Source organism: Mirounga angustirostris, unplaced genomic scaffold (genome assembly GCF_029215605.1).
Source record: "Mirounga angustirostris isolate CCGP_5_RB_7025 unplaced genomic scaffold, mMirAng1.0.hap1 SCAF_17, whole genome shotgun sequence".
NCBI lineage: Eukaryota > Metazoa > Chordata > Mammalia > Carnivora > Phocidae > Mirounga > Mirounga angustirostris.
The window spans coordinates 51,657,713-51,946,070 of record NW_026991725.1 but is presented as its reverse complement, the minus strand read 5'-3'; the positions used below and the strand labels follow the sequence as shown (position 1 = coordinate 51,946,070).

Genomic DNA, 288,358 nt, shown 5'->3' with positions numbered 1-288,358 from the left:
TCCCACCCCCCGAGCTGCGCGGCTGCATCCCCCGAGCACCGCCCCAGATAATGTGGTGGGATAGCAGGTGCTGTCAACTGGCTATCCATCTCCCGATGCCTTCGTGCCTCAAAGACACAAGAAAACAGTACTCGATTCCCACCTTGCCTTCCCTCCACCGCCTTTCTCTCTCCTAAGCTCCGTTGCCAAAGTCTCTATTGCACCCTGCTGTCTGCTTTAGCTCCTGTGTGTTTGAGGGAAAACTCATCTTTATACACTGGAATTTCAACTTAGCAAGAGCTGAGGCTCATAATGGCAATGCAGTGTGATCAAAGTGCTACTGGAGACTATTCCAAAGTGCTCATAGATGTAGGGATAGGTGTTCAGGAAGCAGAGTGAGCCATAGCCTTAGTATCTCATCCATGAGGATGGTTTCAACTGCCAGAAACAAAAACACTTAATTCGAAGTGATGACAATAATATTATCTCCCAGAACAAGATGTCCAAAAGAAGCTATCTATGGGGTGAGTGCAGTGGGCTAGCCGTGTCTTCAACAACCCAGGCTCCTTCCATCTTTCTCCTCTATCGGCATATTGACTTGATCCTGAGGTTTACCTGCTCATGATCACAAGAAGGCTGCTGCAGTTCCGGGCATCACACCATCACACAAAGACATCCAAAGGCAATAAGATGGGCCATTTCTCTCTATGCATCTCTGTTAACTGGCTTCCCAGAAGCTTCCCAGCAGATTTCCCTTTGATCCCACTGATCTATATTAGATCATACACCCAAGCCCAATCTGCAAAGAAGGCTCTAAGAACAAATATCTGGTATGCCCAGCCTTTACGTTAAGAGGCAGCCTCAGTCATGAGCAGGCAACCAACAGTAGTGTGACCAACTCAACTTAGTTTGCCATGATTTTCCCAGTTTTAAAACTGGAAGCTCCAGGGGTGCCTGGGTGGCTCAGATGGTTGGGCGTCTGCCTTCGGCTCAGGTCATGAGCCCAGGGTCCTGGGATCGAGCCCCACATCGGGCTCCTGGCTCAGCAGGGAGCCTGCTTCTCCCTCCCCCTCTGCCTGCCTCTCTGCTCATGCTCTCTCTCTCTCTCTCTCTCTCTGTATCTCTGTGTCTCAAATGAATAAATAAAATCTTTAAAAAAAAAAAAACAAAAACTGGAAGCTCCATGTCCTGGGACACCCCCTCAGTCCTGAGAAAACTGGATGATTTCACCCATCTGTCCCAGTGGACACAGGCAGGGTGGTGGAGGAGTGGAGCAGGTTGTAAGGGGATGCTTGCAGCTTCAGGAAGGGGCGTAAGTACTGCAAGAGGCATTTGGGAGTGGGGAGAGGGACTGTCCCATGAGCTTTCCAGAGTAGAATGGACACGTCATGATTAACATTGGAATGTGAAGCATGAAGGGCAGCCAAGAGTCCCTGATGACTCTGAGGTCCTAGCATAAATAATGATGATACCCATTAATTACCTAACTATTCTGTGAGTCAGCAGTCTGAGTACTACATGACTCATCTGGCTCTTCCGCTTGGGGTCTCAACAAGGCTTAAATCAAAGGGCCCAAGCTCTTTAGAGTTGCTAGCAGAAGTCTATTCCTTAAGATTGTAGGACCGAGGTCCTAGTTTCCCTGGCATGTGGTTTCCTACATCCTATCCTGTCCCTGCCTTAAATCTCTGATTTTATGCTTCCAGCTGGAGTAGGATTTCTGCTTTTATGGGTTCCTGTTATTAGATTAGGTTCACCCAATAGCCCAGGATAAGCTCCCAAAGTCGGCTGAGCAGTAACCTTAATTACATCTATGAAGTTGTTTTTGCCATGTTAACATATTTACGAGAATAACACTAGGAAGGTCACAGGGGCCAAAATTCTGCCTAACAGAGATGGTTAGGTCAAATACATAGGAGGTCATCAGTGACATTTTGCCAAAGAAGAAAGATTTTTAGCAATAGAAATCAGCCCTCACTGGGATGCCTGGATGGCTCAGTTGGTTGGGTGTCTACCTTTGGCTCAGGTCATGATCCCAGTGTCCTGGGATCGAGTCCCACATCGGGCTCCATGCTTGGTGGGGAGCCTGCTTCTCCCTTTGCCTGCCACTCCCCCTGCTCATGCTCTCTCTCTGTCTCTCTGACAAATAAATAAATAAAATCTTTAAAAAAAAAAAGAAAGAAAAGAAATCAGCCCTCAGACTATCTGTCTTACAAAGCTCGCAGCCCTCCACCCAACAAAGAGAAGGAATTTGGAACCATCTGGAATGTACTTAAAGAAATCCCTGTCCTGAGGAAGGATAGCAATGGATGGTTCCCAAGATGTCACCTAATGCTACAACCTGCCAATTTCAGTTTTCCAAGTGGAGAAGAGGATAGTGTGTTTGATTAATGAAAAGACAGAAGTTCTCAAAAAAAGGCTCAGACCATTCTAATACAGATGTTTTGACTTTCGCTGCAAATGACTTGCAGTAAAACTTGAAAGCAAAGACCTGCAGAAATTGACCTCTCCCTTCCCATTTGATGGAGTTATTAGTTCTGAGAAAGCATGGAGACACTTAGAGATTCCCAATCTTGGCCCTCTTCAACTCGACTCCAGGTGATTGGGCACTATTATGAAACACTCCGTAGAAGAGGCTGTTAGGATATCTTGCCAATGTGTCATGTTAGGGATCTTTCCCTTTTAGGTGACAGCCAGAGTGCCAAAAGTGGAAACAGACTCTGGCCTGCCCTGAAACAGAGCTATTATTGATGGTAAAGGCAGGGAAGGGGCAGGAGATGAGGGGTCAAGAAGTCTGCTTTGAAAAAGGCAAATCCCCATGACTCTAAACCCTGTAAGATCGGGCATTTAAGCAGAGTGCCTTCTTTGCCTATGAAGCAGACTGACACCAAAGCCCACTGAGGACAGGATGAGGGCAGGTCAAGCAGGTAACCGTGATTATCTGGAGCTCTGACCAGATGGCAATGTGAAGTAAAAGGCGAGATGACCATTGGAGGATATTCGTGAAGTTGGGTAAATTTGGGTTCACTGTTGACCTAGAAAGACAAAGGGGAGAATGCAGGCTCACCTCCCCGCCCAGTTTTGGAGACCACGGTATCTCGTCTGGAAGAGCTGAAAAAGTATGCCTGGAGAAGGTCAGAAAGTGCCCAAGGGATGGAACTCCCCAAAAGGGAGCCCTGAAATACGCAGCCTCTGAGCAAAAAAACCAAGACATCACATCTTCCAGAATGTCAGGTAATAAGAAATAAACAGAAAATGAAGGTGTAGAGGTTGAGGCATTTGGGAGAGGAAAGGGGTTATAACAGCAGCCACACTGAACACCAGGCAGACACTCCACGTATCATTTCATTTGTGTGCACACAGCAGCACGCACCACAAAGCTCTGAGTGAGGAACGTGTCCATGCTCAGCTGAGCTAGAGTAAGGCAGAGTCAGGACATGACCCACAAGAGCTGACTGTAAGACGCATGCTCCTAAGCATGATGTCGCCGTAATGCAGCTTAGACACAGGGGCTGAGCTCTCAGAAATGTCTATAACTTTGTCATAACTACCTATGCAAGACCATGAGGATCACTGTATCTTCATATCCAACGGGACCACAGCAGTCTCTTGCTCCCAATCCCTTAGCCCATATAGGTTACCTTCCACAGCACCATTACCAGATGACTCTCCTTACCTGCCAATGTCTGAAGCTGAACCAATTTCACTCACAGACAGCTCATTCCACTGCCAGCCATTGATGATTGTTAGAAAAGTCTTCCACATACAATCTGACATCAGCCTGCCTTTGAGCTCCTACTGCCCATTGCTCAAAGGTCTAGAGCTATACAGAAAAAGCCTAGCATTTCTCTAGATATAAAATACAAGAGAGAATCGAAGGCACCTATCACTAACCCCAAGTCCTTGCTTCTCCAGGAAAAACACTCTCAATTCCTTCAACCATTTTTTAAACGAACGAAGACTACCAATGTCAACCTGGCCACCTCATTAAGACAACTGCTGCAGCTATCATGGTCCCTTCAAGGGTGAAGGAAAAAAGAAGTACTCAGATAAGTGAAAATCTTAACAGGTCAAAGAAAAGCACCCAGTCAAAAGATTCAGAATAATTGTCTCACTACAACAACTTGATATAAGAAGAAATGGGAGCTCAAAAGGTCTGAGCAGACATTCACCGAAGAAGATATATGAGTAACAAATACACATGAAAGCATTACTCATTTGGGAAATGCAAATTAAAATATATGTCCACACCTCACCTACATGTGATTTTTTACTCATAATAGCACAAAAATGGAAACAACCCAAATATCCTTCAATTGTCTAAACAGCAAACAAATTGTGGTACCTCCATACAATGTAACACTATTCCACAATAAAAAGACAAACTGTTGATTCACACACACACACACAAATGGATGAAACTTAAGTGCACTTTTCTAAGGGAAAGAAGCCAGAACCAAAAGCCTGTGTATTGTATGGTTACATTCATAGGTTATTCTGGAAAAGGCAAAACCAACAATCAAACATACAGATCATAGGTTGCCAGGGGTTGGGTAGAGGAGAGGGGTCAACTACAATAGGTCAGCATGGGCATAATGAAACTGGTCTGTATCACAATTGTGGTAGTGGACACACAAATCCCAAACGACAAAAAGACTGAAGTTTACTATATGTTGAGTTTGCAAAATATCAATCAAGATATGGGGGTAACAACACCACCAAAAAGAATATGAACTGTAAAAAATGAACCTGACTGTATTACCAATTAATAAGGTAACCATCGTGAAGGGGTCAAAGAAGAAAACTAACCTAAGTAACTCTGGAAAACTATATTGACCAGATATCATAAGGCTAAAGGCAAAAAGAACTGTACAGATATTTTACCCTAGCTAGTAATTTTTTCCCTCACAGATGGATTAGCAATTCTAAAAATACTTTCCATGTATTCTAGAGTTGAACAAATAAATATATTGTATACAATGAAAGCTGGGTTTGTCCTGTTGGCGAAAGAAGTTATACATAAGGAAAGGAGAAGGAAGGATAGAATGAGCCCTGTGGCGTTGTACTGGAATTAAAGGTATCAGTATGAACAGATGGGGTTGTTAAAAACAGATAACCTGAGAAAGAGAGAAAGAGAGGCAGAAAGAGACAGAGAGAAATTTCTGTTTATACGTAGGTTAATATATACTCATGTGTTTCCGATTTCTTTCCATTGAAAAGAGTCTAGAAGCAATGAAATCTCAGTAGCAATGAGCACAATGAATGCCTAGATCTTGGTTTCTAAACTCCATTCTTCATTGAAAAGAGCCAGGTCTTCTTGGAGAAGGAGCTATTTCCAGGGCTAGAGCAGGAAAGGCCCATGACGAACCGCAAGCATCCTATGGTGCCAGAAAGTAAGATACAGTGCTGAAGGAAGAATAGAGCCACATCGAAAAGACACAGGAGCCAAGTGGAGAAAGTTCCCAACAGCCAAACCTGGATTACTTTAAACAGCAAGAATACTGGGTTCTAATCAATAGAATAAAATGAATATCCATGAGCCCAAAAATAAATGGTGGGCAGGGAGAGCTATACCTTACAGGAGAATTCCAACCAACAAATGCAAAGGCAATGAATAGCAAACAAACCAACAAACCAACAAAATACATATATATCAACAGCAATAAGTGGAGACAGGAAACGCCAATGGATGTGAAACTTCCATGGCCAAAGTTTGAGGAGAAACAGGAGATTTGAATAGTCTGCAAATATCTCCCTCAAGATGTAGGACAATAGAGAGAATGAATAGAATAGAATAAACAGTCACTTTACTTTGGAGAAAGCTAGCAGATCTCAACCAAGTGACCAAAGTCAACATCCAACCAGAAGACGTATCAACATCCAGTAACAAGACACATCGACATCACGCATCCCCTGCACTAGGAAAGGACACATCCCCTCTGTGGGTCTGCTTGCCCAAAATCCAGAACCTCAATCAAATTATAAGAAACCACCAGACAAACTCAAAGGAAGGGACATTCTACAAAATAACTGGTACTATTCAAAAGTGTGAGGGCAAGACAAAGACAGACAGGGAAACGGGCCAGATTGGAGGAGGCCAAGGAGACATGACAACCGAATCAATATGGAGCCCAGGGTTGGAAAACGTTAGTCGAAACAAATGAGATCTGGCTAAAGCCTGTAGTTTACTTAATAGTATCGTACCAATTTCTTAGCTTTGAGAACCGTACTAAGCTTATGTAAGATGTTACATGCCCTTAGCCAGGGAGCTCTGTACTAATTTTGCAACCTTCCTATGAATCCAAAAATATTTCCAAATAAAAAGTTTTTAAAAACTGCAATCACAGTCTCTTCAGAAAGGAACAATGTTTGAAGTTACGCTGTGCATCCAAAGCTAAACTCAAAAAGACATTCCTACTCTTAAATGCCTTTTAGAGTAGGTGCATTCAGGAGGTTTAAAAATATGAACATAGGGGCGCCTGGGTGGCTCAGTCGTTAAGCGTCTGCCTTCAGTTCAGGTCATGATCCCAGGGTCCTGGGATCGAGCCCCACATCGGGCTCCCTGCTCCGCGGGAAGCCTGCTTCTCCCTCTCCCACTCCCCCTGCTTGTGTTCCCTCTTTTGCTGTGTCTCTCTCTATCAAATAAATAAATAAATAAATAAATAAATAAAATCTTTAAAAATATATATGAACATAGACGCATATATCCACAAAACAAGAGGAATAATAAAGATAAAAGTTTTGATAAACCGAAAAAAGAAAAATAGAGCAATGTTAAATGGATCAGAAAGAAAAAACACAAGAATACAATTTAAAGTCTAAGAAAGAGACATTACCATTTATAGCCATTTATAGCCATGGATAGAGGGACAGTTTTTTAAACCGCATTGAACACTGCAATATTAACTTTTTATTTCAGGAAACGGAAATATTCTAGGAAAACATAAATTATGAAAATTGACACAAAATACATAGCAAAGTCAAAAAGCTTAATGATAGAAGAAATTCAGTAAAAAAAAGAAAATTGTTCAAGATCTACACACTAGAGTCCTTGTCTTAACTAGTTTTATAAATAAACCCTTTCAAATGTTCAAGGAATAGTTAACTCACATCGATGAAGCTATTTAGGAGCAGAGGAAAAGAACACTGAACTTGTTTTCCAAAATGAGAACAATCCTGCAGACAAAAACATGGCAAAGCATAAAAACTAAAATGCTCATATTGGGACGCCTGGGTGGTTCAGTTGGTTAAGCGTCTGCCTTCCACTTAGGTCGTGATCCCCGGGGTCCTGGGATTAAGTCCCACATCGGGCTCCCTGCTCAGCAGGGAGTCTGCTTCTCGCTCTATCCCTCCCCCCTGCTTGTGCTCTCTCTCTCTCTCATGCTCTCTCAAACAAATAAAATCTTTAAAAAATAAAATAAAATTGGGCACCTGGGTGGCTCAGTCGTTAAGCGTCTGCCTTCAGCTCAGGTCATGATCCCAGGGTCCTGGGATTGAGCCCCGCATCAGGCTCCCTGCTCAGTGGAGAGTCTCCTTCTCCCTCTGCCCCACCCTCCCCCACTCACTCACTCTCTCTCGGTCTCAAAAAATAAAATCTTTTAAAAAATAAAAAAATAAAATAAAATGCTCACATTGTATATATAATTACTATGGCAGAGAGTTGCAATTCTTAGGATTTTGTTCAAATGTAGATTGAGAAACACCCAACACAGACTAAAAATAAATTTTAAAAATGTCCGAGTCATTCTGTTTTTTCTGCATTCTCTCTTCACTGTTAGACCCCTCACCCAGGGAGAGGCCAGACACACCCTTCATGATGTGATTCGAGTTCGGGTCGCATCTCAGAAAGCCTGTCTTCTTGGTATTTTTTGCCAAGGCTCGGCACTTTGCTACTTTCCCACATTCCCATTAGCCTGTCTTTTCCATCTCTTCTTTGTATTATGCCCTTCCTTGCATCTCTTGAACGTGTTTTTTTAAAATGGGATTAATCAGAAAGTCTAGCCACATTGATTTTTATAGATGTCTTCCCCTTTTCTTCATCAAAAAATCATTTGTAATTATATTGCCAGAATTTAATTATTGAGAGTATTTCGTCTTTTGTGGGCCAGAGACCTTTTTAATGATTTTGGGCTTGGAATAATGGCTCCTTTTTCTGTAAAGCTTTTGAAATTTGAAGACCATGGGGCTAGGATGCACGTCTGACTGACACTCCCCTTTGGTGTTTGTGAGATGAGTAGCTTTCTTTCTCCCAAAGCTTTCCTTCAATTCTGCTTAACCAACCGTTCCATCCAAGTTGATCCAAAAATTAGCAGTTTCGCTACACCTAATATTTTGGACTTTTCAACAGGTGAGATTTCCCAAATCTCATTTTTTTTTTTTTTTTTAAAGAAAACCTTCCTGTTTCATAGTTTCATGTATAAGGCAGGCCTAAGCTGGTATCCATTTTTCTCACACTGGAACTAAGAGCATTAAACAATTCTAGAAATTTAAAGAGTCTCACTAGGCCTCAGGAAGAGCTCTTACAAAACCAATTAAGCTCAAACGCCTGTTTTCACTTGACCAGTCTGAGTCTCCCGCAGACGTTCCTGAGGGTAGGAGAGCCAAGACTGCACCCATGCATCCCCCTCGGGGCTCCAATAAACCAACAGGGTGCTCACAGAGGATGGGCGCTTTCCAGCGATGATTCTTAAACACATAGGCAATTGATCAAGTGCAAACCACTGGGGTCACAGAGAGCCCAGCAGGTCAAAGGCCTTCACTGTGAAACCACATCCCATCCTTGCTGGAGAGCAACTGCGGTAAAAAGAGCAGGACATCAGGAGCCCCCGAGCATCCAGAGGGAGGACACTGAGGGGTGACCTCCCCGTCGGGTTCAGCCACTGAGCTCCACTGAACCTAGAGAAGAAATGGCAAGGAGGTGCCGGGATCATTAATTTGTATTTCTAATTTTTTTTTCCTTGCCTCCTTCCTGCTCACTGCCTGCATTCCAAAGAAGTTGCTAAGCTTTCAGTGGGGTTTTCTTTTTTTTAAGTGTATTTAAAGTAGAAGAAAAGAAAAGAGAGAGACAGAAATGACATACCCAGGGTACCCACTCTCCGGAATTAATGTTAACTTTTTGCCACTTTTGCTTCAGACTGTTTTTTTGAACAATAGAAATAAAACATTCTGGATAGGGTATGTTCTGTTCCCATCTCCAGGGCTCTCCCTTACCCTTTCCAGAAGAAATTACATGCAAGTCTGTGTGCACGCACACACACACATATTATGTGCAAACATGTTTTGTAGTTTTTAAGAAATCCTCATAAATGTATCATATAGCACATTCCTCCTTCTCTCAGTCTCTTTCTATATGCATTCATGAGTGTACTTATCTATCTATATATCTACATGTATGTAAATATCTACAAGTATGCACGTATCTACCGATGGGCATTTGTAACAGAAACAGAGACAGAGAGAGAGAGGCTGACTTTGTGGAGGCAGGAGAACGGGAGTGGTTTCCCCCAGACTATGGTAGGTTGATCCCTGGAGCAGTGAGGACCCTCACAGCCCTCAGGGGCAAGATGTGGCCAGACCACAGAGGGACACAGCTTCGTGAAGAACCTCAGGAGACTGCAATAAGGCCCTCAGCCTCCAGGAAGCACAATACCAGCAGAGTTGCCAAACTTCAGAAACCACCTGGACATAAAGGATGGACATCCCAGCCATAACCAGAGAGGAGAGAAGAGAGAGGGCCCTCTCTGATGATCTGGGCAGTTGACCACCCAGGATTATGAGCCCTGGAGGAGGAGAGAAAAAGAAAGCCACATTAAGAAATAGACTTGAGCTTGGGAAATTATTCTAAAGGTCAAGAAAAAACACTATTTGCACACCTGAGTTTCACCCACGGAAGGGAATTTAGAAATCCTCTCCCCTGTCTTTGATGTTTATTCAAATGAAAATCTCTCAAGGCTACGTTCCCTCAACTTCTCCAGAAAGCGATCTCTAAGGACACTAGCTACAGTTCTATCTTCTTTTACTGAATATTTATTGGGATGCAGAATGGAAGGATTAAGAAGGTGAACTCTGAGTTACCTAGGCCTGCGTGATAACTCTTTTTCCATTTTTTTTTTTTTTAATGCTATTGGTATTGTGACAGGGTTTGCATTAAATCTGTAGATTGCTTTGGGCAGAAGGGACATTTTCACAATATTGGTTCTTCCAATCCATGAGCATGGGATATCTTCCCACTTGTTTGTATCATCTTCAATTTCTTTCATCGGTGTTTCATACTTTTTTAAGTACAGATCCTTCACCTCCTTGGTTAAGTTTATTCCTAGGTATTTTACTCTTTTTGGTACAGTTGCAAATGGGATTGTTTTCTTAATTTCTCTGTCTGCTAAATAAATGTAGGAGACGGAAAGGAGATCCAAGGAGTTGTACAAAATAAAAGACTTTTATAGGCATAAGGGAGTAAGAACAAGGAAGTTAAGTTAGGGATTGGTTAGTGAAAGGTCACCTCCCTTTAGGGGATGGCCAGCGTCTATCAGGCAGATGACCTAACTAGTGCTAACCAGACAATTCCTGATGGACTGGTTTAATATTCCATTTCTGGAAGGACTGAGACTCTCATTAAGTTAGTCTTGGTTTGGTGATGTGGGACTTAGCAAATATGACTCCAATTTTGGACCTGTTGTCTTGTTTTTAACAATGCCCTCCAGCACTTAGGCAATTTACTTAAGCTCTCTGAGCCTCAGTTCCTCATCTTTTAAAAATGGGGAGAGTATGGGGCACCTGGGTGGTTCAACTGGTTGAGCATCTGACTCTCGGTTTCAGCTCAGGTTATGACCTCAGGGTGATGAGATCAAGCCCCACATTAGGCTCTGCACTGGGCATGGAGTCTGCTTGAGATTCTCTCCCTCCCTCTCCCTCTGCTCCTTCCCCTCTCTCTCTCTCATAAATAAATCTTTTTTTTTTTTAAGATTTTATTTATTTAACAGAGACATAGCGAGAGCCAGAACACAAGCAGGGGGAGTGGGAGAGGGAGAGGCAGGCTTCCCGCAGAGCGGGAAGCCCAATGTGGGACTCGATCCCAGGACCCTGGGATCATGACCTGAGCCGAAGGCAGACGCTTAACGACTGAGCCACCCAGGCGCCCTCTCATAAATAAATCTTTAAAAAAATAAATGGGGAGAGTAACAGAACCCGCCCCATAGGGTTGTCGTGAGAATTGAGATATGTCAAATATTTATAGCATAGCTATTTCCCCCAAAATAACTATTATCGTCCATTATCGCACTTATGATTTATAGCACATATTTCAATATCTCCTTGCATATGAGAGCAGTTACATCATTATATTCTGTCTGTGAACACGTACCTATGTTCTACCCTGTGAACAACTCCAGGGCAAAATTTTATTCATCTTTTCATTTCTAGTACATAATACAGTCTTTTTTTTTTTTTTTAAAGATTTTATTTATTTTTTGACAGAGAGAGAGACAGCGAGAGAGGGAACACAAGCAGGGGGGAATGGAAGAGGGTGAAGCAGGCTTCCCGCCGAGCAGAGAGTCCGATGCGGGGCTCGATCCCAGGACCCTGGGATCATGACCTGAGCCGAAGGCAGACGCTTAACGACTGAGCCACCCAGGCGCCCCTACATAATACAGTCTTATGAATAATAGTGAATAAGTGACTTTATTAAAAAGTTGACTAATGTTGGCCTTGTGTTATTGGTTCATGTACTGATCAACATAAGGGGAAAATAAAGATTTTTCAGAATTCTAAAGGTCTCAGAAAGTTTACATCCAATCAACTTATTCTTAGGAAATTACTTGCAAAATAAGAGAATAAACCAAGATAGTGAAAGACGTGGAATCTGACCCAGAAGAAGAGTAAAGAGAATTCCTATGACGGCATCAAGCTAAAGTCACAATTCAGATGGACAGTGATTTTGGGGAGAGGAGTCAGAGTACGAGAAATTGATAGAATAATTCTTAAGACTGAGGGCTGGGAATATTTTGAGAATAATAAAGGTAATTACTGGACAGGAAAAAGAAAAAGGAGACCCCATATGAATTTGAACATAGAGAAAGACTGTCCACTGAGGGGCATAGAGATGATCACATCCTACACATATTAGCGGAAATGTAATCCTAGCACATTACTTGGTTCTGCAGAGAACAATCATTACATACGGATAACAGGATAAATGCTGTGGATTAGTTTTCAACTTTTATTTTATTTTATTTTATTTTAAAGATTTTATTTATTTATTTGACAGAGAGAGACACAGCGAGAGAGGGAACACAAGCAGGGGGAGTGGGAGAGGGAGAAGCAGGCCCCCCGCTGAGCAGGGAGCCCGATGCAGGGCTCGATCCCAGGACCCCGGGATCATGACCTGAGCCAAAGGCAGTCGCTCAACCGACTGAGCCACCAGGCACCCAGTTTTCAACTTTTAGAAGCAACTCAAGCCACCATGGGAGGCAACCCTACTTACATAACAAAATATTATCAACCTAAGCTTTTGTGAGAAAACTTTAGGAGGTAGGCTGGGAGGAGGAGTCAGGGATGAGTCAAGGATGAGAGGAGACAAATTACAGGTAGAGAATAAAGATGTCTTATAACTGCTAGACAAAAAAAAAAAAAAATGTGAATGGAAGGATAAAGTGTGAATCTGCAGGTGTGACTGAAAGATGGGCAGGTTGGTGATAGAAATACAGCACGCTTAGGGGATAGGGTTGGTGGTAAGAAAATGACAAGTGTTCTCACCTGTCAAGCAGAAAGACAACCATCAGCAATTACAGCAGATTCATCCAGAATTGGTAGTAGAAATGGATTCTCTCAAGGAGACACACACACACACACACACACACACACACCCCCGTTAATGAAGGAATAAATAGTCAACCATACAAAGCATCCATTTTTTTAAAAAATACAATAGGAGACATATACAATATTGACAGCATTGTTTGTCATAGTAGAAAACTGAAAACAACCCCAAACAAGTAGAGACATTGCTGCATTGTGACACAATGCAGTCTGGGGTAACAGTGCAAATCAACTATGGAGAAGGACATCGACACGAATTAACAGAAACGCAGTATGGAATAAAAGAGCAAATTGCAGACCACACCAACAGGATATCATTTTCAAGTTGATAAAAACAGGTAAAACAAGTAATATATTACCTGGGAGACTAACACATACATCCTAAAACTATTAAGAAAAGCAAGGGAGAGCGCCTGGGTGGCTCAGTCGGTTAAGCGACTGCCTTCGGCTCAGGTCGTGATCCTGGAGTTCCTGGATCGAGTCCCGCATCGGGCTCCCTGCTCGGCGGGGAGTCTGCTTCTCCCTCTGACCCTCCTCCCTCTCATGCTCTCTGTCTCTCATTCTCTCTGTCTCAAATAAATAAATAAAATCTTTAAAAAAAAGAAAAGCAAGGGAATGAGAAAAAGTAGGGTCCCCCCCTCCGCCCCGGAGAGGTGGAAAGAGAATGGAAAGAACACATATGCAGCTTCAACACCATTGCTCATGTCCTGCTTCTGAACTTGAGAGGCGGCGTCCCAAGTATTCATTGTATTATTATATATATAATTATGTATATAAACTTACATGTGTTGCATTTCTTTTGGTTTTATCAAATACTTCTATTAAAAACAATAGTGTAGATATAGTACCCATGCATTTGTGAGAAACTGTATTTATGTGCATATGTAATGAAATTGTTTTCAAATGGGGAACACTTCTACTTTCTGAGATGCAAAGGTTGGAATGGTGTCACAATGTTATTACATGGAAAAAAGATTAGGACAGAGCTGTGCTCGTTCACGTAACCTCATTCGTGGAGCGGAGAATGATGTATTGCAAATGGATACTTGTGATACGTAGAAAATATTGGAAAAGACATACACAAAATCATGGTAGGTGCCTCTGTGGGATGGGATTGGAGGACTGGGGAAAAAGGAGATTTTATTTTGCCTTTTATATTGTATGTAAGACTAAGCATTTATCAGATGATAGAAATAGTGGATATCCTTTACCAACATGAGGTTTGGAGACACTGACTCCCCCTTTTTATGCAGCTGAAAATCTACTTATAACTTTTGACTCCCCCAAAATTTAACTACTCATAGCTACTGTTGACCAGAAGCCTCACCCATAACATAAACAGTTGATTAACAGAGATTCTGTATATATATTACGTACTATGTTCTCACAGCAAAGTAAACTAGAGAAAAGACAATATTAAGAAAATCATAAGGAAGAGAAAATACACTTACAGTATGTACCGAAATAAAACCCCATATTTATTAAAAAAAAAAAAAAAAGACAAACACAGTTCAAACCCAAGCTGTTCAAGGGTCAACTGTATAAGTGTATAATACTAGAAATAGTACTATAATCATAGTTAATACTTAACAGAGTACTTAGTACTGACACATAGTAAGCACTCAACAGAAGTTAGGCAGTGTTCTAGGGGTACCTGGGTGGTTCAGTTGGGTAAGCATCTGACTTCAGCTCAGGTCATGATCCCAGGGTCCTGGGATGGAGGCCCACGTCGGGCTCCCCACTGAACAAGGAGTCTGCTTCTCCCTCTGCCTTCCCTGCCCCCCTCTTGTGCTCACTCTCTCGCTCTCAAATAAATAAATAAAATTAAAAAAAAAAAAAAAAAAAACAGGTAGGTAGTGTTCTTATCACTCCCAGGCATGCTGCCAGGACCATGAGACACCACCACAGAAGGAACTGTTGAAAGAAATGAGGATTTTTTTAACCTGGAAAAGACAAGACTCCAGGACATGATCGCTGTCTTCAGATACGGTAAGGACAATCCTTCAGGAACATAACGAGGTTCACTTTGCAGGTTTCCAAGGCGAAGGACTACAGCTCTGGACCGAAGCAGCAGGGGAGACAAACAGCCCTTCCAAAATGAAATGAGCCGCCTCGGGATGGAGCACTCACTCACGGTCACCAGCACCCACTGTGGACTTCAAGCTCCGCCCTGAGGACCGTTGCTCAAGGACAACCTTTAAGACCTCCTAAATATGAGACCCTGTTCTTCAAAGTCAAAGGCTGCATTGCTGACAGGGAGCGGATACGGCACGTCCTTTCCCAGAGTGGAAAGTGATGCGTTGGCACTTAACATCCCAAGGTAAATGCTGGAATCATTGAGTTTTGCTGGGATCCTTCATACGCTGGGTGAAAGCTACTCTCTTGGTCAAAATTTGCGAAAGAAGGGACACCAGCACAAAACCTCTCCTCGGAGGTGGGGAGAATGGGGGAAGTCTGCCTGAGACTCAAAAAGAGAATTCGGGGGTGGGGGGGTGGGGGGGGCTAGAGCCAGGATTGAAAATGAGAGCAAGGGAAGCAGGCGGGCAGACACGGGGCAGGCAAAGGCAGGTGAAAGCTGCAGCCCATAGGTGGTGGGACCGAGCGGGTATGGACCACATGTTGAATCAGGGATAAACTTTGGAACGGACTATAACCAGGAATGAGAAGTCTGGCATTTTGTAGTTTCTGAAGAATTCCTCCTAAATTCCCTTTCCTTTCAGTAAACACAAGGAAAAACCACAGCCCGCTGTGTGTGTGGTCTCCATGGCACACAAAAGTGAAGGTCAACGCCAGGACAGGGCAGGAGAAACCCAGAGGCCACCGGTGTCCCAGGTTCCGAGAGGAGAGAGGCAGCTTGCCCTCTACTGGTTTCCCGGGGGCACTGCAACACCGAGGCTCTGAGGCGGAGCCCCAGCCGGTGATGGGCATCTCAAAGCAAGGAAAACATTTGTGAATAGCAAGCTTCTTGGCTAGCTGCAAATAAGACAATGCCTTTCTCTACCTGGACATTTTATTAGGGAAGGGAACACAAGCAGCCAAAATTATCTTCACAGCCAACTAGACACTTTGCAGAAAAATATTTTAAAACGGTTGGTAAAACTGGGTGGGAATCGGAACGCCTGGGTGGCTCAGTCGGTTAAGTGTCGGCCTTTGGCTCAGGTCATGATCCCAGGGTCCTGGGTTCAAGCCTTGCATTGGGCTCCTTGCTCAGAGGGGGAGCCTGCTTCTCCCTCTGCCTCTGCCGCTCCCCCTGCTTGTGCATGCACACCCTCTCTTACAAATAAATAAATAAAATCTTAAAAAAAAAACTGTATCAGAATTTTCATCCTAATGACAAACCTCTTTCATCTGCCCGGTGACCGGACGTTTGCAAAAACACTTTGACATTTGTTGTCTCATCAAGTCCCTATGAAGAACTGTTTTCCTCCTTTGCAGAGGAATGCAGTCCATAGGCATCCCCAAAGGGTCCACTGCACAACTAAGGTCCAACATCAACTCCTGGTTTGTCTTTCTACCTTGTCGCCATTTTACCATCCAACCCAAAGACCCCAGGAACAACCCAATAAATCACTCCGATTCACGGTGGTTCCTGTCTCAGTAAGCACAGAACCTCTTCATGGACTGGAAGCCAAGGTCTCAAGCCATTTACTCCCCTGGCAAGGAACCCATATTAGGAAGAAGAAACGAAACCAAGGCCTTTGGTATTTATGGATTATTCATGGGCGCCTGCACGCGACCCACACCATCTCTCTCTTTATGGCATTACTGGAGAGTTCATAAAAGAAGCAGGCTTTTCTTCTCAGCAGAGCTACGTGTTGTGCAATTACAATATAATAAAGGGAAGCTTGTCTGCAATTTTTCCTGGTCCCCACAAGTTAAACTTTTGACACCAAAGTCACCCTGCCATTTGAACCAGGGAAGCCAGGCTGGGAGTTGGTAAGACAATAAGGTCAGTAGCAGATCAAGTAAAGCCTTCTTGTCTTAGCCCAGCAGAGGTGGTGAGCCCCTTAGCACCTTGTCAAACACTAAATTTAATCCGTTTTATTTTTGAATCGCTTTTTAAAAATACACTAACCATTAAGCAATGGGGGGAAAGGTCCTTTTAAAATGATTTATTATGTGTTAACAGCTAAAGAAAATCTAAACAATGTCTCCATAAAGACCCACGATCACGTTTTTAATTAAGAGCCACAACTTTTAATGGAAGGCATAATATGCCCATTCATTTCAGGGTACCGGCCACGGTTCGGTAATCCCGCAGTCAGACTCAGGGGAGAATAACAGCTTTTGAGTCACACCTCAAAGTCTTCTGTTAAAGAAAATAACAATAAAGTGAGATCCCTTTAAAACTGAACTTTGAGAATTTCAACCCAGAGAAAGGACACATTTTGTTTCATTACAGGGGTGCTTGTTACTGTGTCTACGTCTACAGTAGCACACTCAGTGCTCTGAGGAACTCAGACACCTCCTAAGTTTTAATATGCAACTAGGTCGTTCTAAGTGTGCCCTGTGTGTGTGTGTGTGTGTGTGTCCTGGTAAATTCCTGCATACTCTGGGGAGGCTGTGCCCTCTGAGAAACAAATCATTACTGTCTCTCTCAAATTGGTCCCTAAAAGCATTTAGCATTTCCTTCTCTTTAAGACCAACATCTCATGATCTAGGAGAACAGAGCTATGTCCATTTGCACGGTCTCGCAAGGACATATTCATAGTAACACCCAGCCTTTAGTGGCTGTTTCCCATGTGCCAGGTTCTGCAGGCTCTGTGCCAGGGTTGGATAGCAGCGTCTCACTCGATCCTAGCAATAATGAAGTGAAAGTCTTATTATCCCCATTTGCAGACCAGAAGCTTGGAGAGGAGGAGAAAGTTGCTCCGGTCCCTAAGTAGCACCACATACCATGAGCTGCAGAAGGGTGGGAGTGGGGTGGACTAACCTATTAGACCCAGTTCTCCCCCTCCAAGAGTTTTAGGTCTTGTTGGGAAGGGAGGACTTAACCACAGAAAAACACAACTAGCCCAACAGGACCCCAGCGGTAAGAACCCACTGAGAGCAAAGGGGACACATATTAGTGCTGAAGAAGTTCACAGAGGGAACACCTCCTCTGGGGTTTCAGATACAGGGGGATTCCACCTTGACCTTTAAGGACCCACAGTTTCCAAAACAGTGAGAGAGTGTGGAGGAGGTGGAAGACAAAGGTAAATCCTGTAAGCCTGTGTTCACCTAATTTGGTTCTCTGTGCCACCTTCAAGATTCATGCTCCATTCCCATGACACCTGGATACCCCAAGCACTACATTCCTGCCTAGACACTCTATTATCATTTCTCAATATTTTTCTTAAAACATATTACGTTTTTAAAAAAAAAAAAAAACCTTAGTGGGGCGCCTGGGTGGCTCAGTTGTTAAGCGTCTGCCTTTGGCTCAGGTCCTCATCCCAGGATTCTGGGATGGAGGCCCGCATCCGGCTCCCTGCTCGGCAGGGAACCGGCTTCTCCCTCTCCCACTCCCCTTGCTTGTACTCCCTCTCTTGCTCTCTGTCAAATAAAAAAAAATAAAATATTTTAAAAAATAGAAAATAAAAAAACTTTAAAAACCTTAGATGTATTTTTTAAAGGAAACTTTGTATCAGTACCGTAACTTGAAAAGGAGAATCATATACTCAAAAGCAAAGTAGTCCAAGACAGAACATGGGGTAAGAACAAAATAATGCTCTCAAGTCTAAAAATTAAATTTAGGAAAAGTACTAGAATACAACTAGAAATGAGAAAAGTCGATGATCTGCAAAAAGATAAAATAAAAACACATGCTTGGAAAGAAGCAGCCCCTAACTCAATGTTGGTTGGGCAGCTAACGCCAGGCCAACCCAGACTTTCCTGGCTTCCCTGCTGCGTGGTTCCAGAAGCCTGGTAAGTGGGCTCCCTTAGGTAAGTCTTCCCTAAGCCACTGCCCCCAGCACAGCCTGCTGTCCCCAAAGTGGGGGCTGAGGGCCACTTGTTGGATGTAGGGGAGATACAGCAATAACAATTCACTCTACCAATATTTCCAGAAACGTGGGAATAAAGTCTAGCTACATAAAGTGTAAAATACTGATGAGCTGGCAGAGGGAAGACAACGAGAAAGACAAAGATAATTACGTGTCTGGAACAGGCACCGGGGGCGCTCTCCAGAAGCCGCTCCCGCTAAAGCGCGTCCCCCGCAGAGCAGAAGCGGGTTGCGGACAAGTTCACGCCCAAACCGGCCCTAAAAGGCAACACCCGCCTCCAAAAACCACCAAGGAGCTGCCTGAGTGGCCTGCCAGGCTCAACCAATCAGGGCGAGACCCTTCTGACCAATCAGAACGAGGCCCTTCCAGCCAATCAGGATGAGGCATTTTTTTTCCGCTTTCCCTAATTAGCATATTGGACCCCCCAGCTGGAACCTGGGCGGGAGCTTTTCTCTGTATGAGCAGAACGTCAGGTTTGCACCTGGGGTCAACTTTACTTTATTAGTGCTGTGTCTCTCTGCAGCTTGGAGCTGTAGCCCCAATAAGGCCTTGCCTGTGCCTTTGATTTTGGGGGGCTGACCTCTTTGCTGTCATTGTGGGATCCAGGAACCCTACACTGGCAACGAAGGGAGAAAGTCCGCGAAAGTGTCCGTCTGGGTCCTGGGAGCTCTCAGCACCTTCCTTGTAGTTACCAGGAATCCTGGCTATTGCAACAGCTCCTGTTCTTAGGTACCCAGGAATGTATTCAGGATATACTTTTTTTTTTTTTCTCCAGTGGCTTGTACCCAAAAGATCACTGCTTAGAACATATCAGAAGTGACATGGGGACTAGATAGAAAAGACGAGCAGCGGTTTGAGAGGCAGAGAAAAAGCAGGACATTCAGCCTACGAAAACATCCAGCGTCCAGGAGATTACCCTTAGTGTTTTCCATAGTTCTGCTTTGTCTCTCCATAGCCAGCCCTGCCTGTTCCACAAGATGGACTGAACCAGGGTGGAATTCTAGGCTCAGTCTGTGAACCAGGAATAATTAATCCAGAAAGCTCTCTAGAGCCCAGAGCAAAGGTGGCCGAAAGTCCAGACAAAGCCTTGTGCATGCATGTTCGTAGCAGTGCTATACCCAAACTGTCCGATGGATGCATGGAATGTCCAATGGATGCAATCCTGAGATCCCAATAAATGCCTTTGTTTTATTTCAGTTCGCTTTTCTCCCATCTACAACTGATAGCAATAATCAATCAATACTATATGTAAAGAACAAAGAAGGAAAACCTGCCTAAGCCAAACTTGACAGTCCACATATTTCCAGCAAAATTATCTATAACCGGGGTGCTGGCTGGCTCAGTCAGTGGAGCGGGCAACACTTGATCTTGGGGTTGTGAGTTCGAGCCCCAAGTTGGGTGTAGAGATTACTTTTTTTTAAGATTTAGTTATTTTTTATCTATAATCAAATTCTTATGCAAAAAAGGAATTTTAATAGCCCCATAGTTTTGTTGTTATTAAAGAAGTAAGTTCTGCTAAGAAAATAACTTTGCAGAATTCAAGTCTGTAAGCTAGGTAAATATATTCCAAATAAAAGAAAATGTTACATACTTGTGCAAAATAAATATTTGCTACTTATTTGTTAACGATAAGTGATCTTTATTCCCTCATTGCCTTATTCTCCATTTCTGTTATGACCTCCTAAAGTCGGCAGTCAAGTGTCATGGTGAAGAACAAGGCTCTGGACCCATGATGCCAGGATGAGAATCCCATTTCTGCAAAGTGAACTTGGAGGTTTCAGATGCTTTGTCTTCAGGGCCTCATTTGTAAAATGAAGGTGAAAACATTCTCTCCATCCAAGGGTTGCTGAGAGGAGTCCGTGAGTCAGTACAAGCCTCGCACTTAGCACCTGGTCAGTGAGAAGGGTCAATAAACATCATCAACATTATTAGCATCATAGAAGTCAGAACTGATATGTAGGTTAGGCAACCCGACCCCTTTAACTACCAGCTGAGGGATCTAAATTTCAAAGAACTGTTCCCATCCAGAGCCTGGACTTCCAATCAAGTTTCCTTTCATGCTTAACTGAGTATCCAGATAAAACAGAAAGCAAGAGTTGTTTATTCTACGAGTACTTGAAAGGCTGTCTTGAAAGAATTCCGTGACAACGGCTTAAGATGTTATTCTCTTAGGAAACAGGAGACAAACAAACCTCTTCATCAGGTCTAGGGGACTGTGGGGCACTGTCTCAGAAACCAGATAGGGCAGGGGATTTATATGGCCTCTGAGTGTTACAAACACCCCCAGGGCTGGATTTACAACCAAGCAGGAATCCAAGTCCCAAAAGTCCTGCCCACCCAAAATAACTCCTGCTGGTGTTCACAGAGCTGGAGAACCATATCTTCGGACACATGGTGCTGTTTCCTCCAGACCCTGATTAAAACACAGAAGTACCTACCCAACACCACATGCCTCAACCGGAAGCTAATTGAACACCTGTGATTTACTACAAAATAATCAATTTAAGTACCTAAGTTTATAATTTACTCTTTTCAAAAAAAATTAGAGCAAACTCTGATGTATGCCGGTATAAATATTGGTGTGTTCTGGTGTGCCTTTTCCAGCTGGAAGGAAGGGGAAACGTTACAGCAGGCAAGACAAGTTCCTTCTGTCCTCCTGTCCTCCCGTCCTTCCGTCCTCCCATCCTTCCCACACAAGAGCAAGAGTGATCTTAAAATGTAAATCAAATTGAAACACTCCATCTGTTTAAAATTCTGCAGTAGCTTCCCATTCACTTAGAATATTTCAGCCCTTTACAATGGCCCTGCCTTTTCTGGCTTTCATTCCTCCACTCTCTCCTGCTGCATCCCTTCCCACTGTCCTCCAGCCCCTCTGCTTGTCCAATTCCTGAACTCTCTTTTCCCACCTGTGGAAATACATTAAGACCAATCAAATGAGAAGTAGAGGCTATTAATTCAGAGCTCACTCTTTTTTTTTGCAGTGGGGGCAGTCAGCCACCATCACCTGCATTTTGACGGAGATTCAAAGGCAGGCAGAGGGGTGGGAAGGATCTATAGTAGGGAAAAGGGGAGGCTTCACGGGTGCCCTGTTGGCATGGGGAAGCTATATGTGGGCTCATTGCAAGTGGGGCATCCTACGTGATAGGTTCACGTGATGTAGCTGTTGTTATACATAAAGAGGTGATCTGGGAGGCCTCCATCAGGAAGGGATACAGCTGAGGCTTAGGGAAGGGACAGACATTGAGAGGAATCCCTGTGATGAGATAGGACAGCATCTGCAAAGATGCAGACATGAGCTAGCATGCAGTGCGAGCAGGAACTGAGGGTACCTTTGTACTGTTGGAGATCAGAATCCAAAGTGGAGAATAGGGACTTAAAGCTGAAGAGGTAAATAGGGGCCAGATTCTCATCTCAAAAGCCATGCTAATGAGATAGACCAATCACTGTCTCCCCATCTCAACCCATATTCACACAGCCTTGGTGCCCTGTTCCGTACCGTGCCATTCTCCTGTCGTCCCTCAATCCTTGCTGGCTGAATTGTCCATGGACCAAGCTCACTCGCTCAAGATTTTGAACCGAGAAATACAGAGATGCGGGGAACTGCTAGCCAGACAGATTGATGGCTCCACGCCAAGGTGAAGGTCCATGAACTCACAACATATTTTCCTAAAGCTACACATGCTGAGGTTGTGGGTATTTCTGAGATCTGCACCCTTATAATCAAACTCCCTTTCATATGAACTAATTTAAAAGGTATCTGTTTCTTGTCATCGAGATGTCCCAGATAAAACAGAAATTAACACCAGGCAATTAGGTTGTGTGTTAAGCATCCAGCTCTGGGAGAGGTGGTGGGGTGGTGGAGAACCTTGATTTGTAACATTGGCTGACTCCATGGTGTAAACAGTCCCATCATGGCCAATTTCAAGCTCCCAGTGTGACTTCTTAGAAGGTGGAGTTGCGAAGACATATGTGTAGCCAGACTTGGTGAGCCAGCATGAAATAGTACACATCAGTGTCAGCCTTCTTCAGCATGTTTGGGACAGGTTACCAGGTTATTGGTTATTGGTTCTTGATGTTCCAACAGGAAATAAGATGCTTGATCGTGTCCTGGTATCGCCAGGAAGCCTCCCCTTTTCCCCACTATAGATCCTTCCCGCCCCTCTGCCTGCCTTTGAGTCTCTGTCAAAATGCAGGTGATGCTGTTAGCTGAGCTGATAGTCTGAGCTGAAGAAGTTAGTGATGACCTTGTTACCGAAATCCAAGTTCAGCTGCTCACCACTTGAAAGCCAATATTTGAGAGAGGAGACAACTGTTGGCTGGAAAGGAAAGTGTGCTTTATTCAGGAGGCCAGCAACCTGGGGAGATAGCTGACTGATGTCCAAAGACTATCTCCAAGGTTCCGGGTTAAGGAACAGGATTTTTAAAGAGGAAATTCAGGGGCACCTGGGTGGCTCAGTTGGTTAAGCATCTGCCTTCGGCTCAGGTCACGATCCCAGGACTCTGGGATCAAGCCCTGCATCAGGCTCTCTGCTCCGCGGGAAGCCTGCTTCTCCCTCTCCCACTCCCCCTGCTATGATCCCTCTCTCGCTGTCTCTCTCTCTTTGTCAAATAAATAAATAAAATCTTAAAAAAAAATAAAGGGGAAATTCAGGGTAGGAGATTAGATGCATATTGATGAAAGGGGCAGGGAAACTTATGATTATTCATGAGGAAAGATGGAACATGCATACTGAGCAAACACATATGTAATATACACCCCATGTTCACTTTGGGATGGAGACAACACCAGAACGAGGCAATATCCAGCTCCTGACATCAGGAAGTTACCTTAGGACAAGATGGAGCAATGTGCATGCTCCAAGAGCTGGTATAAACTGGATGGGGTCTTGAGCTCCTTATCTCTAGTAAGGAATGCAGGGCCTTCCTTTCTCTTAGGCTGGAACCATACCAGTTGACCAGTTGTCCAGGCTTCTGCAGAGACAGCTAGTGGATTTGCCAGTGGGGTCTGAAAAGACACAATAGCTCATCAGGGAGAAACAGTTCTCTGAAAAACAGACTTTGAATGTTCTGCTAGTTCCAACCTCATTAACCCTCTGGGGCATGGTTTCCACTCCCCCTTGAGTTCTAATAATTCCTCAATCTTGAGGAATTGGGATGTTGACCAACGGCTCTGGCTATTTCCTTATCTCCTCTGGTGAGGTAGGTTTTGGGTAAAGAGCACTTCTTGCAAATCTTAGCTGTAAGCAAAATTCCTTTGATGATTAACATGCTTACATGCAGGGCTAAGCAGAAGTTTCTAACCTATAGGTCACAGCAGCAAGGGAAATAGAAGCAATATGGAGTCAGACATGCTATTTCTTCCCTCCTACACCATCAGCTAGCAAACATTCGGGAAGAATAAGGCTTCGGGGATCTTTCACCAGAGGCTAAGAATATGCATGGAGAATGAGCTGGGATGGTAACTTCTTACCATACTGGGAAACCAAGAAAAGAATACCACTGGCATCAGAATGCCCATCTCAATGTACATAAAGGACACTTGAGGCAAAGAGGTCCCCTTATAGAGCCAACACACTCAGACTGCTAACATCCAGGCTTAAAATTTATCATTACTGTTGCTCAAAAGCTCACTGACTAAAATAATAACTGGGCCAAGATTCTTCCTTGTTCCTTTCCTTGGGAAGCAGGGATTTGCATAACTGGAGAGGGAATCTCTACTGGGAAGTAAAGGGCTGGAAAATCTGATCCTGAGCCTCCTCCACAAGCCTTCCCACTGCACCATCCTTACCTGCTTTGACTTATCCTCTTGCTAGGATGCTGTTAGGGGCTCAGGTATGTCTCCCAAGATTCATATGTTGAAGTCCTAACCCATGATTCAGACTGTGACCCGACTGGAAATAGGATCTTTATGTAGGTGCTGAAGTTAAAATGAAGCTGTGGGGCACCTGGGTGGCTCAGTCGTTAAGCGTCTGCCTTCGGCTCAGGTCATGATCCCAGGGTCCTGGGATCGAGCCCCACATCGGGCTCCCTGCTCCGTGGGAAGCCTGCTTCTCCCTCTCCCACTCCCCCTGCTTGTGTTCCCCCTCTCGCTGTGTCTCTCTCTGTCAAATAAATAAATAAAAATCTTAAAAAAATATATGATGCTGTTAGGTTGGGCCCTAATCCAATACGACTGGTGTCCTCACAAAAAGGGGAAATTTGGAAGCAGATATACACATGGGAAGAACACCATGTGTGCATGGAGACAGAGACTGGGGTGATGCTTCTATAATCCAAGGAACAACAAAGATTTCCAGCAAACCACTAGAAACTGTGACAGAAGCAAGGAACAGATTCACCCTCATGGCCCTCAGAAGGAACCAGCCCTGCTGACACCTTGATCTTGAACTTCTAGCCTCAAGAACGGTGAGATGATCCATTTCTGTTGTCCAAGCCTCCCAGTGTATGGTACTTTGTGACAGCAGTCCTAGCAACCTGATACAGATACCAAAGCATGAACATGGGGTCTCTGAGGCTCCAGAACATAGCCTGGCACCTAGTAAATATCCACAGAGATTTTATGAATGAATAAATCAATTGATAAATTAAGAGAATGAGGTCCTTTTGTGACCCAAGTCACAGAATGTCTGTACATAATTTATAAAGACTATATGATGTTGCTTCCTTTCCTTCGAGGGATAATTTCTTTCCTACTTACTGTGCTCCCAACAGGATAGAAATCATGGTATCCACTGCCCTCCCACAGGGACAAGTGCATGACCCAGGAGGGTCAGTCAGGAGAACCACTGGCTCTAGGGATTAGTTCAGAGCTGAGCATGTGTCTCAATCTGAGCCAAACAGGTACCCACTAAGACTTCTCTGTTGGAGTTCAGCGAGAAAGTCTGATTCTTGTCTTGGGGATCTTAATGTTGGAAAGATGAGTGATTGGCAGCCACGTAACCCATGTGCATGCAGGTCACCCACCGTAAGGCAAGGAAACTAGCCAACATACACTGGGAAGCATTGTCCAGGGAGAGAGAACAGGAGAGAGGTGGAAGGGAAATGGATACAACATTTTTTTTGCCGGGCCCAGGCCAGATCAACCACTGCTTCCTGCTTGTGAAAGCCAATAAATCCCCTTTTCTGTTTAGGCTAGTTTATTTTATGTTCCTGTCACTTGCAGGCAAAATTGAATACTGGGGGATTCAGTGCCAGGGCTTTTAAGAGCAGTTGTCCATAAGCCATATGTATCTATCACTGTACCTTTCTTAGTAAATCCCTTCAGAGAAACACAGTACACCTGAGTTGCTAACACTTTTTTTCCCTTCCAGCTATTCTCATTCCACATGTGGTTCAAATAACACAGAAACATTCCATGGTCCAGTGCCACACACTTTGTTTCAACTTTTGCTGTCATTTAACTCACTGTCGCGCATTGAGATTCATGCAGATTTGTGGCTGGTGCCGAAGAGTTCCAGAAAATGGAAGAAAACCCACTCTCACCCTTCTTTGCCCTTCTTCCCATGGAATACCAGCACCTCTTCTAAATATACATGCAAGAATATTGATTTGAAGATGCCCACGTGTCTCAAAGGGGCCCTGTTTCAGGAGGACCCCCGGGGCCACCTCAAGAGATGGGGGGGGATGTTGGAATTCTGTGCCCCAGGAGACACCTGGTCAACCCAGGGAGGTCTTCTTTGAATTATGTTATATAATGGAATATACAATTACTTAATATACTGAAATGTGTTATAATATACTAAAAGAAACTATTGCTAAAAATAATTGCTTATGACCCTCTAGGGCAGTAGATCCCCATTAAATATTTATGGCATTAATAAGCCAATGGGTAGGCACTCAAGAACTGAGGTTAGTGCCCCCAGCCCAACATCTTCTGCGCATGAACTAGCAGAGCTCTGTGACCATGGGTCTGACATGGGTAGTAGAGCAGAGACAAAGCACTGGTGGCTCAGAGCATGGCACCCCTAATAAATCCCAGCTCTGCTAGGAACTAATTGTGTGGCCTTGGACACGTCTCACAAAGTATCTTGGCCTCCTAGGCTATCAGGTGCAGGATGGTCATCGTGCCTCCTCCCTCATAAGATCGTTGTAAGCCCCGAATTCCTCTAAACATACGTAGACAGCGTTGACAACTGTGCCTTGTGCACACACAAAACCTGAGGGAAATCCAGGGCATCTGGGGTGGTGGCTCAGGCTCTCACACTCCACCAAAAGCCACTCAGAGCACACAATGTGTTGGGAGGACAACCGTAAGATGAGGGTGCTGGGAAAACCAGAAGGAATGTCCATCGTGTACATCTGCAATTGTATAGTGTGGGATAGAGTGACTTCTTCTCCTGCACACATTCTCCATTATAAAAAGGGGGAAAAAAAAAGAAAGAAAGGAAGAAAGAAAAAGAAAACTCTGGCACCATCCGGTGCATCTGTCCCCTGGGTTTTGTATGGAGAATGGCTAGCAATGACTAATCTAATATCAGAGGTAGCTTGACAGCCAAGGACTTAATTTATGAAGTGTTTAGTACATTCTTGACAAAAATCAGCTCCAAAATACGGACACACGTTCATTCATGCCTTATGTTCCCAGCTGCAGTGCTGTAACCATAAACACTCCTTGTTGAGAGCTTGGTGGAGACTGCAAGTGGATTTCCAGGAAGGCCCCCACCCCAGCCCCACCCCCACGCCCCCGCCCCCCCTCCCTGGCTGGGGCAGGAAGAGGCCTGAGGATTGGGTCTTGCCTGTGGGAAGGGGCTCCTCAGGTTCACCATCGCTGGAATTCAGAGTCTGGAATTCCTTAGAGGGCAAGGGGCAGAGGTGATTTATTTCTCCCCACTTTGTAAATAAGAATGCAAGGACTAGGAATGCAAAGGGTGAATTTGTATAACAAAAGGTGTCAACTATTTAATGGGAAGGAAAGAAAAATGTCTTGAAGGCAATTTGGGATGGAGCCTCCTTGGGGCTGAGAATAGGCTGTTTCAGTGGGGAAATGTTAGCTTGAGTTACCCAAGTCAAAATCGCTGTTGAAGGTCTGGTGAATGAATGAGTAAGTGAATGGATGTGTACAGGTTCCTCTTTGCAGGGAGAAGGAAGTGTTGTGGAAAACAACTGGCCTGAGAATGAGAATGGATGGAGTCTAGGCTTGTGGATGGTTCATCCTTGTTTTGTGATGTAGGTCCATCCCTGAAACTCCATTTCCTTAACCATAGAAGATTGCAATGTATCCTGACTACATCACGGGGTGATCGTTCAGCTCAAACAAGATAATGTGTGTGAAGCACATGGTCAACTGTAAAGCCAAATTCAAGCATGAGGGGATGTGACGTAGGTGAACGGTGCCATCCTGTGGCTGTGGGAAGTTCTGAGCCAGCTGGTTGCAGAGAGCGAAGAGCTCAGGGTACAGAAAACACTGGAAACCCTGCTCATCACATACACCAAGAGAACTCAGGACATTGCCAAAGACAGTGTTAGGTTCAAATAATGGTGGACCCTAGATCAAGTTCTTTTGTTGTTGTTGTTTATTTTATTTTGTTGTTTATTTTATTTATTTATTTGGGGGGAGGGAGCACATGAGCAGTGGGGAGCAGCAGAGAGAGAGAAGCATACTCCCTGCTGAGCAAGGAGCCCAATGAGGGGCTCAAGCCCAATGAGGGGCTCAATCCCAGGACCCTGGGATCATACCTGAGACAAAGGTAGACGCTTAACCAACTGAGCCACCCAGGTGCCCCAGTGAATCATTTTAATAATGAAATGTAAGAAATCCTACTGACTTGGCAGGTATCAAGTGGGCATCTGAATTACAAGAACTGTGGATGGATGGTGGAGAGAGGATTCGTCAGGCTATTATTAAATTTCCCTTTGCTTTTTATCTTGTGTTTTTTTGTTTGTTTGTTTCTTTTTTCCGACTCCTGATAAAGTTCTGTTGTGCCCTGACTTTTTTTTCCTGGCAGACATCTTGGTTGTAGTTGAGAATTTATGCAAGGATACAAGAAGCATTTTTTTAAAAAAAAGAAAAATCATCTTAGTTTGGGTGTCCCTAAAGAGAGGCTGAGACAAGGATTTGTGTGCAAGTCATTTGTCTGGGACGTGATTCTGGAAGGCTCTGTGAGGATGTGCGGGGAGCCTGACTGGGAAGGAAGAAAAGCCAAGTGCTTGTCCAGTATGTTGCCATCCATGGTGAGTAGCCAGGCATCCATCCTCCTGGGGACCTTTTATGGACTGTGTGAAAGGTGCCTCAGAGTTGTCCGTTCAGGAAGCAAGGAGGCTGGGCTATTTCACTACCAACAGCAATTTGTCCCTGCTTCAGTGACTCTCCTGAGAATTCACTCCCTGGTGCTTCTGGTCAGCTGCAGCACAGACTAAGAACACTCCAGAGCCATATAAAACCCTTAGGCAGAGAGAGGCAAGGTCTTAAGAAGGAAGCTTTTAAGGTATACAAGAACCATCCACTGAAGATGCTGATGGAGGTGCGGTTATGTGCAGAGTAGACCAAGGTCTATGAGTGGGGCAGAAGAGTGTATCACACAAAGGAAGCAATCTGGGGAAATAGCCTTAAAATTATCAGTGGTGTGGAGACCCTCATAACAACACCCAACCCCATCTATGACTTTAATGGTTCTGTAGCGCGCGGAACCTAGAACAAGAAGCTGGGGGTTGAAATACCCAATGGAGGAGGCTTTCTTTACTTTCAGCCCAGGATATCCTGTATCAGAATCCCCTGGAGGGTACCTATTAAAAATTAACATCCCAGGCTTACCAAAATCGGATCTGGGAGGTGGGGAGCTGTGGTGCATGCATTCACAACAAACACCACAAGGGATCCTAAAAAACACTACAATCTTCAGTCAGCTCCCCCTGAAACCTCCAGCAGCTCAGCAATCCCTTGGAGTGTCATCAGAGCAGTGGAAGATGGTGTTTGTGCAGAGGTACAACCTCTGGGACTTAATCCTAGCAAGGATGCCAGCCAAGGATGCCCCCCACATCCTCCTGATGGCCCTGAGCACCTTCCACCAGACAGGTAATGATGCCCAAAGACTCTCTTCACACAGTACCTTCAGACTTAGCACATCCCTCTTGGGGGTCTGCCTTCCACCTCTGCCTACCTCGGGTCCCTACCTTGTCGCATGTATGCATTGGTTCCTTTACCCATCTCCCTTGGCTCCTGGGGGAGAGGCCAAAGACAGAACCCACGGGGAAAGATCTAGCACCTTGTGAAGCCCAACACCTGTGATGGGAGACACTTGGGAGCCTAGAACTCTTTAGATTAGACATGCTTTTTCCCAGGTCCATCCTCCTGTCCGACAGGTGCTAAATAAATGGGGAATAAATGAATGAGTCTCTGTGCGCCCTCTGTGTTTCTGTCTCATTCTCTCTTCCACTTTTTCTCCCCACACTCTCCACCTCCCCTCCCCCCCCCACTTCTAGAACATTCCTCCTGTTTTCAGACTCCCATTTTCCCCCTCAGTCTTCTTTGTATGGCTATAATATAGAATTAAATGATAAATTGATGTGTTATTCTCAAAGTAATTGTATCTTTCTTTAATTTACAAAGTACATAAGACATTTACAAAGTATATAAGACATTTACAAAGCATATAAGACATTTACAAAGACATTTACAATGTATATAAGACATTTACAAAGACATTTACAATGTATATAAGACATTTCATTTCTCTGGAACTAGTCTACTTTGACATGATAGTTTCAGTGTTTTATTTTTAATATATGGAGTTCTTCATATATTTTCCCCCAGTCATTGGACATTAGTAGGAAAAAAGAAACTTTTCTGACTCTATTACTGTGTGAACACACACACATCAAAATGTCTCAGGGGTAGTACCAACATGGGTTTCAGGTCAAGAAACACGAACTCTTGGTCTACCAACCTGTTTTTGTTTTTTGTCATTCACTCCAATTTCACATTTAACTGAAGATGATTAAATCATTAAGATGATTGAAGGGACTTTTGTTCAAACCCAGAAGAAACTGATGTTGCTTTTAAATTATGTGGAGAGGCAGTGGAGAGGACATAAGGATCAAGCTTTATTCCACATTACAAGCTTAATCTCCTGATAGGGACCCCGTACCACGAGGGGAGAATTATCCTTGACTCACGTGATACCTCTGGCCTGGAGTTTGATTTAAAGAACGTAACATCATTTTAGAGACGTCTGTTTATTATAGCCCTTTTTACATAAAAGTCCATAAATTAGGAAGGAGGAAAAGAGGGATCTGGGTGGGGGCACAAAGGGTGAGTCTCGATGTCTAAAAGGATCAAGGCCTGAATCATTGATGATTTACAGTTCGTAAAACAAGAAATGAACAGAGCAGGGAGGACTTCAAAGGCTCTGCTGGCCCAATGCCTGTGATGCGAGGCAGCTCAGAGCCCAGGGACTATGTAGACTACACCTGACTCTTCCAAGTCCGTCCTCCTGTTCAAGGCGGTACTCAGCGGGTGCCCCTATTTTAGAGATGGGAAAACTGAGGACTGTGGAACCAACTACCTGTAGGAGGTCTCCTGGGCTTTAAATTTACAGGCTAAATCCAGAACTTAAAGCCACCAGGGCCTTCGTAGTCGGTTTATAAGGAGCAGTAAAAAGCCTTCCCTAGAAACGCGGAGAGGAAGATCAGAAGTCATGGGGGGTGATGTGACCCCTTTGAAAGGGGAGGTGAATTTCCTTGGAACATCTAGAACCTCCTCTCTTCCTCTCTAGATCTCAACAGGGAAAAGACACTGCAGATCCCATCAGTGTGCCTCCCTCCCTCCCTCCCTCCCATGCAAAGTCAGGGGACAGGAGTTGGGAAGGGGGAGGGGAGGCCTTACTGGACAAGCAGTGGTTACATGTCCATGACACTAGGCCAGAGAACGCAGGGGACAGATTCCTGGCCTGAAGCTTGTCTCTCTTCTCACCCATCAGGGGGAAGGGAGAGGGCATTTTGGTGTAGGTGCAATTGAATCATTTTAGTACCAGCCGCCAGTGATTCAAGTCAGCCCTCAAGGCCACACTGAGGACACAGACTTGTGCAAGCTCGTACTCACTGCTCACACCTCCAGGACATTTAAAACAGGGAAATGGGGAGATATAAAACAGCAATATAGAACTGAGTTCCCAGACCACACTGCCCTCCATGACATGTTGCACAAAGTGGAAAAGTCACCCTGGGCAGGAGCCTGGCTTGCTGAGCAATACTCTCCCGAGGCATCGTCCTCCATGTGAACATAGTCAAACCACAGAGTTCATGGGGTGTCAAGAACAGTGTGGGATGAATTCTAACCCTGACACACCCCTCTGCTGGCACCTTAAAGTAAGCCAGTCACCTGGCCTTGCTCTTCTCACCTTCTTTCTGTCTGTCCCTGCTTCTCAGAGGGCCTAGGTGTAACTCAGTCTGAACTATGTCCTTGCCTGAGATCAAGTCAGCCATTTGTCTGTCATTCTTAATGTGGCCTAGACCCTCACTGCATGCAGCAGAGGGTGGGGGCTGGGGTGGGCCCGATGAAGAGGGAGAGGGGTTTTTTCTAACCTTGGAGAGGCATCCTATTTCCTGTCCCACTTCACCACGCAATCCTCCAGGGTTTATCTGGCCTGGAAGCTAAGGTCAGCACACATACCTATGTGTCCACACCTGGACCGAGAAAGCCTACACAACTTGAAGTGAATCATTCACTTCTTCATTCAACAAACCTGTTTGGAATCCCTGCTATGTAAGCAGCGTGGTGGTAGGTACCATGGGAGGAAGAGATGAGGACATCGTCTCTGGCTCTAGAGCTGACCTCAGATAGTGGGACCAAAGAGAATTCCCTAAACCCCAGTGCACTGCCTTTCCTGGCATGAACCCCAGCCTAAAATCCAAGGAATCCCCAGAGCCCCAAGAGATCCCAGACTGTGGCTCCGCACCGGCCCCCCTTGGTGAAGACTTCTTGGCCAGCCCACTTCCTGTCCCATTAATAATACCTGTGTCACGAGGTAGAAGAAGTCAGGGCAGGGTGGAGGAACAGAGGGGTGTGGGAGGATGTGGGAAGGTTTTCTATGAAACATCAAGAACTTTTCCAAGCCAGAAATAAGAACGGAGCTTCAGGTGCCTTCGCTCTCATGTGGTGACCTGTGTCTTCAGACAGGGATCAGATAGTATTTTTCCCCAAATTAAACTCAGAGGCATCTCAGGAGCTTCCTCCCTTTTCCCTCTTGAAAAAGGCTGGGTTTTGTTCAAATCAAACACACAAGGGATAGGGACGCGGGGAATGCATTGGTCCCTGTCCAGGAGCCAGTTAGCAGGTGCTCCAGCTTCTGAATCCGCCCTGGGTCTCCTTGGGCCCCGGTTCTCTCCCATGCCCTAGGCTGCTCAGGTCAGCGACCTGAGCTGCTCCTTACCTCCTACCAAGAATCCTGCAAACACATCCCCTCCCCACACGGAGGCCAGTTCGAAGGCAAGCAGTGGGCAAGTGTGGGAAATCATTCAAAAGACTGTCAGCCTCGTGCTTTCTGTAGACGATCTAAGCCGCGGGGTCAGAGCTGCGTTGCAGGGAAATCAATGATCACGTGGCATCACGTGTACCCCTCATCCTAAACTCCCCAAAGCAATCCCTGCAAGAGTGTGCCCTTGCGCACGCGCGTACGCGCGCACACACTGGTGCCTCGGGGCGCTTTGAGTTCTTGACTGTCCTTTAAGGGCAAGAGTGGGTGCCCTATTGGATCTCAGTTCTTCTGCCATTTGATTCTTGGTCAACGCCCCGTGGCTCGTAAATATGACACACTGGCTTGAGAGAGAAAGCCCGTAAGACAGGAGAGGCAAGGGGCCTGAGGCAGCAGATGCAGAGGTGGGTACCAGTGGTGCCTCCCCGATTGCCCTCCAGGACGCCTTTCCTCCGCTGAGCAGCTGGGAGAAGCGCACTGACCTGGCTTCCAGCCCGGGGCTGCCCAGTGCTGCAGGAGGGCTTGAGATGGTGCTTCTCCAGGGTCCCTTCCAACCCCGATGTTTTACGAGTCTGTGATCACCTAGTGTTTGTAAAACTAACACAGGGTCTTTTGTGCGCGCAAAAAGAAACAGAGCGTCTGGCTCAACCCTTCCACCCCTAGGAATTTATTCCTAAAGAGAGAATCTCACATGTGTGCAAAGTTGGGGGCATAAGAATGTTCACCGCAGTGTTATTTATGGCGGCGAAGAACTGGAAAACCTCAGTATCCAGCACTAAAAGACTGGTTAACTCAGCATTTCCCAAAGCGTTCTGTGATATGAATGGGTAGGATTGGGGGGGTGGGAGGGGGATAAAAAGGAGGAAGATTTCGACATTCCGTGGTCAAAGACTTTAAAGAAACATCACCTTAAATAAAGAACAAAGTCGAAAAGATTTCTTTAATGTGGAATTTCATTGGTCTTTTATGCAGTATATATTAAGTACTCAATAAAATCTATTAAATGACTAAACAGAAAATATTTATAGTTGGGGGGGAAAAAGCTGTTTGCTTCATTTTTTTTTTTTTAAGTCATGAAACATCGTGCCTATCAGTCTAGTTTTCCTTTATAGAACCTAAAGGATAGAGGGTATTTGTTCATCTCCATCTTTATTTATTTTCAGCCTTTTTTTCCAGGAAAAGACTTACAGTGGGTGAGCAGAATTACATCTTATAAAGTTCCTGGAGGTTGAGGGATCCTGCTTGGGGCACTCTCTACATACAGGACCCTAGGCCAGAAGAAGAGGCAAGTAATTGAATATATTGTCCATGTACCTGTCCCCAAACCCCCTTCTGTTTCCTATAAAAACGATGAGTTCAGAATGGAAATATATATTCATTTGGAATCCCGGATCTCAGAGTCTTCAGCTAGCACCCCCTGACACTGAACTTTTCACAGGCAATATGTCCATTCTAGGGTGCCTGGGTGGCTCAGTTGGTTGGGCGACTGCCTTTGGCTCAGGTCATGATCCTGGAGTCCTGGGATCGAGTCCTGCATCCGGTTCCTTGCTCAGTGGGGAGTCTGCTTCTCCCTCTGGCCCTCCCCCCTCTCATGCACTCTCTCTCTCAAATAAATAAATAAAATCTTAAAAAAAATATGTCCATTCTAAATAAGATGAGGGATATTTACATTATTTATGACTACGGGCCTTCTTTCCTAGGCTTTTTTCCAGAATCGTGTTCCTGGTGAGCTGGGCTGGACCACATGTGAGTTAGAAAGACTTCTTTGTGTTCCCCGCCCAAGACGTAATCTAAAAGTAAACATAATATAGGGCAGAATCAAGAGTTTATAAACATCTTAACAGGCCAAGTGTAAGACCCAAAGCAAAAAATGTTGTTGGCTATAGTAATGCTAATTAACATTTATTGAGTGCTTAGGGCATGCTAACATTGTTCCAAGTGGCTTTATGTGGATTAATGCATAATTCTTACAACAGCACCACAAGGTGAATACCATAGTTATCCCCTATTTTACACTTCAGGAAAACTAAGGAACAGAGAGGTGAAGCAACTTACCCAAGCACACACAGCTAATGATAGAACTAAGATTTAGACCCAGCACTCTGTCTACAGAATCCATGCACTGCCCCAGCGCATGATGCTATCTCTTAACTGAGACAGTTAAGTAATTTAAGATTAGTAATCTTAAAAACTGTTCTCTAGAAATATAGCAAATGTATGGGACAAATTGATGAGTTTTTATAAAGTGAACGTACCTCATTAGCTACCACCCAGATCATAAAAGAGAACCTTAGCTACAGTCGAGAAACCTGCCTGATTATTCCTCTCTAATAATCATGATTTTGATCACCATAAATTAGTTTTGCCTGTTTTTGAACTTTATATAAGTGGAATCATAACATATATGCTCTTTTGGGTCACACTTGTCTTCCATTCATGATTATATCTGTGAAGCTCATCCATATTTTCCTTCCTTTCTCTCTAAAGGAGAGGAAATGTTTTTGTCCAGCCCATGAGCTAAGAATGATTTTTATATTTTGAATGGTTGGAAAAGATTTCTAAAGAATAATATTTTGTGATATGAAAATTATATGAGATGCGTATTTCAGTGTTCATAAATAAAGTTCTAGAAACATGGCCATGCTCATTCATTTATGGGTTGTCTGTGGCTACTTTCACACTCCAACAGTGGACATAAGTAATTGTGACAGACACAATATGGCCAGCAAAGCCTAAAATATTTACTATCGGACCCTGTACTGAGAAAGTTTATGGAAACTTGCTGCAGAATGTTTGCGTCCCCAAGATTCATATGTTGAAATCCTAATGTCCGATGTGATGGAATTACGAGGTGGGGCCTTTGGGAGATGACAGGTCATGAGGGTGGAGCCCCTGTGAGTGATTAGTGCCTTTATGAAAGAGGCCCTCTAGTCCCTCCCACCATGTGAGGTTATGGTGAAAAGATAGAGAGCTGGGAAGTGAGCCCTCACCAAAGACCAAATCTTCCAGCACCATGACCCTGGACTTCCCAGCCTCCAGAGCCATGAGAAATGAAGTTCTGTTTATAAGCTACCTGTCTGTGGTACTTTTTTATGGCAGCCTAAACACACCAAGACACCTGTTATATAGTGTTCCATGGTATGAGTGAACTATCATTTATTATCTCCTCAAGTGTTGATAGGCATTTGGGGTGTGTTTCCAATTGGGGACTATAACAAACAGTGATGTCATGTTGTTCTACACTCTTGTACATGTCTTTTGATGCACATATGTACACATTTCTATTGGTTTATCCAAATATGGACGTGCTTGGTAAGTGAGTATATGTTTAATTTTATTAGGTACTAATAAATAATAATAACAGTTTTCCAAAGTGAGTGGCCCAAACTACACTGTCACCAGTAATGTAAGTGGGAACTTTATTATAAATCAGGTCATTTATAATCGTGTGCATCTGTTTCTGAACACTCCGTTCCATTTCATTGATCAATGTGCCCATACTTACATTAACAAACCACGGTCTTAATTACTATAGCCTTTATAATGTTGTAAAGTTTAATGATCTTTATTCTTTTCTGACCTTGGCTATTCTAAGCCCTTTGCCTTTCCACATCAATTTTAGAATCAGCTTGTCAATTTCCACAAAAATAAGATCTGCTGGGATTTTGGTGGGGATTGCATTGAATATATAGATCAGTTTCAGGAAAACAAGATCTGGTAACAACACTGAATCTTCCAATCCATGAACATGGTATTTCCTTCCATTTACTGTCAGTAATTATGTGTCATCTTCAATGTAGAAGTCTTGAATATCTTTCTCTGGGCATTTCTTAGGTATTTGATGTTTTGATATTCCTATGAACCACATCTCTTCTTGAATTCTCTAAATTCCAAACCTCTCTGATAATCATTTTGACCTTTCACACCATAAATTAGTTTTGCCTGTTTTTGAAATTTTTATAGGTAACAATATGGATGAACCTCACAGATACAATGGTGAGTGGAAGAAAGCCAGACCAAAAAGAGCATATACGTATATAAAGTTCAAAGCAGTTCTCCTCATGGCCCCTGAGCACCTTTAGAACATCCTTCTCCACATCTTATCAGTCCCCCTCTTCTGAGATGTCCTCCTTACTTTTCCCACCTACTAGGATTCCAATTACATTTTAAATTCAGAAAAAAAAATCTATCTTTTTGTTGAAATCCTCACAGACCTCTCCAATTACCTCGCTGCAGTAATACCCCATGACCCTCAATTAGTGACCCCTATTATCTGTGTTGCTTATTTACTAATTAATGATCCTTTGATCCTTGGTCTCTTTTGGGAATAGATCAACACACAACTTTTGATGTCTCCCCAAAAGTGCACAATCACTGAAGATAGACATAAATTATCTTTCCCTTTTAGCATTCTTCAAGTATTTCAGAGTAATGTGTTCAGGAGGAAACTTAATGCTAGCTCCTTACTTGGTTGAATCCCAAATTCATTTATCTGTACATAGTTTCACTGGAGATTGATGCGAAGCAGTTATTCATTTCCTATTCTTTCTGTAGTTGATTCATACATTGTACACATGGGTTTAAAATCTTTTAATGCTTTAAAGCTAAACTTTTCAGTGAATTAAGAGAAACATATTTTTTTGTTTTCTTCTTTATTTCTTTTTGATGAAAGATGTAGGCAGCTAGTATAAAAAGAGATTTTTTAAAAACCACTTTATCATTTAGCCTTTTTTTAGCTTATGAAGTCCCATTGAATGATGCCATGAAGCTATAGAAGATGCAAATCTGTTATCCATAATTTGCAGTTGTTGACATGCGAGATCCCCCTGTATGTATTAATAAATCAGTTTTCAAAATGCCAAGCAGCATTTTTTTGGCTTACAAATGGCAGTACTGTGGCCTGTATGACCCAAATAATTTGTTTCCTCAATTGGGAAAGCCTTAGATGCAGCCAGGCAGGTTTAGAAAAGAGAAAAGCAGAAATACAGAGGGGAGGAAGAGGGAAATGGCCAGATTGTGATTGGAACCTATTTTACTCCCACATTGGCTTCCATGAATTGGGATGAGGCCAAATGATAAGGGTGGGGAGAGAAATTAGAAAGATTGAGCTTTTGACAGAGGGGAGTTTGTGGAGAGTCTATCCACAGATCATTTGGGGCTATGTTTTGTTTTAAAAAACATCACACCACAACAACGAGCCTGATCCCTCAAAATGCCCCAGCAGCTGGCTCCGAGAGATAAGGCAGAGGTACTTCACAGTCTAATACTAATCATATTTGAGCATTTCAAGTTAGATTGGACCATACTTTTTTTCCTCTCTCATAATGTTTACTTTTAAGTTCAAAGCAGGAACTTGTTATATATATGAAAAGAACCTCTCAAGTCTAAAATACAAAACAGAGAGAGGGAAACAAGGATGCAGCACGCAAGGCAGGCGGTAGGAGTTAGAGAAGGCTTGCATCTCTCTCCAACAGAACCTGGTCTTTAACGTTGGAATTCTTATAAAAATATAAAAATCCAGGCTCCCCCAGTGGATACCCACATGAGTGGGGGAGGCTGCTACCAGGATTGCCAGACCTCTGAGCTGGGGAAGGAAAGTTCAAAGACTAGCCATGTCCTAGGATGTTCTAGGATGTCACAAAGAGGAGGACCCAAGGGGGACTAGACACATTTGAATCATGATGATCAGCTTTATTCCTTTGCCAGTCCTCCAGATCACATGTTCCCTTCAGCAAGCAATCCTATAATTCTACATACTCTGTGCATCATCTCCTTGGACCATCATTGGGAAAAACAAACAAACAAACAAACTGTAGTCTATGCTAGAAATGTTCATTACTGATTAGTTTCCTTTTCCTAAAACTATGTCTTCCCAGTCTTGCTCATGTTACAGGCATCACATGTTTTCCTTCATGCGCATTAGACTGGGTATAAGTCAATGACTTCAAGCTACAAACAAATTCCCATCTTTAAATGAGGTCAGCATGCAAGTAATGGTTGGTCATCTTTCCCCCTATTCCAGCTTTTTCTTCCAAATCCCAGTCACCAATCCCAAACCCACATAGGATCAGAGGATGAAAAAACCCTCACCAGCTAATCCACTTTACTGCCACACAGACAAAACGTCATGCCCCTACACCTTTGTCATGATTTGTCCTAAAGTTCTAAAGAGCTTTAACTCCTATCTTTGCTTGTTCTGCTCCTGGTTGTTATTCAAGAACTGTACGAATCATCATCTTCTCAGTGAAAATTTCCCTAAAATTCCTAGAAAGAAAATTCTTTTTCTCCATTGTTCTCCCTGAGCCTTCTCCATATACCACAAATTGTGATACTTGCCAAATAATCTAATGATTATAAATCCATTCAACGTCCACTCCTACCAGACCATTAACAAAACAGGAGGGAACCTTTTTTCAGGGACATCAGTGCATCCATAACTTCTAGCTGTAGTTGGCACATGGCAGATACACAATACAACATTGGATAAGTGGATGAGTGGGTGGGTGGATGATTTGGTGCTTAAATGGAACTAGAGGAGGATGGTTGTGTTGGTTTTCCATTGTGAGTAGGAAATAGAGTGTGATTCTATTTTTTTTTTTTTTAATATTTGCTGATGGTGTTCAAGCATTACCCCCATCCTATTCCTTTTCTGCCCCACACCTGGTCACCATGATAAGAATGCCTGGGGGCATTCTCTCCCTTGGTGTTGATGAGAAGATCAAACCATGCATAGGAACCCCCTGTCCCCAACTCCTAACCACCATAGAATTTCCACATCAGTCCCCTTTCCCTGCTTTCTGAAGCTGTTTTGGACCTGCTTGGGAATTACCCTGAAAGCTCCATTACACAAGTAACAAACTGTCTGGATCTCTTGGTACATGTGACATCATTAGCCTTGACATCTGAACCAAATTTTGGGTGGGAGTCCACCCTGTCTCTGAGGGCTGGCCATAACACGCTATCACAAATTACCATCAACTGAGTGACTTAAAACCCAGATTTATTATCGTAGAGTTCTGTGGGTCAGAAGTCCAACATGGGCCTCACTGGGTGGGCTGCATCCCTTTCTGGAGGCTATAGGAGAGAATCCATTTACTTGCCCAGTTTCTAGAGGCTGCCTGGATTCCTTGGCTCTCAGCCCCTCCTCCCCCTTCCAAGCCACCAGCAGAGCATTTCTCTGACCCTTCCTCCATCATCATATCTCTCTTCCTCTAACCACAGCTGAGGAAGGAAGGCTTTTTACTTTCAAAGACTTATCTGATGAGGGTGGGCTCACCCCAATGATTAGAAGAATAATCTTCTAATCTCAAGGTCTGTACCCCTAATCATATAGGCAAAGTTTATTTTGTCATGTAACACCTTATTCACAGGTTCTGGGGATTAAGGAAGGTATGGACATCTTGGGGCTGGGGGTGTGCATTACTCTGCCCACCAGCGTAAGCTAAAAATACATATACGAATACTTGTCAGTCATTTGCTGTAGTTATGAGGTTGATCTTTACAAAAATAAAGCAAACTTGAGACTGGGAGAATCCAGGTTGAAAATAACAAAAGCTCAAAGAAACAGAACCAATGGTGCGGATAGAGAGAAAGAGATTTATTATGAGGGATTATGGGGCTTGTGTGATTACAGAGGTTGAGAAGTCCCACAATCTGTTGTCTGCAAGCTGGACACCCAGGAAAGCTGGTGGTGTAATTCCATCCAAGTCCAAAGGCCTGGGGACCCCTGGGAGCTGATGGTGGAAATCCCAGCCCAAGGGCAGTAGATGACTGATGTCCCAGTTTATCAGTCTGGCAGAGAAAGAGAATTCAGCTCTCCTCTACCCTTAACAGATTGGTTGATGCCCACCCACACTGGGGAGGGCAGATTTCTTTACTCAGCCCCCCAACCCAAATGCTAATCTCTCCTGGAAACTTCCAGAAATAATGTTTAGCCAGATCTCTGGGCACGCCAGTCCAGCTGACACTAAAATTAACCATCACAGGTAGCATGATATGGAGTTGGGCTTTTATGGTAGCGTTACTTTTCATCAAGGATAATAGGTCACTCCTCAGCCTCTGTGTCCTGTCACTGACATGTAATGTGAGAAAGTGGGAGGTCTTAGGGCCCAGTCTTGCTTGGAAAATTGTTGAGAAGTGTTTGCATCAAAGCAGTGCTGCTGGCTTCAGGGGCATCACGGCGGGGAGAGGGGTGCCAAGCCAAAGCACCTGCACATCTGGCCATCAGATTCCTACCTGGTGGCAAGCACAGCATTAAGCAGGTAAATAAGCACGGCCTCTGTTCACCTCAGCAGATCCAAGAGTAAGATAATCTAACATGCCACTTTTACAAAGGCACAGATTTGCGAGTTTAAGTCAATTGCCCAAGGCTACTCAGTTACTAAATGATAGTTCTGGAATTCAAACCAAGCCCCTGACTCCAAAGATGGGGCGTCCCCACCACCACCACTTACCATGATGTTAGAAGACATTTCACACACTCCACAGTGCTGGAGAGTGACGAGAGGGTTCTGAGCCCCGAGTCTCGATGGGGTGTATTGCAAAGTGGACCTCACAAAGAGACAGGAAGTCAAGGTTCTGCTTCTTGCTGACATTTGAATTTATAAGACTTTAAGTTGCATTTGTTTTCTGGAGGTGAGGCCCTGGGACATTGACACATCATTGATTCCAAAGCAGAAGGCCATGTGAGAATATTTTGGTTCCTTACCGCTCTAGGATTTGCTTTCCAGAATCAGATCTCTGCTGTACACCGAAGGCCCTAGATAGTGTCCTTTTAATTGTGCAGTCTCTACTTGTAACTTACAACAAAAAAAAAAGAGAGAGAGAGAGAGAGAAGAAAAAAAGGTTTAGAACAAATCCTTACAGGGACTCACTCTGTCTGATTCAGTAACAGCCAGGAGGTCAACTGTGTAAGAAAGAGCACTGAACCATAAGCCAAGACTCTTCCTCTCTATCACTCATTAGCTGTGTGCCCTTCGGCAAATCACTTAGACTCTCTGTGCCTCCACTGCCTCATCTGTAATATGGGGATAGTATTTGCTGTCCTCTTTTTTTTTTTTAAGATTTTATTTATTTATTTATTTATTTATTTATTTATTTATTTGAGACAGAGAGAATGAGAGAGAGAGAGCACATGAGAGGGGGGAGGGTCAGAGGGAGAAGCAGGCTCCCTGCCGAGCAGGGAGCCCGATGCGGGACTCGATCCCGGGACTCCAGGATCATGACCTGAGCAGAAGGCAGTCGCTTAACCAACTGAGCCACCCAGGCGCCCTGCTGTCCTCTTTTTAATGTAAAATAGAGTATCCTCATCAGTGTGGTAAGAAGTCCACCTGGCCTAGAAACCTGCTGCTGGATGAGAGTCTGGGAAGAGAGAAGGACGAGGATGGGACAGGAAGTGGGGAGGCTATACAAATTCAAAGAAAGTTAATAATCGCCTTTGTTTGTACCTCGAGACAGCGGTTTCTTTCAGTTCTTCATTTTGTCCCCAGTCTTTTCCCAGCCAAAGCTATACTTAGTTTATTTTGGTTTTGCTCCAGTAAATATCACGATGATGAATATTTTTTTTTTTAAGATTTTATTTATTTATTTGACAGAGAGAGACACAGCGAGAGAGGGAACACAAGCAGGGGGAGTGGGAGAGGGAGAAGTAGACTACCCGCTGAGCAGAGAGCCCGATGTGGGGCTCGATCCCAGGACCCTGGGATCATGACCTGAGCCGAAGGCAGACGCTTAATGACTGAGCCACCCAGGCGCCCCGATGATGAATATTAACAAGGCACGATTGTTCTCCTTCCCTACGCTGGTGTCCTCTTGAAACCTTCCAAGGTCTTTAAGCCATAAAGAGCCATACGAAAGTAAGTCATTGCCATTATTATGATTATTGCTATTATTTCCACGATTATTGGATAATCACCTTTGGGATCATTATTAGATTCAGAACAGTGAGATGGGGTAGAAGACGTGCTGAGCCAGGTACCAAGAAGCCGACCTTGGCAGTACTTAATTGGGTGATCATGGGCACATCAGCTGACCCCTCTCTGCCTAACGTTCTCCACATCCAAATGGGGAGTCAGACCACGCGATGTCCCGGAGTCCCTTTTAGTCTCTAAAATTTTAGTCTGCAGCATCAGATCATTACTTCTGACACACCCAGTGGCCCACCTGAAGTGTTGGTTCTCAAGCTTGTGGCCTGAATGCACTTTCTGTCCTGGTTGTTTTTAGCTCTGGTGGTCTTTTTGATGTGTCTGCATCTGCAGAAGCACATGTTAGGAGCAGCCGTTGTCTCCCAGGCCTGGCTGCCTGATTAAAAGAACACATCTGGGGTGCCTGGGTGGCTCAGTTGGTTAAAGCGATTGCCTTCGGCTCAGGTCATGATCCTGGAGTCCCTGGATCGAGTCCCGCATCGGGCTCCCTGCTTGGCGGGGAGTCTGCCTCTCCCTCTGACCCTCCCCCCTCTCATGTACTCACTCTCTCTCATTCTCTCTCTCTCAAATAAATAAATAAAATCTTTAAAAAAAAAAAAAAAGAACACATCAATCCAGCACAGGTCTCCATAACCATCGTTTTGTTGCCCTAAATGCTTGTGTTCGAAAGTCAGACGGGGTCACTCCCAAAGAGTCTGTCCAGCGAGTGTCAGCATAATATACAAGCCAGAAGGGCACCTGGTGGTTCAGTCGGTTAAGCATCTGACTCTTAATTTTGGCTCAGGTCACGATCTCAGGGTTCTGGGATCGAGCCCCACATCGGGCTCCGGGCTCAGGGGGGGAGTCTACTTGAGGTTCTCTCCCTCTGCCACTCCCACTGCTCGGTCCCTCTCTCTCTCTCTCAAATAAGTAAATAAATAAACAAATCTTGAAATAATATGCAAGCAGGGGAGCTAGGGTTTGAGTCCTGCCCCCTCTGGTACTGCTTAGGAGATTTCGGTCCTACACATCCCTGAAGCCCTGGGCCAAGACTGAAGAATGTGTGGAATGATACGACCTCACCCACTTCCCTTCATCTCATTTAATCTCTCAATAGCCCTGTGCAGGTTTATACATTTTTAGGCATCACAAAGATGAATGAGAAAGAGGGAGTACTGGGGTAGAGAGAGGAAGAAGAAAACAGACCACCCACGTCCACTGTTCCTGGCCACTGCCTCCTGAGCCATTTGATGGGCTCAGTTCCAGTATTTAGGGTTTTTGCTGTGTTGCCCACAAATACAATGAGCCTAAAATCTGCCTTCAAACTCGGCATAAGTAAAAATGTCCTATAGGGTAGAGCCCTGTGGTTCACCCTTAGAAACAACCTCTCAGATTAATGCTAATCTTTGTTTTTCATCTTTTGGACCCAGGTGCTCAGTGAAGCATTTTGGACCCAGGCGCTCTGTAAGGTTCAACTAGTCTTAATTATACTGTTATTCAAGCTACAGTTTTCTGTCTATGTGGAGAGACTTGGTACACTTAGCTCAAATACCTCATTTAAATTCAGTGAATTAGTTAAGCAAGAGGTCAGTTAAGAAACACTACGAACTGGGTGAAGGTGGTCAAGAGGAACAAACATCCAGTTGTCAGATGAATAGGTTCTGGGCGTGTAACGTATGACATGGGCTATAGTTACCAAAATCGTATTGTGTATTTGGAAGTTTCTAGGACAGCCGATCTTCAGAGTTCTCATCTTAAGGGCAAAAAAATTGGTAACTGTGAGGTGATGATGTTAATTTACCATAATGATCATTTCCCAATATACTCATATCAAATCATTAGGTTTCACGCCTTAACACTTACACAGTGTTGTATATCAATTGTATCTCAATTAAATGGGGGGGGCAGAAAATAAATAAATAAACAAATGCAAATGTTTTTTAAAAAAATCCCTCAAATGGTGCCTGGGTGGCTCAGTCGTTAAGCGTCTGCCTTCGGCTCAGGTCGTGATCCCAGGGTCCTGGGATTGAGCTCTGCACCAGGGTCCCTGCTCAGCGGGAAGCCTGCTTCTCCCTGCTCCCACCCCAACCCACCCCCCTCATGCTCTCTCTCTCAAATAAATAAATAAAATCTTTTAAAAAAAAAATCCCTCAAAGATACACCAGAATTGGGGCACATGGCTGGCTCAGTCTGTTAAGCTTCTGACTTTTTTTTTTTAATTTTTTTTTTTTTAACAGAGAGAGACACAGCGAGAGAGGGAACACAAGCAGGGGGAGGGGGAGTGGGAGAGGGAGAAGCAGCTTCCCGCAGAGCAGGGAGCCCGAAGCGGGGCTTGATCTCAGGACCCTGGGATCATGACCTGAGCCGAAGGCAGACGCTTAACCAACTGAGCCACCCAGGAGCCCCAAGCGTCTGACTCTTGATTTTGGCTCAGGACATGATCTCAGGGTCGTGAGATGGAGTCCCGAGTTGGGCTCAGCTCTCAGCAGGGAGTCTGCTTAGGATTCTCTCTCTCCCTCTCCTTCTGTCCCTCCCCCTGTTCTCTCTCTCTCTCTCTTAAAAAAGAAAAGATACCCTAGAGTTGTAGAATTTCCGCGCTTCCCATCCAGAAAAGGAGTGGGTCCCGTCTGGAATCACACTCATAAAGAATGTGGTTTTATCTGTATTTGATTGTGTTTTATCTGTACGTATGACATTTCCATTCGTAAGTGCTCACGATGCCATCAAAGACGCTGTTCGGCAGGCTTGATCAAAAGCTGAAGGAGGGGTTCGAAGGGTAACAGGCTTGCCCCACGCATATTTAGACAATAATTGCTATCTGCCCACAGTTCTGCTTACTATTTGAGGCAGTGACAATCTGGGGGCTCTTGCCTTCTCCAGCTTTCTGCTTTCCACCCATGTACCACAAGCCCTCAATGCGCTCTGGTGATAGTTATATTCCAAACATCACTCGGGCTTTCAGAAGATTAGGCTAGAGTTTCAGAACGGGATCCATCTCAAGCTCTTCCTAGGCTCTGAATCAGGAATTTTGTATATAAGGACTAAGGATTAAGCTGTTCAATCTCGGGAGCCAGGCAACAACACTGAAATTTTTAAGAGACTTACTCGGTACAAAATGCTTTGCACAGATGTGAACATTGATCAACTTCACATGTTCATGATCCAACTTGCCACTTCTCTTTGCTTCTCCAGTTCCAGGCAAGGGATTGCCTACAGCTTGGCACACAAGAAGCCTAGCGCCTAGGACAGCTCCGGGTAGAGCTAGCTTCTTAGTGATGTTAACCAGAGTTGGCTGCTGGGATCTTAGAGGATCAAAAGGAATTTTAAAAAATTGTGCTTGAGACCAGAAGAAAGCTCATAAAATCACTTCCTTGTGTCTGTGGGTTCCACCCATTAATGGCCTGCCAGACCCAAATACCTGGGAAGAAAACAGGGTACAGAGAGAAGAAAGGAGGAGAAACTGACTCTGGTGGACAAATGAATCAATCCCCAAACCCTGGATTCACTGGCAAATAATAGAGGCCAAGGGGGTGCATCCTTCCTGTGTATATCATTCGTGTATGATTTTAGGGAGAAAGCTACATAATCTTCCATTGCACTAACTGACATTCTTCATCAATGTTATAAGAAGTCCACCCAGCCTGGAAACCTGCTGTTGAGTGAGGATCTGGGAGGAGAGAAAGACAGGGTGAAAAGAGAAGAAGGGAGAGACAGAGCTAATTCAAAGACAATGAATATCTCGTTGCTTCCACCCAAAAGCAGTAGATGTTTTCAGTCCCTCATTTTGTCCCCAAGTTTTCCCAGTGAAAGCTCTGTTTACTGCCTTTATTTTTGTTTGGCTCCAGCAAATATCATGACAATGAATATTCACAAGGCACTATCATTTCCCTTCTTTACTCTGCCAACCTCATTAAAGCATCCAAGAAAAGCTCTAATTTGTAGCCAGGCTACTTCAAATTGACTTTAATCACGAAGCCCACCTCCTCTCAGTTTGCCTTCCCTGGACAACCAAGTAAGTTAAGCAATCAGCTCCAGGGTGCCTCTGTGCCCTTGCAGGGCTGTTCCCACCACCCGCATGCTTGTCCTTTCTTACCCACCTGGTCTCCAGACTCACCCAGCACTCACTCCCGCCATCTTTACAGTCCGTCTCCTTCCCATCCCTCAAAGGGGCTCGCAAGCCCCCTGCCTTCCTTTACAAGCCTGTCTCTCCCTATGGTCTTATAACACATACATTGTTCCGAAAGAAGTCTGGTTTTCTCAACTATGAACAACTCAAGGGCAAGATCCCGATCTTATTCACCCTTTTATTACTAGCAACCAGTAAATGATGGTTGAATGACTGATCTTTCACCGGAGGAAGGCTAGCTCTATTCTTTATCCCATCACAAACCTTGCACCTCATCCTCTGCTCACAGTGAGGACAGATAGTCCATACGTAATGGATGGGAAGAGTTGTGCTAATGGGCAGCACTATGACATATGCATGCGTGTGGTTCTGGGGGGGGAGGGGGGCTTATACATGGAGTGTAGATGCAATTATCCTCCATTGTCCGTCCATTTATCTGTCTCTTCCCTCTTTATCACATAACTAACCCCATGTCCAAAATGACTACAGTGAGAATTGAGGCATATTAAGAGCTTTGGTGCATGCTCAGCAAATGATTGGTAAATGAATTAATTGAATGACGGAATAAATGAATAAAAGCCGTATCATTAGGAGCAAGTTCGAGAGATGTTGGAGCAATTGCCTGCAATTTTCCTTATGGTGTTTGTGCTGAATGGGGCACAAAATGCTTAATAAATGTTAGTCAGCGTCACTGTCATCATCATCACCAACATGGTCATCAAGAGTGCCTGGTATTTCTATTTAGCAATGGATCTATTACTATTAAAGCCTTACTAAATCTATTACTATTAATGCCCATCATTATGGTGAATATTTAAGGTTCTGGGAGTTCCAGCCAACTGCAATCAGACAAGTAATAATAGCAGGCTGTATGTGCCAGGTACTGGGCTATATGCTTGAGAGGCAATATTTTGTTTAATCCTCAGAAGATCCCTGTAAAATAGGTATCATTATTCCTTTTTACAACTGAGGAACCTGAGCCTCAGAAATTGGGTAAATTGCAGAAGATTTGAGCGAGTAGGTGGTACAGCTGGAATTTACCCCAGGTCTGTCTGTCTGGAATAGCCATGCTTTTCTAGCATTATACTATATTGATCTATATAATAAGAAAAAGAAGTAAACATTCTAAATATCAACACCCATTTCTTGCAAATAAATGATTATCTCTTTGCAAAGCCCAAGACCTCCAACCTACATGAAATAACGTAATAAAACAGCAAATAAAGCTAATTATGAAATAAATGCACAAAAATTTTGCCTTGTCTATAGATTCCCCAACATTTTGTTCAAGATCAAAGTGGTATTTAAAGATCTCTCTCATGGGGCGCCTGGCTGGCTCAGTCGGAAGGTGTGCAACTCTTGATCTGGGGGTTGTGAGTTTGAGCCCCACGTTGGGTGTAGAGATTACTTAAAAAAAAAAAAGATCTCATTTGCAACAATAAAAAGATTAAAATATCACATCATGTGCCCCAGTCCAGAAGGATGTGCTTTCTTGCGTGGCTCCCAGCCCAACTCACCCCTGCCCCCTGCCCCAGAAACCCAGGGCTTCTTTATCTTGAGGATAAAAATTTAACCATGATTTTGGAAAAGTGGGAATGAAACTCATTAAGTAAGATTCAGGACCTATATTAAGAAGACAACTGAAAAACTTTACTAAGCTATATATGATAATGAGAATACATTAAAAGACCTACCCTATTTCTGGATGAGAAGATTTGATATTGATTTAAAAATCAAGTTTTTGAAAATTTAGTTTTACCTTAGTGATGATAAAAACCCTGACAGGACTCTTTTTCTGAAACTTCACAAAATGGTTTTAACATTCATATGGAAGAACATACACAGTAGAGAAGCCCAAAATATTTTGGAAAAGGAGAGTTACAAGAAGGACTTACCACAGAAATACTAACATGTAACATATAGCACAATAATTAAAGCAATATGTTACTGGCACCAAATTAGGAAGACAGAGTAATAAAATGGAATAGAAGTATAATAGCAGACCCAAGTGTGTGTGTGTGTGTATGCACATATGTAATATTTGATAAAGGCAAAATTTGAAACCAGTGGGGAAAAAAAAAGAATAAATAATTCAAGAAATGGTTTGGGGAAACAGGCTAACCCATTTAGAAAGTAAATGTAAATACCAAACTCACACACACTACACCCTAGATAAATTCCAGATGTGCTAAAATTTTAGGTGTCTTACAAAAGTAAACTATAAAACACAGTAAACATTTCTATGTCATTTTTAGGAGAGCAACGCCCAAGGGTCTTACCAAGAGCAGAAATCTAAAAGGAAAACAAAAAAAAAAAACAAAAAAAACCCCCCAGAGATTTGACTAAATACAATTTTTGCGATGTCTGTTAAGTAAAAGAAAAAAAAATGTGAAGACCAAATGACAAACCCAAACAATCTCTTATAAGTTATACAGTAAAGGCTTCATTCCTCCACATGTAAAGATCTTACGTGAGTCAATTAGAAAAGGATAAACATGCCGGGCACCTGGGTGGCTCAGTTGGTTAGGCGACTGCCTTCGGCTCAGGTCATGATCCTGGAGTCCCTGGATCGAGTCCCGCATCGGGCTCCCTGCTCGGCAGGGAGTCTGCTTCTCCCTCTGACCCTCCCCCCTCTCATGTGCTCTCTCTCTCTCATTCTCCCTCTCAAATAAATAAATAGAATCTTTAAAAAAAAAAAAAGAAAAGGATAAACATGCCAGAGAAAAGCTCAGGAAAAGCAAGTCACAAAAGAAACACAAACAGTTGTCAACCCTACCAGACTTCCAAGAATTGCATCGCAAAACATCTTTGAGAGGATCCTGCTTCAGCCATCAAAGGGGCAATTGATTTCCTGAACCATTGGTTAGATTTGAGTAAGAGTCATTTTCATGCCCTGCTTGTGAGGAGTATCAATTTATTTATGCAGGCTTTCTGGACATTAATTTTGTTACCGGTATGAAAAAGACTTGAAATTAACAGTAACCTGCTCTGGAAATAAAAATAAGGAAGTTAACCATACATGCAAATGAACATTTAGCTTTTAGAAAGTTTACGGAATCATTGTTATGGTCATGACAGGCTAGAAGTAGTTTGAATTTCGAACTTTAGAGAAATGATTTTATTTTATTTCTTTTTCTTTTTTTAGAGAAATGGTTTTAAAAAGTGGTTGTACATTTACACCATGGAATACCATCCAGATATATGAATGGATAAAGAAGATGCGGTATATGTATATTTATATAGAATATATAAAAATATTTATTTTTATTTATCTTTTTAATTTATTATTTTATTATATCTATATTCCATTATAGGTAATATATATAAATGATACATGTTTATATATAGTGGAATTATTTATTTATAACATAGATAATATAAATGATATATTATTTATATATTCATATCTATACATTTATATATATATTTATATATTTATACATTAAATTTATACATTTATATATTATAAATAAGCGGTCATTATAAAGGATACTCTGTTGTCATATTTTATGACACAAAGACATTCACGATCAGTGAGACAAGATGCTAGGTTCCATATCTGCAAGGCCCGACAACTGACCTGAATGAAAGGTGGCTGGTGCTACTGAGAAACAGAATCTGTACGTTTAATTACTTTAATTAAGTCTTTTTTTTTTAAGATTATTTGTCAGAGAGAGAGAGAGAGCACCAGCAGGTGGAGGGGCAGAGGGAGAAGCAGACTCCCTGCAGAGCAAGGAGCCCGATGCGGGCTTGATCCCAGGACATTAACTGAATGAGCCACCCAGGTGCCCCATAATTACTTTAATTGATTCTAATTTGAGCAGCCACGAGGGGCTATTGGCTGCCGCTGAGGACCGTGAGGATGTGGAGTTTGATCCTATTTTTATCTACATATGGACCTGCGGTCATAATAATTGGAAAGATATCTACCCGAATGTAAGCAGTGGTTACCCTTGAGGACTGGGACCAGAGGTGTTTTCTTTGTTTAAATATGTTTAAATTTGTTTTAATAGTTAAGGGCAGTTCTTTGACAAATAGGATCACAAAGTGCTATGAACTGCTCGGCAAACACTTCTGTGTGTGGGGCGAGTGGTGACAACTCGGGGCCGCTTACACGGGTCCCTAATGGCTTTGTCTGGCCACCCAGACGGAGGTGTACTTAATTGGGGGTCCCCAGCTGTCCCTGAGGATGGCTCCAGATGTCACCACCCCATCTCCCTGCACACCCAAGATCGCTTCCCCCAGAGTGACCGCCCCGGGCTTCGGTCAATGTGCCTTTACCAACCGTTTCCTTAACTGATGGGCGGAGAGTGAGACAACCTTGTGTGGATGATAGGACGGGAGGAGGCCTGGTTTTAATAGAAGCCACACTGACGGGATGGGCCGTGCTGCCCCCATTCTGCGAGGCTTATCTCATCCACTGTCAGAGCTTTTCATCACATCATGCGCCCCAATCCGGGGAGATTTGCTTCTCATTATGGCTCCCAGCCCAGCTCCCCATCCCCGGAGGCAGGCCCTGGCATGCCTCCAGGATGAAAAATTATCCAAGCTGCTGGGCGTTGGGTGTACTTAAGAACCCTCTGGTATTGAGGGAGTGAGAGCAAGAAGAGTTGTGCCAGATGCCCAGACGTGGGGCTCCCCCACAACTCTTGGGGGCCATCATGGAACACTCCTTTTGTCTTCACGTGTCTCTGCTTCCCCCCCAAGACTGGCCTGGAATAATCAGGTGTGAACGCCACCCTCTCCTCCTGCTGGCTGTTCATTGATCAGTCCCAGTGAGGACTCAGCATCCTTCTCAAAGCATCAAGAATTGACACATCAAAAGAGAGCTGTCTCGCCCCCAGAAATTAACGTTTGTTTGCAGATTGCTCAGTGATAGCGGAGCCCCTGGTGAAAGCAGAGTCTGTATTTTTTGGATATTTGAGAGCAAAAAGCAACGATCGCTTATAGCCGTTTCTAGAGCAATCTGATGTACATCTGCAAAAAGCTCAATGACCCTGTGAAATAGAGAGAAGGACCCCGATTCTAGCTTTTCCCCCCAACATGGTACTTCTGCTCCGCCCAGCTGGCAGCAGAAAATCCTGAAGAGACCCAAGGCTGCCCACCCCCAGAACATACCAGGGGCGTGGCGAAGGCTGGGTCACCCTCTAGCATTGGGCTCAAAACTTGGCCTCACGGCTTCCTAATTATGTGACCCTAGGAAATTTCTCACCCTCGGTAAATCTCAGTTACTCCAGCTATAAAATGTGGATAGTAAAATCATCTCCCTGGTAGAGTTGTGAAAATCAATCATGTCCCACAGTACCTGGTCTATGGTAGCACTCAGCAAACAGAAGCTCTCCTCCTGTCCCAGGAGGACAACCCCAGGAAAATGGCCCATCTTCCATTATAGGAGGAGGATCTTTGTACCCCAACCCACCAAGTCAACTGCATAAAAGACTGATACACCACCCAGAAGAGAAGGACTGGGGTCTGGCCAAAGATGAAGAAGGAAGTAGTTGCAAAGTTGTTTTTCGGGTTCCGGTTGAGGTGGATGGAGATTGGCCTATGGCCTTGGGGAGATCAAGGCTGGGGCCCCGGGACTGAATGGGACCCATTGCGCTCAGAGGTGTGTGTGATAGGTCATAGCTGACTCTAGTAGGGTGCTCTGGAACTATACCAGCTCTCGTTGGTCTGGTACAGCGAGCCACTGCCCCTTCTCTTGGCCTCGACCTTATGCCCAGAATTAAGCCTTCTCCCCCAAGAAGGCGGCTCCCGGCAGTGTGCCACCCAGTGGCCACAACTGGTAAGTGCAGTCTTACACTTGGCCAAACACGTCTGCGTTCCCGAGGGAGGTGGGCGGCAGCCTTAAGAGTAACTTTTTAATCTTATAATGATGAAGTTTCTAGGAATACTTTGTGGTAGCAAGTAGAGAGCATTTATAGCCTAGTTATGGTTTGGAGATGCAATGCACCACCACAGCCAAAGGCCCCCGGGAATGCCAAGAATTCGAGATCCTGACCCCTGTCTGCCAGGTCCATTTCTCAGGGCTGTGTTTGCAGCAGGCAGCCGTTGGGGATGAGGTACCATGTCCTTCTAGCCGGGAGCAGGCCTGCTTACCACTTGCTAGAAAAACAGTCAGTCCCCCAAGCTCAGGATTCCTCTTCTTTAATGCAACCCACTGTTTGTGAAAGCATCATTCTAGCTCATCGGCATCATCTACCCCGTGAGACATGGGAGTCCCGGGGAACGGCCAGTAGCTTGGAGCTGGGGCCTGGCCCCCGGGCTCTAAGAAAGGCTTTTGGCTCTGACCCAGACCCATCATCTCTGACTCCTGTCCTCTGCCAACATCCAGGAAATAGAAAGGGGTTCCCTTAATAGCTCACAAATAGGATAAACTCCCAGAACCTTTATAGTTCTTGGCACATAAACGTCGCCTCTTAAACAAAATTTAGCATTTTGTTGGGTTCTGTCTTGGATGGTTTGTGAACTGGGAGATATTGTACCAGACAGGACCACCCTAGTGCCCCCAAGCCCGCAGACTCTTCTAAATGAGGCAGTCCCGTGAGACGAGCCAGGTGACTATCCCCACACTTAGTGACAGCTCATTGGACCTGGAATGGGCCCTGGAACTGAAAGCAGCCGATTCATGAGCTGTCCAGCAGTGTGTGATGTGGGTGAGCACAGGACATGAGCTGGGCCAGGTTGAATGCATCAAGAAACACGCAGCTAGTGGTGATAGCCGAGCTGAGGTCTCATTGTAGTCATTGGCTAAAGCTGTAAGACAGTAGATGCTAGGGGTGAACAAAACCAATGAGGCAGACAAAGGGTATGAAGAATCAGGGGAATGAATCAACCAGGTAGTAATCTGACAGAAAGTACCAGACAAGGGCTCTGCTGAATTATTAGGATTAGCGTTAGCAGTGGGAAACAGAGCAAAGACTCAACAGCTCCAGCTAAGAAAGCCCACTGAGGCATCTTAGACCCCAAACCACCCAATACTTCCTAGCCTTCTGGAAGCCTCCTTGTCTGGCTTTTCCTGGGGTTCTGCACTTTTAATAAGCCCCCATTATGTGAGGTAACTGAATTCCCCAGTAAAAGAAACACATACGCACCCCATCCCTTTGCGTGGTCTTTGTTCATACAGCAGAGGCATGGTTTGAAGAAAGTTGAGTGGGAACATTTCAGGGTGCTCCCCTGGGATGAGCGTGCCTTTCAGCTGACACTTGCCTGCATGCCTATCCTGGGGCTCCACTGACAGGCATCTCCCAAGGAACCAGCAAACCCTGTAAGCCGTCTAGCCTTTTTTAGTATTTCATGGTTAACCTTGGACAACTCTCAGGTGCAAAGTAATATGGCACTCATTTCATGTAAAAGAAACATAGTATATCTTTGTGAAAACTGTTTTAAGCCCATGTTAGAATACAAATATGGGAATCATTTAATTAAAATGACAATGCCTCTTGGGGTACTTGGGTGGCTCAGTCCGTTGAGCTCCAACTCTTGGTTTTCGCTCAGGTCATGATCTCAGGGTCCTGGGATCGAGCCCCACGTCGGGCTCTGTGCTGAGCGAGGGGTCTGCTTGGGATTTTCTCTCTCCCTCTGCGTCTGCCCCTCCCTGCACTTGTGTGCTTTCTCTCTCTCTAAATAAATAAAATCTTAAAATTAAATAAATAATAAATTTACAATACCTCTCAATACTTGCTTTTCAAGTTAATATACAGTAAATTTGTCCATGTGTGCATACAGTTCTCTGAGTAAGTAAAGATCTGGGTAACTCACACTACGGTAATGATGTGGAATAATTATGTCATCTCACAAAATTCCTCCATGCTGCCCCTCCTAAGAAGTTAGACCCTCATCTCAACCCTACCCATGGGCAACTACTGGTCTGTCATCATATGCTCCTGTCTTTTTTAGAATATCATGTAGAGGCACTGGGTGGCTCAGTCGGTTAAGTGTCTGCCTTTGGCTCAGGTCACGATCTCAGGGTCCCGGGATCGAGCCCCACGTTGGGCTCCCTGCTCAGTGGGGATTCTGTGTCTCCTTCTGCCTCTCCCCCCTGCTTGTGCACTCTCTCTCTCTCTAATAAATAAATAAAATCTTAAAAAAGTAGAATATTATGTAAATAGAATTTTATAATAGAATTGGCTTCTTTCGCTCAACATGAAGCCTTTTAAATCCACCCATGCTGTCGTGCATACCGACAATTTGTCCCGTTTATTGGTGGGTAGTATTATTGGTGAATGTTCCACAGTTCGTGAATGCATCCCCTTGCCAGGGCATCCTTCCAGATGCTCCCTGTTTTCTGCCACCTGCCCTCTCCCATCAGCTCAAGGGAAGAGGGAGCTAAGGTGGGTGTCTGATTCTCGGGGTCTTCCTGTCTCCTCCCAGACACGTGCTCCTTCTTTTCCCAAACATTGCTATGCCCACAGTGAGGGACGATACACTGTACGTACCATTGCACTTTATGAATGTGTCTTCCCGATTCTATGTGTAGTCCTGTATACAGAACCCTATTATGGCTTCTCCAATTTCCACATTCCTTCTCCCCTTTCAGATTTAAAAAAAAAAAAGGACAGCATTGACCCAAATAGTAGCAAGTACGACACATGATTCACAGCCATGACAATATGATCTGACTTTTTTTTTTCACGTTCTTGTTTCCCTCGTTCCCCAGCTTCTGTCCTACATTTAGCATCATATATGACAAACCACATTGGCACGATCCAGTCCAAACCACACGTCACTCTGGGGAAAATTAATAACAGCCCAAAGAACAATAACAGCAGGGCTGAGCGACTAGCTGCATTCAAAGTAAGTTTTAAGTCATTCCGATCGAGAGAGTCAGTAAACCATCCGGTGGAATCAAACCCAGCAGTCCATGAGGATTCAGAGCAAAGGATGTTGTGATCGTTTTCTAGAAACGAGAGCAAATGCTCCAGGTCAATCATAGTCCAACTTTGTCCATAATGCAGGTAGCATCTGTTCAATATGAAATCCCCTTCTGAGCACCAAAGAGCACAGTTAACATTTCAGGGCTGATGCCAATGGTGCCTTGCACTATTTTTAACCACCTCCGTTTGAGATTTCTATTATTTTGCGGACAGCTCGACCCTTATTTGATGAGCCATTTGCAAGGGACACAGTGTGCTCCTATCTCAATATCCCCAAAGCCATCAATTTCTCCACGAAGCACATCCTCTCCACCAAATGAGTTGTCGGAAGGCTTGACCGATTGAGGAAGCAAATCAAGCTTTAATGGGCCACCGCATAATTACAAAACAAAACAAAAACAGTTCTACGCATGAAACATCCCCACATATTGACAAGGACTGAGCAAAATTCCTCTTCTAAACCCATACCAGTTCCCCAGCATTTTAATTAGGATGAAACAGTCTGGTTTAGTATCAGATTTCTTCTTGCAAGGGATCCAGCTTCTGCAGGAGTGAGTCTGTGTTTTATAAAGTCTCCTTTCCCCCAAAAAATGCTACTTATTTTCATTCACATTATGTTAAGGCAGTATGGTAGAGTTACTATTCCATGAAAAGCAATCATCGAGAATTAGCCTCTGGAGACAAACTTACCTGAGTTCAAATCCGAGTTACAACTACATGTGTAAACTCGAACAAGTTACTTAGTCTCTCTGGCCCTCGGTTTTCCCGACCCTAAAATAGGGACAATTTTGTTTGCCTAATAGGATTGTGGTGAAGATTAAGTGAGTTATTAATGTAAATCGCTTAGCTCGGTACCAGGCACATGGGATGCATTCAGTAAATGTTAGCTACCTACCGCCCAGAACATTCTTTCTTGTTTTTACCACCTTGCGCTAAGGTACACCCAGATCTCAAGAGACCACAAAGAACCACCTTCCACTTGAAGAAAGGGTCTCATTGGTTTCCCTGTCTGTCCCCTGGAGGTTCATGGAGCCCCCAATATAGAGAGAGAACTCTGAACAGATGGGTACAGCCTACTGGATTTGATGATAGTTGGCTCTCCCCAAGGTTGGCTTCAGAACTGTCATGGTTGGATTCTGGTCCTGGCCCCAGTGGAAACATTCTTTGTCCCAATGGCCAGATATCAGGTTACCACCAACTCCATTCAGCCTGACCTTCTGTACACTCAATTTTTTAATTAACCTTGGATCAGCAAAGCAATATCTGTTCTCCAAATACAGTCATATTTTATGCAAGCAGTGACAAGCTAATTAAGTTAATTATTGTAACACCTATCTGTATAATGAAACTAAGGTTGGATGATCCCAGCTGCTTCTCCTTAAAGTGCATCCCAGCGATGATTAAAAAATAATTAATATTTCACCAAAGACAGGAACAAGAAGTTAATTAAAAGACGGAGGTGCAGTCTTAATGAAACATCCAGTTGTGTTCACGACCGCACTCCTCAGCCAAATCCCTCCTCAGAATGTAGATGAACACCAGGGAACATCAGGCCTTCCTCAAGAGCCTGTAGAGATCATTAACATCTCCCACTTGCCCCATCCAGCAAACATTCTAGAAATTTCTCTTTGCCTTTTAACGCGATAAAGGCAACTGTTTTATTTATTTGGTCAAAGCCGACCAATGAATTCCAAATTTGAACCAGTAATATGACATTTTGGGGGAATTACTTCCTCAAAACGGTCACTTCTCTGAAAGTGCTGCTGACGAACATCCCAATGGGTCTCAGCTCCATGGGAGAGCTCCCACTAGTCCCATTTTTATCTAGCTGATTGTCCTACCTTCAAAAGGGAAAGACTAAATTAAATGTCATGGTTGAGAACATTTAGAATTTTCCTTGATTCAGCTGGTTTGACTTAGGTCTTTTGCATTGCAGGCACTGGTTCTCTTGCTGACGGGGACAGAGATGCCCGAGTCAACAGGATAGCTTGTTTCCTGGGCCCACGGGACCACGAGGACCGAGGTGCCACAGATATCCCAGGTGGCAGAAAATTCCAGGGCCAGAGCCACACTCAGCCAAATCATCTTGAGTAGCTTAGGAAATTGAGACTGGAGTCATCTGCGGAGGGGATGGGGATTGGCAAAGTTCTATTCAGCCAAAATTAGAACCAAGAACAATGCCCCTCAAAATTGGAAGACCGCGGTCCCAGTCCTCATTCAACCGCTGGGTGATTTTGTGTCCTTGGACAAGACGCTTTGCCTCTTGGAGTGTCTGTTGTTTGGTTAATAAAATGAGGGGATTGCACCTAAACTCCAGTAATCAATCGTGTCATTCGTGGATCTAAGATGTCATCCGAGAGAGTTTCTCGAAGGTTAGAAGGAGATAGGAATGGTATTATTAAACCTATTTTATAGACCAGAAACCTCCTACTCCTACAACTTCCAGAACCTCAGATTTCAAACTGAACACCAGAGACCCTGATTCCTCGCCCAGTGCCCGACTGTTGGTGCCGAGAGCAATCGCATCCATCAGCAAGGTCCCCAGGTTCTTTTCCTATCAGGAAACCCCTTCCGAGATCTGGTCACGAGCTCCATGAGACACCACTGTGGGTAAACCAGCAGGATTGCCGCTCAGCTGCAGAGCAAATCAGGTGGAGTCAGTTTCCCTTGCTTGGCTGTATGTTGTTCTCCTACTGGGGGATGCTCCCTAGCCAAAGGGGAAGGAACTCCGTGAAGGGCCACCTCCGTAAAAAGCAAGTAATGGAGTCAATCCAGATGGGACTTCGCTCCAGGCACAGACCCTGTGGCGCTCATCATTAACACCTCATTTGCAGCAGGCTCTCATGGTCTTCCTCTCAGGAAGCAATTACACACACATGCACCCCGCCTTGTCTTGAAATCGTATCCTTGGCTTCGGGTGGCTGGGGCACCAGCAAAACCTGGCAGAAGGGGGTTCCTTTCTCATTTATTTGGAATGGGGTTTTCAGGGCTGGTGTCACATGAAAGTGAAGACATTTTCGAAAGGCCTTTGGTGCCCGAAGAGGGATGGGTGAGAAGAAACGGGGAGGGGGTAGTGGGAGGCTGTTCACTGTGGGGGGGGGATCCCAGATATGTAAATGAGAGTCTAGAAATCCAGCCTGAGCAATGCCATTGTTCCCGAGGCTTGGGAGGCAAAACAGCCCGGCATCTTTCAAGAGGGGCTCTCTGCTGCCCGTCTCCTGGGGCTGTTTTCCCCTTAGTCCCTGTTACAAAAGGACCATAAACTCATTCCCAGCCCCGGAGGAGCGGGCCGCATGGGCACTAGGCACTGAGAAATCACACGCATATGCCCTGGGTAAGAAAGAGTGCGTAGAAGAGAATCTCATCTTTGTAGGGAGTCAAGACTGGCTGGGCATTTCCTTGCTGCCCTCCCCACATTGTGACTTGCCAGTGGGCACAGCAAAGAACGTGGAGTTTTCCAGACATCACTTATTTAATAAAATGTTCTCATAGCCACTGTCTCATGTGAGCTGCATACGGATAAAATGGCTGTTACCATCATCCCCATTTTACAGATGAAGGAACGGAGTCCCGGGGTGGGGGGGGGGGGGGTAAGGGGCTTATGGCTAATGTTACATGGATCCTAAGTGGTTCGAGCATTTCTGTGGAGCCCTAACCTGTGAACACTGCTCTCCCTTCACCCACTAACTCTTTCCCCCCAACTCCCCAGAAGGCTGCACCTTCTGAGGCAGAATTCAAGACATGTGGGTACCTTTAGAACCAACGCTACTGAGTCCATTGGACACCATCCCTGTAGGGGCTTAAGATACCTGGGTCCATCAGGACTGAAATTAAGGGGACTTGAGAATGCATTTTTGCATTCCCTAAGAAAACCATGCCTTCCTTTCGGAAAGAAACCCAGGCTTTCTCTATCCCCCTAAGATGCTCTGCGTGTCAGTTCTCCCCTTTATGACATTTTAGACTTTCCCTCCATGTGCTACATGGAGGGGTCCAAATGGCAAGAGTCAATTCAATAAGCATGTGCCAAGCAGGAGAGCCCGCTAGGGAAGAGCTTGGGCTCTGGGGTCTGACCCCCTGGGGTTCCGATCCCAGCTTCCCATGCAAGACGTGGAATTTTGAGCAAGCCACTTCCCCTCCCCGACGCTCGGTGTCCTCATCTGTAAAAGGCAGGTAATAACACTGCCTTCCTCCAAGGGTCCTTCTGAGCTAGATCTCGTGTAGATGGATAGTGTTAACACATCATCTGGCATACAGCAGGAGCTCAATATTAGCTATTACTATTAAATTTCCACAGCTGCTCGGAGTGCCTCGCTCAGAAGTAGGTAAGTCCTGCTTTCAGGGACCTTACAGTCTAGTGGCTAAAACCACATACATCATAGGACACTAAGTGTGGGAGAGAAGAGCAGTTCTCAGACTTGTGTGTGCACCAGAATCCCCTGGAGGGCTTTCCTGTGTTTTGGTTTGGTCTTAGAAGCTAGGCCCACCCCCAGAGTTTCTGTTTTAAAAGGTCCAGAATGGGGGCGCCTGGGTGGTTCAGTCTGTTAAGCATCTGCCTTTGGCTCGGGTCATGATCTCGGGGTCCTGGCATAGAGCCCCGCGTTGGGCTCCCTGCTCATCAGGGAACCTGCTTCTCCCTCTCCCTCTGCCCTCCCCCCCCAACTTGTGCTCTCTCTCAAATAAATAAAATCTTTAAAAATAAAATAAAATAAAAGGTCCAGAACGGGGCTTGAGAAGTTCCCAGGTGATGCTTCCACCGCTGTTCTGGGGACCACACTTTGAGAACCATGGGTCTGGGGAAAAGATCAGGGTCTGGGAGCACAAAATCCTGGACTGCCCCTTCGGAGACTCGGGAGTCTGAGCAGGTTGTGTGATGCCAGCATTTCTTCTTTTGTGAACGTGGGGGAAGGATTTGAACGGAAGGAGGGTGCATAACTGAGCAATCAGCATATACAGGAGAGACGGGCCTCGCTCTTAGGTCATACTTGCCTTGGCCAACTGGGCACGAGGTAGCAGAAGCTATAAGGAGGCATGGGTCCCAGCTGGGAGGGAGGGAGGTCTCAGGGACGGTGTTAAGTTTGAGGAGAGTCCTAAATAGTTGGAAGTCCTAGCAATGGTAACATAAATGCTTTGAACCCTTGAGAACATGCCCTGGGATATTGAATAAGGGAATGATTCGAAGCATATTTCATGCTATCTTGATAGACTTGGACCCTTCAGGACTTTGAAATAAAGAGCAATGGCAGATGACCAAGAGGGACCCAATTCTCTCCACCCAGGATCTCCCTATAAAGGTGGCCACGTACTGTGGCTTCCTATGGCATCGAGATGGGATTGATATTCCAGGCAGCCAAACATCAGAAACAGTTGTGTCAGACCAAAGAATTAAAATAAAACAAGGAACTTCTGTTACCCACGCTAGTTGGCTGTTGGCACTGGGATCCATTCATCTCACTCACTCATTGTTCCAATTCAACACTTCGCTCACTCGCAGTTTAAAAATGTTGATGTAAAATGTGGCAGACATTTCCTGAACACACCAAAAATTTGACAACCAACTCCCGAGGGAGTCGTTTGAAATCGCTCAACGTACTTGCCCACAACAGACTCCAGCGCCCTGCACTCACATTGGGTTTTCAGTGGTTACAATCCCCTCCTTCTCGGACGTTCGCTTGGATCTCGAAGCCACAGAATATGAAGCGATTTGACATCTGGCACCTCCTGAGAAAAAGCAAAGATGCAGGGTGGGAGAGGAGCAGGGTGGGGGTGGGGGGTTCACACACAAGAGAAGGAATTGGGGCTTTGGTTGCATAAATTCGCAGCTTCCGGAGGGAGCCAATTTAGCCCAGCCTGGAGGGGAGGTCCTGACCCTGCAACCAGGGGAGCCATCTCCCACTTCCTCCCACCATATTCCCACTTCCTCCAACCATATTCCTACTTCCCTGCCCAGTCATCACCCGTCTCTGGTCTTCTCCTTCAGTCCGTATGTTCTGGAATGTTCTGGCTGGTCTGTCCTCATCTCCTCTCCATGCCCACTCCATAAAACAGGCAGTGCTGAGCAAAAGCATGAGTCCCAAACCCTGACCTGCATGGGACTCACTTGGGGCTCTTGTGAAAATACAGATTCAGATCCAGTGGGTTTGGGAGGAGGCCTGAGCTTCTGCATTTTGGACAAGCTCTCAGGTGATGGTGATGCCTCTGGTCTGCAGACCAGACTCTGAAAAAACACAGTTATGGACGATCATGGGAAAGGTATTAAACAAGAGCAGAAGTGCCCTATTATTCTGGGTCATCCACTGGGACGTGGGGGTGGGAGGTGATGGAGTTAAATGTATGAATCTCACCTCAGCGATGGTTGAGTGCAAATAGATTTTATTTTTGTGGCAACCGCCCATTATCGTGTTCAACTTAGGGGTTCTGGATGCTACTTGGTTGTCCTTCTTGAGTATAGTGACAGTAGAAGGGAATTATGGGAAATGACACCACCCGGTAGAAACCGGAGCTGCCCTTGGAATCAGAAGACTTGGCATCAGAGTCAACCTGTTCCCATTGCCAATGAGAGCTCCACACGTGGCTGAGCCATTTGAAAAATGGGACGAAATCATAACTGCCCTATTTAACCTAAGAGGGCAGCTTTGGAGATGGAGCTAGAGAAAATACGGGAAATTCCAATGCAATTTCAAATGATAAAGTATTGACCACCCAGTTGGGCTCAGTGGAGTATTAGCAAGTCTGGGATGCAAAGCAACCCTCTTACAAAGAAGGCTGCAAACGTTTTCACTGTCACACATAGCCACACCTTATCCTAAATTGCGTTTTAATACACTACCCCGTTTTATTGTCCTTCTTACGGGATAATAACGGTGCTTGCAGCCAAAGAAGATGTTGTATTATCATTACACCATTCACATAAAACATAAGGTGATCGAACATCCCGGCTCATTTTCTTGATATCGTAACAGTGAGATTTATACAAGTCTGCTTAATTCAGGCTTAGCCGGCTTTCCAAATGAACTGTCTCCAGAGAGTGGCCCTTCTGAAAAATGGCTCACTTGGGCCCCATGTGAATTCCTTTCTAATGTCAAGCCCTTAAGGAAATCATTACTGAAAGTGTCCCAGCCAACACATCCAAGTGTTCCTCTTTGCTCGCAGGAGGATGTCACATTCTTGGACCTGTTTCAGGAGGACCACAAAAGAAGTTAATTTTTGGAAATGGCCATCTAAAAAAGAAGCCCGTCTTCATGAGGCTGAAGTCCAGTCAGAAACGAGGTCTCTATAAAAATAATCATCCCTGGATGAGCGCTTGCCAATGGGCCCAAGCTTCTGCATCCAATTTGGATCTCATTGAGACAAGCGATGTTACGGCCCTGGGCTTGTATATTACACAATTACAGCAATGTGAGTTTCATTATGTTACTAAAGTGCTAGTTGTTATTACGTTGGCCATGGAGTCATACTCTCTGCAGATGTTTTTCCAACAACACTGTTGTTGCTGCCACCAATGATGTTACCATCACCAGAATTTCCAGATCCCCATGCCACGTTTGTCCTGGGAATACAGAATCCTGCTGGGGCTCACAGGAAGTCCTCCTTAGTCCCCTGGATTGTTTCTGATTGGGCTCAACCTCTGGGAGAAACTGGACCCCTGCGAAGCCCAGCCAAGTAAACAGAATTCTCCCTCCTGGTCATCGTTAACCCTTTTCTCGGCGGGCAGCGCTTCACACAAATTTAAACCAGATGGCGGAGAGTCTTTGCAAGAGGGAGGAAAATGCACATGGAAAATGAATAGGGGTGTGTTTCATGCATCGGTTGTCTGTTTCAGGAAATCTGTATTGAGTATTACATGGAGTTGGCTAGACGTTTGGCGGACCTAGTGTGGGAAGAGGTCTTCACCAACCTCGGGTAGAGATGACCCCACTGACCATCCCAACAGCACTTGGGACCGGGATGTTACAGGTCAGACTGGGTCCGTCACCAATCAAAACTTTGCTTGATATTATCAGTTTAATCACTCAGCTACCATTTATTGTGTCTACTCAGTGCAGAAGGGTCAACGGGCTTCAGACAGGGTTCAGCCCCAGAATTTTAGGACAAGGTCAGATGTCAACTTCTCAAACTGAAGGTAATGAGAAGTAGCCTGGGATTGGAGCAATTAGCCATCTGCAGGGGTAAGCTGCCTTTTAGCATTGCCTTACAGATGAGATTGGGGTATTCCCTAAATTTCCACCTAGAATGGGGACCTTAGAGGTCTTCATAGCAGTTCAAAGAGCAAACTTTAAGGACTATAAGGCAGCTGTGATTGTGAAGCGCTCAGAATTGGGGAAGGAGCTGCTCCACCCAGCCATGCTCCTGGCAGACGAGCATCTCAAAATTAAAAGGGGCAGTTTATCTAGTTACCCCACCTTGAGGGAAATAACACCTGGGAGCAACCAATGCCCTTTGATGAATTTTGTCCTTGGCAAGCCAGCTCTCCCTACTGATGGACACCAGTTACCCTTACTCAAGATCGTTCCCATGGTGAACTAATAAATTAAAATTCCAGAGGTGAAATTCGCCTGAAATTCACACTGATTAAGTCTGAATGTCCCTGAGGAGATTTATAAAAGTGAAACCTGAACCAGTGAGGACCATACCAAAAAACAGTCATTCATTCATTCATTCAATCATCTATTCCATGAACTTGTAATAGTGAAATTTCTGTTCTGGATATTGTCTTGGGTCTACGGCCATACCACCCTGAATGCTCCCGATCTCGTCTGGATATTGTCTTGGGCATTGGAGAAGTCAAGTAAATCTCAATGTTCCTGCTCTTAAGAAGCCTCCAGTACATTACAGTGTTTTTTTAACCATGGTTTGTGCTCAAGTAGAGAGTTATGAAATCAGTTTAGCTGGTTACAAACAGCACTTAAAAAAAAAAAGATTTTGGGGCGCCTGGGTGGCTCAGTTGGTTGAGCGACTGCCTTCGGCTCAGGTCATGATCCTGGAGTCCCTGGATCGAGTCCCGCGTCGGGCTCTCTGCTCGGCGAGGAGCCTGCTTCTCCCTCTAGCCCTCCCCCCTCTCATGTGCTCTCTCTCTCTCTCATTCTCGCTCTCTCAAATAAATAAATAAATCTTAAAAAAAAAAGATTTTATTTATTTATTTGACAGAGAGAGACATAGCGAGAGAGGGAACACAAGCAGGGGGAGTGGGAGAGGGAGAAGCAGGCTTCCCGCCGAGCAGGGAGTCCGATGCGGGGCTCGATCCCAGGACCCTGGGACCACGACCTGAGCCGAAAGCAGACGCTTAACCACTGAGCCACCCAGGCGCCCCATAAACAGCACTTTTTTAAAAAACGACTTGAATAGAACGAAAATTGATAGAATAGAAACCATTAGCGTATATTGCTGTTTGTCGTTTTTATGCCCCCGAAACCACCAATTCTCCAACTCTCTGACACCGATTGGTGTCCAACTCAATTCAATTCTGGCACTACCTAGAATTAGTGCAGACCCCATAGGTGAGGGGCTCAGTCCGACTTCAGATGCCAACTGCAAAGGGGGTCTCCGGGCACTTGCACTTCTGCCTGGCTGACTACAAATTTGGGGGTTCCCACGACACCCTTCAGCTTTGCTAATTTACTAGAATGACTCACAGAACCAAGAACAGCCTTGATAGACTATATCAAGGATATAAATGAATAGCCAGATGAGAGGTACATATGGGGTGAGGTTGAGGGGGGTCCCAGGCACAGGAGCCTCAGTCCCCATGGTGTTGATGTGGACTACTCTCCCAGTGCATAGGTTCATTCACCAACCCAGCAGCTCCCCAAACTTCATCATTCTGAGCCTTTTACAAGATTCATTCTGTAAGCATGATTGATTAAATCATTTTCCATTGGTGATTAACTCAATCTCCAGCCCCTCTCCCCTCCTGGGAGATCAGAGGGTAGGGCTGCTGGTTGTAACCTTGGTCACAAGTTTGTACCAGCCCCCATCCTGAAGCTGTCTAGGGGCCCAACCTAATGAGAGTCACCTCATTAGCATAATGCAATGGCTGAAAGGGGCTCCTTGTGAATGACAAAAGACAGTCCTCTCACTGAGGAAATTTCAAGGACTTGAGGAGCTGCCATGCCAGGAACCAGGGGCAAAGACCAGACCTACTTTTCATTGTATCACAGTTGCACGGTTGTAGGGATTAGTCTTATTTTGTGGCAGTTTTGTTCTCCGTTGTTCATTTTTGTGTATATGTGTGTCCTTCTACTGGATCTTGCTATAAGGGTATTTCTTACTATGGATAGTTGTGACGAGTTTGAAAGTTCAGGCATTTAGACACACCTGCCTCCCCCAGTGTCCCGGGAACCCCGACTCATCCTCTGTGCTGGGGCTTCATGGGGCAGGGGACTGATAGTTGATGTTTCTCTGGATCTTAAGCTCCCCTTTCTGGACCTTCACTTGCCCAGTTCCCCCTACGTCATGTAGGATCTGGTTCCTATAATGAATCCCACATTCCATAATGTATGGCTGAAGTTTGAAAACACTTTGCTAGAGGAAACATTACATAGCATTTATAATGATTTGTGTCCATGTCTAGGGGTTCCACTGAAACTTGTAAAACAGATGAAGAAATGCAGACAAGGAGTGATGTGAACAGGCAGAAAGGCTCCTTGGAAGCAGTAGTAATATTGACCGTGGTCTTGAAAGTCAAGCAGGCTCCCCACCAGTGTTAATGAAAGCATTATTCATGACCCTTGTTAAAAATGATAAGGAAGACTTTATTAAAGGGGAACCATCTAGATAAATGTAGGGACCTCTGCAGTCCAGTTGGACTCAACTTGGAACACAACAAGGAAAGGTGGGAATTGATAACCAAGGAGCTTGGTGGGGGTCAGCAGAATGGAAAATTACTAAGAGGAAACATCATTGTATTTGATGGTAATATTTTTCATGTACAAAGACGTTTTCCTGTATGAGAAATGGAGACCCAAGGAAGTGGATAGGCAGGCCTGAGAGCTTCTCTTGGATTTCGACCAAGAACGATACATTGCGGAAACGTGAATGAACATCATAAGTATCCTTGAATATCTTTTGTAATAAACAGGTAATCGAGTAAGTAAACTGGACAAGACGAAGGGAAAAGGGCCGTGAATTGTGACTAGGACAAATATGGAGGAAACGAAAGGAAGATAGGGATAATTTTAGTGGGTTTGTTTGTATAGATTTTTCTCAGAGTGGAGTCCCCTGTTCTGGGGATAGGGTTCTCCTTTTCCCGGTACAGGTAGAGGGAAGGGAGCTCTCTGCGATACTGCAATTTATAATAAATACATAGTTTGGTCTTTGTTCCTGCTCTTGGCTCATAAATGGGGTCTCCTAGGAGGTAAGAGGAATGGGAGCCTCTTTTGCCGTAATATTTGGTCTCTTGTCCTCAGTTCCCAAAATCACCTCAGAGCCATAAATGTGATACAGGTGTCTTGTTAATCATAACCAGCCCATTGCAACCACACCTGAGTCTAGGTCATGAGGTGATTCTTGGAAATCCCCTAAAGATGGGGGTTACTTTGCCAGGGGAACCAACCATGGTTAGAGGGCTGGAGTTTTCAGGCCCAGCCCTGACCTCCAGGGAGGGGAGTGGGCTAGAGGTTGAATCAATCCCAAATGGCCAATGGTTTAATCAACTGTGCTTCTGCAATGGATTCTCCATACAAACCCAGACAGAGGGCGTTTAGAGAGCATTCACGTTGGTAGACCAGAACACCTACATGTGCTGGGTCTCAAACTCCACAGAGACAGAAGCTCCTGATCTCGGGACCTCACGCTATGCATCTCTTCATTTGGCTGTTCATTCATATCTTTTAATGCCCTTTGTAACAAAGCAGTGATCTAGTAAATAAACTCATTTCCTGAGTTTGTGAACCGCTCTAGCAAATTAATCGAACCCAAGGGGAGGATTGCTGGAGCCTCCCGTCTATCGCTGGTAGGTCAGAAACACAGGTGACAACTTAGACTTGCCTTTGGCATCTGACGTCTGGGGGAAGGGCAGTCTCACAAGCCTGAGCAATCTCCAGGTAGAAGGTATCAGAATGGATGTGGATCACAGGGTGCCCAGTCATCTCCAAGAATTGCTTGGAAAAACTGCACATCGGAATTGGTGTGAGAATCGTACTTCCTGGTGGGAAATTTATGACCTGCTTGAAGGTAGGAAGGGGGAGGTCAGCGAGCCCTTCCTGCAACTGCTGATTCTTAATTGCCTTCAGCAACATGGCATGTGTTGGGGTGGCATGGTCTGGTCCCCTTCACAAGCAGTGAGGAAGCTGGTCCTGAGGGCAGGGCTGAGCACAGAAGGAGGCAGACTCTGGAGGGGCATATGCGTATACATGGTGGTTGGCAGGAGGGACGCCATGCTAGATGTGTGACTGGGACAGCTCCTGATCCTTCTCGGGTCTCAATTTTCTTGGCTATACAACAGGAATAAAAATGGCATTTGCCTCACATGATTGCCAGGAGGGTTAAAGGCAGTTAAGGGTATAGAGATGCTTTAGGAAAGTGCTTGGCAGGATCAATATATTAGTTGTGTTTGAACAGGGAGACAATCTTTTTGGTTTGTGTACTTGAAGTGTAAAGGCAGACAGGACTGAGCAGGTGGACGTGGGCTGCATGACGGAGGGCTGACCTGGGAAGCTCAGGTGCGGGCTTTGGTCCCTCCTGTGCGGTGTGAGGGTGGTGGGCCCCCCAAAATGTCTATGTCTTGCTGTTCCCCAGAACCTATGAATATGGGACCTTCCACAGCAAACGTGTCTTTGCAGATGGGATTATGGTAAAGACCGTGAGATGGGGAGATTGGCCTGGATTATCCAGACGGGTCCAGGTAATGACCAGGATCCTTATAAGACGGAGGCAGGAGAGTCAGAGAAGATGCTATGAGGAGGGAAGCCGAGAGCGGGGTGACCAAGGACATGAGCCGAGGCGTGCGGGCGCCTGTAGAAGCTGGAAGACTCAAGGAAATGGATTCACCCCCAGAGCCTCCAGAAGGAACACAGCCCTGCCAACCCATTTTAGACTTCTGAGCTCCAGAGCCCTAAGAGAACAAATCTGTGTTGTTTTAAGCCACGAAGGCTGTGGTCATGTGTCTCATCAGCTCCAGGAAGCTGATCTAGTGAGCAGACGGAGAAATGTGGTTTAAGACGTCTGTGCCAGAAGCCGGCTGGGGCCGAGAGGAGATGTGCCCATGAAGGGGCCCTGGGGACCATCGGGGGCCATGCAAATGCTCCACAGCCTGATTGCAGTACTATCTGGGGGCATACCTTTGCGGAAAGTCCTCAAACTGCACTCCAAGTGATAGAGTGGGGACGTTTCTGTCTGAGAATTATAGTTCAGTAAACTCCCGAGGGCCAATGTTTGCAAAAAAGAAAAGCGCCTTCCATTTGTCAAACACGCTCCTTCTCCCTACTAAGCAGAGAGGCAAGAGCGCCCGATCCGGATATTTACCAGGGAATCGGGTCCAACATCCACACTCTGCAGGCGTGGGGACAGAGGCCCAGAGAGATGAAGAGACGTGCCTCAGGGCACATCTCGTTCTGCCCCAGCAGGGACAAGAGCTGAGTGAACATTTTGCTTCCCACCCACGGCTCTTTCCCCCCACAAGCCCCTGCCTCTCCCGTCTGAGGCTGGAACAGGGAGGAGAATTAGCCATGTCCCTGCAGTGTGTTCTGCTCACTTTTCAGCAAACCCAGAACCTTCCCGGTGCATATGCTGTCTCCCCAAAGTGCTGAGACCTCCCACTCGCCTATTTCCAAGGGGAACGAGGCTCAAACCAGCCTTTTTCTGGGTTCCCCACTGCTGAACACCCGGCTCAGGGCAGAGAAGTTACAAAGACGAAATTGATTTCCTCTCTCGAGATCCCATTTTCCCAAGTCAGGGAGGCGCCCACCTTCCTACCTTACCCCATCCGTGTGTCTCACCCTTTTCCCCACCGAGCCGGTTCCCGGCTGCAAAGGGCCCCCACCGTGATGTGAATTTGGCCGCCACCCTAGTTGGAAAGTTCTAACCTCTTGAAGAGGAAAGCGGTACCTGCCCCAAAACTTGGGACAATTTTCTGTCCTCTGGAATATTCCACCCCACGTCTGCTTTGCAGGAGCTGCTTTGACAAGAACTCAAAGCCCTTTTCGTTTCCTTTCCCACTTTTTCCACCTCTCAAAAAGGCAGAGAATGGCAAAGATCTGTCTTTTAATTTTGCAGGTGGACAGAGAAAGGCCAAAACAGAAGAGGGGAAAAGAGAGAGTCCCGGAAGATAGAAGACAGAAGATGACCTGGGGCCAGCCTCTGAGCAACCTTGAGGTGCATGGTAGAAAGGTGGAGACAGACAGGGAGGGAGTAAGCACACTTGGTTGCCCTGGATACCATCTGTCGGTGTTAAGATGCTGTCAAACCCCCTGGTCTCCCCGCCTTCAAAGGCCAGCTCATTGTCTTGTGGAGGCTCGGCAGAAAATCATTCAGTCAAGCATCCAAAACGAAGAGTTGTTGCCCAGCATCTTTTAACATAGCAAAGGATGGAGCTCGGAAACATGGACATCACAAAGCAGTGCTGTTGGTTGGTTTTGTTGGAGTTTGTATGGGAAAGCAAGACTCCAAGAGTTCCTATGATGGAGGCTCTGGGGACGGCCAGGCTGCGTGCATTCCATAGAGGATTCAGGGCCCCTGAGGCTTGAGAACTCGGTGCTACAGGCTTGCCCCCCAAGTTACAGGCCCCTTTGAGAATCTGACTCAGGCCAGCAGTTCTCCCCAAGAAAGATACGCAAGCAAAGACTTTTGCATACAGTTTTGGGAAAGAGGGGGATGGTCAAAGACCTCCATGAAGCTCATTCACAAAAAGCCTTAAGCATCCAGGGATGTGGCCCAGAATGTCCATTCTGCCGATAGACTAGAACCATCTATCCTTAATATTCATTCCAGATATTTGGATCTGGACCCAGACAGGTCAAAGTGTTGATCATATTTCATTCTTGCGGCTGGAACCGCCCCCTTCCCCCTTCCCCCACCCCTCCCCCTCCTCCGCAGCAGAGCAGGTCCTCAAGCCTGGCTGTCATCACACCCCCCACCTGGGCCTCTAGGAAACCTTGCAGTGCTTCCCCCCACTCTCAGCTTAACGGCTTTCCAGAAGGGGGAGGGGGAGGAGGGCCATAGGACATTGGCCTAACAATAGTTTTTGAAATCAAAGCGCAGATTTAACGAGGGAGGAAGAAAGACATGTTGTCCCCGCTCCGCTCCGTGGAGAAACAAAGAGTGCACCAACCCATCGCCGCCACTAGATGGCGATCAGAGAGACAACTGCTCCACCAGGCGGGACATTCCCAGGGGCCCAAATTTGGCTTCCACGCATCTCTTTCTTGGCCTGCGGAGTGCTTATACATATTTCCGGGAAATTTCACAGAAAAATCTAGGTTTCCAGGCTCCCTTGCAAAACGATCCCAAGATCTGGCACTCTGCAGGCCTGCATCTCTCCGGGCAACCGTCCTTGGGAACTCCACTGGGCTTCTGGTTTGCCCCTACTTCTCCTGGCCCTCCCTGCGGGTGGGCTACATCTGCATTTAGGCTCCCATACCCCAAGCTGGGTGAGGGGCCCTTGATATGTGCCCTCACAGCTCAGCACACCCAAGGGCCCTTTCACAGGGCTTACTACCGAATCATCAAAGGTCCAGACTGTCCCTGTCTCTCCCATTAGTATGTAAATTCCATGAGCGCAGGGACCAAGCTAATCTTGTACCTGGCTCTTCAAAGGAGTTCAATAAACAAGGAAGGAAAGAAAGAAGGGAGGAAGCGATGGAAGGCTTTACGCAAACCCATTAGTTCTCAAACCTCGGTAGGCATCAGTATTTCCTGCAGGATTTGTTAAAGCACGAAACAGCTGATTCAGTGAGTCTGGGGTGAGGCCTGAGAATTTGCACTTGTAACAAGTTCTTGGGTGATGCTGATGCTGTTGGACCAGGATCCACATTTTGAGAATCTCTGCTCTTGGTGCATCTTTTTTGGAAGACCAGCTTCTATAAGTAGTTGACAGATTTTTTAATAATGCTCTCATGTCTGCCTTTTTTTAAATATATTTTTTTAAGATTTTATTTATTTATTTGAGAGAGAGAGAGAATGAGAGAGAGCACATGAGAGTGGGGAGGGTCAGAGGGAGAAGCAGACTCCCTGCCGAGCAGGGAGCCCGATGCGGGACTCGATCCCGGGACTCCAGGATCATGACCTGAGCCGAAGGCAGTCGCTTAACCAACTGAGCCACCCAGGTGCCCCATCTCTGCCTTTTTATTTTGGAATCTCACGGGTGCTCAATTAATAGTAGCTCAGTGACAGACGTGCGTGGTTTTGTGGCCCCTGCCTGCCCTATAGTGGAGGAAAGGAGCTGCTACGGTGATTTGCTTGCATCTGAAGCTCAAGCGCAACAGGGCAGAGAGACTGTGTGTATAATGAGGAAGGCTCACTGCCCTTTCCCGAGCAACAACTTTCAGGATGCAAAATGTGGGGAAAATTGGGGTGGGAGGGGGGATATAAAACGATACAGATCAGATCAGGATGATGTCAGGTAGCAGGTACCTCCCACTGCCCTCCCCGAATCACATGGTAAGGTAAGAGGGTAGCAAAGACGGAGCCGACATTGTGAATCAAGCATCGCATTCCTGTTTTCTGAGCTTGGATGGTAAGGCCTCAGAGTCCTTCTTTTTTTTTTTTTTTTAAAGATTTTATTTATTTATTTGACACAGGGAGAGTGAGAGAGAGAGAGAGCATAAGCAGGGGGAGTGGCAGGCAGGCAGAGGGAGAAGCAGGCTCTCTGCTGAGCAAGGAGCCCGATGCGGGACTCGATCCCAGGACCCTGGGATCATGACCTGAGCCAAAGGCAGACGCTTAATCGACTGAGCCACCCAGGCGCCCCCTCAGAGTCCTTCTTAACACTCAGAGCAACAGATCAGAAGTAATCTGGGTTGGCACACGAGATGCAAACTACGTTGTGCCTGATACCCTCGAAAGACACTGTTTGGAAAGAAATCACTGCCTTTCTTAAATCCTGGACCCCCGAACAGAGCAGAGAAGATGGACAAATCCACCGTGTCCTGCTGGGAAGGAGCTATTCAGCAAACAGAACCCTGAGTATCCGCCGAAGGTTTGGTTACCTTCAGGTTCTTGGTCACAGGAATGCAGTTGGCAAAGGAATTCTGTGGACAACTGAGTAATGTATGTCAAGTGAAGCCCCCTGAGAACAGGGCCCCAGACTCTTCCCCCTCCTGCCGCTGGTCAGCTGCAAAACAGATGGAGCGGGCAGCCACATTCTTCCTCACAAGCCTCAGCCCGTGGAGCAAAAAAAAAAAAAAAAAAAAAAAGAGTGTACGCTGCCACCAAGTGGTCAGGGCCGGTAACACGACGTGGCTAAGGACTAAAAAACCAGTCAACGTCTGCGAGAGAGGAGAAAACTATCATTATTCTATTTTAGTCTTTTCCAGCAAACTGGAACCCGCATTCCCTTTTTTTTTTTTCGTATATAAAACGCAAGTATCATTCCCGTTTTTTGTGGGGTTTTTTTTGTATATAAAACGCAAGTATCCAAGAAGGAGAGTCAGAATCTTTTAATATCCCCGACCAGAAAGAATGGATGGATTGGGAATTCAGTTCAGGCCCCTTTGGATCCCATCCAGATGTTCAACCAGCTGGTCACACGGAGTCCCCTCCAGTCAATTACTTTTCTTGATGTTTCTAATCAACAGTATTATATATGTGATGCTATAAACTTTTATATTTAATATTAGCTCATAACTCAGGATCCTAAACCAGATGTTTTGGGTGAGGAAGACATTGGTGACTTATCAGTAGATTGAACCCAGGCCACTTGCAGCTCTCCAGGCATTTTGCCAGCCGAACTGTGAAGCAGAATGGTTGCTACCAGCTCTCTTTGGGGGGGCGGGGGGGCGGGGCGGAAGAAGGAACAGGAATATGAACATAAAGCTGCAGCGAAGAAGATCTTGATGATTTTTTTCTCTCTCTCTTGAGCTTGTAGTGATGTCTTAAGTAAATCATAGTCAGGTATTTGCAATCCGCTGACCCTTCCCCCCCTCCCCTTTCTGGCATTATGACGCTGGTGGGGGGGGGATACTGGGGGGAAAGAGAGAAGAAAGAAAAATCTGCGGCCAAGAGAAGGTGACAACGTTGACTCCCACGAACCGGGGGGATCACGTCTTTGGACTTTTAACTGACTTTTCCTCCCAGAGACTCCCTCTTTGCACTTCCCCCATCCAAGCAGCGGACCACTGGTGGGGGGGATTAGGCAGAATGGGGAGCAGAGGTCAAAGGAGGCTTCCGGGTTTTAAAGATTTTATTTATTTACTTGACAGAGAGAGAGCAAGAGAGGGAACACAAGCAGGGGGAGTGGGAGAGGGAGAAGCAGGATTTCCGCTGAGCAGGGAGGCCGATGCGGGGCTCGATCCCAGGACTCTGGGATCATGACCTGAGCCAAAGGCAGACGCTTAACCAGACGAGCCACCCAGGACCCCGAAGGAAGGAGGAATTCCTGCCCCACCACCCCTCTTGAGAAATGTCCTCTGATCTGTGGGGAGGGGACCAGAATTACTGGTGGGTCCCCAAGAAAGAGGTTCGGTGGCTGGCTTCCTGGATCAGAGTCCGGGGGAGGCAACAGAACCCACACAGGGGCCTGGGTGATGCCAAAGGAGCTAACCTCAGAAAAAAGCAAGTGCTCATCAACGCGGTGCTGGGTGCATAGCAAGTGCTCGAAAAATTGTAGCCCTTACTGCTTACATCTCAGATGGCGTGATCATCGCCAAAGCCAAGTTCCCTGTGGGATGGTCCCTCAGCAAGGGGCAGTCAGGATAGGTCACTTCTCCCCATTTCTACCTTTCCTCCTAACATCAGACAAGACTAATTTTTTTTAAGTTTTTATTTATTTATTTGACAGAGAGAGCGAGACAGCAAAGAGGGAGCACAAGCAGGGGGAGTGGAAGAGGGAGAAGCAGGCTTCCAGCGGAGCAGGGAGCCCGATGTGGGGCTCGATCCCAGGACCCCGGGATCATGACCCGAGCCGAAGGCAGACGCTTAACCGCCTGAACCACCCAGGTGCCCCCAGACGAGGCACTTTTAACTCAATGTCTAAAACAAGCCAATCTAAACCAATATGGGATGGTGAATGGGAATGTGTCCACTTCACTAGGCCACAGTGCCTGGATATGTATGTAGTCAAATGTTATACTAGATATTTCTGTCAAGGTATTTTTTAAGTAGGGGAAACTTTTTTTTTTTAAAGATTTTATTTATTGATTTAAGAGAGAGTGAGAGAGACCCCGAGTGGGGGGGGGAGGAGGGCAGAGGGAGAAGCAGACTCCCTGCTCAGCCGGGAGCCCAATGTGAGACTCGATCCCAGGACCTCGGGATCAAGCAAGCCGAAGGCAGACGCTTAACCAACTGAGCCACTCAGACGCCCCAAGGGGAAACATTTAGATCAGTAGACTTTGAGTAAAGCAGACGACCTTCCAGAACGTGGGTGGGCTTTGTCCAATCAGTTGAAGGCAGGTGGCCTTTGGATTCATCTGCAACTCTTCTGGGTCTCCGGGTTGCTGGCTCACTCTGCGGATTTTGAACTTACCACCTTCCACGATCACATAAGCCAATTCCTTAAAATAAATGGTTCTCTTCCTACTCCCCACCCCCAACACACACACATACTCTCTATTTTTTTTTTTTAAGAAGCCTGACTAATACACAATGAATCCACATAAAACTCGTTTTCCTCGGGGCCATACCATTCTGCTGGCCTGGAAGGCAGGGTACGGGATGTCTGCTGGCAAAATGTTGGGAGAATAAATCTCTCTGCAGCTCAGTTTCTTCATCTGCAGAACCAGGCGACTGGATGATAGCAGGAAAGGCAAATAGATTTAGGTCGCATGCCACCTGGAATCTCTGAGTGGTGGCATCCAGAAACAGTGTTAAGGATTCTGAGGTAGTGTCTGCGGCGAGGGGGAGGGTGAGCTAGGATCAACCCATGGAGTGTGCGGAGTGGGGGGTCATGTGACCACTCCTGGCCCCTCCTTTCTTTGGTTCCACTGGTTTCGATCTGACTCCTCGGTGGTTCCCGCTCAGCCCTTCCTCCCTGGCTTGAACTCCTCTGCTCCAGTTTGTGGTGTTGGGAATGTTGCTGTGTCTCTGCGTTTGAATGTCAACGAATGCCCAGATTTATGCCGTCACCCTTAAACTCGTCTCGAACCCCGTTCACGCGTACCACTAACTACCTGCCACATCCATCCACGATTGGCAGCCCAAACATAACGCGACAGAAATGGGACTCTTGCTATTCGCCCTAAACCTCTTCTCCTCTCTGCTTTCCACCATCCTGCAAAAGGCAACATCATCTGCCTGCTTCACCAGGCCAAATCTTTGGAGTTCCCCTTGATTCCTGAATTTTCTTTATCCCCCACTCCACCCTGCACCCACCAGCAGATTCTGAGGACCCCACTGCAGACCACCGCCTGGTGTGGGGCCAGGAAGGCACTGGCTTCCCACCCGATGTCCTCTCCATGAGGGCGGCACAGTGTAGAGGGGAGGACATGTACAGAATGACAATCCAGTGGGAAAGAGGGAGGGAAGGAGAGCGAGACAGAGGGGAGGGAGGGAAGGACAGAGAGAAGGATTGGGGGAGACCGCCGTGCATTAATACTTGCTCCGTTTGCAGGCCTTTACCTCTACTGCTTCCTATAATCCTCACCGCAGCCTGGGGAGCTACGAAACTTGCCCCAGATTACCTGGCTGGTCTAGTTCATGCCCAAGACCTCCAGAGTCCATGGGCCTCCCTCCTCCCCAGACCCCTCCGGACACCTTGGGCCATTAGTAGCCCCCACACAGGACACACTGGGTTCCCAGCATCCAGCCTCTTGTGTCTACACCCCGCCCCCGACCTTAGGATCCTGCTGTGGTGTTTCTCAAATTCGAGTGACGTGAGGAACCCCGCTGCACGTAAAAATTCTGTTGAAGTCCCTGAGAAAGTATCCGACAACCCCAGTGTGGGCAGGAGACCTGGGTTTGCATTCTAACTCTGTTATGAGCTTTGCAATCCCGGGCACGTTAATTCCTTTGTGCCTCAGTTTCCCCTCTGTGAAATGGGGATTATAATAGCACTCACCGCGCAGGATGGTTGTGAGGGTTACATGATTTACACATTTAAATTCACAGAAGCAGGCCTATCAGGGAGTTGACGCTCAGTGACCGCTGTGGGTCGTCTTCCTGATATACTCCTGTCCTTCACGTCTCCGAGCTATTCCCTTGGCTAGAATAGCTTTCCTCACCTTGCCATTCTAGAAGGCTCCCACTAATTTTTCACAATTGCAAGCATGCCCCGTGTTCTCTGAGAAGCCTTCCCTGACACCATTCTTCTGTACCCCCGAGCATGCCCTCATTAACACCCATCCTCAAATCAGTTGTTTCATGCTGGACTGGATAGGATGCCCAACCAGAAAAAGAAAAAATAAATAAATCAGCTGTGCAAAAATAATTCTATTTCTCCTGCCTGCCTTTGAGCCACCATGCTGGGTTGGTGGAAAATTCAGACCTCCTGGTTTCAGAATCCCCGTGTTTCCCAGGGGCCAAGTCAGGTTCATGGGCATCTGCTCAGGTTGCTGTAACAACATAGCAAAGATGGGGGGAGGGATTCAACAACAGACATGTAATTCTCATGGTTTCTGGAGGCTGGAAGTCTGCGATCCAGGTTTGGTTTCTTTGGAGGCTTGCAGGCACTTGTCACCTCTCTGCGTCCTCGCTTGGACCATCCTCTGGACTTGGACAGTGTGAGGTCATCCCTGGCATCTCTCTTGTGTCCTCATCTCCTCGAGTTACAAGGACATTACCAATCAGAATAGATCAGGGCACACCCCGGTGGCCTCATTTTACTTAATTTACCCTCATTAACTTAATTGCCTAATGCAAAGTCCTATCTCCAATTACAGTCACGACCCGAGGTTACTCCAGGTGAGGGCTTCAGCCCTAGAATTTGGGGGGGAACACAATTCCGTCTATCACATGGGGTATATATGAAGCTGAAACATTTATCAAGGCAAATGGGTGGGGAAGGGGACCATCTGGTCTTCAGTCATCAGGCCGTAGGGATCTAAGATGCTAACCATCTTGGTCAGAAAGACCCTGGGTCCCCTTGGCCCAGATGCCCCGGGGCGGCCAGTCCTCCCTGAGTCTTACAGCCTTCAGGGGACATTAAAGGTACCTCACTAGCTGTTTGAAGTGAGAGAGGGGAGACCCAAAAGAAGAAGAAAAAAATCTCGAAATCATGTGCTTCGCTCTGTTCCAAGTGTATAAAAATGACATAGATTGTCGGATGGACAGAGGGACGGACAGACGATAGATACGTGATGAAGCATGCATAGCAAATGTTAACGGTGGGATCTGAGTACCACAGGTTGGAAATTTCAGTATAAACTGGTGAGGGCAAAATACTATGGTTCACATCTGCCAGCCTCCCAACAGTTTAGAAGCCTCTTGGTGGATGGTGCCTTCTTCCTGGAAACAGTGCTTAGCACTTCAGGGCACTAAAAACAAGCCCTAAAAACAGGCTGTGGTCTCGGTGCGCCCTCTAGTGGCCATGGCGGGCGTCGCAGGCCCGGGGACCGTTTTGCTGTGACCAGGTCCCCCCACTCTGACCCCGACACCTGTAGGCAGAGCTGCCGGGCGGGCAGATTGTAGGAGCCACCCAGACAGTGTTTCACTGAGGATGTGGGATGGATCTCGAAGGTGTGCTGATGATCAGAAGACTTAACTGCTCCTGCCTAGACCTAGCTGAGTGCACCTGCTAGGTCAGGGGAAGGGCTAGCCTCCCCCCACCTGAGAAGAATATTCCTATAAAGCGGAGAAAGAGAGGGGCCTTACAGCCAGCCTCTCACTCTGCCTCTAGGTGAGAGTCTGAATCCTCTCATTTCAGACTCTGGTTCAGATTTTGCAGCTGGGCTCGTCCAGAGAGAGGGCCCCCAAAGTTCTCCTTTGCAATGTGCAGGGCAGCAGATAAAGGGGGGGGCTGGGGGGCGCCCCAGGTACAAGGGGGCTGGGAGGAGGAGGGGGTAGAGTGAGCTGTTAGGGGCTGAACTGTGCCCCTCGAAATTCAGAGGTTGCAACCCTAATCCCCAGGATTTCAAAATGGGGCTGTTTTTGGAGACAGGATCTTTAAAGATGTGATTATATTAAAATGAGGACATTATGGTAGGCCCTAATCCAATATAGCCGGTGTCCTTATAAGAAGAACAAATTTGGACACGCAGAGAGCCACCTGAGACACAGAGAGGAAAAGCTATGTGAAGGCACAGAAAGAGGACGCCCCAGGAGAAACCGACCCTGACGACCTCGACCTTGGATGTCCAGCCTCCAGAACGGTGAGAAAATTAATTTCTGTCGTCTAAGCCCCCCAGTCTGTGGTATTATGTTATGGTAGCCGGAGCAAAGGGACACCTACTGAGCCCCTCCACCTGCACCCCAAGTCCTGGGCACGGTGCTTGACAATGAAGATCGAAAATGGACAAAGTGTAGGAGGCATGAACTGTGGCCGAGCATAGCCTCTTGGAGCCTGGGACAGGTTGAGCCCATTTTTCTTTTTTTTGAGACCTCTGGTATATTAAAATATACACCAGAGTCTTTTTTTTTTTTTTAAAGATTTTATTTATTTATTTGACAGAGACACAGCGAGAGAGGGAACACAAGCAGGAGGATTGGGAGAGGGAGAAGCAGGCTTCCCGCTGAGCAGGGAGCCCAATGCGGGGCTCGATCCCAGGACTCCGGGATCGTGACCTGAGCCGAAGGCAGACGCTTAACCGACTGAGCCGCCCAGGCGCCCAAAATATACACCAGAGTCTTAAAAACTGTAGTATTCTTTCGTTTGAAATCGAAGTGTAATTAACATACTGTGTTATATTAACTCCAGGTGTACAATATAGTGATTCAACAATTCTATACATTTCTCAGTGCTCATGCTAAGTCTGCTCTCAATCCCCTTTATTTCACCCATGCCCTTTCCCCCACCCCCACCCCCACTTTCCTCCCTTCTGGCAAAAACAGTGGTATTCTTGAAAACACAGAGGTACCTTTAACACACACAATGATGCAACAGAAGGTTGCTATGCCCAAGAAAACGACGAGATTTATTTTAAAAATTAGTCTACAGGATAGACAAGGGGTCAGCAGACAGCTTCTGTAAAGGGCCACGTAGTCACGGGTCCTCCACGCTCTGTGGCAGCGACCAAGCGACCACACATAAATAAGGGGCATGGGTATGTTCCAATAAAACTTTATTTACAAACACAGATGGTGGGCTGGATTTGCCCCCAGGCCGTTTCTTGCTGACCTGGGGGGAGTACAGACACCTAGATCCAGGAAGGGCACCCGAGTTTAAAGTTGTATGAAAAGCACTTCCATTCAATCCTGCTCATGGATTGACTGTGTAACCTCAGGGAGAAATACTATCAAGGTTTAAATCTGAGTCCCTCCCTGAACGAGGAGCCTAGGCCAAAACATCTGAATCCTATCTCTAGGCGCTGATAAGCCGGCCTGCTGGTGAGGCCTTGCAGGCTTTGAAGTCAGGCAGGTGTGTAGACAATAAGCAGGTTATTGAGCTTCTGAGTGTGTTTTCCCTTCTGTGAAAGGGGGTAAGAATTACATGCTAGCAGATTTTTTTTTTTTAAAGAAGTTCTTTTTTTTTAAAAAGATTTTATTTATTTATTTATTTGAGAGAGAGCAGGAGAGGGGAGGGTCTGAGGGAGAAGCAGACTCCCTGCCGAGCAGGGAGCCCGATGCCGAACTCGATCCCGGGACTCCAGGATCATGACCTGAGCCGAAGGCAGTCTCTTAACCAACTGAGCCACCCAGGCGCCCCATGCTAGCAGATTTGTGAGTAGTAGTAAATGAACTAATGCATACAGAGGGTTAGATCAATAAGCAAAGCCTGCAGAGGGCTCCTCCTGCCTGCAAAGGGAGGGGGGCAGTGTGACAGCCCCAGAGAATATAGCTGGGGAGGCTAAGCTAAGAAATTCCTGCTTGAACTATTTCAAAGTTCTTTGTAACTAAGAATACGTAGTTTTGAGAACCTGCTGAGGAACTTGAGGGCAATAGAATTTGTCTTTGGAAGACTATATGATTTGTTTCAAAGTAACGTTTGCTTAAAAAAAAGGTCTTGAGTTGTCAGGTTTCTGGGGGGGTCTAAAGCAGGAACACCTGAGTTAGACCCAAGGAAGACAGCATCCTTGCCTACATTCCCCTAGAACATTTTCCTCTGTCCTGGGGCCACATCCCCATCCCAGCCCCCAAGACACCAGCTTTCTGAGCTTCTGGGTGGCAAGACTATGTTGGTCCTATTCGTTATCTGTACACCGACGTCTTAGCAGAGGATCTAGAACATAGTACAAGGTCCACGTGTTGATTGAATAAACACAGGAATGAATGTATGTATGGGGAACATCAGTGGGTGCTTCAGGCCCCAAGAGTAGGTGTCCCCTGGTCTGCTCAGGAGAGCCTAGGGAGCCCAGGATTTGCATCAGCGTTGTGGATGCAGAAATTAAGATCTGGGAGGTACACAGAGATGGCTGGGGTGAGGGGACGGACTCACGGCACCCATACGTGCAAGTGTAGACACCGAAGAGCCAAGTAGTAAATTCCACATTTATATTTGTACATCTATGGGAACACCCGTAAACCAGGGTTCACCAGCCACCTTATTTGGCCTGATGGCCCCATCTTCACGGAAACTCACAGGGTCATCAGAGGGTTCTGGGGAAGCATGGACTCTTTCCTTCCAGGTGTCTCTCTGCAATGTCTTTGATCTTCCACGACAAGGGGTGAAATGTATTGCCCTTCCCCTTGAATCTGGGCGGGTCTGATTGTGACTTGCTTTGACCCCCCGAGCCTGGTCCTTCGGGAGCACCGGCGTTTCACATTTACCTTCTTGGGAAGTTCAGCCTGACTACCCGATGAGAAGGATTTGGGTGGAGGGTGAGTCCATGTGGAGGTGTACCCCAAACCATAGCACCAAGGCCCCAGACCCAGGAGTGATGCCAGGCAGGATCCTCCACCCACCAAGCTACCCTAGCAGCCACCGCAAGGGACAGAGAGGATGGGCCATCCTCGGTGAGCAAAACTGTGAGCGTTAAGATGATTGGAAATGGTTCTCAAGCCTCTTGACTTTTGGGGTCGTTCGTAGACACAGCAATGGACAACGTTAAGAGACTCAATGCGAGAGGAAGTATTTGGGTTGTATAAAATGCTGGTATCGCTGAATCTGGAAAGCCCCCTGCCTCTGTGTCCATTTTCCCTGTGGCTCTGCTGTCGGGCTCCCTCTACTCCAAGTCTGGAGACACTCTTCTGTCTCTGACTCCTCCTTCTGGAAGCACCGGTCAGACCATCCCATCTGAGAACACATTTGTTGCTGTCTGGATCGAATGTGGGGCCCTGTTCAATTACAAGAGCACAGATGCATTGAAGCGACTGCGTTCTTCCTAATTTCCTAGTGTTATTTGCCTTCCATAATCCAGGCCCTATCACTAGGAGCTGATGATAAAGCAGAGAACCAGACTGACAAAGCCCTGTACTCAATGGGATTTACATTCCAGGATAAATTCAGATCGGGGAAGTCCGGGCTTTTGTCTTTTTATTTTAGGCACAAAAATAGGACCCAGAGCGTCACTGCAGAATAGCATACCATGCCCTGGAAACAACCTGATAACCACTAACTTGCCCTACCTTCTTCACCCATCTTTGGAATTTTATACAAATAGATGACCAACAGTGATTCTTCCTTTATTTTTTAAGCAGTTTGGGATCACCTGACAGACGGGAGCCTAGAGAACCAGTTAAATAAAACCACAATTTATTTTTGTGTGTGGAATTTAATAGTTTTTAAAAAGATCTAAAGTATTCATCAAGGGGCGCCTGGGTGGTGTGGTTGGTTAAGCGTCCACTCTTGATTTCTGTTCAGGTCATGATTTCAGGGTCATGAGATCGAGCCCCGTATCAGGCTCCATGCTCAGCGGGGAGTCCTCTGGAAGATTCTCCCTCTCCTCCTGCCCCTCCCCCCAACTCGCATGCTCTCTCACTCTAAATCTTAAAAATAAAAAAAAGTATTCATCAAGGGAAAAAAAATCAGTACGTTTGTTATTGCACTTTCTAACTTTAAAAAAAGTTTAGTAATTTATTTTGTCCCCCACTTCCCCCCCAGTTTTGAGATGTAATTGACCTATAATATTGTGTAAGTTTAAGCTGCCCAAGATGATAAGTCTGTATCGCAAAATGATTACCATCATGTAAATAATATCCATCACCTCACAGTTATTTGTGTGTGTGGTGGTCAGAACTTTTAAGATCTATACTCTCGTAGCAACTTTCAAGCATATAGTATTGTTAATTATAATCACCACGCTGCACACTAGATCCCCAGAACTTATAATGGAGTTTCGTACCCTTTGACCACCTTCACCCTCCACCACCCCCAACCCCCAGAGTAACCACCAACCTCCTCTCTGTTTCTAGTGATGTGGTTTCGGAATATAGGTGAGGTCCAGAGCTGCTGCTGGAGATGCCTTTGGAGCAAAAACGGTGGTTTATTAAAGCACGGGGACAGGGCCAGTGGACAGCTCCTGGGAGCTTGAGGACTGGTGATTATATACTTGGGAGTTGGGGGAAGTAAGGAAAAGGGAGGTTTCAAAAGAACTTTCATATGCTAAAGAGGACCGACCTACTAGATACCAACAAGATACCGGAGACCTTGCCATTGTCAAGGTAAGGATGTTTTCCCCTCTAGCAAGGTATTAACATTAAGATAGTTGGGAGATCCCGGGAAGAATGTCATACAGGTCCTACCCGGGGGTGGGGAGGAGGTTGCAGGGTGTCTTTGTCCTCAGCTTGCCTTCTCCCTCATCACTAGTTCAGTTCTTTCTAAATTCCATCTATAACTGCGATCATACAGTCTGTCTTTCTCTGACTTCTTGCACTTAGCATAATGCCCTCAAGTCCCATCCAAGATGTTGCAAACCCTTGTTTGCTAATATTGCTTTATATATATGCAATAATTATAATTGATACATGTTACATACTATTGCATAAATCTTTTATACAAACATTATGCATACTGTACAATTATAGTTACAAGTCTATATATTTAAACAGGGATATACATACATATCTCACATTTTGTTTATCCATTCACCCATCAATGGACACTCAGGTTCTTTCCATGTTCTGGTTGCTGTGAATAATGCTGCAGTGAACATGGGGTGCATATGTCTCTTCAAGACAGTGAATGCATGTCCTTTGGATATACGCCCAGAAGTGGGGAATTGCTGGATCCTATGATTCTATTTTTAAATTTTTTTTTTTTTTTAAGGAACCTCCCTATCGTTTTCCCTAGAGGCTGCACCGGGTTACACTCCCACCAACCGAGCACAAGGCTCCCTTTTCTCCATATCCTCGTCAACACTTGTTTCGTCTTTTTGATAAAACCGTTCTAACAGGTGTGAGGTGGTAGCTGTGGTTTCCATCTGCGTTTTCCTGATTAGTGATGTTTAGCACCTTTTCACGTCACTTGTTGGCCATTTGTGGGTTTCCCTCAGAAGAAAAAGGCGTATTCCTTTGCCCATCTCTAAATTGGGTTTTTTTTTTTTTTTTTTTTTTGCTATCCAGTTGCAGTTCCTTATGGATTTTGTGTATTAACCCTTTAACAGGCACGATTTGAAAATCTTTCTGCTCATTCTGTAGGTTGCCTTTTCATTTTGCGGATCAGGTATTGTTTTTATTTAAAGATTTTATTTATTTGACCCAGAGGGCATGAGCAGGGGAAGCAGCAGGCAGAGGGAGAGGCAGGCTTCCGGCTGAGCAGGGAGCCCCAATGCGGGGGCTCCAGCCCAGACACCCCAGGATCACGATTTGAGCCAAAGACAGACGCTCAACCAACTAAGCCACCCCTGTTGTTTTTGTTTTGAATACCTGTGGGGATGGCAGTGCCACAGCCCTTTCTCTGCTTTAGCCCCCCCCCCTCCCCCTCAGGCGACAGTAGCCGAGGTGCTATTTCCTGGACCCTCACCAGCAAGTACAGAAGCTGCATTTTCATAGTTGTGCGCTGCTAGCCTTCCACGAGCCAGTTTCATATTTGGGTGCAGCTTCCAGGTAAACCCAACTGCCTGAGTCAGGGTGCTCCTTGTATCTCTAGAGGCTTTTATTTTTTTTAAAGATTTATTTATTTGACAGAGAGACAGCGAGAGCAGGAACACAAGCAGGGGGGAGTGGGAGAGGGAGAAGCAGGGAGCCCGATGCGGGGCTCGATCCCAGGATCCTGGGATCATGACCTGAGCCGAAGGCAGACGCTTCACGACTGAGCCACCCAGGTGCCCCCCCCCCTTTTTTTTAAAGTAGACTCCACACCCAGCGTGGAACCCAGCACAGGGCCTGAGCTCACGACCCTGACATCAAGACCTGACCTGAGATCAAGAGTCTGATGCTTAACTGACTGAGCCACCCAGGTGCCTCAATTTTGAACACATTCTAAAAGCAGATGTCTTTATTTTAATTCTGATTTTTGAAAGATGTTTTTACTGGATGTGGAAATCCGGGTTGATGGTTCTTTTTTTCTAGAATTTGCATTCGGTTCTTTTTATAATTTGTTTCTCTGTAGAAAGTCCCTATCTCTTCTCTCATTATGACTATATTTTTATTGCAGTCCTTGGACCATCTTTGGGTTGGTTTCTCTTGAATATTTTTTCCATGACTTTAAGTCATATTTTCATGTTTTTAAATTAAATAATTTTGGGTTACATCATAGATATTGTGGATGGCACATTGTAGATGCTAAGGATTCTGTTAATCTTCCTCTGAATAGTATTGAGTTTTGTTCTAGCAGGCAGTTGAGTTACTCACTGATCACCTTTGACTTGAATTAGCTTTATTTTTTTATTTTTTAAAGATTTTATTTATTTATTTGACAGGGAGAGACACAGCGAGAGAGGGAACACAGCAGGGGGAGTGGGAGAGGGAGAAGCAGGCTTCCCGCCGAGCAGGGAGCCCGATGCGGGGCTCGATCCCAGGACCCTGGGATCAGGACCTGCGCTGAAAGCAGACGCTTAACCACTGAGCCACCCAGGCGCCCCTCTAGAGGCTTTTTAACTGAAATCTCGCTCAGGCAGAAATCCCCATCAGCTACGCGAGGGGACAGTAAGTCCTCTAATGCTCTTCAAACGGCTTGTCCCGGGACCCCAACCCAGCCATGCCCCGGCAGCACCTCTTCAGCCACGGCAGGTCGTTTCCAATCATTTTACGTGGCTTGAAGCCTGTTCCTTCCCTTTCATTCTTGCCACCCTTTACCGAGCGCCTCATTCCTACCACTGCCCCTGGAAGCGCTTTCAAGAGGTTACCAGGTGCTTGGGCGCCTGGGTGGCTCCGTCGGTTAAGCGACTGCCTTCGGCTCAGGTCATGATCCTGGAGTCCCGGGATCGAGTCCCGCCTTGGGCTCCCTGCTCAGCGGGGAGTCTGCTTCTCCCTCTGACCCTGCCCCCTCTCATGTGCTCTCTCTCTCTCTAATAAATAAATAAAATCTCACATTAAAAAGAAAAAAAAGAGGGCGCCTGGGTGGCTCAGCTGGTTAAGCGACTGCCTTCGGCTCAGGTCATGATCCTGGAGTCCCGGGATCGAGTCCCGCGTCGGGCTCCCTGCTCGGCGGGGGGTCTGCTTCTCCCTCTGACCCTGCCCCCTCTCATGTGCTCTCTCTCTCTCTAATAAATAAATAAAATCTCACATTAAAAAGAAAAAAAAGAGGGCGCCTGGGTGGCTCAGCTGGTTAAGCGACTGCCTTCGGCTCAGGTCATGATCCTGGAGTCCCGGGATCGAGTCCCGCGTCGGGCTCCCTGCTCGGCGGGGGGTCTGCTTCTCCCTCTGACCCTGCCCCCTCTCATGTGCTCTCTCTCTCTCTAATAAATAAATAAAATCTCACATTAAAAAGAAAAAAAAGAGGGCGCCTGGGTGGCTCAGCTGGTTAAGCGACTGCCTTCGGCTCAGGTCATGATCCTGGAGTCCCGGGATCGAGTCCCGCGTCGGGCTCCCTGCTCGGCGGGGGGTCTGCTTCTCCCTCCGACCCTCCTCCCTCTCATGCTCTCTCTCATTTTCTCTCCCAAAAAAAAATAAATAAAAATTAAAAAAAAGATGTTACCAGGTGCTTTAGTTATAAAGACCTTAAAGCACAGTTACTGTTACTCCCGCCCACTTTACAGACAAGGAAACTGAGGCTCACGGGTCAAGATCACCCGATTAATAAACGAACCAAGGCTCTCCTGCTCCAGAGCTTGTTCTCTTAACCCCTATTTTTGCCCTTCTGTCCCAAAGACCGTAAAGACAATCCTATGAAGCCTGCATCCCCGCGAATCACGCCGGAAATGAAATCCGTGAACGTTCCTATGTTAACGCTCTCCGCAACCCACCTCCTCCCGTTCCATCCTAACCACCACCGCAAGTAAGAACAAATCAGAGCTCCAAGGCCGGACCCGCCCAGCGGGACAGATCGCAGTCGCTGGAGACGGCGCTCGAGCGCCCTTCTCCCGCCCCGAAATCCCCCAAACCGGCTCCCGTGCCAGGACGGCTCCTTCCGGCTCCGCGCTCCCGGAACTCCCGCCCCACGCGAAGGGGAGTTTCCGGAAAGAATCGACAGGGGCCCTCTAGCCTGCGCCTACTCTATGGTCGTCGCCAACTGACAGGTCGCGAGGGGCAAGGCTCCTCTCTATTGGACGCGCGGCCTCGCGTGGGCGGGCAGCTCGGCTCGCGGCGCGCTGAATGGCTGGGCCTGCCACGCGGGGCGGAGGGGCGGGGCGGAGGGCGGGGCGTGGGGGCACGAGGAGCCGGGTGACCGGGCGCGTTAGGAAGGAGGCTGGTGCATGTGGGCTCTCCGCTCGGTGCTGCTGTTGCGCTCCGCGGCCGGGCGCGCCATGTCGCAGGGGCCCGCCCGCCGCCAGCGGCCGCCCAAGGACCCGCTGCGGCACCTGCGCACGCGGGAGAAGCGCGGCGCGGCGTGGGAGCCCGGGGGCCCGAACACCGTGTACCTGCAGGTGGTGGCGGCCGGCGGCCGGGATGTGGGCGCGGCGCTCTACGTGTTTTCCGAGTACAACCGGTCAGTGCGCCCCGCCCGGCCCGCGTGCTGCGCGCCGGGGTCCCCCACGCGTCACTCGTGTGGGATTCCGCTGCTGCAGCCGACGTAGGGCCCTCGGGGGGTGGTGGGGGATCCCCGATGCCTTACATCCCACGCCCGTGGAGTTCCCGGGAGCCCCGGAGGAGCCCCAGACTTGGGTGTGAGCGTCCTCTTTCCAGCCGGGGTCCCGAGGCCCCACTTGGCACACTTTGGGCCGCACTGGCTCCCGTGCGCCCCAAGACCGGGACCTCGTGGTTGGCGTGTGGGGTGTCAGGTCAGGTGAGGAGCTGATGGGGGAAAGCACCCACCTTACCCCAGCATCAGCCTGTGAGGCCCCCAGTCCCATGCTGGCGTCTCTCAGGGAGGGCTCCCCGGCAGCATCCTCACGCCAGAAATGCAGCCCAGTAGCCCAACATGAGGTTTTGTTCTGTTTTGCTTTTTGGTGTTTTTTTGTTTGTTTTCTGTAGTGTACAATCAAGCATCTAAAACCGCGGCAGAGATTTTACAGAGTCGCATCTTCTGAGTATCTTGCCTAATGTTTGTCCTGTAGGTACCTCTTCAACTGTGGAGAAGGCGTCCAGAGGCTCATGCAGGAGCACAAGTGAGTCAACCGTTTTCTTTTGGGGCGGAGATGCTCGTGGGGGCTTCTCCATGGGGAGAGACAGGAGTGTTTTTATTTTTTATTTATTTTTTTATTTTTTTAAAGATTTTATTTATTTATTTATTAGAGAGCGAGCGAGAGAGAAACAGCATGAGAGGGGGGAAGGTCAGAGGGAGAAACAGGCTCCCCACCGAGCCGGGAGCCCGATGTGGGGCTCGATCCCAGGACTCCGGGATCACGACCTGAGCCGAAGGCAGTCGCTCAACCCACTGAGCCACCCAGGCGCCCCGACAGGAGTGTTTTTAAAGCAGAAGAGAGGGTTCCTTGGTCGACTTGTTCGGTCCTGCTCAAATGTTTTGTCATTCTTAGGTTGAAGGTGGCTCGTTTGGATAACATATTCCTGACCCGAATGCACTGGTGTAATGTGGGGGGGTTGTGTGGTAAGTATATTCTTTCTGAGGTCAGAGGCTGGGATTTTAGTCAGCCTTGTTCCCCGCCCCCCCATCTTCCAAGTCCGGGGGAGCTGGAATTCTTTCTACGCTTGCCCTGTCAGCCACAGCTTGGAAAGCTGTGACTCAAAAGGACAGATTTGGACATGAATGCTGCTTCCAAGCATTGTCATCTACTCTGTTTATTGAGTTGCTGGACTGGAGATACGTGCCAGTAAACTGGAGGATATAGTGGGTTACAGGACACGCACTTACCACCGAGACTCTCGCCGCCACACACACATACCCGCTCTCCGGATTACCCCATTGTGCATGCCCACCAGCGAGGAAGGTCAAGATTGTGTCGCTGCCAAAGTCCATAAGCTTTGTGACATGGATAGGAGGGAGTGCAGCGTTGAGCCCTTCCCGTTCTCAGAGCGGAGACCCTGCCAGGGCAAGGCAGCGAGGGGCCTGGGCGACAGAATTTAAGGGCGTCCCATCATTTGGTGTGATTTTGCTTCCCGGGTGCCTCACTGCCTCGCCCCAGTCTCAGCCCTGCCCATTCTGGAGGCATCTGAGGAATATCGGGTGTCCCCTACGCCTCCAGCAGGAGTCACTTCTGCCCAGGGCCCGTGATCACTGTGCAGAAGCAGGAATGAGGACAAGTAGAGATGTAGCTGGTTAAGTACAGAGTGGGCCTCCCGGTGGCAGCTGCAGCCGCCGTGATGAGACAGCTGATGTTCTTTCTCCTTCCAGGAATGATTCTTACCTTAAAGGAAACTGGGCTCCCAAAGTGTGTGCTTTCTGGACCCCCACAACTGGTGAGTCCCTCCTGACTCAGCTTTCAGAGCCGACGCCTCCTTTCTTTGTGTCAGTGACAAGCATTTCTGTCCCTGCAAATTCGTCTTTGGCCCTCCAGAGTTAACAGGTGGTGGAGCCTTTCCAGTTAAGGAGACCTGAGTCCAAAGCCGGATTAACTGTACGACCTTGCACCAGTTCCTTTACCTCTTAGAGCCTCAGTCTATTCATCTGTGAGATGGCTGTGAATTCCACAAAGTTGCTAAGGATTTCACGAAATACACATAAAAAACACCGAACCAACTTATTACATGTTGGGCACCAAGGAGGCCCACAGGGAATGTTAGCATTTATTTTTATTACATTTCAGACCTCTTCATATCTTCCAGAACATAGCTTCTGAACATTGTTGAGAAGCTGTGTGCACATTGTTTACACTGCTGGCTGACCATTCATTTCCCACTTGGTAAGATGAAAGGTGGGCGCCTGGGTGGCTCAGTGGGTTAAGCATCTGCCTTTGGCTCAGGGCATGATCCCAGGGTCCTGGGATCGAGCCCTGCATCGGGGCTCCCTGCTCAGCAGGGAGTCTGCTTCTCTCTCTCTTAAATAAATAATATATTAAAAAAAAAAAAAAAAGGGTGAAAGGTAACCAGTCACCAAGGCCTGTTCATTCTGTCTCTAAAATAGTGCCTCAAATCCACCCATTTGTCTCCTCCGTAAAGCCTTCCCTGTCTACTGTGACAGCTGCATATCCTTCCCCACCCCCTGCAACAGTAGCCAGAGGAACCTCTGGGCGTATATGTAGGAGTGTCACGCCCAGAACCCTCGGGGCTTCTCTGCAGGGCAGCGCGAACAGCATTATCGGGCCTGCACTGCAGAGAAGTTGAGTGTCCGACTTGGCATCTGTCTCCAGTCTCCCCTCCGGAGCTCCGTGGGCCACTCCCGGCCCTTCCCTGAAGCCCCTTCCCATCCCACGGCTTTGCTTCTGAGCCTTCAGGGCTCCGCTGAAAGGACATGCCACTCAGGAACCCGCCTGACTCTCCAGACAGGTGCCCCCCTGGCCCCTGTGTCTCTCCAGCTTCTTGCAGATCCTTAGCACAACTGCTGCTACCCAGCTGTCCATGCTCATCTGTTTCACTTCTCTCGCCACTGGATTTTAAGTTTCACGAGGGCGGGGACCGTGTCCCCTGCTAAACCCTTGGTACCTGGCATATAGCGGACACTGTAAATATTTGTGTAAAGGCGGTTCAAAATACTAAAGTTCATGTTGATGCCTCCTTTTTTTTTTTTTTTAAAGATTTATTTATAACTGAGGTGATGGATGTTAGCCACATGGTGGTAGTCATTTTGCAATATAGACAAATCATCATCTTGTGCAGGTTAAACTTACATAATATTATGTGTCAATTACATTTCAATAAAGCTGGCAGGGGGGACAAAATAAACTAACTTTTTTTTTTTTTAAGATTTTATTCATTTGACAGAGACACAGCGAGAGGGGGAACACAAGCAGGGGGAGTGGGAGAGGGAGAAGCAGGCCCCCCGCTGAGCAGGGAGCCCGATGCGGGGCTCGATCCCAGGACCCCAAGATCATGACCTGAGCCGAAGGCAGACGCTTAACAACTGAGCCACCCAGGCGCCCCTAAACTAACTTTTTTAAAGTTTTTTTTTTCTTTAAGATTTTATTTATTTGATAGAGACACAAGAAGAGAGGGAACACAAGCAGGTGGAGTGGGAGAGGGAGAAGCAGGCTTCCCGCCGAGCTGGGAACCCGATGCGGGGCTCCATCCCAGGACCCTGGTATCATGACCTGAGCCGAAGGCAGATGCTTAATGATTGAGCCACCCAGGCGCCCCATGGCTTTTTTGTTTTGTTTTGTTTTTTTAAAGATTTTATATATTTATTTGAGAGAGAGCACAAGCAGGGGGAGGGGCAGAGGCAGAGGGAGAAGCAGGCTCCCTACAGGGAGCCCGACGCAGGACTGGATCCCAGGACACTGGGATCGTGACCTGAGCCCAAGGCAGACATTTAACTGTTTAACTGACTGAGCCACCCAAGCTCCCCATCTACTAACTTTTTAAAAAAGAGAGTACAATAAAATACTGATTTTTTTTTTCCTTGATGGATACTTTTTAAAGATTTTACTTATTTATTTTAGAGAGTACGTGTGCAGGTGAGTGGGGGGGGAGATAACAAGAGAGAGAGAGATAGAATCTCAAGCAGATTCCCCACTGAGCACAGAGCCCCACGCAGGGCTTGATCTCACGACCCTGAGATCACGACCGGAGCTGAAATCAAGTCGGACACTCAACTGACCGAGCCACCGAGGCGCCCCTATGTTGATGCCCTTTGATAATTCTTGCGTGCTGCCGGAGCATTCTGTCTTTGTACAAACCATAACTGCTTCTTTCTTTGTCTTTTGTAGGAAAAATACCTAGAAGCTATCAAGATATTTTCTGGTCCACTGAAAGGAATAGACCTGGGTATGTTCCTGAGTCTGACTCACCATCTGCCATTTCTTTCTTATATATGCCCCAGTCTCCCAAACTAGAATCCATAAAACTTGGACTAAATTAAGCCTTAACATAAAATGCTTCATCAATGAGATGAATTTTGAAAATAGTGCCTGTTGCAATTCCTGTGCCCCCACGTCGTGCCCCCAGATATAGTTTAGAGGTGGTTCTCAGTCGAATTGCTCCGGCGGAGCTGGGAGGCACGTGGCCTCTTCCTGGGGAGAGGCCTAACCAAGGAGGCCAGCAGGGCCCCGTCCTGAAGGCCGCATGCCTCCCCGGCTTGTCAATGCACCTCTTCAATAGAAACACTAATATTTTACTTCAAATTGAATTCCAGTTCTTACAGTTGAGATGGTCAACTCCCTGGCCTCCCAATGCCGTGTGTTAACTTATGCCTCTTAAATTTGAGAATTGGTTTTTTTAATTAATTTTTTAACAGGTAGTTATCATATTATGTGTTTTGTTTTTTGTTTTTTGTTTTTTGTTTTTTTTAGCGTAGTAAATCTTAACAGCCGATGAAAATACGTGGGTGCTTCTTTCCTAAAAATTGTTATTTATTCAGAGATTCTGGGTTTAGTGTAGATTCCCAGCCATCTTCCAGGGTAAATCAGTTGCTGTGGTTGGTGATCAGGAAAGCTCATTTTTCCCCAGTGTGTTTGTCCAGTACGATCACTGTCCTTGGTCTTTCTCGTGCAGCTGTCCGGCCCCACTCGGCACCAGAGTACAAGGATGAGACCATGACTGTCTTCCAGATCCCCATATACAGTGAGTGCGCAAGTCCCATTTCCTAGCAGGAGGGAGGGCTGCAGATCCCAGGCAAGGAAAATGTGGGGTAAAGATAGAAACTGCTGGAATATTGGCTCTGTGTACCCAGTTTTGTGTTTCTGAATATGATTAGGAAATTTAGCTGAGAAATTAAGACATGGTTCCTGCCCTTAGGAAGCTTATAATTTTACAGACAGACACGTTTAGCCCCTACGTAACGATCATGGTTATACTTTGGGATGTTATGTAATCAAGTAGTGTCAGAAAATAGACGGCTCTCAGATGTACACGTTTACTGCTTCGGGTTTATTTGCCGCAGGTGGAAGTACCCCTTTGGAGAGAGGTTGCTGGAGAGGTTTGCACTGGTAACCCTTTTCCATAAATACTAATGCTGTTGGTAGCGTTGTGAGCAGGTCAGAAGGTCTCATGAACCTTCATAGGCCCCAGGGCCAGATGGTGTGGTTTTGACTTAGGGACACACAGTCGGCGGATCAGGCCAGTCACACTCCATGCCGGGTTTTACCGGTTGCTAGGAGAACACAGGACGCTGGGGACATTTCCTTGACACTCCTCTGATGCCTGCCAAGTGCTGAGGGGACACAGATCAGAGCGCCCAGCGAGGGGCAGAGAAGTCTGGCCCTGGCCAGGAGACGAAGCTTGCAGGGTGCCGGCAGGGGGTGGGGGGCGGGTGGTTTCGCTTGAACAGAGGCAGACGTGCTCGGGGGTCAGTGAGACAGCCGGTCACATCAGAACTCTCCCTGCCTGGCTTGTTCCTGGTCCGATGTCTTCTCTTCCTGACCCCTGCCGACCCCTGGGCCTGATTTGCATCCCTCGCTGTTCCTCCCTTCCTAGCACATGACAGGTGGCTTCTCCATGAGGCTGTGGCCCGTGCTGGCTGGGGGACCCTCGGCCTAGGTCTGTCTTCTGGGACAGTGCTGGTGTGTCAGCCGGCCTGCGGCTGTCGTAGGAGAAGGCAGGCTGCCTCAGTGGGCGCTCTGCTGCTGACTGGTGGGAACAGTGGGGCTCTGGCCGGGCGCTCACCTCCGTGGCATGGGGTTTGATTGTCTTCCCTACCAACCAGGTGAGCACAAGTGTGGAGAACGCCGGTCATCTCAGAGTCCAGAACGACTCAGTCCAGGGCGGTCTTCGGATTCCGGGTCTGCTGAAAAGGAGCAGCACCTTCCAGATGGTAACGCTATTTACACAGAACAATGCCCCTGTCAAGAGAATGGTTTTCTTTTTTAAAAGATTTTATTTATTTATGAGAGAGAATGAGAGAGAGAGAGCATGAGAAGAGGGAGGGTGAAAGGGAGAAGCAGGCTCCCCACTGAGCAGGGAGCCCGACGCGGGACTCGATCCCGGGACTCCAGGATCACGACCTGAGCCGAAGGCAGTCGCTTAACTGACTGAGCCCCCCAGGCGCCCCAGAGAATGGTTTTCTTAGTCTCCTGTCCCTTCACGTGCCCACGTGGCACTGTTAGCCCGTGTGTCAGACAGGTCCGTCCTCCTCGGTGTGCTGTGGGACTTGGCGAGTGTGGGGGGGCAGGTTGCCGTGAAGGCAGCAGTACAGAGCTCTGGGGCGGACCCCCAGCCCTGGCTGGGTCCCAGACTGTGTTCAGTGTCCCCAGAGGAGGGCAGGGTCTGGCAGATCGGTTCCTACAGAGGCTTTCGCGTTTTTCATTAATGCAAAGGAATTTTTCACGAATGCAGAAAACTGAGCCGACCAGTCGGGTCAGTGAGGGGATTGGCCCCCTTCTCTTCCAGAAGGACAGCCTGCTGAGAAGTGGAGTTAAAAATCCCAAGCTTAGATGTGTCAGAGGACTAGGACCCCTTCGGGGGCTGTGGTCCAGTTTTGGGAAGGGCTGCTAACGTTCCTCCTTCTGCCCGGATCATTTTCTGTCTGATGACCGAGAAGGGGCTGACCCCGGGAGCCGTCCTCCCTGGGATGGCCGGCTGAAGACCCACTGAGAAGGGGCTGATCCCGGGAGCCGTCCTCCTTGGGAAGGCCAGCTGAAGACCCACCGAGAAGGGGCTGACCCCAGGAACCGTCCTCCCTGGGAAGGCCAGCTGAAGACCCACACCCGCATTTTCTCTGCAGGCCTGTTGGCTTTTGTGGTGTTTCGCATACTCTTGTTTAGAAAGCACCTTACAACTTATTTTTTCTCTCTCCTCCCCATCTGGATAAAATGGGTCATTTTTTTAAACGTTTCACTAGCTAGTTCTAAAGTTTTTCCCCCTGGCGATTTGTGTTTTCCGTTCACTCCCACCTCGGGTGTGAGTAAGAAAAAGAACAGGTCTGCGGGGGAAAGAACACCAGTGTTTCCTTTGGCTTTTCTATCAAACTGTCATGTCCATTTAATTTGGCCCGAAGCCGAACTAAACTTCAGACGATCATCGGTCTGTGAAGCCCATAAACCTTCCCGTTTGCCTTGTTACAATCAGATGTGTTTTTTTCTCAGGTATTGGCCAGAAAAAGAGCGGCAGGGACCCCTCCTTGGTTGTAGCTTTTGTCTGTAAGGTAAGCAAGCGCCTCTCCAGTGGGCTTTTGGCGAGTGTGTGATGGTCACCCTCGGTTAGCTTTCGTCCAGTGACTCAAAGCTAGCGGCTCCTAAGTCCCCTGGTTTATGTTTGCCTGTGATTGGCCGCCTTGCCCTTGAGAAATGTTTGCCTTCAGGTGAACTGAGCCTTCGTTCAGACTTCTCCAACTCTGTTTTACTTTGTGTCATTTTACCGTAGCTGCAACCACTAGCATTCCCAGAGGCCTGTGTCCGCAAATCTGAAGTCGGTCCGATTCTGTGAAAATTCTATTACCATAGGGTGTTTTAAAAATTGGACGAATGGCCTCGTTTTAATAGGGCTGTGCGCTAAAATCTGATTCTCTGCAGCAAACACTTTCATCTGCGGTAAGGCCCTACGTTGTCCTTTTGTGGGCAGTGGTTATTTTCTGAGGAGTAATGTTGACTTTAAAATATATTTGCACTTCTTATCCAAATGATCACACCCACCAGGGATAACCCTTCCGGAAGGTCAGCAGTAATCGTTATTAGCTGCGAGATCATTATCGGTATCCCGTCTGTCATTGCATCTCAGTAGTAGTTTTTATGAAAGTGAAGGATGGTTGTTGATAGGCTTGTTCCTTGTGTGTTTCTGAATTTGGGGGCAGCAAAATAATTTTCCAGGTAGGTTTCTCTGGTCATCTGTAATTGTATTAGGTCCTTCCCGCCTTCCTCGGTAGAGGCCTTGGGGTGGGATGGCTTGTGCTCTGTGTGCCGGGCCACGCACCCCTGTAGACCCTGGCTGTCCCGGCTTGTGCCCTGTGTGCCGGGCCACGCACCCCTGTAGACCCTGGCTGTCCCAGGCCTCGGGGGACTGCATTCTGCTTCGCCTCTGTGTTCCACATGCCCCGCACCCTCGGTGGGAACAGTTTCTCATGGGTTGAGCCCAGCTCATCGTAGAGGGAGGGGTTTTGCCTGCCTTAGGTCTGCAAGTCCCTGTGAAACGTTAGAGCACTTGGTTGCCATCCTGAAACCCATTTGGGTCTGTGGAGGGAAGGTTGGGTCACAACAGGCCCTGCTAACGTCATCATCTAAATATGTCATTGGAGCTCATCACCTTTGCATTATACGCACACACTTAAACTGTAATCCCTCCTCTAGGATAGCATTTGCCAAGCCAGAAAATTCTAGAATCCTAGTAAGGCTTGAGGATCCAAATCGGAGGCTTTGCCCTAAGAGTAATTTCCTTTTAAAGATCTAAGGAAGAAAAATGAAAATTGAATGTAATTCAGTACTCAAAAATTTATTAACATTTTACGTGCTTTCTAATTTTTATTATTACATATGACATAAATACACGTTTTCAGGGACAGAATGATTGATGATTATGAGGTTTTGTGGCAGGATTGTCGTCCACCCTTGTAACATAATAGCATATCGGGGATTGTTCATTATAGCTTTCCTCCAGGGTAAAAGCAACACCGTGTTGCAGGTCTGTGAAAACCACCAGGGAAAGACCCTCCACGCTTTGATTGCCCTGTCCCTGTCATTGCAATATTATGTCGGACAGGGATCGGCATGATTGGGTCACGTCCTGTTAGCTCCTACACGCCGAGTGCAAGACGGTGGGACGGGGGTGTTCGTCCTCAAGGACACACGAAGGAGCCTTTTTGTTTGATTTGGAAATGGATCGCATTTTATTACATTCATAAGAAGTTAGCGTGGGGAAGTAAGGCCCCGTGCTTTACATCGTTCAGCTTCCAGTCCTGGAGTATTTCAGAATAGAGCACTTCTTCGCGAGATAGCATGGAACATAGAGTACTTCACCTCAGAGCAGTGCCCGGGCTGCGTTTTGAGGATCGGGGAGAGGGTGACACGAGGGAGTAAAACCAGAACGGCGTGCTTGGACGGGGGCTGGGGAAAGCCCGGCTGCCTCCTTCCTCCCTCGCTGAGGTGGCGTTTACGTTCTTTTTGTCACAGCTTCACGTGAAGAAGGGCAACTTCCTGGTGCTCAAAGCCAAGGAGCTGGGCCTGCCAGTGTGAGTGCCGGCGGGGGGCGCGCCGTTGGGCGGGGGGGTTGGGGGGGTGGGGGCGCCTGTGTCTCACGGACGGCTGGCCCCTTCTTCCAGCGGGACAGCTGCCATCGCTCCCATCATTGCTGCCGTCAAGGGCGGGAAGAGCATCACTTACGAGGGCAGAGAGGTGAGACGCCCCGTTTTTGCGATGTTTTGGCAGTGACGGCTGGGGCGTGGAACACCGGTCCAGACCTCCCCTTTGAGGGAAGTAGAACAGCTCAGACTTCCTTCACTGGGCTGAGCGATACAGCAGGGTCTCTTATCTGGACTTGACCCGCTTGTCCACGCTGCCTGCCTTCGGGAGCATCTACTTAGCATCCGAGGGATGGATTTTAGGTCCCTGGCCCCAGGGAATGCCACTGTGTTCTTAGCCAGGATGTTTCCTCCGGCATCTAAGGTGGTCAGGACCAGTGGCCGCAGACCTGAGGGCACCGTGAATGCCCCGCCTGGTTTCGGGGCCACCCTGGGTTTGAGACGCCCTCTGCAAGCCAGCCTCCTGGGCATACATAAGCAGAGCACACGGCAGGGGCACGGGTGGTGATCCTCCTGTTGGCTTTGTGCTTGTTCAGGAGGGATTATGTGTAAGGTGGCCCGTTGACTTGAAGGCCAGTCAGTGTGTTTGCCAAGCTGTGACTCTGCCCTGGGAGAGAACCGTGACCCCAGTGATTTTGCAGATTTTGCCTGAAGAGATCTGTACTCCTCCGGATCCTGGTCTTGCCTTTGTTGTGGTAGAATGTCCGGACGAAGGATTCATTCAACCCATCTGTGAGAACGCCACCTTCAAGAGGTGATGAGGGCTCTGGGGGTGGGGGGAGCCCAGCCGGCATCGACCGGGGTCAGGGTGTCTGCCTGACCCGTGGCTGCTCCTGGCACCGAGCCGTGGCTGCGGAAGGCCACGCTGAGTTCCAGACTCCTGCCGGTGGGCTTTGTGCGCGCAGCCTTGGAAGTGAAATTAGAAAAGAGCGAAAGCCAGAGACCACTTGCCGACTAGAATACCAGTGGCCTGTTAGAGTGCTAAGTCTAGGACAAATTCTAGAACTTTCTTCAGTTCTAATTAATACCCCGATCATTTTTGGGTTATTTTTACCTAAGTAAGTTTTCTTCGCTTGCCTCTATTGAATCTGAGTAGGCGGGTCTGAAGGCTGTGAGACCGTCTTGGTCGAGGGCCCGTGTTACGGGACAGACTCTCAGTCTGGACACACCTTTGGTCTGCTCTTCTGGTGGCCCAGGTGCCATTCTCTCTCGTCGCCCAAGAAAGTGGACCCATGGGCAGCTCAGCTTCAGTCCCGGGGAGCTTTGACCCCCACGTCGCTCTTTTCATTTCTCTCCCATTCCTAATGGTTTACTCTACACATATTTCTCCTGTTCCTCATTTGTATTTATGTTTTGCACATAGTGTTTTATTCCGCTTATCACAACAGATCTTTTTTGGGCAGCTGTAACGCTTTTAAGTTGGCGTTGGCAGCTCTCCCTGAGATGCACTTGATTCTCACTGGGTGAATCCAGGTTCCGTGGCGGCGCAGGCTTTGTGTTGTCATCAGGTCACCGTTGTGTGGAAGGGAGGGATAGGGAGAAAGTACTGCGTGTATTTTCTGGGGGGAGGAACCGGAAGGAAGCACCTCAGTGTGTTAGTAAGTGACAACTCTAGACGGAATTACAGACAATATTAATTCTCCACACCCGTGGCTTGGGTCTGCTGGAAGGCAGACGGCAAAGTGGGACTGCGGGTGCCCGAGATTCATGGGGGAAGGTCCTGTGAAAGATAAAGGAGAGCGGGAGCAAGAAGAGGCTGGGAGAGCTTGGGTCCTGCTCCGCAGGTCAGAGCCCTGTGCCCGGAGGGGGCAGGAGGAGGCTCGGGCTCTCAGTGGGAAGGCCCAGGGGCCAGCCCCAGAACCTGCGGACTAGAGGAATCCCGGGTTGGTGCCCTGCTGGGCTCAAGTACCTCTAGGAGCAGCCCGGGCACAGCCTGGCCTGGGCGCAGAGGCCGTGGGTCCCCGCAGTCCCCGAGAGCAAGCGGCGCGGTGCCCTTCCCTGGCCGCACGGTCACCGTTTGTGGAGGTTGTGAGTCTGCCTCGCCGTACAAAGCCCAACTCCCCTCCTCCTCCCTTCCGCCCAGGTACCAAGGAAATGCCGACGCCCCTGTGGCGCTCGTGGTTCACATGGCCCCAGAGTGTGTGCTTGCGGACCCCAGATACCAGCAGTGGATGGAGAGGTAGGACGCATTTCCATCCGTCCTCCCCCTCACGCCGGGAGGTGCTCCCTCCCCTTCCTGCCGGGGCTCCCTGCCCTCCCGGAGTTCGGGGTGAGTTTGGGGAGCAGACAGCAGTACCGCTGGTGCAGAAAGCTTGTGTCGGGCCCAGCTGGATCCACCTGCCACCCTCCCCACTCTGTCCGAAGGAGGACCTGCCACCCGCTCTCTGTGAGCCTCAGTTTAGGGACTGACAGGCGGGGTGTGGATGGGTCTGCAGTTCATTCCATTCCCTTCCCTCTTGCCATCCACCCTGCGAGGTCTGCTAGCGTCTAGTAACTGGAGAAGGGATCATCTTGCCTTCTCCTCGGGGCCCCACTGGCCAAGCTCAGCAGCCGGGTGGAGGGAGTGTTGGAGCTGAACTCGGAGCCCCTGGTGCCTGGGTGCTGTTCCAGCCTCCCCGCCTGCGCGTCCCAGGCGCCCCCTCTGCTCCTTCCTCACGAGTCCCGCAGGCTCCTGCTCATGGCCCGCCCTCCCTGGAGGGCCCGCGTCCTACCCTGTACGGTGCCGCCCCTTCTTCCGCCTCGTACTCCGCTTTGTTCCCAGTCCCTGGCTGCAGGCTCTGGACATCTCAGCCTTCTGGGTTCTTCGCGTGCTCCTTCCAGCACAGCCCGAGGCGCTTCGGTCTGGAGAGGGCACTGGGCTTGGAGGCAGAGGAGTGGGACTGTGTCAGCCGGTCTTTCTGGACCCGCCACTTAGTCTCTCTGAACCCTTTCCGCTACCTTCTTTGCCCCTGGTGTCGCCGCTACCCCTTCCGTGGGAGTCCTCCTAAAGGGCGCTGTGAACGCCCCGTCGCTTTGCCGTAGGTTTGGGCCTGCCACCCAGCACCTGGTCTTGAACGAGAGCTGCTCGTCGGTCCACAATCTCCGCAGCCACAAGATCCAGACGCAGCTCAGCCTCATCCACCCCACCATCTTCCCCCCGCTCGCCACCCCCCACGGCCAGGTAGTGTCCCCTGCGGCCCCCTGGTCCGCCCCCTCGCCTGTTCCTTCTCTCCACCAAGTGGGATTTGTGTCTTCCAGGAGGAACACGCCACCTTCCCTGTGCCCACAGTCCGGGGCGAATGTCTCCTCAAGTATCAGCTCCGTCCTCGGAGGGAGTGGCAGAGGTCTGTGGGACTCTGAGCTGACCAAAGGGTCTAGATCGGGGGTTGCCAAGCTCTTCTTGCGAAGGGCCAGGCGGTAGATATTTCAGCCTGAGCAGGCCATGCGGTGTGTGTCCGGGGTGTTGAACTCCGTCCCTGCTGCCGCCGGGGCCTGGAGCACCTGTAAATGAGCCACTGCGGCTGAGTTCCCCAGCAAGATCCGGCCCCGGAACCGGCTGCTCTGGTCCGGGCTGAGGTGGGAAGAAGAGGCCAGCGGTTATTCTTTCCTAAAGGCGTTTTCCCTCATGATAATGGTGATACCCGCTTCTCTTGTTTTACAACAAAGAACGTGAGTGTTTGATGGAGATTAGGCACCCTGGGTCCCATCCTTCTCCTCCGAGAATCGTTAACGTTTTGTCTTTTAAATTGGAGCACGTGGGGAATGCAGTCTTCTGGAAAGTGTGTGTGTGGGTCTGTGGCCTGACAGGTCCATCTTTTCCCGAGTCATTCATTACGCAGCCTTCAGGAACGAGACTTTTATGGGTTCTCCACATAGGGACGTTTTGCTCATTTCAGATGTTTCTAGGTTGTTGTTGTTTAATGTAAAGCGTTAAATGTTTCGTGTGTAAGTGTCTTGAGTGGAACTCTTGTTCCCTTAGGGCGATTCTTAGATGTGGGATGGCTGGGTTGGGGTGTGACCTGTTCTGAGGCCCTCGGTGAAGGTGACGTCCAGAAGGGCTCTGCCCATGGACGGTCCCACCAGTAATCCCTCCATGTGGCTCATATGTCCAATCTGCATCTTGAACAGGTCGAAGCTTCCCGTGTGCTGCGTTGTGTCCGTGTTAGTTGTAACTGGATGAGGAGGCTCTGGTGTTGAGTAGTTGGGTTTTCTGAGAGACCACGCGGTCGCGTGACTGGGGCCCACAGATGCGGCCTTGGGATTTCAGAGCCTGGCCGATACCCAGATTCGCCTTTACCTGGGCAGAGTGCACACCCCAGGCCTCCTGCGTTAGAACCTGGGGAGCTGGGCCTGGCCTCGCTGTGTGAGCTCCCGGGTTAGCAGAGCTCCCAGTCCAGGTGAAGAGCCGCCGATCCGAGGCTGGCCTCTCAGTGTGCCTGGGACCAGCCCCGTCGTAGAACACAGCCTCGGGTTCCAGCCCCGAGGAGCCAAGTCAGGGCCTGCGTTTCCACAGCGTTCTTGGGGGATGAGCCGTGCCCACGTTCGTGGGGGTGCTGGTGGCATCCGGCGGGCAGAGGTCAGGACCCTGCCGGCTGTCAGTATTGCCAGGGTCATCAGACTCTGAGCTGAGATGTCCTGAGGGGCCGAAGCTGTTCAGAACGTGCTCCGAGGCCCCCGCTTCACTGAGAAGGGTTCCACATGGCAGGAGAACAGAACTGCCCCGGGTTGCTTCGTCTTCGGTCTTGATTTGGAGAACTTTCTGCAGATGGGCATCTGCTTGAGGCCGCATGCCCGCTTTGGTCCCTGAGATGCTGTCCTCCCTGCAGGGATGCGGTTATTGTCTGCAATCCCGATGAATTCATAGCTGAGGCCCTGGAGCTCCCCAATTTCCAGGAAAGCGTGCAGAAATACCGGGAGGCCATGCAGGACGGCCCAGCCCCAGCAGGTGAGCAGAAGACCCCGGAGCCGCCTTCCCCTCTTGGTTGCTGCCCTCCTGCGGGTGTTTTCAGAGCGCTAAGGAGAATGACAGCCAGGTCTAGTTCCATAACCCCGTGCTGCTTTATTCTCCAAAAACACCCGTACCCATGCCTGCCCGCCTGCCCTCCCCAGCGAAGACCAGCTCAATGCGAACGTTGGGTGATGGTGCCCAGCCCTTGTGTAGCGGGCACGCACCATCTGCCACGGTTCTGGGAGCTCCTGCAAGACCCTGGAAAGAACTTTGTACCGGGCCTCTGCCAACTCGGGATCTGGTCCTCGCTTGGCTAATAGGGAGCCATGGCAGATCTGGCCACGTCACTCACCTTGCTGGGCTTTCACTGCCCCATCAGGAAAAGTCATTACGGGGAGCTTGGGGACCTCTGCTCCAGTAGCTGGGTTTTCTAGCCTGCTTTTCAACTAATGCTAGAAGCAGAGAACGCCGGACTAGAAAGCGGGGGGCATTAATGCAGCCAGGTGGTCCTTACCCCCCCGACGGTAGGTTCTCCAGGGAAGTCAGCCTGGGCTGGTGTAGAGCCTCGGCTCTCATGGAAGGGACATACCAGGTCTCCCTGGACTCCGGTCCTGGCTCTGCCTCTTCCCATCTGGAGGGCTGATCCTCTGAGCCTGTTTGCACCCCTGTAAAGCCGGGGTCCCCCCCCCAGCAGTATGGTTATGGCGCCCGCAAGAAGAACCGGTCTGGTGGTAAGGGCTGGACGCCAGGCGGATGCCAGCCCCTTGCGGTAAATGAATCACAGCCTGAAGAAGTGCCCTTTGTGATGCGAAAGACTTAGAGCAGGTCTCTGGAAGGAAAGGCTCTGGGTTTATCCGCTCTGCCTTCCAGACAGCCACTTATCCACAGACAGCCGGGGGCCCCGCCTCAGAAGGACCCCTGCCAGGTGGGGTGACCAGCCCCTCCTGGGAGGCTGCACGTACCCCTCTCGGGGCTGAATGCTGGCTCACTTCTGACCCAAACAAATGGACCCTTTTGCGTGTGCTTTTCACAGAGAAAAGAAGCCAGTACCCAGAAATCGTTTTCCTCGGAACGGGCTCTGCCATCCCCATGAAGATTCGAAACGTCAGTGCCACGCTTGTCAACATAAGGTACGCCTCTTCTCCCGGGAGACCTCCATCCACGGGGGCACGTGTGTCCTGCCCCCCCCACCCCCCCAGCCCAGGCTACTTTGAAGATGCAGCCGTATCAAAGTGCATATGCTTGTCACCTTGGCCGGAGTGTCCGGAAGGGGAGTAGTGGGCGTTAATGCCTTTAATAGGTTCTGGGGTCACCAGACTTCATCCCCCGTTCTGTGGACAAAACAGCCGGCTCTGCTGGAGGCCGTGCACCTTGCTGAGAAATGATCTCGCTGAATTTTCACAGTAATCCTATGAAGCAGTGATTGCCCATTTCCTTGATCGGTAAATAACCTTCCAAGAGGTTCCCAGTTGCCACAGCTGGGCAGGGGTGGATCCGGAGCATGAGCTGGTGTCTGCACCACTGGTTGGGCCGTGTCCTGACTGGTGACTGCGGGGGACAGCTGCTGGGTGTGTGCGCTGTCTCGGCGTCAGCCCCCGGACTGGGTGGGTTTTGGGGGCTTCGCTTGGGTTTGCCTGGTGTCCTGGCCCGCGGAGAGGTCAGTCCGGGCCCCGAGCAGTGTTCACGTCTGCAGGAAGTCAGACTGCGCAGTAGCGGGCTGGCTCTGAAGTTTGGCTTTGCCGTCTGAGATGCTGGCGGTGGAGGGCGGCCCGCCGGCTGACGCGCTGGGCGCACACAGCACTTACAAGTGCACCCCGCCAGCAGAAATGCACCGTCTGGGACGCATTCTCTGGCCGCTGAGGGGGTGCAGTCAAGCGGCTCGGCAGGCCCGGCCTGTCCCCGGGGGCTTGACGAGGGCAGCAGGTGCACGTGCATCTCCCGTGTCCTCAGGGCTACGTGGTTTTGCCCCGCCGTTCCCCAAACTGGGTGCCAGCACTGTGTGGCTCAGGGGACTCCGCGTACGTTCAGGGGTTGCAGGGTTCCGTGGCTAATCAGTCCCTTCATATAATGAGCTCGGCCGTCCAAACGGCCTTCGTGTTTAGAGAAGCTTCTCGGAATGAGCGCGAGAGGTTCTGGAAGACGTAGGAAGCACACAGCCGCTTCCGCCTCTTCTCCAGAAACGCAAACCCTCCAGACCTCGAAGCCTCTCCCGGCACCAGTGACTGTCGCTCTTGTCCACAGCCCCGACGCGTCCCTGCTCCTGGACTGTGGCGAAGGCACGTTTGGGCAGCTGTGCCGTCACTACGGAGACCAGGTGGACAGGGTCCTGGGCACCCTCGCCGCCGTGTTCGTGTCCCACCTGCACGCGGATCACCACACGGTGAGCGGCGGCGGATGACGGGGCCCCAGTGGAGGGCACGGGCTGCCCGGGTCAGCGTGACCCCTGCACCGCCCCCCCCGCCCCCTGCTTGCCTTTCCTGCCCTTCCTCGCAGACGGCCCCGGCGCCACTTTTCCTCTCGCTGGTGCAGTCGCTCTGCTGGGGGCGCCGCCTCGTCCCTCCGGGCGCCCTGCTGTCCTGCTGCAGTGAGGCTTTGGCCTTCACCCCGGCTGGCCTGCTCCAGGGGGACCTCAGCCGCAGACGGGAGGCCTGCTGTCCCCGGGCCGGCTGGGTCCCCCGCCCCGATCACACCGCCCACGCAGCGGCCGATAGGGAGGGAGGAGGACTCCAGAACCCGGGCGCCGGGCGGAGAGCCGACTTTGGTCGTGGCTGACGCGTGTCCCCTTCTCCACACCCCCCCGGCCCCCCCAGGGCTTGCTGAATATTCTGCTGCAGAGAGAACGGGCTCTGGTGAGTGTGGCCCTCGATCTTCCGGACATTTGAGTTTGGTGGTTTGCACGTTCGCAGCCACACCTGCTCCACCCGGAACCGTTCTTGTCGCTGACTCAACGGCTCCGGTGTCCTTGTCTCAGGCGTCCCTGGGGAAGCCGTGTCCCCCGCTGCTGGTGGTCGCCCCGACTCAGCTCAAGGCCTGGCTCCATATGTACCACAACCAGTGCCAGCAGCTGCTGCAGCACGTGAGGTGGGCACAGGCACCCCGACCCCAACTCCGCCGCCGCCCCGCCCCGGCCCGACCACGCCCCCAGGCCGGCCACGCCCCCCAGGCCGGCCACGCCCCGGCCCCGACCACGCCCCGATGCTGACCACGCCCTGGCCCCCGACTACACCCCAGCCCCCGGCCACGCCCCGATGCTGACCACGCCCTGGCCCCCGACTACACCCCAGCCCCCGGCCACGCCCCGATGCTGACCACGCCCCTGCCCGGCCACGCCCCGACGCTGCCTTCCCGGGGTCCGGGGGCGCGGCGGTGGGAAGGAGTGAGGCCAGTGGCCGCTGCGCTCGTTTGCGTCTGTTCTCCGCCCTCTTGGCGGTTCCGTTCTAGTCTCGAGATTCTCCACGAAACCCTCGAGCTGCGGCTGCCACAGGGCGGGCCCCTCCTGTCCTGCGGGTCCCTTGCCACGGCCTGGGTTGGGGGGCTTGCTTTGGCTCTGCTCTTTTCTCTTAGTGACGGATTTGTGTTTCTTTATGGTAAGGAGTTTGGGCTTCTCTGGCCAGACGCTTGAACTCTGAATCGCGTTTTTCGTGTTTGCTGCGTAACCCTTGTGTGTCCTCACAGCCTGATTCCCGCCAAGTGCCTTCAGAAAGGAGCGGAGGTCTCCAGCCCCGCGGTTGAAAGGCTGATTGGTTCGCTGCTGGGAGCGTGTGACCTGGAAGAGGTGGGGGGGCGCCCGCAGGCCGGGGGGGGGCGGGGTGGGGGGGGTAGGGGGAGGGGGCCCCTGCACAGCTGCCCGCCTGCTCCTGCAGTTTCAGACCTGCCTGGTCCGGCACTGCAAGCATGCTTTCGGCTGCGCGCTGGTCCACACGTCCGGCTGGAAAGTGGTCTATTCCGGGGACACCATGCCCTGCGAGGCCCTGGTCCAGATGGGTAAGTAGAGGCAGCGGGCCGGGGAGGGGCTGAGGACCCCGGGCCCAGCGCTTGTCAGGCAGGGGACTCCACTCCACCGGCCGTGCTCATTATTCTCTAGGGAAGGACGCCACCCTCCTGATACACGAGGCCACGTTGGAAGACGGCCTGGAGGAGGAGGCTGTGGAAAAGACACACAGGTAGGGGAGAGCCCTGAGCTGCGGTCACCTGCTCCCTGCCCCGCGGGGACGCATCGTGCTCCCCAGTGACAGTGACCCGAGGCCGGCCGGCCTGCTTCCCCGCGAGGCCGTGGGGGTTTCTGCCTGCTTCTGCAGCGCTGTCTGGGCAGGGGGCCACCCGGGGCAGGTTTCTCCGAGTATTGCAGATACACAGACATCAGCTGTCAGCCACATCAGGGACCTGCCGGGGGAAGGAGGGCCCGGGGCAGCTCTTGGGCTTTGCTGGGACAAGAGTCTCCCCCGAGTGAGGAGCCACCTGCCTGTGCTCTGCTGCCCTCACGGATGGGTGGTGTGCCCGCCAGCGCTCGGCCTGGGCTCCATCTGGGGGCATGAGTGAGGAATCTGGCTAAGGGCGACAGAGGTGGCCTTCCTGGGGTGCACGGGGCAAGTCTGGGGGCCGGGGCCTTCCCTGCACTTGGGCGTCAGCCTTACGTGGCCCCTCTGTTGGCAGCACTACCTCCCAGGCGATTAGCGTGGGGGTGCGGATGAACGCGGGGTTCACCATGCTGAACCACTTCAGTCAGCGCTATGCCAAGGTGCCACTCTTCAGCCCCGACTTCAACGAGAAAGTGGGGATTGCCTTTGACCACATGAAGGTCTGTGCCCCGCGGGCCGGGTGGGGGGGTGGGGCGGAGACAGTGCTCCCTACGCAGGGTGCTCGGGGCCAAGGGTAGGAGGGTCTGTCCATGCCCCCTGGCGGGCCCACCTGCTCCAGGGCCTTCAGGACAGACTTGAGTCTTGGGCCGCTGGAAGTGATGGGGGGACTCTGGCCCACACCGCTCCCCCAGGCCCGTGACTGGGGGAGACAGGTGTGCTCCCCTCTCCTGCTGGGGAAGCCCCTCCGGCCTCCCTGAACAAGGGTGGGGGCGGGGTATGCCTCTGACAAGCCTGGTTTTCAGAGTCTGGGCTGCCTCTCTTTTCTGGAGGCCCATTCAGTGGGGCCCCCTAAGCCAGGAGTGGGGAGTCTGTGCTCCTTTCTTTTTTTTTTTTTTTAAAGATTTTATTTATTTTTTAGAGAGCGAGCGAGAGAGAAACAGCATGAGAGGGGAGAGGGTCAGAGGGAGAAGCAGGCTCCCTGCTGAGCGGGGAGCCCGATGTGGGACTCGATCCCAGGACCCTGGGATCATGACCTGAGCCGAAGGCAGATTCTTAACCATCTGAGCCACCCAGGCGCCCCTGTGCTCCTTTCTTGAGAGGGCTTCCTCCCTCCCTGGCCTCGTCCCTGTGGTCAGCTGACACAGAGGTGGGCGAGAGGGAGCTGGCGCCTGCCCCACAAGCAGAGGGCCCCCTCCGTCCAGCTCCTGCCGGGCCCTGGACGCACATCCTGATTCTGGGCTCGCCTTCCAGGTCGGCTTCGGGGACTTCCCGACGGTGCCCAAGCTGACCGCACCGCTCAAAGCCCTGTTCGCCGGCGACATCGAGGAGATGGAGGAGCGGAGGGAGAAGCGGGAGGTGCGGCTGGCGCGGACGGCCCTGCTGTCCAGGGAGCAGGCGGGTGGCCTCGAGGACGGGACGCCCCTGCAGAAACGGGCCCTCACAGAGCAGCCTCAGAGCCCCCAGAGCAAGAAGGTCAGGGCCCAGTGAGGGCGCGGGAGGGACCCTGGACTTGCAAGGCTGGCGTTCTCCACATGGCACGGCGTGGGCTCCCCTGACCTGGTGGGAGCCGGAGGGCTCAGTTCGACCGGGAGGCACCAGGGCGTGGGGGAGGGGGGGGTGTGCACCCGGGCCTTGGCGAGGGCCCCGCACAGGGACGGCCCTGCTGGACACCTCCTACGGCCGGTGCCTCGGGACGTGAGGCTGCTGGATGGAAGACCAGGGACAATTCGAATTCGGTACAGACCGATTTTTAAAGAAGTCACACGGAAAACTGGCCTGCCCACTCCCGAGGCCAGCCACATCCCCGAGCGCTGGGTGGTGGACAAGAGTCCAGGAATAGCCTTTGCAAAGACAAAGAGGCCGCTTGGAACCTGAGTGCCCTGCTTCATTCCGGTGCCACCTCGGAGCAGGCGTCTCCCTGCCCTGCAGAGTTGCGCCACCTGGTACCCGGTGTGACCTGCAAGCCAGCTCTGATCGCGGCCGGGGCCCGGGGAGCTGCCACCCCGCTGTAGCCTAGTTTTTGACCGAGTCAAGCCACGCCAGCAGGATCCGGGCAGTGGCTCAGGAAAACGCAAGTCTTTGCGCTATGGCAGGGGAAATGGGAGACTACGGATGTGCTTGCCCCATGGCGAGAACGAGACGCCCTCCCTGCCCTCAGAGTGTGGAGAGATCGGACGTCGAGCTGGCTCTCCTGCCCTCCTTTTGGGATTTAACAACACTGAGGAGGTCAGTGCTTGGAAATGGAAACTTCCCACTAATTAATTTGGTATTTATTTGTGAGAACACAGAGCTTTAAAAGCGCAGGCGATCTGGAAGACGCCTACCGAGCATTTTAGCCTGGCCCAGCTGTGACATCCGATGTCCTCCTGAGGGTCCCCTGCACAGAGGCGTGTCCCCAACACAAGAAGATAGGCCACGCTCAGGGATAATAAATCTATTTTAATAACATTACTTTCAACAACTATTTGTACATGTATTTAAAGGTAACTTTCGACCCCTGGGCTCCATTACAAATTGGGTACGGACCCGTCCTTGTCAGGAAGTGAGCAAAGCTGTTAACATCCAAAAAGTTGGTGAATCCCACCATCGGGGCAGAGTTATCTTACACTGTTGTCGGGAAAAATAATTAGGCCTTTAACTTTCTCATTGTACACCTATACATTGGTTTAGTTTGAATGGCTCAAATTAAACAAATATAGATTTCATATATACAAATATTATATCCTGTATAGGTATATCGGATCTATTTTAAAAGGATAAAATCGGAAAGAGTGACTTGGCATGCATGACCCGACTCTGTCTTGCTCCTTCAATCCTCAAGTGTGACTGGGCTCCCAGAGAACGGATGGGACTCCCCGAGGAGGAAAGGGGTGGGGGGGGGGTGAGCCGCGGCTGAGCGAAGCCCGCCACCCTGCAGGCCCGGTGGCCTCGGGTCCCCGCGGGCCACCTTCCCGTCCTGCGCATGCTCTGGGTAACAGATTTATTGCTAGTCCCCGTGGCCACCCGGGAGGAGAGGCAGGCTCCCGGCCCCCACCGAGCAGAGCCCTCGGTGGGCCGTCCAGACACCCTCAGGATCACCTTTTCAAATTCGGAAGTACAAAACAAGAAGGTGGGGACCGAAGCGCTCAGTCACATGGTCGGGAAAAGTAAAACCGTTGGGAAGTGAAACAAACTGGGTTTGAAACCATTGACTTTAGAGCCCACGCGGTAAGGGCAGCCTGAAAGATTTTTACACGGGCTGGCCCCCTGCCCAGCTTGTGCAGCAGGCAAAGGTCAGTGCCGGGACTTCTAGAATCCAGAACTCGTGCGCTGTAGGGGAGAGGTTGTGTCCCCCCCCCCGTAGCCACGAGTGGAACCAGGCCCCCCGACCCTCCTGCGCGCCTCCCCCAGCCTGCACCCGCAAAGGACCTTTCTGACACGGAAGCCCTCAGGCGGAGGGGGTGCCCCTCGGCATGGAGGCCGAAAGCGGATCAAAAGAGGCACAAAGTCAAAAGGCAAAGATCAAACAAAAGGCCAGAGTCCCACCCTGAGGGAACGAACGAAGTCTGCCCGCACGGGGGAGGGCGATCTGCACAACTCCCGCCTGGCAAGCCCAGGGGCGCTCCGGGGCGGGGCCCAGGTATGTACGCGAGGGGTGGGCGCGGGTCAGAGGGCGGTGCTCTCAGACTCCTCCTCCGAGTCCCTCTTCTCTGTCACCGAGTGTCGCCGCGCGTGCTCCAGGGGGCTCAGGCGGAGCGGCGGCCCGAGCTCTACGTGGATGGAGGGGATGTCAAAGTGGACGAGATCTGCAAGGCGGCAGAGAGAGAGGCGGCTGAGCGCGGCGGCCGGGCGCAGGAGGTGGTGGTGGCCGGGCCCCCTGGGCGGCCGAGGCAGCCTGCTGCACCACAGGGTTGGGGTTGGGCTGCTCCGCTCCCGCCCCGTGAGCGTGCACGACCCGAGCAAGCCAGTCGCATCGGGCCGGGGACGCTCGAGGAGCGCGGCAACAGCTCCTGGGCCACGGCCTCTGCGCACCCCCCAATTCCATTCCCGGGGGGGAGGCAGCTCAGGACAGGCGAGCCCACGGAGGACACCCAAGGGGTGGCGGCACGCTCAGCCTGTGGACGCTGGGGGAGCACGGTGGGCCCAGAACCGAGAATCGGACAGTGTCACCCCATCCTTGGCCTGCCTCGTTTCGGGCCCCACTGAGCCTTGCCGTCACCCTGGGCCCGGATGACAGGGGAGGCATTCCCAGAACGGGGGCGGCTCTGGGCCAGCCGGGGGTGGGTGGGCTGGTTTCGTCGTCGTTAGGATTTTTTTGTAAAACCAACATTCAGCCTAAGCGTACTACACCAGGTGGACAGACGGACATGTGGACGCTGCGCGAAAAGACATACAAACATGGAAGCTCCGGGACAAAAGGTCCTTCTGTCACCAGCCCCCCTCCCCCCAGTCCTCAAAACGTCATTCCTGTCTTCGTCCCGCCGCCTCAGCACAGAGACGGGGGTCCCACGCTCGGCTCTGCTAGTGACACTCCTCCATCCTCGGGGTACAGCTGCGGGCCTGTGTCCTGCCCTTTCGGCTGGGGCCCCCTGCCCTGCAGCGTTTTGCTGCTCGGATTTCAAATCTCCTGTCATGTAGGGAGAGTGGCCTCGGGCGGGTTTACCTTCCCTGTGGCCCCAAGGGGAATCTCAGAGCCGGATGACAGGTTTGAACAGGACCTGTCAGCTTGGATGCTGGCTGTTCCCTCAGACCCCTCGGGGAAGGCAACTCAGTCGCCAGAGAGCAGGATCAAGGGAGAGAGGCCCCCACCGACTGCAGGATCGGGGAGAGAAGCCCCCACCGACTGCCAGGGTCAGAAGTGTCTGGAATGAGACCTGTGGGTGGGCAGGCAGGGGACGCCCTTGTGTTGTGCTTGCTGCCCCAAGTGTCCACAGGACCCAGGGCTTAGCAGACAAGGACCCCTGATTCCCGCCGGCTTCTCTCCTGCACGTCCCTTGGTTTTAATCTTGAACACCTGCCTGCTGTGGCAGAGGAGAGGAGGCAGAAACCGGTGTAATGCTCCCCCCCCCCCCCCGATACTGAGCGAGGAGCCAGCCGGCCAGAGGCCCTGGGGGACACAAGCTCTGGCCTGAATCCTACCACTGGGGGTTCTTCAGGGCTCGCCCGCTGTGTTGGCCCCGAGGAAGGCAAGCTAGAGCCCACCTCTCAAAGGGGGGGGTCTGCCAGGACGACCTCACGGCCGCAGAGAAGCCGCTCCGACCCCGCAGCAGAGGCTGGCCCGCCGTACCCGCTGTGCCCCAGGACCCTCCTGGGGACACCTCCCCGAGCCAAGGCGTACGCAGCGACCGGGGCACCGGGCACCAAGGTCTGCGGCAGGCAGCCCGAGGAAGAGAGACACCACAGGAAGAGCGGACCTGGGAGCCCTGTGGTTCTAGGCCCCAGGGAGAGGGATCGCGGGGCTGACCCGGGTGCCCGAGAGCCAGAGGCAGAGGGGAGAGCCGGCGAAGCCTGCTTGCGGACTTCCTCCCCGTCTCCTAGTGCCAAGCCAGCCAGCCCGCAGGAGGCCAGTGATCCCCCCCGCAAAAGCTGGAGGAGCTCGGGGACCGGGGCGCTCCCCCCCGCCGAGGCCGCGTGGGGGGAGGCACGGAGCGGAGCTGCCATGCGGGGAGGAGGCCCGAGCCACATGCAGAGCCGAGCAAGCGCCGGGGCCCGGCGGGCTGGGGCCGCTTACCCTGAAATCCCCCTCACACGTATCCACAACTGCGGCCCTCAGGTCACACAGCTGCAGGAACACAACGACAGGATTCGGAGAAAGGCATAAACACGATGAAACGAGAACGTGACAATCAAGAACACCGAGTATCACGGTGGGGGGGAGGGGGTCACACCAAAGCATCACAGATGCTGCACCGGCCGAGACCCGTGCGGACGGACAGAACGACAGCCTGCTGCCAAAGAACACGACGGACACGCCACAGTGTGGAGGCCGGGGTGCTGGTACCACTCAAGGTCGGCCGTTCCGGAAGAGCCCAGCGGGAGGCCCCCCAGTTTCAACTCCCATGGCGTTCCCCCCTTTCTGTTCCTCTCCAGTGACACCCTGCGCTCCTTCCGGTGCTTTCAGCGTCCACGCTCCCCGGCAGCCCTTCCCTGGGGCGGCTGGGGGGCCCTCGGGCTGACCCGGGGTGACCCTGAGCTCCTGCCGTCACCGTGCCTCCGCCCGTGGACGCTCCCGTGGGAAACGCGCATCACCAGCACCAGGGACCAGCGACCAGCGGGAAGTGGTGCTGTCGACTCTCGGGGAGGAATTTCCTGAATATTTTATGAGCCTCGGGGTAGGTGTCAGCAGCTGTTCGTTCGCCATGAATCACACCCACAAATAAAGCAGCCGAACTGCCAGGGGCTGCCTGCTCCCCACAATATTGCAACCTCCTGGCTCCTCCCAAACACTCCAGCTGGACTGGCCTCGTCATGGGCGCCAGGAGCTGACCCCACGGGCTCACTCCCCCTTCCCTCTGACGGAGGGGGAAAGCCTCCCTCCTGCACAGAAACACGGGCCTGGAAGTACAATCCCCATCGGAAATCCCAGTGCGCCGACTGCCGAGGACCACACGGCCCTTCGGAGCACGTGCACGGATGGGTGCGGGCGTGTGCAGGTGATGTGTACTGTGTGTGGTGGGGCGTGCATGCGTGCGTGCACCTGTGTGTGCGTGCATCGTATCTGCGTGTTGCACGCATGTATCTGGTTGTGTGTGTGCGTGCAGCGTATCTGCGTATTACACACATGTATCTGGGGTGTGTGTGTGTGCGTGCACCTTGTGTGCGTGCAGCGTATCTGCGTGTTGCACGCATGTATCTGGTGTGTGTGCGTGCACCTGTGTGCGTGCAGCGTATCTGCGTATTACACGCATGTATCTGGGGTGTGTGTGCGTGCAGCGTATCTGTGTTGCACGCATGTATCTGGTTGTGTGTGTGTGCGTGCATGTGTGTGTGCACCTGTGTGTGCGTGCAGCGTATCTGCGTGTTGCACGCATGTATCTGGGGTGTGTATGTGCGTGCATGCGTGCAGCGTATCTGCGTGTTGCATGCATGTATCTGGTTGTGTGTGCGCGCGTGCATGTGTGTGTGCACCTGTGTGCGTGCAGCGTATCTGCGTGTTGCACGCATGTATCTGGGGTGTGTGTGCGCGTGCATGCGTGTGTGCACCTGTGTCTGCATGGAGCGTACCTGCGTGTTGCACGCATGTATCTGGGGGGGGTGTATGAATCTGGTATTTGTGTAGTGTGTGTGTGTGTGTGCACGTGCGTGCGCGGCATCTGCAGGTTGCGTGCGTGTATCTGGGGGGCGGTGTGCGCGCGCGCGGCATCTGCGTGCTGCGTGCACGTATCCGGGCCGCGTGTGCCTCAGCTGCTACCTGGGGCGACCCTGAACGGACGCGCCCGGGCTCTGCCGTCTGGGGACACGTGGCCTGCATCTCTGCCAAGACACGGTCCAGCGCTTTGTCTGCCTCCCTGAACGAGGGAGACGCTCGCCTGGCTTTAGCCACAAACACGCCCCGAGTCTCTACTGTCACGTGGTCACAGTATCTGGGGAGATGTTGCAAAAACGTCCTCTTTCTCCAACCGACGATCGGTTTTTGCCCAATGTGGTGTGTTTGTAATTTCACACTTTTACATTTTTCTGGGGCGGCGGGCCGGGGGTGGGGTGGGGTGGAGAATAGCTCCATCTTGACTTTTAAACTTAAAGCAAGACTAAATTTAGTAGCTGCGGGCTTGTCAATAAGCTCCTCAAAGAACCAAGGGGACCGGCATCTTTCCTGAAACCGGCCCTTCTCTAAACACTGCTGGAAATGCAGGTTTCTGATAAGGCTTATTACGTCAGTAGCAAACAGTGTCTGGCTCCCAGCCTCTGGGCTCAAGGTAAGGGTCTGTACCATTGTAGATGCCCGGACTCCACCCAAGGAGAGCCACAAATGCCTCACCTGCGCTTTAGACGCCGCCAGTCTGCGATCAGAGCCCCGCCCCCCGCCCCCAGCCTCTCCCGAAGCACCGAGCACCACCTCCGAGTCCTCGGTGCCCAAACCCCCGATTAGGAACAGAATCAGGACCCTGCACCGGCGGGCATCCACTGCGAGAAATCCCGAAAAGAGCCCTTTTGCAGGACAATCTGGATCCCGGGGCTGATGTCCACCGGCCTCATGGAGGGGGGGGGGGCTCCCGAGATGATCGTAGAAGCCACGCGTGGCACCACCCCGGGGCAGACAGACGTGCTCATGGGCAGTGGCACCAGGGATCCCGCCGCTGGGCACACCCAGCTGAGGTTCGTGGAAAACCACGGCGGCGCCGTGGCTTGGTTACCTGTCGACATGCTCTCCCCGGGGGCCATGCCGTCCAGCACGGGGTGCTCCGTGGACTGCGGACTCGGGGCTGGCAGGCTGACTGTGGGAGGCTGAGGGGGCGGCAGGGTGGGTCTCTGTCGGGGCTTGGGGGTGGGCCGAGATTTGGCTGCAGTGCTCGGGAAGCCGGCGGGGGAGGTGAGGGGAGGGGCCGCGGCCGCCGCCGGGGAGAGCTGACCGGAGGCCAGGGAGTACCCCTGCGGGTAACTCAGTCCGTAGGGCGATGGGGTGCTCGGTGGGGTGGGGGACAGGCTGAGCGGGGACGGCTGGCCGGCGGACTGGTCGGTCATAGCCCCCGGCTGGCCGAAGGGGACCTTGGGTGGAATCGGAGCCAACTTCTTGGAAACTGAAAGAGAAAACACAGGCACACACAAGGTCATGAAATGAAGCCGGCTGTCCCCGAGGCCCCCTCCCTCCGCTCCCCCCCTCGACCCGGCTCCCATGACAGCCAATGCAGTTTCTAAAAATTCACCTCAAACTGCAAGTTTTCATGGCTCCCCCTCTGCTCCCTAACCTCCCCTTCCCCGGATTGCTGCCACGATCTACACGGCCCTGGCCGGAGCGGAGAACGAATTTCCCGTGCACGGGCCGTGGCCGGCCGCCCAGTGTCCTCGCTTCACTTCGCGGTGGTAGAAGGTGTCGGGGGTACACGGAGGAAGGGGGAGTCGGTGACACAGGGCCCAAGAGGGACGACTGGAGTGGGGCGGGCCGGAGCGGGGGGAGCGTGGTGGGACAGGAAACGCTGGCTTTTGGCTGCCCCTGCCCACGCCAGCTCCTGGATCCTGAGAGAGCCACAGACGGCCAAGTCCTCCCCCGACTTCTCCGTCCCGCCCCGTCCTGTGTACCTGCCTCCCCCGTTTTCCTTTCCAGACTCGGGCCCTCTGGGCGTAGACTCTGCAGATGTATGTACTGCGGGCTCCCCCTCCTCATGCTGCCTTCATCCCCCTCCTTTTATTGACTCGATCGTGCGACACGATGACGAACACTTGACACCTTTCACTGACACTGAACCCGTAAGAATGACCAAATCGGACACCGGGACGATCCCGTCCAGGGGCAAACGTTCTGAGAAAGCGATCACTCACGTGTCAGGATTAAGCGAGGGCTGCTGGGCACGGCGCTAAGTCCACAAGGAACCGTCTTTTAGGTGCCCAAGGAGGCCTCGGGCACTCTTCTCTCCCAGCTCCGCTCGCCCTCCACCCCCCACGGAACAAAATCTACTCTAACGATGGCGCGTGCTCCCCGGGCTCCGTCAGCGTGCAGCATGGACAAGACAAGGACACGGGCTCTCCAACGCGGCTTCAGCTCCCTCCCTCGCCTTAACCACCCCGTGCCCTGACAGTCGATCTAAACCTCTGCTCCACAAGACCAAGGACGGTGGATTCCCAGGATTGTAGCAGTTACAAAGCCTCGTGCGTGCAAAAGCATCACAGAATCGTGACCCGTCCTATGAGCGCTTCTCAGCCATCGAACCCGAGGACCGGGTGGCCTCTCCCAGCAGATCGCTCACTGGGTGGGCAGCCGGCGGGGGCCCTGTGTCTGGAAGGGAGTCCCCCCATCTCCCCGCGGTGCCCTGGAACCGTGCTCCACGCCTCCCCTTCTGCCGCTCTGACTTTCGGGGGAAGCCAGAAAGGCCGGAACCGAGAACATATTCAAGCAGATGTTCTTTTGAGTTAAGTTCGAGGCTTGGTTTAAGAAAGAACGTAAGGTGGGGCGCCTGGGTGGCTCAGCTGGTTGAGCGACTGCCTTCGGCTCAGGTCATGATCCTGGAGTCCCTGGATCGAGCCCCGCGTCGGGCTCCCTGCTCGGCAAGGGGCCTGCTTCTCCCTCTAACCCTCCCCCCTCTCATGTATTCTCTCTCTCTCTCATTCTCGCTTTCTCAAATAAATAAATAAATCTTTAAAAAAAAAAAAGTAAGGTGAAAACAGACCGAAAAAAAAAAAAAAGTTTAAGTACACCGTCTGTGCAGCTCTCCGTTTACGAAATGTCACCGCAGAGCATGTCCTTAGCTTTGGGAAAGTCATTTCAGAGAGAATAACTGGGCCTCTGAGCGCAGGTTCCATAGCAGATCCTGGGTCGGGCGGCTCCTGGGTCAGTGTACAGACTCTCAGCCTTCCAGAAGCATCGAAGGCCAGCACTCCCGTAGCCACAATCCCAATTCCCTGCTCCGTGTCACCTTCTAGAAACAATCCCAGGGGGAGGCAGCCATGCCAGACCCCAGCACAAGACTCCACACAGCATCTTAAGAGGTGGCGGTAGGGCCTGGCAGGGTCCGTGGAAGACACGTGTCGTCGTGGACAATGAGGTCTGCACAGAGGTCTCAGTGTATGGGATGCAATGCCCTGCGTACCCGTCACCCCCCCTCCCACCCCCCAGAGCCCGCTGCTCAAGTGAGAGACACGAGGAACAAAGATGAAGTGGTCCCTCTTGGAGTTGGTTAACTGCCCAAAGCGCTTAACGCCAGCCCAGGGGTTTTTCACGAAGTCACACGGTCTCTCAACACCCACGCTAAGCGAGGGGCACGAGTGTCCGGGCAGCGTGAGAGCTGTCCCCAGCCAGAGACCCGCGTGAAGGGTCGCGGTGCCGTACCTTTCCGGAGAGTGTGCGGGCTCTGGTCGGGGGTCGGCTGACTGGGGCTGGCGCCTGCTTGTGCCCCCGGCTGCGTCCCTGCGCCGGGCGTCCCCTGGCTGGAGCCTGCACTTCCCTTCTGCCCAGATCCCGGAGAAAGCTCCTTGCTTTTCGAAGTGCTGGAACAGAAGCACACGAGACGAGTAAGCGCCCCCGAACTCCGCGAGGCCAGCGCAGCACCAGCCTGCGGGTCGCAATCCCACGTGCTCCGCTGGGCCAGCTCCTGGTCTGCCCCACGCCCTTCGGAGATGCTCCGGAAGAGGTGACTGTCCCTTCTTGGGCTCTGGGGACCTGCGTTCCTCTCCGACCTCCACACCCCAGGTGCGAGCGCCCTCTCCACGCCTCTGCCCTCTGTCTGCCAGGAGCCTACGAGCATCCCCACTGTGTGTTGTGGCCACGGCTCTCTGATTCCCTGACCTCCACGGCACAGCCCCGAGCAGGGGGAGGCTTCTGGGGCCCAGCCTGGTAGCAGTCCCAGCAGGTGGGAGGGTGAACACAGCCCCCCAACCCCGCTGTGCTCCTAAATATGGCCAGTTCAAGTCCCAGCCCCCCAGGCTTGGGGGGGCGGTCAGGGCCAATGGCAGGGAGGGCCTTTGGCATCCCTTGAACTGACAAAGGGACACCCTGAGTCACCATGTCCCAAAGGGGATGCATCCTTCACTGTTGCCTCTCTGCCAGGCATTGTCCTAAGGAGAGAGCACATACTCCACAGAACAGGGACAGCAAAGAGATGGCCAGCTGGTCACTCCCCGCCGTCCCCCAACACGCCCTCCACGGCAGACATTCCTAATCAAGCCCCAGATGTCCCCCCACCCCGAGCCCCTCCAAGGATTCTCGCTCTTTCTCCCACTTATGCTGGAGGCAGCCTGTAGCAAATCAGGATGAAAGCTGTCACCCTTGTTAGAAACCACCTGGATCCTGATGCCCTCGGGTATCAGGCATGGGGCTAGGGACCTAAATCCTTCACAGTGTGAAGGCTACCTCTTCCCCACAGAAACAGGCAGAGCCTATTTTGATCCCTAAAGTTATCCAGAGGCCCCAAATATTAAAGACCTAGAGATACGCCACCCCTTCCCGGCGGGGTACGGCCAGAAGGGCTGGGAGGCAGGGACCGGGGCTAGAACAGCAAAATCCAAAGTACAGCTGGTTTTCCCCAAGTGAAGGAGTTAAGGGAACGTCATGTTCAAGGCTGCGATAAGCTCTCTCCTTCTCAGGGTAAGCTTCAAACCACACCTGGGTAATCCGCCACCCCCCACCCCCCCGCCCCCACCACCAAAGCCATTTCATCCAGAGGGGCTGGAAGAGCGACTCCTTTCTCTGTTTAACGAAAAACAACTCGGGGGGGCAAGAACCTATCTTTTATTCTTCCTCAGGCCCAAAGTCACCAGGCACCCAGGTATTAAGGCCAAGTACCTATGTACCCTTCCCTCCACCTCTGCCACCATCAAAGGGAAGTTAAAACGATAAAAAGAAAACATAAAACAAGCAACAAAACTTGCTTCTTGTGGGATACCAGACTCTTCTTCCTTCCTTTGGATTGACAAGACATCTGCCCCGGGAGGTAGGGACCCAGCAGCTCGTCCTTCTTTTCCCACCCACCTGATGCGCTCCCCCCCTCCCCCGACCACCCAAACAGGTATTTACCTACTTAGCCTCGCTGCTCTCTCTCCAGCATAAGTGCAGCTGACCCAGTGGGGAGAGGTGGGGCGTAAGATGGTTACTAAGGAGCGCTACATGGAGGCAGCTTGGTTAGGACACACTCAAGGACAGGTTAGTTCTGGGGACACGTGACGCAGCGAGCTGGGGTGCGAAGGGGCAGGAAGCAGCGTTCGGGGGCAGAGTTAATGCCAAGCAGAGGAGTGGGAAGCGAAGGCTGAGCCTGGCTGGAGAGAGCCGCCAGGTCTGGATGGGGTGGGCCTGGGTGGAGAATGGGGAGGCTGGAGCAAGCCAGAGGGAGGGGAGGGCCTGACATCCGGGGGGTGGGGTGGGGGCGGACAGGAATCCAGCAACTGGAGGAAACATCACCTGGGCTGCAAATGTCCAGAAAACAGAAAAAACAAACAAAAAAACCAATGGAACACCCGTTTGTATTGGGAAGAATCCATGTGGGCAGACAAAAAGAATGGTAGAACATGGGCACCCAAGGGAAAGCCTTGGAGGTGGGCACCCCCAAGAAAAAGGGACGGTATGAGCAATGACAATGGCCTCTTAAATACTCTGAACCCACGGGTGATGCTCCCGGCTCATGAGTGAGTCTCTGGGCCACCCATCTATGACATTCTGGGAACACCTTCAGAGGCCGGGGAAATCCATCTTTGAGGGGCGTTTTCTACAAATATTTTTAATAGGTCAAATAGCGTTTAGCACGGGGTGTCGGTTGTAAGATGGGAAATTAGGATGAAGCCAAGAAGAGCGCAAAAAGGGAACCGTTGGAGATCTCCTATTTGCTCATTTCCTCCTCATCAGCCTCTCTGGTCCACAGCGATCCTTCTCTGCATCTCTGCAGGACTTGCTCTCCCGCACCTGCCTCTCCCAAGGGGACCTGACGCCTAGCGAGTGCACAGCCAGGGCCGGCGTCCTCGTGCCCTGAGCTGGAGCCATCAACGACCCGAGCACATCCATTGTCAGCTCCCCACTCCTGAACGCTGACTGTCCCATTTTCCTTTTGTCATTTCCCTACTTCATGGGGAAAATGCCTTCTACTCACTAAAAGAGGGGAGGAAAAAAAAAAAAACCCAACCCCGCAGTCCCTTCATTTAGGGAGGTAGTATTTGTGTGTGAGCGTATGTGTATGATAAAGATCGGCTGAAGGGGTCCCGTCAAGTGTCCCACTCTTGGTTTGGGCTCAGGTCCTGATCTCAGGGTCACGAGATAGAGCCCTGCATCGGGCTCCATGCTCAGCGCGGAGTCTGCTGAAGATTCTCTCCCTCTCCCTCTTGTGCTCTGTCTCTCTCTCTCTCTCAAATAAATAAATCTTAAAAAAGAAAAAAAAAAAGATTGGATGAAAAGGTTCAGCTTCCCAAAGCCTCCAAAATTTTTTTCAGCAGGACATGGAGGAATGCTGCCCCCGCTAACAGAACACGCGGCGGCCTCGGATTTTAAGTAGTTTTCCCACTTCTCAGAACTTGCTCCATTCCCACTTCGAGGATGCCCCTTCCGAGGAAGGGCCCCACGAGGCCCCTCTGCGCTGGGACCCTGTATGGCCATGTGCCCTGCTCCTGCGTCTGGTGTCTGCCTGCTGGGACGGGACTGTCTTAACGGCACAGACCCCGCGTTTTATCTCTGGATGGACTCCGTCCCCCATAAACATTCACTGAACTAGGGGTGCCATGCGCTCGCTCGCTTTCTTCTTCCCTGGAACAAATGGAAACACAACCCGGCATCACACTGCACGGGGCCCCGGGCCCCGAGGGACCACATGACCGCCACTCCTTCCCTGATTTGCGCCCGCGTAAGCAGGGAAAAGGGCTCCTCCGAATCTAAAGGTGGAGAGGAGAGAAAGGGAGAAGTACCGCAACCCCGCGTGGCGAAACCGGGAAGTCATTCCGGCAGAAGAGAAGGGGGGACAAGAGTTGGCAACTTCCCGCCCTCACGGCCTTAGCGAGCTGCCACCTTACACGCTTGCTGGGGGATGCTCTTCTCGGGAAGCCCGGGGGGCTCCACCCGACAATTCGGGGGGAGTTGGGGGGGGTGCTGGGAATCCTGGGAATCCCTCGCTGCGTACCAGCAGGACGCAGAGCGCCAAACGCAGAGGCTCGGGAACGGGGAGGGGACAGCATCCTGGAGCGCGCGGCCCCCCCGGCCCCGTCCCGCGTGCGCGCGCGCGCGCCACGGCCGGCCCGGCCCCGCTTACCTGGTGCGCTCGGCCCCCGGCTGGAGGCCCAAGCCCGACGGCGACAGCGAGGGCGCGGCGGGGCCGTCCAGGGGCTGCTCCGGGAGGGGCGACGGCAGAGGCGCGGCAAGCTCGGCGGGCGGCGCGGGGGGCTGCATGGTGGGCGGGGCGCAGGACGCCTTCCTGCCGGCCGAGGAGCCTCTTCGAGCCACCCAGGACGTGTCCATGACCCTCACGCCCATGCTGGCGAGGGACACAAAGACACCCGCTTACCCACGCGTGACCAGGAGCGCGCGCCCTCCCCCGCGCGGCGGACACATTCAAGCACGTCCGCCGGGAGAACAACAGCGCAGCCTCAGGACCTGCGAGTGGAGTCCAAGCTCGCCCCCAGAGCAGAATGCAGCCTCTCCGGGGGCACGCACTCCCAACCCCCGAGGGGGAGATGGAGGTGGGCAGGATGGGGGCGGGGGGCGGCAGCGGGGCAGCATCGCACTAGAACGTGGCACTGACCAGCGGGAGACCTCTCAATCCAAGTATGCGTCCTTCTTTCTTGTCACTTGGGGTCTAGGGCACGGGCCCGACTCAGGACTCCTGCACTAGCCCGGGGACCCTGGCCGAGCTACAATCTCTGCTGGCCACACCCGCGGGTCTACTCGGCAGGTAAGGGGCTGACCATGCCTATGGTCACTCCGGGCTGCGATTCGGTTTCAACCACGGAGACCCAGCTCCCGTTAAGTCGGCCAAGCAACCAAACACGGCACATCCACTCTCTCGCAGGGCTCACTAAACGCATGGCTTGCTTTGTTTTCAGAGACTGAACATGGCCTCGTAGCTACCCGAGGATACCGTACCTTTGGATTTTCCTAAGGCTGCAGGGACAGAAACATACAGATATTAGTGTAAAAAAAACTATGCCTTCCTTTGGACACCCAGGTGGTCTTGTCAAGGTCAGGGTGTGAGCGTGAGGCTTTTGCTGTGCCACGAATTTGATTCGATTTAGTTGGCCTCTCTAGTTAAAGGGACTCTTCTGCTTGAAGGGGTGAAGTTCCTATCCTTTATTCCAACGTGAATAGAGAGAGAAGCTGGAGAGCGGATACTGGTGTGTGTCGGGGTAGGGGTGTCGGGGGTGGGGGCGGAGAGGGTGTCCTAAGGGGGGAATAAAAGTCAGAACTAGCTGACTTCTGCTGGCTTCCAAGTCACATGATTTGGAAGCCTATTCTTTCTTTCCTCTGGTCTAGGAGCTAACTGGTACTGTGGTATGAAGTCAAGACCTTCACTGACGAAGCCAAGACCTGACCTTTGCCGTACCGAGGGAGACACAGACATTCGAGCAGGGAGGAAACCTTCCGGCATCTGTGTCTGCTGCGGATAGACAGGCACAGTGGGGTGTGGGTAGAGGGTGATCGGGTGCTTACTCTGCCCCACACCGGTCAGAGGCACAGAGCTCGTACACTATGAATTCTGCCCACCCAGCAGGGCATTTACCTTAGAGACCAGCAGCGAGATCCAACAAACCAACAAAAAAGGTGCAGGTTTGGAGATGAGCTGTATCGGGTAGGATTTGGGTCCTTTAAGGAAGCGAGCCATGGGGTACAGCCCGCAGTGAGATGGCAGTAAATGACAGCCTCCTGACACTTTTCATGTCCTGTCATTGTTACTATTTCTCACCTCCCTTGTATGGCTCCGAGGAGGCACCTGGGGAGTTGGGAGGCGGGGGTTCTGGGGACTGGGTCTCTTTCCAGGACCCACTAGTTCTCAAGTCCTCTTGGATCTGCAGACCCTCTGCCAATAAATAAGCAGGAGCTCCAGAATCACTCTTGGGGGCCAGGCAAAACTCGGGGAAAAGGTCCAGTTGCATCCCCTGACATTTAAAGGGGACTGCAAGGGACTATCAAACTACGGGCTTCCGAATTTATCAGGATGAAAAGCGCCAACGAGCTTCATATTCCACTTGGGGGAGGGAAGTGGAAGCACTTAGCTGCACTGGTGAGCGAGGATGACATGCATGCAAGATGTCCGCGATGGTGATCAACAGAAGGAGCCCTAGGGGATGTCGGTCTTACCCCATTTTCCTTACCCTATGCTCTTTCCATTCGGGGCTGGGGGTGGGGAAGCACCAGGTGAGCATGGGCTCCAGGATCAGGGCTGCTGGGGGATGCCTTCTACTTCCAATGGCATCTTCAAAGCATCAGAAAGCTCAGACACCAGGCGCCCTGGTGATCCAGTTTACCAAGCAAAGGGGCCAGCCAGGGCATGGGGGACACACTGAGCGAGACCCGGGAAGTACCCGTGGCAAAAATCAGCAACCAAGAACCAAGAGCTGAGCACACACTTCTGCTTTTACAAAGACACCGCTGTGCCGCGTGCAATCCCCACTTTCCCCGCTGAAACTCCTTTCTGAGGGGAGGCAGCTCCTCACGTTCCTACTGCACGTGCATCAAACATTCGCCGATCTTTTCGAAAAGCAGTACAAATCTTTACAAATCAACCACAAAGGCAGTGCTCTTGGGGGGGGACTCAACGCATATTTGCTTTCAGGGAAAAAAAAAATTGGTATAAATAAATGGAATATTTAAACGTTTGAATGTCTACATAAAACCCAACCCGAAGACAAAAATGGTAAAACTGCTTGGCACACTGCCGCAGAGGGGAAGCTATTCAAAGATGGGAGGAAGACAACCCAAAGGTTACAGAAGTTTCTGCTGTTTTATCACAGGCAGAAGCAACAGTTGTCAGAGTCAAGAAACTGATTGTGTTTACCAAGAGAGGAGTGAAATGGAAGTATAATTAATCAAACACTGTTGACTCCATCAGAAGTCACTGCCCAGATCTCTCAGGCCAGTCTGGATGTCCAAGATTTCCCGTGGCCCAGTGCTTCCTGGAGAAAACTTAGAGGAACTGGTTTTCAGACCCCTTCAGAGATGAATCCAGGGCAGAGCAAGAAGCCAGAGGCCGGGAAGAAGCTCTATTAGAAGCAAAGGGTTTGCGCATCGGGCTCCCTGCTCGGCAGGGAGCCTGCTTCTCCCTCTGACCCTCCCCCCTCTCATGTGCTCTCTCTCTCTCATTCTCTCTGTCTCAAATAAATAAATAAAATCTTAAAAAAAAAAAAAAAGAAGCAAAAGGTTTGGAAATTAATAAGCAGGAGGCAGGAGTATGTTCCAGAATCCTGGAAGGGACCTCAGGGCAAGCCTCGCGTCTGGCTTTTTCTGGGTCCTGTGGGAGGTGGGAGCAAGGAGGCAGGAAAGGAAGTGCCCGCATTTGGTCCTGGGATGCCTGTCTCCCACTCCTGTCTTTTAGGGTAAAGAGCCAAGGGGGCAGGGAATGCAGAGTTCTCAGCCACTCATCATTGGGATGCATGGAGGGGGGACCCAATGACAATTCCTACTGATGCACAATCTGCCCTGTTGAACTCCTCCTAGTCTACCGGAACCTTGTATTTGTATGAAACTTATCATACGACACACTTTGTAGCTTTCCTAACAGACGGTATCGGGGAATAGGTTCTGGAACCATCCAAGCCTCTAGACCCAGTTAAGCCACTCTTCATCTACAGAATGAAGCTAATACCTCCCATCCCATTTCCAGCATTGCTGTGAAGGTAATTTACCAGCAACCGAGTGGTAAGATACATTTAGCATGCTCTTGGACCCTTAACCTGGGGAAGGAAGCCAAGTGGCCACTCAAGGGGCCACGGTGATGGGTGAGGGGTGGGAAACACAGGGTGTGCCCTATAAGAAGTCCATCTGGCTATGCCAATGGCATTTTATGGGGTTGACAAGTTGGAGAACATAGAGAATCATGGGGCACATTCATGGAGGGAAGATAGAGGCTGGGTAGCTGGATTGTGAGGAGCTGGAGTGGCAGCTAGGCAATGGGGTGACCCCACTCCCTGTCCTGCTCACTCCAATGCTCCAGGGGAGCAGCACTGCCCTCTGGAAGGAGGGATTTGGGGTTTGAATCCCAGATTTTCTCATTACTGTGTGACAGGGATGAGTTACTGAACATCTAGTTTCCTCTGATGGTTCTCTGTAAAATGGGAATAATAGTGACTCCTCCTCCTTAGGGTTGCAAAGAACAAGAACAGTGTGTACAAATTACTAAGCACCTGCTAAGAAGCCAACAAGCAGCAGGCTTGATGATGATAATGCTCTGTCCTAATAGGTGCCAAGTACAGTTTTGTTTTGTTTTTTTGTAATCCTCACGGAGAAAGAAATAGATCGTGAACCTAAGCCTAAAACAGGCTGACAGGAGGGGGACAGAAGCATACGGTGCCTGTGAATCAGGCTAGCGGGAGATGGAGACACTGGGAAAACCCCCATCTGGGTCATGCCACCTGGGTTTACAGGATCTGCCACGAGACTGTCTTCCCTTCTTAACAAAACACCAAAGATTGGAAGGCGGGGGGGTTCTCTGGTAGAAGGGGACCGAACAAGAGAGTCCCCCTTTTTCCTAGCTTCCTGAGTCTTTTAGGAATCTGGTGAGATGGGCCACTGTGGGTTTCAGAGGAGGGGAAAGCATCCGTGGAGGACTCTAGGCTTAAGGAACAGAAAAACAAAGAGGGGGGGCGCCTGGGTGGCTCAGTTGGTTAAGCGACTGCCTTCGGCTCAGGTCATGATCCTGGAGTCCCTGGATCGAGTCCCGCATCGGGCTCCCTGCTCGGCGGGGAGCCTGCTTCTCCCTCTCCCACTCCCCCCTGCTTGTGTTCCCTCTCTCGCTGTGTCTCTCTCTGTCAAATAAATAAATAAAATCTTTAAAAAAAAAAAAAAAAAAAAACAAAGAGGGGATCCTCTTCTTTCCTGAAGTCTTACCGCCTAGCCCAGGGCATCTGCGCAGGAAAGAAGGGCCGAACCAGAAAGGTCTCATCTTGGCTGAAAGGTTCTTTGGGAAACAAAACTTATGATGGGGAGCAGGAGGCTCGGGCAGAAACGGCCACAACCCTTCACCCTACAGAAGGCCAGTCCTTCACAGTCCTCGGCCAGCCCATGTTGGCTTTGGTGTATTTTGTGCTTGCGAAACTAGCCCGATCGCCCGTGGGTGGGTGGAGATGGACAGACAGACGTTCATGGCGTTCTTAGCGTGATGGCAAAGGAAGGGGCCGGGCAGAGTTCCTCCTGGAGAAGCACGCCCAGGCATGTCGCTATCTTAAAAACAGGACAATGGCACTCAAAAACCTAGTCTGTGTCCTCGAAGCAGCTGACGTTTCCCACAGGCTGGGCATTTTTCTGAATGCTTCCTAAGTAAGATTTTACTTAATGCTCAAAACAAACTCTTAGTTCCCCACTTTGCATCTAAAGAAATGGAGGCATGCAGAGGGTAAGTCACTTCCCAAGGTCACGTGGCCAGAATTTGAACTCGGAAAAGAGCCCAACCCCCAAAGTTCATCCTTTGCATGTCCATAATAGGGCTCTTTCACGTAAGGGGGATTCTTCTCCCACAAGGCACGTGGACAAGGGAGTAGAAAGGTCAGACCTAGAAATGTCTCCCCTGATGCAGGAAATGAAGTGGTATTCCTGTTGTAAAGTCTGTAACCTGGTAGGCCACACAGGGAAAGCATAAGATCCAGAACCTTAAAAATTAAGAGACAAAGGACTGCACCAGTGGCAGGAAGAAGGAAGAAAAAAGCCCAAATCTGAAAGAGAGAAGATCAGGCATCTACATAAGGAACACATTTATCACGGAGCAGAAGTTTGCTGTGAACCATTCTAGGGAATGGATCGTCAAGATTAGCAGGTGCTTTTTGCTTTTTTCCCCTCTGTAGGACAGACATCTGCCACGCTGCTTTTGAATCCTGATCAGGAACAAGCCTAGCCAGAGGTACTAACTAAAATATGGTTTTGAAATACACAAGTCTAGAGAGATCTGGATTGCTGTTCTAAAAAGCAGTTACATTTGGCAAAGGCCAGCCAAGAGAGAGGAGACAAGAAACGCATCTGCCATCAGATGGCAGAGCCTGGGGAATTTGGGAAGGTCCCCAAGCATCCGCTGAAGACTTGTAAGTTCAGGGAATGTTTAAGATAAACTTGGGGGCCAGGGAGCAGTAGCAGGGGCCTGTAGGGCCCCCAGAGATGGTGAGTGACAGGAAACCTGAACATCCTAAGACTTAGCCTTGCCTACACTCACCTGGGAAAGGCCAGAATCGGGTAATTTCCAGTTCACTGGGGATAGATAATTCCTTTCTTAAATGCATAACAATGAAGTTTCTTCACCTCCCCAGTACAAATAAAGGCTGGAGTCCTCTGGTCACATTTCGCAGACCCGGTCTCAGCACCCACAAACGCGTAAATCCTGGCGGTGTGGAAGCTGTGCTGGGGCCCCGGGCCAAGAATATACCTCTAACAAGGTCCATCTGGCCAATGCAAACCCAAAATAGGAGTCAAATTTCCCACTGGTACCCGGGATGGCTTTCTAGGTAAGCTCGTCTTCAGACAAGCTTCAGGCTCTATCTGAAATAAAATTATTGCACCAGCTAGCCACAGTGACATGCCTTTCGGGGTCACGGTCTCTGTGTCCTGTCCATCCTCCCCTGCAGGGTCTGCAGAGCACCCTAATATCTGCAATTACAGAAGCCCCTAGTTCCGGTCGTCGGGTGGCCATGGGTTTTCTGATTTAATAAATCTGGGAAAAGAAGCATGCCACAGCCACCTTATGAAGATCTGTGACCCGTCACGATGTGCTTAAGATCCTAAGAAGTCATACACTACGTGAACTGGCTTCAGCAGCCCATCAGACCCCAGGTTTCTGTCCCCTCCCAACCCAATACGACCAACAGTGGAACTAGTCGTCCAGAGAGCACCTTTCACATTGCTCCCGAACCTTCTCAATTAAAGATGCCTGTTCCAAATTGCTGGACATCTAGATGAAGGTCCAGGTGGGTGGGACAAGACCCATCGCAGAGCAGGTGTCAAACACAGGCGAAGGATGCGTCCCACACCAAACTGAGCTCTCGGGGAGACCACATAGATTTCGGGGTTGCAGTCAACTGGCTCTGGTAGCGCATCTCTGAGGACCAGACCGCTGCGGGACAAGCAAAACGGCGGCAGGCACATCAAGTTTCCAGACTTGAAAGGGGAGCTATGCATCGGTCTTCCGAGTATAAAGAGCCAAGGTCACTGGGATTTCTGTGGACAGACTGCCATCCTGCTGGGACTCCAGAGGCTAGGACTGAGCCGGCACAGCGGGAAAGACGTCAGCCAAGAGGGTAACAGTGGAGAGCATGGGCCGGAGCCAGAAGGCAGCAAACAGGCAGCAGGGAGACTGTGTGTATGGGAAAGGCAGCGGTGGTACCAATGGGGTTTCTGAAGTGTACGGCTGGCAGCAGGCAGGAGGCAGAGAGCAGTAGAAAGGGGGAGGACGAGAGCCATCAGAGGGAGATGTGAACGAGGAAGGATGGTCCACCACGGACATCATTTCTCTTCTCACCTCCAGCCTTGTCCTCTCAATGATCCCAGCTGAGTTTGTTCCGACTCTGCCAGGGACGTGGCCAATGGAGGCATCAGACAAATGCTGAGGGACTATGGGTCCCCCCTGACCAACGGGCAAGAGAGTGCAGACCTCTTGGCCAACTCTTTAGAAGGCAGTAGGGCTCCACTCCCCCTGCTTGTGTTCCCTCTCTCACTGTCTGTCAAATAAATAAAAATTTAAAAAAAAAAAGCGGCAGTAGGGCTCACATAAAAAAAATATTTGATGGGACCAGGGATGACCCTGCCGTCGTCAGAAAAATAAAAGGGACCTGCAAGATTATTTTCGTGTATTATTTGGGACAAAGGATCCATGAAACAGATGTTGCTATTTTATAAAACAAAACAAAAAGCCAGTACTAACAAGGCATGAAAAATACATAGTAACCTATAGCCTCAAATTTCCAAGTCAGCGCTTACACAGGGTGTAAGGGCACACGGGGTGACCTAATCAATACTTTGTGGTTCAGAGTGTTGGCAGAGTCAGGACAGCTCATATCTCACACCAACACCCGAGGGCTACAGAAGGAAAATTTTGAAAAAATTTTTAAAAATTGTATCCCTGCCAAATTCTTTATTCAGAACGGCAAAATCTTTCTGTGATTCAGTGCTTCTCAACCCTACAGGCACATGAGAATCATCAGCCAGGACACTTTTAAAAAGTACCAGTGCCTGAATCCCAGCCCAGGCCAATCAGGGCAGCCTTGAAGAATGGGGTCGGGGCCGCCGGAGAGCAGCCTTCTTTTTTTTAAAAGCTTGTTCTGTCTTCTGTTGCGTAACGAGCCACCCTCGAAACGAAGCGGCTTATTTTTTATCTGGGTCACAAATCCACACTCTTGGCAGAGTCTGGCAGGCACAGTTATGTATGGTATACAGCATCAGCTGAGAAGGTTCGGCCTGGCGAGGAAGACTCCGAGACCATTCCCTCCCAAAGCTGGTAAGTGGGTGAGGGCGGTCAGCTCGGTGCCCAGCTGGGGGTGAAGGCCGGGGGCTTGAACTGCTCTCTGAGGGGCTGCCCAGGCTCCCACACAGCGAGGTAACAGGGTTCTCAGAGTGAGTATTCAAGGGACCCAGGCATAATCGACAAGGCTCTTTCTGACCCAGCTTCCGAAGTCCTAGCACATCACTTCTGCCACATTCTGGTATCAGTCGCTGAGGCCAGCTCATAGTCAGAGGGAGTGTGCTTAGATTTCGACCCTCAGTCGGGGGCGGACCAAGCACCTGCTGCCATTTCTACCACGAAGCTCCTGGCATGTGGAGGGATGTATTAGGTTCCCGTGGCTACTGTAACAAGTACCACAAAGTCGGTAAATGACGGAAATCTAGTCCCTCGCCCTTTTGGAGGCCAGAAGGCCAAAATCAGTGGCAGCGGGCTGAAATCAAGATGGCAGGAGGGCTGTGCTCCCTCCGGAGGCTCCAGGAGAGAAGCTGTTTCTTGCCTCTTCCGGCCTCCGGTGGCTTATATGCCTTGGCATGCGGCCACATCCTTAAATCTCTCTCCGCTCCATCTTCGCATTTGTCCTTCTCCGCATGCCTATGTCAAATCTCCTTCTGCATTTTATGATACATGGGATTGCATTTAGGGGCCACCCTGGTAATCCAGAGTGGTCCCTCACGGTCCTTACTTTAATCATATCTGCAAAGACCCTTTTCCCAAATAAGGTAGTATTTACAGGTTCCAGGGTTCAGGACCTGCTGCTAGCTTTTGGGGGAGACCATTATTCTGCCAACCACAATAATGAGAAAGGTGGATGTGAGCCCCAAAATCTGCCTCCAGATCTTGCTAAAGAAACTCAGTTTCCCGAGTCATCCTGAATCAAAGGCAGCAGGACCAAAGCCTGGAGCTGGGATGGGAGTGACACTACCACTCTGTATGATGTCTAGGTCATAACAGCCATCAGCCAGGAAAATGATATACAATTGTTTGTTTGTTTGTTTTAACTTGACCAAAATGCTTTCATAAAGTGAGCTGCAATTTGTCAGTATTTCAAGAGGGTAGTATGAAGACTTTAAAATGTGTCCGTAGATTTTCAGAGCTCAGAAATGGGATAAATGAGGAGAATTCCCCTAGTGTTGCTAAAATAGAACAGGGGCCTTCAGCTGATGCAAATGGCTTTCTTCTCCCCCCAGAACACTTACCACTTTAGGCTTCTGTTTCTGGGAAAGCTGGTTAGAAACTGATCATCTGCAAGCTCACTGTACCTTAAAGCACCTGGGCCAGCACCCTAGGCAACGGAGCAAGGGTGACCCTAAACCAGTAAGCCCTCCACTTAATTTCATGTTTAATACAAATTTTAAAATACACAAACCACATCCATTTAGCGTGCAAGAGTAACTTATGCAGCGCATCCCCTCCCTATACCCTTAAAGTTGATGGTGGCAGTTTTGGCTTTAAATCAGAACAGTGTGCGGAACAGGCAAATCATTTACCAAGTTCTTGAATGACCGATCGTCATCAGAGAGGAGGCAGTTGCTTAACGTATCATCATTCAAGGGGCACCTGGGTGGCTCAGTCGGTTAAGCATCCGACTCTTGATTTCAGCTCAGGTCATGATCTCAGGGTCCTGGGATCGAGCCCCGAGTCCTTGGACTCTGCGCTCAGCAGGGAGTCTGCTTCCGGATTTTCTCTCCCTCTGCTCCCGCCCCCACTCTCTCTAATAAATAAATCTTAAAAAAAAAAAAAAAAAAAAAAAGATTTAAGGAATTTCCTCTTACTCTCTCCAACTTCTAGGAATTTCTAGTTTTTCGTTCCCCATTCGCTGGAGAAACAATAACCAACAGCACAGAGCAGAAAACCCCCCCGGCTGCCTCACACAGCAAGGGTCTCCGCAGGGTGAGGAGACAAGCAGGGATCCGTCATCCCAGGACACAGGTCAGGTCCCCAGGGCCAGCTCCCACTCAGAAACCAAGAGGGGTGAACAGTAAGATGCACCCCTACAGTTCTTGGTTTTCAACCTCCCCTGAGGCCCTTCCTTAGGAGGAAGGAGATCTTTCTGGCTACCTCAAGATCTGTCAGGGAGGCGGAAGGTTGTTGTCTGAATCTCTGATAATATATTCCCATTCAGTGCTTTACGCTCCTGGTCCATTTTGAAAGAGCAGCCGCTGAATTTTGTGCTACAACCGCAATTTTTAATTCTTAACCAAAGTTTACTCGACTGGCTTGCTGGAGCAAACAATGCAATCCCCGTTCCTTCTGTAAGACACAGTCCGCTGATGCCTTGAACTTGCGGGGTCTCTCAATGCACATACTCTGGTTGTCGTGGCTGCCGCTCCCCGCGGATCAGCTGTGCTCGTTACCAAACCTGTTTATGCCCACTTTATTGGTTTTGGGAACCACAGTACGCAGTTAACACGTTACGTGACCTGATCTGAATAGGAGTGTAGAGAGGGCCGTTGCCGTGCAAATGAAGTTGAACGCATTTATGAGTCTCGTGGGGACTCCATCCCAGAAGGTGTAGGTATCAATCATCCACGATGGGAAGGCGTCTTAAACACTCACAAGGACTTTACATTCAGGTTGCTTCACGTGTAGGTTTGCTCTCTGTTTCAAAGAGACTGAACCTGGGAACGTTCAGCCACGCATTCCAGGAGATGCTTATGCAGGAGTGTTGCTGAAGAATGGGAAGGAGCAGAGCCATTGTCAGTGAAAAACCATTTGGGATTTGAGAACTGACCTACGTTTATACATTTGGAGTGAAAATAAAGTGTTCACGTATTTCTCTTCATTGCCCTTGTTGGCCAACTTTTTTTTTTTTTTCCTTCCTTCTGGTGAGAAGTAATCAATACTGCACTTACCTCCGTCCCTAGAGCAAGGGAAGCAAGCCAAGGGACTCAGTCACAACAGCACAGAGAAAACACAGAGAAGGAGGCAACAGCTTAATTGCTACACATCGCCTAAACTGCTGCTAGAGAGTGCAACCTTCCCGGCAATCTGGTTTGGTGTTAACTCCCCACCCCTCTCCCCTCCGCCCCTCCAACGCTGAGAAAGGGACACTGGTTCATACCCATCCTTTTTGTAAAACTCCAGCATCATATTATCCGTGGCAACGCTGAGGGGCCGGCGGGCCTGCTCGGGCTGGCGCCGGTCAGTGGGGTCCATGTCTGGGGAGGGCATGGAGCTGTAGTTGGCATTGTGGTTCACGTGTATGGGACTCCCGTAATTCCCGGTGATGTTGAACTCTATCTCTGCAGGGATGAGAGAATGGGTGTACGCGATCTATTGGTCACGCCATTCCCGGCCGGAAGAGAGATGAGCTGATGCAGCCTGTCCTCTACACTTTACCCCTAGAAAACTGTGTCCCGTGGTTCAACGTTAGGTCATCTGTTGATATGAATTCATCCTAATATAATTCATCCTATTAGCAGGTGAACACAAGTGCTCACCTATCACACTAAATATGATGAACATTAAATAAAGCAGTTTCTATTCATGGTTAAAAGCCAACTTAGTGAAACAGGAACAGATGGGTACTCTCAGAAAAAGACAAAATCATCTATCTCAAGCCTCATGGTTACAAGTGAAACACCAGAGCAGTCTTAATCAAATCAGGAAAAAGGGCAATGCCCACTCCCACCGCTGTTATTTAACACTATTGGAAAAGTGCTGGCCAATGGAATAAGTCAAGAAAATAAAATAAAAGGCAGTACTATTACTTATAGATGACGACACTGTCTTTCTGGAAAACCAAAGATAAAACATTGAAAAGGATTGGAAACCAGAGATTTCGCTAAGATCGCTATGGTTGTTGGCTGGTTAGTGTGGGCAGTGGTCACCTGTGGCCAGAATGTCGCTCAGTCAGGGATTAGACAGTAAGAAACCGCCATGACTCACGCATGTGTGTAGGAGGATTAATGACAAACACCTTTGGTTTCAGAAGTTGTGAACTCATAGTAACACTCTTATTCTTCCCCCAGCCCCCAACTCCCGTATCTCGATGCCACCACATACCCCCAGGGAAGAACCAGTCTGCATGCTGGATGATGGGCTCGATGATCCCAACAATCTGCAGTGAAACTGTGGTCATCATTTCCGTGATGTTCCTGTGAGTACAGAGCAGAGAGGGGGCAGGGGCAGGTTACTAGCCAAGGCAGCAGCAAAGCACACCTGGCTGCACAGCCTGGGAACGGCCCCTGGACCGGAAGCCTGCTGACCTAGGTCTGAGAGTAGGCTTTCTCTTTGGAAGGACACTTCACCTTTCCATAGATGTCCTCCTTACAAGAGACGTGTGAATGAGTAATATATACGAAATCACCAAGTATCAGGCACCTTTCCCTGTGAGGTGTGATTCTCACAAATGCCAGATTCATCTGCTTTCCAACTCTGTTCTCTCTTTTGAGACAGCCCTCCATCCCCTGCATCCAGATGCTGGGATGTGTGCTCTTCACAGAGCATGAGGAAGGCTTAGAAGAGCTTGCCTGGCCCACTGCAGACTCAGATTAGCTCAGAGAAGACCTGAGCTCACTGCAGGCCTGGAGCTCTGAGACCATCATTGAGAAAGATCTGCAGAATTCTGGGTCTTCTCCTGAGCCTAAAACATGAGCAGGCCAAGAGAGAAATAGGACTTGACAAATAAAAGAGGCTGATGATTTATCTGGGGCCCTGGCTGTCCTGCCCACACGCCACCCCTCTGCATGTTCCTCCCTGTGCACTCACCCTTCTGCTTGCGGCCACAGGAGGTTGGGTCCTAACACAATTGCCATGTTACTGGGAGTCATCTTGTTTACATCTTGATATTCTGATAGCTTGGATAAAAATTTGATCAAGTATCTGAAAGGAAGACAGAAGGGCCAGGTTCAACTCGGGCTCAACCCCAGCCACATTCCCCCAGCAGAGGGCAGAAATCTCTCTCACGTAGCCCATCTTACTGACAACGAGACTCCTACATCCTGCATTATAATGAAGACATGTAACGTATCCAGCCATGAGAATGCTTGAGAAACAGACTCCGATCTCACTTGGCTACATGCCAACATCCGCTGCCGTGAACCCTGGCCAGAGAAATTCCCCGTCTTTCCTTCTGACTCAGGCTCTGGTGACCTGAAGTCCCTCCTCCTTTTCAAACCTCAGTCACCTGCCACTCTCCCTGTGTGCAGAGGTGAGAAGCAAAGTGTCCAGGTGTCATCAGCAGGGACCTCTACATGCCAGGGCTGGTGTCCCCTGGGATTCACTTCAGTGGGGCTTTGAGAGCTAATGGGAAAAAAAGCTACACATAGATTTAGCACCGGAGCCAACAATTCACTCCCAGAGACCTACCCAAGAGAAATAGGCCCACACGCAAACTTGTACATAAATGTGCATCCCAGCAGTGTTATGCAAGCCAGCCAGAAAGTGGAGACCATCCAAAATGTCCACCGAGGGAGGAACAGATAAATAAAACGTGGCCTATCCATACGACGGAATACTATTCACCCATGAAAAGGAACGAAATACTAACATGCGCTACCACATGGATGGATGAACCTCGAGGACATTATCCTGAGTGAAATAAGCCAGACACAAAAGCCCACGTGTTGTAGGGCTCCACCCAGGTGAAATGTCCAGCAGAAGCACATCTGCAGAGACAGAGAAGGTAGATTCGTGTTTGCCAGGGGCCGGGCTTGGGCGGGGGGATGGAGAGTGACGGCTAATGGGAACAGGGTTCCTTTGCGGGGTGATGAGAATGGTCTAAAGTGAGTGGTGGTAGTTGTGTGAGTCAACACACGTACATACAACCACTAAATCACACCTTTAAGAGGACACAACGGTATGTGAATTATATCTCAAGGAACTAATGAGGAAGCCGTACGTTAAATCGCTCTTGGGACTTTTTTTTTTTTTACTTGTGCTATAATCTACATAAGAATTACTACTTTCATCACTCTTTTTTTTTTTTTAAAGATTTTATTTATTTATTTGAGAGAGAGGGAATGAGAGACAGAGAGCATGAGAGGGAGGAGGGTCAGAGGGAGAAGCAGACTCCCCGCCGAGCAGGGAGCCCGATGCGGGACTCGATCCGGGGACTCCAGGATCATGACCTGAGCCGAAGGCAGTCGCTTAACCAACTGAGCCACCCAGGCGCCCTACTTTCATCACTCTTAAGTGTAGGTAGCATTAAGTATGTTCGCACTGTGAAGCACCATCACCACCATCCATCTCCAGATCATTTTTAGCTTCCAGAACAGAATCTCTATACCCATTAAACACTTCCCTCCCATCCCACGCTCCCCTCCCCCCTCCTGTCTCCGTGAATGTGCGAACTCCGGGTACCTCATATACGTGGGATCATACAGTATCTGTCCTTCTGTGTCTGGCTTCTTTCGTTTGGCACCATGTCCTCAAGATTCACCCGCCGAACATCACATCACATCACATGTATATTTTGTTTATACACCCAGTGATGGCCGTTTGGGCTGTTTTCACCTCTTGGCTATTACAGATGATGCTGTCATGCACATGAGTGTACCAAGTCCCTGTTTTCACATCTTCTGGGTCTATATATACCCAAAAGTGCTGTGGCCGGATCAGATGGTATGTTTAATTTCTTAAGGGTGAGCCATACCTTCGGCTGCTAGAATTTTGAACAGGAAAGCAGAAATACTCGGGCAGATGGCAAGAGGAGCTGAAGCTGGGAGTCTGCATCTAGGGAAGCACGGAGGGGGGGTGGCAGGGCCAGGAGCGGTGCTGGCAAGCCGAAGGGAGGAGGAAGCAGAGAGTGTGAGGAGCAGAAAAGATCTGTAGAGGAGCGGGAAGTAAAATCCCGGGGCGGGGTGGGGGGCGGGGGGGAAGCAAAGAAAGTGAGAGAGAGAGATGTGCCGAAAAGAGGCGGTGAACGGTAGAGCACCAGAGGATACTCATCTGGCTCCTTCTCCCTGCAGACGAGCTCAAGGACACCTCCGCCAAGCAGCTCCAGGTTTGCTCAGCCTCTCCCAGCTGTGCCTGAATACTTATCTTTACAATAAACGCACAATATCGGGGCACCTGGGAGGCTTCGTGGGTTGAGCGTCTGCCTGCCGGGGTCCTGGGATGGAGCCCGGTGTCGGGCTCCCTGCTCAGCGGGGAGTCTGTTTCTCCCTCTCCCTCTGAGCCTCCCCCACCCACTCATGCTCTCATTCTCAAATGGATAAATAAAAAATCGTAAAAAATCTTAAAAACAGCTTGCATTCATCTTTGCTTCCTGCACATCAGAGAACTCAACTAAATTAGCCAATGGTCTTCCAAAGTCATATAGTGCCTTCCGTTCTGTTCCTTCCTTGGCAACGTGGTCATTAACAACCTCGCAGGGTCGTCTGAGGTTGAAAGGAGACCATGCGCGTTAACCAAGCTCAGCACCCCATAAAATGCCACGCAGGCTAGTTACCATGACCCTTAGCCAGGAAACCGTGTGCGCGCGGCTTAAATAACCCTGACCCCGCGTCTCCAGGATCCGTCCACTTACCGGATGTTGTTGTGATTGGCCTTGGGCAATTTTTCACAAGCATTCCACAGAGCCTGAAGCCTCTTGTCTTGCTCCTGAATACTGGGGAATAAACAGGAAAGCCACTCACTGGCTGAGCATGGGTCAATCAGATCTCACTGGCAATCATATTAACCAGCTGGAGAATGAGAAGCCAACAGTTGTGCCTGACCCTCCCGGCGAGCTATTATTAGTCAGGTGCTGAGTGATGACTATTTCCCTCTCTGCGTGTCCCCCGTCTTGTCCTGCAGACCTCCCCGGCACATGTCACAGGTCTCAGGTGAATGCAGGCCAGGGGAGCAGGTGGGGGCAGGAGGGAAGAAGCCAGACACCTGCTCTAGAGCAAGGCCGGGCCGTGGGGTTGTCAGGAGGGAGACTGGCACAGAAACCAGGATACAACACACCCGTCAAGAGAGCTCAACCCACTTTCGTGGGGCAGCCTATTGTCCAGTTCAGTAGATGGTACTTAAAGTTCCTTGGCATCTGACGCATCATAGGTGCTCAATAAACACTTTTTTTTTTTTAAAGATTTTATTTTTCAACAGAGAGAGAGAGACAGCGAGAGAGGGAACACAAGCAGGGGGAGTGGGAGAGGGAGAAGCAGGCTTCCCGCTGAGCAGGGAACCCGATGCGGGGCTCGATCCCAGCACCCTGGGATCATGACCCGAGCCGAAGGCAGATGCCCAACGACTGAGCCACCCAGGCGCCCCTCTTGCTGAGATTTTTATGGGGAATACTGAATATTGATTAGAAATACCAAATTTATAGGTTAATTTTGGAAGATTGACTTTATGTACTTCCTCTCCTTTAGTTCAAATAGACTTTTTTACGTTCTTCAGTAGGTTTTCAGACTTTTCAAATAAGGCCTATCCATTTCTTCCTTTCTTTTTAAGATTTTATTTATTTGACAGAGAGAGCACAAGCAGGGGGAGCAGTAGAGGGAGAGGGAGAAACAGGCTCTCCGCTGAGCAGGGAGCCCGATGCGGGGCTCGATCCCAGGACCCTGGGATCATGACCTGAGCCGAAGGCAAATGCTTAACGACTGAGCCACCCAGGTGCCCCCAATAAACACCTTTTGAATCGGTACATTATATGAGCTCAAAATACACATACGGAAATCTGACCTTCACGAGCTAACTCAGAGATGAATAATTTCCACAAACCAATGATTCTCCACTCTACAAAAGGTCTGCTCCAAGGGTTTTTATTTATTTTTTTAAATTTTAATAAGGCCTCTAAGGATTAAAAGAGATTACTTATAGACTACATTTTATATATGCTTCTCATGAAAATCTACAAGGCACACATGGTTAGGAAGGCCTTTCCGCTCAAAGAATCTTTTCTCCATAAAAACTAAAAGGAAAACTGCAGCTGGTGGGTGAGGGCTCAGCTTTGACCCCTTAACCTGGGACCCTGAGGGCGGTGGCCATCACCCACACACTTCATTGCCGTGGACCCACAGGCCCACCCACAGATCCTGACCCAGGGGAGAAAACCTCTCTTTTCTCTCAGTTCAGCCTTGAGGAAGAGGTAAGCATTCTCCAAAACACATTTTCCCTAGGACTCTAAAGTGCAAACCAAACATGCCATTTAGAAATGGAAAGGTGAACAGATCCTATTTGTGAAGCGGCTGAAATTTGACCACAGGCTGGACGAGGAGGGTTTGGTGCAGGGAGGTCATTAAAGACCCAGCTCCATCCTGCCCGTGATCTCGTGCCAACTACTGAATCTCTGTGTAACCTCACCTCCCTCATCTGTGAAATGGGTTCATGGGACGACCTCCCACCTGGAGTCAGCAAGAGCGGTATAGAGGGGCCTCTGTACAAAGTGCTCAGCAGAGGGTCTGGTTGATCTCAAGCTTCCAATCAGGGTCTTGAGGGGAAAGGGCAGACGCTGCCAAGACCCGGCTAGACCCCAATGCCCCGGCTGTCCTCCCTTTTCTAGCTCCTCTATCATCACGATCGCATATACGGCCCGGAAATAAAAGGGACCGTTTCCCAAATAACGCAATATATGTTAAGAAGAAAAAAGAAGAAGAAGAAGGTAGCAGGAGGGGAAGAATGAAGCAGGAGAAATCGGAGGGGTAGACGAACCATGAGAGACGACGGACTCTGAAAAACAAACTGAGGGTTCTAGAGGGGAGGGGGGTGGGAGGATGGGTTAGCCTGGTGATGGGTATTGAGGAGGGCACATTCTGCATGGAGCACTGGGTGTTATGCACAAACAATGAATCACGGAACACTACATCTAAAACTAATGATGTAATGTATGGGGATTAACATAAGAATAAAAAAAAAGAAAAAAAAATTCTTAAAAAAGGGACCGTTTCCATCAGAGGATACGGTCTCATTTCTCTTCATCCCTAGGACCACTGAGTGGCTCTAGAGAGCGTTAAGTGCTGTAGCTAGGCACATGGGTTCCAGACCAGATCCCCTGGACTCAAATCCTCATTCTGCCATTTATTCACACACCTGCCCTGGGACTCACCTTCCTCACCTGTAAGCTGGGGAAAACAGCACAACCCACTTTCAAAGGGTTCGTTCCTGTGACAACTAAATGAGTTAAATGCGTATAATGAGCTCAGAACAGTGACAAGCCTGTAAAAAACCCTCGGCAGAGGTATTGCTCATGATCAGTATCCTCATGGAGCTCCCACCCACGCTCCACAAGAGACGTAAGCATGCCAGGTAATCAGCCTGGCTTTTCTGACGCACAGTCTCTACTCTACCTTGGGAAAAAAAGCCAGCGCCATGCAAAATGACTGCAGCTGGTGGGTTTTCTAACGCCACACACACAGAGCCTGGCTTCCCCTGGAGGTCAGCTGGGCTCTTGCAGGGCCCAAAGAAGCACATGCATACTCGAGCATTCCTCCCGACAACCTAAGCTGGCTGTGCTTTGAGACTAAACCTACGACTAGAGAGCTCTAGAAATCATGTCCCTTCTGGGGCACCCGGCTGAGGGCAGCCTGCAGACCAGATGTCAAGCTTTTATATTAGCTACTAATGAGCCGCTATTAATATATTTGTAACGATTACAAGTAAGAGTGAAGACCCTACGGCCCCTCCCTTGTTCTATTTTTCTCTCCAGAAGGAATCACGACGATCCGCTTGTGTGAGCCCTTCCAGAACCTTCTATGCATTTATGCATCTATAGATGCATTCCTAAAATTGTATGGTTTTGACTATGTTTAAAAAAAAAAAAACAGAATATCATATGTGTCCTTATTAACTTGTTTTATTTCACTGAAAAGTTAAGTCTTCCTATCTTTTCGTGTTAGCAGGAATAGCTCGACCAGGGTTTTTTTTTAGGGTTTTTTTTTTTTAAAGATTTTATTTATTTACTTGACAGAGAGAGCCACAGCGAGAGAGGGAACACAAACAGGGGGAGCGGGAGAGGGAGAAGCAGGCTCCCCGTGGAGCAGGGAGCCCGATGCAGGGCTCGATCCCAGGACCCCGGGATCATGACCTGAACCGAAGGCAGATGCTTAATGACTGAGCCACCCAGGCACCCCGCGACCAGGGTTTTTAAGCACTACAGAGTATGTCACAGTGTAGATATGCCATGGTTTATTTCTTCATGCCCCTGGTCCCCCCACCAATACATCTTTAATCATATCTAAGCTTTTGCTATTCAAAGTAACACTGTCATCAGCATCCTTATACATGCTTCTCTGGGTCCAAGTATGAGCACTTCTCCATGATATACACTAAGAAGCGGAGTTTTAAGATCATAGGTTGCACACTTTCCTAATTTCAGTAAATACTTCCAAATAACTGCCACCCAACCACGCACTGCAAAACGTGGTGTACTCACTTGGAAGCCTGAATCCACTCGTCATAGAGTTCAAAGGTCATCAGAGGTTCCGGCAACTCTCGGAGGTAAGATTTCAAAGCTCCTGGATATCGACACAATATTGGTCCTGAGCCACTTTGCCCTCACACGGACGCGTCCTACCAGCCGGCATCACCCGCGGCACGTGGGTCGGGGGATGGGCGCCCCTGACCCACACGCCACGGCCACACGGTGGCTTCCCACGTGACTGGATCGGAGGCTCTGGCAGGGCAGCGGGACCTGGACTGCCAATCACGTTGGTTTCCCCCTATTTCCCACCATCACCTCATCTGCTCTCGGCGCCCTGGGGAGATCTTTCCTCAGGGGGGCCCAGCAATCAGGCTTAAAACTGAGCCTTTGGGTTAGCCTGGTGGTGGGTATTGAGGAGGGCACATTCTGCATGGAGCACTGGGTGTTATGCACAAACAATGAATCATGGAACACTTCATCTAAAACTAATGATGTAATGTATGGGGACTGACATAAGAATAAAAAAAATAATAAAAAAAATTAAAAAAAACCAAAAAACTGAGCCTTGAATGGATACATCTGACGCATGCTGGGAAGCCACTGGCTTGAGGGTCACGTGACCACGCGCCCTTCCCCGTGAGCCCCTCCAGCACAAGGGAGCCCCTGGCTAAGGGGCCGGGGGCACCCACCTGCGATGGCGTGGGGGTCTGCTGAGTACTCCTGCACATCCACCACACAGCAGTCCAGAGCGGCCTTCAGCTTCTTCAACTTGGAGGCAGACGGCGCTACTCGGAAGAGTCCCTAAGACAGCACAGGGGGTCAGTGCACAGCCCTGCAACTCAAAGGCACACGAGCAAAAGGAACAAACACGAAGTCTCCCTAGCTCCCTTCCTCCAAAATCTCCTCGATGCGTTTTCCCCATCACCATCTCCCAATATTATAGTTGCCCTGCTCCCTGCAGGGTAAATGCATGTGCGTGCATGCATGCGTGTGTGTGTCCTGGGAGACGCAGGGCTCTACTTTTAGAGGCCAAGTCTATGTCCTCAGGGGACGGGCAAACTAGGGGTGGCTTTTCAGGGAGCGATGCCTCGGTTGGCCCCTCCGTGTTTCATTCTTAAAGTTACTTCTGAATCCCTGTCACCTCTTCCAAGCGAACCACTGTACCTTGTACAAAAGTGAGGGAGGAGGAGGAGGAGGAGGAGGAGGAGGAGGAGGAGGAAGAAGAAGAAGAAGAAGAAGAAGAAGAAGAAGAAGAAGAAGAAGAAGAAGAAAAAGAAGAAAGAAGAAAGAAGAAAGAAGAAGAAGAAGAAGAAAGAAGAAGAAAGAAGAAGAGGAAGAAAGAAGAAGAAGAGGAAGAAAGACGAAGAAGAAAGAAGAGGAAGGAAGAAGAAGACGATGAAGACGACGACGAAGACAGGGGTGTGCTGAAGAGACAAATGCAGGTCACCAGTAGAACGGAACCCCCCCAAGCCACAGGTGAGTTGGACATGGTCGAAGAGCTACTGATTGGTTTTGCTTTCTCAGCTCCTGGCGTTCTGTGACGCAGCCCACAGACTGAGAAACGGGCTGGCAGAATAGTCCTTGCTCTTTCAACCTTGTGTGGCCACGATTTGGGTCTCCAAAGGTTCTTCAGAAGAAAATGTGCCTGGTCTAGAATATGGAGTGTTTGGCCTGCTAAGATGGCTAACTCTGTTCTAAGCAGATGTCCAAAGCTCTCTTCCTCCGTGTATGTGAGGAAGCTCCATAAATATGTTTGGACTAGTGTATAACTAAGGCTGATGTGACCAAGACCAAGCTACAGCAGATACCAAAGCAGTGGGTTGGACTCTCATAAAACCATGCCACTGCCGAGGAGGAAACCAAACGCAATGGCACTTGGTGACAGACAATGCCAAAGAGAAGTGAGTAGCGTTGTCAAACAGAAGCCTATAGATTTTTGACTGTGTTACTGAGAAGGCTGTTTCACTGAGCGACAGATAAAAACCAAGAGGAGGAAGAGGAGATTCTTATAAAAGCTAGTGAGTCCAGTTTGGGGGCATCTGAGGAAAATCTGTGGGTGCATAATGAAGAAATGGCGGCACACATGGGAGTGGAGCCCAGAGGAGCGGGGAGGACCCCAAATGTTCCCCGAGGGCAGGGATGGGATGATGGTGCTGATAATTCCGACGGTGCTGGCAGGGGCGAGAGAGAAACCGGGGAGCCAAGGCAAAAACAAAACCAAAGAGCTGGGGAAGGAAGAGGCTGTAGTTGGGTTGAAAAAAGATTTTTTTTCTTTTTCCCAGGCTTGGGACAACCTGAGCATTTCTTTCTTTCTTTTTTTTTTTTTTAAAGATTTTATTTATTTATTTGGCAGAGAGAGACACAGCAAGAGAGGGAACACAAGCAGGGGGAGTGGGAGAGGGAGAAGCAGGCTTCTTGCCGAGCAGGGAGCCCGATGTGGGACTCGATCCCAGGACCCTGGGATCATGACCTGAGCCGAAGGCAGACGCTTAACGACTGAGCCACCCAGGCGCCCAACCTGAGCATTTCTGCTACTAAAAGGAGAAAAGCTGGTACAAAGTAGGGAGAAACAGAAGAGGGAGGGGGGTGGTTGAGGGAGAGGCAGAAAGAACCCGTGGACGCGGATTAGATATTTGAAGATATTAACACACTCTGTTTCCTTTTTGTATATGATGTTTTTATGTTCTATATTATACGTAATTACTACTTATTCCCTATCTTTTAGAGAAACATACTGAAGTATTACAGGTGAAATGACACAGTGTCTGGGATGGGCTCCCAATTATCCAAGGCAGGCGTTGGGCGGGGGCAGGAACGGAGGCAGAGGGGAAGCAGGATTGTCCATAAACTGGGTGATGAGGCTCATTATTTTACCTTTATGTGTTGCAGTTTTTCCGTAATTTTAAAAAGCAATGGCGGGGGGGTGGGGGTGGGGTGGGGAAGCTCAGTTCACCTCCATCCATGAGGCTCTGGCTCAGGGACCGTAAAGATCTCCTCATCCAGTAACTGATAACAGACACAGGAATGCCCGACACTTAAAACATGGTCCCAAACCCCACATTCATCCCCATCCCTTGAGAACAGGCCACCTGTCAACACGCCTGGCACAGAGGCGGTGACCAACGTGCATTCAGACACTCAATGGCTTCCTTCTCTGGTGCAGACTCACCTCAGTTTGTCACACGTGACCCAGGGCCCACGTAAAGACTCGCAGCTATTCTGAATTAATCTGAATTAATCGGGTGCATTTGATGGATGCTGGACACATGTCCCCCAGCACGTTCATAAGCCACCATCTCCCCCTTGTACACCCCGCTCAGCGATAAATGCACGGCATGCCCTAAGTGAATCTCGACTGGCCGATCAGATCAAAGGAAGATGGACCAGAGATTTTTAAAATAGCCCACAGAAGGGAGGGTGCAGAAGAAGAGGAAAAGGAGGGAAGGGGGAGCAGCCTGGACACATCCTGGGGAATATGGAGACAGGACGGCTGGAGGGCGGCTAGACGTTCCTCGGGGGCCAGCGGTATCAGCCTCCCACAATCCAAGTGAAGGCTCACGGGAGAAAGCAGGACCAATATGTGTGCTACAGGACGGGGCGAGGAGGAGATCCCGCAGGCTCTGTGGCCCGGAGAAGACACCTGCTGGGGGCTGGGTTCAGCCGTCCCCGGACCTACCTCCTCCTGCATCCCACACTCAAGCAGCATTGTCACACAGGCCTCGATGGGAAAGGCGATCTCCCGGCCGCTGATCATCAGGTGCTCCTCCAGAGGCTTCCCGAAGGAAGGCTTCTCCACCCAGGCCTCTGAGCGGGGAAGCAAGAGAGGGGCCCGTCAGCAGTCAGTGAAGGGCACTCATGCTCGAATATTTCTTTTCCTCTGGTCAAAGATCTGCCTGACTCCCCAAGACACGGAGGCCCTGCTGAGTCTCCATTCTTGTGGTTTGGGGAGGAGGGAGGAGCCCGGCGGGGCAGACGGCTGGTGAGCTGAGACCGGACCTGCCGGGCTTCGTGCTGGATACGCACCAACCACACACACCCACGCACACCCCCCAACTCATCCCCTGCAGGGAGCAGTGGGTGTGGGGGTGTGCTGGCTCAAAGGACCAGCGTGGGAAGTTCTAGAGGCTCGTCTCAACGTGGGCCTGTTGAGAGGTGCGTGAGGGTGGAGGAGATCGGGGCCTGAGGGTCTCGTCCCAGCGGGCAAGCGGCCTCACCCACCTCCCCGCTCCAAGAAAGGTCTGCACTTACCCTGTTGTGCTTTTATCTGAGGCAACACAGCCTGCAAGAGGGCCAGTGACTTCCTGTGGTACTCTGCTTGCACTTCGATGAGCTGAGGAGACACAAGGGCGAGCATCCCCTTTGCTGGAGGGTGGGGAGCACAGCTGCTATGCGCCGTGGGGGGCTCCGCGTGAAGGTGCTACCTGATTCGCAGGGAGGGTGGCAGAGTCCCCTGCTCTCTCTCAGGCCGCCTCAAATGATGACTCGAGCTTGCCTCCTCCTTAGCCTTGGGAGCAAAGGGGTCCCCAACAAGTGGACATTTTCGAGGCAGGAGAGCCACTGAGGATGAGGGGGGACCACCCCAGGCCTGGCGCCTGACACAGACGGCTTGCCTTCACCGTATCCTTACCTTGCCTTGCACCCCATGCTCAAAGCAAAGGCAACAGACAGAGGTACAACAGGAAACTATAAACGGGGAACACATTTAGAAATCCATTTGCCTAGGGGCACCTGGGTGGCTCAGTCGGTGAAGCGTCTGACTCTTGGTTTTGGCTCAGGTCATGATCTCTGGGCCGTGGGATCAAGCCCTGTGTTGGGCTTCGTGCTCGGTGGGGAGTCTGCCTGGGATTCTCTCTCTCCCTCTGCTCCTCCCCCACCCCGAGCATGCATGCTCTCATGCTATCAAAGAAATAAATAAATCTTTAAAAAAAAAATCCATTTGCCTAGAAGACAGAGCTAAATGCTAGGGTGTATACATCTTGGTTTCTGCAAAGTCAGTTTAATATATAAGTGATCAGAAACCGTGTGGCTTGGTCCGCAATCCTCAAGGACCTTGGGAGGTGAAATTACTCTGCCTCCATGATATAGACCCCAAAACCCAAATTCTTTCAATTTCCCTGTTTTGACCCTCCCGCCACTAAAACAGCTGCTGAAATGTTAATGAGCAGATGAACCCCGGTAAGCAACAGTCCTGCCATTTCTGTTCTGAGACCCCCACCCCACAACTGGGTGTGCTTGAGGGAAAGGGGAGAGAATCGCTCCATTTAAACGCTTGGCACGCGGGGCAGATCCTATTATCTCCAAGTAAAAACTAAACACTAGTTAATTAAATTAAAAAAAAAAAGAATCAGAACATTGGGGAAGAAATGGTACATAAATGGCAGGGAGGCAGTCCAAGAAAGCTTTGGAATGTCAAAAATGTCATTAAGTTCCAGAAATTCTAAAGTATTATCTCTGTAAATATACCCAATGGAATATACTTGAGAAAGTGCTATTATTTTAAAATAAACTTTCCAGGCTGGAAGGAATGCTTATCAGTTCTTTTTTTGGGGTCAAGGGAATGCCTCTCAAGGTCTGGACCACTCACTGATCACAGCGTTGGGGGACTGCTACGAGCCCAGGGTGCTTACAATTTTAAAATTTTCGGGATTTCTCCTTCTTTTTCTCCTCCTTACCTTCCTTATCATCCCATCACTTCCCCAATCATTTAAGGTTTGAGTTTTGTCCCCAGCTTAGAAGGCACGTGAACTTAACTGGATTTTTAATTTGTTATTTTTTCTCTCAAGTTTTTTTTTTTAATTAGTGCTGGTTTTGTTTTATTTTGTTTTCGACTTGCCTTGCACTTACCCTGGTAGAGAGCCAGGGTCTTAATTATTTGGACCAGATTATTCAAGTATGGATGACTCAGATCCTGTTTCTCTCTGGTCTAAATCTGCTTTCATCGATGAGAATCAGGCAAACAGGCCCCATTAATCACCGTATACCTACTTGTCATTGTCTTCGGCCAAAATCGAAATGAGAAACAATTATGAGCTGGGGGCAGGGTTATCTTCTTCTCCCCAAGTTCCTTGTTTATGACAGACCCAGCTTTTGTGACCTTGGCCCGACTGACATTTGGGACTGAGTCATTCTTTGCTTTGGGGGACCGTCCCATGCACTGGAGGATGCTTAGCCTCACCCTTGATCTCTCCTCCCTAGATGCACCTCCTCAAGTGCCTGTAGACATGGCCAGACATCCACTGGAGGAGGGAACAAAATCACCCTCTGGTTGGGAACCACTGCCACAGACCACAGAGTCGTGATCACCTTCATAGATGGGTTGAGTTTTATTCTTAGGTTTTTAGAGAAATCCATACAAGGAGAAATAGAAGACTGGACTTATTCACAGTCAGAAGAGTTAAAAACCATACTCTTTCCCATGAGGTGCTCCACCGAGCGCCCTTCGGCTCCATGCCACGTTCCTTCCTGTTCACATCCTGACTTGTGAGCAAACCCGACGTGCTCTTACCTTTCTAGACCCTTACCGTTTGAAAGTAGTTTGCATAGTCGATTTCTTTGGCCACAAAACTGTACATGTCTGCTGAGAGCTGGTCCTGTGGAAGGTAAAATGCACAACCGAGGTAAAACAGAGAACACTCTAGCGGCTAATGCATGAGTCTAGACTTCGTAGAAGCAAGAACCTTCACTGCCGTCTAATCTCATTTTAAATGATTCCCGCCATGGCCCGGACTTTTCTCATGGGCATTCCCGCGTTTCCCAGCCATGACTCCAGAGAATGAGTAAGTGTGGAAAGAGCACCTCTGCCAGGCAATTTCCCCAGGGATTATAAAGCATGAACCACGTCCAGAGTCAGGAAAGCTGGTGTGGGGGAGTGATGTGCAAATTACTTCCATACATCTCTGTAGTCTGTGTCACCACTCCTGAAAATGGTCCATCCTTTCTTTTCCTTGATGGTTGCACTGCTTTGCTCTCCTTCGCCCCCAACACTGACTGGTCCATCACAAGCATATGGGAAAGAGGCGGAAACGCACCAATTTGGGGGAAGTTGGCAAAGACAGATGGGCAGGTTCAAAGGAGGGTTGCTGATTCGAAATTTGGAAAAACCGGAATTTAGTCAATGCCCCAGGCAAATCTCATGGTGTTAACTGTCCTTCGCCATCCGGCTCTGCGTGGGATCAGGGGGCAACGACCTAACACTGCATCTGAATCTGGAATGTGTCCTCCCCGGAGGAGAACGGTTTCAGTTCCACAGAAACACCCATAGCGAGGTACGGTAAAAGTACATTCTGGGAAGGATGCAGACTCGGTCACTAACCATGATTTTTAGCATGCCGTGTGTGACCTTGTCTGCACAAGCCAGGTGAGCTCTAAAGGTCCTCCCTGTCTGGAAGCCTTAAGTAGGAGATCTTTACAAGGGATGCTTAGTCGAGAGAAGAATCTATGATGTCTGCGTTGAGGAAAATAGGAGAACAGCACAAGAAAGCTGATCCAGATGCTGAATGAATTCAAGCGACCCACTCCGTGCTTCAGCAAGAGCCTGATGCATGGAAACCTCAAGCATTCTGCACCAACCCCACCAACCCTCAGCCCCTCCAGTTGTCCATTAAGCTATTCCCAGTGAGAACACTGGGATGTGAGCAGCAATCTGTTTCCTCTTCAAGTATCCTTGACAGGCAAACCGTGTGGAAGAGTTCTTGTACCCAAGGCACAGAGTTAAAAGGGAAATCTGTTCTCTGGAGAGCTTTAAGCACAGATTAGTCAATGCTACACTTGGTCCAGTTTCAAAGAATGAAGAAAGAGGAGGGGGAAATGAATTAACATTCGCTGGGAACCACCTAAGTGCCAAGCACAATGTCACTTGGAGTTCTCATCTAACTCTCTTAGGGTAAAGTGCTCAATTTCCAATTTTGGATGAGTGGCTACCGAGAGTTCAAGGATCTTATCTCCTGTCTGTCCTCCACCATCTGAAATGTGCTTTGCACATTAGTAGGGGCTTTGTAACTATTTGCTGATATAAGGGATGGAGAAACGCAGGCTCAGCAATGGTAACTTTCCCAAGGAATAAAATGGGTTCTAAGCCTCAGCTCCCCCTCATCAGAGCATCCCGGCAATGAAAGCCTTTGTGGGGCTGCTGAATCTAGCAAAGGTTCTAGAGGAATCGACTTCGTCTGCCATCCACCCCCCCGCCCCCGCCAAGCAACTTTCTTTGGTCAGGAGACATCCATCACTGGCAGTCAGTCCTGAGGGAGGTATGTCAAGTCAGGGAAAACACAAAGGGTCAAAGGATCAAAATGGCTCAGCAGGCAAAGGAGGGACCCCTCAAAGACTAAATGTCACACTGAATACACCGTCAGTGACTCAGCATTCGAGCTTTGCCAAAAGATAATCCTAGAAAAGGCAGACAGACCGTCTGTGAGTGCCCTCAGGAATACCACAAGGTTTTTTAAAGGTATAATTAGATTACTGTCTTACTGAGTTAACAATACGGGTCCCAGATAAGCCACACTCCAAAGTCAGAAATAAAAGTGGAAACTAAATCCAATTTCCATGTATCTAAATCATTAGTGAATTTTCTTTATAAAGGAAAAAAAAAAAACAACACATCAATAATCACCAGAGTTTCACATGCTTCAAAAATCATTTGTTTTCTGATTTGGCAACCAATCCACACTCAGAAAGATACAGAGTGAAAACCAAATCACCTGCCATCGCACCACACAGAGATAAGCTCTAAATACCATGATGGCTGATCATTTTGTATCTATTTTAATCAGTCATATGTTTGTATGATTGCTTGGTTTACAAAAATGGGACCAGATGGTTTTGTAGCTCATTACCCCCCAGATAAACATTCTTTCTAGTGGCCACTCCTTATAGTTAAATTTAAAAAATATCAGCTAGATAGTCATGACTTGGGATATTAGGCTTTTGGTTAAAAAAGAAAAAAAAACATGACACCTGGGCATATCATATTCAAACTTCAGAAAATCAATAATAATGAAATATTCAAAGAAGCCAGAGGTTAAAAACATTTGCCAGGAGAAGACCAAAGATAAGAATTACATCTGAGGGGCGTCTGGGTGGCTCAGTCGTTAAGCGTCTGCCTTCGGCCCAGGTCATGATCCTGGGGTCCTGGGATCGAGTCCCACATCGGGCTCCCTGCTCCGCGGGAGGCCTGCTTCTTCCTCTCCCACTCCCCCTGCTTGTATTCCCTCTCTCGCTGTGTCTCTCTGTCAAATAAATAAAATCTTTAAAAAAAAAAGTCACATAAAGAATTCAAAGACCAAATAATTAAAAAAAAAAAAAAAAATTACATCTGACCTTGCCTCAGAAACCATGCAAGCCAGAAGAGGGTGGGGTAAAATATTTAAAGTGTTGAGAAGAAAAAAAAAACAAAACCAAAAAAACAAAAACAAAACCCTTCAACCGAGAATTCTGTACCCTACAAAATTACCTTCAAAAGGGACTTGAAGAAACTTTGTTGCCCACAGACCTAATAAGAAATGTTAAAAAAAAAAAAAAAAAAAAAAAAAGTTCTTTAAGAGAGAATGAAAAAGATATAGGTCAGAAACTCAGACCTACACAAAGAAGAAAAGAGCATCAGAGAATGGGTAGTGAAGCTACAATAAAACTTTTATTTTTCTTATTCTTAATCGAACTGGTGTTTGTTCATAACGATAGCAACAATGTATCCATATCTATGTGACGTTTTCTTACTAAGAGATACTTGCACTATAAATGAAACAGTATCTAGCTATTCCAAAGTGGATTTGGATTAGTTGTAAATGTATACTGCAAACTCTAAGGCAACCACTAAAAAAACCTAAAACAAAAAAGTATAATTGATATGCTGAGAAAGGACAGAAAATAAAACCATATAAAATGCTAAAGTAAAACTCAAAAGGCAGAAAACCTGAAGGGAGAAATAGTAATAGAGAACAAGGGCAACCAATAAAAAACAGGAACAATTATGGTAGATATTAATCCAACTATATTCAATAATTATTTGAACAAAAATGAAAAGACACCAATTAAAAGGCAGAAATTGTCAGAGTGGATCAAAAACCAAGGACCAACTATAAGTACAAGAAACCTGCTTTAAATATAAAGATATGTGTAGATTATGGGGCGCCTGGGTGGCTCAGTCGTTAAGTGTCTGCCTTTGACTCAGGTCATGATCCCAGGGTCTTGGGATCGAGCCCCACATCGGGCTCCCTGCCCAGTGGGAAGCCTGCTTCTCCCTCTCCCACTCCCCCTGCTTGTGTTCCCTCTCTCGGTGTGTGTCTGTCAAATAAATAAAATCTTTAAAAAAAAAAAAAAGATATGTATAGATTAAAAAGATGGAGAAAGGCATACCCTGTTAATACTAATCAAAAGAAAGTGGGAGTGGCTGGCTATATGTCCCCCAGACTGGCATTCAGAGTGAGAGAAGTTATCAGGGATAAAGAGGGACAACATTAATGCTAAAGGGGTCATTCTACAAGATGTAACAATCCTTCGTGCGTGTGCACCTAACAGCACAGCATCAAAGTACATGCGGCAAAAGTGATAGAACTGCAAAGAGAAATACAGGAATCCGCTCTTATAGCTGGCGACTTTAACACCCATCTATCAGAAATGGACAGCTCCAGCAGGGAGAACTGCAGTATGGACAGAGCTCAACTCAACAGCACCATCCATTAACTAGATAGAGCTGACATCCACAGACTACTTCATCCAACAACAGCAGAATACACATTCTTCCTGAGCTCGCAAGGAATGTCCACTAAGACAGATCACATCATGGGCCATAAAACACATTTTGACAAATCTAAAAGAATTGAAATCATACAGTGTTGGCTCTCTGACCACAGTGGAATTAAACCAGAAATAAAACTACAGAAATAGAGCTGGAAAAAACCCCCAATACTTGGGAGATGAAACAACACAATGCTAAATAACAACCTGATTTAAAAATGGGCAAAAGACCTGAACAGACATATCACCAAAGTATATGTACAGATGGCAAGTAAGTGTGTGAAAAGATGTTCATCATCTTACGGCATCTGTGAAATACAATTTAGAACAACGAGACACCACTGCATCTCTGCTGGAATGGCCAATACTCAAAACACAGACCACACCAAATGCTTCAACCTTGAGGTGGAAGATGCCTGGGATATTTTCCCATGCAAAGGAATACACGTATATAAACAAGTTTTTAAATGGCAGACATCAACAAAGCCAAATGGCAAACAGCAGACTGGAAAAATGATCTGCAACAGAACAGACAGAAGAAAGTTTAATACCCCTAATATGCAGAGGAAAAAATTTATAAATTGATATTTAAGAAAAACAGAAATGTTGGTCCACTTGCCAATACAAAAAGGCAATTTGCCAACCTGGGAATGTCTATGTGTATCTGAAGAATATCCAATAAAGACCCAAAGATCCACTCAGCATTACTAATAGTCAGGGAAATTAAAATTACAGTAACAGAGATAAGTCAGCTTTTTCCCCCTCACCAGACTGGCAAAAGTTGAAAACAGGAACAATATACATCACAGGGAAAGATGTGGGGAAATGTGCAATTTTGTATATTGCTGGTGGGAATGTGAACTATTTCCTTTTGAGAGAAGTGAACTGTCACAATCAAAATTTAAAATGTATAGTCTTTGACCTAAAAATATCACTTTGGGAAAGCCATCCCATAAAAAAAAAATTACCAGTGCATAAGAATATACATATAAAGATGCTGACTGTATCATTCCTGGTGAGGGCAAAAAACAAAACATACTAGTTTGAATACCCATCAACAGGAAAAGAGTTACACAAATCATGGTGTATACGTATCCCTATGATGGAATACTACGGACTTTATTAAAAAGACTAAGTTAGAGCGATAGCTACTAACCTGGAGAGATATCCAGGATGTATTAATTGAGAAAAGCAAGTGGTAAATTAATATAAGCAACACACACACACACACACACACACGAAACAAGTAACTAGGAAAATTCTATGAGCGTATGTTTGTATGATTATGAAAAAAAGGGGTGGGAGTCTATATAAAGGCTCTACAGCTGACCTCCTTTATCTTTATCACTTTTATGGCCACTCAGCATGTAACAGAGCACCATCGTTCACAACAGTTCCGAATAAATATTGGTGAAGAAGGGGAATTGGCCACTCTCTCTGGAAACAGAGGGGTTGCTGGGTAGGAATGGGGGGCAATTACTGGTGTTTCTTCTTGATATATTTTCATGCTTTTTCACTGGTTATGGCGAAACGTATTACTTCTTTAATCTTTCAAAGGGAACTGAACATATTTTTTTGGTAAAAAAAACAGCACACGTAAAGAGCTACAGAACAGTGAAGGTATTAAACTCCTGTTCTGACGTACTTGGAGAGTCATATCCAGCATCCCCTCAATACCACTGTCTCTTGTCTGTTACGGGGTGATTTTGTAAGAAACGGGACTCTTAACTAAAGAACACAAGTCCACGGTAAAATGGGTAGACACTTCACAGAGTCGAAGTGAGATCAGCATGAGAGTTAGACTTCACAAATGGCACCAGCTAAGTATTTGTCTTTTACACGGGAGTTCAACTGACAAATCAGCCGTACTCACGATGTGTCTTGGGACCTGATGAAGTATTTCAAAGTCTTACTTTGCTCGAGTCCATGGTACTGTAGGTGGAGAGATCATGAATTCTTTACCGACTCGTCAGGGTTCCTAATTCCAGACAGCAATTCTATCTGACCCTGAACGTCACCTGAATGCAAGGTTAAGCCACCCCGCACAGAGAGGCTATAAAAAGAGAAGCCAGAGGGCAAGCTGACAAAACTAGAGAAAGCCACAAAGAACAGAGATGTCTGCATGCCAAGTGGCGACGCTCTTTTAAAACTATGAGATTAGGGGGCGCCTGGGTGGCTCAGTTGGTTAAGCATCTGCCTCTGGCTTGGGCGTGATCCTGGGGTCCTGGGATCGAGTCCCTCATGGGGCTCCCTGCTCAGCGGAGAGTCTGCTTCTCCCTCTGCCTCTCCCCCAACTCGCGCATGCTGTCTCTCAAATAAATAAAATAAAATCTTAAAAAAGCAAAAAACAAAAAACAAAAATGTATGAGATGAAGACAACACGTGGGTAGCCAGCACGCTTCCAGAAAATGTGATCCTCTTGTTCCTTGGATCTAAACCAGAACGGACATATACACGAACGGACATATCTACGTGTATATAGATGTGCATATACACACAGTCTCATGAACGGGGTCTTGCTAGTTCTGCCCCATACAACATTTGTGGCAAAGATGGGAAACGTCTGAACAGGTGTAACAAAGGGCTTCTGACATTCCCAAGGGCAGAGGCATGGATTTCTTAGAATGCGACATTCCTCTCTTAACAAGAGGGAACTCCTCTTTTCGCAGACTATCTCCCTGGTCAGCATTTCAACTTCACAGTTGACTATGTCCCAGGAGGCAGGAGATGGGTCAAGTGACTCAGGAAATATCATTACCAGGTGAACAAAAAGATAAACAATTTAATACCAACAGCGAGTCAAGGTTGGTCTACTGTCTAAATTCTCAACTGTTCCACCCGGCCGAGAGTCCATTCTGTGGGACTCAGGTACCTCACAAAAGCTTCATAGATACACCAAGGCTACTTCCTCTGTGCCCGACGCACGGGAACCCTGCTGAGGCCGCCTCGAAGCCCCCAACTCTTAGGGCTCACCCCAGGCTCTAGAGACACCAGCAGGCAAGCTTGGGGACATTCAGCTCAACCAGAGCTCCCGCTTAGGTTTTAATAAAATGCCAGTGAGGAAAAAGGGACTCCCTTAGGGTTCCTCCATCTGTCCCGGTAAAGAGGAGCAAAGACGGGGGTGGGGAGGAGGGTACCCTGCAAATCTCCACTCTGTTGGCAGCTTCCTCCATTTCTTCCCTGAGGGCATCAGCTTTGGCACCCACAGGCTGCAAGCCACCGGACAGACCTGAAGACTTGGAAGTCTGCTGCCACCTGATGGAAAACAGGAGAAAAAGAGGGGAGGCATGAGACAGGTGGAGAGCCCTGGGAATAACACCTTGGGGACGCGGAGAAGAGAGCGGCTTACAAACACTACCCAGGAAGAAGGGGGCAGCTGTGGCCGGACACGGAGGGGACAGGCATGCCCCAGCCTGCCACCATTTTCCCGGAAATGTGTTGCCCGATGACCATCACCGGTGCTTTGTCCGAGGCCCGGTCTATGTCATCCCCATACGCTCCTTGCCTTCCCCGTGGGCTCGGAGTCTGGAAACACTCGCCGACGTGGCCGGAGCCAGTCGCCGGTGTCGGCTGGGAGAGAGAAGCAGAGGAGAAGCAGAGGAGAATCAAAACGAGTCCGAAGCCCCAAATCTCCACCGGTCAGCACAAAAAAGCTTCCCGTCGACACTCGGATACCGCGTTCGTATTTCCTTCGACGTCTGTCCTTGTGCGGGGACAGCAGGTGTCGGAGGAGGCGGCTCGGGAAAGTGTCGTGGCGAAGTACAGATGTTTCTGCCGGCCCTGGCATTATCAGGGAATTACCAAGAGCCCCGAAGGAAGGTTCCGATCACACAAGACAATATAGGAGTTGCAGCAGGGATGAGCAGTGGGTTCTTTTTCCACGGAGTCTGTACATTCAGAGGCTTATAAGGGCCCTGGAGTAAGAGCACCAAGTCAGATGGGTCAGTATCTTAAAAAACCAGTCCACCCTTTGTTTCCCTACTTGTAACTGGGACAGTTGAGATGCACAACCACTTCACGGCCCTAAGAAAAACAATAGGGTCGTTAGGATGACAAAGGGCGGCCAACAGGGGACTGCAGTCTCTCCGGGGAAGTCGGGAGGGACAGTGAGGGGAAGGGGACCCTGGTGGGGGTGCTGGCCTGCCTCAGTTGACAAGAGACGCTGAAAACTGTCATGTGAACACTCCCAGTGAAATAGGACAACAGACTATAAACAGTTTTGCTTAAACACCATTCAGGCCTGTGGCGTGCAGACCCAACCTGACGGCCCTATAGGCCTTATCTGGCTCTTAGGCCATCCATCCTAGAGGCACAAAGCGCAATGTGACCCTCATTTTGAGAGTCAAGACTCCCTAGGTGGTTTCTCTACATGATTTCTTCTTTCTCTGAGTTTGTTATCTGCGGGACAAAGAGAAGAGTACAAGACCATGACACAAGAAAGGGAAATGAAAGTCCTCTTTGGTATTAGCAAAAAAGAATAAAATAAAGGATTCTGTGTTACTTTAAAAAAAAAATGCATTCATGTGGGGAGGGGGGGCGCCTGGGTGGCTCAGTCGGTCGGGCATCCGCCTCTTTATTTCGGCTCAGGTCATGATCTCAGGGTCCTGGGATCGAGCCCCAGGTCTGGCTCCGTGCTTAGCGGGGAGTCTGCTTGAGATTCTCTCTCTCCCTCTGCCCCTGCTCACACTCGCTTTAAATAAATAAATAAAATCTTGAAAAAAAAATGCATTCACAGGAAAAGGACTTAAGAAGGCTTTGGGGCGCCTGGGTGGCTCAGTCGTTAAGCATCTGCCTTCGGCTCAGGTCATGATCCCAGGGTCCTGGGATCGAGCCCCACGTCGGGCTCCCTGCTCAGCAGGAAGCCTGCTTCTCCCTCTCCCACACCCCCTGCTTGTGTTCCCGCTCTCGCTGTGTCTCTCTCTGTCAAATGAATAAATAAAATCTAAAAAAAAAAAGAATTCAGGGCAAATTACAAAGGAAATAGTCTACTCAAAGATGTTGAAAAATCTAAACTAACAGATACGGATTGCAAAAATTCCTGGGTAGTTCTTTCTCATATGGTTTGCCCGACAGAAATGATCTGTTTAATAAACTCCCGGTTTAGCCACTTGAAACAGAGTATTAAAGCGTTGTGGGATTTTTTTTTGTCAAATAAAATAGGAGATGTCGTGGCTATAATTTAGATTGCTGATAATGAATATGGTAGATTATGAGATTAAGCTCAGGGGTGCCTGGCTGGCTCAATGGGTAGAGCACATGGCTCTTGATCTCAGGATCTCAGGGTCATGAGTTCAAGCCCCACATTGTGTGTGGAGCCTACAAATAAATAAACAAACAAACAAACCTGCAACCACAATGTGGCTCATGCTATCTCAAGAAAAAACAACTAACCAACATATGTATGAAAAAAAATTAAGTAAACAGACACTGATTTTTTGAGGCTTCGAAGATCTGGATTTGATTTTTTGTAAAAACCTCAATCATCCTTAATATGTGTCTATTAAAATGAAGATATTTCCCGAAACTACCTTCCTTTTCTTTCCTATTTCCCTCTGTCTTTTCCCCTAAATATCTACTTTAGATAATCTCTTGGCAGTTTAGATCTTTCCCCTTCCCTTTATAGGGAACTTTATTCGCAATAGAGAAGTAAGTAACCTACTTTGAGATTACAAAATAGTGATAAGATGCAGAATGAGAGGGGCGCCTGGGTGGCTCAGTCGTTAATCATCTGCCTTCGACTCAGGTCATGATCCCAGGGTCTTGGGATCGAGCCCCGCATCGGGCTCCCTGCTCCACAGGAAGCCTGCTTCTCCCTCTCCCACTCCCCCTGCTTGTGTTCCCTCTCTCGCTGTCTCTCTGTCAAAAAAAAAAAAAAAAAGATGCAGAATGAGAGTGTGGAAATCAGATAATAAAATAGCAAGGAAAACATGGGAAAATGTGTATGGACAGTAATCTGTTGGGAAAAGAGACCATAATCATGAATTTCAAGGTATGGTGGCCTTGTCAGACATCTGTTCTGTAAATAAACTCAAGCACTTCCCTGCTCCGACAAGAGAAGAAACCAGGGATTCTCGGCCAAGAAGTCTGAGCTTTCAAATTTGCAGAGCAGAAAGTTCCAGGCATTAAGGAGGGCACGTGATGTAATGAACACTGGGTGTTATATGCAACTGATGAATCACTGAACTCTACCTCTGAAACTTAAAATACACTATACGTTAATTAATTGAAAAAATTTTTTTAAAGATTTTTTTTAAATTTATTTATTTGAGAGAGAGAGAATGAGAGAGCACATGAGAGGGGGCAGGGTCAGAGGGAGAAGCAGACTCCCTGCCGAGCAGGGAGCCCGATGCGGGACTCGATCCAGGGACTCCGGGATCATGACCTGAGCCGAAGGCAGTCGCTTAACCAACTGAGCCACCCAGGCGCCCAATTAATTGAATTTAAATAAAATAAAAAGAAGAAAGTTCTGCTCTGATGTGACACCGTTATTAGCTGGGAAAGGTGCCATTGCTATATGGCTGGGGAGGTAGAGACGGAATACTACCTTTAATGAAGGCTAGAGGAGAGAAAAGGGCCAGAAATAAGGGTATGGAATTTTAGGGATCAGGAAAAGGGTCAAGAGGGCAAAGGCAAGAGGAGTTCAGGGCAACGGGAAGTCGAAAAGAGGAATTTTTGGAAGGCAGACAGGAACGTTCCTTTAGAGGGACATTTATTTTTTCATCTGTCCAGTCTCCTTTCCTCTGTCATTGGCATCCTCCGGTTTGTGAGGTCCTGCCCTACTCCTGCTCTGATGTGTGGGCCAAAGGGAGCTGCCAGGGTTGTTTTGTTTTGTTTTAAGATTTATTTATTTTAGAGAAAGAAAGAGAGAGAGCAGGGGAAGGGGCAGAGGGAAAAAACATCCAAGCAAAGCAGATTTCCACTGAGCAAAGAGCCTAATGCAGGGCTTGATCTCACAACCCATGAGATCAGGACCTGAGCTGAAACCAAGAGTGGGACGCTTAACCAACTGAGCCACCCAGGCGCCCCGGGAACCTGCTGATTTTGCAATGACCCTCACTGTGAGTGGCCCAGGTGAGGGTCCCTGATGCAAGCTAAGCCCACACCCATCCTTCATCACCTTGACCAACTGACAGGCCAAGGAAGTGGCATCTAAGCAAAGTCTAGACAAATGAACCCTCTCCTCTGTACTTTTACAATTAGAACAAAAGGAACAGGTCTCATGCTGGGGAGACAGGAGCCCAAGGGACTATGAAGACACTGGATCTAAGATGCCTGTATGCGGGAGAGGTAGGAGGTGAGGAACAGCTTCTAAGCTGAGACTGTGCAGTCCGTCCTGGAGGCACTAAAATCTCTCCTAATTAGCTACTTCTTTAATTCCATGAGCTGCCCAGTATCCATCCCCCAACTCTCCTGTTTTATCTATATTAGTTCACCTTCCAGAGAAGGCAGGTGTCTTAATCTGCCCGGGGTGCCATGACCATATACCATAGAGTAGGTGGCTTAAGCAACAGAAATTAGTTTTCTAGAAGTTCTGGAGGCTGGAAGCTCCAGATCGAGGTTCTGGCAGGGTTTGGCCTGGTGGAGGCTCTCTTACTGTCTCCTCGCTTGGGCCTTTCCTGTGAGTGAGTGTGTAAAGAGAAAGAAATCTCTCCCTTCCTCTTCTTAGAAGGCCACCAACCCAACTGGATTAAGGCCCTACCCTTATGACCTGACTTAAGCTTAATGAGTTCTGAAAGGTCCTATCTCCAGATAGAGTCATATTAGGGGGTTAGAGCTTCAACATGTGAATTCGGGGAGGGAGGATGAAATTTAGTCCACAGCTATTCAGCAGAAGCATAAAGCGTTCTGGACTGAGAAGGGCTGATCTTGAGATACATTCTCAGAAAAACTGAGGCAGCCTTCGGGAAGGAACAGGGCTCCTTCTGCAACCACTGCCAAACCAAATCTATCACAGAAAAGACACTGTGTATCATTCGATCCAATTCAATTCACAATCTTAAATTCAGCATAAAGCTTCCTTGAGTTTTTCCTCCAGCCTCCTTATCTATCATCTTTTACTCAACTTCTAAGCTTTTGTCTTCTCTGAGGATATTAAGGCTTGTACGACTGGCTTTCCAAGCAGACAAGCCAGATTTACTCGAATCGAGGCAAATACACACCTTGGATTCAGACCTAATTAAACATTGGATAAAGGAGGTGGATTTGACAGTATCTGCCCAAGTTGTTGTAGAATTCAAGGTAACTCAGGAACGACAAAAAGGGACTAAAGAAAGGTTTGGTAATCCCGCAAAGAAAAGAACCTACAAAGTGACCACAGTGGGAGGCAGGGTGGGGCGGGGGTGGGGGCAGGAAGAACCCACTGTTCCAGAAGAGCGGCTGGTGATCCTTGCTATTCAATGGTATAGCATCTGGTCTTACCCTCACTGCTGTATCTTGGGGTGCGGTCCTCATGCTGACTCAAGAGTGAGGGGTTAGGGAAAAGGCAGGAAGTTGGGGTGGGTTGGCTTCTGAAAAGACAAGGGTTCTCAAGGGTCTCGACTGAAGTTTAGAAGCATAAAAATTTGGACGGGGGAGGTAGAGATCTCCTGACAATCAGCATGTCTTTACTCCTCGTATGACTCCCCAGATGTGGGTCTTGGAACGCTGATGTCATGGGCGGCAAGTGGACGTGGTCTGAGGATACGGTAGTCGGTGATGCCAAATCCATACTCCCCACGCAGCCTGCTCAGTCTTCTTCCACAAGTGCTAAGGAGAGAGCCTCAGACCTGGGTCGGAAAAACTTTGACAACTTTCCTCCTCCTCTTCCCTCTTAACAGAAGGAGATGAGCTTCGGGATCACAGCCTTCCACAGGCAACAGGATGTAAAGTTTACCATCACTGGCTTTGCTTTTGTCCCGTTCACTTCTGCGTCTACCTGGCATTTACAGCAAAGGGTAGTACCTTTCGATGTGTGGTAGGGCTCTAACATTTTTTGAATGGATTCATTTTGAAGAAGCGGACTGACTTTTTTCGAGATGCGTGGGTTCAGATGTCCAAAACTGGTCGGGTGGACTGAAGTTTGGGAAACGCTAAATTAACGAAAGACATCTTTGTTTCCCTGCTCTTCTAACCTGTTCTACTTCTGGTCTTGGGGGGACCGCCCTACACTTCGAATTGGTCCAGATGTAGAATTCCAGGGTCCCATCTAGCACTTGGGAAGCACTGTGACAAACGTGATCTCAATTGACACTCAACACAACCTCCTCACGTCAACTCATGAACGGTTTTACTACCTACGCGCAGGTGATGGAACTGCAACTCTGGGAGGTTGACTGACTTGACCAAGCTCACAGGTCTCGAAAACTGGTGACCTTGGATCTCACCACCTCACCTCGGACTCCAGCTTCAGGACCCTATGTTACATCTCTCAGCCCGAGTAGATCAGTATTTTCTGGTTTTGTTTCTTTTCCTCAAGAAAATTAAAAAGAGGTAAGGAGAGGATTAAAATTGACCTGCAAAGGGCCTCTGGTAGCACCAAAATGTTCCTTCCATATTAATCTTCAGGAACCTGCATTCCTTCCAGCTGCAGAGTTAGGTGCACGCACCACTGCGAGAATTAGGAAGCTGTATACCCACCATCAGGACATATGGCGGTCAGAGTCAATGGCATCTCAGGGCCTCTGGAGCCCCCCTGCTATAACAGGCACTTTCCAGAGGCTTCTGAGAGACGCTGCAGGAGGAGAGCATCACAGCTAGAATGCTGCTTCCCTCCTACTGGCCTCAGGTTCAGAGGATGGCTACAGAAAGAAGAGCTACATACCACTGGCTTCAGGAAAAGGTGGGCAGGTCCCAGAACCAGAAATTTCCCCCTTCTTTAGACACAACACCTCACCCACCCTGCCTCTTTCAGCTCAGCTCCTACTATGCCCCCCTTGGCTCTTACCCCGGCCACGCCGCCTTGGTGCTGTACCCTGAATATGGCAGCCTGATCTTCCCCTCACCCTCTGCCTCAGGGCCTTTGCACATGCTGTGCCCAATCTCTGCATGGCTGCATCCTTCTTGTCATTTAGGTCCCAGATCAAGTGTCATCTCTAAGAAGCCTTCTCTGTTTCAGCCTACCTAATGTTGTAGCCTCCCTTTCTCCATCACTCTCTCCTAAAACTGCACCATGCTACCTTCTTCACAGGACTTACAGACTCCTGAAGTCGCTATGTGTTCACTGGCCTGTCTAGGGTCTCCGTCTCCCACACTGGGCTACAGCCCCCATGAGAGCGGGGACCCCAAATCTCTGACTCACGACGCTCACCTCCAGTGCCTGCCACGTCAGGGTATTAAGAAAACCTTAAGAGAATGAAAACACACTCAACAAATGCCTCTGCCCACAAACCCCTCCCCACCCCCCAAATACAATCACTTTTCCAAGAAGCAAAAAGGAAAGCAAAGAAACGCTTCTGTACCTTGTTCGTGAAGAATCCATGTCCAGCACCAGCTTTGCTAAGTGTTTCCTCTGCTTCTGAATGTTTGGGATTTCCACCTGTGGTTACAGGACAGAGTCAGACTGAAGCTCCAGATGAATTCTTAAGTGGGCTGGAGGCCTCCCAGTCCTCATTTCCAGAGGAAACCCTCAATTCTCTTGCCTGAGCTAATCGCTGCTCTTTCTTCACTGGACACCTGCCAGGCCCTCCATCACCCCGACCCTCTTATGGGACTCTGCACTCCTCTGCTCACTTATTATGCCCGGCCTCATTCTTGCCCCCCACCTCGGCCAGCAAACATGGGCTCCATCCCAGCTCTGTCCACAGCACAAGGGCCATGCGTGGGGAGAAAAGCAGAACGAGCTGACACACAGACCTAATTCAAAACAGACAGCAGCACGACTAGTCTCAGGAGGCTTGAGAGCTGATGGGGGAATGCAATCAGGATGTATTTTTATAGAAATAAAGTAAGACTTTCCCCCCCCCCCAATAAATACCCAATAAACATTACCACAGCTCTGTTCGGCTATGACAAGTTCTTCCATAGTGGTTGGTTGTATGCGGATGCTCTTTTTACATTTTTATTTCTAAAAATGACTTCACTGAACATCCCAGTGTGGGATTCTGGGCCTGGGGCTCAACCAAAGAGGGCAGGAAGTGCGAATTTAAAAGGGAAAACTGACTATATTGAAACCAAAAATCATCTCAGGCCGCGGCTTTTATATAGAAGGGAGAACCGCGAGGAAGGTCTTCGGAGCAGGGGTGAGTAACGTATGGAGGGGAACCATATCTGATAGGGAAGAGAAGAAGTGGCCCCGGGTTCCTCCAGGCACCACAGAGCCTATAAGCAAAGCTGGAGGGGGACTGGGGACATCTGGTTGGTACAAGCGAGTCTCAGCACCCAGGTCAAGTGCGTCCCTTGGGTTTGCTTCAGGCTTTGCCCGAGACCCCAGGCCACCTTTCCGAAGAGCAAACGGCCTCTCACACATGCACTTGGCTGGGCAACAGCCTATAAGAGAACAGCATCTGAGGAGTCTAGAGCTGATCTCTGTCAAACCACCATATATAGGATTTTCTCCTTGAAAACTTTTAGGCACTCTGGTTAATGATTTGCTCGTCCATTCTGTGACAGAAATTGCACCAGGGGATGGGGAGGTGCTGGGGGCAGTCCAGGAAGGAAACCAGGCCTGGTCTAGGGCAATGCCGTCCAATATGGTAGCCTCTAGCTTCCTGTGGCTACAGCATTTTAAATTCGAATGAACAAAAATTAAATAAAATTTAAAAGGTAGTTCCCTCAGTGACACTAAGCACGTTTCAAGAGCTTACTAGCTCCCAGGTGGCTAGTGGTTAGCAAACCATGCAGACACAGAGCATCTGCAGTTCCATGGGACGGGGCTGGGGAGGTCCTGGATGGCCAATTCAGGGCAACTGGCAGGAAGTCAAGGGCTCAAGGCACATAAAATCCCCAACCATTTCCATTCTTACTTGACACAATTTCACTTGGTTGAAGCTAGCCAAATTGTCACGTGGACATCAAGCTGTCTTTGTACCCAAATGGTTTTATTTTGCATCCTTTAAGATCCAAAGATGAAGGGGATGAAGAGTGCACTTATCACAAGAGCACTGCGGAAGGTATAGAACTGTTGATTTGCTATACTGTGCACTTGAAACTCACAGAACGCTGTGTGTGAACTACACTGGAATTAAAGTAAGAAATAATAAAATCGAATTAAATGAAAGAGAAGGGATGCATGTACACATAAGGTGCCAATGGCCCTACAGAGAGTCTCCTCCTGAGATTGGGGGCTGCTGTTCCTTTTCCAGAAGACGGGAGATGGGTGGAGGGCAGGGTTGGTATAGCGTGCAGGCTCTGGTGGGGAAGGACGTTGGGAGCTAGCTTTGTTCCTGTCCCCACTGGAACACCAGGGGAGAAGAGTGTGGGTGGGAGAGAGGACCGGCAGGCAGCGGGAAGGGCTGCCACATCGGGGAATCCAGACCAGGCAGACGGGCAGTGATAATTCCTGATGAAGAACAGGGTCACCGGGCGGTGTGGCCTCATGCATGCGGCTTACCTCGGCCAACAAAAACAGGGGCTCGATCACGTCTCTCTCCACCTGCAGCTCAAAGTGGATCAGCTCCTGAGCCAGCTTGTCCTCTGTCTCTCCGCAGAGTTTCAGCATCTTCCTGCAACGGGAGGAGAAAGCCATGCTAAATACCCCACGGAGCAAGAGGTCCCTGTATCCAAGCTGCCCAACTTGTTCTGTTCATTTTGATTTCTAAAATTATCCATTTTTTAAATGATGCAAAGTATCTACCACGTGCCTGGAGTAAAGGGAACACGTAGGGAAATATGAGAGAGAGAGACGTAGGGAGAAAAGACTCCTACATGCTGAATGTACAGGCCTGTAAGACCCAGATGCTTCTATGTCCCCTGAACACTGGAAAATGAACTACAACCGATGCACAAACAGACCAACATCTTTCAACTCATCCCCCAAAACTCAGTTTCAGGAGGCTCTTCTAAAAAGAGAACTCCTTCTCCTAAGCCCATGACAACTTACCTTGTATAGAAGGAACAATTATCCAGTGGAAAATTGGAATGAAAAACCATTACAAAAATGTATTCATAATAAGCAAATAACAGAAGACCTATGTTATATTCCTAGATGAGAAGATACATTATTTCAAAGACGTTAATTCCCCAACTGGGTATACGGGTATCCAGGCAGTCCTCCTTTTACATGGTACCAGGCTAACTGAAATGCATGTAAAAAGTTTTTACAAATCAATAAAAGTAGGAGAAGAGGCCACGGATTCTAAAGTTAGTATGTATCTTTCCTGTTCTTGTGTTTACACTTTTATGACATATATAAGCGTTCACATACAATATAGAATACCGATGCCTGACCTAAACAAGTTCACATCCATGGTTTTACACTGAACCTATCCCTCCTGCTTGCTTTGTTCATGCATCATTATCTTTGGGGCTTACGCATCTTGATACATGCAGAATTAAATCATTCTGGTGCACGGAATTTCATCTCACCATTTATTAAGCCTTCCCTTAATGAAGAGGGCCATCATGTCCTTCCCTACCCCAACAGGGCTGTTGTATGCATGTACGGTCTCTGTTTGCGGGTGACAATTTTCCTGTGCAAAGGAGAGGAGATATGCATCCCCTTAACCTTACTAGATACTTGTTCTCCAAAGTGATAACACGAACTTCGCCCTCACCAGTGCAAATGAGAGTTCCCAATGCTCTACACTCTTGCCAAGCCTCGGTACTGGTAAGGCGTTTAATTTCTGCCAAACTGGTGGATGCCAAATATTACCTCATCCTGGTTTTAATTTGCATTTCTTGGCTACTGGTGAGACTGAGTGACTTCTCGTCTTTTGGGCCATTTCAAGATCCCTCTTGTAGGATGTGCTTGTTCACATTCGTTGACTGTTTGGGTACCAGGATCTATTTATTTGGATTCACTTGTAGGAGTTCTTTATATATACTTAAAAATATGGGTGTGGATGTAGAAGGCATTCAAATTCTTTTTCCGATCTGCTGGAAATTTCAACTTCCAGGTCGTGGGCTTCTCTTTGTTCCTTTTTTAATGGTGTCTTTTTTTTGATTTGTCTATTACTTACCTCCATGCTCCTGATGCTACTTGTTAATCTTTTTTTTTTTTTTTTTTTTTTTAAGCATTGGCTATTGACAGTCACCTCTGGAAAATGAGAATTTGGTGATCTTTACATCTGCCCTCCCCGCATTTATTTATATCAGTAGACCTTTAGTATTTGCACTACATTTTGATCCCATGTGCCATTCAGAGTTTGGCTGGGTAGGATATCGTGATCACTGGTCTTTCCCATACATTTGTCCTCTCTGTAGAGTTAATAATTGTCTTGCTTTGGTTTGCTTGTTTAGTTTTTCTATAGACCTGACTGAACCCCAAATCCTCCACCACTATTTTGTCTAAGATACTGAACCACACTTGTTGTGAATGAATTCCATCTTGAATTCATCTCTCCTGGACCCGTGTCAACCCAGATTGACTTTTCCTTTGATCCCTTGGCATAGCTGTCTTCCTGCACACTTCCTTCCCCATTTCCTGGGATTTTTCTCTCCCTCTGTCCTATGCCGGGTAGATCTTATTTCCCATATCCTGTGTCTGCCTCTTTCTTGGTCACTCCATTGTAGAGCACAATTTGCTTTAGCTGCCTGAGAAAGAGTGTGCAGGAAGCCAATTTTTGAGACCTTGCACGTCATGACATTCCCCTCTACCCTCACGTTGATTGATAGCTAGGCAGGATATTGAATTCTATGCTGAGCATCATATTCCTTCAGAATTTTGAAGGCATTCCATAGCAATCTCCTTGCTTCCATTGTTGCGTTTGGCAAGTCTGGAAGCATTCAGATTTCTGAGCCTTTCTATGTGACCATTTTTTTTTCCTCCAGAAGGTTGTAGAATCTCTGTACTTGTCACTAGTCTTCCCTAGTGGTGAGCCTGGGCACAGGTTCAACTTTTTCTGTGGTATCAGGAGCTCAGTGTACCCTTTCAATATAAGAACTCATGTCCTCTGTTCTGGAAAACTCTTCTGGATTACTTTATTACTACTGTTATTCTTATATTTTAATAATATAAGTTATTCAGGCCTACAGCTTCCTGGATTGGTCCTCTAATCTTCCAACTTTTCTATTTTTCGTGTCATGGTTGTCTTCTTCTCTTCTCTGAATTTCTTCGACTTTATCTTCCAAACTTGCCACTGAAAATGTACTCTTTGTTTCCATGAGCTTGCTCTTGACCTCAGAGTATTTCTTTCCCATAGCATTTTTTTATTGACATCCGGGGTTTTTTTGTTTTTTTTTTTAAAGATTTTATTTATTTATTTGACAGAGAGAGACACAGCGAGAGAGGGAACACAAGCAGGGGGAGTGGGAGAGGGAGAAGCAGGCTCCACGCAGAGCAGGGAGCCCGATGTGGGACTCGATCCCAGGACCCTGGGATCATGACCTGAGCCGAAGGCAGATGCTTAACCGACTGAGCCACCCAGGCGCCCTTGACATCCTGGGTTTTTTAATTCTTTTTTCATTGAGATATAATTGGAAAACATACTGGCTTTCATTCATGGACGCATTATTTTCTCTTAGCACTTGACAATGTAAGCATGCGTTTTCCTGAAATCTTCTCCTTCCCATGCAATATCTATTTCTTCCGAGTTATATTTTCTCTTACCCTACTGTTTTGGTATGTAGGCTGCAAGTTAGACTTCCTTCAGTCTGGTGAGCTTGGACGCCTGTCTATATTTAAGAGTGGGGACTCAACAGCTTGGAGTATGTGAGTAAAGCTCATTGGCTGCGAGTTTATCTATAGGATGGCTGAGCTGGGCCATTTGTTCAAGCATTGCCCCCTCCAGTATCTTTGGGTCTTTAGTTCATTCCCGTTGGTCTGGTCACATTTGCCAGAGAAGGCTCTTCTTGCTTTCCTGCTTAGAGAGGAAAGACCTGGGGGTCGCATGGGTGGGGGAAGAGAGATGCAGGATCTCAGCATCCAGTAGGCATTAGTCACTTTAATGTGTGATACCCTTACATGGTGTCCACAGTCTGGGGACACTCTGCTTTACACCCTCCAGAGAATAAAGCTCCAAACTTTTCTGCTGGGGCTGGGGGTGAGGAGATGAGGGTCTCCCAGAGCTGTGGATAAGGGCTGGGTTTGAGCCACCCAAGTGGTACTAAGCTAGCTTTTGACACACACTCATAACTTGGATCACCTCCCAGCCCCCAAAGACCCACTCACCATTTTAGAGATCCCTGGGGCCACCACCCCTGAGCCTGCAAGCATTTCAGGATGTAAATGACATTGGCTGTCTGCATATCCTACTTCTGGCTCCAGAGTCCACTTTCTGAGACCTGCCCAGTGAGTTATCAGTCCATCCTAAGCTTCACAGCTCACAAAATTTTGTTTCCTCTCCTATTCTTCATGCCTTTCTGGGTTCGTGTCTTTTAAGAAAAAAAAAAAATCCCTTCATTGTAGTGGATTTGGAAGGGAACAAAATTCGATGTTTGTGCTCAGTCTGTCATTTTACCTGGGTGTTCTTCATCCCTTCACCTCCAACCTTCCTGTGTCCCCATGCTTTAGGCGAATCTCAGAAACAGCGTGCATGTTTCTCCACCTGTGGTGCTCTATATTATGAGCCGTTGAGTTTATTCCATCTTTTATGACTGCAGATATAGAGCTCTTATACCTTTACTTTGTTTTCTCTTTCCTTGCTTTTTGCTCTTTTAGTCCCTTCTAGGGTGTGTGTTTTTTTTCTATTTTATTTACTTCCCTTTACATCCTGTTACTAATTTTGAAGTGCCACATTCTATTCCCCTTGTGGTTCCTCTTGCTTTTCTAATACACACACTTTACACGAAAATGCAACACCTTATCTTTCAAAGAGTTAAAGACCTTGAAACACTGATCGCCTTCCCAATGTTCCATGCTATTATTTTCTGGTATTTTTGTTTCACTTTGCTTTACTGCCCCCCCCCCACAAATTAATGTTTTAATTCAATGCTTATTTGTATTTCTTTACACCAAAAGGTAGCAGAATATGCCATCCCCAAAATGCCGCTTGGGCATAAGGATTATTTTGAGCTGAAGGCAGTCGAGAAACAGATACAGAAGAGATCTCTGCCCTCCCCCTATGTGCCCTAAAAGTAGGACACGGACTGTAAAGCTGTCGTCCTCCCCCCCTACCTGGAAGGACAGAAGTCAATCACCAAACACAACTCCAGAGCCTTATCAGCCAGACATGAACCCAAAAAGGCACCACAGGAACCTACATATAAACCTGACTAATAAGCCTTATCTTCCATTTGCTCCCCCATATATCTACCACCCTAGGAACTCAAATTTCTTCTCCTTTGCCTTGTCACTTCCCTCAAAATTGTTCTTTTGTAAAAAGTGCTACCTAAGCCCAAGTTCGAACCTGCCTTTGAGTTACTCATCACCGAGTTCTGCCGTGTATGCCCTGCACATGTTAATAAAATGCATGCTTTCCTCTGTTGATCAATTTAATTTGCAGGGCCCCACTCAAGAAACCTCAGACAGGTAGAGAGAAGAGAATTTCCATCCCCTGCATGGCACTCACTCAATTTTTTATGCTATCTGGCTACTTGCATGTCATTTCTTCCTTCTGTATGTAACCTGTTTCGCACACCTTAACTAGATCTTACAGTGAGAATATGCAAGTAGTAATTTTTCCTAAATCTTTGCCTGCACTATCTTTATTTTCCTTTATTCTTACATAATGGTTAAGTTCATCATAGAATCTAGGTTTCTTATATTTTCACTCAATACTTGAAGGGATTCCTCCATTACTGCCTCACATTTATTTTGGTTGATGAATAAGCAGTCTGCTATCAACTGAATTACTCTCTTTCTTTTAAAAGATTGACTAAGAGAGAGACAGTTCGAGCGAGCAAGCAGGAGGGGCAGAGGGAGAGGGAGAGAGAATCCTAAGCAGACTCCCTGCTGAGCACAGAGCCCAATGCAGGGCTCGATCTCATGACCCTGAGATCATGACCTGAGCTGAAATCAAGAGTTGGATGCTCAACCGACTGAGCCATCCAGGCGCCCCTTGAATTGCTCTTTTACATGCAATCATCTTTTCCTCTGCCTGATTTTAAATTTCTCTCTCTTTTTTTTTTTGTTAATAATCTGTAGTCTTCCTATCGTGCATCCGGGGATAGATTTCTTTCTGTTGACCTCAATTAGCATATTTTGTGCTTCTTCAATCTAAAGATTTAGGGTTTGGTTTTTTTTTTTTTAATCTAGAAAATAGGGGCGCCTGGGTGGCTCAGTTGGTTAAGCGACTGCCTTCGGCTCAGGTCATGATCCCGGAGTCCTAGGATCGAGTCCCACGTCGGGCTTCCGGCTCAGCGGGGAGCCTGCTTCTCCCTCTGACCATATCCCCTCTCATGCTGTTTCTCTCTCTCTCTCTCTCTCTCTCAAATAAATAAATAAATAAAATCTTTAAAAAAAAATAAAATAAAATAAAATAAAATTTATTTAAATCTAGAAAATAAAAGTTCCACCATAATTTCCCCTTGTCCTCATTCTCTTCTTGGGGAACAGCTCCCAGACACAGGTCTGCATTCTATCATCCATGCTTGTCCATTTCCAAATGCCACCTCCCATCCCTTGTAAATAACTCTGCTCGTTCTTGGTGGCAACTTCCCATCTGTTTGCAAGCTCACCAATTCTTTACTGGTGTGCAATTTCAGTTTATCTCGTTTTTTTGTTTTTTTTTAATTCCCTATGCTGCACCTTCCATGCCCTTGACTTGTTTCATAGCTGGAATCCTGAACCTCCCACTCCACTCCCCCTATTTTGCCCACCCCCCTATACCCCTCCCCTCTGGCCACCATCAGTTTGTTCTCTGTATTCATAGGTCTGTTTCTGTTTTTGTTTGTTCATTTGTTTTTCAGAGTCCATGTATAAGTGAAATCATATGGTATTCGTCTTTCTCTGTCTGATTTATTTCACTTAGCATAATATCCACTGGGTCCATCTTTATGGTCACAAGTGACAAGATCTCATTCTTTTTTATGGCTGAGCACTATTCCATTATATATAAATACTCTTATACATACACAGACAGACACACTCATGCACCCCACATCTTCTTTGTCCATTCATTTTATCAATAAATGGGTACTGGGGCTACTTCTGTATCTTTGCTATAATAAATAATGCTGCAATATAAACAAAGGAGTGCATATACGCTTTTGAATTAGTGTTTTTGTCTTCTTTGAGTACATACCCAGTAATGCAATTGCTGGATCATATGGTTAAGTCTATTTTTAACTTTCTGAGGAACCTCCATACTGTTTCCCACAGTGTCTGCATCAGTCTGCATTCCCACCAACAGGACACGAGGGTTCCTTTTTCTCTGAATCCTTGCCAAGAGCTTGTCTCATGGCTTTAAATTATAATAAGTATGATTTGAATTTAAGAAGTTCTATTTGGTTTTTCTTTAATTCTGTCCTTTTTTTCTTTCCATATCATTTGGTTCTTTGCTCAAGGACTATTTTGTCTTTTAAATTGAAGTCTATAATTGACATATAACATTGTATTTGTTTTAGGTGTACAATGGAAGGATTCAACATTTGCATATACTGTGAAATGAGCACCATGGTACATCTAGTTAATGTGTCACCATACACAGTTGCAACAGGAATTTTTTTTTTTTCCTTAAAAGTATGGAGCGTTTCACACATTGGCCTGTCACCCATGTTCAGGGACCATACTAACGTCTCCTGTTCCAATTTCAGCATATGTGTTGCAAAAGCACGCATTGTCCTTACTTAATTTTTAAGCTTCATTTTAAGCATAACTCTTTCATACATATTGGTATCTATTACTTCCTATTTTCTTTCATATTACCGCATTATTTTTAGTTCTCTCTGCTTCTCCTGCTGATCGTGCCTTGCTAATCCTCCCTCACGACGATTCTATTTTTAGTTTGTTTTTATTGTGAGCTCAAATTCAGCCCGGGTTGTTCTGGAAATCCTGTAATTTCTGACATCTGACATGGAGAGATTTCCCATTTACTTCGGCTGCAGCCCTAGGGATTTCATTTGTCCTTCAACCGTTTATTGTGTTTATTATGCTAATTTCTCCATCCGGGGAGTTGCCTCCCTGCACAGCCAATATGACTTTGGAGCCTGGGGTTTTGATTTTTCTCACCAGCAAACCTTTTCTTCTTCCCACCCCAGCTCCAACTAGTCTTCAAGTGTCCTCAGTGCACCCCTGAGAATTTCTGGCCCACTTCTCAGGGATGGGGGCTTACCTAGACTTGACGCAAACCCACACATGGTGTCACCTACCCGAGAAGTGTGTCATCTCCCAGGATAGCTGACCCCTCCATCAAACACTGAGCCAGTGTTGTCAAAGGCAACTTTTTCTGAAAAGGAAAAAAAAAAAAAAAAAAAAAACCTGTTGTAATGAAAATTATTTCAACAGCCACTGCCTACTCTGAAACAGCAAAAAGTCAAATACTGCCTAGGTACTGTATTAGCTAAGACAAAAACGGATCTTAAAGTATGTTTAAAACCTAAACATTCATGGCATACAGATTAGACTCAGAGGTCAAAATTCAGAAAATCAAAACCGAATTAAATGTGCCAATCTGGAAAATTAGCCTAAGGTTTACAGGCTGCATTTTAAAATAAAGTGGGATAGGGGCGCCTGGGTGGCTCAGTCGGTGAAGCATCTGACTCCTGATCTCAGCTCAGGTCTTGATCTCAGGGTTGTGAGTTCAAGCCCTGCGTTGGGCTCCACACTGGGTGTGGAACCTACTTAAAAATAAAATAGAGTGGGATAGTGGCAAGAAAAAAAAAAAAGACAAGATTTCAAACTTACATTAACAAAGATTTCAACAATTCCAACAATTTCCAAACTCAACAATTTCCAAAAGTCAATCTCTCTTTGGAGAAGTGCCTTAGCCCCATTTTATAAACGAGGCAGCGTGCGGCACCTGGTGGCCCAGTGGTTGAGCATCTGCCTTCAGCTCAGGTCTTGTTCCCAGGGTCCTGGGATTGAGCCCTGCCAGGTCAGGCTCCCTGATCAGTGGGGAGTCTGCTTCTCCCTCTCCTCTGCTCTCCTCTCTACTGGGGCGCACTCTCTCTCAAATAAATAAATAAAATCTTTTTTTAAAAAAATCAATAAACGAGGCAGCTCACGGTCCAGAAAGAGAGAGAAGTGTTCACATACAATAACAATGCAAAGAAAATAAGCATAAAAATAAAGGCACGCGGGGCGCCTGGGTGGCTCAGTCGGCTAAGCGGCTGCTTTCGGCTCAGGTCATGATCCCAGGATCCTGGGATCGAGCCCCGCATCGGGCTCCCCGCTCAGCGGGAAGCCTACTTCTCCCTCTGCCTGCCACTCTGCCTACTTGTGCTGTCTCTCTATCTCTCTGTCAAATAAATAAGTAAAATCTTTAAAAAAAATAAAAAATAAATAAAGGCACGCTCTAAGGAAAATAGAAAATGGCTGATGAGCACAAGAAAAGACACTAAACATCATGAGTCACGAAGAAAGTCCGAAGAAAATCCAAATCAAAGCCACCGTGAGTTACCACCTCACACCCACTAGGATGGCAAGAGGAGTAATAATAATAATCAGAAAATAAGTATTGGTGAGCCTGGGGAGTGCTGGTGAGCCTGTGCAGAACCTTTGTGCTATGCAGGGATAAACATAAAATGGGGCAGCACTGTGCTGAAGTTTGGCAGTATTTCAGTAAATTAAACAAAATTACCAAACGGCCTGGCAAGGCTACTCAATGCCATGCAAAATAACTGCAGACTGTCAAACAAAAACCCATGCATGCACGTGAATGCCAGCACTATTCATAACAGCCCAAAGGTGCAAAGAGCTCCAGTGTCCGTCGACTGATGAATGGATGGATTACAAATGGTATATGCATATGGCTTAATATTATTCGACTGTAAAAAGGAATGAGTGGCTGACACATACTAGGACATGGATGAACCTTAGAGAACTTCACGCTCAATAAGCCAGACACACAAGGCATTGATCAGATGATTCGATTTACAGGAAGTATCAAAAAGAGGCAAATCCACACTACTGTAGCATGGCCCATTCCCTCCTTGCTAATAAGCACCGACAAGCCCTCTCCTCACTGAGCCGAAACCACAACACTACACAGATAAGCTCCTCAACTGGAAAGCAACTGGACTGCACACAGTCCGGAGCCTCCTGTGTTACTACACAGAGATCTTCAGCTCCTCTCATGGACCTTATATTCTACATGCAGGGAAACAAATAATAAACATGCAAACTGTAACAGGGATCATTTCAAATAGTTGGAAGTGGTATGGACAACAGAAATCAGGACAATGAGGAGTGGGCTGTGGCGGGGCATGGAGCCCCGACACGGGAAGACCTCTCAGAGGGGGTGGCATTTAAGATGCAACTCAAGTGGCAGAGAGTCAGCCATGCCTCAAAAAGATTTGAGAAAGAACAGTCCAGGTAGAGGGAACTGCAAGTGCAAAGGCCCTGAGGTAGAACTAACATGGCTGGCTTGAGGTCCCTGCTTTGAACACCCCCAGGAGATCCGCATGCTCTAAGTTATCTCCAGGGAAGACACGGGCAGGTAAGTCAGCCCCCAAGAGTGACGTGGAAATTCATGTGGTTCCTGAGGTAAATCCCGGTAGAGGGAGCCCAAGACACCTGTGTGGCTAAGGTCCTTCAGTGGGTCTAAAATATATACCCCTCCCTGTGCTTAGACGTGTCCCCTCCAGTGAAGTCAGACTCCTTTCACTCAAGGGATAAACTATTACTCATCACTTCAAATAAAATGGGACATTCTTCTTGGTAAAAACTAGACCATGCAACTCAGTATTAATGTATCCAAATTTAAACATCACTTTCTAGTTGTCCTACAAAGGTATTATGTACACATTTCTGGAGACTTAATTAAAGGTGCAGTAAACAGTGTTATGAGAGTGGGTACTCCCACATCGCCTTTTAAAAAAAGTTATTTAAAGCACATTTTTTAAAAAGTGTCTAAAGTGGTTAAAAATGAAAAGAGGCAGGTATGAATATATGCTCACAGAGGCACCATGACTTAAGGTATTAGCTCTTAATCAGGAGTGATTCTGCCTTCTTGGGAACTTTGGCAATGTATGGAGATATTTTCACTTCTCACAACATGGGGAACACCACTGGCATCTAATGGAGAGAAGCCAGGGACGCTGCTAAACATCCTACTATGCACAGGACAGTCTCCCCAAAATAAAGAATTACCCAGCCCAAAATATCAAGAGTGCTGAGGCTGAGACACCTGGTTTAAGGAGAAAGGTCTTCAATATGGAAGTTCCTAAAATATTCCAATAACAAACCAGTGAAGATGCTCTGCCTTGAATGTCAGGTAGAACAATCCCAGTATGGGTTAGCTCACACAGAAAGACCACTTTGGTTTGTGCTGAGCATCCCGGGTCCCATGACTCCTGCCTTTGGGGCAGGACCTCGGCTATCCAGAATCCTTCTTTAAAATTTGACGATGAAACAAAGTAAGAAAGACCATGCCTAGAACAGACTAAAGGGGACCTCCAATAGCCTCGAAACTGACATCCTTTGGGGAAATGTATCTACCAGTTGATGACCTGAGTTTTTCTAATATGGACAAGGATGAGCTCAATTAGTCCTACCAGTGGGTCAAGCAGGAAACTGGGCCTGTGAGTGGCTAAAGGCAGGAGGGTCAAAATCAAGAGAACAAAAACAGCTGCTGAGGACCGCGAGGCTAGCCAGTGTTGGAGAAGGATGGTGGGCACAGCCAAGTGTCTGTTCTGCACAATCCACACCAGAAAAAGCAGCCTGAAGTGCAGGACTTTATTATTTTCCACTTATTATTATTATCTTCCACTCATTTCATCACTTAACACCCTCACTAATGACTCTGAGAGGCTTTCAGGCAGCAAAGAGAGTAGCATCCAGTGACACAATATCACAAAGTGAGAGTTATTCCTGTTTCGATGGTCTTTTAATCCATAATATTTTAACATGGAGAATAACCTTTCTCTCTCTTGCTCTTTGTTCTATCTAGCTAGCTAGCTACGTGTTGGAGGAGGTCACTGAGAGCACGTGACTGCTGACTGACCCGTGAGCTGGACCCAGGCAATCAGAGGTTCCTTGCCCCCCTCCTACCCTGTCTTGCCCAAGCTAGAAGCTGCCCTAAGGACACAGCCCTGGGAAAGTAAGGTGCTGCTGAGACCATCTGGATGTATACGTGACCGAACCCAGTTACGGTCTCTTTATAAACTTTTAAGATTTGGCGTGTGGGTGTGGGGATCAATTAGTCTTGTGACCACCCAAGACGAACCTCATATATAAGCTCCCTTGCTTCTTAAACCTGCCACCTACCAAACCTGGAGCGGTCTGTCTCTTTCTGTGGTCTCTTCTTGCCCTCTGTGTCCAAGAGCCAGTTTGCGAGCCAACACTCTAACAGATTTTTAACCAGTAAATACATGCGTATGGCACAAAACTCAAAAGTCACTAGAAAGTTTACAGCAGCAAGTGTCCCTCCCATCCTTGACTCTAGGACACCTAGTGCCCTTCACCAGACACCATGACAGCGATAAGTCTTCTGTACATCCTTCCATAAACACTCTAAGCAAATCCAATTATACATATGTGCGTGTCTATTTTTAGTGGATACTTTTTCCCCTGCAAATGTTAGCATACTATACCCACCACTCTGAGCCTTGCTTTCCTTTTCGTGTACAGATACCTCTTGGGTCATTTCCCATCATGACACACTGAGCTGTTCCATTTTTCCTCTTTTTTTTTAACGGCTACATAGATCACGGAAGGAAGAGGAGAAAATTCATTTTAACAAGTCCTCTACTGACGGTGTAACTGTCACAACCCAGCAGGTGACTCTCAGGAGGAAGAATCCCCTCTAGGAGGGAGGCTGAGGGTGAATTAGTGTGTGGACTTCCAAGGGCAGGAGTGAAGGGGGTTAATTGGGCAAAACCTTGGTGGAAATTAATGATTTGTTTTTATTTGTATAGATGCTTTTTTTTTTTTTTAAAGATTTTATTTGACAGAGAGAGACACAGTGAGAGAGGGAACACAAGCAGGGGGAGTGGGAGAGGGAGAAGCAGGCTTTCTGCCGAGCAGGGAGCCCGACGCAGGGCTCGATCCCAGGACCCCGGGATCATGACCTGAGCCGAAGGCAGTCGCTTAACCAACTGAGCCACCCAGGCGCCCCTGTATAGATGCTTTTGAAATCAAGGAGTGAGAAGGAAGCCACTAAGCAAAAAGAGGAAGGAAGAAATGAATCAAGGCTGTACACCTTCATGTCAAAAAGGGGATAGTGACAGTGTGTAATCAAAGATGGCAAAAGAGAAGTTAATGAACTGCAATCTGCAACAGACTACAAATTAGTTCTGTTTCTAAAGAGATTCTCTGAGAGGAAGGAAGAATTGAGGGTTTGGTGGATGGCAGGCACGTTACTGAACCTCACGACTGCCTATACCGAGGTATTATCTGCTTTCTCCCCCCGCCACTCCCCACCCCCAGTCTGCTCACCCCCACCTTCACGGATAAGGACACTGAGTCTCTCATGTAGAGGATATAAGGAAGGATTAAACTGCCCAATGATCTACAGAAGCAGCTGAAATTGGTCTCCCTCTATGAACAAGGATCTAGGCTGAGGCCACCCGATGCTCAGGGAGATATGAATGCCTGGGTAAAAAGACCTTACTTAGCAACCTTCATCCCAGCCAGCAATCTTTCAGATCAAAAAGAAGGTATTAAAATAATCTTTCCCCTGACTCTAGAGTACCAATAGAACCCGAAGAATTAAGGTTAGGGAAGACAGAATGTTCCAGGGTTTGGAAGTTGTCAGTCTGACTTTTCTGAGATGACTCTTCTCTCTAAAATATCTTGGGCACAAGCAACAGTTTGTAGGATGACTCAGAGACAAAAAGTCTAATCCTAATATCCACTCTGTTTCCCCAACACGCACACACACACCCCCCATACCCTCTAATTCTGAAAACTGCTATCCACTCTCCTCTAATTCCAAGCTCAGGCAAGTAGCTCTCCTGGGGTTCACTCCCCAAAAGACACAGCCCAGATGTACTGCTCAGGGTCAGGAGTTCCGATGGTCATTTCAGCAGAACAGTGGGGCTGTGATAATGGCAGCAGGTTCTACTTCTACTTCTTTAATGTTTTCTTATGTTAAAGCATCGTGCTAGGTGTTTACATGGACTAACCTCACCAAACTCAAACAACCTTAGTGGGTAAAAATTCATTACTGTTATTACCATTTCCCAAATAAGGAAACCAGGGCCTCCAGCGCTAACGAACTTGTCCAGAAAGCAGGGGAGCTGGGCTTCAATCTTAGGTAGTCAAGCTGCCAGAGCTTAAATGCAGAATCATCATGCTAAATTGCTTCTGTAGAGAACAGGAAAGATTCAAAGTGGCGTGCTGACATATTCTGCAGGTTCTGCGCCTAAAATACTCATGGGCCATCCATTCATGACACAAATGTATTTTTAGCCTTGCCTACCCTGTGGCAGGCCCTGTTCTAGGCATTAAAAATATAGCCATAATGGAGAGACAAGATCCCTGCTCCCATGGAGCTCAACTCATCAGTGATGGGGAACAATCACCATGATTTCAGATAATAATACGCACTCTGAAGAAAATAAAATGGGGCGGTGTGATTGCGGGAAGGAAGGGAACAAACATTAGGAGGGAAGGGGAGCCGTCCTGAGAACCCCAGGGCTAGAATTAGAAAAGGAAAAAGTTGTGGGCATGTCTCTGTTCTGTGACAGGTCAGTGCCGTGGGGGCAGTGATGACGGGGGTGGGAGCAAGAGCCGAGCTCAGAGATGCAGGCAAAGGCGCGTCATGAGGGTCCAAGGGCCAGGGTAAGGAGGTGAAATTTGATTCTACAATGGGAATCCTTTGGTGGGATTTCAGCAGGACGGTGGCTCCATCTGATCTCCGGTGTAGAGAATGGATTATGAAGAGGACAGGGTTGAGGAGGAGCTGGAGACCTGCCAGGGTTGGCCGTGTTGAGGCCAGAGACGATGCATGCATGGATGAGGGTGGCAAATACTGAAGGCAATGGAAATTGTCTGGAGGAAGAGCAGGTGGGACCTTCTGAAAGTCTGGATTGTGGAAAGAGAAAAATATAGGGTGACGTCTGGGAGTTAGAAGTGAGTAGGCAGTGGATTTCCCATACTATTCTTGACTGTTCTGCCTTCTTTGCTAGATCCAGCTCCTGTTAGGGCTTAAAATGCTACAGGTCCTGGGGCTCTTGATTCAAGGGCCATTTGTCTCCTTAGGTGATCTCATCAAATCTTATGGAGTCAAGAGTCGCTCAAACCAGAGACCCTGAAAGCCCTCTCCACTCCTAACAACCCCACATCGACTCAAGTCCTGCATGCTCTACATCGTGTATCTACCGCATCTGCCGATTTCTCTCCATCTTCCCTGATCCCAATGCATCTCGCCTAGATGGCTCCCATCTTTGTCGGTCTCTTCCACCATAGCTTCTGCCCCCATGTATCCATTTTGACATGATTGCTAATAAATAAATAAATAAACCATGCCCCTTCTGATTAAAACACTGGCTCCCCCAAATCCTTACCATGGCCTCTAAGGTGCGATGGGGTCCCCGCAGTCCCATCTCCGGCCCCTCTCCTTGTCGCTGTCCATATTCTAGTCACTGGCCACCTTCGTGTCTCTCAAAGATGCCCCAACTCCTTCCTGTCTCTGAAAATTCTGCAGCTGTTGCCCCGTCCTAGAAGCAGCTTCATCCCTTTGGCTGCCATTACCTTCTGCTGCCCTTAAAGGCCACTTCCTCACAGACATCTTCTACTATTTAATTCCTAGTGAGCTCTTCTTCTTCGCCCTGAAACCTCAGCTGAGGAACTAATGACTCCGTGTACCGGCTGCTTCCCTGGAAGACCATGAGCTTCCAGAGGATGGGGATCCTGCTGGGTTTGCTCAGCACTTGGCAGATGCACCACCTTCCGTGGTGGACGTGGCGCTTTCCAAGTATTTAGTGAGGAAGGTGGAGAAGGACTCCCGCTAACAGTGTATTTGTTGAATGTTACTTCCCCACGAGAAATGCAAGGACAGGGAAAAACTATTTTCCTTATGCTGATGGTCTTAAAAACCAATGAAATAACCAGCAATCAGCTTGGACTGAAGGAAGCAAAATGGAAACCTAATTCGTATCCTTTCTATTCTCCATCCCACTTAAGGAATCCAGTTTAACTCTGTGCTCACCGAATAACCCTGCTCTGGTCACTCAGGTTGCGGCCACAAAACTCCACGTTTCTGTCCACTCCCATGGGACAGCCAGCCTCAGCTTTTAGAGCCAAACCTTTAGAGATATATGATAAAAGCTTTGGTGTTGGAAACTGCACTCAACTGCTAAAGGGCTAACGAGCTTGTTTAAAAAGAAGTGACAAATAGCAATGTGTCATGTGCACCAATAAAATGCCCAACACTGCATGGATACTCTTTTTTTTTTTTTTAGATTTTATTTATTTGAAAGAGAGAGAGCGAGCATGAGAGCAGGGAGGGGCAGAGGGAGAAGCAGACTCCCCACCGGGCAGGAAGCCCGACGCGGGGCTCGATCCCGGGACTCCGGGATCATGACCTAAGTCGAAGGCAGTCGCTTAACCGACTGAGCCACCCAGGAGCCCCTCTACCTGGACACTCTTATAGTCCCTTCCCATTCTGAGATGCTAGGACCCCACTTGCTCACTTCAGATGGCCTCATTCCCTAGGAGAACACGCCTCTCCTGACCACCTCCCCCCCCCCCTTTTTACTTTAGTAGAGATGACACATAATGCCACATTAGTTTCAGGTGTACAACACAGTGATTGAACAACTGTATACACACGCACGCCATGCTCACCGTAAGCATAGCTACCATCTGTCACCATACGGCACTGTTACAATACGCTATGTTCCCTATGTCGTGCCTTTCATCCCTGTTGACTTGTACAATCCATAACTGAAAGCTGGTACCTCCCACTGCCCTCCCACCCATGTCACCCGTTCCCCCCCAACCGCCCTCCCCTCTGGCCGCCATCAGTTTCTTCTCTATATTAACCTCTCGACCCTCTCTTCACACCCAACCTCCCTATTTACTGTTTGTTTGTTGCTTCCCTCACTCCCACTTTTCCCCCTTCAATTTTTTTTTAAGTTTCTCACTTTTAATCTCTTTTTCTTTTCGCTGTTCCTTAGATCTTGACACATCTCCTTTCCTAATAATCTCAAAGAACCGAGTACATATTTCAGTACCCAAGGTAATTAATAACTGTCATGTATCCTATTAAATCCCTTGATGTGTTACTTTAGAAAAAAACTGGAAAAGTGTATTTGAGTCGTGGCCTTGGACATTTTTCTCCTGCCAGTCTGTGGCTGTTAAATATTTAAAACAGCTCTCTGACTTTCTTTTCAGCCGGATCCTATATTCAGTCCTATGAAGACACGAAAAGACTGATCAGCTCAAGAAATCACTGACCCAATCAAACACGCGAAGTCTGTGCGGGGAAATCACTGACCTATACATACTCGAGCACCCACTTCCAGCACGTACTTCCTCCAGGTCAACCCCATGGGTATCCAGCTTGCACGGTGATCACTGTATTAACATGGCTGCAACCCGTAGGGCCTGATCATACCACTGCGTGCCCTCCCTGCCAACAGAAGCCTGATCACGTGCATCCCAGCAGGTGCCTCACGGCCAGTCAAGGCAAACCCAATTCTCTCCAACACATACTCACTTCCTCAGCCTCCCTTGCAGGGAGACATAAAAGAAATTCTTCCAGGAAAGACTTTTTTCTCCCTGATAAAAACAAAAAAAAAAGCATGCAAAGATAGTTTATCCTCTTACCACTCACCCTCACACTATATGCCTATGATGTGGTTACGTGAAGATGTGATGTCCGGGGCTGCAGCAGCCTCATTACAACTGGGAGGAGCCAGAACATTGCAGAACTGCTGACCCAAAGCTGAATACACCTTGGGACCCGCTACTCCAGACATCTTGTGAAGTAATATACAGTAAGTGCCTTTTTGCTGAAGTCGCAATTAATTAGTGTGTTAACTATGTCTTCTATTTGTTGTATTCTGAGGCTTTGACATCTGGTGTCTTGCTGACCCTGGGGGGACCGCCTCTGCCAGGGTTAGCCAATACCTGGAGACAGTCAACAATTCACGCATGAGCGTGCCTGTCAAATGAAAACCAACCAATCCACAGCCTAGCCTACACCCCAACTACCTCTTTTATGGTGCTCTCATTCTCCAGGCCACTTCCACCTGCCTTAACCCACTCAGGGCCAGGTACCAGACAACTAGGGATGAGAGCCTGCTGAAGTTTCTCAAACAAGCCCATCCTAAGCCTGTTTATCCTGCTTCATCCATTTCTCCCAGGGGAAAGCACAATCATGTCTCTTGCCCACATTTTCCTCCTTCTATCCTGAGTAACTCTGGTGCTTCCCCGTATGGCCCTGCATGACACAGGGTGCACCCCCCATCAAATTTACGTTTTTAATGCCAGTGATCCCCTGACCTGTTGGCCTCACCAGATCTTAAATTTTCTATTAATACCCCATCTTTTAGAATATGTAGGGAGCCAAATGCCTCCTAACTGATATAGTTTGCAAGACCCTCAATTCAATTCAAACCCGACACATCTAGGCAATTTTACCTCATCCCAGAAAAAATAACGCTAGTAGTAATCAACCTGACAACACCAAAGGCCAGTTTCAACCCTCTAGAGATAATGTTCAGTTGCTAATCCTGATCCTATTCTGTATTATAGACCAGTTATTTTAAAAACAGCCCTTCTTAGAACAGATGAAAGGAAGTGGGTCATGGCCAGACCTGGCGGCAGGCCCCTACTCAAAACATCTATCTCCTGGAGTCCCACCTTAGATGTTTGTTTAATGAATGGGTCTCACGTCCAAAGCAATTTTCCAGACTCTCCCTTTAGACTGTTCAGGTTCCCTTTGCTGAAATTCCCGATATACACAGAATTACTTCCATAGACATTTTCCAAACCCGTGAACGTTTCATTTCTACCACACATTAAGAGATTCCTGCTGGGAATATTAAGAAAGAAGACACCATTCGTCTGCTGAAGGGCATCCCGGCTCCTTTAACAGACAAATGGATAAAGAAGATGTGGTCCATATACACAATGGAATATTACTCAGCCATCAGAAAAGATGAATACCCACCATTTGCACCAACATGGATGGAACTGGAGGGGATTATGCTAAGTGAAATAAGTCAAGCAGAGAAAGTCAATTATCATATGGTTTCACTTATTTGTGGAACATAAGGAATAGCATGGAGGACATTAGAAGAAGGAAGGGAAAAATGAAGGGGGGGACATCAGAGGGGGAGACAAACCATGAGAAACTATGGACTCTGAGAAACAAACAGTGTTTCAGAGGGGAAGGGGGTGGGTGGATGGGTGAGCCCAGTGATGGGTATTAAGGAGGGCACGTACTGCAATGAGCACTGGGTGTTAAGCACAAACAATGAATCATGGAACATGCATCAAAAACTAATGATGTATTGTATGGTGACTAACATAACGTAATAAAAATAAATAAAAAAGTTAAAATGGATACTCAAAAAAAGAGAGAAGAAGACACCAGGGCTAGGAAGAAGACAGAACGATGGACAGGGTAGGCAGAGTGGCGTCTTGTAGTGCAGCGTGGGACTGGGAAGAAGCGTCAGGACACATCATGTGACCGTCACTAGAAAGGAGGCCACGGGAGCTGGGGAGGGGGTGGGGGACGGCTCAGAGAGACCACTGGGAAGCAGATGTCAACAGTAACTCCAGGTCAGAGACAATCAGACACCAAACATGTCGACTCTAAACTCAAGGAGGATTAAAACGTCCCAGATTGCAGATCCCTTGTCATAAAGCCAAAGGAACATCTAGGAAAATATTTTAAGTGTTGGTGGAGTTGGGGGCGGGGCAGAAGGTCAGGAGGGAAAGTGAGCCAGCGATGATGTTTACAGCAAGAACTGCTCAACAGAATCACAATACACACCGCCCGTGAGTACTGATAGAGGTTACACACAAAGACGTCAGGATACCATCATTTGGCTCTCTCTTTTTTTTTTTTTTAAGATTTTATTTATTTATTTGACAGAGAGAGAGATAGCTAGAGCAGGAACACAAGCAGGGGGAGTGGGAGAGGGAGAGGCAGGCTTCCTGCTGAGCAGGGAGCCCGATGTGGGACTCGATCCCAGGACTCCAGGATCATGACCTGAGCCGAAGGCAGACGCTTAACGACTGAGCCACCCAGGCGCCCCATTTGGCTCTCTTTAACTGTTTCATTATAGGGGAAATCCTTTTCCCAGGGTCTTTATAGGTCACCTGTCACCTCCAAAACCACAGTGTAATTTTTTCCGGGAGATCTTACGGTACTATGGAGGCACATGAAATGGAATCTATGAGCGAGCTGAAGCAGAGACAAGACCCAGGTTTAAGCTTCCCTAACGGTGGACTCCCAAGCACACCCTGGTTTGCCCCAGTGCAGGAAAAACAGAGAGAGGGACCGTGTGCTTCCTGCTCAGGGTGGGGGGTGCTTCAGGCAGGTTAAAGGGCAGGAAGATGTGTGAAGGGGCTGGCACACCACAGAAACACCACCTGACAGCTCGCAGACACAGAAATGGCCGGAGAGATGACATAGCCACACCAAACGAGGCCCCGGGAGTGGGTGCCCTGTCCTCCAGGGGTGAAGCTGTCGGCGGGGCAGTGGGTAGGAAGGCACTTACAGAACGTTTGTCAGCCTCTGCCCCTTGCTGGCCCTGGAGACATGCAGTGAGCTTCTTGTGCGTGCTGTGGGAAACTTGCTTCACCAGTTCTAGGCGCTTCTCCACCTGCAGACAGAGCAGTGGGGGGTCGCGTCACCGCACGAGGGCAAGGTCAGGAGAAGTGGGGCCATCGATCGGGACGATCGTGGGAGGCGAGTCTGGCCCGTGCTCTGCAGAGACCAGCATTGCTGGGGAGACAGCACCCAATGCTGGAGAACTGGAGGGGGGCGGGCAATGGCAGAGTCAGGGGCTCTCTGTGAACCCCACAGTCAAATGACTGCCATGTCTCCTGAAAACTCTTATGTGAACTGGTATTTAAAGACGGTAAAGGAGGAAAGGTTGCGTCTACAGAGATTGCACCAAGAGCGGTCCGAGCAGCTGAAACAGCTCAAGTTGTAATGGGAAGACATATTTGGTGTCCGTATATAAGGGCTGGTGACGACCTTACCTGAAGAAGGTCTTCGCTCAGAACTTCAGTCTTTTCTGCCCTAAAGAGAAAATTGAGAAACACGTCAGTAAAAAAAATTAGGAACAGAGTCTCATTCTTATTCCCCACTCTCTCTGTTCATGGCGAGACTAGAAAAACAGACATGAGCAGCAGAGATGTCTAATAAGAGAAAAAGTCCTGGGATTGACTGGGAACTGTAAATCCTCCGGCAAACAAGATCCTCTGCAGACTCTTCTGCTACAGACTGGAACCTGGATGAAGGACAGCAAACACGTTTCTTTCTTTCCAGACATTCTTTTTTTACATAACAGAATTAAGTATGTTCCCCAAACCATACCGCATGGCCTCCCCCAAATAAGTAAGTAAAAGAAACAGAAATCTGAGCAGGGATCAATAAACAGCAAAGAAGAAGAAAACACTGAGTTCTGGTGACAAATGCAAATGCCACCACGGAGATATGCCAACCGAGTGTTAGGCGCCCCCACCAGAAAGTGGGGGGGGCTTGAACCTGAGATGAACACATTCCAAGAAAGAACTTGGACACGGGCTGGAGGGGCCCCAACCAATTAGCAACCCCTGCGTCACATCCGGGGAGAATGAGGATCTTCTTTGGAGCAAAGCATTCTCAATTTCTTGTCTGGAGAATCTCAGAGATAAGGTTCAGTCAACGATTTCTCTCGCATAGGTGTGTTCTCTGTGTCTCTGGGAGTCTCTCCTTCTCACGCTCACACATCCAAAGCGCAAATTCCTCTGAAAACAAACTGTCAACACTAAAGGTACAGAGAAAGAAGAAACAACATACGGAGAGCCTGGAGAACGTCAATGACCAGAGTTATCAAAGACTGTGACATATGTATGAAATATTGAAGAACAAATGATACATTGAAGTAACCACCAGACCCGATGAATGGCATGGTGTGGTGGGGATTTCTGCTTCATATATTCCACACGTGGAGCTTCAGAAGCTGTGAACCGAAATACCATTGAGGACAGCCAAAACAAGCCCAACAAAAGCCAGGTCTCTGTAGCCGAAGGATCAGAAACAAGCAACTTGGCAAGATAGGAAATGTTTATAGACAATAATTGCTCACTCGAGCCAAATGCTACAGGAAAAACAAACAAACAAAAAACAAAAAACTGTTGTCCTACCCCACCCATACCAGCAAATGCTGGGAAGGGAGCCTAGCCTTCCACACTTGCCAGGCTATATATAACAAGGCACTCAACCCTCCCCACCTCCTCCTGGCCAGTGTAGCATCAGAAACATCTGAGTATGGAGCTGGGACATTTGTCACTGCTGGGCCGTAACAGTGGAAACCGTACAAGCCATCCACACATCTACCCTCACCTGGTGGTGACAAAACATCCCTCTCCCTCCCTGCAGAGGTGGTGTAACAGTAGGCACAGGAGGGAGTCAGGACTCTCACCACCATCCAGTAATAACAAACCATCCTTTGCCAGGGCATCAATGCAAGCCAAATGGATAGCCATAACAAACCACTCCCACCCCTCCCAGTTAGGGAGGTATCTGTGAAGGTCCAATGGGGAGTCAGAATTCCCACTCCCACCCAGCAGTCATGAGCAGCGCCACCCCCTTGGGGGAGCCAGTGAAGGCCAAGAGGCGAACCCAGACTTCTGTTTCCACCTGGCAGTAACAAAGCAGAATTCTTCCTTCCCTGCTGGAATGATATCACAGAAAATCAGCTAAAAGAGAAAGTTTAAATAAAACCCAGAATTTCATAATATAATACGATACTCAAGTTTCAATTAAAAATTAGTTATCATATCAAGAATCAGAAAGATTTCAAATTGAATGAAGACAATCAATAAATGCCAACAGCAGAATAACAAAGATGTTTGAATTATCTGACAAAGACTTTAAAGCATTCACTGTGAAAATGCTTTGATGAACATTTATGAACATGCTTGAAACAAAACAAGAACAAAAACAAAAAACAAAGTCTCAGAACAGAAGATTAAAAAAGAACAAAATGGGGGTGCCTGGGTGGCTCAGTCAGTTAAGTGTCTGCCTTTGGCTCAGGTCATGATCCCAGGGTTCTTCTCAGCAAGGAGCCTGCTTCTCCCTCTCTCTGCCTGCCACTCCCCCTGCTTGTGTGCACTCTCTCTCTCTTTCCCCCATCCCTCTCTGTTGAATAAATAAAAATCTTTAAAAAAAAAAAAAAAGAACAAAATGAAAATTTTAAAGTTGAAGAATGCAATAATCTAAATTGAAAAATCGTGGTCGACAGGTTCAACTCTAGAATGAAGGAAGCAGAAGAAAAATCAGTAAACTGGAAGAAAGCACAATAGAAATTTCCCAGTCTAAAAAACAGCAAAAATAGACCAAACGGACAAACAAAAACAAGGGACCTGTGGAATTATAACACAGGATTAAATATTTATGTCATCAGAGTCCCAGAAGAGGGAAAAGAAGGTAGGGATGAAAAAAATACTCAAAGGAATAATGGCTGAAAACTTCCCAAATTTGGTAAAAGCCATAATATTCAAGAAGCTGAGCAAACCCAAACAGGATAAACATAAAGAAGTCCTCACCAAGACTCAGTCAAATTTCTGAAACTAAAGACAAAGACTTGATGGCAGAGAGACAAAATTCATACCTTATTAACAGAGGGGAAACAATTCAAATTACAGAAGATTTCTGATGAGAAATTACAGAGGACAGAAGGAAGTGGCACACCATTTTTCAAATACTGAAAGAAAAGAACAGCTAACCTACAATCTATTCAATAAAATATCCTATAGGAATGAAAAAAAATCAAGATATTATCAGGTAAAGGAAAACAAACAAAATGTGTCATCAGTAGGCTTGCCTTAAAGAATTGCTAAAGAAGTTCTAAACAAAAAACAATCAAAAAGAAATGGTAAAAGAAACAACCTTGAAGTATCAGGAAGGAAAAAAAAAAATCCTGGTGATCAAAAATAGCAAATAAAATTGTCTTCTTTCTCCTCTTGAGCCTTCTAAATTGATGGTTAAAGCAAAATTTATAACACTGTGTATGTGGCTGGAATGTATGTAGAGGAAATACTTAATACAATTATAATTAGGAGAGTATAAAGGGACATAAAAAGAAGTAAAGTTTCTAGATTTTTATTCAAACTGGTTAAATAATGGTCCCAGTAGACTGTGATAAGCTATGTATACGTAATACCTATACCCACCACTAAAATAGCTACACAAGGATATACACTCAAAAATGCTACAGAGAAATAAAAATGTAATCTAACCCAGAAGGGAAGAAAAAGAAAACAAAATAATGAAAAACAGATATAAAACCAAAAATGAAATGAACTTAAGCCTTAAGATAGCCAGACTTAGGTTAAATGTAAATGGCCTAGATATGCTAATTAAAAGACAGAGATTGGCAGAGTGGGTTAAAAAATATGTTGTCTAGGGCCACCTGAGTGGCTCAGTCAGTTAAGCATCTGCCTTCGGCTCAGGTCATGATCCCAGGGTCCTAGAATGGAGCCCCGCACTGGGCTCCCTGCTCCGCGGGAAGCCTAATTCTCCCTCTCCCTCTGCCCCTCCCCCGACTCATACTTTTTCTCTCTCTCAATAAAACGTTTAAAAAAAATATGTTGTCGACAAAAACCTCACTTCAAATATAATTATATAAGTAGATCGAAAGTAAAATTGTAGAAAAATATACCACATAAACATTAGTCAGAAGCAAGCAGGAGTGACTATATGAACATATAAAGTAGATTTCAATACAGAGAAGGGGTGCCTCTCTGTCAAATAAATTTTTTAAAAAAGGAATAGACAGTTTTTAACAAGATTTATTTATTTGACAGAGTCTCTTTCTCTGAGAGAAAAGAGAAAGAGAGCACAAACAGGGGGAGCGGCAGAGGGAGAGGAAGAAGCAGGCTCCCTACTGAGCAGGTAGCACAACATGGGGCTTGATGCCAGGTCCCTGAGATCACGACCTGAGCCAAAGGCAGACGCTTAACCAACTGAGCCACCCAGGCACCTCAGGAATAAACAATTTAAATAATCCTATAATAGTAGGAAATTGAATTTGTACTATTAAGTAACCCCCCACAAAAAATCTTCAGGTCCAGAAGGCTTCACAAAATAATTCTACCAAATGTTTAAAAAAGAATTAACACCACTTCTACCCAATCTCTTCCAGAATACAGAAGAGGAAGAATACTTCCCAATTCATTTTATGAAGGGAGTATTCTTTTGATACCAAAACCAAAGAACAGTTAAAAAAAAAAGATAACTATAGACTAATATTCCTCGTGAATATAGGTGTACGAATCCTTAACAAAACATTACCAAATAGGGCGCCTGGGTGGCTTAGTCGGTTAAGTGACTGCCTTCGGCTCAGGTTGTGATCCTGGAGTCCCGAGATCGAGTCTTACATCAGGCTCCCTGCTCGGCGGGGAGTCTGCTTCTCCCTCTGACCCTCCCACCTCTCGCGCTCTCTCATGCTCTCTCTCTCAAATAAATAAAATCTTTAAAAAAAAATTACCAAATAGAATTCAGTAATATATAAAAATAATTATTCACCATTATCAAGTTGGGTTTGTTCCAGGGATAGTATTCCAGGGATCTGAAAATCAATCAGTGTAATCCATCATATTAAATACAGACTGAAGAAGAAAAACCTGATCACATCAAGTGACATAGAAAAAAGCATCTGACAATGCAATTCAATTCAAAACCCATTCTTGGTGAACACTTTCAGAAAGCTGGAAATAGTAGGGGACTTCCTCAACTTAAATAACATCTGCAAAACAAAACAAGACACAAAATCAACAAAAAAATCCTACAGTTAACATTATACTTAATGGTGAAAGATTAGTGTTTTGCTCCCTAAGACAGAGATCAAGGCAAGTACGTTTGACCTTGACACTCATCCGACATGGTGCCACAAGTCTGAGTCAGTGCAATAAGACAAGAAAAGTAAACAAAAAGGAAACAGATCTGGAAGGAACAAATTTAAATGTCCCTATTTACAGATGACATTATTGTCCATGTAGAAAATGCCAAAAAATCTACAGGGAAAAAATACCTAAAACTAACAAATGAGTTCAACAAGGTTGCATGACATGAGGCAAACATACAAAAATAAAATTTAATCTATATACTGGTAATGAACACATGAATCCTGAGATTAAAAATTAAATGCCATTGACAACTGCTACAAAAAAAAATAAAATAAAATACTTACGTACAAATCAAAATATGTACAGAAGGTATGTGCTGGAAACCACAAAATGCTTATGACAAATCAAAGAAGCTCTAAATAAAGGGAGACACATACTGTGTGGATTGGAAAATGCAACATAATAAAGATATCAATATTTAAAAATTAGTTATAGATTAAATGCAGTCCCAATAAAAATTTCAACAGGATTTTTTGTAGATACAGCCAAACTGAATATAAAATCGATATAAGACTGAGAAGGAAGTAGAGGATCTAAAATAATTTTTAGAAAAAAGAAATTTGTAGGACTCACTACCTAATGTTAAGACTTCTTTAAGTCATCAAAAGAGTATGGTGGTAAAAGACAGAAAGAGAAATAGGACAGAATGAATAAGAAAGATCTAGACAATATAACCAACTGATTTATGACAACAGTGCAAAGGCCATTCAAAGGAAGAAAAATAGTCTTTCCAACAAATTGTTCTGATAAAACTGAATACTCATATGCAAAAAATATGAACCTTGACCCATACTTCACATCATGTATAAAAACTAACTCATAATAGTTCACACACCTAAGTATAAAACATAAGATTATAAAACTTTTGAAGAAAATATATGAGAAAGTATCTTTGACCTTGGGTTAGGCAATGAGTTCTTAGATATGCTATCAAAAGCATGATCGATGCCCTTCAACAGATTAATGGATAAAGATGTGGTCCATACATACAAATGAATATTACTCAGCCATCAGAAAGGATGAATACCCAACTTTTACATCAACATGGATGGGACTGGAGGAGATTATGCTAAGTGGAATAAGTCAAGCAGACAAAGTCAAGTATCATATGGTTTCACTTATTTGTGGAACATAAGGAATAGCATGGAGGACATTTGGAGAAGGAAGGGAAAAATGAAGGGGGGGGGGAACCGGAGGGAGAGATGAATCATGAGAGACTATGGACTCTGAGAAACAAACTGAGGGTTCTAGAGGTGAGGGGGGTGGGAGGATGGGTTAGCCTGGTGATGGGTATTAAAGAGGGCACGTACTGCATGGAGCACTGGGTGTTATATGAAAACAATGAATCATGGATCACTACATCAAAAACTAATGATGTATTATATGGTGACTAACATAACATAATAAAATAAAATTTAAAAAATAAATAAATAAAATAAAATAACTGATTAAAGAAAACCAAAAAAACCCAAAAGCATGATCCATGGAAGAAAAAGAACTGATGCATTAAACTTCATCAAAACTAAAAGCTTTTGCTCTATGAAAGGCAGTGTTAAAAACTGGAAAGACAACCCACAGAAAGAGAAAATATTTGCAGGTCAGATACATGACAAAAGAATCATAGCCAGAATATATAGAGAACTTTAAAACTCAAGAAAAAATCCTATTAAAAATTGGGCAGAAAATCTGAACAGAAGCTTTATTGAGGAAGATATATGGATGGCAAATAAGCACAGGAAACACTTCTCAACATTATCCATTAGGAAAATGCAAATTAATACCCAAATGAGGTAATGCTATTAACGTGGCAAAAATACCATCACCACCGAAAACAAATATCAAACCTCACCATATTAAGTTCTGGAGAGTATGTAAAGCAATTGTAACTCCCCCTCATTGCTGGGAGCTGAGGGCAACACAGAATGTTTTCCCCTATGGAAGACAGCTGCGCAGTTTCTTACAAACTTGAACATACACTTGCCATACGACCTAGCAAGGCTACCTTAGAGAAAATAAAATTTATGTTCACACACACACTCCTACAACATCTCACGAATGTTCACAGCAGCTTTATTTGCAATGACAAAAAGCTGGAAACAACCCAAACCGTCAACAAGTGAATGGATTAACAACAGAACACTACTCAGCAATAAACAGGATGGGAGCACTAATGCATGCCACAACTAGATAGATCTCAGAAACATGAGGCTCAGTGAGAATAGCCAATTTCAGGTTAAGGTGACAGACAGCTCCCTACCTGTTTGTGGGTGGTGGTTACACAAATCCATGTGTGTTAAAACTCAGAGAACTGCACTGAAAAAGTGAGGTGTACTTTGTGCAAATTTTTAAAGTAAAAAAATAATTTTTTCCAAAGATTTTGAGATAGACAGTGTGTGTGCATGAGCGGGGGGGAGGGCCAGAGGGAGAGGAAAAAGCAGACTCTCCTTTGAGCAGGGAGCCCTACTGGGGGCTGGATCCCAGGACCCCGAGATCATGACCTGAGTGGAATGCAGACACTTAACCAACTGAGCCACCCAAACACCCCTAAAAAATATATATATATATATATATATATTTTTTTTTTTTTTTTTAAGAAAACTGAGATAATAGACAATAGTTTAAGTTAAGGAGGGAAGATAACTGGAATCAAGTATTCTAAGCTCCCAGTACTGGTTGTTGGGAGGTAAAGTGATCATTTAGATTTTGTTAGGCTAAAACATGATAAACATTTGAAGGGCAGCACTAAGAGAGTAGAAACAGACTATGTATCTTCCACACTAATAGAGGCAAAAATACAAAAACCGCCTAACAACCCACAGTAAAAACTCGATGAATCAAAACGAGGGGAAAAGACAGGAGTAGGTAAAGGCGTATAAGAAAAAAAGAAAAAATAGCACAAAGTAAAATGGCAGACATCAGTTCAAATATATTATTAATAAAAGTGGGCTAAATATGTCAGTGAAAAGCTAAAGATGTTCAGCTCAGAAATAATAATAAAATAAAAAAAAGTCTAGCTCTATGCTAGTTCCAAGAACTGTAGCTGAAATATAAGGAATCGGGAAGATTGAAGAAGAAAAAAAAAAACACATACCAGGCTATTTTTAATTAATATTATATTATTGCTGGCCAGAAAAGACTTTGAGGAAAAAACAAAACAAAAAACCAAAACCACACCAAAAACCAAAAAAAGACATTATAAGGGAGAGAGGAACCCAATACAATGAAAAAGTTTACCTCATCAAGAGCCTGTAAGAATTCTGAACTTGGATGTACCTGATTAGAATCACAAAATATATAAATCAAAACTGGTAAAAGCACTTTAGGAAAGCCCTAAAAAATGTACCATAATAGAAGTGTCATCATTTCTCTTTTAATTAATGAGAGGTAAAGCACACACACAAAGTTAGTAAAGATATAGAGGACGCTTAACTGAGCCACCCAGGCATTCCTAAAAAGTTAAAATTTTAAAAAACACATATACAAGATTTAGAAACTTTAAAACAATTGTGAATAGCTTATAGGTCAAAAAGAAATGGGTAGAAATTTAAAATATTTAGAATTGAACAATTAAAATATCAAACTTGTCACCAAAGTGATAATTTAAAAAAATATAGAAACTCAAATGCTTATTTTAGAAGAGAGGCTGAAAATACCTGAGAAGCATAAGCAGAATAAAATTCAAGAAATGAGAAGGAAGAAAATAACAAAGGGAAGAAATTAGTAAAATAGAAAAATACATGTAATAAAATCAACAAAATGAAAAGTTAATTCTTCGAAAAGACTAACAAAATAGCCAATCTCTACAGGATTTATCCAGAGAGAGAGAGAGAGAAGGAAACAATAATAGGAAATAAAAGTGGAATATAACGGGATACTGCAGAGATTAAAAAGATAAATGAAGGGCGCCTAGGTGGCTCAGTTGGTTAAGCGACTGCCTTCAGCTCAGGTCATGATCCTGGAGTCACGGGATCGAGTCCCACATTGGGCTCCCTGCTCATCACAGAGTCTGCTTCTCCCTCTGACCCTCCTCCCTCTCATGCTCTCTGTCTCTCATTCTCTCTCTCGCAAATAAATAAAATCTTAAAAAATAAATAAATAAATAAATAAAGATAAATGAAAGTTATAAACAGCTTTATTTGAAAGCAGACAAAATGGCCAAAGAGCTAGAAAAATAAAGCAAGCCCAAACTGACTCAAGAACAAACAGGAAGTCTGAATAGCCCTATAAACAATGAAGTCCTATAAACCTTTAAAAAACAGAAATATCTGTCCACGAGGAAAAAAGAAGACCAAGATATTTAACAGGAAACTTTTCAACAAATGTTTCTTTCCAAACTTGTACAAACTCTTCAAAAGAATTAAAAAAAAGCAATACACACAGCTCATTCCAAGAGATAAGTAGATAACTTGTTATCAAAACTAGACAAGGATGCACAAAGAAAATTACAGACTGGTCCTATACATTAACAATCATACAAATATCCTCAAAAAAATAAATTAGCACATTATGAACAAATGAGATTAATCGCTGGAATGTAAGAGTGTTTTTTCTTTTTTAAAAGATTTTATTTTTAAGTAATCTCTACACCCAACGTGGGGCTCGAACTCAAAACCCCAAGATCAAGAGTCTTAAGTGCCACCAACTGAGCCAGCCAGGCACCCCAAGAGTGGTTTAACTTTAGATATCTGCAAGTGTAATTCATCACACTGACAGATTAAAGGATAAACCATGAGTACCTCAAACAATGCAGACAAAATATTTAATAAAACTCAATGCCTATTCATAATAAATAGTAAAAATAAGGAAAATCTGCAGTATGCACCTTTGTTTTTTAAAGTGTACCTATAAAACATTATTCTTACTGGGAACATGTTGAAAATATTCCCTTTAAAGTTAAGAATAAGGGGTGCCTGGGTGGCTCAGTCGTTAAGCGTCTGCCTTCGGCTCAGGTCATGATCCCAGGGTCCTGGGATCAAGCCCCGCATTGGGCTCCCTGCTTGGCGGGAAGTCTGCTTCTCCCTTTCCCACTCCCCTGGCTTGTGTTCCCTCTCTCGCTGTGTCTCTCTCTCTCAAGTAAATAAATAAAATCTTAAAAAAAAAAATAATAAAGTCAAGAATAAGACAACAATGCCTACTATCACCTTCTCGCTGGCTCAGTAAGTAACTGAAATAGATTTAAAAACTGTAGAGAAAGAACCTAAACTGACATAATCTATAGAAGTTATTAAAAATAATGAAAGTTTAGAATGATAGCTTGATATAAGAGCAATATAACAATCAATATAACCAGCCAATACTTAGAAAATCTAATTTTAAAAATCACTTAACACAGAAAAAAAGAAGAATAAATTTAATAAAAGATGGGCAATATCTTATGGAGAAAAAATTAGTAGAAGACATTAACAAAAAGACAAATTGAGAGCTACACTGTATTTATGGATAGAAAGAATTAACTTTGTAAAGATATCAGTTCTCTTTATACGAATGGAACTTCAATAAAAATTCCAAATAAGGATTTTTAGAAACTAATTTAGGGGCACCTGGGTAGCTCAGTTGGTTAAGTCTGCCTTTGGCTCGGGTCACGATCTTGGGGTCCTAGGAACGAGGCCCGCATCAGGCTCTCTGCTCAGCGCAGAGTCTGCTTCTCCCTCTCCCTCTGTGGTCTCTCTTGCTCTCTCTCAAATAAATAAACAAATAAAATCTTAAAAGAAAATTAATTTAATGAGGCGAATCTAAAACTTATATGAAAATGCAAAGACATAAGAAAAAACCACGGTCATCCTTAGGAAGAACAGGCTGGGGAGTTTCATTACCAGATACTGAAACTGACTAAAGTCAAAGCAATTAAGACAGTATTATATCAGTGTTCACACTGAACGTGAGAACAGAAGAGAGTGTCTAGGAATAGACCCACACACGAAAAAATGATAGATGATAGAAGTGTGATCCTGGATTGCAGAAAAGATGTGTTATTCAATATGTAGTGCTGAGTCAATGCATACCCCTTCCCCAGAAAAAAAAAGAAAATGAGAGTTCTACCCAAAACCATGCATAAAAACCAACTCCCAATGAATTAAAGACTTAAATTTAAACACAAGATATTAAAACTTCTGAGAAAATACATCTACAATGTCTTATATTTCTGACCATGGAATGAGACTTCGGAGGAAAAAAAGATGAACCATAAAAGAAAATAATAAGTATGTTTACATAAAAATTAACTTCTGTTACAGTAGTTGAGAAAAAAAAATAATGAAAAGAAAATCAGAAAATGGAGGAAGATATATGTAAAAAAACTAATATAACTGCCAAAGGATTAACATTCATATTGTATCAGAAAGTTCCAAAAGTCAATGAAAAAACAATCAACTCTATAGAAAAACAGGCTAAAGACTAGCACTTCTTAGATGAGAAACTTCTAATCATTAACAAATATATAAAAATATGGCCAACCTCATTAGTAACCAGGAATATACAAATTAATCTACACAGAAATACAGTTCTCTATCTACCAGCCTGACAAAAATATCTGACAATTCCAAACTGTGAAGATAGGGAGTAAGGGAAATCTCTACAAAGCACTACTCTAAGTAAAAATTGTTAAAAAGCATTGTAGAAAAACAATGTGTCATTATCTGGTACCTTTGACACTGAAACTCAGTACCCAAATGAAACATCTTTTAAGAGCACAATACAGAATATTTACTCATATTATTCTGAAGTGCTCTAATATTTTCTACTATGCTCACTAAATTGATTCTATTATCTCTAATAGGTTGGAATCTTATTATCTCTAATAGGTTGGAACCTGTATTCAAGAAACACTATCCTAGAGGAACCCCCACACATTTACCAGGAGACATTTACAAAAAATTCCTAGCAGTTTTTTGTTTTTGTGGGTTTTTTGTAAAATAAAAAAAAAAAATTGGGCGCCTGGGTGGCTCAGATGGTTAAGCGTCTGCCTTCGGCTCAGGTCATGATCCCAGAGTCCTGGGATCGAGTCCCGCATTGGGCTCTCTGCTCCTTGGGAGCCTGCTTCTCCCTCTGCCTCTCTCTCTCTCTGTCTCTCATGAATAAATAAATAAAATCTTTAAAAAAAAAAAATTAGGGGAAAAAAGTTCATCAAATAGAGAATAAAGATGCACCAAAAATAGTAAGATACCTAGGAATAAGCCTAACAAAGAGGTCAAAGACCTGTACTTTGAAAATTGTAAACACTGATGAAAGAAACTGAAGATGACAAAGAAATGGAAAGATATTCCATGCTCATGGATTGGAAGAATAAATATTGTTAAAATGTTTATACTACCCAAAGCAAGCTACACATATAATGCAATCCCTATCAAAATACCAACAGCACTTTTCACAGAACTAGAACAAACAATTCTAAAATTTGTATGGAACCTCAAAAGACTGTGAATAGCCAAAGCAATCTTGAAAAAGGAAAAGAGAGCTGGAAGCATCACAATTCCAGATTTCAAGTTATATTTCAAACCTTAATCATCAAAACAGTATGATACTAGCTCATACAGACACACAGATCGTTGGAACAGAACAGAATCCAGAAATAAACCCACGATTATATGGCCGATTAATCTTTGACAAAGCAGGAAGGAATATCCAATGGGAAAAAGTCTCTCGAACAATGCCTGTTGGGAAAACTGGACAACTACATGCAAAAGAAGGAACCCGGGCCACTTTCCTACACCACACACAAAAATAAACTCAAAATGGATTAAAGACCTCAATGTGTGTGAGACCGTAAAAATCCTAGAAGAGAGGACAGGCGAGGTGGTAACTTGTTTGACATTGGCTGTGGCGATTTCTTTCAAGATATGTCTCCTGAGGCAAGGGAAACAAAAGCAAAAGTAAACTACTGGGACTTCACCAAAATAAAAAGCTTCCGCAAAGCGAAGGAAAACATCAAACTAAAAGGCAACCAATGGAATGGGAGTAGATGTTTGCAAATGACATATCTGATAATGAGTTAGTATCCAAAATATATAAAGAACTTATAAAACTCAACACCCAGAATCCAAACAATCCAATTAAAAAATGGGCAGAAGGCATGAACAGACATTTCTTCTCCAAAGATATACAGAGGGGGCCAACAGACACATGAAAAGATGCTCAACATCACTCATCATCAGGGAAATGCAAATCAAAACCATAATGGGATACCTACCTCACACCTGTCAGAATGGCTAAAATCAACAACACAAGAAACAACAGGTGTTGGTGAGGATGTGCACTGTTTGGTGGGAATGCAAACTGGCGTAGCCACTGTGGAAACAGTATGGAGGTTCCTCAGAAAGTGAAAAAGAATTATGTCATGATCCAGTAAATCACAGGATTGGGTATTTACCCAAAGAATACAAGAATACTAATTCAAAGGGATACCTGTACCCCATGTTTATGGCAGCATTATTTACAATAGCAATGATATGGAATCAGCCCAAGTGTGAAAAAGAAGAATGAAATCTGGCCATCTGCAATGACAAAGATGGAGCCAGAGGGCATAATGCTAAGAGAAATAAGTCAGTCAGAGAAAGACAAATACCATATGATTTCACTCACATGTGGAATTTATGAAACAAAGAGCAAAGGGATAAAAATTAAAGAGACAAATCAAGAAACAGATTTTTTTTTTTAAAGATTTTATTTGAGAGCGAGGAAGCAAGAGAAAGAGCATGAGCAGGGGGGAGGGGGAGAGGGAGAGGGAGAAGCAGACTCCCTGCTGAGCAGGGAGCCTGATGGTGATTCTTGGAAGTTCAGTGCCGAATAGGGAAAATAAATAACAGAAAGACTACTTAAATTATACCATTTTCATAAAGTTCAAAACCAAACACCACTGAACAACATACTGTTAAGGGATAAAATAGGTGTAGTCAAATGAAAAGAAAGCAAGATTATACTGGCAAAATTCAAATAGAGGTTATCTCCAAAAAAGGAAGACAGACTGGATTTGGAGGAATACACAGGTGGCTTCAGTGTAACTGGTAGTGAGTTGTTTCTAAATTTGTGTAGTAGGTTCATGGCTCTCCTAATGTTTCGAAACATACAAGAATATAGCTAATCTATGTATTAAACAATAGGTAATATAACAAAATAACAAAAACCAAGCATTAAGTATCAAGCATAAACTTTAAAAAAAATTTTTGTTATGTTAATCACCATACATCATTAGTTTTAGATGAAGTGTTCCATGATTCATTGTTTGTGCATAACACCCAGTGCTCCATGCAGAATGGGCCCTCCTCAATACCCATCACCAGGCTAACCCATCCTCCCACCCCCCTCCCCTCTAGAACCCTCAGTTTGTTTTTCAGAGTCCATCGTCTCTAATGGTTCGTCTCCCCCTCCGATTTCCCCCCTTCATTCTTCCCCTCCTTTTTTTTTTTTTCTTAACATATATTGCATTATTTGTTTCAGATGTACAGATCGGTGATTCAACAGTCTTGCACAATTCCCAGCGCTCACCATAGCACATACCCTCCCCAATGCCTATCACCCAGCCACCCCATCCCTCCCACCCCACCCCCCACTCCAGCAACCCTCCATTTGTTTCCTGCGATTAAGAATTCCTCATATCGGGGCGCCTGGGTGGCTCAGTCGTTAAGCGTCTGCCTTTGGCTCAGGTCATGATCCCAAGATTCTGGGATCGAGCCCCACATCGGGCTCCCTGCTCCACGGAAAGCCTGCTTCTCCCTCTCCCACTCCCCCTGCCTGTGTTCCCTCTCTCACTGTGTCTCTCTCTGTCAAATAAATAAATAAAATCTTTAAAAAAAAAAAAAAAGAATTCCTCATATCAGTGAGGTCATATGATACATGTCTTTCTCTGTTTGACTTATTTCGCTCAGCTTAACACCCTCCAGTTTCATCCACGTCATTGCAAATGGCAAGATCTCGTTCCTTTTGATGGCTGCATAATATTCCATTGTATATATATATATATCACATTCAAGCATAAACTTTTATAAATGATTACCACAATCCCACAAGTCTAAAAACAAACCAAAAAATTATGCCCATCAAGCCTGGGTAGCTCAGTCAGTTAAGCATCTGCCTTCGGCTCAGGTCATGATCCCGGGGCCCTGGGATCGAGCCCCACATCAGGCTCCCTGCTTGGCGGGAAGCCTGCTTCTCCCTCTCCCACTCCCCCTGCTTGTGTTCCCTCTCTCGCTGTGTCTTTGTCAAATAAAAAAAAAAAGAAAGAAAGAAAAAGAAAAAATAAATAAAAAATAAATTTAAAAAATTATGCCCATCAGATTTTCTATATTCTGGTGTAAAAAAATAGTAATAATACCCACACACGCCTCTCACATATCATATACCATATACATGCAAAATGTATATATAAACATAAAATATATACCATGTCATTAATTACATATATATATATAAATTTTTAAGTACACATAAATTTTATATATATAAACACTTTCTTTAAAGTTTTTACTACTTTTTGCTTAAAGAAACAGCTGAGTTTCAGGGCACCCAGACAGTGAGCTAGGGCAATTATTCACACATCAACTACACGTAAACTAAAATAACCAATAAAAACACCCTAGCTACACAGCTGGTAAGAAAGCAACAAGCTCTGCTCCTCTGAAGGGAAGCATCTTGTGCTGGAGACAAATTCTGCTCAAGCCTGTTCTTAAAAATTTGGGGTCATAAACTTATTTGAAGATCCAAAGGATTTAAGAACATTCTAGAACACGTTATACTGAGGGAAAGACTTATCAACACTGAGTTGGAAGGAACAAGGAAGTCAGCCCAATTTTCCACTCCTCTGAGAGACTTCCTTCCATCACTCCCGAGGCATTTCAACAGAGCATTACAGACTGACCAGTGGAAGGTAATCTTCGGGGAAAGGAGGTGGGCTAGCAGGTGAGGCTATTTTTAGGAAGCCTGGTATTTCTGGCCTCATCCTTGTAAATGAAAGACAGAGCATCATCCATTATCAAGACAATGAATACTATCTACCATTTTCAAGGGATGAGTCATTCCACAGGATGACAAGCACTGTGTGGGTGACATCTGGGTACAAGTCATGTTTTTTTTGTTTTTTTTTTTTAATTTTATTTTTTACATCAACAGACTAAAGCAAAACAGAGCCCCGGCAAACTCGTCTAAAAATTGTGCACTGTTCTAGTTACGGGCTTCAGGAGAACAATCCACACCACCTACAAAAAAAATCTTGATTGTCATCAGCATTGCCATGAGTTTGCCCAGTCATAGTGGCATTTCCCAAAATGTGTTTCATGAAAAAAAGACTCCTAAGGCACTGAAGAAAAAGATCCTGTGGACAACTAAGTTAAGGAAACACCGAATACTATGTTCTCCATTAACGGAGGCTCATTAAAATTTTAAACGTTCTAAGAAGTCCTGCAGTAAATAAAATGCTTTAATGTGAGCTAGCCCATTATTTCCCAACTGTATACAAATATGAAACTATATTTCACATGACACCAAGTGCCGAATATGCTTTAGGAAATGTGAGGCAGAAGGAAACAGTCACTACACTACATCTTGATTCTGGAAATCTCCCCTGGGAGTTCTGGCCTCGTCACAGAAAGACATTTAGTTGGACGGAGGACTAAAGCAATCAGGACTCCCCAGCTGCCATCACAGAAGTCCTTGAGCGAAGTAGTGAGGCTGCTTTTCAGGCAGAGAGAGTCTCCTTACAAACCATTTCAGATACGAGGTCACCAACTGGCCACACCCAAAAAAGTGCCAAATCCTCTTCTTTTCACACCATTAATATTTTGCAGCCCCTGTTTCTCCCTTTCTGTTTGGACAGTCCCAGGCTAGCCCCGCAGGGCTCAGCCCTGAACTGCCACCGGATCCTCCCAGTTGAGGTTTGCATCTCCACCATCCTCACCCTCCCATGCATCCTTCACACTGTCCTCAGACATTCTTCCCCAAATGCCTCCCGACTCCCTTTTGCCTAAAGCCTAGGATGTGTTCTGGTAAGTGCTTTACAAGCATTTTGTCACTGTTTTAAAATGTATCCAGGGTTTGTTCCAATCAGATATGGTAAGACATGAAATTGACAGCCCTGAAGAAATGTATGCTCTGGGATTCCTACAATCGGGAGGCGCTGTGCACCATGCAGGGGGCAAAGAAAGTAAAGGCAAAGTGCGGGTAAGAGCCTTTATTGTAGTTTTCATTGAAAGGAATAAGGGGAGGTAAACGTGAGCCAACTGAGCAGGTTTAGGACTGCATAGTTTGAATAATTTTGGTGGGCTCTGGGCTATCAGCGTGGTCCCTAGATGTCCAGTACCTCGCCCTGGGTGACTTTAGGCAGAGGACAGTGTCCAGACTGCAAGAGCCTAATACAAGGTGGGGTGGAGGTACAGACTTAGGATTGGTTGGTCTGCATTTCAAAGATGTGCTTGCAGGCTAGTTGTTTGCTGTTTCTAGAAATTAGCTGGCCCTGGGAGGGGCGGCATCTGCCAGGTCAGTGAGGATGCAGATGCCAGAACATCAAGGATACAGAAAATATAGTTCATTCAGTCACTCATTCCTTTAAAAACCTAGAAGGTGTTATTATACCCATTTTTTTTATACATCGTCACAGCCTTCCCTAGACTTACAGCATCAGTGTCATTTAGAAACTTCTTAGAAATGCACATTCTCCAGCACCAGCTCAGACCTACGGAGGTGGAAATTCTGGGAGGGAGGGCCAGCAGGATGTTTCAAGTAGCCCTCCAGATGATTCTGAAGCATGCTAAGAAACCCTGGTGCATGGAATAAATTCTAAAATCCCTGCTCTGGAAAATCCCACTCTGAGTCAGCAGATTTAGCTCTTCAAGGTCCTCTAAACTATCCCCATTCTTCTACTCCCAGCCATCCCCTGCCCTTCATTCTGTCCCTCTCCTACCCTGCCCTGCCTGATAAACTCTTTCTTTCCCTTGTTCTCACTGGGACTCAGCACCCCCCTGCAATAGCACAGTACTGAGACAAAGCGAGTGCAGGTTTCCTTCCCTTGCTATCCAAAAGCACAGCAGTCCTGAGAAGCCTTTTCTAAGCTAAAATGAGGTAAAGGGAAGAAGCATGAATTTATACAGAATAATGTCTGAGCTGTTCCCAGATCCAAAAAAAAAAATAACCTCCCTTAAACATTTCTGATATCTGAGGACACATCTTGCCGACAGACGCACAAAACAAATCGAGGGAAAGCACAGATGCCCACAGACAGAGTTCAAGGCTATGGCAACAGGACACTGAGGCGCTGAGTGTTCCTGGGAAGGAGGGTGGCGGGGTCACTCGCAATGCCTGGGGCGTGCGCTGCCTCTCCAACAGCTTGCTGCAAGACCAACGCTGAACGCTATTTTCTTTTTTCACCTTTTTTCATAAATGCAAAAAATAAGCTTTGGATTTCCTTTCGGTTAGCAAAAACAGGTACTAATGTGGGTCTCTTGTAAAAGCAAAGTGGCACAATTGAGAACTTTCCAATGGCGGGGGATGCCTGCACTCTGTACATGCCTATTAAGATGGAGTACAACCTTGGGCGCCTGGGTGGCTCAGTCGGTTAAGCGACTGCCTTCGGCTCAGGTCATGATCCTGGAGTCCCGGGATCGGGTCCCGCGTCGGGCTCCCTGCTCGGCGGGGAGTCTGCTTCTCCCTCTGACCCTCCCCCCTCTCATGTGCTCTCTCTCTCTCTGTCTCTCTCTCTCAAATAAATAAATAAAGTCTTTAAAAAGAGGGGCGCCTGGGTGGCTCAGTCGGTTAAGCGACTGCCTTCGGCTCAGGTCATGATCCTGGAGTCCCGGGATCGAGTCCCGCATCGGGCTCCCTGCTCAGCGGGGAGTCTGCTTCTCCCTCTGACCCTCCTCCCTCTCGTGCTCTCTGTCTCTCATTCTCTCTCTCTCTCAAATAAATAAAATCTTTAAAAAAAAAAAAAAAAGATGGAGTACAACCTTGATAGAATTGGGCACAACTGCTTTTGCTCACTGTCTTGCCCTGACTTGCTTGTTACGGTAGACTCCTGGCTCTCCTAAAGCCACTACCCACCACTGCCTCCTTTGCTATAGAAGGTAGAAGGCCAGTACGGACCCAGGGTCCCCTGAAATTCGGAGTACCAATGGGACCTGATCCCAAGCCATGAGACAAAAGCAGAAGTGTGCTATAGGGTCATCCGGACAAGCTCTGCTTTCCTGCTAAAAATGAACAAGACACAGCTGTGGAGCCTTGTCACTTCTTCCTGTTTTGTAACTTTTTTTTTTTTTTTAAAGATTTTATTTATTTGAGAGAGAGGATGAGAGGAGAGAGAGAGCACATGAGAGGGGGTAGGGTCAGAGGGAGAAGCAGACTCCCCGCTGGGCAGGGAACCCGTTGCGGGACTCGATCCCGGGACTCCAGGATCATGACCTGAACCGAAGGCAGTTGCTCAACCAACTGAGCCACCCAGGCGCCCCACTTCTTCCTGTTTTGAATGCAGATACGATGGCAAGAGTGGTGGCAGCCATCCTGTAACCATGAAGGAGTGGCAAAGAGAAATGAAGAGGGACGCCTGGGTGGCTCAGTTGGTTAAGGGTCTGCCTTCGGCTCAGATCATGATCTCAGAGCCCCACACAGGGCTCCCTGCTTGGCAGGGAGTCTGTTTGTCCCTCTGCCCGCCCCCTCCCTGCCCCCCGCTCATGCTCTCTAATAAATAAAATCTTTAAAAAAAAGAGAGCAATAGGGCTCCTGGTGGGCTCAGTTGGTTAAGCGACTGCCTTAGCTCTGGTCGTGATCCTGGAGTCCTGGGATCGAGTCCCACATCGGGCTCCCTGCTCAGCAGGGAGTCTGCTTCTCCCTCTGACCCTCTTTCCTCTCATGCTCTCTCTCATTCTCTCTTTCTCAAATAAATAAAATCTTTAAAAAAAGTAAAATAAAAAAATAAAAAATAAAAAAAGAGAGCGAGAGAAATGAAGAGATGATGGACCTGACCTGGTATCACTGAGTCATTGATCCAACCACCAATTACACATGGGCTTATTTCTGAGAATAATAAACCGTCCAAAGCCATCCTAAGTGGATTCTCTGTTACAACAGCTCTATACAATCCCAGCTTAATATACCGGCAGTGGGGGATCTCGCCCTATGACTAATTTTATCCTGAGTAAAAGCATAATTATTTGTTATTCCTGAAATTGCCCATGGTTCTCCAGTCTTAAAATCATCAGAGCAATTATTAACTTTTCCCTAAAGGCCCTCATGGAACACCAAGCTGTACCAGGATGTACATCAGAGGAAAGGGGGCCACAGTCGTTGAGAAAGGGTTCCTGAGGGGGGGTACTGGTAGGCATCGAGGGCTTGGTAGGATCTGCCAGGCAGAGACATGGGAGAAGGTCCAAAATGGTGGAGCAACCACCACAGACACTCTCTTAGCACAAAAAAAGGCTATAAAATAGAGGATTCGGTTAAGGAGAGGAAAATTCCCTCTTGGGAATTAAGGGCGAAGAGAGAAATGGGGAGCAACAGGTAGCAAAGTTATTCTAAAGGTGGGACAAATCTGTATTTTCAAACCAACATGATAGCTGCGCTCTTTTGAGGCACAGAGAATGCTTACAGTAAGAACCAAAAAAGTATTACTAACTAGTTTCTTATGAGACCTTCAGGAAGAAAAAGATACCTATAAACCAAAAAAAAAAAAAAAAATGCTATGAAAAAGAACAGCTAGAACACAGGAAAAACTTTTGAAAGTAAATTATAATACAAGTCCCTGGGGTGGGGGGAGATTAAAAAAAATAATTTCCCATTTTTTTTCCTAAGATTTTATTTTTAAGTAATCTCTATACCCAACATGGGGCTTGAACCCACAATCCCACAATTCCAAGATCAAGAGTCACACGCTCCGGTGACCAAGCCAGCCAGGTGCCCCAGAATGGGAAATAATTTTAAAAGAGAGACAGACGGAAATTATCCTAGAACTGAAGACGCACTCAAGTCCTCAAACTGTAAGGATCTGAGCTGTCAGACGCAGCCTGGAAATGAAGAAGAGCTCCTAAAAAGCTGGTGGAGAGGAGGATGACACCAAAGCTGCAGCGATCAGACCAGATGTAGAAATTATAAACAAGAACTGATGCTAGAATAAAACAGAACAATTCCAAAGTTCTTACTGAGAATCCATTTCAATCTAAAAAAAAAAAAAAAAAAATTGTACTATGGTAACTTGTCAGCCAAGTCTAGAAGCAAAACAAAATCGTTTGTAGAAACAGAAAAGGAGAGAACCTCCTTTTCTGAGAAAATTCTTTGAGGACGCACTCCAGAAAAATCAGGGTAATACTTGAACCAAGTAAGAAATGATAGAACTAAGCCTGAGAGCAACAGGAGGATGCCCAGGATTCCAGCCCTGCAAGAGGCTTAGAAAGTAGCAAATCCACATCAAAATTCAGTAGCCTTTAAAGTGAGGAGCACAATCAAAATAATAGATGGAATGAGTAAGTTGGAAGGTATGAAAGCATAGGATTCTCCCACTAGGAACAAAGAAAAAAGGGTAATCCATATAATTCCAGGGGAAAAAAATGCCCAAAAAAGATAGGATTTGAATACGAATCAAAGTAAAGTGATGCATGACTGGAGAATTTGGTAGAATGCTAAGAAAGGGGATTCTATGTAGCCTTGGCACTAGTCTGCTCTGTGTGATCAGGTCTCCAGAATGGGAAATGTCATTGACATAGTACTGGGCTCTGCAATCCACAATATTTAAGTAGCCATACAAGCACTTAATTGACTTTTGAACTTTTACAATCAACCTAGGACAAAGCATGGAAGACCTAATGATGATGGTCCCAGGAAAGAAAGAATGTAAATGAGAAAAAGAGGAAGGGATGGAGGTAAAGAAAGGAAAGAGGGATGTTTGGGAGGTTCAGTCAGGTAAGCATCCAACTCTTGACTTCAGCTCAGGTCATAATCTCAGGGTCCTGGGACTGAGCCCTGCATTGGGCTCCCTTTGCCCCTCCCCCTGCCCTGCTCTCTCTCTCTCTCGCCCCCCCGCCAATAATCTTAAAAAAAAGGGGGGGGGGAGCGGAAGAGGAAAAGAAAACAGTTGAGAGAAGCCAGGATTGGAGAGGGAGAGGTGAATTAATGCTCCCTAAAGCCAGTCAAGAGAAACTGCATCATCCACAGCAGGGAGGCTTGAATGTAACAAGTAAAATGGCATTACACTGACTTCAAAATTGGGTATGGAAGGGAATGTGGGTGCTAGAATTGAAGTCTCCTCTCCCCAACAGGAAGTCAATGATGTGTAACGTGTGTATGTGGGGGTATGAGCGAGAACTAGCAATATAAGCCTTTGTTTAGGGGTGTGGGAGGCAAACCCCCAGAGGACCTAAAAACAGAAGCCATTAAACACAATTGCCTCCAGAGAACAGGGCTGGGAACAACATCAGGGTGGGAGGGCTGATACCTTTTCATTCCAAGTTCTTCTCTACAACTTGATTTTTTAGAACCACATCCATCTATTATTATTTGTTTTTTAAGGAACAATACCCATGACTACTGGAGATGAAAAATAGGCATGCTCATCCTCAGCTGCTGGAATCATTAAATGGGCAATTTGTCAATATGCCTAAATAAAGCCTAAATGTAGAAAATAACACTTAAATATGTAGAAAACCTTCCTTGAAGTAACTGAAATGGAGGAACTCATCCTGGAGAAACAACTGCAAGTGTAGACAAAGGGTTAACTATAAGAAAGATCATCAGAGCATTGTTCATAGAGGTCTACACTTCTACTTAATCTTCTGTCCCCGGCTCTTCTCCGTATGGACATATTGGGAAAAAAAATCCAAAGATTTCCCCCCAAGGTCCAAAGGGGATTGTTTAAATAAATGGACTTCCATGTGAATATTAAAAATGAGAACATATATTGTCATGTCAAGTTACTGAAGATATACTAAGGGAGAAAGCAGGCTACAAGCCAACAGGCACTGTAAAAAGTTACACGTACGGATACACAAAGGGGAAAAACATGTTAAGGGATATATCAAAATGTTACTAGCCAGTCCTCTGTTTTGCTCTTACTATTTTAAATTTTCTAATTCCTCTACAATGCAAAGACTAAGTATTATAAAATGTATTGCAAAGGTATTTGCCAGGGGATAGGGAAGGCAGGTAAGTTACTATTTCATGGGGACAGTTTCAGTGGTTGCATGATGGATGGATGGACGGCAGTGAGGGTAGCCTACCAATGCAAACTGACTTAATGCTGCTGAGTTACATATTTAAAAATGGTTAAGATGGTAAATTTCATGTGTGTAATTTACCACAATTTAAAAAAATAAAAAATATTTTAAGGCCATGAAAATACAGGATATTACAATGTTGCATGATATTATATTGATGGATATGCATCATTACACATTTGTCCAAACCCATGGACTCTACAACACGAAAAGTGGGCTCTAACTGGGGTGCCTGGGTGGCTCAGTCGGTTAGGGATCTGCTTTCAGCTGAGGTCATGATCCCGGGGTCCTGGGATCGAGCCCCATGTTGGTCTCCCTGCTTCTCCCTCTCCCCCCGCTTGTGCTCTCTCTCTTGCTTTCTCTCCCAAATAAATAAATAAAATCTTAAAAAAAAAAAAAAAAAAGAGTGGGATCTAAGGTAAACTGTGGACTTTGGGTGATTACAACGTAGGTTTATCCCTGGTAAAAAATGTGTCATTCTGGTGAATGATGTTGAGAATGGGTTAAGCTATGCATGTGTGGGGTTAGGGAGTATATAGGAAATTCTGTGCCTTTCAGCTTTGTTGTAAATCTAAAACTGCCCTTTAAAAGAAAAAAAAAGTCTTGAAAAATTAACATAAGTGTATTACAAAATAATGTACACTGGATTACATGCCATATATGATAAATTTATGAACTAATCATGTTATAAAAAACATATCCTAATATTGCTAAGGTTAACCAAATGAATACATTTGTAAGAGGCATTTTAGAAGTATTGCATATATTTTACATTTTCTCCAAATGATACTTTTTCCCTAAGTCCCAAAAAGGGAATTTTCCTGCTGCTCCCCAAATATCCAGGCATTATTTTTTAATCTTTAATCCAAGCCCTACCAATTCTTCATTACTTCCTTTCAGTCCTTCCAAGAATATCAGTCCTTCCCAAGGGCATTTCTGAGCCCCAAGATTACCACTCCTTCTAGAAAAACAAGACATTTAAACCTTGAATGTCTTAATATACATTATAGCAAGTCTTTAAATATGAATTTATGTCCCACAAATAATTTCATGCTCCATTAGGGTAAAAATATGTATATAGTTATAGTATGTATATGTTATAATATTAATAATTATTAATTTTAGCAATACATAATATTTATAAATACTTATATTTTTATGCACATAAATGTGGAGTTTTTAAAGATTTATTTTAGAGAGACAGCGTGAGCAGGAGGGACAGAGGGAGATGGAGAAGAGAATCTCAATCAGACTCCGCATGAGCACGGAGCCTGATGCAGGGCTCCATCTTACAACCCTGAGATCATGACCCGAGCCGAAACCAAGAGTCGGACACTCAACCAACTGCACCCCCCAGGCACCCCTAAATGTCTTATTTTAAATGTCTTTTTTGATTTTCCAATTTCTCACAATTCATCATACATGGACCAGTGTGGTACGGAATGGGTTCCCTCGTGATTCCAAAAGTGGTTTTGGGATGTGGTCTCGGTACTATCTGATCTCTGAATTTGTTATGGGCTAAAATATGCCCCCCCCCAAATGCATATATTGAAGTCCTAAACCCCAGTACCTCAGAATGTGGCTGGACTTGGGGATAGAGTCTTTACAGAGGTCATTACTCAAGGTCATTAGTGGCCCTTATCCAACATGACTGGGGTCCTCACAAGAAGAGTGTAGGACACAGGCTCACACAGAGGGAAGACCCTGTGAAGACATGGGGAGGCCAAGGAGCGAGGCCTTAGAAGAAATTATCCCTGTCCACACCTGGATCTTAGACTTCTAGTCTCAAGAGCCACGAGGAAAGGAATGTCTAGTAGTTAAGCATCTGCGGTATTTTGTTCTGGCAGCCCCAGCGGACGACGCATCGTCCACCTGAACCCTCTCTTTGTCATTGTGAATTCCAAGGGTTTGGGGACCTTTGTGGTCTTAAGGGTAGATTCTAACATGATCTTGGAGACACAGAATAGGGTAAAAAGCATGGCATACATTCATCACTTTACCCCTCTGTCTGTCAGAGACCACAGTGCTTTTCTGGTCCAGTGACTGACAGAGCAGGGCGTGGCGTGTAAATAGAAGAGCTTCCTGAGGACAAATGGATTCCTTTAGATCATTTTTCTTGATACCTGTCATTGCAGAAAGGTCCCCTGGGGTGGAGTTTAAGTGTGATTCTCCCTGAAGTTAAAGACAGACTCAATGTCTCGCCAAGGTCTTTTTCTGGTCTATGGTTCTGGGCACAGTTTTAAAAATAAACCCATGATCCAGTCCAACAGAAAGTGGCTTGCAAGTCTCGGTCTCCAGCGTCCAAGTCTGTTGACGCTGATAATGGCCAAATATCCTGCGCACAGTTCCTTGTGACATGGAGGTTTTACCCAGGCTTGGGGACTGCTCTGTTACTTCCTTCTTGTAACTGTTACCTGGCCTGTTGCCTAGGGGATGGGAGGTGCACATTCTAGATCATTTCTCCCATGTCCCATAATCCCACATTCTTGCTTGCTTTTTTTTTTTAAGATTTTATTTATTTATTTGACAGAGACAGAGATAGCGAGAGCAGGAACACAAGCACTGGGAGTGGGAGAGGGAGAGCAGGCTTCCCGCCGAGGAGGGAGCCCGATGCGGGGCTCGATCCCAGGACCCTGGGATCACGACCCGAGCAGAAGGCAGACGCTTAAGGACTGAGCCACCCAGGAGCCCCTCCCACATTCTTTCTTAAGTGGGACTCAATCTCCAAGCCACACTGGGAAGGGTCCTAGGTAGATGTGCAGTTATACATGAAATTAGGCAGACTGGGGTCTAGGCTGATGCTGTGGGGTGCAGAGCAAGGGTACAGAGGATGCTCTCAGGTTAGAGTTCACAGAGAAAACATTTCCAGGCAAAGTAATCCAATCCTAAATTTGTCTGGGGTCAAATACATCAAGATAGACAATGAGATGGAGATCTGCAAGCTTCCTCCCCAATGTAGGGCAACTATCCAGGGGAGGAGAGAACCCCAATTCAATTCATAAAGGAACTTCCTACCCCTAAAATCATAATTGAACCCATGTACCTCTAGTAACATATCAGAAGATAATTATGTCCCCTCCACCAAGCTGTTTTACATACTCACAGGAAACATTTAGAAGACATTTATTTTTCCAAGTGCCCTCCCTTACCCCCGAATCCCACCCCCTTGTTCCTGAGTTTGATTGAGATGTGACTTCAGGATATTGTTACATTTTTCACTTACACTTTGTCTGGTTTGTTGCAAGAATCATGACTTAACATACACTATAGATTCCTGGTAAAAATGATCTCATCTGTTTAGGCTAAACTATACGTTCATCACAAGATCACTGCTCACCACTCTTCTCTGCTCTCTTATCCTCCAGTTTCTGGAGATTTCTACCAGATGGGCTGTTTTGCCAACTGTCTTTCCCCAGCTAAATGACATGGATAATAAACTCTGAGGCCGTCATGCCCTTAATAAGTAGTAAGTTACATGAGTAATAAACAGATAAATTACATGAGTATAAACTCCAAGATTTTAATGTGCTAACCTTGCAAATGAGTGGTAATTGGATTTGATACAGGATTTCTCATCACAACCTTTTTGTCCCAAAAGTCTACATACATGGTCCTAACTCAATACCAGTAGCCTAACCTGTCATCGTTACTTTAAGCAACAAGTTTGGGGGTGATTTGTTACATCACATTAGATAACCAGAATAGCCATCATTTTTTCGTTGTTGTTGTTAACCAAGCTATTCCAGACAAGACATCAAGGACATGCACTTGGACCAACTCCTCCCTAGAATCCTCCAGAATTCATACTTTGATGCAGAATTTTCACAGTTCTTGAGGATTTGGTATTGTCCCCAGATCTCTGCTTGGTCTCAGGGATGGCTTTAAGAAGATTCTAGAACCTCCACTCCTTTGGCACCACAATGACTGTCAGTGAGAGATAAAATGGGAGGAAACTAGCATAATACAATAATTTCATTTTATAAAAATACACTTAGCAAAAGAAGATATGCTAAATGTTATGTCAGTTCTCAGGTAGGTTGAGACTCAAATATCTGGAGTTATCTTAGTGAATGACATTAGATTTTACAAATTTAGGGGAATGCACTTAACTAGGTCAAGGAATTATAGAAATGTGGTATAATGGGATTAGCGATCAGAAGTCCTTATTCTCTTGGGGTTGTTTCAAAGCTGTTCATTCCCCAGTGAAGCATCGTAGTTTCTCTGGGTCTCAGTTCCCTCAGCAGTTAAGTGAGGAAATCGGACTCAACAACCTTTCAAAGGATCCTACCGGCTCGGCAATTCTACAGAAATTTAATGAACATTCATAACGTAGATACCAAGAACATACTGTCCACTTGACCTCGTCATTTCACAGATGCAAGAACTAAGGTGAACCTGAGACGTTAACAGGCAAGTGAGAGATGAGGATCCAGGGGGATAGAAAGAAACAGAATTCTCACCCCTGGAACAACATGCTACCATGAAATTCTGCTCGTGGGGTATCAATCCAGATGTTCCCACTATATAGCTGCACCCTGTGTCCAAAAAAGCAATAAAAGAGGGACTCGTTCATTGCCTATTTGTGTGATCTTTGCTCCTCATCTCGCAAGGAGGAGACATATAATGATGGATCGAATCAATGACTAAAAAGTCTAAGTGGGCGGGGTGCCTGGGTGGCTCAGTTGGTTAAGTGACTGCCTTCGGCTCAGGTCATGATCCTGGAGTCCCGGGATCGAGTCCCGCATCGGGCTCCCTGCTCGGCAGGGAGTCTGCTTCTCTCTCTGACCCTCCTCCCTCTCATGCTCTCGTCTCTCATTCTCTCTGTCTCAAATAAATAAATAAAAATCTTTGGGAAAAAAAAAAAAGTCTAAGTGGGCTTCAGTGGCCCTAAGGACAGCATCAGGACTTGGCCTGGCTCCTCCTATCATTCAGGTCTGCTCTGCCCAGCATGTGCTCCATTCTTTAGCAGACCCTCCCCTCACAGTTCCAAGTCAGCAGTTCCAACTTTAAAGCCTATCTTCTCGAGAATGCCAACAGAACAAGATTCTCTTTCCAATAGACCCAGCAAATGTTGCAGAACTGAATCTCACCTACTGCAGTAGGCAGATTCCTAACCCCCCAAAGATGTCCACACCCTAATCCCAGAACCTGTGAACATATTCCCTTACATTGGAAACAGAACTTCAGAGACGTGTGAAGGACCTTGAAATGGGGAGATTATCCCAGATTATCCAGGAGGCTCCAATGTAATCCAAAGGTCCTTAAAAATGGTAGAGGAGGCAGAAGAGAGGTTCGGAGAGAGATGGGACTATCGGAGGGTCAGAGATGCAATGTGAGAAGCCTAAGAACTGCTGTTGACTTTGAAGGTGGAGGAAGGAGCCACCCGCCAAGGAACATGGGTGCACTCCAGAAGCCTGAACAGTCAAGTAAATTAACTCCTCCCCAACCCCAGAGCCTCCAGAAAGGAACACTGACTGCCCTGGTGACATCTTGATTTTAGCCCAGGAAGACCTGCGTCAGGGGCACCTGGGTGGTGCAGTTGGTTGAGCATCCGACTCTTAGTTTCAGCTCAGGTCATGATCTCAGGATTGTGAGATCGAGACCTGCACAGGGCTCTGTGCTCAGCATGGAGTCTGCTTGAGATTCTCTCTGCCCCTCCTTCCTGCTAACTTGCACGCTCTCCAGACCTCTGACCTCCAGAACCATAAGATGATAAATCTGTGACCACAGTTGTGGTCATTTGTTACAGCAACAACAAGAAACTAAAATGCCAATGGACTGGTCCAATCTGGTTCCCCTCCTTTACCTAAACCAATGATTTCAGCTGGATCTGATTCACATTCCACCCTTAAACCTGAGGGTGAGACCACCCCACTGATAACACATGGACCCAGAGTAGGGGAGGAGTGGTTTCCTAAAGAAAATCACAGCTTAGTACCAGAAGGACAGAGATGGAAAATAACCTGGGGTGGGGGGTAGGGATCAGTCTACAAGAAGACAAACGGAACAGCCAGAAGAAACCCTGAATATATCTCTGAATGCTGGAAGTTCTGGAAACAAAACTGAGGCTCCTGGTGGCATTTCAACTTTGCTTTCCTCTGAGGGTCACAGCTTTCAAAGAAAGAAGAAATATAAATTAAACAACAGGGTCCATGGATGTCTGGTGTTAAATAACAAGGATGGAGTTTTTGGACAGTCTTTTGACAAGAGACAGAGTATATCTTGCAAATGCTAGAGAGAGTACGTTTGTCAGGAGGCTTTGTTAACTTATCAAGGATTCTTTAAAGTGTAAATTGGAGGGGTGGAAATAGCCAAACAAACAAAACTGTACAACTGGATAATGCAATATATTAACTATGTTTTCTTCTTTTCTGTATTCTTGATGCTCTGATATTTGTGGTCTTGTGGACCAGAACCATCACTCCCAGGGCTGGCTGATTCCTAGAGATAACAAACGAGTCACCTACCAGCATGCCTTTGATAGGCAAACCAACTAATTCTGATTCCATACTACCCACCTCCTCTTTTTATTAGACTTCTGCAGTCAGAGACACTATTCCTCAGCCCTAATCACCCCAGGGACAGGACCGCCCCTATAACCCAGAGCCCACCAAACTATCCAGTCATGTTTGTACTACTTGCTTACTTTGCTTTACCCATTTTTTCCCACTTAAACTGAAATAAAGGCCCCTGCCCACAGCTCCCCTCTTTCTCTTTGCCTGCTCACCTTGCTTTGGTGCTTCTCCGTGTGGCCCTGCATGGTATGCCATGAGTGCTGTCTCTAGGGAGCTCTGAGTATAACAAAAAAATGCCTTACTCTACCTGCTCAAAACAAATGATGGCAGTGGCAGATAGAACTCAAAAGAATAAATGGGACCCTCGGGAAAAACAGGAGTCGAGAGACAGTGTTTGGGTCCTGGGTGAGAACCCAAAATGTGGGCAGGAGAGCAATCTGGAAGTTGTAAGTGATGATGGGAAGATAGTGTTCTGGGTCTGACCCAACCTGATGAGGCAATAGGTTCATGCCAGGAGGAGGCGGATCCTCTTACTGGGACTTAGGACAAGCTCCTACATCATTTTCCTGGGACTTTCCCAACAAGGTATCACCAACGGGGGTGCCCCAAGAACAGCAAGGTATGGCCTCCCAGGTCTGGAGGCCAGAAATCTGAAATCAAGGGTTGGCAGGGTTGGCTCCTTCTGAGGGCTGTGAGGGAGACTCTCTCCTAGCTTCTGGTCACCAAGGGTGTTTCATGGCTGGTATATGGCATTCTCCCTGTGTCTGCACACTGTTTTCCCTCTACGCATGTGTGTCTGCCTCTGTGTCCGAATGTCCCCCCTTTACGAGGACACTTACACAAGGCACACTGGATTAGGGCCCTGCTGAATGGCCTCATTTCAGCTTGATCACGTGCAAAGACTATTTCTAAGTAAGGTTCACATTCCCAGGTACTGGGGGTTAGAACATCTTCTGGGCGGGGACATGACTCAACCCCTAGGAGCTCCCTGTCCTTGGTGTGTGTTTTGTTTTTTTTTTTTTGCTTTTTTTTTTTTAGTTCCCCACAATGTCCCCCTCTTTGATTCTTCCAAAGTAAAATCCAAAAGGCCAGGCAGGACTGGGGCCCTGGGAGGATTGTTTTAGTCTGATCTGATGCTAAAGCCCTCACACACCTGTAGGGTCCCAGTTGATGTCATCACACGCTTGGCCAGGAACCCCCCTGGCTCTCCGTGTCTTCCCTCCTGGGCCCCTGAAGAGTTGGTGAGTGGGAAGCTCTGCTTGGGCTTGGGGGATTTCGGAATCCCATCACAACTAACAGAGGAGGGCAGGGCAGGTAAAGGAAGGGAATGAGACATGGCCGCCATACACACATTTCCTCTATTCGGTTGACACGGGTGTTTTTAGAATAGCAGACTTGGTTGGAAGTTTCCATTCAGAAGATTCCTGTGCCCACACACTGTGGGCTAATACAGAGCCAAAGGCTTACTACAGACTTGGCATAAGCCTTACTCCCGTTCCTCCTTCCAAGCTGGAGTAAGCGCTGTCGTCTCAAAATACATCGAAGGGAGAACCTATGGGGTCCCGAGCACACGTAGTAACAGTGATACCAGGACAGACAGGGCAAGCAGCAGCAAAGCCCAAACCCACTAACAGTGGCTGAGCACACCGTGCTTAGCAGCGACCCCAGCCCCAAAAGCGGATCTGTCCAAAACTGGACACAGTCTTTAGCAACATCGGATGATATCTGCTGCATCGATTTACAAGTCCCTTTGGGCGTGGAGCGGGACATAAACAAGTAACATGAGCAACCGATGCAAGGAAAGCTTAGCAGGTAGGGCATCCTGTTATAGAAGAAAAGGGGCACGAGTCATTTCCGAGAAAAGTCGGCTAGCTTCCAAGCTCTTCCACCATTATGGACAGCTGCATTAGAAAGTCATATTTTTCCTCCACGGGAATTGAAACTACTAATAGAAAAACCACTCAGAGAGTGGACACTCAGTGGGCAGGTATCTGTCCCCCATCTGTCTTAGACCATGCGGGCCATCCTAACAGAATACCAGAGGCAGGGTGGTTTATAAACAACAGAATTCATTTCCCACAGTTCTGGAGGCTGGCAAGTCCAAGATCAAGGTACCAATGGATCTGGTGTCTGTGAGGACCTGCTTGCTGGTTCCCGGACCACCATCTTTGGGCTGGGTCCCCACATGGCAGGAAGGGCGTGGGAGCTCTGTGGGATCTTTTATAAGGGCACTAGTCCCATTTATTTATTTATTTATTTATTTATTTATTTATTTATTTATTATTTATTTATTTATTTATTTATTTAAGATTTTATTTATTTATTTTGACAGAGAGAGACACAGCGAGAGAGGGAACACAAGCAGGGGGAGTGGGAGAGGGAGAAGCAGGCTTCCCGCGGAGCAGGGAGCCCGATGCGGGGCTCGATCCCAGGACCCCGGGATCATGACCTGAGCCGAAGGCAGACGCTTAACGACTGAGCCACCCAGGCGCCCCACTAGTCCCATTTATGAGGGCTTTGCCCTTATGCCCTAAGCACCTCCCAAAGACTCCACCTCCAAATACCACCACACTGGGGGTTAGGATTGAACACATGAATTTGGGAGGGGACATAAACATTTAATGCACAGCATGGTACCATCTGTGTAAGGAAAGAGGGGACACCTACGTATCTTATCTGGCCTTTGGCCAATTCCCATACCTCCTGGTCCCCAGGGTCCACACGGAACTGTGGATCAGGCATTGGCCACACTTAGGCTGAATCATAGTGGGCTGGAAACAGCGGCCGGAAGGAACACTGTGTGCTGGGCATTCACTCCATGGCATGTATCTGGCTTTTTGACAAAATATTACTTTCTAACTCTCTAAGCTGGACATTAATAATAAATATTTAATCTGTCCTGAATGGCAGGTTCTCCAAATCTTTCTCCAAGTCACCAGTTCATGAACCCAGGTGGACTATGTAGGGTCTGGCCAACGCAGGAAGCGGCAAACGGATAAACTTTCCTTTTCAGATAGGGGCTGGATTCCCATTTCATAAAGTGCCTGAATGCCACGCGAGGTGACTTTTGGTATTTCAAGGTAGTTCATTTCCAGCCCGTGCAAAATGCTGGGAAGCAATGCCTAAAATACCACAGTGAAACAGTCAATCCTTTGGTGGCTTGAGATGTTATCCTCTTAGACGTCATCAGCCACTCAGGGCTTGGCAGGAAGGATTTTTAACCAGGTCCTTGTAAGAACAAGCTTCCACGGGAAGGGACAGGAAGTGGATTATTAGGGGCTTGGGAAAAAGAGGCCAGCTCTCGGATTCAGAAATGGCTTTGCTGCTAATTAGCAGCATGGTGTCATTGTTCAGAAAAGCAAGGCAACCTTCTTTTATAGAAAACCTGGCAAGAGGCGGGGAAAGGAGATTTTTCTTGCAAAAGGTATATTCATTATTCTACTTCTAATGATATGTTATATTCAGAATACAATTACAGAAAGCAAATGTCAAAATCTGGGGAAAGCACCGGGATACACAGAAAATGCAGAGAGAATGGATAATCACGGGCAGCATCCTTACTCATTAAAAACCCCCAAAAGAAACATTTATGAAGACCCCGCAAATACCCTGTGATGTGTTAAAACTTGACCTTCATTTAACTTTCACAAAACCCCTGAGGTCGGGACTATTAATAACATCATTTTATTGATGGGGAAATGGAGGTTTAGGGAGTTTACATAACTCATCCAAGGTCACAGGGCTTAGAGAAGCAGATGATGACCCCACTCTGAGCTCAAAGCTCATGGGCAGAGCCTCCACATTATCACAGCTTTTTAAGAAGTTTAGAAATGCTGGCAATCCCCAAAGTGCCTTCCAAAGAAACTTCTACTGTGGAAGACAGTGAGGGTGGAAATGTGAAAATAAACCTCACCTACTTCACAGTTGCTTAGGGCTAGCTCTTGGTATGTTTCTATATATAGTCTGGCTGCTTTTAAAAAACAGCAGAAAATCCTAGCTCTCAGGGGACCTACAGGGAAGCAGAGAGGAAGGACCTTTGTCTGCCATGCTCAACAGTCTCCTGGTCTCATCTGCCCTAAAATTTCTGGAAGCAGCCACCCCACAGTCAACTCCCATCCCTGCAGCCAGAATTGATGGGGGTGGGGGTGGGGAGGTGGGGGGAGACGGGGGTGGTGGTGAAGATGTTAGGACTAAGTAGATTCTCTTGGGATTTTAAACAGGAGAGGACAGTTAGCTAGGGATGGAATCATCAGGGCCAGGGGCTTCAATGGCCCATCTGTAGAGAAACCTGCAGGAAGAGAAGTGGGGAGGGCAGAAAAAGACAGGATAACATGGCAGATATGGCCTCTTGGCTCCCAATGGCAGCTCAGCTCTTGCTACCATGACACCTAGCTAATTCCTAGGGGGTCAGCATCACTGAGTGCGCCGGATGCTGGGAACTTACAATGAACTCCCCCCTTTCCCAAGGCAGCCTGGAGGGTCTTTTGGTCTTGTTTTGTTTTGCATTTTGCAATCCAGAGCTTTGCCCAGAGCGCTCATACAAGTAGGGCTTTCTTACCCACATATCCTACCCCACGTATTTCAAAGCCTTATAGCCATACTTTGTTATTTTTATTTATGGCTCTGGGTTATAGCTGTCCCTTTCATTTAAGGCCCAGGCAACACTAGATAATTTATCACGCAAGTATCTCTCCAGTCCTCAGCATCAATGGGCCCCTTAATTGGGCTTCGGTAGACACACTGACCCCCAACTGTAGATAGATTTTAGTAGTAAGCGGTCCAAGCACGTATGGGAATTTAGAATATACAAAATCGATTGGTCAATTGTTTAATAAAGGGTGTTGGGACAACCTTATTCATTTGGAAGCATTCCATTACTTAGATCACATGGAAAAATAAATATCGATTGGATTACATAATTAGTTGTAAAAAAGTAAATAAATAAAATGACAGAATCAAGGGTGGAAGAAACTGAAGACAATGTATAATCAAAGTGAGAAAGGCCTTCCCTGGCACGATTCCAACTTCAGAAATCATACTGTAGGAAGATTCATGACACAAATTTCTTAAGTTGCTAGAGGAGAAAAGACATGACAACAAATGAAAAATGACAGACTTGAAGAAAATAGTCGCCATATAGATAATAAAGGACTGATTCCGCTTTGCAAAAGTTGCCACAGCATTTATAAAGCATGGGGTGAAATGTGAAAGACCTTTCTCCCCATCTACCTGGACCTCTGCCCCGAAGGAACTCCTAAAATCTGCCCTTCCTGTCCTTTTTCTGTGTATTATTACTAAAGTTGCTTCCAGTGTTTCCTATTATAAATGATGTGCCCATCAACAGCCTGTCCCTTCACCTCTGTGCACATATATCATAGTTTTGTCAAATGGAGAAAAGGTTACAAAACTATATATATGTGATAACACCCTAATTTGTTTGTTTTTTTTTTTTAAGGTTTATTTATTTGAGACAGAGACAGAGAGTGCACGCGTGGGGGGAGGGGCAGAGGCAGAGGGACAAGCAAACTCAACACTGAGCGCAGAGCACTCTGCTCAGGTCATGAGGACCTGAGATCATGGACCCAGGGCCCCGAGATCATGACCTGAGCCTAAGTCAGACGCTTAACCGACTGAGCCACCCAGGTGCCCCCCCCCAACTTGGTTTAAAAGACAACTACACACACAGGTACAAAGAAAAATTGATCAGAACAAACACACCAAAATTATCGCAAGGGAATACAATCTGGTAACTGGACTGAGTGGTATGTTTCCTTTAGACTCTTGGAGTTTGTAATTTTCATAAAATGAACACTACAGTTTAATCATCAGAAAAAAATAAGTTTTGGTATGAGTTAATAAATTCTGAATGGTGGCATAAAGTCCTCACTCTTGGTTTATAACAATGATTTTGATCACTCGGACGCCTTTCCCACTTAACTTCTGGGTTCTCAGCTGTGTTCTAGGGGGTGGATGTTACTGAAAGAACAGCCTCTGGGTAAGAACAGATTCTTGCGTATGTTTACGTATCTTGTAAGAGTTGAGAACCGAAGAGCTGTGACAGATCATCCAGTATTTAGCGCACCTGTTAGCAAAGGTAGGAAGCATGGCTGCTCTCTTAAGGGGGGGATGACAAGGCTGCAGTCTTCAGGCAGAGTCAGTGGTCAAAGCTGAGGGTCCCTGAAGGACCAGAAGGGAGGCCCAAGAGTTAGCTTGCAATACCCGAAGAAGGCACCATAAGCATTCTTTTTTTTTTTTTTTTTTTTTAAAGATTTGAGAGGTGGGGAGAGAAAGAGACAGAGAAAGCGCAAGACGGGAGAGTCAGAGGGAGAAGCAGACTCCCCACTGAGCAGGGAGCCGGACACGGGACCCGATCCTGGGACTATGGGATCATGACCTAAGCCGAAGGCAGACGCTTAACAGACTGAGCCACCCAGGCGCCCCTATCATAAGCATTCTTGAAACTGGTCCCCTAGGAATCACTGTTCCTCACCCCAAAGGACAATGAGATTACCAGGAGGTAGCCCTATTGGGTAAGACTGTGGAGGCCTTAAAGCTACTATATTAATCATGTGGACATAATTAAATGGACAACTGACTGTTCACATCTGAGGTTCATTTATTTCTTTAATCAGAGCTGCCTTCCAACACAGATCCACCTCCAAACTCCTAACTTCCCCACCCTCACTCCGGCTCCTCTAGAAATGTCTAGCCTCCTTGGCCCCTTCCAGGCTTTGCAGACAACTGGGCATGCTCTCAGCCTGGGACAGTGGCAATGACAATGGATGAGGATGCCCAGCCATCATTTCACCTGTGGTCAATGAAGCAAGATGGCGGTCAAGGCATGGTAAAACACTGTGCCTCACATCTGAATGACAGATTCAGGTGATGCGGCCTGTCAGTGATGGTTTTTGCAAAGGTCATTTTGCTAGAGTGTAATGTGGCCAGAGAATGAAAGGCTGGGAAGCCCCGCTTGAGACTTCTGCAGGCAGGTGGGACTTCCCTTGGATGAGGTAAAGAGGATCCGGGAGTCCTGAGATGCAAGGCTTAGTGAACATCCCTCTCTGTACCATCCTGGGGTGGGTTCCATTACCTTCAAATCCCTCTGCACGTGAAGCCTGCCTCCCCAACTTCCAGGTCGTTGGCTCCCCGCCAGTACCCCCCCAATTAGCTCCCTAAATTCCCATTCAGGGATGCCACACGCAGAGGGGAAAGAGAATGCTGCAGGTCAGACCTCTGTAAACACACTTTGACTTTACCCCTGATCCCTGCTCAGTCTCCTTGCTTGCTGACACTGCAGAAGCTGTTTAAAACCTCTGCCTCCCTCCTCCCCTGCCACTCCCCATCTGGACTGCGGCCATCTGGGAAAGGCTCCTGCCCACCAGCACCGTGGCATAGCACATTTGCTTCTAAATCTAGCCTCTCGCCCTTGCCGCACCCAGAGAGAACGGGGCCCTGCCTCCTCCCCACCCCGCCCCTTGATGCGCCAGGCCTCGGGAAGCCTGTGGAGCAGTGAAGGGCAGCGTGGCCTGGGGAAACCGAGGCACGATTAGTAGAGACCAGAGGGCATTGGCAGTACAAGAAGTCAGGGTTGGGGGATGGCATGAGCGGGGTCAGCACGCACAGGGAAGTGGGATCAGAGGCGGGTGTTCTCACCTGGCAGAGACAGAGGACAAAGCCTCCTCCGAGGAGAGGAGGGAGGAAGGCAAGGGGCAGAATGCTGATTTCAGGAACCAGGAAATCCGGAGCGAGCAAAGGTGCCGAACACAGGGGACAGGTAACAGAGGACGCAGAGGAAAGGCTCTGCTGGCTCACCACGGAGGATTCTAGGCACAGTGGATTAGGGTAATTAACACCTGACTCACGCGAGGGATTGAAGGTCAAACATACAACTATTCCCGATGTGACATCCTTCGCTTGCTCTGCTGCTTCTAGCTCCCGGTTCCCCCCAGCCCTTCCTCACGTTGTACTTTGGTCCTGTTTCTGCCAAGCTGTTCTCACGGATGGCTCGCCTCTCCGTTCTCAACACTCATTCTGCTTCCTCTCCTCCAGCCTCTGTTTTATCCCCTCCCGCCCCCTTGTAGATCCGACAGGAGCCGGGCCCTGGGCAATCCATTGTTCATTTTAGATAGACCCTTTGGTGCTTAATCCGTGGCCACAAATGCTCTTTTTCCTTTAAAAAGAAGAAAACAAAAAGACAAAAAACAAAACAAAACAAAACCCTACCTGACCAGGCAATCCTGTACCCATGTCTCTCTTAAAAAACAAAACAAAAACAGGACAAAGTCAAACAAAATAGTAAATAGAAACAAATAGAAATATATTACTTATGAATGTATATATAAACACATATAACACTTATAAATATTTATATTTATATAAACGTAAAAACAAAAAAGAGACCATAAGAAAGAAGGGGATTCACCAAAGGTAATATAGGTTATTTGAAAAAAAAAAAAAACATAAAATCGACAAGTCCCTGGGAAGACTATGAAAAATTCAGCACAGGCACAAATGACGAATATTAGGAGTGAAAAAAAGGAGTTTTTTTAAAAAATTTCTAGAACCATATAAATGATTCAAACCGGACAAAAGAAAATCTTAAAAACTGAAGACCTAACAATGAAGCAAATTTAATCGAAATTTAAAATCCATCCTCGACGTTATCACAGCTCCGTAACACAAAACAAAACAACAAAAGAGCTTCAGAGGGTCTCGAAGGTAAGCCGAATACCTGGTTAAGGAACAGGTAATTTCGATCTTACCTATTCAAACTACTCCAAAGAAGAGGGGAAGGGGGGGCAATTCTTTTCTACGTCCTTGAAACCAGAATCACATAAAGGACAGCACAGGAAATGGAGAGGACATGGTCATTTCTAGAACCACTGCCATTGTGCTAAAAGATTATAGTCCCCAACCTCCCTCCGACTTCGATGTGGCCATGGTCCCTACTTTGGGCTGAGGAGATATGGACAAATGCATGTACACCTTGATTTCTGGAGTTTTCTCCAATAGGCGTCATCTATTTAGAAAGTCATTCCCTTCTTCTAGTTAGAACGTAAGGATGATAGCATGGGTGGGGGAACAGGGAGGAGGAGATGTCTGTGATGAAATTTTAGGTCCTCAATAGCAGGTGCAGCCTTCCTACCAGTTGGATTTCTCCAAACATGAACAACAAGCTTCTGCCTTTGTCAAGGCTTCCATTTTGTTTTAAGCTCTACCATCTAGGATATTTCCGTTATAAGCAATGCAAGCCAGTTCCAATGGCTGGAGTTTGGGCCAACTGAGCAGGAGAGACCCAGAGGGATGCAAGAGTGAAGCTACCAGCCTTGCCCATGTGCAAAGGAGAGCCCTGCCAGGCAGGACCTGAGGAATCCAGGCTTGGCCACTCGTAGTGCTGACAAAGGGTCTCAGAGTCACATTACGTGGATGCTTGAGCACAGAAGCAAGAGAGCAGAGAGGGACCCTGCAGGTCATCTCATCCAACCCTCTCTCATTTGACTGATGAGCAGAGCAAAATGACTCCCCAAGTTGATACATTTATATAATTCTGATTCCAATTCCAGTGTGTGTGTGTGTGTGTGTGTGTGTGTGTGTGGTTTTTCCCATATCATGAAGCAATTGTCCCTGCACCAGCTGGGGTCTTCCAATTCAACTCGATTCTGACATTCCCTGGAGAGAGCATCAGATCCCACAGATTAAAAGCTCAGTCTTCTAAGACAGTGGCCCCACCCCTGACTTCAGAGGCCAACTGCAAGTCCAGATTGTCACCTGTGCTTCCAATCAACCTGCTATAGATCTAAAGTCCCCATGACCCCCTCCCCAAGTTCCATGAATTTGCTAGAGGGGCTCACAGAACTCAGAAATGTTTTATTTACTAGAATACTGGTTTCAAGGCTAGAACTCAGGAACAGCCCCACAGAAAAGATGCACAGGGCAAGGTCTGGGGAAAAAAACTCAAGAGCTTCCACAGTCTGGGTGTACCATCTTCTCAGTACCTCCAGAAGCTCTGTGAACCCAATCCTTTTGAGTTTTTATGGAGGCTTCAATACATAAGCTTGGCTGATTAAATCACTGGCCATTGGTAACTGACCCAACCTCCAGCCCCTTCCCCTTCCCAGAGGTCAAGGGTGTGAGACTGAAAAGTTCCAACCCTCCAATCCTATGATTGGGTCCCCTGGCAACCAGTCCCCATCTTTTGGGGGTTTCTGAAAGTCACCTCATTAACATAAAGTCAGGTGTGGTTGATAGGGATTTGTTATGAATATCAAGACACCCTTATTGCTTTTGTCACTTGGCAAATTCCAAGAGTTTTCGGAGCTCTATGCCAAAAATGGAGACAAAAACCAAACAGATTTCTTATTACAAATCAAAATATTACAGTTGTTCAAGGACAAGGTGGGGAACAAAATCCAGTGCTTCTGATTTTCATCTAGGTTCCAGACTGTCAGTTATATGCATGATTCTCAGTGGTTACAAGATGTTTCTATCTTTAGCCAAATAGCCATTCATTCACCACTTACTGAGCACCTGCCATGTACCAGAAACTGATGCAGGCCCCAGAGACACAGTAGAGCGAGCTCTTTGGAGTCCTGGCACTTTGTGGTGACCCAGTTAGATGAGGATCAGTGCTGATATTTCCAGGCAGACACCAGGGGTTGGTAAGGCTGGGTATGCTGGTGAGATTGGGGGGCAGGTGAAGGAAGGTGAGACAGTATGGAGCCCTTGGGCTCTCTCGCTGCATCTTCCCATGGTGACATGGAAGCCAGCAGAGGGGTGATCTTCAGAGCATGAGAAAGCTCCTCGTGTTCTCCTGACCCCTGTCCATGGATGCATGGGCTCAGAGAAAGGCTATCTTACCCACTACATACAAGAAGGCAAAGGATCCCTTATGGGTCAATGAAACGGAGTAAGGCAATTGTAATTTCTAAAAAAAATTTTGCTCTGCTCCATGTCCCTTATTTTAAAGTTGGATCCCATTAATATGTCACACATGCAGTGAAAAGCAATTGCCTGCACACAATTTTGTCACTATGACAGCCTGACTCAGTCCAGGCTCCTTAACAACCAGCTCTGGGTTGGGTCTTGGGCAATTTACTTCATCCACGTTGGACTTCATGTCCTCACCTGTAAAATGGAGCTGGTTGGAACAGGCTCTTCCGAATTTTCTGGACTCTAAAATTTGATCCTTTTTGATTTATATTTGATTTATCCCTCGATGAGTCTTTATATGTCAGTGACATTCAACTTTGGCAATGCTTACCAATTTCTATCCTAGCAGGCAAAAGTGAATCTGGTGCCTTGAACTGAAGCATAAGGAAAATCTGAATGCTCTTTTATGGGCAATTTTTTTTCGGTCTTGGACAAAATGAACATTTCAATGACAGACAAACTGAATCATCACAGAATCATCCAGTCAAACCAACACTTCCTGGACCGCGCCATGTCATGCGCGGTCATGCACCATCAAATACTGCCTGAAAAAAGGCAAGGAAAGTTCTAAGTGAAAAAATGCTGCATCTCTTTTATAATAAACACCATCATAATTTTGGACCTGGCAGGGATTAATATTTGAGAAAGCCATTAACTAACCAATACTGTTTAACTTTATGGTCAGAACCTTTGAGAGTCTAGGTTTGGGCAATTCTTACTGATTAGCAAAAGCAGGAGTAATTGGGGTCGGACACATCCAAGGCAAAACACTAGAGCCTAACAACAACAACAACAAAAGAACAAAAATCAGAAGGAAAGACTAGGTTACTTGATAACATCAGAAGAGATCAGGTTCCAGGGAGCAACCATGATTCAAACCAGAAACAGAACATGGGATTCAGGCTAACAAGCCAAGCCAAGATCACACTCAGGTAGAGAAGAGTGTCAAGCACTGTAGGCACCGTGCATAGACTCACAGATTGGTATGGGGTCAGGCTGGAAAGGCAGCTGATGAACAGAATGAAGAAAAAAGAGGGGCAGATTCGACACTGGGTTATACAGCCCTGTTCACCCAAATGCTTCCAGACTCTGAGGGGCACTTGGGTGGCTCAGTCAGTTAAGCGTCTGCCTTTGGCTCAGGTCATGATCTCGGGGTCCTGGGATTGAGCCCCACTTTGGGCTCCCTGCTCAGCAGGGAGTCTGCCTTTCCCTCTCCCTCTGCCCCTTCCCCCCCACTCATGTGTGCTCTCTCTGTTCTCTCTCTCAAATAAAGAAATAAAATCTTAAAGAAAAAAAACCAGACTCTAAAAAGTGCATTATACAGAATATGACAAGTCCAGACACACACACACACACACACCCCCCTCAGGAAAAGATCTCTGACACGTGGAGCCTTGAAAGGATTCTCAGTCTTACATAAAAGATGCATTTTTAATGATCTCTGCATCTAGATCCCAAAGACTCTTTTACGGGCTAGAATCTGTATGCTAAAATTTAGTCAACATTAAATTTGACAAACAAACGAGTTTTGTGTTCCTTCTAAGAACATACGCTACTGCCCAAAAGAAATGGTCTCTGTCCTCAAGGACCTTAGAATCTGCTAGAGATGGCGAAGCAAATCAGGGATTTCAGAGGCAGAGGAATGCCCTGGCATAGGTTTAATGAACATTTACAGAGAACTTGGTAACCAATTTCCAGAAGGTTCTTCTGACGGGGGAAGAAAAAAAAATACTGGCTTTGGCATCAATTACAGGAAAAATGTATTAGCTGGAATACTTGAAGGATACTCATGTTTCATACCCAATCAACAAATTTAATAGAAAGTGAGAAATGAGTGGGTTGATGCTGACAACGTGATTGAGACAGCACACAGCGTTTCCATGCAGAAATAACAAATCATTTCAAAGGCTGGAAATCTACACCAAATATGGCAAGAAAGGAAGTCCAGGAGAGATGGCAATTTGAAGAGCAGTACTTCTACCCTTTGATTCACAGTTATTAATAATATCATATTCAACAGAAAGATATCTAGGCTACACTTCATAGAAGAACATGCAATGAGTTTTCACACTCTCCATTCTATTCTTATATTCCACATATCCCATTTCATCCTGTGCCTGTAAGTAGCAGATAACAAGAAACAGACAGATAATTGTCTTTATTTGAGATCACATTCTAAGTGATACCTGTGTGGCTGTTTGATCACCCCAACGTTATTCATAGCTATCGGATACAGATACTCCCACTGCAGTGTGACATGTGTTCTCCTGCAAACTCATCAGTAGGCAACAAGGCACACTGAAAGGAAAAATATGGTTCTAGGAAAAATGGGGTTGGAGAGAGCCAACTATGTTGCAACCAGAGCATTAACATAAGCAACAGCAACCCCAAAAAAGACACTAGCAGGGTTGCAAAGCATTCTAAACCTCAAATTATTCTTTTTGAAAAATTCAGCTCAATTAGGTCTTTACCTTAAAAAAAAAAACAAACAACAAAAACAAACAAAAAAACAAGGTGAGGGGCACCTGGGTAGCTTGGTCAGTTAAGTGTTCAACTCTTGATTTCAGTTCAGGTCATGATCTCAAGGTCATGAGATCAAGGCCCGTGCTGGGCTCTGTGCTCAGCGGGGCATCTGCTTGAGATTCTCTCTCTCCCTCTCCCTCTGCTCCTCCCCATCACCCACCTCCCACATGCTCTCTCTCTAAAATAAATAAAATCTTAAAAAATATAACAACAAAAAACAAGGTGAGGTAGCTTGAAGGAAGGGGTAGGGAAGGATTTAGCTCACCAAGTTATGGAGAAACGAACAAAATGCACAAAGATCAAGGAGGACACCCTCTCCCCTACAACACTCTCACCCAAGCCCTTCCACCTAGACAAATCACTTGCCCCAGCCCAGCCAGAGGCAATGAATGGGCATCATGACCAGTAGCTTATTCCTCTTTACCCAGGTGTGTTCAGCTGTGTTAGTTTCTATTGTATTCAGCTCCAGTTACTTGGTATAAGAAAATATTAACATACTGGGGAAACTATCTTTGAAACAATGCCACTCCCACTTTGGAGAGACAGCTTTCCTCCATTTACCAATCACTTGTGATCTATTAGCATTTTTTTTAGAGTGTCCAAACAGATTTGGTAGCAAATCAGTTTGTACTATTATCCCTAAGTATTATTTTACATAAAGATACAGAGATATATACATCAAGAACTTAAGGTATCAAATTAGGTCAGTCAAACTGTGCTGCATTATGCCAAGCTAAAGACAGATTTTTAAAGACATAATTCAAAAAGGGCTGAGGCACAGTTAACCGTGTTCCACTTCGACGACTTTGTCAGCACTGTGTTGCCCGGTGGGTTAACCTGAAACAACCTAAAAATGTCATGGGAAACTCAGCTCCACTCCAGTACCATAAAGGTTTTCCCCTGAATGAGCAATCATTGAAAACTACTTTGTAGCATGAGTCAACACTATGACTGACATGCAGTCAAAATGAATTTCAATTGCCTTGTTAAAGGAACTAAGGAAACAAGTAATAAAACTGTTCCCCAGCTGAAATCACTTCAAGTACTCTATGATCTAGTCTTTTCATTAATTCCAATCCTGTCTCTTTTACTCATATATTCAGCTCCAAAAGTGGCATTATGAGAGATGCCATGGCATTTGAAGATGTCTCAGGTTGTCAAGGTAACCAGAAACACTGCAAAAATAATTTTCATTACTACTTCTTTGACAGATTCCAGTCTCGGATCATTTTGTTTAAAAAGTGTTCTTCTGTAGGGGACTGGATAAATGCATTGTTACATATCTGCCCAATGAAATACTACACAACCATAAAGAAGCACAACATATCCATATGAGTTAATATATGTAAGTATATATAAAGCACAAATGTGTACAGCATGTATCCATATGTTTTTCAAAAGGGAGGAGGGTACACAAACACACACACACTCACACACAGATGCATGCATAGCAAACTGAGTATCCTAAGTACTGTCAAGGGTAGTTGCCTCCAGGAAGGGGGACCTGGGAGTTAAAGAGTTGGGGAAATGCTACATTTTTAATTTGCACTATTACAAAGAAGTCACCATGTTTATGTATTTGTTTCCCAATTTAAAAATAGTTAATTAAAAAGCAAAGATTTTAATTTCGAGCTAAGTGGATCTAAGTCTGCATTCTCCAGTGTCCTTAAATTGATCCATTTGCCAGCTAAACATTTTCCCTAGAAAACATTCTTCTTCCTAGATCATATCCCTAAAAACAGGGTGAAAAAAAAATGAGTTTAGAAAGGTCAAAAGTTTATCGCTTCTCGGCCTTCTGGCTAAGATCAAGTGTAAAAAGGTCAAAAGTTTTCACTGATCTGTTTTTAAATATATTTTTGTAAATAGATTTTTTTTAAATCTAGGAAACCTGTCTTTGATTTGTTTCTTATGACACTCTGAACCTTAGGGGATTTTTTTCCCCAGTACATAGGGATTTATAGGGACTAGCTCAATACTTTACACAGAATACATACTCCATTAACATTTGCTGCATTGAAAGGAGAGCTTCCATGAACTACTGAGTTAAACCGTATGTGTGTTGGTGGGAGCAGGGAGCCTTAAGTATCTGTAATAGCAGCTGCTAATAAGTTACTTATTTTTCTAAACTTGTTCTATGGCCTTGCTGTGTTTCTGTTCTCAAGGATGGACATTCAAGGTTTGGTTGGCATCACGTGCAACCCACATCAGCTAGGCCAGTGGTTCTCCAACTGTGATGCCAGCCCTGCAGTGTCAGCAGCGCCTGGACACTTGTTAGGAAAGCAACTTTTTGGGTCCCCTCCCCCAGACCTACTGATTAGAAACTCTGGACACAGAGGTTGGAGAACCAATGCACACAGAACCAGTCCATGTTCTCAACCTTGGCAGCATATTCAAATCACCTGGGGAAATTTTAAGAACTCCAGGAGCCAGGCTGCACCTCCAAGCTCATATGATCCTGGGCATACTGCTTAATCTCTCTGAGATGCAGCTTTTCGTTTTTAAAATGGAGACCTGAGGCACATTCACTTTTTTTTTTTTTAAGATTTTATTTATTTTTGACAGAGAGAGAGAGACAGCGAGAGAGGGAACACAAGCAGGGGGAGTGGGAGGGAGAGAAGCAGGCTTCCCGCTGAGCAGGGAGCCCGATGCGGGGCTTGATCCCAGGACCCTGGGATCATGACCTGAGCCGAAGGCAGACACTTAACAACTGAGCCACCCAGGTGCCCCAGATTCACTTTTTTTTTAAAGGCATGAAGCTTATGTGATTTGGGCAGTGGAGGGGGGGAGGGGGGCTTCTTAAAAAACAAAGCTTTTATGGGGTGGGATCTGGGCATCAGTACCAGCAGCTCCCTATGTGCTTCTCATGCTCTGCCAAAGCTGAGTGCCATGGCTGCACCACACCACCCTCTGTATTCTCACCCCAGAGACCATGCAGAATCACTTCTTTTCCCCTGAAGTGGTTATGTGGTTTCAAACTTCCTTGTTCCCACTATTCCCTTTACCTGGGATGCTCTTTCTCCAACGCGTTGACGTAGTTTTATTTGGAAATTTGGCAAAAGAACGAATTTTTAAACCTTACGTTAAGAAAGCTCCCCCACCCCAAATCACATAAGCTTCATGCCTTTAAAAAAAGTGAATCTGCCTCAGTGGTCTCCACTTTAAAAATGCAAAGCTGCAGCTCAGAGAGGTTAAGCAGTATGCTCAGCATCACATGAGCTAGATAGTAGACATGAAAAGAGCCCAAATGTGTCCTTGCAAAGACCACATTTTGAAGTAGAATCTAAAAGTCACTGGCAATCCCATTGCCTAGTTCTGGGCCCTCACTCTCCAGGTCAATTTCCTCTGTAATATGCTTACACCAAGCCACATTTTCCTATATACAAGCAAGACAGCAATAGCTCAGGATCTGCCTCCATGCAAAGTGGAAATGACACTCCTTCCTCAAGTAAGCTATTTTAAGATTATACAGTGTGAAGAATTCTGCCTGGAGGGGGCTTCCAGAACTCTGGTGGGCAGCAGCCCTGGATGAACACACAGATGTGACCATGCCTCTCGGCCAGCTCACAGGGACCTCAGGTGCTGGAGAGAGCACAGGACACCCAGCGCGTGCACGTGCACACACACGCCCTCCCCACATTGAGGGGACGATGCCAGGGTCAGAGTCCATGAGAATAAGAAGTGCTTAGGGGTCCAGTCAAGTCAGGGTACCCCTTTCCACATAAAGGTCAGGGTATACTGTGGGCAACAGTGGGTTTATGAGGATGGGGCTTCTCCTGCAGCTCCATGACTCCACTAAGAAACCAGGATTTACTACCTGTGCCTTCTGGGGTGAATTTACGTCTCTGATGTGAACCATATTCCCTGAAGGGTAGCACCTGGGGCACGTGAAACCCGGAGTCCCCTTTGCAGGGGGGCCCTGAACAGAATCCCTAATCTACCTGCCCCCCCACACACCAAGACCCACATGAGCCAACCCAGAACCACTTCTCGCTCACCCTACTTGGCTCTCCCAGACCATCCACTGTTTGTTCGTATCTCACAGAAGAGGAAGAGGTGGTCTGGGACACAAGTGGATACCCCAAGAAACTGGGAATCAAAGAAAGCAACTAAAGGATTGTTGAAGTGAGTCATCAACTAGTGATGAACAGAAGTGCCTTCTCTGACCTTGGCTCCTTAGGCCAGCATCAGGGGGCCCTTCAAAAGGCCTGTGGGTCATTGGTTGTGCAACGAATTTGCCACTCCTTTTAAATCGAAGATGAAGTAAAAACTAGGACATGGCAGGGTCCATATGACAAAGCTGAGAACACAATCCTGGGGCCTTTGGGCCACTATAAACTGCTTACACAGCCTCCCCACAGGCACATTTCTAGACTGGAATAGTGAGGGGCACCAGCACGGTTAAAACAGATCACACTGAGATATAGAATAAAATATTTTATTATTAAACTTTCTGATGACACACACAAAAAAACACCAATCTGGATACTGAAAATCTAAATCATAAACAAGTGATTAAGAGACCACATTTTAATGACTACACCCACAGCAAATGACAAGGCAAAATTTATGCTGGCCTTTCAGTAAAAAATAATGAACGTGTTTTGCTAAAGCACAACGAAGAGCTGGAGTAGGGAAGACCTCAAATTTCTGCAATTGTTTGGGAAAAATAAAATTTTTTTTTCCGGATTTTTTTTTTTAATTTTTTTTAATTCTTATGTTAATCCCCATACATTACATCATTAGTTTTAGATGCAGTGTTCCATGATTCATTGTGCATAACACCCTGTGCTCCATGCAGAATGTGCCCTCCTCAATACCCATCACCAGGCTAACCCATCCTCCCACCCCCCTCCCCTCTAGAACCCTCAGTTTGTTTTTCAGAGTCCATCGTCTCTCATGGTTCGTCTACCCCTCCAATTTCCCCCGCTTCATTCTTCCCCTACTGCTACCTTCTTCTTTTTTTTTTTCTTAACATATATTGCATTATTTGTTTCAGAGGTACAGATCTGAGATTCAACAGTCTTGCACAATTCACAGCACTCACCATAGTACATACCCTCCCCAGTGTCTATCACCCAGTCACCCCATCCCTCCCACCCCACCCCCCACTCCAGCAACCCTCAGTTGGGAAAAATAAAATTTTTGCAAGAAAATAAACATTTGAGTGTAAATGGTGGTTATGTCTTGCCCTTTTTAGGTGAGTTTTGATCTAGGTCACAGGATAAATCAAACAAGGGTATTATTTACCTATACGTGACAAATGGCCAATCTTTAACTAATGATCCAGCTGGTCAACCACTGCATAGACAGCCAAGTAGTGGATCTTTTTGCTGTCACTCCACCTATAGAATTTTCTAGAGTACAATCAAAGGGGGTTTGGTTGAAATGACATAAGGTAAGGAGCCTGGTACATGTAAACACTAGTTTTAAGGTTGGAGCTGGAACAGAATGGGAAGGACAAGGTTGAGGGGCTAAGTTTCCCAAGTCCTCCTACACCCAAACCTCCAATTCAGAAGGAATTTTCCTCATGAGGCTACCTCACTTCCAATTCCTACACCCCCACCCCCATATAGAGGACTCATTCACTTTTTTTTTTTTTCTGATTTCATCTTTATTTTTCCCTACCTTCCCCTATGATTCTCTGTTTTGTTTCTTGAATTCCACATATGAGTGAGATCATATGATAATTGTCTTTCTCTGATTGACTTATTTCATTTAGCATAATACCCTCTAGTTCCATCCAGGTCATTGCAAATGGCAAGATTTCATTCTTTTTGACAGCTCAGTAATATTCCATTGTATATATACACCACATCTTCTTTATCCATTCATCTGTCGATGGACATCTGGACTCTTTCCACAGTTTGGCTACTGTGGACATTGCTGCTATAAACATTGGGATGCACATGCTCCTTCGGATCCCTACATCTGTATCTTTGGGGTAAATCCCTAGTAGTGCAATTGCTGGGTCATAGGGCAGCTCTATTTTCAACTTCTTCAGGAACCTCCATACTGTTTTCCAAAGTGGCTGCACCAGCTTGCATCCCCACCAATAGTGTAAGAGAGTTCCCCTTTCTCTGCATCCTCACCAACATCTGCTGTTTCCACCTGGCCAATTCACCTTAAAATAGGGACATCTATGGTACTTTCTAAAGTTGGAGACCAACGATTCCTGGTGCAGGAAGCACATGATAGTCAAAGACGAATCTATGCAACAGAAAGTCGACCACTTGGAAAACACAGGGAATTGCCAAAGAAAAAACCAGCATCTGGAAGAGTCACACCTTTTCTTAACTTTTGGAGGTATTTTCTTTCAGCCTTTTGATACCTAACACATAGGGATTTTTAAGACGACTATGAACCTATCCACACAAACACAAACGTGTTTTCTACTTTTTCTCTGACTTAATATTGTCCAGGGAAACACACCTCACCATGTCTTGAGAAAACTCTGGGCATTACTCTTGCAAAAGGATGGTTTTCTTATTTTTCTAATAAAATGTTAATTTTTTTATAAAATATTATTCAAGTATTTATTACGATGAGGAAATGAACAAAGAGAGATGACAAAAAAGTGCCAAAAGCAGGTGGCCATAAGTTGACAGAAAAGTGGGAAAGTCTGTAAGTAGGAGGAGGATTCTGGAAAAGTCAAAGAATGAGTTCTGAATGGAGCATATTAATCATCTTCAGATATGAGATTATAAACCTGATTATTTACTCAAACCATCCTTCAACAGGGCAGGGTCCTCACAGCAGCATACCATAAACCACGCCCCCCCGCAAACTTCTATATAAAATAAGGTATTTTTCCAGTTACCACCCATTCTAATGAGACCACCATCCCATGCATCTCCTCATATCATCAACAGAGTCACTGTCCCCTCTTGCCAAAACCATCTACATGCATCAGCTCTACCATCTGTCTGCATCTATAGGCCTAGTGGCTGGAGTATTTTTAAAAATGAGATCAGCCTCCCCTAACATATGCTTACTCTTCTCAGGCTAGCTCTTAATGACCACTGCTTCCTTTTCTAAATTTCTGCAAGTCCACTCATTCACTTGTCTGAGCGTCTTGCTTGGGATTTGAGTCAGGCATGCCAATCAACTAAACATTAAAAAATCTATCCTTTTTTCTTTAGGGGAAAAAAAAAAAGACTAGCATGACTTTGTTCAAATCTGCTTCTTCCAGCATTCCTGTCCTTAACTGCAAGTTCTTAAAAGTTACCGTCATTCCTGCTTCTGGGTATCCTTCCAAACTTTGAAACCAGGATCTTGAAGAGACTTTGCCCACCTGTGTTCACAGCAGCATCGTGCATGGCAGCCAAGAGGTGGGAACAACCCAAATGTCCATCAACGGATGAAGAGATAAACAAAACGTGTCATATACAGAAAATGAACAATTATTCAGCCTTAAAAAAAAAGGGAAATTCTGTCACATGCTCCAACATGGATGCATTTTGAGGGCATTATGCTAAGTGAAACGCTAGGCCCAACACAGTAAGACAAGTGCTGCTAATCAGATCCACACAGACAGAAAGTAAATGGCGGTTACCAAGGGTGGGCGGGAGAGGGAAATGAAAAGCTGTTTAATGGGAAGAGTTCCAGTTCTGCGGGATGAAAATATTCTGCAGGATGAAAATATTCTGCAGATCTCTTGGAGAATCATGTCAGTATACTTAATACTCCTGAACTGTAGACTTAAAAATGGTTAAAGTGGGGGCCCCTGGCTGGCTCAGTCGGTAGAGCACGCAACTCATGATCTCAGGGTCATGAGTTCAAGCCCCATGTTGGGTGTAGAGCCTACTGTAAAAAGAAAAAAAAAAGAAGAAGTTGTTAAGATGGTGAATTACGGTTTTACAATTTACAATTTTTTTAAATTATGTAAAAAAAAATTTATCAGCCATTGTTTGGCAACTGGACCAGGCGAGGTGACAATGGCAAAAACAAGGTAAACTTCTCTTACAAAATCTGAGGCTTTCACTCCAAATACTAAAGCTCATTTTACCCCTTTAAATCAGAAGATCACTCTTTTCAGGAGATAGTAGCAAAGACCAATAGAGAAGTCTAGTTTTCTCCAACAAGAGCATCAATCCCAAGGAGTTGGCTTATCTTTTCTACTCTTCCTCACGAAGCTCAGAAGCGGATAGTTCTTATTCTTCATCTTGTTCGAACACAACCAAAAAGATCCCACACACACACATATGCCTTTCTTGATCTTAAGAGCTTGAGTAAATCTGTACTCAACTGGGCTTTAGGATTTCAACTAAAACTCATACCGATTAACACCATTTGCTCATTTACATACTAGTTGAAAATGTTTTCCCCTGGATTGATAGGTCCTTTCTAAATTAAACTTGTCAAAGGACTAGACCCTGAAGCCCCAAGGGTTTTCTTTGGAATGTTCTCTTTCCTTAGGCTCACACTGAATGTCTTATATGAGACGATCTGGGAAGAGGAAAAATATGTTTAGTTTTTCATGTCACTGATTACAATCTGTCCATACCACTTTACTTTGGTAAAAGTAAAATTTGGAAATAAAATAACTTGTACATAAAGGAAGAAGGAATAGCAGGAGGCAAGCAGGGAGCCAGGCTCTGGCTGCTAGGCTAGTCCAGGAGCCGTGCCACTTCGAGATATTATCCAGAATCTGAAAAAGGAGACGCCACCCCATTCCTCACAAGAGGTGCTGGTGAATGAAAGAAGTAAGAGATGGCATGAATTCAGGGTCACGTCTGGAATATAGTAAACGCTCAATAAATAATTCCTAAGAAAACCAACAGGTATCAACCTCCAGGAGGGTTCACTGAAATGGTGCAGGTGAACGAGAAACCAAAGACAGGGGAATGTGACACATTTAAAGAAACATGTGTCCCCAGACGAAATCAGCTTTATCCTCACCTCTCTGCTAAGATATATGGGATAATGTCCCTTTAAACCACCTCACCAAACCACATTCTGAAAGTGGGCAGTTGCTAAGTGATGGTGAGGGATCCAGGCTAATTACTGTGTGTAAATTAAGCAAAAACACCAGACGAGAGCTGTCTGGAATAGCTCCCTCTCAAAACATAACAAAACAAAAAAGTTAACATTATCTCCTAGATTTGTGTTCGTTTAAGCTGAAGGAAAAGAATTTACAGGGCACCCTAACCTGACTCCCACATTTTACAGAAGGGAAGTCTAAAACCTCCAGAGGTTCAATGACTTGCCCAAGGTGTGCCAAGGTAAGGAGTGGCGAGACTGGACCTACAAGTCAATCTGATCACATCTTCCTAATGCCTCCCAGTAACAGCATAAAGGAAGACAACACAGACCGGGGGGCGGGGGAAATCCCTGATGATAACAAGAAGCATGAGGCATTAGATTTCAAGCAATCTGAAAAGTGAAGATTTGACAGTCTGAGAAATCAGTCCTCCCCCGCTCCCCCCCACCCCCCCAATGAATCTATAAGGGACACAGCTGAGAGGCTGAGCCCAGAATATCAGAGAACCAGGGTTGAACACGGAAGCGCCCCTCTTGTCACCAGCACCAGAGAGCATATAGGATGATCCTACCAGCAAAACATCTAAAGACAAGAAATCAGTTCCTCCGCCTAAGAGACTGTAAGCAATCAGAGCAAAAAGACTCACAGCTTTTTTAGGCAAAGAAGGAAAGCATTGGATTAAATATTTAAGAAAAGACTTCACTCTCCTTGCAATCCCAAACCCCCAGGGTTTCTGTAGGCAGTACCTCTTTGCTGCCACATAGTGGTAGGAAGCCTAAATTGCAGGGCAAGTTCTTAATTGAAAGCTGGTGTATTTTATTTTATTCATGCATTCTAATATTTACTGAGTGCCAACTATGTTACTCTTTTAAATCTTTTTAAAGATTTTTGTTTATTTGAGAGGGGGCGAGCAAGCATGGGGGGGAGGGGCAGAGAGAGAGGGAGAAGCAGACTCCCCCCTGAGTGGGGAGCCCAACACCAGACTACATCCCAGGACCCCAGGTTCATGACCTGAGCTGAAGGCAGATGCTTAACTGACTGAGCCACCCAGGCGCCCCTATGTTATTCTTTTTGACACAAAATATATCACTGAACAAAACACCAAAATTTCTGTCTCTCAGGACCTTACATTATAGTAGGAGGCAGAAAAAAAAGAAGTTTATATGTACAGTGAGTAGGAAAAATAAAGTGGGAGAAAAAAGTGTGGGAAAATAAAGTGGGGGAAAAATGAAGTAGGATATGTAGGGAGGATTGTGAAGACTGCAGTTTTAAATAGGGTGGTCAAGATGCGCTATACCAAGAAAGTAACATTTGAAAAAAGATTTACTGGGGCGCCTGGGTGGCTCAGTCGTTAAGCGTCTGCCTTCGGCTCAGGTCATGATCCCAGGGTCCCGGGATCGAGTCCCACATCGGGCTCCCTGCTCGGCAGGAAGCCTGCTTCTCCCTCTCCCACTCCCCCTGCTTGTGTTCCTGCTCTCACGATCTCTCTCTCTGTCAAAGAAATAAATACAATCTTTAAAAAAAAAAAAAATTTACTAAAGGTAACAAAAATGCTTGCAGGTCGAATGCAGAAGAATATTCCAAGAAGAGAAAAAAAAAAATACAGTGCAAAAGCCTTAAGGTGAAAATATGTTTGGCATGATTATAACAAAGAAAAGGCCAGTGTGACCAAAGGTGAGTGTGATATAATCAAATGATCACCATTAACAATGAGAGCTTATAATAAACTCCTGGCACTCTGAGGCTTAAAATTCAGATTTATAGGAGAGGGCCATGGAGGGCTCCTAGACACTTAAATACGTGGGGATAAATAATTATGCAAGGAGCTAATGCTAAGGGTCAAACAATGAAACAGACAATAAATGCTATAGGAAGCTAAACACAGGAGGGCTGCTGGAAGGGTGATGCTCAAGAATGATCTGAGAGGTACTCTGGTCCTTGGAGGATGAGGGTGAGATAGAAAGAGGAAAACGGAGTCACCAGGTCAAGGACAGCAAGAGGAAACGTGCTGAGACAGAAACAGGAACAATGCGCCACCTTTATTAGATAGAAGAACACAGTCAAGGTTAGGTTAAACAGGTAGTTTGGACCTGTGAAAATGAAAAAAGGAGACCTCATCTAAAATGGAGTCAGAAAGACCTGAAGGGAAAGCTCTCCTCACCACTACCACCTGCTACTGTTCACAGACCCCAGAAGGAGGAATCCTTTCCCACACAGGAAGAAGCTCACCTTACTACCCTGGAGAGGGAAGGAAGAGTTCCTCCTGGCCCAGCAACAACCCAGCCAATGAGAACCACCAGGGTCCAGCCAATGAGAATCACCGTGACCCAGCCAATGAGAATCACCACGACCCAGCCAATGAGAACCACCAGGACCCAGCCAATGAGAACCACCAGGACCCAGCCAATGAGAATCACCGTGACCCAGCCAATGAGAATCACCGTGACCCAGACAATGAGAACCACCAGGACCCAGGTAATGAGAACCACCAGGACCCAGCCAATGAGAATCACCGCAACCCAACCAATAAGAATCAGGGGGACCCAGCCAATGAGAATCACCGTGACCCACCGCGACCCAGCCAATGAGAACCACCAGGACCCAGCCAATGAGAATCACCGCAACCCAACCAACAAGAATCAGGGGGACCCAGCCAATGAAAATCACCGCGACCCAGCCAATGAGAATCACCGCGACCCAGCCAATGAGAACCACCAGAACCCAGCCAGTGAGAATCACCACAACCCAACCAACTAGAATCAGGGGGACTCAACCAATGAGAATCACCGCAACCCAGCCAATGAGAACCACCAGGACCCAGCCAATGAGAATCACCGTGACCCAGCCAATGAGAATCACCGTGACCCAGCCAATGAGAACCACCAGGACCCAGCCAATGAGAACCACCAGGACCCAGCCAATGAGAATCACCGCAACCCAACCAATAAGAATCAGGGGGACCCAGCCAATGAGAATCACCGTGAACCAGCCAATGAGAAGTCGCCAGAGCCCTCAACTCTCCCTCTACCCCAGTGGACTTTTATTCCAACAGTATCTCCCCTAACCTTCTTTCCTCGCCAAAAGAAGGCTCCTCTCCTTTGTTGTCTACACTCTGGGATGATTCACCATAGTATCTGCATGTCCCCAATTGTAATTCCTCTGCTATCCCCAAATAAACGATTTATTTTTATGGCTGACAGACTCCAAGACCCAATAGATTTTAGGTGAGCTCACCCCTTGATGGAACAATTAATACCTACTTTATTCATACTGTTCCAGAAAATAGATATGAAAGTTGCCAAACTTAATGAGACTACTTTGCAAACTTGATTTCTTTTTTTAAGATTTTATTTATTTGACAGCAAGAAAGGGAACACAAGCAGGGGGAGGGGCAGGCAGAGGGAGAAGCAGGCTCCTTGCTATGCTGGGATAATGACCTGAGCCGAAGGCATACACTTAAGGACTGAGCCACCCAAGAACCCCTTGCAAACTTGATTTCTAAGCCACAAAAGGATTATAAGAAAATAGAGTTATAGACCAGTTTCCTTATGAATGTAAGATAAAAACCCAAAATAAAATATTAACTAAACAAATGCAGTTGCATATTTTGAAAATATATAATTAGACTTTATCCCAGTAATGCCAAGATGATTCAACATAAAAATCATCTGTCAATTTCATGAACTACACATATATATAATAAAAGAGAAAAATTATATGACTATCTCAATGGATACATAAAGACCATATAATTCAGTATCTATTTGAGATTTTTGTTTTTAAATGAAAATATTTCATTGCAAACTAGGAAAAGAAGGAACTTCTTAAACTTGATAGAGTACACATGAACGAAAAACCTAGGACAAATACAGTTAACAGGAAAGCTCCACAGTACTCATTAGCAGTGCTATTTAACATAGTCTAAAACTTCTAAAACATCGAGAGAGAGAAAAGAAATACAAGGTATAAAACAAGAGGAAAAAACTATCATTATCTGCAAATAATATAATCATTTTTGAACATTTTTAATTTAAAAATAAAAAATATACTCATTTTTAGGTTGAACCATTTGAAATTCGTTTTTGTAATGCTGTAGGCAAAAATAGTCAAATATCAGTAATACCATACGGTTCGGTGTAATATTAAGTTCGTACACAGCCAACTATGAGATGAATAAGAGACTCCATCAAGGTTGCTGACATAGGATAATCTATAAAACATCAATCTCATTACTGCAGCAAAACCCAACTATAAAATATACCTTAATGTCAATCACAAGAATGATATAAACCATGAAATATATAGAAATTAACCAATGTATTAGATCTCTACAGAGAAAAGTACTAAACTCTAATAAATACAGAGAGTGATGCGAATAAAAGAAAAGCAGCCATTAGAAGCACTGGAGAGTATGTTCACGCTGTATCATGGACAGATCTGAAAAGTGGTGATATATATAAAACGAAATGAGACCTAGAGTACAATTCATGTAAATACCCAAAATGACAAGACACAGCTTATAAGAATATACAGAGACTAAAGACAATACATTCAAACTCTATGGAGAAAGCGCCAAAAGGGGATTAAATAATGATATATGCCATGATCTGAAAAGTTAGATGAACATAACCCTCTGCATTAAAGGCCCAATAAAGCAAGGAAATAAAGTGTGTGACTGAGTATCAGGAGTTGGGAGAAGAAAGTGTACTCAAGCGAATACTTAGGAAGATTCACCTGGCATTGCTGGCTACAGCAGGTTGAAGCTGGGAGAACATAGTGGTAAACAACCAATAATAGATCTATTATTATGCATGAGCTCATGGGGGCTTGTTGGAAGAAATGGAAAAATAAAAGGATCAATTTTGAGGGACCAAATTTTCAAGAAAGAACCAAGAAAATCTTGTAATAGAATGGGAACGGTGGGGGTGGAAAAGTCAAGGATGACTCCAAGCATTCTTGTCTCACTGTCTGGCACCAATGACAGAAATAGAAAACTCTGGAGACAGGGCCAGAATAAGTTTGGGTTTAGAAACAGAAAATTCAGCACAATGTGCTTCTGTAGCCAAAATGGCCAATAAAATCGAAGTGCATTGGGAAATAAAAATGCAATTATCTCCTCAAATAAAGTCATGGTCCAGTTACACAGGGACAAAGTTGGCTCTGGTTACTACACCCAAGAAAACAGGAAAAAGACACAAAGAGGAAGACCAGAGAAGAGTAAATCAAATGGTTAAGTCAAATGGCTAATAAAGCTTCCTTATGAGACTCCTTAAGAAAATTTGTAAAGAAACAAGCTAAGAAGGGTGCCTGGGTGACTCAGTCCGCTAAACATCTGACTCTTGATTTCAGCTCAGGTCATGAACTTACGGTCATGGGATTGAGTCCAACATCAGGCTCTGCACTCAGCGGGGAGTCTGCTTGAGGATTCTTTCCCTCTCCCTTTGCCTCTCCCCTTGCATGCTTATGACCACTCTCTCTCAAATAAATAAATCTTTTTTAAAAAAGTAACAAGCTAAGAGGGACTACATGAATTACAAAGAAGAAAATTTGTCAAAAATTAGAGATATTTCTTGTATCAAAAAAGTGTTTAGCAGAAAAATATTTTAGAATGAATGCAAAGAATGACTCTGAAGAACAGTGCATGCAGCTATGAAATGCATTACCCCCACTGGTGTTGGCTACAGGTAGAAAAATCTAGAAATCCAACACTCCCAAACCCATTCAATCAATATTTATTGAGAGCCTTCTACTGATCATACAATGTTGGGCTAAGACAGACATGGTCCCTGTGATGGTTAATTTTATGTGACAACTTGGCTAGGCAATGGTATCCAGTTTTGGGTCAAACATCAGTCGAGGTGTTGAAGGTATTTTTTAGATGTGAATAACATTTAAATTAGTAGACTTTAAGTAAAGCAGATTATGCTCTGTCTTGGTCCATGTGGGCTGCTATAACATAATACCACAGACTAGATGGCCCTACAAACAAGAGAAATTTATTTCTCACAGTTCTGGAGGCTAGAAGTCCATGATCAAGGTGTCAGCAGATTCCATGTCTGGTGAGGGCCCACTTCCTGGTTCACAGATGCTGTCTTTTTACTGTGTCCTCATGTTCTAGAAGAGGACAGGAATCTCTCTGGGGTCTCTTTTATAAGAGCAATAATCCCATTATGATGGCTCCACCCTCATCTCCTATCACCTCCCAATGGTTCCACCTCCAAATACCAATACACAGGGGAATAGGTCTCAACGCATGAATTTTGGGAGAACACAAACATTCAGCCTACAGCACTCTCCATAATGTGGGTGAGCCTCCTCCAATCAGTTGAAGGTCTTTAGAGAAAAGACTGAGGTCCCCTGAGGAAGAATGAATTCTGCCTCCAGATTGCCTTCAGACTCAAGACTGCAATATCAACTATCCCCTGTGTCTCCAGCCTGCTGGACTGCCCTACAGATTTCAGACTTGCTAGATCCCACCATCACATGTGCCAATTCCTTAAAATAAATCTCTCTCTTGTCTACATGCATACATCCTATTGGTTCTGTTTCTCCGGAGAACTCTGATGAAAACAATCCTTAATGTCATAAAAAGATAGTAATCAAATTACTCTACAAATGAGTATATATTTGGGAACTAAGAGAAGCCTAAAAAAACTAGGGTCAAACACTATGGGCAATCTTCACCAAAAATGATATTTTAGCCAAGATTCTAGAACAATAGCATATGCGTAGGCAACAGGGATCGGGGGGCAGAGAGCAGTGCAAGCAGAAGGCAGAACAGTGCAGAAGCAAAAGGAGGGAGGGAGGAAAGGAGGTTTCAGAGGTACATCAAGACCAGACTGTGAAGAACCTTATATGGACATTGTAAAGCTTTTAGTCATTACCTTCAGAGTGATGTAAACAGCACTAAAAAAATAATAATAATAATAGCCTGGGGATGACATCAGATCTGCATTTTGAAGACTATGAAAGCTACTGTGTAAGAAACAGTGAGAGGAGACCAGAGTACATGATGGCGAATTGGAAGGAAGAGGTGGTATGATGGTTTGAATGCCTGTGTCCCTGCAAAATTCCTACGTTGAAATCCTAAGTCTCAAAGATGATAGTATTAGGAGGTGGAGCCTCTGGGAGGTGCTTGGGTCATGAGGGTGGAGTCTTCATGAATGAGATTAATGTTCTTATAAAAAGAGGTTCCAAAGAGATCCTTAGCCCCTTCCACCATGTGTGGACATAGCAAGATGGTGCCGCCTGTGAACCAGGAAGAGGGTGCTCACCAGAACCTGACCAGGCTAGTATCTCGGTCTTGGATTTGCAGCCTCCAGCACTGTAAGAAATAAATTTCTGTTGTTTATAAGCCACCCAGACTATGGTATTTTATTACAGTAGCCCCAACTACTAAGACAGGTGGGGTCAAGGTATCTGACCAGTCCAACTGGCCAGATGGTGATGGCAGACACTACAATAGGGAAGCCCAGGCAGAAGATTATGAAATAAGCCTTAGAAACATTGAGTATGAGGTACGCCTTTGAATATTCCACTGGAGATGTCCCCAGGACTTTTTTTCTGGATATTAACCTCATAAGAGGTTTCCCTGTTTCCACTCTTGCCTCTGTTTATTCTGCACATACCAAGAAGAAGACTGATCTTTTTAAAAAGACAGTAAAATCCTACTACTCCTTTGCTCAAAATTCAAACTCTTTTCCATGGCATAGAAAGTCCTGTGGATCTGCTATTGCAGCTCAAAGAGGACTATGAGAAGTGTGAGTCATCTGCACAGAATGATCACCGAAGCCAAGGGCATGAAGGAAATTGCATAGGGAGAGATTATAGAATGATCCATGAGGAAATCCATTATTTCCTGCAATGGAGACAGATAAGGAATGGCCAGGAAAACAGGAAGAGCCCCAGCAGAATATGGTATCACGGAAGCCAAGGAGGATAAAAAAGCCTTTTGAGAAAAAGTGATCAACAATACCAACTGCTGCTGAAAAAATAATAAAGACTCAAAGATGCCCGTGAAATTTAGCAATATGGAATCTGCTGCCTTTTTGGTGCCTTACTGAGTTCAGGCAGAATGGTGTGGGTAAGGAGTAAGGCCAGAAGCCAGATAAGGTGGGATACAGAGTGAACGTGAGGCCAAGTAATGGAGACATTGAATACAAACAAGTCTTTCCCAAAAATCTGGAGAGGAGAGGTAAGTGGGAGTTGGAGAGGGTCAAGGGAAGTTTTGTTGCTGAGACAGAAGGGACCAACATGTTCAAATGTTGGTGGAACCAACTACTTGAAAGAGGAATTGAATATACAGGAGAGAGAAAGGATATTTGCTAGCATGAAAAGGTTCAGGAGGAGATATGACCCAGAGCAGAGATTGAAGGATAGGAAAAAGAGAGAAAATAGGACACCTCCTCCATTAGGAAGAGAGAAATCTTTAGAGATTTAGGTGATCTTTGACTTCCCAATGGAAAATGAGGTTATCCCATCCATCTAATAGAGCTTCAATTTCCTCTAGAAAGTAGGTGAGGGTGGCCCTGAGAGAAAGTGTTGGAAGGCGGAAGTTTGAGGGAAGTAGAAAAAGAAAGGAATACCATTGTTTTGGAGAATGAACAAATGGATCTGGCAAATGGTAGGATTCAGAGGCACCAATGGGGGCCCACTGGAGTTGGGTAGTAAAGAACTCACAGAACCAACATGCCTTGTTGAGCCACTTCCTCCAGCAGGGTTTATCTCCTTAGGTGCAGGCACAAATATCATACGAAGTACTTCAAGAGCGTTTGATGGTCAAGTTGATTAAAAGTATTAAGGGAATCTGGGACTCTGAAGATTCATTTTATCACAAAGACAATCATGCCCTCCCAAGAAACAACCTGTTGGTGATTATCCATTGTCGAGAGCGATTGCCAGACAGAGCAGTACTCTATGTTAGAGAACCACACTAAGTTGTAGATTTTACCAAGGCAGATTTCTGAGTTAAGAGATCCTGTGGATGAAAGAAGACAGAAAGCAAAATCTATCCGTGTAGTGCAGCAGATGTTGTTATGAATAAAGAGTGGTATATTTGTTGCAGTTGATGAACCTACACTGATGCATCATTAGCATCCAAAGTCCATAGTTTACATTAAGATTCATTCTTGGTATTATATATTCTGAGTTTGGACAAAGGCCCAACTCAATGATGACATATATCCATCATTATAGTAACATACAGTGTTCTTTCACTGCCTTAAAAATACTCTGTGCTCTGCCTATTCATCCCTCCTCCTCCTCCTCCAAATACCTAGCAACCACTGATCTTTTTACTGCCTCCATAGTTTTGCCTTTTCCAGAACATCATATAGTTGGAACCATAATATGTAGCCTTTCCAGATTGGCTTCTTTCACTTTTTGACTATTCTAACAGGTATGTAGTGGTATCTCACTGTTGTTTAATTCACATTTCCCTAATAACCTGTGACATGAAGAATCTTTTCATATGCTCATTTGCCGTCTATATATCTACTTTGGTGAGGTGTCTGTTAAGATCTTTGGTCCCATTATTTCACGGGGTTGTTTATTGTTGAGTTTTAACAGTTCTTTATATATTTTGGATAACAGTCCTTTATCAAATGTGTCTTTTGCAAATATTTTCTCCCAGTCTGTGGTTCATCTTCTTGTTCTCTTGACAAGATAAGCATCTAAGTATGCACAGAAGATTATACAGACATTTCATACTGTCAAGAGAATTTCTGCAGAGCAGAAAATTTAATTTTCATAAAGTCCAGGTTATCAGTTATTTCTTTCATGGATCATGTCTTCAGTTTTATATCTAAATAGTCAGGGGGTGCCTGGGTGGCTCAGTCAGTTAAGCGTCCAACTCTTGATTTCAACTCCGGTCATGATCTCAGGGTCGTGAGACTGAGCCCAGCATTGGGTTCTGTGCTCAGTGCAGAGTCAGCTTGAGATTCTCTCTCTCCCCCCACCCCCCCCACTTGTACATGGGCTCTCTCTCTAATAAATAAATTAAAAGCAGCCACTCTGGAAAACAGTATGGAGGTTCCTCAAAAAGTTGAAGAGCTACCATACAATCCAGCAATTGCACTACTGGGTATTTACCCTAAAGATACAAATGTAGGGATCTGAAGGGGTAATGTGCACCCCGATGTTTATAGCAGCAATGTCCACAATAGCCAAGCTATGGAAAGAGCCAAGATGTCCATCAACAGATGAATGGATAAAGAAGATGTGGTATATATATACAATGGAATATTATGCAGCCATCAAAAGGAATGAAATCTTGCCATGCAACGACGTGGATGGAACTGGAGGGTATTATGCTGAGCGAAATAAGTCAATCAGAGAAAGACATGTATCATATGATCTCACTGATATGAGGAATTCTTTTTTTTTTTTTTAAGATTTTATTTATTTATTTGACAGAGAGAGACACAGCGAGAGAGGGAACACAAGCAGGGGGAGTGGGAGAGGGAGAAGCAGGCTTCCCACAGAGCAGGGAGCCCGATGCAAGGCTCGATCCCAGGACCCTGGGACCATGACCTGAGCCGAAGGCAGACGCTTAACGACTGAGCCACCCAGGTGCCCCGAGGAATTCTTTTTTTTTTTTTTTTAAGATTATTTATTTATTTATTTGCAGGGAGAAACACAGTGAGAGAGGGAACCCAAGCAGGGAGAGTGGGAGAGGGAGAAGCAGGCCTCCCGCGGAGCAGAGTCCGATGCGGGGCCCAATCCCAGGGCCCTGGGATCCTGACCTGAGCCAAAGGCAGACGCTTAACGACTGAGCCACCTAGGCGCCCCAACTCCGAGGAATTCTTAATCTCAGGAAACAAATTGAGGGTTGCTGGAGTGGTGGGGGGTAGGAGGGATGGCGTGGCTGGGTGATAGACATTGGGGAGGGTATGTGCTATGGTGAGCGCTGTGAATTGTGTAACACTGTTGAATCACAGACCTGTACCTCTGAAACAAATAATACATTATATGTTAAAAAAAAGAAGAAGAAGAAGAAGAAGATAGCAGGAGGGGAAAAATGAAGGGGGGGAAATCGGAGAGGGAGATGAACCATGAGAGACGATGGACTCTGAGAAACAAACTGAGGGTTCTAGAGGGGAGGGGGGTGGGGGGATGGGTTAGCCTGGTGATGGGTATTAAAGAGGGCACGTACTGAATGGAGCACTGGGTATTATACACAAACAGTGAATCATGGAACACTACATCAAAAACTAATGATATAATGTATAGTGATTAACATAACATAGTAAAATAAAAATAAATAAATAAAAATCTTAAAAAAAAAATCGTCATGCCATACCTAAGGTCATCCAGGTTTTCTCTTGTTATCTTCTAGTAGTTTTATAGTTTTGCCCTCTTACTCATTTTTGTGTTCTCATGATAGTGCCAGGCACACAGTATAGAGTCAATAATAGTTTAATAATCCATTTCCCAGGTCATAATGTGAAGGTAAGTCTTAATGAAACAGTTTTCACCCCCCATAACTAGTAACTTTTTTTCTTTTTTTTTTTTAATGGAAGTTTTTAAATGTGTCATAAAATATTGAGTAGTTAACAAAAGATTTAAAACATGTAAAAGATGGGTAAAATGCAATAGAAACAGTCCAGAAACAGACCCGCATATACTGTCCATTGACTTGTGACAGAGAGATTAAGTGTAATACAATGAGGAAAGGATGGACTTTTCAATACATGGGGCTAGGGAAATTTGGTATCCATCTAGAAAAGAAAGATAAAATTGACCCCTATGTTAAAACACACTCAGATACTTATTTAAGGTGGGTTATAGACCTATGAAAGGTACAATAATTAGCAAGAAAATACAGAAGAATATTTTATTCTATGGGATAGGCAATGATTTCTTCAACAGGATACAAAAACTACTAACCCTACAAGAAAAAATGATAATGTGTATTTTATCAAAATCTAAAACTTCCATCCATCAAAAGACATCAATAAAGTAGGAAAAACAAACAATAGCTGGCATAATGTTACTAATACAAAAGATTTCTATCCAAAATATATAAAGAACACCTACAAATCAATAATGAAGAGATACAGAATTTAAGTATGGGCAAAATATTATGCAGGCATTTCACAAAAGAAGGTATCTGAGTGCCCAATAAGCTCACGAAAAGGTTTTGACATCTTTTCTTGTTAGTGAAATGCAAAATAAACCCAAATGAGATACCACTACACACCCAGTAAGTGATAAAAATCCAAAGGACTGACAATACCAAGTATTGATATAGGTAAGAGAGTAACTGGACTCATACATAACTGGTGGGTGTAAAGTGATACAAACACTTTGGAAAAATGTTTGACAGTTTTTTATAAAATTGACCAACATTTATACTCGTGGGTATGTATCCAAAGAAACAAAAGCATATGTTCACAAAAATATATAAGAATGTTCAGAGCATATTTTTTCAGAAAAGCCTAAAACTGGAAATAATCCAAATGTCCACCAGTAGGTGAATAATAAACAAATTATGGTGATAGTTGAGCAAGGGAAATACTAAAGAGGAAGATACATACAACAACATGGATGAATATCAAAAGTAATACATTGAGGGTGCCTGGGTGGCTCAGTTGGTTAAGCGACTGCCTTTGGCTCAGGTCATGATCCTGGAGTCCCAGGATCGAGTCCCGCATCGGGCTCCCTGCTCGGCAGGGAGTCTGCTTCTCTCTCTGAACCTCCCTCCTCTCATGCTCTCTATTTCATTCTCTCTCTCAAATAAAAAAAAAAAAAGTAATACATTGAAAGAAGCCAGACACAAAACAGGAGAGGCTACATGATTTATGTGAGGTCCAATTGTTCCAACACCATTTGTTGAAAAGACAATAATTTCTCCATCAAACTACCTCTTCATCTTTGCCCAAAATCAACTGACCAAATTTGTGTGAGTCTTTTTCTGGATTCTCTCTTCTGTTCAACTGATCTAAGTGTATATGTCTTCATCAGTACCTTAGATGATGATTATAGTAGCTTCACAGTAATTATTAAAATTGGGTAGTGTGATCCCTCCAATGATATTCTTCTTTTTCAAAATTGTTTTCAATACTCTAGTTCCTTTGCCTTTCCATGAAAATTTTCCAGTTAGATTGTCTGTATCTACAAAAATATCTTGCTGAAATTTTTATGGAAATTGCATTAAACCTATAGATCAATACAAGGGAGAACTGACATCATAACTAAATTGAGTCTTGCAATCTTGAATACAATGTCTCCCCATTTATTTAGATCTTTAATTTCTTTCATCACTGTTTTGTAGTTTTCAGTATACGGATCCTGCATGTTTTACTAGATTTATCTAAAGTTTGTTTTCTAAATTTTACTTCCAATTGTTCACTGCAAGTATATAAAAATACGACTGACTTTTGTAAGTTCATTTTGCAACTTGAGACTTTGATAAGTTCACTTATGAGTTCTAGGAGCTTTGTCATAGATTCCTCAGTATTTTATTTTATATATAATTCGAGTTCCTAATATAATCATGAATAGATTTTAATTTTGTCATAGGCTTTTTTTTTTTTTTTTTGGTCATATGCTTTTGCTGTACCAGTTGATATGAGTATTTGTTTTTTCTTCTATCATTTAATGTGGGAGGTTACACTGATTTGTGAATTTGGACCAATCACATATTCCTGAGATAAACCCTACTTGGTCATAGTGTATTATTCTTTTTATATATTGCTGCATTTGATTTGCTGATATTTTGAGGATTTTTGCATTTACATTCATGAGGGCTGTGGTCTGTGGTTTTCTTGTAATGTCTATGCCTCGTTTTGTTATCAGGGTAATGCTGTGTCCTTCACAAACTAGGCAGGGAGTGTTCTCTTCTATTTTCTGAACAAAATTGTGTAGAACAGATGTTATTTCTTTAAATGTTTTGTAGCATTCACCAGTGAAACCATCTGGACCTGCAGTTTTGTTTTTGGAAAGAATTCAATTTCTTTATAGATGTAAGACTATTCCAGTTATCTGTCTCTTTGGTGAATTTTGGTAGTCTGTGGCTTTCAAAGAGTAAGTACAGTTTAAGTTGTATAAGTTATGTGCAGAGTTGTCTGTAGTATTTTTTAATCCTTTTAATGACCTGTCGAGTCAGTAGTGATATCCTCTTTTATTCCTGATAGTGATCATCTCTGTCTTATTTTTTTCCCTATTTGGTTTTGTTAGATCAACTGTATTGATCTTTTCAGAACATCATCTTTTAATTTCATTTATCCTCTCTACTACTTTGCTATTTCACTGATTACCAATCATCTCTTTATTCTTTATCACGTCTTTAATTTGGTTTTATTTTGTATTTTTTCTATTTTCTTAAGGTAAAAGCTTAGATTATTGATTAGAGACTGTTCTTTTCTTTTTTTTGTATCCAAAATCTGTTTATTGGGATAGTTTCCCACTCATGTTGATTCATAGTGCTTTTAGTGCTGCTTTCATCTGAAGAAGCATCCTTCTGTAAGCCTTGCTTTTCCTCCTGTGGGCTGGCAGAGGACAATGGAGCAGCAAACACAAAACTACCATTTGTGTGTGGCTAAAGATGGTGGTGACTTTGTATCATCCCAGGCACCTCACATCCATGAAGTAGGAGTTGGGGCTCTGCACCAGGCACTTCTTGTGCTTTCTCTTCTCTTCCAGGGATGGGGACAGGAGGTCCTTCATGAGGGGCATGTTCCCGTGGGGGAAGTCATCACCACCAGAAAGTGACTGTTCTTGTAATATAAGCATTTAAGGCTATTAATGCCCCTCTAAGGTTAGGGGCATCCCACAAATTTTGATGTGTTGTGTTTTCATATTCATTCAAAACATTTTTAAATTTCCCATGAAATCTCCTCTTTGGCTTAGGATTGTTTAGAAATGTATCATTTAACATCAGGATTTTTTTAGTTATCTTTCTGTTACTGGTTTCTACTTGAATTCAATCATACTTTATATGATTTCAAAATTTTTAAGATTTATTTTATGACCCAGGTATGGTCAAACTTGGTAAGTGTCTCAGGGGCACTTGAAAAGAATATGCATTCTTGGAGCACCTGGGTGGCTCAGTCGGTTGAGTGTCTGACTCTTGATCTCAGCTCAGGTCTTGATCTCAGGGTCATAAGTTTAAGCCCCGCACTGGGCTCTATGTCTGGGCTTGGAATGTACTTAAAGAAAGAATATACATTCTCTTGTTATTGGGTGGAGTTTTCTACAAATGTCAATCAGATCCAGTTCCTTTAGAGTGTTATTTGGTTCTTCTATATTCTTGTTAATTTGCTGTCTATTAATTTCATCAATAACTGAGAGTGCAGTATTGAAGTCCCCATGTAGAACTGTGGATTTATCTACTCCTTTCAGCTCTATCACTTCTTTCTTCATGTATTTTGAACCTCTATTCTCAGGGTGCATACACATTTAGGTTTATTAGGTCTTCTTTGATGAATGGAACTTTTTTATCATTATGTACTGTCTTTTTGTATCCCCGAAATTTTCCTTGATCTGAAGTCTACTGCATCTAATATTAATATATGCACTCCTTTCTTCTGAATGGGGCAATCCTGATAAACTCTTATTATTATTTATTTTCAGGGTTTTGGGAGTTTCCACATAGTCATACCTGAAAATAATTATACAGTTTCTTTCTAATTTTCCTAGCTTTTCATATTTAGGAACTTTTTATGACTCATTTATTCTTAGAATGGCAAGGATAGATATGTACCATTGCTACCCTAATATAATCCCTCATCACATTCTACTCAAGTTACAACTTACTCCTTTTTTAGCCTAAATGCTTACGCAGCAGTTTTAGCTAAGGGCTGTATGGTTACTTTTATACCTTTTCAGTTGGAGAAGGTTGTGTTCCTTGCTCAAACACACAGCTTAGGATGAATCAAAGAGGTTCGGTGACAAAGAAAACCATTACCCAGCTGCCCAAATCTGCTTAAAAATCCAGAGGCTCAACCAGATTTGCCTTCTACTCTCTTTGTTGGCCTCCTACATTCTAGGCTGCCCCTTTTCAATCTACCCATACACAGCAGCTAACATACTGTTCCAAAGACAACCGTACCTAGTAACCCCATTTCTGCTTTTCGAGGGCCTGCAGTAACTCCTCATTGCCTAACAGACCACATTCTCAATGCCTGGGCTTCGCTTCCATGGCTCCCTAACGCCAGTCTCCCCCAGTACCTGACTTTCCACCAAGCTCCACAACACACACTCCCTTCTACAAAGTGCCCCTATCCCCACTCACTGTGCAAACAACATCCACTCCCACCTGCGCATGCTTGGTCTCCTTCCTACGGACTGTCTCCTCTTCTTCCTATTTAACTCTGAACTACTCTCAAAGGCTCCCTTTCAAGTTGCACCTCCTCCAGGACGCTTCTCAAGCAACAAAAGGAAAGAGAATTTCAGAGCGTTCTGGCCTTCTTTGTATCTGGCCATGGCCAGTTCGGGACTGGGCAGTGCCTGGATTCAACTGGGTTCTACTGTGCCAAACTTGGGCAAATCTCTTACCTTCTCTTGACTAGTCTGTGCTCCTATAAAACGGAGTCAAGGGGGCTCCCACTGCACTGAGTTTACACATTTATCATTGTCCTCATGATCATTCCACTCTCCCACTCCAAATCTTTCTGACCTTTGACTCAGCACCTCTTGGTTGCATGCTTACATTCTCTTGCTAATCCTTCTAGACGAATCTACCCCATCAGGACTATTTCTGTATTTTTCTCAATATTGAACATAATAAACATTTATTGAATAGGAGGGGAAACTGCCTATTTCTCTCACAGAATAGATATAAGGGGGGTGTGTTTGCAAGGAAACACAACAGGCACATTCTAAATGCCTCGAGGATAACCACTAAGGGAGCACTGCTTCTCCTCCCTCCTCTATTATATTCCACAGAATCCAAGGAGACTGGGGACAATCAAGACAGGCAGGACAACAATCTTCTTAAAAATCAAAGAACAACCTGCAGCAGAGCCCTTTATCCTCACTTTTCTGTAAAACCAGGAGATGCAGAGTAAGGCCAGGTGGGAAGGGTTTCGTTGGAAACACAACCAGGGTTTCCAATGCAGTAGGGGTAGGTGAGGTGGGGAAGGAAGTTGAATGGCTTTCTTTTTTTTTTTTTTAATTTTTTATTTATTTGCGAGAGAGAGAATGAGAGACAGCATGAGAGGGAGGAGGGTCAGAGGGAGAAGCAGACTCCCTGTTGAGCAGGGAGCCCGATGTGGGACTTGATCCCGGGACTCCAGGATCATGACCCGAGCCGAAGGCAGTCGCTTAACCAACTGAGCCACCCAGGCGCCCTGAATGGCTTTCTAACAACAATCTGACCCTGATGGTTAACCGTGATTCAGGATATCTACCACTTTAAGATTTGTGGAAAGTAAAGGAGGTCTTTAAAAAAAAAAAAAAAAAGGTAAAGAGAAAGAAGAAATCAAAAGTAAAAATAAGGAAAGAGCGGGACATAATAAAGGAATACTGAAAGCAGGAAGGGTACCAAGCTGGAGGAGCATACCAGATGGAAATGAAGAATTAATATGCACATGTATGTGCACATACTCATATTTACATATGAACTTCCTTGTCTTTCACTCCAGCCTCTGTAGCTGCTCAAGGTACAGAAAAGTTATAAAACAATCTTTGTAGGTTTATGCACAATGACAGGATTGGGTGTGTGACTTGGCATGCCCCACCCCCATTCAAGAGAGGGTGTATCAGGATCTGAAAGACCCCAGTGAGGTGGTGCACTCTACAAATATTAGGCTTATCAAAAAGGGCATTAAAAGCCTAACAGTCTAGATAACTATACTTTTAGCAGTAATAAAAATACAAAATGCAGGGGCGCCTGTGTGGTTCAGTCACTTAAATGTCTGACTCTTGATCTCAGCTCAGGTCTTGATCTCGGGGTCATGAGTTCAAGCCCCATGTTGGGCTCCACAGTGGGCATAAAATGCAGTCAGTAACTCTGACAGAGAAGGAAGCAACTGCCCTTCTGAATGTTGAGGAGAAATCCCAAAACCTGACACCAAAGACCTGAGGTCCAGATGCTTGTGAGCCACGGACAGGAGTGATTTGAGTGAGTGAGCCCCATTCCATACTGACACCCTCAGTCACCTGGACCAGGAGAAACGTCAGCTTCTCTGTGGCATTCTGGGACAAACTTGTCCACAGGAGGGTCTTGGTGGAGGAGGGCCCACCTTCCCGTGACCATGCTTTTGTGCATGCTGAACTGTGCATGTTGGTTTCTGCAGGTCCTTATGGCGTGCAAAGCAAATTCCCATCACGAGAGAGAGTGCGCAGAAAGGTGCACAGCAGTACAGAGATGTGACCACAGCCTTGGTCAACAGTGACAGGTAAGGAAGCCTAACTGTCCATTGAGCCCACGGGCCCAGGTCTGTTTGCATGAAAACTGCCGCTGTGTAACGAGTGGATCGAGAAAACCAATACTCCAGATACACAGAGAATGTTCTAGAACACAGTTATGGCTGTGACTCGTCGAGTCTGCGGCTTCTATTAAGAGAAATAAGGTATTTCAAAATGCAAAAGCAAGGTCCGTTAGAATAGTAACTTGTTTTGAAAAAGAGTTAAGACTGGCTCACACGTGCAGGGAGAAATGCAGTCTCCCTCTGTCTTCTGTTCCCAAATTACCAAGAGGTACTGTTGGCAACTTTTTAATAGTCTTCCAGAGACATTGTATGCATTTACAAGCATGGTAACTGTGAGTACTTGGGAGCCTAATCACCTACCATACACTAAAAAATTAGGTCGAATACCACACGAGGTGTTCTGCATCTTGTTCTTTGCTTTTGTTGGTGTATCATGCAGATGGCTGCATATTGGTGCATTTAGATTTGATTCACACAGTGTTTTGTCTGTACATGTCTCTTAACCTAACTAATGAGTTAATAACGTTGTGACGAACACATTCTATATGCATCCAGATTAATATCTTAGATTTGTGTGTGCACTTCGCTACCTTAAATCTTCATTTCCATCATTCCCTCATCTCCTTCTGTCAGAACCCCATGCTTCCTTCCTTCCCCTTCCTTCCACGGTCCAACTTACACCACTTTTTGCTTCTTGAACCCTGATTTACGAATGAAGTGACTGTCCCATCATCCCAATCATTCTGACATTTCATACCATCTTAGGGTATTCATAAAAACCAGCCTCAAATCGTCACAATATGTTCTGTCTTATTTTCCCTACTGGAGTAAAGGCCCTTGGGGGCAAGATTATCTGACTGACTTATCTCTCTTGGCCTCAAGACCCTCACACCACCGTGCTTGGCACAAAGCAGAGAGAAAAAAAGTAATGCTTGTGCAATGAGAAATGCGTGCTTCATGGGTGTTGTGGGTTGAAGTGTGTCGTCCCCTGAGAAGATAGGAGGAAGTCTTAACCACAGGAACCTCAGAATGTGACCTTAGCTGGAAACGGGGTTCTTACAGATAGAGGTATGATGAGGTTGTACTCAAGTAGGTGGACCTTAATCCAATATGACCGGGGTCCTTATAAGTAGAGACGAGACATACTGAGAGAAAGACATGGAAGAGGCAGACACTGGAGGGATGTGTCTATAAGCCCAAGAACACCCAAGGAGTGTTGGCAACACCAGAAGCTAAGAGAAAGTCCTGACACTTTTTCCCTGATACCAACCAGTTGTCCTACAATTCGATTCCATTCTGACACTAACCATCCAGGGTTAGCACGGACCCCACGCATTAAGGCCAAAGTACTTCCCAGGACTGCCCCTACCTCAGAGGCCAGTCAGAAGTTTCAGCCGTCCCCAAACCATCCATAAATCTGCCTAGCTGTTTCCAAATTCAGTGCTTCCCGCAACCCAGTCAGGTCCCATAACCCATTAGAACGACTCACAGAACTCACCAAAAGCACTATACTTGGGAGTATAATTTTACATGCATGGATAAAGGTCACAGCTCAGGAACAACCCAATGAAAGACATGCACAGGTCTGGGATGGGCCGGGGAGCTAGGTCAAGCTTCCATGACCTCTCCTCATGGAATCTGGGTGCCTCTCCAGCACATCAGTGTGCTCCGCAGCTAGGAAGCTCTACGGAACTTCAATCCCCAGAGCTTTTCTATAGGGTTTCATTACGTGGGCATGAAGGAGGAAGTCACTGGCCACAGCACTGAACTCTGCCTCCCCTCACTTCCCTGGAGGCTGGGCTGGCCCAAAGTTCCAACACTTTAATTATGTGGTTGGTCTTTCTGGTGACTAGAACCCACCCCAAAGCTATGTAGGGGCCCTGCCACGAAGTCACTTCATTAGCATGAGAAAGCACAACTATCACTCCAGAAATTCCAAGCGTTTTTTAAAATCTCTGTGCCCAGAATTAAGGACAAAGAGGAGATACTCTTAATTATACCACAGCAAGGAACAGATTCTCCAGGAGAGCCTTCAGAGGGAGTCTGGCCCTGCCCACACCTTGATTTTGGCCTTTTGGCTTCTAGAACACTGAGAGAATCGTTTGGGGTGGTCTTAAGCCACTCATTTGTGCTAATCTGTTATAGAACTATAGGAAAGTAACACAATGGGTGAAACAAGGCTTTCCTTTCTGGGTAACACTCTATCTTAAAATGGGGGCTACCAATGTATTCCCCTTGCTTCCGGCCCATCTAGTATTTCCTGCCACCCCTCCCGCAGGCCATTCTTCAGCCCTGGGCTCTTCTCAGCACTCCCCCCATTCCCAAGCTTCATTTCTACCCACCTGCTGAGGATTCCCAGCTCCACCTCCCAGACCTCTCTCCCAAGCTCCAGCCCCTCATCCCAGCTGCCCACTGACTCCCCCATGCCCTTCTCTTGGGCTCCCTCTCAGTGACTGGCATCCACATCCACTTGGCGCAAACCCAAACCTCAGCAGCAGCTTATTTCCTGCCGCTCCCCCAAGTCCTACCAAGGTCCCCTGACTCAACGTCTTCGATATCTCTGGAACCTCTGCAGATCCCGCCTCCTCATGGCCACAGATCTGCTCCAGATGCCCAACATCTCACTGGGATGACCAGCTGGTCTCCTAATCAACAGCCAGGTTTGCTCCCCTCCACTTGGTTCTCCACTCTGCATCCAGACTCGTCATTCCAAAACCCAAATCTGACCTTGCTACTCCTCTGTTTAAAGTAACAACAACAGCATCTTACACTCACTGAGGTTTGCTCCATCCCAGAAACTATTTTAAGTACTTTATTGTATTAATTCATTTCCAACAATATCATAAGCCAGGAATTATTAATATTCCACTTTGCAAATAACACAATTGAGGCTTATAAAACCTCAGTGACTGGCCTATAGTTTTGCAACTTGTACATGATGGAGGCCTGATATAAGCCTCAGGACCCAGGCTCATAACCCAAAGACTATGGGGAAAGGTCAAACGATCACTCAGTAATTTACCCCTGCTCCTTAGGTAAAATCCCAATCTACTGAATCATGTCTTAGAAGTAGGGTAATTATAAAGTTTGCTCAGGTGTTTACCTGCTGCCCTGGCCCTATTAATTCTGTAGTCACTCTCAGAGGTATCCTTGTCTGGGCAAGTGAGTCATCTGATTTATAAACCTCATCCCTACTCCCAGTGACATTCCAAACACAGAGATCTTACTTTACTTCCTTGAAGGAGCCACCCCCTACATCCCTTGGCATTCATACACATCATCTCCACTTGCCTTTTCCTAACAATGCCTCTCCCTTCAGGTGTCAGCTTGCAGGACTTCCTCCCAAACCCCACTCCAGCCAAACCCAGTGATGTTCTCCTGGTTCCACGAACAACTCCCCTCTCGTCCAAGCCCCACCTTCTGGTAATGGCTTGTTTACTTGTTTTTCCCACTCTCATGCTTCTAGCACAAGATATGGCACATGGTAGATACAGCGGACACTGTTCCCCTTCAGGAATGAAGATCTTATTCCCCAGCTGCTGGGAAGGCAGCCAGATGACCAGCCTCGGCTGTCTACCCCTCGACACTGCTCTCCAGGGAAAGCCCAACTCCAGTGACCAATCAATGCAGAGATGTAAGAGCTCAGTCCTTTCTCCCCAACTCAGGACAACATTGGGGAGACACCCAAGCTCCAACACCCCACATGGAACCAACGGAGGCCTTTGTTGGGTCCACATCACAGCCTAACTTCCTCTCCCTAGTCCCACTTCCTTTCGTCTCTTCCACAGGTACGGAACCTAACAGCACTTCCTAACAAACATTGTGCATGTTATTTTCAGTATCTGCTTCCCAAAGACCCAACTGGTGACAGTAGGTGGTCAACAGATATCTGTTTGATGAATGCCACCTTTTTTAAGATTTTATTTATTTACTTATTTATTATTTGAGAGAGAGAGCAAGAGTGAGAGCGAGAAAGAAGGAGCAGGGGCAGAGGGAAAGAGAGAGGGAGAAGCAGACCCCCTGCTAAGCAGGGAGCTCAACGTGGGGCTTGATCCTGGGACTCGGCAGTCATGACCTGAGCCAAAGGCAGACACTTAGTCAACTGAGCTACCCAGGCGCCCCGATGAATGGCTTCTTTACTCACTAGGCTGTCACGCCTTACACATTCCTCCCAGCATATGTGACTATGCAGGGGGGCATGGGTATAAGTCCATTGGTCTTCGCTACTCGTAAGTATGATTAGAGAATCAAAGTTTTGAATTGAAGGCAACCTTTATTAAGGACTAATCCTAAAGCCATGTCCTATTTTTGCTAATAGAATACAATCTTGGGAGATCACCAAGGCACGATTATAAGCCTACAGCTAAACATTTAGCATGGGAAACGTCAATTTTGTGGTGATAAAAAAAAATCCATTCTGGAGCACCTGGGTGGCTCAGTTGGTTAAGCGTCTGCCTTTGGCTCATGTCATGATCCCAGGGTCTTGGGATCGAGCCCCATGTGGGGCTCTCTGCTCAGCGGGGAGCCTGCTTCTCCTCCCTCTGCCCCTTCACCTGCTCATGTGCACTCTCTCTCTAATCAATCTTTTTTTTTTTTTAAAGATTCTGACACCTGTTTGAGCAGCCTCATTTCCAGCACCCTGATAAGGACTGGCTCCTGCTGTTTGCAAAGCACCTTGGACAACACATATAGGACACAGAAGAGTAAGCCCCAGCCCCTGTAAATACAGCTCCCAGTCCAGTGAGGCAAACAGAACCAACGGCGACTAGAATCAAAGCAGGGTGAAAAAAGGGATAAAAGAGGACAAGCACAGTGCCATGGATGCACAAAGGAAGAAGCAACAGTGGGAAGAGGCGGGACGGGCTGACATCTCCACTGAGCTATGTGCATGAATTTGACAAAGGGCTCTTGAGTCCCTTCCGTATTTTAGACACTGTGCTGGGCATCTGCGGGCTACCTGACTACAAGATGACAACAGACGGACATATGCAACACTGTAACTATACTATAGTATGCCAAGTTTTATACATCACTATGAACCAGTGCTCTGGAATATAAGAAAACAGTCCTGACAAACAGAAAGGAGAGGCTTGATCAATGGTGAGGAAGATACCGCCAAAGTAAGATTCAAACTTTTTTTTTTTTAGGTGAACTTTTTTTTTTATTCTTATGTTAATCCCCATACATTACATCATTAGTTTTAGATGAAGTGTTCCATGATTCATTGTTTGTGCATAACACCCAGTGCTCCATGCAGAATGTGCCCTCCTCAATGCCCACCACCAGGCTAACCCATCCTCCCACCCCCCTCCCCTCCAGAACCCTCAGTTTGTTTTTCAGAGTCCATCGTCTCTCATGGTTCGTCTACCCCTCCGATTTCCCCCACTTCATTCTTCCCCTCCCGCTACCTTCTTCTTCTTTTTTTTTTCTTAACATATATTGCATTATTTGTTTCAGAGGTACAGATCTGAGATTCAACAGTCTTGCACAATTCACAGCGCTTACCAGAGCACATACCCTCCCCAGTGTCTATCACCCAGTCACCCCATCCCTCCCACCCCACCCCCCACTCCAGCAACCCTCAGTTTGTTTCCTGAGATTAAGAATTCCTCATATCAGTGAGGTCATATGATACTTGTCTTTCTCTGTTTGACTTATTTCACTCAACATAATACCCTCCAGTTCCATCCACGTCGGAGGTTCCTCAAAAACTTTCTTTTTTTTTTAAAGATTTTATTTATTTGAGAGAATGAGACGGAGAGCATGAGAGAGGGGAGGGTCAGAGGGAGAAGCAGACTCCCCACTGAGCAGGGAGCCCAATGCGGGACTCGATCCCGAGACTCCAGGATCATGACCTGAGCCGAAGGCAGTCGCTTAACCGACTGAGCCACCCAGGCGCCCCAAGATTCAAACTTTCTTGACTTAACATTCCCCGCGATAATGTGCTACAAACTCTAGTTGAAGGAATGGATGTTCACGGAAAATGGTTTTCCTACACAAAATGCTGGGTTGAGCAAGCTACGGTGGACACTGCTGCCTACCCAGAATGCTTCGCTCCTTCTCCCTTCCAAACAGAAGTCTGATTTTTGTCCAGGTATCAGTTGCTCCCCTGTGAAGCTCTCCTGACTCCGAAGATGTTTCCCCCCACCCAACTCCAGGAAGGTTCATAAATGGCTCTAAGCCAGTCTTCATAATCCTACCTCCCCAGCCAGTGACTAATTCAAAGACCCAGGCTGGAGGCCCATCAGCATCCCTTCCCTCCAACCTGTGTTAATGGTCAATAGCACACATGTGAATGAATTGCCTTAGACTGGAGGAAAGGACTCTTATCTTCTCCCATGACTGGAACCCTGTGGGTTGCTCTTCGTCTTAGTTCCTTTGGCTGCGCTAACAGAACCCCGCTGACCGGGGTGGCTTAGAAATAACAGGAATTGATTTCTCACAGTTCTGGAGGCTAGAAGTCGAGATCCAGATGCCAGCTGATGTGGTGGGGGGCTGTTTTCTGGATCATCTCAGTGCCTTGGTGTTCTCATAGTGGAAGGGACAAAGGAGCTTTCCAGAGCCACTTATCAGGGCATGAATCCTATTCACGATGCTCCATCCTCACCCTCCACAAAGATTCAGACCATGGCACCTCTCTTGCCTCCTGTTTGGTTTATAAGCATGGAAGCAGATTACTTCAGCTTCCGCTAACAGCTGTATTCTGAGCAGAAAAAAAAAAAAAAAAGCTGATCTGAGGAAGAGGCCAATGCAAAGATGAAGGCAAAGCAATGGAAGACAGCAGATGCCCTGATCACAAGGCATCTGGACTCTCCCTACCTTTGGATGCCCTGTCATCTGAAACAGTTACCTTATAGTTTAAGCTGCTCTGAACTGACACCTGCTACTATAATTCAAGGCATCCTAAGTGATACAAATGATCAACAGTTTTCCTTACTGTGGAACTTCTCAGAGCCTTAAATACAAACGCAGATTGTACATTTCTAAGATGAACCGACAGTGTGTCACATTTCCCACAGTCCTAGCGGTCGCACCCCACCCCCACAGAACAAAACCTGTTAAAAAAGGAAAAGGACATTCTTCTGTCCATGGATTAAAAAATATAGTCTGGCCAGTGTTGCAGGAAGTCAGAGAGAGAGATTCAAGGCAAGAACACAAATGAAGGACCTCTGCTCTAGGAACACTCCCCTGGTCATTCCAATTCCATGACTACCCCCATCCTTCCCAATCTCCTCTTCTGCTTAGATGAGCCCGAGTCCATTTCTGGGGCTGCAACCAGAGAACCCTAACCTGCCATGGGGAACCACTTGTCCTCAGCCTTGAGTCATGCAGACAAAGTTTCAAAACGTTCTGTCTTTAGAATTAGCAACCCAAAAAGGCTATTAGCATATCACTCCTAATGACAGACTGTTTTACTCTATAAAATGAGATCTGGCATCATGTCCTTTCCAGAGCATAAAGATAAGAAGTTTCCCATGTTTGAAACCAAGGCTCAAGAGAACTTCAAGCATATTTATTTAGACCTTTCAGGGCCCCAAACTTAAAACATCATTATGAGAACTTCCAGCTACATTTTACCTTTGCCCCCTTTTGAGTCCTGGGAGGATTTTTTTTTTTTTATAAACATATAAAATGTATGTTTAAAGAATTTGGGATTTTTTTTAAAAGTACAAGCAGCAAGAAATCAAACCACTCATAAGCCTGCCCAGAGATAAATAGCCCATGCTAAGCCTTCCAGTCTTTCCTGATTTCCTTCCAGTCTTTTCTATGCAATTTTTTTTAAAACACTGTGCAGTCTCAACTCTGTATGCACTTCTGTATCCTGTTTTCTTATCTCAAGCATTTCTCTCAAGCCCTCAAATTTTTGGAGTGTTATGAAAACACTGAGATTGTTACAATTGTATAGATGTGCCACAATTAATCACTCCACTAATATTGGACATTTACATTTTTCTCCTTTCTCCCCTACTGCAGTTGGTAGAGTACAATGATAAACAACATCCTCCTCCCAGCCAGGGGGTCTGGGAGCAAATCTCAACTCCCAACAGTGTAGCCAGCAGCAACAATGCACCTGCTCTGAGGCTCTGCAGAAAGCAGGGAAAACTTCACAACCTACCCTGGGAGTCTGTGAGGATTAAGCAGGACTGTCTGGAAAGCACCACACCAAGTGTCTGTCACGGGGTACGCTCAGTAAAGAGCAGTTATGACCACGAGTGGGTATACACATACGCCTGCAATCACAGCGACATGCACCAGGAGACAGAGCTAAAAGCTCTGTCTGCTTCGCATATTCCTTATTTTTTAAGGTCTCTTTGCTTACTACGTTATGCGGGAGTCTGTAAGGGCTTTGGTGGGTACCCACAATGCTTTCTTTCCACAGCGAGCACAGAGAAAAAAAAGAAAGAAAAGAAAAGAGAAAAGAAAAGAAGGAAGGAAGGAAGAAAGAAAAGAAACAAAGAAAGAAAGAGAGAGAAAGAAAGAAAGAAAGAAAGAAAGAAAGAAAGAAAGAAAGAAAGAAGGAGGAAACAAAGGAAACAAAGGAAAGGAAAGAAAGAAAGAAAATTACTTTCAAAGGGCATTTCTCTTACCCTTTCTCTGGAACTGCCGTAAGGAAACAAAGTGAAGAATTTTCTATTGGCAGAAATTTCATCATATGCTCTCTGTGGTTAAGGCGACATACAAGATACCCATTACCTGAAGTGAATGTGACATTATTTTTATTCAAGTCAAGAGCAGTTAATTAGCATTTGAAAAACCACCTAAACTGAAGTAACTGGAGGGACCCCGAGGCTACAGAGATCCACTGTTGGGGAGAGCAAGACCAGCGGACACATTTGCTTGTACCTGACCTACTTAGGACCCAGCCTGAATCTGGCTCTGTCCCTTTCTTGGTCCACCACTTCTAGCCTCCATTCCCCACCTGTAAAGTAAGGCTATAAAGAGCACCCAATTCATACAGATGTTGCAATGAGTCCATAAAAATAATGCTTATGAAGCACACAGCCCAGGTCTCGGCTACAGGTGACATCACTATGGCTTTTGAGGTTCTGTTCTTTCTGGGTCCATGAAGGACTGCCTTTGCCCACCCCATGTCAAGTGAGGTGTGGCCAGGTGATTTAGTTTGGCCAATGAAATGTGAGTAGAAGTGACATGTCACTTCTAGAAGAAGACACCAGGAACCAGGGTGTGACTGACCACATCCTCATTTACTGCCTCTGCCATCAGACAGGCAGGTGTGGAACAGAGCTATGGCAGCCTGGGTGCTCGGGGGACAACTCCCAGTCCCCACCAGCCAGGGTTGTAAGGTGCAGCGACGTGGAGGGTTTCTGTCATGGTGGCATAACCTAGACCACCCCAAGTAATACAATAACTAATAGTGGGTATTAAATGAATGAGGCCATGAGCGTTATTGATACCTCCAGATTATTTCAAGTTTGTGACTAAACATAGAACAACTGGGTTTGATTTGGGAAAATAAGACAAATGGGTATGAATTTCAAGCTGTAATTCCCAGGTACTCAAGCCTATAAATAAAAATCAAAATGAATGCCTCGTGTCAAAGAGACTCTCAGCACAGCAAGGGATAGTGGTAATACCTATGATTTATTGAGTGCTTATTATTCTCAGGGGTTATGCCAAGGATATTATATTTATTATCTTATTTAACCCTGGCAATAATCCCATAAAGTAGGTGACATTCCAGTGTGGCAAGATGAGAGAGAATTTCTGTTCTCATTATTCTTCTCCCCACTGTAAGAAGGGCTTTAAAAAAAAAAAATCAAAAATTAATCTTGACATGAGAAATAGTGGACGTCAGTAAGTCTGTTATCCTAAAGACGCTCCTCTGAACGATCTCACAGTTTCAGATGCTCCTCTGAAGGATCTCACAGTTTCCTACAAAGGACAATGAAAATCAACAACTCCAATCATCCAGAGTTGAGAAAGAATGACCTTTGGTAGGCACAACTGTGGAGGGGGCAGGGCAGAGGGCACTGTGTGGAACAGGGGAACAAGAAGGAGTTCAAAGATGGGCAGTGGGAGAGGAGAGAGATTATACTCCTGGTTATACAGCCGTGGTAGAGGCCCCCATCTCCTGTCATCCCCAAGGAGGCTTTGTGACTAGTTCTAGCCAATGAAATATGAACACAGGTGACATTTATAAATTCCAGACCCCAGCATTTAAGCCAGTATGGCATCTCTACATTCTCTCTTCATCTCTAGCAGTGATTGAAAGCCATGTATTGAGATGAAGGAGGTGCAGGCATGGGGGAGGGAGGATGGATGCAGACTGGATCCCTAAATCACACATGGAGGAAAGTGGTCCTTGGAAGTCCCCACACTCACATCACATTTCAGGTGAGCTTAAAATAAATTTCTGCAAAGTTCAGCCACGGAGTTTCCAGAGCTCACATGTTACCACAGCAGAGCCGAACCTACCCAAATACAACACGGAAGACTAAAGACTAAAGAACAAAATCAGCCCAAGGAAATCAAGAGGGAAAAATATTTTAAAAAGCAAAATTTATGACACATAGAAGAAGAAAACATTGATCAGGAGCTAATGAGAAAGAATTTAAAAAAAAAAAAAAAAAGAAAAGAAAAGTTTAAACCTAAGAGCTGATTCTACAGGATGTGGAGGAAAGTAAAGCCCCTGGCAAAGCTGATTAGCATGAAGAAAGAGAAAGAAGTGCAAATTAGGAGCTACGACTCTATACTCAGAGAAGATTCTATTAAATTTTAAAATCATAATGAAATGAATGCCTTCCTATAAACTATGTTACTAAAAATGACTCAAGAAAAGACAGAAAGCGTAAATAGTCCGATGAAGAAATTGGGAAGCCTGTCAAAGATCTACCTCCAAAAAATGTCCTGGAAAAGTTGTTTCTAACCTTTAACGAACATGTTAGTTCCTTAACTCACTGCCCAGAAACAGAAGGCAGTGGGCAATTCATTTCACAAGGTTATAAAAATTTGGCAGGTGTAGCAAAAGAAAAAAAAATCCAGATGTTCTCATTTATGAATACTGAATGCCAAAATCCTAAATAAAACAACAACAAATTAAATCTAGCGGTATTTTTAAAAATTAACAAATCATAGTCAAATAAGATTGATTGCAGGGAGACAAGGAGAGCCCAGTATTAGAAAATCTGTAGGGGGTCAAACTCATAAAACACAAGTTCTTCAAGGGTAGGAACTCTATTGCTGGTGTATCCCCAGTGAAAACAATGTCTGGAACATAGTAAGTGCTCAATAATGAATTTACAGCATAAATTGCTGAGTGAATATAGTTGAAGGGAAAAGATATGATGATCTTTAAAGACCATGAGAATACATTTAATCAAATTTAACTTTGGCGCCAAAGAAAGACCCAAAGTAAAAGAATAAAATTATGTAATAGGTAACGTGATTAAAAAACAAAATCTCTTGAGCCAATTATCATGCATTTCCATGAAAGATAGTAAAAAGACATGGAAGCCTATTTATTGCCCCAATAACTTAACACTGTTCTGTAAGTCCTAGACAATGCGATTAGACAAGAAAATAAGTATAAATACTGGTGAGGAAGAAGCAAAATGATTATTTGCAGAAAATATTAATGTCTACCTGGAAAAGTTGATAGCCTCAATTTTTGTAAAAAGTATTTAAAACTAATGAGATTGTTTAGGACAGTGGTTGTTAAGACAATTACACAAAAATCAATAGCTTTCTTACATTCCACCAATAAAGAGTAAAAAAAAAAAAAAAAAGAGTTGTGACAATGACAAATTACCCAAAAACAAAAGCAAAACTGTGCAAGACTTAAACAGACAAACCCGATTTTATAGGATCATAAACAGACTTGAATAAGCATACCCTATTCCCACAGGGGAAGAATTCTCAGCATACTCACTAACATAAAATTGTCAATCTCCTCCATCTTAATACATTCACTTATAAAAATGCCGAGGAAAAAAAATAAACAGGTAAGCAAAGCTAAGGAAACATAAGCAATTCTAATTTATAAGGGAATAATGTGTAGATTAGCTGTGGTAAAGGCACAACAAGATCCTCAGGCAAAGCTGTTGAGTTCTAATTGCCAAACCAAGGAGTTGCCCTGGAGAAGCTGAGATTTGGGAACCAGACCAACTCCACTGCTCCTCCCACCCAAAGCAAGGGACATCAACCCACCGCTGCTCGCCTGGGCAGGTGGGCCTACCTCACATTCCTGCCAACTGACAGGTCAAGAGAACAAATTAGAAATCCTAGAAACAGATCCAAGTAGGTGAAACCTTTTAGTACATGATGACACTTCAATACAGTGGGACTGAACCACATTATTCAAGTTGATAGTAGGGTAACTACTTGGGGTTTCTAAAAGATTTTATTTATTCATTTGAGAGAGTGCATACACGAACAGGAGGGAGGGGCAGAGGGAGAAAGAATCCCAAGCAGACTCCCCACTGAGCACAGAGCCCTACCCAGGGCTCAATCCCATGACCCTGAGATCCTGACCTGAGCCCAAATCAAGTTGGACGCTCAATTGACTGAGCCACCCAGGCACTCCCTACTTTTTTTTTTTTTTAAAGGAAAACTAGATGTGACACCCTAGTCATGTCATACACCAAAATTAATGACTGATGAATTTAAAGTCTGATGGTAAAATTAAATCACATAAATGGTAATGAAAACGTATGAATTTTTATGTAATCTCAGGCTGAGGAAAACATTCCTAAGCATAATATTTAAGCACAAACCATAAATTGATAGACTTCAGATCACAAAATATTATAAAAGACAAAATATAAAAGGCAAAAAAAACTACAGGGAGATGGGTGGGCATATGACAAAGCATAAATATGCTTAATATATTAAAAATTACCTAAAAATCAATAGGAAAACAGTTATGACATGACTTTAGAAAAATGGGCAAGACATATGCAGGCAGTTCAGAAAAGGGAAGAAACGTCCAACTTAAAAAATGCCCTGCGTCACTGGAAATTGAAAGAGAAGCAAAGAGGTTTTTCATTTATGCATTAACAAAGTTGTGATATTACTTCCTAAGAGGGTTAGGGGGAAGAAACTGGCAATTCTGCTGAGGATGTAAATATAACACGTGTGTATGTTTGGATGTATAAAATATACATTCAGGTGGTCTTAAAAACTCACATGCTCTTTGACCCAGAAATTCCACTTCTAAGACTTCATGCTAGGAAAGCAAACTAACGAAAAGTATTTGCTACATGATTAGCAAAAGGAAATTGGTTGACTGTGGTGGAATATTATGTACCCTTGAAAAATTATACTATAGATATATAGTTGTTGACAAATAGTTGTTGAAACAAGGTGATATTCAAGATGTAACACAGGAGGATAAAGCAGATTGCAAAAGAATAGACAGGATATGGTCTCTATCTCTTTTTTAAGAATACATGCCTATTAAAAACATAGAAAATGATATTCAAAATATTAAATGTGGTCCCCAGGTAGTGAGATTACTGGTCATGTTTTTCCTTCTTGCCCATCTATAAGTTTCTAACTTTCCTACCATAAACAAATATCATTTATGTAACCAAAAAGAAAGTTAAAAAAAGTAAATTGAATTCTGTGGGAAAATAAACATTTACTCTAAAAATAAACTCTAAAGTTGGAAAATGAAAGCAAAAACATCTGCTTTCCGGACAGAAAGGATAGTTTTAAATTGCTAGATGGCCACGCGCTTCCCAGGGGCGGTGGGGTCCCAGGTTCCAGTGTACTGAGATGCCCAGCATGCAATGAGAGAGCCCCTTGCTCTCCTCCTCTCCCCACAACCTTCTCTCTGACCTACGCCTGACTCGACGCAGAGCTGAAGCACGATTTTATTATTTGCTGTCATTACCAATATAGCATTTGAAATCCACTGTTCATTATTAATAAGAGGGATGCCTACTAATCCCCTCGAAAAGGGCCATCCCTAAATTACCATTTTACTCACACGGCTGCTGATGCACTTTCTCTAGAGGCAAAAGAAAAAAAAAAGTGGTCCTTATCACCCACCCTGAAAAATACTAATGAATACTGATACATTTCCTTGGTGGAGGTGAAGCGGGAGGGGACGTCATTAATTGCTGGTGAAGAGAACAGGTCTCTCGCAATGACTTGCAGGTCTGGAGTAACAGCATTCTGCAGGAAGCCCAGCCAGCCTCACACGGATTGCTGAGAGCCGCCCAGCAGAAGGCTGAGAGCCCGCAGGTCTGCACAGTAAGGAGCTCAGAAGACGCCCGCAAAGAATATTCTCTCCAGATTTGCTAGCCTGCTCATCAATTGGTGAGTACATTCTGTTATTTCACATATATACACCAGAGCGGGTGGCAAGACAAGAGCTTCCATAAAACTCGAATGAAACTTCACACTGAGACCTCATAAACGTGCACGGTGCTCCTTGTGGGGACCAGTGTGGGTCTGCCCAGCCCTGTGGGGCTGGCTATCAGGAGGACGTACAGGGCCTGCGTTGGTCTGACACAGGTCCGGCTCACGGGGCATCCATAATAGGTGGGGAACGAAGCCTTCCGATGACTAATTTAGAATCGGTTCTGACTTTGCCCCCAATGTCCTATGGACTGGGTCAGGGCTCTTAGGAGGCGTGCTGATGGGCAAGGCTGTGTCTCAAAGAAACCTTCAAGGAAGAGATGCTCCTCGGCTTGGCTGTTTTAACCTAGAGGCTCTGCATCCTCAGCATCCGGCTCGGTCTGCCTGGCCTGCTGCATCTCCATCCCGAGAGCTGCATAGTGGCAAAGATGCTCAGCCAAGCTGTGCACCAAAAACCAAGCCCGCCCGGGGCTGCATGCTGAGCAGTCTAGGAATGGAAAGCAGGGCTCTAGACAGATCTCTGTCTTCCGCTCCCAGCTCGGAGCCTCCAAAACCAAATAATCCAACCTGACTGCCCTGCTCTTGGAATGTCCATGCCCCCCTCCCGCACTTCCATTGCTCCTTGCCTACTCCCAGACACCACGAACATCACCCATTGTCACAGAGGGGCACAGTGCCCATTCAGAGCGACCACAGGACAACGGCCGTCACAATCTAAGAAGCCCTTTATGCTTAAGAGGCCAGGAGGACTGAGTGGGCAACAAGAGAAAAATGACAATGAACTTCATCAACCATTTGCTCAGCACTTGATGTGAGCCAGCCTCCCTTCAACCTCATAACAGTCCTCTAAAGTGGGGGCTATTGGGACCCCCATTGTGCAGACTTGGGTGGGGGAGATGGGAGAAATATCCTCTTCACCAGATCAAGGTGCCAGTTTAACTTCTCTTGTCTCTTGCAGTGAGCGGGTCTCTAAATTTCCGCTCAGGGCTTTATTCCACCCAACACAAACCAGTGCCACTTCCAAGAAAAATGGTATGCCTTTCAGGATGCTTCTCACCCCAGCAACCAACAGATGCCCTTGAAGGTACAAAATGGCATATAAATCAGCCATGAACTAATCCCAGGAGTTTCTCCCGCCTATGAATTGCTTTGCACGACTTCTGGATCCACAACACCTGGACCTTTGGCTCCCTTATTCATTCGGTTGTCAAAGAATTTCAGAGAACCTACTGTATGCCAGGTGTGAGGGCAGTTAGCTGTCCCTGCCCACAACGAACCCGAAGTCCAGAGGGCAAAATAAACAAGATAAAAATTGCAATACAACTTAAAAACAGTATGCCTTTAGAATACAGATTCCAAGAGAATGGGAATTTTGTCTACTCTGTGCTGTAATGTTTCTTGAACTCCAGCAGTGCCTGGCACAGAGCATTCAATAAATATTTACTGAATGAATGAAGAAATGGATGAACATATGGGTGAGTGCACGCCATAATGCATGTAACCCAGCAGTGATGATAGCATTTGTCCAAAGATGCCTATAGCCGCTCTTGATTCAGCATTTCCTAGTGCGGAACGCAGTCCAAGGCACATGGGGGCCCAGCCTTGCAGGGCCAGGGAATGCTTCCCAAAGGACGGAGTGAAATGAAGACACTGAAAGTGGAAAATTCAAAGCAGAAGGAACCTGTGCAGAGAATGGAGAAGCACACCCAGGAGGAGATGAAGCTCTTCCCAGTTAAAGGCAATGGGTTTTATAAACTCTCTTCACAGCCACTGAATGCCCTCTCTACTCAGATGTGAGCACTTAGGGGGAAAATACTACTAACTCCATGGTGGACACTGAAGCACAGATACTCCTATGCTGTTCAAGTGACTGGAGCCAGTCCCGAGCAGCTCTATATTCAGAACTCCAGAACCTACAACTTTCGGAAGGCAAGTGGGTAAAGAGCTATGGGGAGGAGCGACCCCCACACCTATTGCCTGTCTTCCCTCAAAGACAGGAAAGCCATCACTTTCCAGACACCCAAGGACAAGAATCCAGTGGCTTACCAAAGCAACTCCATAAAGCAACCCAAACATTCAATCCAACGGCTTCTCCGGATTCAAGAAATTAAAAAGCAATGCTAACCTCCTGCCTCACTGCAGTCTCAGGAAGTCAAAGTAAATGCTGTCCCTTTAATTTACCCTTTTATTTACTGTGGACGCTACAGTGAACAGTTTTAATCTTTTCAATAAGCATGAATTGAGCATCAACTGTCTACAAGGCATTGGGCTATAGACACCATACAATGGCGGTCAATACATTCTATTGGAGGCAGACAAGAAAACAAAAGATGAAAGCTAGGAGCATTTCAGAGCGAGGGGCATGGTGACAACCTTGAACAGGATGAGAGGTTAGACAGTGAATGGTGGAGGGTGGCCTCTCGAAGGCCTCTGAGCTAAGACCTGAATGATGAGGAACAGGCATATGGGCAGCGCAAGGGGGAAAACAGCAAGAACAAAGCCCCCAGAAGGAAATGAGCTTGGGGTGTTTGGGGCAAGGAAGGCCGCTGCGGGTGGGACAGAATGCGTATGGAAAGACAAGGAGGAGTCAAGTCGGTAAGGTCTGATAGGCCCCCGGAAAGATCTGGGACGCTAAGTGCAAGGAGATGCCACTGGAAACTCTTAAGCAGCAAAGAAACATGAACTGATTTTTGCTTTAAAAAGTTCACTCTAAAGGTCATCAAAACGGATACGTATTAGCGAGACACAGGGGTGGACTGGCCCTCACTTTCCCTGGCGCGTAACACAACAGATACCATCGGATAAAGACAGCATTTATCCGCCAGCATCCACCAGAGTCCCGACAAACAAGTCGAAAGTACCACTCTCTTGGTGACCAGTTGCTTGGACTTCCAAGAACGTGCTTTCAAATAAGCTCACTTATTCTGAAGCCCAGCGTCCCCTCTTCCTGGGTCATTCCCTCTGTGGAGGAGGGTTTAAAAAAAAAAAAAGGTTCTATGCCCAAGGCTCATAAATCTCACCACTTTCGAACACACCCTGGAAAGAGAAAGAAGAGTTGGTTGGTTTCCGGCGCGCCAGGGAGAAAGCCTGAACACCTTGCTCACATTTCCATTCAAGCACTGAACTGAAACCCCAAGACCAAGCGGGACCAGCAATCCCAGTTTATGGGGGGGGGGGGGGCGCTCCTGATCGCTTTAGAAAGAAATCAAGATATTCAAGACAGGTCAGCTCGACGGTCATCTGCTAAACGACCAGGATGGGAAAACACTATTTCAGTGTCCAACATATCAGAAAAGCAGCCCACGTGAGGATCTATCTGTGGCCATACCATGCCAGAAATCTGGGCTAATCTGACTCTGCTATTCATAAATTCTCCCTCATGTGAAAGCCCATGTGTTTGGGAAAGGGAAATGAATCCAAGTCAATTTTAGACATTGTTACTTGGAAACCATCTGGAGTCCCTGGAAGCAGAAGAAACCACCGCATCCCCTGCCCTCGGATGCCCACCAGAATTAGGGCAGTATGCTTACCTGGGAGTTTCGCCGGCCCAATTTCCCAGGGATGTCCCCACCCCCACCCTGCCAGATGCCAGCCAGGCTCCACTACCCACCCCAGAAAGGTATTTGGTTTCCACATAAACCTAGTGGAGAGCCCTCCATGTGTGGAGCCTGCTCTTGAACTGCACCCAAGGCTGGGTTCTCAGCTTTCCACTTTGCTTTAGAAAACTGCACACCTGAATTCCTCGGCACACAGCAGCAAGGGAAATCCCTCCCCAGGAGCAGAAGTTCCATGAAAAATCCCCTCTACCCAACACCCCTGTGTTCACAGCATGTCTAGCTTTGGAAGAGACCCACCAGAATCCTTATGTAACGTTAATAGATGTTGGCACCCTGCAGAGCGGCTCCTGGAGACACTAGCCCAGATGTAGCCCATTTTCGAGGCAATGACAGCAGGCTGGGTCCTGCAGCTTCCTAGGGCCCGGCTCTTCCTGACTGTAGGGCCTCTCTGTTCCCCTCCCCTACCTGGCTGTGATCCTCTGCTTATCTCATCTTCCAGAGGAGCTGGACCTCCCTTTCTGCAGGCTCCCTCCCTCTGCTGAAATCAGTCTTAGGACCAAGCCGACAGCAGCGCCATTCCACCAGCACCTTCCCTGCCCCCTCTCCCCCTCACCCCTTCAGATCCCCTCTCCAACACCTATGGCCTTAAGAAACCCGGCCAATGAAGAGATCCAGAATCTCGTACAGTCATAGCCCCAGAAAACAAACACGGCAGGAGGCGCAGGCTCAGCTCTGCCAAGCCGACCAGGCCCAACACTCCCCCCCGGACCCCCCGGGAAGCCTGAACTCGGCGCAGGGGAGGGAATCTTCGGAGAGCGACTGCGGGTCGGCTGCCTCCAGCACAATCGGAGCAAACACCTGTTTCCAGGAAGCCAGGCGGCCGGGGGCGGGGTGGGGGGGGGCAAGAGGGGAGTCCCGGGGAAAGGCAGGGAGGACAGGGTGAAGGGGCAGCCGGGGACGCAGGTAAAGGATGCGTCACACTTTGCGCTTGGCAACCGGAGCCCGGGCGCAGCGGGCAGAGCCAGAGAAGGGCTGCCGGGGCTGGGAAGTTCCGAGAGGAGGGGTCGCGCCCGCGAGCAGTCCCGGAGGGGCCGGCGCAGGGGCAGGCACGGCGGGGAGGGAGGGAAGGAGGAGGGAAGGGAAGGGAGGCCGGGAGGCCGGGGGGGGGGGGGGGGCTCCATCACCTGCGCGCCCCGGCGGCGGCAGCCTCGCCGGCGCGCACCGGGGAACCTACCTGCCCACCGTCTGGTTGGCCAGCTGGCGCATGCGATTGAACTGCTTCTTCATCGTGGCCCCGCTGCCGCGCTGGCCCGGGAGCTGGGCGAGGACGGAGCAGCCCGGAGCCCGCCGCAGGTTACATGGCTCCCGCGCGGAGCCTCCCGGGCGGCGGCGGCGGCGGCACTGCGGAGCCTCCGGGAGCCGTCTGGCCCGCGCGCGCGGCTCCCTCCCCAGGGCACCGCCGCCTACTCCTCCGCCCGCCGCGGCGCCCGCTGCCGCATCCTCCTCACGCGCGCCGCCGCGCCTGCATGGTGACGCCCGCGGCCGCCCTCGGCGCCGGCCAGGTCCGCGCGGCCGCCCGCCCCCAGCCCCTCTCCGGCGCGGGGACCCGGGAGCCTCCGCAGGCTGCTGGCCGGCTGGCCGGGTGCTCCCCGCTGCGCCTGTGCGGCGGGCGCCGTGCATTCTGGGACTTGTAGTCCTGCGCCCCGCTGCCCACCTTTCCGCGTGCAAAGTTTGCAAGGACCGAGGTGCTCGGCGGGAGGGCGGGTGGGGAGGCATGCTTTGCACTGTAGCACTCCAGGGAGGGAAAGGTTTCGATGCTTTAACAGTAGCCAAGTGGAACCAAGACTACAACAGCAAAGGAGGAAAGTGAGCATCTGTCTTCCATTGTATTTTAAGTGAATGTGAGGCATGGCTGTTTTGAATTCACAGGAAGGAGATTTATGCAGGCGGGTACGTGGCTCATAAAATTGCATAAGGCCACCTGATACTTGTTGAGGTGCCCAGTTAAGCTTCGGGCCCAGGGCCTGACCGAGCAGAGCATGCATCCCAGAAGTTTCGTCCTTAATTTTTACCAAACACAAGAGGTAACCAGAGCCAAAATAGAAGAAGGGTGTAATAGTGTTACCTGGCTCAGTTGGTTAAGCGACTGCCTTCGGCTCAGGTCATGATCCTGGAGTCCCGGGATCGGGTCCCGCGTCGGGCTCCCTGCTCGGCAGGGAGTCTGCTTCTCCCTCTGACCCTCCCCGCTCTCATGTGCTCTCTCATTCTCTCTCTGTCAAATAAATAAATAAATAAAATCTTAAAAAAAAAAAGAATAGTGTTACCTACCGTGCCTATGGAACCAGACTGACTGGGGCAACTTTCTTGTATGACTTAGATTCCAGTCTCATAACTGTACCCATTTCCCTTGCACCTCCGGGGGACCAAGGGGCATCAGCTGTGGCAGGCCTGGAACAGTCTACACAGCAGTTTCCCATTGGCATCAGTTGGCTCCTTGAAAAGGGGTCCTGACCTTCTTTGTGCAGGCTCCAGCCGTAGGAAAAAGACAGGTGATTGCAATTAGGTTTTATCATCCCCCTGTCAAGTAGTCGGGTGGTAGGGGCTTTGGATCAGATAAGAGTTCGTAAATTGGACTTCTAAACACCAATTATATAACCTTTGGAAAAAATTACATAATCTCTGTAAGCCTTGGTTTTCCCATCTCTAATAGAGAAATAATATTGCCCGGTAGGTAGCAAAGATAGAGAACTATTTGCTAAATTACCACTAATTAAATAACATACATTTCTATGTAGTACATTATGTCATATTCGTTTACTACAAATATGATTATAGTTAGCATAATAGAGCAGAATGCCATTCCTACAACAGAATTACTAATCTGATAAATGAAAGAACTTTTTTGCAGTGGTGTATTTTGCATATGTTGATTATAGTTGCAAGATGTCCTAAATATGGTTCAAAGTATCTTGCTGGCCTGCTGAACAAAAGATGGTTTGAGGCAAGTCTTGGCTGAATGAACATGAGATCTTTAATTAATTGTGAATTTAGCCTCTGCTTATTAGGTCAGGCAGCTCCAGCCAATTAATAAGCGAAGGCATGATTTGCTTAGTTTTATACAAACTGACATTACGTCCACTTTGAGATATTTTTAACAACCAAGACACAGCATGGTATTTAAATGTATAAATAAGAGATAGTAAAAGTCACTGTATGACTTTTAGCAACACTATCTCTAATATCTAGAACTGCACTGGCCCATACAGTAGCCACCAATCGCAGGCGGCTATTGAAATTTAAATTAATTAAAATTAAATGAAATTAAAAATTTAATTCCTCAGTCATCCTAGCCACATCATAAGTGCCTAATAGCCACACGGGCTGTACTGGACAGTCTAATATAGAATATTCCTATCCTCTCAGAAAGTTCTACCGGTGGGGGGGAGGTGGTGCCTGGGTGGTTCAGTTGGTTAAGCATCTGCCTTTGGCTCAGTTAAGCATCTGCCTTTGGCTCAGATCATGATCCCACGGTCCTGGGATCAAGTCCCGCAATGGGCTCCCTGCTCAGTGGGGAGCCTGCTTCTCCCGCTCCTCCCCGCTCCTGTTCCCTCGTGCTCTCTCTGTCTCTCTCTCAAATAAATAAATAAAATCTTTAAAAAAAGAAAGCTCTATTGGACAACACTAGTACTAGGGAACTCTGTAAGACAATTCCAAAATCGTGTCAGTCTGTCTTCAATCCGGGGACATTTCAGTTCTAAAAGGGGACTTTCTACTTATCCACAAACACAGCCTACCCTGCTAGAGTGTTGTTGTTTTTTTTTAATTAACGGATGGCTTCTTTACATATTTCCTGTTCTCCTATGAGATTTTCCTCCATTTAGGAAGCAGCTCATGTTTTTTTCCTTCCTACCCAGGGACGGGATGACAGTGCAGAAAAAAGAGAAAGGGGTGTCAGGTCTACTCATCTGATCTTTCAAAGCAGGCTTCAGAAACACGTGTGCGAATAGACTTTTTAAAGAAAAGCGTCTTTGAGTTTCAGGAATACAGGCTTTGGAACTTTAATAGTCCATACCAAAAATGGTTGAGTCTGAAGAACACACCATCCTGCCTTTTCTAGATAAAGAATTCCCAGGCTGTGAGGTGTTGAAGATGATGATAGGGGAGTGGAAGGGGAGAGAGGGCGAGCGAGGAAAAGGAGATGACTCCTGCACAGATTTGGTTATGGTTCAAAATTTCACTGCCTGTACCTATGAAAAGGGATTATACTTCACCTTCCCGATGAGGTCAAGATCGATCATGCGATTCTCTTTGGACATAGAACATGCACAGGGTGATTGGTGCCGCTCCTGAGCAGATTGGTAGGAGTCATTTTGTGATCCTCCCCCCTCCTTTTTTCAGTCTGCCTTACGACCAGCAATGACCCCATTAAGGGCTGCCATGGATCAGAGTCACAACCATCCAGCGGGGATGAAAAAGAATACCTTTGTGGTTATAAGTCAGAGGTCTGGGGATTATTTGTTATAGCAGCATAATCAAGTCTGAGCTGACTACTACAGAGCATACCTCTAAGGAAGATCACTTGCTCCTGGCTCCTTCCCATGGTCAAAAAAAAAACAACCAAACTTCAGTCTGGTTCAGGGAGGCTGGAGGTAACTCTATCAGGAAGCTGTAGTACAGGACCTTTGCATCACTTCTTCCATGGGAAGGCTAGTAGTGGCAAAGCTCACAGAGACCCTGCACCTTTGAAGGCCCAGGGGCAGTAAGGATACCCATGTGGAGTGCCCAAAGTCCCTAACCCCAGTCCTCAGGTGACTCCAGAGTTCCCTGCACCAAGCCATGTGCAAGGGTTTGTATACCATGAGGGTATACAAAAGTACCTGAACGAGCTGGGTGTTTTTGCCGCTGGGATCGAAGTTGACAAGAAAGCAAGCCACGGCCAAGATGTGGAATACAGAAGCCCCGAATTGCCAGAAATTAAATAAGAAGAGACTTCAAATTAAGTGCATTTGAAGGAGGAGAAGGGGAGGAGTGGAGAAGGAGGAGGAAGAGGAAGATGGAAGAGGGAAAGGGGGAGGGAAGAGAAAGGGAAAGAAGAGAAGGAGAAAGAAGGAAGATTCTATTTCTTATATACTCGACTTTGATCTATGGAAGGATTTCACTTCCGGCTCCGTATTGCCCTTAAGTGCAGCCACATGACTTGCTTTGCCCGACCAGATATGGGCTTCTTACTTCCCTCAACAATGTGGTAGAACTATTTATCCGAGATGTGTTGCCTTTGAAATCCCATATGCCACTTAGGAGGCTCTGAATTAGAGTGGTTTTAGCATCTTCATTCTGAGTCCAAACATTCGGTCCAACGTGGGCATCAGCAGAGACGTGTGGTTATTTAAACATAATTTTAAATAAAGTTATATAAAATTAGAAATTCAGTTCCTCAACTACACTAGCCACTTTTCAAATACCCAAAGACCTTGTGTGGCTAGTGGCTACCATATCAGCAGTGTAAAATAGAACTTTCACAACATCGTCACAGTAAATTCTTTTGGACAGTGCTAGCCTATAGAACAGAATTCAAAATACAGGATCCAGCAGAACAGAGACAACTGAGCAGCAGGTGACAAAACTCAGTGTAATTATGGCCCGTTACTTTTTTTGATCTCTCCAGGCTACTCTCCTCACCTACTACATGGGAGGTTGTAGTATAGAATCTCAAGCCATAAATTTTGGGGGATCAATGAATTGACCAAACAATTTGCTCAATAAACTGCTTTTGCCTGGGTATGCCTAAGCCTTCCAGCCTTTAAGACATCCCAAATAATATTCAGTGCTATGCTATAAATAATCCTTTTTAGATTCCAATCACCTTTATACCTACAGGTATAAAATCTACACCATTGAGCCATATCTGGTAAGTCTAAAGATTCTTTTAAACAAGGTGATAGATGTTGCCACCTTCGGGCAGTATCAGTTCCAATGTTTCAGCTTTCTTGGATCTGTACCCTTGCCAGAGCCTTATCATGGGCAGAGCGTATTTCCCTACCTAGTAACTTTGGACCTGTGTGACTGAGTTGGCCAATGGCACATGGGTGGAAGTGACATATGTCAATTCCAGCCTGTGCATCATGAGGCTTTGTACATTTTCCCTTTGTCCTCTTCACCTTTTCCACCAACATTAAGAAGCACTTCACCTAGGTGCCCATTGTCTCTCACCTTGGGCTATTTAACAAACACTTGTGGGGCAGACCACTGCTGAAATGAAAGAAGTAATTGATGAATTCACTTTAGGACAGGTTATTTTTAAAAGATAGGTAAAGCTAATAGGTCTAAAGAAAGGGAAAAAGAAGCAAGATGGAGACACATCACCTTAGGAACGAGAAAAAGGATTTAATTACAGGTGCAAAAAAATTATGAGAGAATGTGCAATTTTATGTTTACTTATTTTAAAATAAGCTCTGTTTTCACTCCGGAAATATAAATTGCTACAGATGTTTCAAAAGTGGGCGGCAAGAATGAGTAGACCAAGAACACTAAAGAAATTGGAAACATTGTCACAGAATAACACCCTCCAAAGTAATCAGGCCCAGATAGTTTTATGGGGGAGCTGTTTAAAAGATTCAAGGAACAGATTAATTCCTCTGCTATTTAAAGTGTTCCAGAACACAGAAATAGAATGAAAGCAACCCAATTCATTTTATGAAATTGGCTTAACCCTGTTACCAAACCTAATGAAGATAGCACAAACACAAAAACAACCTACCAATATCACTTACACAATAAAAATTGTGAATAAAACAAATTAACTAATAAAATGTTAATGAATAAATTCTAACAGTTTATGTGCTTATGTATAAATGCATATACATTTTAATGGTGTTTATTGAAGAATAAATAATTCAGATAGATTAAAAAATGAAAATCATGCATATTCTCGCTAACCAAGATAACATTATGAATTTATAAATATATTTCAAAAATGGAATCACACTTGTTAGGTCAATATGTTCTTTCCTGTCTTCTGTTATTCTAAATATCTCTATGATTAACACACTGGTAGCTAAAACTACACACATACTTATTTCCTTAAGATCAAAATTGAAGAATTAGAATTTCTGCACTATGTTTTTTTTTTTTTAAGATTTTATTTATTTTTTTGACAGAGAGAGACACAGCGAGAGAGGGAACACAAGCAGGGGGAGTGGGAGAGGGAGAAGCAGACTCCCTGCTGAGCAGGGAGCCCGATGCGGGGCTCGATCCCAGGACCCTGGGATCATGACCTGAGCTGAAGGCAGACGCTTGACAACTGAGCCACCCAGGCGCCCCTGCACTATGTTTTTTAAGATTCTTTTGTATTGCCAAATTATTCCTCTAGATAAAAAATAAAAACATTTTGCAGGCCCACTTCTTGTGCATAAATTTTCTGTTTTCCCCACACCCTGACCTACACTATTATACTTTTGATAATCTTGCCAGATGAGTAGATGAGAAATAGCATTATAGTGCTATTTTAATTTGCATTTTTAAAAATCACATTAAAACATTTTGCCCACATGTTTCATGACTAGTCAGGTTTTCTTCTTCAATTAATTGCTGATTTCTTCATCTCCTCAGCCCATTTTTCTGTGATGGGCTTCCATATATTCTCAGTGATTTTTAAAAGCTCATAATAGGTAATAGAATTTCCAGAGCAGATGATGAAGAAATAAGCATAAAAATGTTAAAAAAAAAAAAAAAAACAACCAACATTTTGCAAAGCTGAAGAAAGGCTCAAGTCAAAATTAAAATAATTTACCAAGTGTCAGAAAATATTACTGTGGGGAGGGAAGGGGGAACCCCATACATATCTTGGTAAAACTTCTGAATTTCAAAGATAACATACTGTACTGTATATCTGAAAGTTGCTAAGGGTAAGTCTTAAGAGTTCTCATCACAAGAAAAAAAATTATAACTATTTTTGGAATAAGTATAATGAGACTTACTGTAGTGATCATTTTGCAACATATACTTATAGCAACTCATTATATTGCACACCTGAAACTAATATAATGTCATATGTCAATTACATGTCAATTTTTAAAACCAAAAACAGCAACAAACAAGATACAAGCATACACAGGTACTATTCAGAGAGAAGTCTGTGAAGAAAAAAGCTGATTCTCTTGTACCCGTAACACTCAATACCAATAAAATTTGGAACCATATTTCCAGAGCTCCAACAGAAATAGGTTGTGGCTCAAATGGAACTCAAAAAGTTTGTATCTGGTCCAACATTCACAAACAATGGCAAAAGAAAGTTATTTTTAAACATGTAATGACTGGAAAGGTTTATTGGCCACCCATTCTCTAAACTATATTACTAAAGAAATCATTCCTTCCAAAAGAAGTAAAAAATCAAAATAAAGAGCAAGACAGAACGATTTCTGCATGACCTTGGGGGGAGACAATGATTTCTTGAACATGACACTAAAACTCTCACCTTAAAGGAAATATTGGTAAATGGGACTACTTCACAATGAAGGACTTTGATTTATCCGGTGACACCATTAGGAGAATGAAAAAAACGATCAATGCTCAGAGCACAAGAAGTGGTTTACAATATACAAAACAGTCAAAGGACTCAACTTCAGAATATATAAAGGATCCTACAATCCAATAGGAAAAAGGCAGAAAACCTAAAAGAAAAATGGACGAGACTTGAATAGCCACTTTACTGCAAAGACAAATCCCAAATGGTTGAAGAATATATGAAAAGTTGCTCGGCGTCATTAGTCAGCTAGTATATGCCAATCGATTTTACAGTGAAACACCACAACATACCCACAGAATAGCTAAAATTGAAAAAGACTGTTAGAACCGAGTGTGGTTGAGGGTGCAGAGCAACTGGAACTCATATGTTTTGGGCAGAGGAAACTCAGTACAAGCACTTCAGAAACTGTTTTGCATTATCCACTAAGGCTTAGCAGTAGGCATACCCCATAACCCAATAATTTCAATGTTCTACAGAAATGTGTACATATTTCAAAAATCATGCGCTAGAATGTCTGTATCAGCAAAATTTCTGATAGTCAAAAATTGGAAACAATTGAAATGTCCATCAACAGGAGAGCAGATAGGGGCACCTGGCTGGCTCAGTCCGTAGAGCCCACAGCTCTTGATCTTGGGGTCGTGAGTTCGAGCCCCACGTTGGGTACAGCAATTACTTAAATAAATGAACTTTAAAAAACAAAACAAAAGGGGTGCCTGGGTGACTCAGTCAATTAACCATCTGCCTTTGGCTCAGGTCATGATCCCAGGAGCCTGGGATCAAGTGCTGCTTTGGGCTCCCTGCTCAGCGGGGTGTCTGCTTCTCCCTCTGCCCCTCCCCCACCGCGCATGTGCTCTCTCTCTCAAATAAGCAAATAAAATCTTAAAAAAAAAAACAAGCCAGTAGAGCAGATAAATGAAAGGATAAAGCAGACAAATGCCATTCATATAGTAGAATACTATATGACAGGGAAAATGGATGCATTCACCCAACAGCAGGTAAAAACACAGATGAACCTCACGAAAAAAAACCTGAGCAGGAAAAGGCAGCTTCAGAAGTGTACTTTTTATTTGATTCCATTTATATAAAGTTCAAAAACAGACAAAAACAAATTGATGGTAATAGAAGTCAGGATAGTAGGTACCTGTGTTGGGGGAGAAAGACGCTAGAAGGAGGTGAGACTGGTGGCCTAGCCCCTGAATCCTGTCAGCTGAACAACCGAATATAAGTGAAAGTGGACAGGGGTTCTAGATCCTTCGGGTGGCTTATATTTAAGGTGACTTGGTTTACCTGGGACAGTCTTCGATATGCCTGTTGTCTTGGCCTTCTATTGGATAGAGCATTTGTTCTGAACAAAAGTGTTCTGATCTAGATGATAAATTACATGGTCACCCCCGCTGGACCCGGTCTTCATCAGACCTGTTCCCCTTGGGAAGTGTCCATGTGAACCCTTATCTATTTGGTGTGCAACAGAAACAGAGGGCTCAGATCCTGCCCTGGGCTTGGAAGAACAGCAAGAACACAGGATTCAGCATGCCAATCTGAATTGGGCCACATTATTCAAAGAACACCAGTTCTCCACCCCGGAGAAGTCCAAGCTGACTTTGGCCTGGAGGTCCCTTGGCTGAGCATGATACCAAGGAAGTAAGATCACACTTTTTGAGGAGCCCCTTAGGCCGACAGCGGTAATAAGTGGAAAGTCCCTGGACTTCCCTCTCGGCAGCTGTGGCTCTAATTCCCTGGTCCGGAGGCTGGGAAGCCCATAGCCCCATCTCAAAACAACCCAATCTTAGTAGCTATAGGATCCTCTAGTCTCAAAGAATATACACTCATGTTCCATTTTTAGAACAAAAGCCAGGAACAGTGGGTCCTTCTTTCCGTTACTGGATAAAGGGCATTTCTCAACATTTGGAGGTGGTGTGAGCATTAAAATGATAAAGGGGACTTCCTATAATCTAGGCATGTGGGGGAGTCAAGATTCCCACTTTGAGCCAGAACGGGAGATGGTTATTCATCTTCCCGTAATGATAAACACGGGTATTCATTTATGGTGTGGCTGACGACAATGACAATGTGATTATATTATTAGTAGTATTTGTGATGGTTGATTTTATGTGTTGTTTTAACTGGATGCAGGGATGCCCACGTAGCTGATGAAACATTATTTCTGGGTGTGTCTGTGAGGGTATTTCTGGAAAAGATTGCCTTTGAATCAGAAGACTGAGCAAAGAAGAGCCATACTCACCAATGTGGTTGGGTGTCATCCAATTTGTGGAGGGCCCAAACAGAACAAAAAGTAGAAGAAGGAAGGGCAGATTCTCTCTCTCTTCTTGAGGTGGGCCATACATCTTGTCCTGCAATCCTCCGCCGGAGCTCCTGGTTCTTGGGCCAACTTCAGCTTCTCATATCCCGTGAATATGGTAAATTCTCATTTACGTTCAAGCCTTTGTATAGGCTGTCCCCTCTGCCTGGAATGCATGTAACCCTTTTGCCTGGCCAACTGCTATGTCATTAGTGGTCTCCTCTGAAGAGTCCTTGACCATCCTCCCTACCTAAGATTTTATGAAATGCCCTTCCTATAACACTTACTGCATGGGAGTCGTATGCACTTACTCCCATGTAAGCACTTATCAGACTATGTTGTCCTTCCTTCTTTACCTGGCTTCTTCTCCAGATGACAAAATTCTTGAAAGCAGGGGTTGTGTGTGAGCCATCTACAGTTTGTGCCTCTTCAAAACCTGTTCCCCCTTTTGCTAATAGCAACTCAATTTTCCCATAGAAAAAAAAATCTCACTTTCTCTGCTGTCAGTCCATGAGATTCAAATGACCCCACTCCACAGCTCAGGGATGAATGGGGGATTCAGACCCTGTGAATGAATGTATACCTCATGCTCATGGCCACAGAGGTGGGTTCCAGGATGGGCAGTGAGGTTTCTGCTGTGACTCTTAGGAATGCAAAACTCTCTTTTTGCTGTAACTGCTAATCTGAAGGATGGACACCTGGGGCTTCTGACAACCTGTGCTCTTCTTGCTTCTACATGGGGAGAGCCCACCAGAAATTTAAGGGTGGAGAAGGGAAGGCAGAGCCATAGCATGAAGCAAGATCAACTCTAGTCTAAACGAGGGCTTGGGACCCCCTTTGAAGGGCTCCTTGCAAGATATCTCAGTTCCTGCACGTGGCTTACATGCTCACTGATGGGAAAATGAGAGTCAGGAATAAATTTAGGAGAGAAAAATAAAAAACTGAGTCTTACTTAGGGAGTCTGTGCGTATCTTTGATGCCCAATGCATTCCGCATTACTATTCAGTTTGCTCAGTTGCTAACCTGATGAAAACAATGGGTTGGCTAAGATATGTGTGTGTGTGCATGTACTTTTAAAGCATGTACGTGACGGGAGGGTCTGTTCCTTTCCACAAAAGTCTTCATCATGTTAGTGTTATCAGTGGTAAATAGAGGTGAGATGTGTACTGTTCGAGATCAGGGGCTTTGGAGATAAAAACGTCTGCCAGCTGGCTCTATATATTTCAGGTGTAGAATCTTAAACAATTGACTGAGCCTCTCTGAGCCTCAGTTTCTTCGTACGTAAAATGGGAATAACAGTAGCTTCAAGCCCTTGCGAGAACACAGGAAATGGCACCCATGAAGGGCGTGGCCCGGTACCTGTTGTATCATATAGTCGGGGAAAAAAGCTCACGTCTTTTTCAAAATAAACATTTTATTTAAAAATATATTTATATATATATATATTTTTAAAAGAACACATGCCAACTTTGGTACTTTAGCCATTGCTTCTTTTCCTGGTAACCCACATTTCTTTCTGGTAAGGTATCGTTGAGCAAGGGAGACCAATGTGAACACAACACACAGATCCCCGCAGAAAATGCATGCTGGCTTTTTTCATTTCTTTGCAAAGCACCTCTTTGGGTTTCTCCAAGGGAGGGCTTCAAGCTCCCTCTTTCCTCACTGCAGGCCCACTGGAGGGGAGCTCTAGGGAGCAGGGTGGGTTCCCTTCCTTTGGAAAACACCAGAATAGCATCCAGGATCCCCACCATGATACTCCCCCTTTCCATAAACACTCAGGAGCTGTTAAACCATTTAGAGAGGAAACTCAGGTGGCCAGCGTCCACGATGGGAGCTGGTGATTAAAGAAGCATGAGATGTTCAGGAGTTTGTTGGTCCTAATCCATTGGGGAAATCACCAAATCCTAGAATCAGAATCATTACTGCTATGTTGTTGACCCTAGCGAGTCCTATTACAATTTCCCTGGTAGATAAGAGGATAGAGAAATTCTTCCCAGATCTTTCCCTGTCTTGAAATCATCTTCTTGTGCATAGTCTCAACCTAGCCAGCAGTCCTCTGAAAATGTCGATTCTAGAACGAAAGCCAGCTCCTTAGCACAACCTGAGCAGCTCTTGCAACTATAGGACCATCTTGTTCCAGGACCTGGGTTCCACGTGTCTAGTAATATCATCTGAGAAAGAACGAGCAGTCTCGGCATCTGAACCACCCAGCTGGTTATACTTGGTTATAGGAAAATGAAGACCCCAGACTCTTTTTACTCTGAGTTGGCTCATCCCTGAAAGCAAACTGTGTGCGTGCCCTAGTGGGCTTCCCACTGTGAGGAATGAAGGCCTGGAGGGGAAGGCCGAGTGCTTTTCTCCTAAGGGGCAGTGCTTACCATGGGCACCCCTCCCCCACCCCAGTGTCCCTTTTGCATAGAGAGCTTGTTATAAGAGTCAAAGACAGGGACTAGAAAAAACAGTAATAATTATAATAAAAGTTTCCTTCACCCTTCCCTGATTTTCAAGGGGCTTCTGTATCCGGCAATAAAAAACAAACCCCAAACTCTCACCGATGTTTTAAGTGATGGGGGATACAGAGAGATCGCCCAAGTACCATACGGTGGCTGTTGGATCCCAGAGACAAGAAAAAACTGGTAGTGTGGGTGATAATGTTTGGCAGAAAAGGGACCCTCTGCTCTCCCTTCTGGAAAAATGAAGACCACTCCCCCCCCCCCCGCCTTTTTTTTTTTTTTTTTTTATCAGAGCTAAAGGGTTTCTGGTTTGAGGACTGGGAGATTCCCGGTGTTCTAGTTTGTAGGAACCGCAGCTCCCCAGTCACAGAATCTGAACCATGGGTACTTTGTCTGGTTAGTAGTGGATGTCTGGGGATTGGTGCGCTTGGCACAGATCAGGTGTCAGGGAACTGTCCGTTGGAGGAGTCAACTTGATGCGGGAGCTTTCAGCCAGGTCTGCATTTGTGTCTGGAAGAGCTGATGGAGTTTAAATATATTTTGAAAAGGATTGTCTTGAATTCTTGGGATACGGTTTTTTTGGGTTTTTTTGGTTTTTTGGTTTTGTTTTTTTATATCCAGATCAGATATAAATGTCTTTGAATGGCAAAGGCCACCAGGGCACAGAACCTTGACTATTCAGGTGGAAACTCTCTGGACTTCCCTCCCTCCCTTTCTTTCCTTTTCTTCTTCCCTTCCTCCCTTCCTTCTTTTCCTTCCTTCCCTTCTTTCCTTCCTTCCCTCTTTCCTTCCTTCCCTCCTTCCTTCCTTCCCTCCTTCCTTCCTTCTTTCTTTCCTTCCCTCCTTCCTTCCTTCTTTCTTTCCTTCCCTCCTTCCTTCCTTCTTTCCTTCCTTCCCTCCTTCCTTCCTTCTTTCCTTCCTTCCCTCCTTCCTTCCTTCTTTCCTTCCTTCCCTCCTTCCTTCCTTCCTTCTTTCCTTCCTTCCCTCCTTCCTTCCTTCTTTCCTTCCTTCCCTCCTTCCTTCCTTCCTTCCTTCCTTCCCTCCTTCCTTCCTTCTTTCCTTCCTTCCCTCCTTCCTT

The 288,358-nt window shown here is 46.4% G+C and overlaps 2 protein-coding genes and 3 pseudogenes across 9 annotated transcripts; 2 read left to right on the top strand and 3 right to left on the bottom strand.

Annotated features, from left to right (window-relative positions):
* Positions 1–87,938: 87,938 nt before the first annotated feature.
* ELAC2 (elaC ribonuclease Z 2) lies at positions 87,939–109,627 on the top strand. 3 transcript variants are annotated; one of them, XM_045889823.3, is made up of 24 exons: positions 87,939–88,225; positions 88,794–88,844; positions 89,214–89,284; positions 90,029–90,093; positions 92,496–92,553; positions 93,280–93,348; positions 94,430–94,537; positions 95,808–95,866; positions 97,824–97,882; positions 97,973–98,045; positions 98,593–98,705; positions 100,035–100,130; positions 100,973–101,111; positions 101,189–101,274; positions 102,757–102,875; positions 103,912–104,008; positions 105,120–105,258; positions 105,689–105,727; positions 105,850–105,959; positions 106,554–106,653; positions 106,742–106,862; positions 106,963–107,041; positions 107,532–107,676; positions 108,428–109,627. In XM_045889823.3, exons 1-24 carry the CDS (start codon positions 87,993–87,995, stop codon positions 108,662–108,664), a joined length of 2,466 nt encoding a protein of 821 aa, XP_045745779.1. In that variant the 5' UTR covers positions 87,939–87,992; the 3' UTR covers positions 108,665–109,627. The 3 variants fall into 3 exon arrangements, with proteins under 3 accessions (XP_045745779.1, XP_054367019.1, XP_054367021.1); XM_054511044.2 differs by lacking the exons at positions 100,973–101,111; positions 101,189–101,274; XM_054511046.2 differs by lacking the exons at positions 100,035–100,130; positions 100,973–101,111; positions 101,189–101,274.
* Positions 109,596–275,647, bottom strand: ARHGAP44 (Rho GTPase activating protein 44). Of its 6 annotated transcripts, XM_045889825.3 has the most exons (21): positions 275,239–275,647; positions 185,712–185,751; positions 185,225–185,329; positions 172,754–172,830; positions 164,958–165,069; positions 162,868–162,944; positions 155,569–155,686; positions 148,219–148,287; positions 145,946–146,027; positions 145,374–145,501; positions 142,387–142,498; positions 141,710–141,791; positions 137,879–137,959; positions 135,118–135,231; positions 134,413–134,504; positions 133,469–133,649; positions 122,029–122,250; positions 118,137–118,294; positions 115,510–115,893; positions 112,887–112,937; positions 110,823–110,961 (listed from the first exon to the last, which is right to left on the bottom strand). In XM_045889825.3, the coding sequence occupies exons 1-20, from the start codon at positions 275,289–275,291 to the stop codon at positions 112,930–112,932; spliced, it is 2,295 nt and encodes a 764-aa protein (XP_045745781.1). In that variant the 5' UTR covers positions 275,292–275,647; the 3' UTR covers positions 110,823–110,961; positions 112,887–112,929. The 6 variants fall into 6 exon arrangements, 5 of the variants coding, with proteins under 5 accessions (XP_045745780.1, XP_064439121.1, XP_064439123.1 ...); XM_045889824.3 differs by lacking the exon at positions 112,887–112,937 and having other exon boundaries at positions 109,596–110,961; XM_064583051.1 differs by lacking the exons at positions 112,887–112,937; positions 122,029–122,250 and having other exon boundaries at positions 109,596–110,961.
* Positions 172,121–172,218, bottom strand: LOC123854874 (U6 spliceosomal RNA; annotated as a pseudogene).
* On the top strand, positions 230,548–230,705 carry LOC123854843 (U2 spliceosomal RNA; annotated as a pseudogene).
* LOC129046258 (small ribosomal subunit protein eS27-like) lies at positions 252,178–255,142 on the bottom strand (annotated as a pseudogene).
* Positions 275,648–288,358: the final 12,711 nt, after the last annotated feature.

Coding starts and splice junctions, on each gene's coding strand:
- ELAC2 (XM_045889823.3), top strand. CDS start 87,993: ATGTGGGCTCTCCGCTCGGTGCTGCTGTTGCGCTCCGCGGCCGGGCGC. Junction 88,226..88,793: donor GTGTTTTCCGAGTACAACCG/GTCAGTGCGCCC, acceptor TTTGTCCTGTAG/GTACCTCTTCAACTGTGGAG. Junction 107,042..107,531: donor GCTGTGGAAAAGACACACAG/GTAGGGGAGAGC, acceptor CTCTGTTGGCAG/CACTACCTCCCAGGCGATTA.
- ARHGAP44 (XM_045889824.3), bottom strand. CDS start 275,291: ATGAAGAAGCAGTTCAATCGCATGCGCCAGCTGGCCAACCAGACGGTG. Junction 141,792..142,386: donor AGACCCCCACGCCATCGCAG/GTGGGTGCCCCC, acceptor GTCGATATCCAG/GAGCTTTGAAATCTTACCTC. Junction 110,962..115,509: donor CGGGGAGAGCATGTCGACAG/GTAACCAAGCCA, acceptor GCCGCCTTGCAG/ATCTCGTCCACTTTGACATC.